Here is a 282,383-nt window from a genome sequence, read left to right as displayed (position 1 = left end):
TCCTCATGACTCCTACTCACAAAAAGGGGAAGTTTTGGAAGAGATTCACGTGTAGGAACTCCTAGGAGCTCAGTTAGTGCTTCCAACAGCAGTGCTGTTTGATTCATGTGATGAGGAAAACAGCAGCAGATCAGCAGTCTGTATGGCATAACTTTTGTCTAGTTAAATTCCATTTCTATATCTTAAAGCTATGACATATCCTCTGCCTATTGCAGGTGACAGAAGCTGGTGACCAGTAGAAAGCTAGTGGCAGACAGTGAATTGCTGGCACTTCACTTGGACAGGCTTATCTGTTAGCTGTTATGGGAGATGCAAACCCATAAGTTCTCCTTAAGAGGGCTGCATTTTCTCCATCATTGGAAAGGACCTCACAGTAATATAAATTTTTATTCAGAACGGAGGTGGACCACATTATGACACTCCCATCAAGTGGGTCAGAGCATACAGCAGGAAGTTGTTGCCAGCTTTCTGTTCTTACACTTGTTTTGTGCCAGCACAGGACATGAAGTTAGATTGGCCCAGAAAACAGCAGCCACTGCAGCAGAAAGCCTTCAGCCACAAAAATAAATAAGATCTTAGAGAGCGAATCATCCCAGTTTAGCAATGGTTCTGTGCAATAAGAATTCTTCCTGCATTGCTGAACTGCAACCTAGAATTTCTTTCTAAGAAACAATACATAAAAAAAATATTATCTTATTGACTGAAACAAAACTTCCTTAGTAAAAAAAAAAAAAAAAAAAAAAAGAAAAAAAAACATCAAAGAAGCCTGAAGAAAGGATGCCTTCCTTGTTTTTCTGAGGCCCAGAGAAACTGAATGCCCAGGAGAACATTGATTTGATTCAGTGCTATTCATGCTGAGCAGCAGTATCCAAAGGATTCCTCAAAGCACCGATGATGGTGGTGGTTACCTGTAATTTGATGAAGTCAGAGAGAGTATGGTGTGACATAGCTCTGCAAAAGATGCATATAGTGCAGGCACCTGAATGGATGGAAGGGAAAGAAGGAGAAAGGACCATGTCTCTCTGTCTGATGCCATATATAAAAATTTGAGTTGCACTGCAGAGTCCTAAGGCAACTTAAGACAACTGTGATCCACAACGTCAGCAGTAAAGGCAGCCAGCATTTGCTAGGTCAAACTTGGTAGGATGAGCAGCAGCATGAACAGGAAGGAATAACTGGGATAGGAGGGGAACAGATGAAATGCCACTGAAAGAAAAACCCTAGCCAAAGCTAAGTTGTAGTTTCTGAGCTTGAAAGTCTCATCTCCCTTGTCAAAGGAAACATTTGTTTTATTAAAAAGGAATCACTTAGGGTTTCAAAATCTTCCAGAAATCATTGCAGCAAGAGAGCATTCCTCTATGTGTCCAATGAAAAAACCTTCTCTTTTCCTCTCTATCAGCCAATAAGTTTTTCTTTATTGAATAAATATTTTTCTTTCTTCAAACCAAGAAATGTACCTTCAGTGCCAATGTGTGCTTTATTTTATAAAGAGAGATTTGGTCATCAGTAATGCTGTCAACTACAGTATCAGTTCTGAACTATCTGAAGTTCCACTTAGAGCTCCAGAGCGAGTGGCTGTGTGACAGTCTCAGTTTCCACTCTTGTTCAAGTAAGATTTTAGCCCTCATAGTTGCAGAAGAACACTTGAAATGGGGCCAAAGTGCACTCTAGAGAATGAAAGGGCTCTCTGTTCCAAAGCCTCAGTATTTCATAGTCCAGTAATTGCTGGGTAGCCCAAGTTATATATTTATTTTTGCCAGCGTGTTATTCCATCATTAAAGGGAAACCATTTACTGCCACCATGTATTCGCAGTTACAGATTTATTGGTCTCAGGCTGTATTTATATATTCTTTCTTAGCTCACATTGCTTGCAGCAAAATATGACTTTCTTCTGCACAGTACTCCTTTGAGGTTCAAATAATCCCCTTCAGATTTGGAAAATGTAAAAGTTTCACATGTTCTTCAATATTCTTAAAGCATGGCAGCATAAAACAAGAAATTACACAGATAGCTACGTTGCCTTGCTTTGGGCTGTGAGAAGTTTCCAATGTGGGAACAAAGAGTATGTTAGTCTATGTTTTTAGAAAAGCAAAAATAAAAAGATACATAGTCTTTAATGACTTTCTATATTGTAAAAACAGTGACCAAGTTTGTGCCAGCCTTTTCCAAGTGATACTCACTATTCCTTCCACCAATGGCTCATTGAAGCAGAATGATTTAAAAAAAAAAAAATCTCAATTTTTTTTTTCCTACATATGTGTTTCAGCAAGAGTATTTAAGTAAGGATACTTTTACCAGAAATTACTTCTGGCTTACCTATTACTTATCTGTGTTTGTTTGAACTCCAATAAGGAGGATTCATTTATGTTGAAAAATGAGGCTGTGAACAGCATAGAAATATATTGCTTAGTTACACTTCCCATTGAAAAAAAAAAAAAAAAAAATTCATCAAAATATTGTTTCCATCTACTTCATACATTAAAATTTGAATGTAAAGTAGAACACTAAAGAATTTGAATATAGCTCTAAACCAAGACATTATAACATATAGAAGTTACTTTCAAAATTCATGCTGGGGGACATTTTAAAATGTAGACATTTTGTTCTGAATCATTTCTGAAAGTACTGGAACTTTTCAGGGAATAGAAGAGTCAGTGCCCAACTGCCTTTGCACACAATAATATTAAGAACACTAAAGATCATGTTTGCAACTGTGCTCAAGTGCTTAGCAAGGAAGATAGCCACCTTTTCTTTGTAGTACAGAAATGCCTAAACGTCATTTATTTATTTGATTCACAGCCAGCTACTAATGTGAAAAATATCACTAAATCTCTAAGTGCCTGGACGCCTTTATGTAGGCATTAAAGACCAAAACACATTTAGCCCAGGTTCAGTACACTTTTCACGAGAGATATATTCAAGGCCAGAGCTAATGCAATTACTTCAACTCCAACTATGAGGCGTGGGTATTGATGAGGGTTTTTTGGTTTGCTTTCTGGATTTTTTTTAATTTTTATTTATTTATTTATTTATTTTCCTCCAAAACCCATAGGCTGTAAGGATTTTCATTACTGCAAAGCACATTTTTCCTCTTCTTTCATACTTGAAACTCTATTGATGTACTAAGGGGAATGAAAACATGCTTGAAAGAACTAGCTCAATGTTTATTTACTTGCAACAGATACAAGCCAGGAACGTATTCATAGGATTGTAGCTGCCACTCTGCCAGAGTGCCAGATCTCAGATGATGTTGTTCTTGTGATTCACACGTATTCAACTGACACATGTCACTGTGTTGTGGTTTAATCCAGCATGTGGCTGAACACCATGCAGTCATTCACTCAGTCTTTGTTTCCCAGTAGGATGGGGAAGGGAATCAGGAAATAAAGTAGAACTTGTGGGTTAAGATAGAACTACTTACTAAGATTGAGAAAAGAAAAAGGATTACAGGTTATGAGTATGTATGTATATATATATATATATATATATATATATATATAAGTGTGTGTATATGAATATTGCATGTATATAACAAGAAATTGCTCACCATTCCCAACTGATGTCCAGCTAGCCCCCAAGCAATGGAAGAGAGAGATGAACACAACCTTCAAAACTCCTTCTACATGATATGATATGGGATAGACTATCCCTTTGACCAGCTTAAATCAAACATACTAGTTCTGTTTCTTCTCAGCTCCTTGGGCCCTTTTCTGAGAATGGCCTTGGTTCTATATGACTGCTTAGCAGAAATTATAAACATCAGAGTTATCAACATTGTTTTCCTTCTAGAAACAAAACATAGCATCATACCAGACATACTGAAGAAAATAATTCCATGCCAGCTAAAACTAAGACACACCATCAAAACACGTAGCAGACCTGCATGCACAAGCTTCCTCTGTAGCTCTTGCTGCGCACCCCTATCTGTGCTACCAGCAAAGCATAAGATAGAATGGGCACTCTTCACTCACTCTTTTTGTCATCCTGATCCACAAAACCGCATTTCCATTCAGTCACGGTTTATTTCACAGACTCCTGATGCTTAGGCATCTTTCATGCACTATTCTTATTTTTCCAAGCCAGAGGACAATTTATTTTAGTGGAAGGGCACTGGTTTACCCTATACCTGTATGACACAACTGAAAGCATAGCAATAATAACAGAATACAATAATAGCAGAATAGCAAGGTTCCAGGCTGCAGCAAGCGAGAGTTTGTTCAAATGCAACAACCATAGGCACAGAAATAAAGAAAGAAAGCTGCTTACCTTCAGAAGGCTTCAGGTACACAGAGATCCCCCAGCAAGATACCCACATCTCCACTACCAACCCCTAAATGAGATCTGGGAAGGGGTGGATCCTGGCTCCACTCCTTCTTGTCACTCAGGTATATTGCATGCACCTGAGCTCCCTTGGGTTGGCCTTGCCTTCCCACCAGGTGCTCAGTCACTGTTTTAAGCTGTGACTTAGCATTTCTCCTACAACCTGATTTGCTGGTTCTTGTCTTGAGCAATAACTCAGGTCTCACTAATGTATGTAAAAGCTGCTCTTGGATGTTTTTGTTGGCTGTGGTTGTCCCTTGACTTTGTGAACTCTGCAACTCCTGGTGAGGAGTCCTCTGCAACAGAATTGCAGAGTGCTCCTACACAAGGGTTCTTCTAATATTCAGTTTGAGATCCACATTCCTTCTCTTTTTTTTGAGTTACTGACATGCAGATATTTCTATCCCACCAGTCAGATAGAATCTTAGGCATAAACACAGCGATAGAGAAAAGGAAGCTGCTTATGTATGGGAGAGACCACAAAGAGTTGTTTTAGGGATCTGAAACAACGTGGGCTTGTAAACTTGAGCAAGGACCTTCGTGTCATATAGAGACATGCAGAGTGTGTTTATAAGCTTCGCATCCTGTCCCAAGCTAGTGAAATAGGAAACAGTGAGTCAGTCTGAGGTTCTCATGTTATTCAGAACACATGAAGTGATTACACTGTTGACTGTCTCAGAAAAAAAACAAAACAGAAGTATGCATCTGAACCAGACTTTAGTTTTCCAAAAGCCTGAATAAATCTAGCCACTATCTACCAAAATATATACCTTGTCTTTGCTGTTGTAATCCTTCTTGAGCCAGGCTAAAGAATATGCAGCAGACCTCAACAGTGAGAAGCAAGAGGTGTTTCTGTCCCAGCTATACTCAACCTTCCTGTGCATGACGTTGAAGGGCATCAGTCTTCTGCCAACCTGAGTTTTTCAATGGCTTCTCCCTTTCCATTTGGCTTTCTTTGCACAAGTAGTGGAAAAATGCTTCAGGTTTCTTGTCAGTCCTGCATTAGTTTTCAGACTGCTAGTATCAGAAAGAAAGCATCTTAGAGCATTGTAAAATATCTGATTGTAAAGAGCACATTGTACTAAACACAACACAGTATTTATGGCTTTGTTGGCAAACAACACCATGCCAGTATCCCAGCATCTGCTACAAAGCCATGTTTTCATCCACTCCTTAAAGGAATTACTGGGAAAATAAAGTGCTCAGGTTCCTCATTGCTGTGTTCTGTTTTGGTTCACCACTGTTGTGAGATCTAGGGTTATAGTCTGCTTCTCACGGGGCCCAGGGAGCTCCAAGGGTGAAGATGTGGGCCTGAAGAACGGACACCACAGGATTTTATGTGGGGCAGACGGGGAGCACGTTGGCTCCAGATGAGCCAGAATTCATATACAATGAACCCGAGACCAACTCACGCTCCAAGCCAACGCCTGGGAGATGCTTTGCTGCACAGAGCCACAGTCTCAGGATATTTTCTCTCTGCTCAGTGCTTGTCCTTGCACTTCTTTCCATCCACCCACCATCTCCTGCACCTTTGGTACTTCCAGGCTTGGACTCTGCATGGCTTTCTCATCATACACAGTACTGTAGTTGTTGCACAATGCCTGCCCCCAGCTTTCAGTCCTTTGCTGTATTTCAGACATCCTGTTGTTGCCATCGGGGCAAGCCCTGCTGGCAGACGTTTTCTGACATATGTGAAATACAATACATGTCCAGTCTGAAGTTAGATCTGATAATAAGGAAACCGAACCACCAAGAAAAGGGGACAAAATCACTGTATGGTACGCCAAAATATAACCCCAGCATCTCAGCTTCCTCGCAGAGTGCATATCTGCAGATCTCTACAGATCTCATAAATATTTTCTTGTTTTCTGTGCTTTCAATTCCTGATTTGTTCAGAAATACAGGAGGGATTCAGTGCTTTCCACAGCATGTAACAGTTAATCAGCAAGTAGCCAGTTGAAAATAATAGAATCTGGGCACCTGCTAAAAGCTGATATTGCAGATCACCCTCATGTAAAAGGAAAATGCACAACATTTATATCCATCTAAATTTTTGTTTCAGACAGCTGAGATAAGATTAAAACATTTTGTAAATTTGCTTAAGAAAAAAATAAGGGACAAAATGGACTACCAGCATTCCATGCCAACCGGTACTGTACTTAGGGCTGCTCAGAAGCAATGGAAAATGCTAATCAAAAGCTTGATATTAAATTGCTACATGTTAGACCCATCACCTTTTAAAGTTAGCTTTATGGTCTGTTCTGACATATATATTTCTTGAGTTTTCTTGAGTTATAAAAATGGGGACTCTAATTACATGGGTATTTATGACACGTAATCCCAGTTCAACATTCAAAAATGCCGATTTGGAGTTAAGGCCTATGCAAATTGCTTGGGATGTGATCAGAAAATGGCTACACAGAAATCAGTTTATAAAAAAAAAGCTTACCTTCTGTGTCCCCACACATCAGGTTAGGAGACTGCTCATTCCCATGGTTCAGCTGAAAAGTAAAACTCCAACAACTCAACTGAGTTATGTTCTGACATTCAATGCTTTGGACACCAAAGCAACTGATTTGTTTTCATGTTCAACAAGCACTGAAAATAGCAGATAGATGCTGGTTGTGCCTATGGACCAGCTGTTCTTGTTTCCTGATGGGCGAAGAAAGGAGGAATAATGGCAGAGCTGCGACAGTGCAGTGCACAAGCTGCAGTGCCAGGCTGAGTGGTCTAATCACATTCATGAAGGAAGTAAGCATTCAAAAAAACAGTGGCACATTGTCTTCATCTGACTTTCTTCTGTTGGAATAGCCTGGCTGGAGGCAAGGAGCATTACTGTCCTTGGAATCATCTAAAAGCAATGGTTAAAATCCCTTTTCTGTCACCTTCATTGCACAACAGAGCCTTCCTTACAGGAAGCTATTTGAACATAGCTTACAACTGCTGGGAACAGTGAATATAATGACATGCTTAGGTCTGATGTGTAACCAGGACTGCTTGAATTAGATTGGTAATTGAAAGGAGGAAGTACTGAAAAGGAGGCAGGTGCTTCAGGATGTAATATCTAGACATTAGCACTGTCTCAGCGAAATACCAATGCACCAGGGGCAAGAGGAGTAACACCTGACTGATGGATCCGCAGCCAACCCCTGTGTGGCATCCTTCCATTGAATGAGCACTCTGTGGACATCACCCTTTGCATCATCCTTTGGGGCTCCTGCTCGTTGGTTCTTTGGAAGTGATCTGCATTTAAAAGCCTTTTGTTTCCCTGAGATTCTGCTCTTGGCTGGGAGACCCTAGGGTGAGTCACAAAGCCACCTGCCACAGATCAACAGGAAGAGCCATGAAATCCTTCAGGAATAACAAAGGCTGGGAGGTGTCTTTATTCAGTCTGGGCTGCTGGCCTGGAAATATGCTTCATTCAGATCATATTTTTTATTTTATACTCTCTTCTAAAATGAACTTTTTTCCCTCTGATCCTTCAAACACTGAGTCACAGTAGGGCTGATGGAAGACTATTTGTCAAGTTGACTGTTTTAGGAGTTTTGCTGCTTTTTGTTGCAAGATTTATTTGATAGAGGATTTTTTTGAGCATTTGATCAGCTTCAGAGCTGGCTATATATATTCTTTTAGTATATGTTTTGGAAAGTAAGCAGGATTTGCTATGGAATTTAGCTAAAAATTATGCTTTCAGCCAGACCAGATCTGCTCTTACGCCAAACTTACAGGGCAGATTATTCAAACCCATTCAGAACAGCCTAACTCTGCACCCAGTGCAGTCAATTAAAACAAACAAATAAAACAAAACACAAATACCAAAACCAAAAGTCTTCCATCAATTTCAGTGAGAAGCATTAAAGCTGATCAGTGTGGAAAATTCTGCTCCCATCTATTCTGCACTTACTTTAGTGGCAGGCTAACAAATCTATACTTGAGTGTGTACTGATTATTCTTATTAGATTCAGTTGTGTATTTCAACATACAAAGTGGTTAAGTGTGAATATTTACAGAATCAGACCCATGTAAATGGCAGTCCTGTATTTCTATTTTCTTTGAATCTCCTGCACCCTACTCTGACCTCATATTGCATTCCCATACGTATCAGCATCTCTCAGAGTGGGAACAACATGGAATAGGGGTTATCTTTATTTTCATTGGGCACTAGCCCAATTTATGGTGCAGAATGGAACTCACAGTTGGAAACAATACCAACAACAACAGAAAGTTTCTGTCACATCAGATTTAAACTTGCATTAGGTGTCAGCTTGCTGAGTCTTTTGCCTGTGACTTTCATGGTGCATGAAGATGAGTGAGCATAGGCAGCAGGGCATGGAATGAAGAAGATACGTCACATTTGCTGTAACAGGTAAGACAGATATGATCTACATGCCAACCGAAGCACCCAACATTGCCCTCCTGTGGTTCAGCTGCTCCTCATACAGTCATCAGCTGTCAGTCACAGCCACACACGACCTGACTAATGCCCAGCTGCTGCAGCAACAAAAGAGGAGCCTGTTACAAATAGACCTGTCACAGTAATTAACAGAGAAGGCACTTACACTAACCTACACCTTCTGTAATGCAACAGAGCTCAGGATTTGGCTGAACATATTTCTTTCTATCTTGCTTTCAGTGCTGCAAGACTTGTTTTTGACGTGACTTCCATTTCCTTGCAAAAAGCATTTCTATTTCAGTTGTTTGTTCCTCCCCCACCTCTGCTGCCTCTTTATACATTCAAAATTAATTTCTTCCCTTTGTACCTGCACTGTTAACAAGTATGTTTTTCCTCAATTCTGGTACATGCAATATATGCCTACCTGGAGTAGGCTCCAACCATATCTGGCAAACCTATGCAATCAAGGTCTCACAGGTTATGTTACTCTCTCAGAGACCATAAAAACAATAAGAGAAATAGTTGGCTGGGAATGAAAAACGAAGATGGTTCTCACACTTTTGTAGCTGGCTGATATTCTTTCTCCAGTTACCATGGAAAATTACTTCATTTGTGGAAAACCTGGGCCTAAATTTCCCAGGTAAAGCCCTCCTTCAGTTTGATTCACTTGTCACCTTTTTTTTTCTTTTTTTGCCGGATATATTTTCTTGGTCAGTGGAAGCAGGGAGAGCAGCTGGCAGCCCCCAGCCCACACATTCCAAATACTGCAGTGTAACTTTGCAGCTTGGACTGTAGTCATACAAGGGCAAATGCTTTGCAAGCAGTTTCTCATAACACAGGACATTAGGAAAACCATGGAGTCCAGTGCTTGCACTTGGAAAAAAATCCTTAAAAATAAAAACATATAAATCAGGAATGGGCTAAAACTCTCTGTTAGCATTCTTCAAATGTCTAATGTTAGGCTCCTAAATCTGTTTTAGCTACCAAGATTAGTAGCTTGATCTTTGCTACTGGTAATCATCCAGCAGGTTCTAGGAAAGCAGTTTATTTCAGCACCTAAATGGGGGGTTTAGAACATAAATTTAGTCTTTCTAGTCCCAAATCTTGCCCTCAGCCAAGGACAAATAAGGGCACCTGGACTTTAAATCACAGTTAGTTTTACTTCTAGGTCAAATACAATCATCAGGAAGGGTCTAATTTTCTATCTCACCTCCAGATCTCACTGTTGCTATTTTGCTCTACAGCTGGAGCCTCCTGGCACTATCTGCTATTTGCTGGTGGGGATGTGGATTTCTCTTTGCCGTCTGACTGGTAAGCATTATGCCCTGTGGGATGTTAGAAGATAAAAGTAACAACAAGCAATTCAAATTGGTTAGCTCTAGAGAGGCTTTGTTTTCCTCATCAAGGCCCTCCAAGGTCCAGAAAGGATAACCCCAGGCTATGACTGCACTTGAAATCAAAACCTAAGCTGAATCTTCAGCAGAAGCTAGAGCCAGACTAGCAGCACAAATCAAAACCAAATGTGTAACTGTATTCCTAGAAAGTCCTCTTTTCAAATAGGAATGTAATTATGACTCATTTTCTTAAGCCTCCCCTACACACGAAGACTGTAGCCATTTTGCTAGCCCCTTTAAGAACCTGATTTTTATTTTAATTAGGACAGCCTTTTAATGTCCTTTTAGATTATTCTCAAATCACCTAATATAGATTTATCTTAATTCTTTTCCTACAGACAGCAGCTTTTGTCTCTGGAATCTTCAGAGTGAACACACTACATATTTTCTATCCGGATTTATTTTAGTGACCTTTTTTGAATAATTTTACAAAGAGTAAGAATCTTCCTGAAATCCATAATTGAATTTAATGTATGACTTGTATGCTTAAGGGAATGCACGTAGGTCACTCTCTGTGAAATCTCAATGTCAACTGCAGGAAAACACTGTTGGCTGGTTGTAAAGAGGTAGGGAACTGATCCAAAGGGACACTGAAACTACACAAGGAAGAAGCTTACAGCCATCCTATGCAGCACATTCAGAGGGGAAGAGTACAATGCAAGACAGTGTAATCTGAGTGAACTAATGCTATGCACTGTTGAAGCTGTATTTTCAAGAGCTCTTCCATACACAGGACAGCTGCTCCATAGATTTTAGTGCACACTTGTGGCCAAGTGCAAAGCTCAGCCACTTTGCAGACCACTTTTCAAGGGCTTCCCATGGGAGATTGGTGTATAGCCACATATGCAAGTGTCAGGTCACAAATTCAGTGATGGTCACATCCTGGCTTTGGTTTCACTATCCTTGATGACAAAGCAAAGTTAGCAAACTGACAATAAAAACTTAGCAAGAAATCACTGCAGTAGGTAAGATGCAGGATCAGTTTTTTTCTTAGTTAACATGGCTAATTTTGTGAAGGTTAAAGAAAGTTTGATATGGTACCAAAGGAAGATATATAAGCAAACCTGATTAGATCTGTGGGAACGCCCTACCTACGATGGGCAAAAAGCACAGCTTCACAGCAATTATCAGGGCCTTATGTTTTTAATTTCTACATTACTCAGAGACTTAAAGAAACCTCTCTCAAAAAAAGCAGGAAGGGCTGTGCATATTCCTGGTGATTCATTGATTTCCTTCCTCCCATCCCCAGTTAGAGCTTTATGGGACAAGCCAACACGAAAGCACATGGTGTTCTGCAGCCATGTAGTGCCCAGCACAGGGCAGATCTCCCAGCTCATTGCCCACCAACAGTGACATAAGCACTGTCCTCCATAGGTACCCCAGGCCTCCTGGCAAGCTTCAGGGCTCTCTGTAAGGAATTCTTCTCATTTAAAATCACACTCTACATTCCTCTGCAACAGATAGGCATACTGCTGTCATGTGGCTGCCAGCCTTGTCATCCTTCCATGGCCTATCTGACAGAAGTCTCTATCAAGATTCTGAGAAACAAGGAGATCGAAGACTAGCTCAAAAACCCTACTACAAAAGCAAGATGCAAAATAACAAAACATAAGTTTAAAATACAACTGAAGGTATTCTATTCTATGGGCTGTCACACAAGATTACCCCAAGATGTCTCTAATCTACTAATGCAGGTAAATCCAGCAACAGCCTCCCACTAAGCCCTGGATTCCCAAGAGATTTCCCCTATTCCAGTTAGACCAAAGGCACCTGTTAGGGTGTTGCTATGTGAAAGCTAATATTCCAAGCAGCTATAGAATCCTGATTTCTCCTTTTATCTTTCCTTCTTTCGTACTTAAATAATTCTGGGGGAAATCAAACATATGCATGGCTTAAATGAGCTTGTGATGCTTACAAAATTGTAAATGAAAGAGTATTAGAAACTGCCCTGAACAGTTGTCAATCTGATTTGTCCATCTAGACTCCAATAGTTGCTTAAGAAAAACAAGGCAAGGTTGTGTTCAGAAGGCACTAGGTGACCATGAACCACACCAGGATCCTTGTGTTCCAGCTGACAGGTTGCTGCATAGTCTGGCTCTGTGCCTGCATTCTTGAGTCTCCTGCACACTGGAACTGGGCTGTTTTGGCCCATGTATTTGGAAGCCCTAGACTGTTTGTGTGATGGCAAGATAATGGCAACAATCTGAGGTGGCTGGACTAAATTTTAAGCTTCTTGTGCAGGAGAATTTAACTACCAATGCTTTTTTTATTACTGGTCAGAATAGTGTAGGTAATTAGAAGTATCACTACAGTCAGAGAAAGGAAATGACAGAGCTGGTGACCTACTTTAAATTTCTTGCCTACAGTAATTGGCACTGGGGAAGAAATCTCTCTGGGCTGGGGGCTTCAAGTGGGCTTTGCTTTACATTATGCTCTGTCTATATGATACTATCCTGCCATGTCAGTGTTGAAATCCAACTAACTGACTTGGAAGAGTACAAGAAAGCAAGACCCTGCTGAAAATGCCACCCTTGGTCTTCTTTTTATCTTCAAGCCATTCACAAAGCCACATAATGGCTCAGGGAGACAATTTCAAAATAGAAGTTTTAACATACAAATGCTAAAAACAGCTCCACAGTTTCAGTTCATCTCACTGTTCCCTTTATGTCTTGGCTCTTCAATTTTCAAATTTAGTTTCAAATACCAAATCCACTAGACAAATCGACAAATCGTTGTGTTACAGAATGAGAGGCAGTGCTTATGTAAAGCCAATGGAATATTCTCAATCATATTGAAAAGGCAAAATCTGACCTCTAGTTTTTTTAGTACTTGCCCTATTAAGAGCCACAGCAAAACGGCTTCTGGGTTTAATGGAACCTAGATCTGCCCTAAGCTTTCTACACACTTCACTTGCTCTCAAGAATGATCTATCTGCTCTGTTATATTTGCCCTCTCTTGAATGGGATCCCTCACCTGTTCTTGTCCAGACATTGCCTTGTATCCATATTTAATTTCAGAGCCTTATCTCTGGGTATGCAGTAGCATAATGCCACCCTACCTACTAGAAAGCTCTCAGTGGAATCAGCAAACCTTTTTCCTTTGAGATCCAGTGATCTGAATTAGACACTGATCCATAAATGTGAGGCTTTCTCCCTGATCCCTCTTCTCTTCAGCCTTGAATTCCTGCAGCTTCGCAGGAATCCTGTGCTTTTTCTTCCACAGCTTTCAAAACAAAACTGATAACATGAATTTTCTCCCTGCAGCTCTTCAAGGCTTTTTTTAGACAGAGCAATCAAACAGCAAAGGAAAAAACCAAAACATTTGGCATAATACTCTGCAAACAAAGATGTTAGGAGCAATATTGTGAATAAGATAGCAATTGCCAAGCCAGAATAGGTGAATGGTGCCTCTGGTCCTCTGCAATTCTGTGCATTTATGACCACGTCTCCTTTTCAAGTATTATTTCCACATATTTTCCTCCAAATAACTACCTGAGTTACTGGAACCAGCTATATACCAAGTTTGTCTTTATGTTTATAGAAGTAAAGGGTAGCTACAGCTCTGGCCTCAGCAAGAAGGAACATCTGAAATTCAAAATCAACTTGCTGTCCATCACAGGATCTGCAGAGTGGCAGGGATCAAGGTGATGCCACTGGAGGTCTGGAGGAGGACACAGAGACGCACCTGCACTCTATAACCATATGGATTTTTCCTTTCTGCAGCTCCCAGCTCCTGATCAGGAACTTATTCTTATTCCAGACTGAAACAACTTGAATTAAATTACTCAATACAATTTCTGTCTGCTCCAATTCCATCACTTACATATTTTATAAGGTGAGATTCCTTATCTCTCTCATTTCCAAATCCCACTGACTTTCCTCATTACGAGTGGATCAGGATGGGATACCACATGCAGAGAGAATGTGCATTATCATTGTGTTAATGTGTACATTAGCATATTGATAACTTTTTAATAAAGAAATCTTTCATATGGAAATACTGCCATATCTGCATTTGAAAGTCATATTTTTAAGTTAAAATGGTGGTTAAGCTTCATTCTTTCCTTTCTATTTTCTTTTTGCAACCCTTCCATTCTGAAATCAAAGATGCCAAACCTTCTCAAGGAATTTTCCTAACAGAATTGAGTCTCAATAGCATTAGTATTGTCCAAGTTAGATAACTGGCAATCCCAAAAGTACTGATAGTATCTGTTGCCTATATATTACCAGCTTGGGGCTATGTAATAGCCAGAACTAAATGATTTTCTTTCTTTCCAGCCATACAAGCATAAATCATAGTTAATAATTATCTCAAGTCATTTCTACAATAGTAATGCCCATAGTACGCATGCTTCCACCACAAGTAATACATTTGATATTCTTTCTTCCTAGGACAGACAAAAAAACATTATTCTTCATCCTGCCATTAAGCAGGAGATTTAAGCATGTTAAACCAAAGCTCAGACTACGGCAGTACATGATGTATAGTAGAAAGGACTGCGTATACGTGAGTTCCATAGAAAAAGCAGACATTTTTAAAATATAATGACTAAAATGCAGCCTCCCTGGCTCCCACTGCACTTACCAGGTTGTACAGAGTTGTAGCAGCTACCTCATGAGACTGTCTAGAAACTGTGGCGTAACTGAGCTGTGAAGTGCCAGGGCATCTAGAGCTGGTTAATTGGACCTTTGAAATGGATTGAATGCCTACTGTAGCGCAGGCTGTAACTGCCACCAAAGGAGCAGGGCTTTGATAGTTTTATGTTTTTATGGATATAAGCATATATATATGTATTAAATATATAAAATAAACTGCTATAAAATATATTATGTAGATATATGATGAAAACGTTTTACAAAAGCATGAATGAATGAGTACATGAAAACAAGAGCAGCATGGCTGAACACAAGATGTGAACACTTGATAGGTTACTTTGCACAGAGACTTTCAGTAAGAAAAAGTTAAAGTCTTTCCTTTGAAGAATGGTCTGCAACATCCCGAGATGGGACGTAAACAGCGCAGTAGCCACAATGAGACACTACTTCCTTGAGGAAAGAAATGATGTTAGCAAATGATGTAAAAACCTGATACAAACTGAAATAATATCCCACATCTCCCAGATCAGTTGGAGTGTACCTAGTGCCCATCATGGCAGGAAAAGCAAGGAAATGTGGCATCATCCCCATTCTCCTTCCTGGGAGATGCTTGTGGTAACTTGGGCAGTTCTGACATTGCTCTGCTCTGTGCCTTGAGCTCACTGGGCTCTCTCCCATCATCAGATGCTTACATGGGACATCATGGTTGTCACAGCCAAAGTTGGGTCCTTTTAGATCAATTAAATGAATGCATCAAATAGCACTCCTGTGGGTGAAATTACCTTTCCACATGCAACCAGCACATTTCTCTGTACTGAACTCCTTGTGTATTTAAATGGAAGTGCTTCTGGCAACAGAGGCAGATGTACCAGAGCTTGAATAAACATAGAATATGTAGACTCAGATGGGAGATGTGTCCAGCAAAGCTGTTATTTGAATAATTACAAAGGTGTATTGCCTTCTGCAACATATTTTGGTCTTCGCTCTGCTCATTCTTTACTCAGGAAAAGCTGCTGGGAGCTGAAGGGCAAGAAATGAGCCACTGCTAGATAAATTAAGCATTGTTTCAAGTAATGCTCATTTTAAGATATACTCCATGTCAAATGTATGTTTGCTTCGTATTAACAAATCACTACATTGCATATACACACACACAAAAATTTAAAGACATTTCAGTGAACTTCATAGTGCAGAAAGTCAGGCAGACGGCTGTTACTAATATGTAAGCAGTGCGTGGGTTGCAGCATCAGTCCCATTCCCATAAACCCAGAACCTTTCATAAACATTCTGGTAACCCTTCACAAATCCCAATGCAGAGAGTACTGGCAGGTGGTCAGCCCTGGCCTGCCTCAATTCAAAATCACCCTGAGATGGCTGCTAAATTGCTTCATTCTTCCAAATGCAAACAGAAGTCTCTAGGATGGCTTCCCACTGCAGAGAGGTACATTCTCTCTGCTCGCAGCCTTCAAGAGGAGTCTGTCAGGCCCCAAGTCAACTGAAGGGAGAAGTGGTTTTGTGTACTTTTAACCCTGAACCTCCTTTTTGCTTTTGGACACCAGGGTACAATGGTTTAGCTAGATGAAAAGTGGACCATAAACAATGATCTCTGCTTCCATATTTACTTAGGAATGCTACACTTGACAGCACATGTTTCCAGTAGCGGAAGGCTGACTTCCTGATGTCAATATGGTATTTGGCAGCTAAAACATACTCCCCAAAGTAAACTGTGGCACAGCTTGATTACAGTCTGTGAGGGTCTGCAACATTCAGAAGCACTGGCTAAGCTCTTGTTTTTTGACAAATAGTGCATCAAATTGTTCAATACAAAAGAAAGAAGGCTTAGCCACAACCCAAGCAAACAGTGCGCTGTTGTTCCAAAAACACTGACAGCAACTACAGGGATATTTCCTTTGCATACAAAGGAATTCTAATAATCTCTGAATGAAGACAGGCTTTTGACTATTTTGTGAAATAAATATTTTCCTTGAATAACATTGCCCAGAAGATTAAAAAGCAACTGAAGTACAAAGTTGTGTCTAAATTATCTAAAGCTGCAGAATTCCAGGAACTCATGTTTTGTGAAGCTTCACATGTACATAGCATCATTAAGAAATGTCAAGGCCATATTTTACTCTACTCCCTTTAAACACATAATAGAAGAAGAATTTTATTCGCCAAAATATCTCCCTGTTACACAAAAGATACTGCTTCCCTGGGAAAAATTGTGAATTCTGATTTGTTTTTGAAGGAAGTGATTTTTTTTTCCTGGCAGATCTGATAAAAACAACAGCCAGTGATTATCTAATCTGAAGGTCATGTCACATTCAAACAACTGGAGTATCTACACAGTAGATGGAAATTCTGCTGTCACCACCCATCATGACAACCGTCGGCAAAATAAAAGCAATGCTACTGCCTGTCTTCCTGGTACATCCCAAATCGTCTGGGTAGTAAAAATAATTCTCAAGAACAAACAAATAAAAATCTGTAAAATGTGGATAGGCCAGTAAATTTTCAGACAAGAAAGAAACAGATGTAAAGAGGAAAAGGAGCTACAGCAATAACTAAATTTTTTTAACAGTAGAATTTCAGCTATGTTCCATTTAAGAAAGCAAGAAATAAAGGTGGCCTAGCTCTATGGAACAAATAACCCATTGTACCAGCAAATGTGTTAACTAAGGCTGGTGTTCCAAGGGTTTGGGTCTTTCCCCTCTCTCCTTTTCCATTTCCTGTGCTCCTACCCTACCTGTCCAACACTTTCATTTCCTCCAACACAAACCCTCCCTTATGCACTTCCACCATGCTCCATCCCTCTTACTGTCATGACCCACTGCCTAGTCTCCCCTCTGCCCACCTCTAGAGTACATGCTGGCTGGGGACCAGAAAATGCAAGGTACAGGATCTACAGTGTTGATTTCCCTTCAGAGGGACATTATTTGGAGGTCTCTGTCCTCTACTGAACCATCTATTTTCATGTCATTTTTCATCTTTGATGTCTTTGCCTCACTGTCAGGTATGGTTGAAGTGACACAAAGAATTCAGAAGATGAATGAAGAGGGACACGAGCAAGTGTGAGGCAGGGAGGTGTAAAACCTGCTTTCCTGAGAAAACTGAGAAGCCACCTACGCCCATGGTGCCAAGAATGGAAATTATAGCCAGCATTTCCCAAGGAACCCCATAAGGCCTGCTGCAGCCTCTCCACAGCCGGCTGGCTAAGGACTAGGGGTGGCAGGAAGGAGGGTGGCTAGGAGGGGTCTTGGGTCCCTCTGCCTTGGCCCTGCCCATGTTATGCATGTATCCACACCTTGTGGGAGTTTTTGTGCCATGGCCAGGAGGGATAGGAGACAGGGCAGTGATGTCACCACTATCTATGGGGTCACTGATGGAGAAGAAGTGGACTGAGCCTTTCTCCTATGTGGTTCAGGACTAACCAGACACTCGGCAGCAGGAAGCACAGCAGGGCAAGCAAGTGCTGTGATCTACATGGTCCCAGGGATGCCTGCCTCAGCAGGAAGCAGCATGCTGTCATCATGCTCCTTCCTGTTCTACTTTCCACACAGCCAGAGTGCAAAAAGGATGGCTTGAAACACCCAGCTGGAGCTCAGCGCACAGACAGATGTAACCCTGCTGAGAGTAATAGGCATTAAATCATAATGAAGCACAACGGCTATCAAAATGCGGGGTATGATTTCTTTAAAAAAAAAAAAGTGTTGGGCAAGAGAAGAAGTTGCTCATTCCTTCAGCCCACACCAGATGGCACCAGCATTTAGTGAAGGCTGCAGTGTGTTGCTGCTGCTCACAGTGGGCTGAGCTGGGTGTGGAGGGTTTTTTTGGCAAAAGTGAAGGTATCACTTAAGAAATGAAAGCATGGTCACTGTTGGCATGGCACTCTCTGGCTTTACGCTGCCTTCTCCACTGCAGCATGCCAGAACCAAGAGCTACCTAGGGCTACTGCTCCGATTTCAGGTTTCATTTTCTCTTCATCTGCTTCTGAGAGTAATTAGCTCCCTCTTACTTAATGAACAGTCCTGACATTACTAATTCACTGTAGAAGGAAGGGGAAGACTCAATTCACTCAAATTTCTTCAGAGTGAACTTAAGCAGTGTAATTGTTAATTAAACTACCTTATTGAATTTAATGATTTGGAAAAAAAATCAAGAAAACAAAATTACGTGGGAGAAAACTTCTCCATTTGAGTTGCTCTGCTGCTCTGATCAGAACCTCTACACCTGAAATCCAAGAAGCACCTTCATCTTTCACATTTTTGCTTATTTAAACACAGTATTTCCTTAGACCTTTTGTGTTTGTTCTGTTGCAAACCTGGCAAGGAAATGGCAAATGAGAAGGAGAAGTTTTCATAATTAATGATTAAGAGAGCAGCTAATGTATGCCACACAGCAGTGCTGGTATGGTTTTCATGCAAGGGCTCAGCATGTACTAGGTCTGATGGTGGGCTTTGGGGTATGCTAGAAGGCCAGTTTTTCATTTGTTGTTGTTTTCTTTTTTTGTATTACAGTAAACCGGGGTGGAAAGGGAAGAGAGGCAGAATGACTGGATTCCCACTTACGTCCAGCCCCCAGGAAATGACCTGCACCAGGGACCTGCTGAGAAAAGGGGAGGGAATGCTCACTCCTCAGTGAGGACTCAAGTGACACTGTCACAGCTTAACTCCATCATTGTTCCCAAGAACACGCCATTGGTCAGGCCTTGTGTACTTAATATCAAAGAGTGGTGATTTACATTCAGCGGTGTGTTTAAAAACAGAGGGTTCCATATTTCTTTATGGTGTTTGCATCTAAATTACATCGCCTCCTGCTGAAATTCAAACGGATATACTTGATATGCAAAACAGCTCCAGTCTAATTAAAAGCACTGCAGATAGATTACTCTGCATGCCACAGTTGGTATCCAAAGATGATTTAACCCTGCATGTTATTATGAATTAGAAAGTAGTTGTATGGGAAGAAAATAGCATCACTGGGACTCAAATACAAGGCAGAAAGAAAGATCACAATCTGATAATAATAAGCAATACAGTCTACTAATAATAAATAGTATAGTCTTAATGAATTCTGATGTAATTGTAAAATCCTTTTTGGATTCAGACCACAGCAGTGCTATCAAAGAGTTGTTCCATTCAGAATACAAAACTCTGCTAAAGATCATAGAATCTTAGAATCCCCAAGGTTGGAAAAGACCTCCAAGATCACATAGTCCAACCATCCACTTATCACAAATATCTCCCACTAAACCACATCTAAACAATTCTTGAACACCTCTAGGGACCATGACTCTACCAGTTCCAGTGCCTGACCACTCTCCTGGAGAAGTATTTCCTAATTTCCAATCTGAACATCCTCTGGCATAACTTAAGGCCATTCCCTTTAGTACTATTGCTAATTAAATGGGAGAAGAGGCTGACCTTCACCTCACCACAATCTCCTTTCAAGTAGTTGTAGAGAGCAATAAGGTCTCCTCTTGAGCCTCCTCTTTTCCAGACTAAACAGTCCCAGTTCCCTCAGCCGCTCCTCATAAGACTTGTGCTCCAGACCCCTCACTAGCTTTGCTGCCCTTCTCGCTCCAGGACACGCTCCAGGGCCTTGATGTCTTTTATGTAGTGAGGGGCCCAAAACTGAAGACAGTTCTCAAGGTGTGAGCTCAGCAATGCTGAGTGCAGAGGGACAATCACCTTTCTGCTCCTACTGGCAGCACTATTTCTGATATAACCCAGGATGTCATTGGCCTTCTTGACCACCTGGGCACACTGCTGGCTCATGTTCAGCTGAGAATCAACCAACACCTCCAGGTCCATTTCTTCCATACAGTCTTCCAGCCACTCTTCCCCAAACCTGCAGTGTTGCCTGGGAGATGGGAGTTTGGAACCTAATGATCCTTGAGAGTCCTTCCAACCTAAGCCATTCTATGACTGTGATATTAAACAGGACAGGCCCTAGTACTTATCCCTTGGGAACACCGCTTGTGACCAGTTGCCAGCTGTATTTAACTCCTCTCACCACCACTCTCTGGGCCCTGCCATCCAGTTAGTTCTTTACCCAGCAAAGAGTATACCAGAGGCTGCCAGCTTCTCAATGAGAAAAGATGACAACATTTTGTCTTTTCTGAAATGAGCAAGAGGTGATTTTGCACTGAGCCACACAGTACATGAACAATTGCCAGAAATTTACTGTAGTCACTGTAGAAACTTCTCTGTTGCTCATGTAACACTGTCAGATATAAGGAAGCACACAAATGGAGAGGACCAAAGAAGTGATTTAAATATTGCATCACAGAACAAAACCCTAGGAAAAATGATGAAAAAAAAAAGCAGAAAATACCAACACAACTGCTTCAGAACTAATAGAGAGTTCCTTAGTCCTGCTCATAATTTCAATTGTTTGTAACAAATTAAATATTTTCCAAGGACTCGCCTACAGCTGAAGTGATACCCCTAGTACAAGAAGCAATGTACAGTTCAGTAATATGGTTGGTCTCCCCTTAATGTAAAGACTTTCCTGCTTGTGCACTAAGGCTTGAATTCACAGGATTGTTTTTTTATTAGTGCATGACACATATTAGTTTTGTTAATATATAACTGAAAGGCGAAAAAATCCCTTGGTTGCTTGATTATTTTGAAGAAATGAAATCCCATTTAAATATTGGAAATGTTTAAAGCACAATGCAACAAAAGGGCTTTAGCTTTACCAATGTATAATCAGTTGCAGATAATAATGAATGCTAACTTTAGTAGCTGTCAGCAAGTCTCCACAGGAATGAGAAACAAGAACAAGCCAATTCTTAGTTCCTACCCAGTGATATAGATAGTTGGTCACAGATCAATCATTATTTGATCATTAAATATGTAAGAAAATATTGCAAACTTTTTTCCTTACTCCTCAAATTTTGGAACATTTGACATCCCATTCTGTCTGATTCACATGCGTGTTCCCACAACCTTGTTAACTCTGCACCCTCATCTTGGATAGCCCTCGTTATATGTTCCTGCTATTAGATATTACATTTTACATAAGATAAAGATTTTGCAATTGCAGTTTCTAAGTAATTCAACATGAAGAAGAGGAAATGATAAAAAGATTTTTAGTGAATGAGCACAACTCAATTTTCTTTTGAAATGTGCTTTAAAGATTTTGTAGTGTGGCTTTGACAAACAAGACAGGCTGCTCTCATATATGCTGAAGTTAGTGCTAATGGATTCACTGAGGTAACTGCAAAAAAGAGTTAACGACTAATTACTTTCCCAAATACATTCTTTCTTTGTCAAAAAAAGCAATACATCAGAGCGTATAATGAAAACTAGAAATTTTTTTTTCAATTAAATTAACTCTTACCATCTGATTAGAGAAAAACAAAATTGCCTCAAATTAATATTTATTTGTTTAATTGTTTATTTATTTTAAAAAATCATTTTAGGATGCCAAAACACTTTCTAAGAACTCAGTACTGTTTATATAGAGAATATCATACATTGTGCATGCAGCACATATGCACTCATCCTTGAATCAGGAAAAGGTCTTTTAGTCTACCGCTTAAAGGAAGTTATAAACCACTGTTTTTGATGTTTCTGGAGCTTTTCGAGCTTATACAATTTAAGGAATTCTTTTGCCTGTTTCAACATACCTGAACAGATCACAGAAATTTTCTAGATACTGATATCTTCAAAAGATGAATGGAAAACCAGTCCTCAGCCATTTGTGTGAAGAGTGCTATGAGCAGGTTTCAGTGAGCAGAGGTATCCGAAACATGTTCAAATTAATAACCCTAATTTCAGTAATGCACTTAAGATCACTGTCTTCATCTTTATGTAAGAAGAGTGCCTTTTTCTAGAAGTCTTACGCATACATTTATGTGAAATGAGCATTTCTTTAAAATGTCCTTTAGCACACAGATGCTACTGGCTCTTCTCTTTCATATGCTTATCTCTTACTTCCATCCAAGCAAACACACTCATCCTAGCGGTAGTGCAAGTTTAGATAGCAGCTTTTCTAGGAAGGTTCAAGCAAGCTGGTTTGCAGCCGGACATTTAAGCAGAACTAGTTAACCCAGTGATTATCCCATGGGGCTGGAGGGAGCTCATAAGAAAACAACTGCCATATTTCTGGTTTACAAGAGGTCATATCCCCTCTTTGAAGGCTTCATTGGGCCCTTGCAAGACTATGGCACTTAGGAGCCAAGGAGGGAGAAAAATAGAAGAAAGGAGATGACAAGGCAAAACAAGTTTAATAAACTGAGAAGCTGGGAGAGTGGCACTAGGGAAGCAGAAGGTGCTGAAGCAGAGCTGCAAGCCATGAGATGCTCAGTGGAACACCCACTGCTATCATGGGCAGCCCTTCTTCGCAGGGTCAGGAGCCACTTAGGACAGGCTAACTCTAGGATTCAGGGACTGAAAAATATCTAAGCTGGTATGGATAAGAAAAATAGGGTCTGCAGTTGATAGGTGATGAGTGGAAGAGTTGTAAATATTCCGTGTTAGGGCAAGATCACAGAAGAAATAGGATTTTGCATATGGCTAGGGTTCTCTTCCATTTGCAGCTTCTGTGAAAAGGCTTTTTCCATTTCAGCTTGCCAATACTTGAGCTAAATAAATATGTGGGCAATGGCAGTCCCTATTCTACAGGAAGCATGTTGGAAAATGTTTGTTCAAATAACACTCAGTGGAACAAAAAATGTATTTAAGTCACAGTTAAGGGGCCATGGAGTTCAGCTACATTTGACCAACTTATTGCATGCTGATTCAAGCCTGCTGAAGAAAAATTGTTACAGTTAAGTAAATATCTACCAATGCCAGCGATGTCACAGCTATATGCAAACATCTTTCAGATGAATTCTTTGGTAAGCAAAATTTTCTATTACAAATGCTTCATTACCCCATTTGGCTGTGCCTGCCTATATAACTGTGAGCTGCCTCCTATGCAACAGGTCTGTGGGGACAGCATCCACAGAGCAGCATAGTGAGGAAACCACACCAGTCCCACATCATGGCACACCAGACAAGAGCAAAACCTAAAGAAATGCAGAAACAAAGTCTATGCTGGACACAAGTGTGGTCCACTTGTGCTTTAAGACATTATTGTCACTGTTTATTTTTAAATTTTATTTTGTCTAAATATACTCGGTTTGCCATATGTTCTGCAAACAGCACTGTGACCTAAATGTTACACCATGGCAGCTTTCAAAGCAAAGAAATTGCAGCGATCTTTGAATATGGAATGAAACTCTCTCTGCTTGGCTTTGAGCTGGGAAAAAATATATTGATTGATTTTGACTTAAATTTGGCATCCACTGGTCTCTGACATCTCAGCATGCTCAACCTAAATGGTTAATGCATCTCAAAACAGGATATTACAGCAGAAAACCAAATTAGCACAGAAACAGTGGGATTGCAAGGCCCTTCCCAGTTGTCCCCTCTCTCCCACCTATCAAAACAAGCAGAGATAATATCTGAATACATTTGTGTCTAGTTAAAGTCCTGTGCAAGTGCATAGACAAATTAAATGTAGATTTCTGACTTCCAGCAAGTTTTGTTTGTATTTATCCAAATTGCAAAAGTTTATATGGACAACTAGGTCTGCAGTGAAGGACAGATTCTCAACACCTTCCCACTAAAACCCTCCAAAACAGCATTACCTGCTCTCACCACAGAAAAGGGGACTGATCATGAGGGGTGAAAATCAAGCAGCTGCAGACTTGCTGTGCTGTGTCCTTCCCCACTCACATTTTTCTGTCCACCTGTGGGACCACCTTTGCGCTGCAACATGAGGCAAAAGGTAATGGCGTGTCCTAGCTGGAGATAGGTCAAGGAAGCAAGATAGAAAGGAGACACTTATGGTGTCATAGGAACTGCCAACTGCCATGGCGGCTGAGGATGAAGGAGTAATGTCACCAGGCCAAAGTTAAACTTATTCCTTAAGAAAGAGAATAAGTTTTATTTTGTGTCATTTAAGTTTGCTTTTGCTGTTGTGATGTTTGTTATATGTTCACCAGATGAAAGGGAGAAAACTCATCACTTTCTAGAAATTCAGCCTTTCCATGAGAATTCCTCAAGTTCCAATCTTTATTAAATTTCCAATGAATTTTTGTAATGTAGAGGTGCCTAGAGTTGTAAAGCAAGAGGCTGATCTGCTTTTCCATGCACCTGGCTTTTCCAGCACTCAGCTGCTTCCATGCCAAATCCTCATATGTCCAGAGTCATGCATACTTCTTCCCCGATTTAAAATAAACAAAGGAATCCATGTTTCCCAGAAGGGTTGTGGGGGGAAAAATAAATAAATAAATAAATAAAAAGGAAACCTTCATAATAGCGAGCATTTCTTCCTGAAAGGGAGAAGTAGCAGAGAAGGGAAGAGAGAAAAACACATAGGGCATATTCATGATATTAGCCTAGCAACAAAACACATTGGAAGGCAACAGCAATTCTGGCATTAAATACACTGAAAGTCTTCATTCACATTAACATAACTAAACAAAACCGTGTTTGTGATGGGAAAATTTCATCTTAACTTGGTTTTTGCAATTTTGCCCATGCCACCATTCCCACTGGGGAAACAAATCCTGCAATAACCTTTCTATGTGAAAGTGTATTTACTGTAACAAGATAGATTCATTCTGGAAAATTTTTTGTCAATATATCCTTTGTTAGGCAGTATCTTCATCTCCTAGCAACAGCGTGGGGAAATCCATCAGGGACATGGAATTTAACAGCAAGATATGATGGTTCACTGTAGCTTAGGCATTTTTTGAAATCTTCACTGACATGCAAATACCTTTGTGCACTTACACCTGCATTCACTGATGAACAGATGAATTGGTCTGAAGAACAGAAACAGTGAAAAAGCACTCTCCCTCTCATTAAGTACAAATTGAACAAGACATGCAAAATGCTGAAATAACTGCTCTGCCTCTCGCTCCTCAGAAGGCTCTCTCACGTTACATATGCCTCGTGGGAAACTGGACGCATACAGGGCACATTTAAAATGTTTAAATGCAATCACAAAGTGGTTTTCCCAGCCCCAAGCTTTGCAGTGTCACATTTCAAAAGGCAGGAAAGCAGTAATAAACCTCCTGTAAGTGCACAGACAGGGCTGCAGAAGGTGGCAGCGGTCCCCAGGTGCCCATGTTTCAAGGTATAGCCCTGTCTCTGCTTTTATTTCATTTCTTTCTTCACAGAGAAAATCTGTGCTCCATTTTAAGGGTGAAATAAAATACTCTGAGGGTCTCTGAGGGCTCTCTTTGGCCATGTGCTGTGATATCCTTTGGGCTGCAGGATGTCCCAATGGCTATATTTCAAGGTTGCGTTGTTCCAGCATCCCAGGGGTGGTTTGGAGCAGAGGAACAGTGCTGTATCCTGGTGGTCTGACTGTGGCACAGGGGGCTGGATGGCTTCCTCTTGCCATATCCTGGTTGTACCTGCAGTCCTGGAGCTGACAAAGCTCACCTGTGCCTCAGGTGACTCTATTAGTGTATGAATACCTTACTGCATTAGCTGCACAGCTCCAGAAAAAACAGGGGTGCAAGAGAAGATCTGGGATTGCAGAAGGGATTTGTCAGAGAATCTGGGGAGCAAGTGTGAGGGTTTCTGGTGAAAGGAGTCTTCCAGGTACCCTTGTACCACCCCCAGCTCCCAATGTGAGAGCTTCTGTGGGATCACTGGTGGGAGACAGGCCCCTCTGTGCTCTGTTGCACAGCAATGTCTGAACCAGTCCTTCACCTACAGCAGGCTTTGAAGGACAACATGCAAAGGCCTCCTGAAGTCTTAGTAAGTGGGGACATGACAGCTGAAATTGCCTTCGTGTATTTAGCTGCACATCCCTTGGGATTTGAAATCTCCCCATATACATTGCAGAGAATTTTTCCTACCAAGAGAAGAGACAATCCAGGGGCACCACCAGCTCTTTGAGGGGCTGACAACGCATGCTGCTCTCTCAGATCTGCTTTATTTCAGCTGGCAAGAGACAAGCCTGCTGTGTGGGCACCTCTACATAGCCATACCAGCCTGAGGCTGGGGTTGTCCCTAGGCGACACTAAAAGCAGCATCAAATCAGGAAGAGTTTTGTTATTTTATCCTTTTCTATTTCTTCCTTTCTCCCCTTTAATGCATCTTGTAGATTTGCAAGGGCTGTAGGGGAGGATTAATTGGCAACAGAGTGAATTAATGGTTCCTGATATGAAAACAACTCGGTCAGAAGGGCAGCTGGGGAGACAGGTGGGGAGAAAGCTTTTCTTTGGTAAAAGACTGTCATGGAAGAGAAAAATATTCTATGATTATTGGCTGTTGCTGCTGTACTGGGAATTTCTGAGGAGGGGCCTGAACCCACTCCTGGAGCAAAAAGGCTTCTGTTGAAGGAAATGTCAGGTTTCTCCATTTACACTGCATTTGAAGAAGACATAGGCTCCATCCCTGTGAACTTCTCACTTTAAAGAGGAGTTCAAATGGGCATTTTGCTCACCAGCTGCCCTCAATGAAATTAACTTTTTGGATAGAGCATAGTGATTTCAGGCACTGTGAATTTGTTTCCACTGAAGCTGTGTTTGCTCTTGAACTTTTTGCCATTGACTCGCACACATGTTCAGTATATAGAGAAAACACTTTGGTGTGAAACAACATCATACACAATGAGTCATCTGTGCTCTGGTCCCCAGCCATCCCACGAGGAGCTTGTGCTGTCAGTCATGCTGTCATCTGCAAACACAGCTACAAACACTCAAAACCAGACAGTTATCTTGTATAACACCTTGTGGAGAATCTGCCTTAAGCAAACAGGAGCCATGTTAACGTATTTTTGGAAGAGCTAGTGTAGAACGATAGATTTTTTAGTAAGGAGCCAGCCTTTTGGACAAGTTCTGTCTAAAATGATGCATTTCAGTGAGATGACTTCAAAAATAATTACAAATTAACCTTTGACTTACAGCTGAACCTGGCTTGGTTTCTATGGCAATGTGCAGCTATCATCAAGCATTAGCTTCTTGTGTGCAGAAAAATGCATTTACTCATCCTAGGGAATTGCACTAAATAAATTAACAGTACTAACTCCAGACATCCTGATGCCACTGTGTTATTGACTGATAAACCTGAAATCCCTTCATTGTGCACATCCATTCGCCTGTGAACTCACACCAGTCCAAAAGTCTCCCACTATTTGAGACTACGGTGTCTGCAATGCTTGGCTGTTACCATTTAGCCAATTAGTTGATGAGTAACAGACACAGGCTGGTAAAGTGATGTCAAACAAGACAAAGAAAGACCTTTATAAATTCAATATATAAAAATTAGCATAAGGTCTAAATTCTCACTTAAAGTGTTTGGAGATTGAAATAACACATTGCTTGCATGCCCTTAGCATCCCAACAGTCATTACTCAGTGTTAGCAAACACTCTGCTTGGCACATCACTGCCAAATTTGGCGTCTCTTCTCCCCTGACCAAGCAGCTTGCCACTGGCATTAGTCTGCATGGAAAACAATCACAAGAATTATTACCACCACTGACGTCAGTGACACGCATTCCCTTGTATTAAAAAAAGTTGTCAATACCTGTTGGCAGAGTGAAGATAATACGGTGGATGGTTCACTGCTGCTAAATCTAGTCAAAAATTTTTCACTTGGGAATCATCCCACCGGATTTAGTGGCTGAGGTCTAGCACAGAACAGTGAGGCTGGACCCCTGGAAGGTTTTGCCTGCCCAAAACAGCTGTGACTTTGCAGTCCTACTTCTGTAGATGCTGTGATTAAGTGATGGTGGAAATAACCAAACTGGTGCAAACTCTCCCCAAAAGCATAATGAACCACAATGGTAGAAACGTACAATGTTGTCATCTCTTGAGAAACGTGCACCCAGCCTTTGTTCCTCCACAATGCCACCAGCACAGCCCCATCTCCCCCCACAGACATCCCTTAGGACCATTCAGAAGTAAGAAGCACCACTCAGCTTCAAATCACAACCCCAAAATTTGCTTGTGTGCTACTGCATTACACCCACCTGGGTTGCAGGCTGTCAGTTTTAACATGCCATAGACTTTTTATTTTCTTTTCACCAGCACACAGCCTGGCTCGGGGGACATAAGCTGAAGCGCCTGAAAGCGCAGATGGCCTATCTTCTGCTTGGAAATGCTGTTCTGCCATCGTGAAAGCCAGAAACAAAGCCTTGCCTCTCTTCAGAGAGCAGGCTCTGCTGCACAAAACTTACAGTTTTTTCGACTCGGTAACCAGTTCCTCCCCTGGAGACCTTTGTGTCAGGGAAGAACAGGGAAGAACATTTCAAACTTCACAGTTAGGTCCATATTGACACATACAGCCCTTCTGTAGAGCGATGTGCTGTTGCTGAGGGGAGAGAGCCGCTGCCTCTAGTGCAAATAAATTCATCTAAGTGCGCAGAGATTGGCCCAGAGTGAAGCAGAAATCCAAACTCCTCACCAGTAAGGCTTTTTTCTCAGTCCCCTCTGCAAAAAAAGCAGCCTGAACTTCTGCCCACACGAGTCCAAATAAACAGCATGGATCCAATTACCTGACAGCAGAATCTGGATCAACGCTTTTTTTTTTTTGTCCAGTCAACATGCTCTGCCACTGCTCATTTATCTAGACAAAAATCACAAATATTAAACAGTCAAAGATGGTAAATTCACTTTCCCAGTATTGGCACAGAATAGGTATTAGGGAAATTCATTCTGTGATTGATAGCACTTGCTTTAGGATCTGAGACAAGAGCAGTTAAGCTCATTTCCCTCCATAAAATATATGTGCTTTTCCATTGGATGGGAACATGGCAGTTGTGCGCTCCTCATCCTCCACCCCAGCCCCTTCCCACTCTGATCCAGGAGCAGGGAATTCACATTCCAGTCAGTAAGCTCTGTCACAGCACACCACTTCCCAGCCATCTGCTATCTAATAAAACAGCCCGTCTAGACAAACCCCCAGCCAGGCAGCAAATCTGATATTGCACTTGAAGCCATCAGAAGTATTAATAACCTGCCATTGCTACACTGTCAAGACTCTTCCCAGGGAAAAGGGACAGCCGTTGCAGACCCGGGCACCGAATGTTCACAGCAACAAGATCCTTCTTGCTTCCTCATCCCAGAAGCAGGATGGAAATGCATTAGAGACAGTGGGGAGTGAGTCTGTGTTTGTTGAACTCAGGCTCACTAAGAAACGGATTAAAAGTACTGTCCATATCCAATACCACAAAAAATGAGCCTTGCACTGTTTGAGATGAGAGCTTTTCCTTCCCCTTCCTCTCGTATTTTTTTCTCCTTAAGTGAGTTGATTTGAAAAGAAAGCTGTCATCTCCTCTTGATGAAAGAGCTCTTCAATACCCTGCAGCACCAATGAACCGGGACTGCAGTTTGCAGGCATTTCACTAGGCAGTTCAGAACCAAGCTCACAGGGCTGCAGTCTTTTCAGGGAGGGGCACAGAGCCTACAAATAAGTTCAGTTCCAGCTATTTCAGGAAGAGGTTTCGTAGATCCTTTATGTTAGGAAACCTGGGAAACCAAATTACGGAAGTATGTAGGCTGTTAGAAGGCATTCCTCAATCCCATTTTATTCTCTTCAGAAAGAGCTAACAAGGTGATAAAAGAGCACACAAAGAACAAGCATAGTGCTACAACACTAGGATTTGCACTGTCTGTCCAGAAGCTCATTTTTCTAGCTCTTCTGTCCACCAGAGATACGTCCATGGTGATGCTGCAATGCTTGCAACCAGTCTGAAAAGGGGGACAGAAATTTTGCCTGATCTATGAATTGAGATCTGTTTAATGCTTTTCAGATGTGACCAGTGAGGTGAGAGCACTGACTTTGCCATGCTGTGAAAACCGCAATTTGAGTTTGCAGGACTGAGCCAAGTTCAACTCAAAGATCTTCACAGTGAAATAGAGCTTGATCTTGAAAAAAAATGGTGAAGACTTGATAGTGACAATCCTGGAACAGAGAAGTAGATTTGGAAACTGGAGGAACACTCACCCATAGGAGATGAGGTGTAGAAAGGCAATGACCCTGAGGGCAGAGGCTCCAGAGGAGACAGCAGGCACAGCCCATCAGCACCTTCTCCGCAGTAGGTGTGTGCGTTATGACGATGGATTTGATCATGAAATGTTTCACTATTTGCTGTCATAATACAATATCACGTTCATTCAGCCAAGTCCGGGTGGAGGAAAGGGGGTAGGAAAAGAGGGGAAAAAATGTCTGTATGTAAATTCTGCAATTTTTGACAACTGGAAGTAGAGTGAAACAAATGACTGATTGGAAATGGATTCTGTCAAAGACTAATTACAGGACAGCCACGTCACCTTTAGTAGCACAGGCAAGGCCAGTTAAAAACCTATTTAAATTCTAAGAATTATAGCTATATTGATTAGGAATTACAGTCAATGTTATGGTTTCCTTGTAGTAAAATAGAACTAAGCTGTTAATCTAAGCTGCAGTGTTATAAACACATCCAATTTTGATTAAACTATTACCAAGGTAAACACATCATTATAATGAAATTAAAGTGGTAGCAAGAATTGTATGAAGATCCAGCTAGATCTCAGTGACATTAAGATAATAGGTAGAAGTGCAGAAAGTATTGATTGAGTGTGACTAATAGGCTGCTTCACAAAGGGAAAAAGATTTGCACAATGAACAACTCAAAATGAAAACCATTAATAGCAAAATCTCTAAGTGCTGCTTCAGTGTAAGCATGAAATATCAGATGTTAGAAAAGCCCATTTCTAAATTAATATTCCTTTCATAATTATGAAGCATGATAATCCAAGGTAGTATATCTGCTACTGACACACAAAACACTGAGAAGATATAGATAGAACATAACTGTTTTGGGGAGGGGTTATACATTTATATCCTAGCATTAAGGAAGAATGTATTCCTGTTTAGAGAGAGACCAAATTATGCTTTTTCTTTCCTTCTCACTTAACAACATGAATCACAGGTCTATGTCTTTGCATTTGTTACCATTTGTAGGCTGGAGCTAATGTAGCTGTACATTGAAAAGGGCTGCTCTGACAGGGAAGTCATGAAGACAGAGGCAATTCAGACTTGCAGTGATGAGTACCACCTTAGTTTTACATTTTTTCTGAATGCATCGCAGATGCAAACACTTGTTTATTTTCCATCTGTGAAACTTGTGCCCTGTCCAAAATCACATTTTTGCTGTGAGGATAACTCTGTTGCAATGTTTCCATCCTCTGCGCACAGCCATGGAGAAGTCAGGAGTCCCTCATACCCCCCTAAATGCTGTGAATGCTGCCCAAGGCCTACTGGTGCCTGGTGTGGCACAGACACACATCACTCCCACACAGTCAAACAACTGTGATCAGAGGAAACTGCCAAAGACTTCCACAAGAAACCTGCTTGGAGATGAAAGAGAAAATTATGATGATAATCAGCTTTACAAAGAGAAAAGGAAAGCCGTTTCTCTTTGGGAAAATTTCCAGCATTTGAGAAAGGGGGAGAAGGTGGGGAGAGAGCACAATAAGGTCTCACATGTTCAATTGATTGTTCACATCTAACAAAAATAGCCCCAGCCTGCTCCCATTGTCCTGCAGCTGCTGGCTTCATTATCCTCATTGTGCGTTGCTTCGTGGCCAAGCAGTATGGTTGCCCAGTTTCCTCTCCTTCATTTCCTAATGAGATCTGTGATGAACAGAAGGAAGAGTCAGCAACACTTCAGAACAATGCCTTGCAAGCTTTAATATGAACCTACAGAAGCCCCACGCTGCTTGCTCACAGGATTGTGAAGTTTTTTTAGGCAAGCACCTGGGCAGGTAGCTGGGCACTTCTTGAATCAGTTTCACATCACGTGCTTTATTTATTTATTTATTTATTTTAAATATTTTGATAATTCCCAAGGCACATTTAGATTCATGTGAATTTCATGCTTGCTCATCAGGTGACAAGAGAAGCTTCCTGCATTCAATGTCAGAAGATCTTTATCTTGGGAAAAGAATCTGTGCACAAAGATGTGAATGTGGTGTTTAAAAGGGCCCCCTCACTTCTATGTACTAAACAGCAAGTGTTAACTTGCCAAGAGATCTCTACATGCAAGCAGCCTTGGATGGAGAACAAGGCATGTGGGAGTGTTCCCCTCATTCATTCACTGCTGCTTGAACCATACCAGCTACAGCTGAAATATCAAACTGAGCTGGTGTGGCAGGATTGCTTGCATGGTGAAGCTGCTCAGCCCCTGTGGACAGGAGACTGGAACGTACATGATCACTCCCAAGAGTGAGATTTTCTGCATGCAGAAGTTGAACATACTGCATTGTAATTGAACGCTGTGAGATGGCTTGAAAAAAATCCTGTTGGTGAGACAATCAATCTTTAGTTAGAGGTGCTGGGTTATCCCCAGACAGCTAAACACCAAACCAAGCCAAACTGACATTTCATCAAAACCTCACCTTTCAGGAGCAAGCATTGGCACCCAGATGTAGGTGAGCCTTACATGGTTGGAGGAAAAAAAAGTTTGGGAATAATCAACAAAAAGGGAAGAGCACCTGTGAAAGCATCCTTGGTAAGAAAATATTTTTCCAGCCCCACTCCTCCCTCAGCAATCAGTGTACTTCCTGGACGAGTGACCTGTGAACCCTGGAAACTCAGCCAAACAGATAAGATACACTTCAGTTCACCTTATTTACTGCCAGATCTTCAGTCTCAAAAACACTTAGTGCTCAACAACTCTTAATCCAAATGTCAGCCTTCTCTCTCCTCTGCTCAAATATTTCACATAGCTCTGAGCAAGGAAAGTCTTCTCAGGCATCCTCAGAACTGCTAACAGCCCTTCCTATAGTCCCTTCCTGTGCTCACCAGACCCTTGAAACATTCATTTGTTTTTTTAAACAGGTATTTAAGGAAAGGGTGAACAAATGCTTTTTGTATTTTAAAAACAAAGAAGGAAAGGAGATAACTTGTATCACTGGCAGGTCCCTAAGTTATCTTTGACTTCACAGCAACTCAAAAAAGGCTCACTCGAGAATCTGGAGCCTGTAAAGTAACAGGGGCCTTCAAATTGCTGTTAATTCTATTCAAAGACTTTGTCTACTGTAGCTTGACCTAAATTCTCCAATATCCACCAAAAACTCCTCATCTGACAGAAAGGAACATAAAATAAGTTTACTTCAAATGTTGCTACTCTGCTACTCTGGCATATATTTTAGCAGCTTTCCTAGTTTCTTATTTTCTCTGAATATTAAGATACTTGAATTTGTAATTCCAAAGTAAAACTGTACTAAAAAAATATACTAATTAGATAACAACACAGAAAAACAATAAAGTAATTGTTCTATCTCCTTCATCAGCTATATGGCTGTTTAAAACACACAACACGTCATTAAGTTGAATTAAGAACAATGAAGATCAATTAATATTGATTAAATGCCAGAAAAAAGATGACATTAAATAAATGGTAGGTCAGTTCCTACTGCATAAAAACTGAATTGTGCTGAATGTTTCAGCAAAGCGTTCTCCTTTAAGTTAAACACCTAGCTGGCTTCCATTTAATCACTTTTTCTTGGACACTGTACTGTACATTTGTTGTCCCTAAAAATCTCTACAACCTTGCAGATATTTTTCATTACTATGGTAACTGCTTTGAGAAAAGCTGGTGATAAAATCACAGACAACCGTCACTAGACAGACTAAATCAATCACTGTTTTATTAGCTGTATTGGTTCCTTTATACTCTCACACAGAGCTAAAATAGGAAAAGCAAGAACCAGCTTATTCCCAGGCCTAGGGCAGTTTGCACCACCATTACATATAGCCTGCATAATGAGAAGAAATTGGTACAGCCAATCAAAATTTGCCAAATCAACTACCTAAAAATATTGTATCCTCCAGTATCCCACAATTGATTTAGCTTTCCTGCTAGATCTTCCTCCTCAGGCATATCAAAATAAGCTTCATGCATGGCTGAGCTTGAGGTACCCAGGTTAGGTCTGCCCAAGACAAGCAGATCACTGGAAGCAGTTTTTCTATTGGAAAGATTCACATCTGAGTATGTTCACAGGTACCTTTTTTTGGTACTCATGTTAATGCCCCATTGGTCTTAGAAATGAAACTAGGAAGCACTAGAATGAGCTTTGGAGAGAGCTTTGAGGTAGACATCTTTTGTTTACACTCTTATGGCTTGGAAACTCTTAGGAGACCAAGAATGTAGTTTTAAGTCTTCTTAGACAGAGGGGAGGTTTGAACAACATATTTCTAGTATCTCAAAAATTCTTCAAGCAAGAGTTATGGCAAGAACCTTTCACATTTTCAAAGAAATGCTGCCTCTTTGCTCTTGGAAACAGAGGCAAACCCTGTCCTCAGTAGAGATGGGCTATCACTGGTCTTCCTCACAGCTTCGAGGGAGGAACATGCACACAACAGTGATTCTAGACTTTTCAATTTAACTTACTTTGCTCCATGACAGGCAGTGTCACTGTAATGGTGTGCATCAGAATCCAAACCGAGGCAGGCCAACATCTGTTTGTGCAATCCTTTCTTTTATTCTCCACTTTGGATCATTCCCTTGCTTGCATGCATGATTTCTGAAAAATAAGTTTGTAGTTCTTCAAGTGGACAACTTCTGATATCTTGCAGGGTATCAACATCCACACAACAGAGTCTAATAAACACTGTAACAGTAATTCCCTTTTCTGGTGAATTCCCTTTTCTAAGAGGCTGAGCATCTATCTTGCCCCAGGACTCTCTTGGACCTAGACACCAAGCACTGCCATCTTTTGAGGAAATGGAGATACTTGTGTCATTTATTGACTTCAACAATCAAAAAAGAGCCCTTAGTCTAAAAAAATGTGCTGTAGCTTTTTAATTCTGCCTCCCTCAGGAGTGCCGAAACATTCTCAAGTGTGTTTTAGGAGGATTAAGTACTGTTATCTGACCCGATAAGAACTTGATAATGTTCTCAAATACTGTAAGGGAATCACAATGCTCTCCTTGCTAGCAGCAGCTCATCTTTCCATACCATACAACCTATAAAACTCCTGCACTGCCTTTTTGTGACTAAACTGAGGATTTGGCTGGAAAGGGACTATCTCTCATCCTCTGCAGGCTGCTAAGTAAAACCAAAAGGGATGCAGAGATCTTTGCAAAGGTTCACACAGCTGTAGTCATACTTTGCATCATCAGAGGTTTTATGAACTAGTTTTCTGTTCCAGTCTAGTACCGCTTACCACTGCCACCTCCTGGTACTGAAATATACTGAGATCCAGCTGTGCAAGATCAGTAGGGTACAGAAACACAAAATATCCCAGAGCCAAGTTCTGCTCAATTTCTGTTGTTTTCTACAGCCTTTTATAAGTAGATATTTATTTTAAGGATAATCAAAAAAGTCTGTATAAGGAAAAGGCAGAGGAGCTGTCAAAGGCAAGAGGTCACTATGGACATTCCTTTCCAAGATGCCCATGACACAGCCAAAACAAATCTATGCTCACCAAATCAGCTGGAGACAAACAAGAGAAACCTTAAGAGTTTAAAATTCTAGTCAGAAAGTCTGCATTCATTGCAGGACAGGAAATTCCTGCAGCGTGTATGAACACTGGAAACAAGAATGGAGATTATAATTGAACACTTCAGAAGCCTCTCAGGCGGTTACCCCAGAGCCACCATGGGCAGACCCCTGTTTTTTCCCCTGGGTCAAATTTCTGCAGGCTTTTCACAAAATTTGCTCCTAAAAGGACAGATTGAGGGGGAAAACTGACATGTATCCACAAAATCTTTTCCAGCAATACTTTCCCACTTTATCTTTGTCTGTCCCATAACTTCAGATTTGAAGGAACAGCAGTCCTCTCCCTTCACATTAAATATTTGCTAATGCTGCAGTACACGGCCCAAAAGACAGACAAGCATTCAGCCTCTGGCTCCAGGAGAGGGCAGTGAAACATGGTTAAACTTGGAAATGGTAAACATGCTCTGAAGTGCGTAGTGATTCCTTCTAAGTCAAGCCAGGTGTTGACCTTGGTGACACTTGTGCTGGCAGTTGCAGCAGGAGGAGCTGAGAGTGTGGTCACTGGTGATACAAGCACTGTACATTGATTTGTGTCTCACTTTCTAGGGGAAAAACATTATACAACCTCTCCACTCCCTCTCTCTGCCCACAGAGAGGAAAAAATGTCATTAGGAGGCGGTGTTCACTCGCACTTGGGTTAATAGATCTCACTCACAGAGGGAGGCAGAACCAACTGAAGAACTTGTAATTCTGCATGATAATTAAGACAATGTGCCATACCAGCTTTCAATCATACTTTTGGATGCTACAGTGTCCATTACACTTCTTGGAGAGACTGCAGCTGCAATTAAACATTTTTGATAACTCATAAATATAACATTAGTTGCCTGGGTTAGGCTTCTGATAACATCATTCATTTCAGATCATTCAATTAGTGCAGACAAAGGGGTTTCTTTCCAGGAGACATAATGTCATTGTCTCTGGAAAGGAACGCACTTCCCAATGACTGTTTATCACTCTGTAATTATAGGGCTGTAGCAGCCATTCTGTATATTACAAGGAGTCCTTTCTGTGCCCAAGGATCCAGCAGTTCTTTGTTTTAATTTATTTTCCTCTTAAATACCTCCCGCTATTTAAGCGATAATTCCCTGCAAATCAATTGTTAGCAGCAGTTAATGACTGGTTGGTTAATTAATAGCTGAAAGCAAAGCGGAGGGTGTTTGCTGCTCTAACAAACCATCCAATGTTAACTGTGATATTATTGCTAATGTACCCTATAATCAATGACTTCTCATGGCAATGGTGTAGCCTATACATCACTTCAAGAATGGACTTGGCTGAGTTGCATGAGGTGGCACGAGGAAAGCCACCAAGGTAGTGATCACCACCAATGACCCATGTGGTCAGCCTGAACAGGGCAGTTCCCATTCTCCTCTGGAGTAATTTTGGTCCCACAGACACCTCAGTCTCATCTCTTTCTTGTCCCGGGATTAGACAGGAGCTAGTTACTGAACCTGTTGGCATCAACACAAGAAAAAGCTCTGAATCTTCACCTGTATCAGAATCTGTTTAATGGAGTGCTAAGACTGTGCTCTGCTGGACATCTGCAATAAGATGGTTATAATGCCAGAATCTGCTCTGCTTCTTTCTCCATGGGCAGATTCTTGAATAATCCCTTTTCACAGCGTTCTCTTTTAATATTTATATAAGCATATTTTGGCTTTTGTTTTTCCTGAAATAAGGTTTGAAGTGATGCTGCCATGGATAACAAAGGAGAGCCGAAGGCAGGCAGCAACTGATGTTCACAGAGTACAAGTAATGGACCAGTTGGCTTATTATGAACTAAAATACTGCAGTATCTTCAGTGCAGAGGATGGTAAGAGAGAAAAAATGTTGACATTTTTGTGGTGAGCAACGTAAGAATATAAAATCAAACAATTTCTGGCATATAGTCAAAGCAGTGTTAAAATGGAAACTCCAGAGATAAGAACGTTTTTGCATTTTTTCCTGAGCAGAAATGTAAGACTGTACAAAACCTCATGGAATGAGCTCCCTGCTCTGAAGCAGAGCCAGGGCCTCCCAACAGGCACTGTCTGACTTTTCTAAAAGAGAAAAAAAAAACAACCAGCAAGAAGCATTTTTGCAAGACTGTGCCAACTCTTCTCACTCTGACATTAAGTACTAAAATAAGACGGTTTCTGCTTGTTATCCTCTCTGAGATCAAAGAGAATGATGTGCCACTTCCTTGTTCATAGCCATCACTTATTTTCATTTTATATATATGTATATACATATACACACACTTATACATACATATATATATATATATATGCACTTACACACAGACATGCACTGGAAGTCTGCTGTTGAGTTTCTCTTTCAGCCTTCTCTTTCCTGAAATAAACATACCCAGTTCACAATTCAGCATCTCCTCATGGTTCTTGCTTCCCAGTACTCTATGCTCTGCTCTCTGCTTTTCTTGTATTTTCTGTTTCCTCTTCATCTGCAGCAAAACGTGACACCAACAGCTGGATGCAGTACCACAAGTGAAGCAAAGACAAGAAAATAATTGTTTCTCAGGAACAGCAATCCTCTTCATATAACCCAGGACTTTTAATTTATGGTTCCCTGCAATCATCAAGTCTTTTACAAACATGCTGCTGCCCATTTATTTCCCCACCATCACATGTTGTCTCTGCTTCTCACCTTCCCGGGCACAGCATTTTAGACTGTTCCTGATGAAATTTCTTTCAAATATTCAGGAATCATTTCCCTGAGCTGTAGGGATAATTTCATATTCAGACTGTGGCCTCCTTAGTCTTGCAGCATCTCGTAATTGTGGACTTGTTTACTTGTTTTTCAGCTTTAAAAAATACATATTTAATAAAATGGAGTATAAGACAAGCTGCTGAATTTCATACTTGAAATATCCTTCCTGACAGTGATCCAGCACTAGCTATTGCTACAGAGCTATTTTTCAACTGGCTATGCACCTACCCTATTGTAATTATATGTATACCATACTCCTTAGCCTGTCATATATGTCATAAAGTGTTACTAAAATCAAGCATTGTTGCATTTGCTGCTTCCTCTTTATTCACCAGACAAGCTACTGTGACAAAGAAGGAAATGAGATTGATTTGACATCAATCGTTCTTGACAAGCCTATGTTTTCTTTCTTTGTTTTTCTTTTTTTTTTTTCTCCCATCACTATATCAGCTGGCTACTTACGAATTGATTGTTTAATGATTTCTTCCTGAATCTTTTAAGGACGTAAGTTAGACTGACAGGCCTGTAATTCCCTGGGTCCTCCTTCTCCCCTCTTTAAAACTTAATACACTGTATTTGCCCTTCTCTTGTCTTCAGGGACCTCCTCTCTCCTACATGAGTTCTTAAAGATAATCGCTAATGGCTCAGAGATTGCTTCAGACAGCGCCTTAAGTACTCCGGGGTGAACTCCATCAGGTCCTGTTGACTGCAATACATCCATCTTATCTGAATATTCTTTAATCTATTCCTCTCCTGTTCCAGTCTCTACTTCTGCCTTCTTAAACATATTCAGTTTAAACAACTGATAACAGATAAAATTCATAATTCAAAGCGATTAAACATTCTACAATATATTTTTAAAATTTATCCAGATTTAATTTATATTTCCATTCTCCAGCTTACAATTCTAAGAATATATAAACTCATTGCCTGTATTCATTGATCCCTATTCACTAGCTGCTAAACCACTGCTTATGGATACATCCTCTGCTGAGAATGGAGCAGAAAGAGGAAATGCAACTAAAACATTTTTTCACTTAGACTTTGACTGTAGACTTACAGACCTGTGCTGTGATAATAGAGGTTCCCATTTCTCCCAAATGCTGTTCCTAAAAGACAGCTAGCAACTTCACATCCACGTGTGGCAGAGCTGTGAGCCAAGCACTGTTCTTCACGAACAGCTACGGCACTCTGAATTTGGCAAACTGTTAAGCCTGTTCTCTAAAAGTGCTCTAAATTTCAAAGTACTAAGTCTGTGGTTTGGTGGGGCTTATTAAATTTGGGGTTTTTTATTGTTTGTTTTTTTTGCTTGTTTGTTTCTTCATGAATCTTCCATACCTCATCTGATATACAAACATAAATGCTGCCTAAACAGCACTTTTCTTTGAACTTTCCTGCAATCCTCCTTTCATACTCCAACCTTGTTCTTTCCAGTACTTTTTTTTTTAATGAACATTTACTCTGAAGCACATTCATCAGCCTGAAAATGGTTTTTGTTTATTTTTTTTTTAATTCAAGAACCTGTCCAACCTACACTTATGTTTTCATCTCAGTATTTTATAATCTGTTTGTGGATAACTGCATTTTCATCCCTAATTTTAAACTCCTACTTACAACTTTGTCTTCTGCTTTATACCACCCTTCATAAATCTCTGAGGAAGATGATGATAAAAGATTCTTTATCTTATTACCATCTTCCTTAAAGTTCAGTAGCTCAGCAGGACATCTTTTACAATAAATTCTTCAAGTTCTGCATTTTCCAGTTCTCGAAGCATTGGAGTAGCCAAGATCATAAATCTGTTCAAGATTCAGTTGATAACGACCTATCCAACTGACAGGTTGGCCTTAACTGAACACTGAGTCAGTGTAGAAGTATTCAGGACCTTATCCCTTGCCCAGACTCTCAGTAAAAATTTAAATCAAGGTTTTTGTGGTAAGTATAAGAAACAAAATCAAGCACATTCCTCTGAAATTAGGAAATTCTTATTGATTATAATATCTTCAGAGAACATCATTTTTTCTGGGTAGGCAGAGATGCCCATGGAGCTCTGCTCCTTGGAGAAGTCTCCCTAGACAGCCCCCTTATCTTTCTCTGAGTGGATTTGGTCATCAGCCAGAGAGGGAAAACCTGACATAGCGTTGAGTAAACAGAGCTGGCTTAGTGATTTTTAATGCTATGCTTCCAGGTCATAGAAACGGTAAGTTTTCCAGCAGAATAAATTCTCTACAATTGCATCAAGTATTCAGGTCTTCTCAATAAGTTGCTCAGTAACTATTTTAAAATAGAAGGACTCACTGTTATCTTTATTGAGAGGAAGAAAGTATAGCCTTTGATTCAAACAGCTGGCTCTGGCATCCAATTATATGTTTTCATTGCATAATAATAATAATAATAAGAAAAAGAGTAGAAGAAAATTAACTACATTGATTCATGCATCGATTTCTGCCAGGGGTTTCATTTTGGGTTACTGCTGGGACTGCAGCATCAGCAGGAGTGGTTACTGAGTCACGGTTGCGCTCCACAGCCAGTAACCTGATCGCTGTGTGAGGAGCAGGGCTTTTCTGCTCTCAGTTGCGTGAGGAGGAAACCTGGCTCCTCCTAATCACAGGCTGCCACAATGGGAACACATAACTCACTCCTGCAGCACACAAGCTACTCCAGCCTTTATTATATGGTTCCCCAAAATAAAGAGGCCCTGTTGGTCTTGGCTATGGGATGTCTTGGAAGTGGACACGTGTCCCTGTTGAGAATGCAGTCTTGGACTTGTCCAAGCTCTCTGATGCTTCATTTTCTATGAGGTACAAGCCAAAATATATCACTATGAAATTAATACTGTCCAAAGTATAATTCTGGCAGACTGCCTTAACTCTGCCTTCTAAGCTTCTTTGAAATCTGGACGTTTTTAACTAGATCTTCAAAAATCTGTCATAAATAAATAGGCTCCTGATTACAAAACCTTCATATCATGTGATGGTGTACAGGGCTATAATCATGCTCAGTTTCCTCTTGCACCAGAAATCCTGCAATGGACTCACAGTACCATCTCAAGTAGCAGTTAGACAAAAACATCAGAGAAAAATAAAGTCAAACAACTAACCAAGGAGAGAACAGACCCCAGCCAGGTGAGGATAAAAAACTCAAGCAGACCAGAAATGCAGCACTAGCTTGTTTCCTTATCACTGCTTTCAGCAAGAAGACAGTAATAAATAATCTCTCCCTCTTTTAAAGTTACCTCCCTGGAAGGGAGTTGGTCAGTGTAAAACATATGTACATTCTCCAGACTACAGAATTCCTGTTGTTTGTCTCTAGCTAATTAATGCATTTAGTATGTATCCCACGGATTGACATTTATTTGTTTGAATATTTAAAAAAATTATGTGCATTACTCAGGCTTCCCTCTGCTGATAGTAAGAAACTACCTCAGATATTGTGCTTTTTAGTATGTTCAGATATAGCAAGTAAGGGTCCAGTTAAAATTTGAAAAGATTAAAATATAGATGTATTTTTTGTGTTGGACATGTTAGCTTTAGAGGTACTGGGAAAAGAAGTACGGTGCTGTATCTATGATAGTAAAATAGCATTCCCTAAAACAAAAAAATAATAAAAAAAAAATAAAACAAACAACAACAGCAAAAAAACCACCACAAATCCAAAACAACAAACACGCATGTAACTTGTCCCTGATGCTACATTCTGCAAATTGCTATTTTTCCATATCTTGAAGTAATCATCCATGCTTATCATCACACCTGAGTAAAAATCTGAATTCTTTAAAAAATAATTTAGAAATAGCAGTATGCTTTGCTAAAATGACTACAGCATACAATTTTTAACACAAAAATCTGCATTTGTTCAACGTGTTAAGACTGACAGAAACAAAAAGTTTCAGTTGTGGTTGTTAAGGCAAACCAAAATTTGTTACTCTGGCTTCTTTTAAAGTGAAACATATCTGCGGGACTTAACAGCAGCTGTGAGTTGTGGCTTCCATGCTCTCCATGTCTCCCCAACAGGCATCTGGGATCCCACTGCATCTCCTAGAGTAGAGCTTCCCATGCGAAGGTGTAAGGGTGCTAAACCAACAGCACACAGCCTCCACCCCACAGCCTCCTGCAGTAATTTTCGACTTGATGATGGCCCACAGATAGCCAGCAGCAGCTCACTTGGAAATCTTGTCCCCCAAAACAGAGCTGCTCACACGGTAAATCTCTGTGCCACTCCTGTTCTGCACCCCTTCCTCATCCTACCTGCTTGGCCAACAGTCAGGCATAGGGAGAAGGGGCTGCACTTCAGTCATTACAGTGGTGAGTGTAGGCATAGTGTTAATTTCCAAATTGAAAGGAAAATAACCACGAGTAGCACAGCATATCTTAATCTTCACCTCTGGCAGTGACAGCTTTACTCGATTTTATTCTGCTACTGAGTAATCAGGATGGGTTAAGAAGCAGGAGGAAGGGCTGCTCTCAGCATCAGCAAGGCAGCGGGCACTTGAATGCTTTGGGGAGCCACTGTCCAGCTGCTTCTTCATTACTCCTGAGATCTCCACTGCTGCCATGAGGCAAATTCTGCCTGCCAGGAAGCCAGCTTCTCCCACCACAGTGATCACTAGCTGTTGGAAACAGCTGTGGTCTGGCTCCCCTTAGCAAGGTGCTCATACATGCGTGCCTGTGTTTATGTGCTTCAAAAAGCTTAATAAGGAGGCTTAAAAGTGTTATTAACTCTCAACAGTGCCTCACACAGGCCATGACAACACTTAGATGCACAGACCTCACTGTGTTATTAGGGTATGAATTAGGATAGCTCTCATGAAGTCCCTGACTTTAACCATGGTTTCTGCTGCCATAAACCTGTCACATATGGGCTATGATCTGTAGTAATTTCATGCAACTGTACACACAAGGCAAACAGTTAATGCCTCCTCCATAAATCCCAATGGCTGAGCTGTAAGTAGGCTATGGACGCAGGCTCTGCTAATTAAGTAGAGCACAAACCTACTCTTTACAACACTAATAACTACACCCATTCCCCAGGAACAGGTTGAAGGCACATGATGGAAAAGGTTCATGGCAGGCTAAAAAGCGATCTAGGGTAAGGCGCATTTCAGCACAAAATGGCTGCTCCCCATCATGCAGGTTGCAAAGAAAAATTCAGGCCCCTGTTACCTCTGGTGAGAAAATAGATTTAGCCTAGTAATGACAAATCTATCTTGAAAGTGATGGAAAATGCTTCTGAAAAAGATCTGAAGAATGTTCAAACAGCCTTTGATTATGGATCATTACAAAATTGCCCTGATCTGAGGCTCTAATTTCTCCTCCAACAGTTATTTGCCTTCTCCTATCTGCAGCACCCCCACCCCTCAGTGCCTCCCTCTTGAAGCAACATCTCGAAAAATTCAAGTGTCTGCTCCTAGAGGAAAATAGCTTCTAATTAAACATATTGTGTGGGAGTGAATAAAGCTGGGCCCACTCCTTGCTGCACTGATGTCAACATAGAAATGTTTTTCTTCTTTCCTACAAGTGCCAGCAGAGGCAGGGCACTAGTGCTCTGCTCCTAGCTGCAGATTTGGAGAAACAGATGTTCTTTGGTACCAACAACTAACATGGATTTTCTGCAGGTCTGGTCGAAGAGCCTGAAGTTTTCTAAATTTCAAAATTAGGGTCAAGAACTAGGGGGCTGTCTGTTCACCTAAGCATCACGTATTCATGGGCCTGCTCTGGATCTGAATGTGGGAGAAAAGAGAATCTTAAAAACCTTTATTTGAGCCACATGGGAGCACAAATTTGATTCAAAACCCACAAAATCAAGTATTCAGGGAATGCTACACAGCATTTTCATTGCAAACTAGGTTATTTTGCAGACTGACAATCTACTTGAATCATTCTCAGATTTATTCCTTTTGTTGATCTGAGAACTGAGCTCAGAAGATAATCCTATATTTCCTCTTTTTTTCTCGTTCTATTATAATGCTTCCACAGATACACACACAAAAAAATAAAGTGTTGCAGATGCAGACACAAACCTTGCAACATCACAGCATAATACAGAAAGGTTAAGACTCGATACCTTTCATCTAGTAGCAGTCCCCTGAGGCTAGAGTAGCTCTCAATAGTGTTGAAGCTCCTGATGATTTGATTTTCATCTCCTTGGCCCCCTCCCTCACCTTGTTGAACGCCACTGGCACACTCCTCTCTGCAGGACTCAGTGATCAATGGCGTTTTGATCAGACTGGTTGTAGGTCGTGTTTGGCAGAAACTCTTCAGAAGATACACATTTGGAAAACAAGGGGAGAAAAATAAGGAGCAGAAAGTTTTGCCAGACACCACCAGGAGACACACTATTTCTCTGTTTGGAATAACTCAGCTTTACTGGGTCTCTGTAGCCCCAAGCAAGGTTAGAGGAGAGAATCTGCCTCTGTTCTAGATGCGTCCTATGCACTGCATGCAAGAAAAGCTGTTTGCTGACTGACTGCAACACCTCATGTTCCATTTAAATTCTCAGTTATGAGCATTCTAGTTATTTTAGCAGTAATAGTGGTAAAACTATGGCCTGTGTGAAATATGAAGAAACTCATTACTTTTCAGTAACACAAAATCACATTTTCCTTGTAGAGCTACACAATTTTAGGAAAAAAAAAAATCAATAGCTGATCTCTGCAGATCTGTCTATAGGCTCACCCAAGTTCATATTCCTGCATCTAACCACGTTTTTTCCTTCAGAGCTTAGCTTGTCTGGGGCTGGAAAGAAGTGATCTGTTTTTCATTTTGATGAGGCTAGTGCTTCCCAAAGTTCACCTCTGCATAATGTCAGCAGGGAGACCTGCATCTAGATGATTCAGAAGACATATTTGTATCAAAATCCTTCTCTCCTGATTTTCAAAGGAGTGTTTTGATGTGCTATGGTACTTTACAAGATTGAAATAAATGCATTTCATAGCCATCACCTCTCCCATCTCCCACCTTCTCAATAATTATATTTCCTTTTTTTTTTTTTCTCCCCAGAAATACCCGAGGCTACTTTTTGTTTTTATTAACACTAGATTCAGTGTAATTTGAAGACTTCTCTCTAGGACTTGTTTCCCTACAAGCCGTCTCAAATTGGTATGGCAGCATTTTCCCTGCACAAGAGTGGCTTTGGGGTTTTGCAGGTGCCATTTCTTAGCAGAAGAGAGTGATGCCAAGACAGTATTTTCTTCTAGTCATTGAATTATGTATTTTTCCCCAGAATGTAAATATGAGATGGTTGGGCTGATTAAAGCTCAGCTATGTTTTCAGGAAAAAAAAAGATGTTTTCCCTCATCTGTAATGGACACCGTGGCAATATTTTTGAAATTATCACAGGATATAGTGAAGCACTTTTAAAAATACTGCAAATGAGAGCTTAATCACCTTCAGGAATGCCACTGAAACTCTGGTTCCAGCTGTTTTATCTTCCTACTCAGCTCCTTGGAGGAGTGGTTGAAGCCGAAAGTGGAATAATGTAGATGTAAGGCTTCAAGGCATTCCCTTCCCCAGCTTCTCTCCTCCTTAACTATTTCATTTTTGCAAGAGAGGCAACAGACTACACTGTGTGACCATGCTCTGGCTACCCTGCTTCATATCCTGATGTTGTGCAAACCAATAATCAGTCATTTCATTCTCTGCCACAGACAGGCTTTGACAAAACCTTACCTGAAAAGCAGTAACCCTGCACCATGTACTCTCCTTTAAACTAAACAGGGAACTGTTCTCCCTTCTATTCCTGGTGGGACACAAAGGGAGCTCAGAAAAGAGTGAGCATCAGGGTAATGCACCTTTAACTTTTAAGTTCCCAGAGGGTTTTGACTGTTCTCCAACCCTTGTTCTTTTACTTTTATTTATTTGTTTATTTATTTAAATAAGGTTGAATTGTACTTATATAAATGTGTAGGACCTATCTTATTTCATCTCAGATTTCTGTGACCTTGTCACTGCAGCACATCTGGGCTATGCATGTTGAGGGGAGGTGAAGGTTTAGACACATTCATTTGGCTGGTTCAGGAGCCTACCCTACTGCCTATATGGTCCATCCATACTTAGATGTTATTTGGCACATTGATCTAGAGGAGAAATTTGTCCTGAGAACGGATGATGTAATTTAGTCTCTTCAGTCGAAAAGAAATTCTTTTTTCCTTTCCCGAAAATAGTTTCATTTCCAGAAAATTGGCAGTCCTAGGCTGGGATATTTCAGAGCATGAGCAGTATATTCCCTGTGAAAGACCAGCCAGGCCCCTTGGGAGGTTTGAAGATTGCAGGCTTGCTGTCAGTACTAGCCCAAAAACCACTGCACAGAGCCTTGCTGAAACACGTGAGATTTCTTATGTCAAACAGTGAACTTAAAGTGGAAAAAGGGAAGAAACATCGAAAGAAATCTCATGGGTTTTAAGAGCTCTAAACCTGAAAGCTTTTGTGACACTCAGATAAGCCTGATTTCTGGGAAGTGCAGGAGATGTAGAGAAAAAGGGGACATAAACGATGGGAGTCAGTTCCTGTCGCTATTTCTGTATCCCCAGAAAACATAAAGAGATCCTTCACCAGGACTCAGCACTGTGTATCATTGTTTCTTATTCTAAAAACATTTTTATCATCGTAGAATTTAAGCAAGATGGATTATGATACATGAAATGTATCATAACAAAATGTTGATCTGATAAAGTAGCCCAAATATTACAGAGGTGATATGAACTAAAATAGCACAAAACAGGGGCAACCCACTCAGCTGACTTTTCCTTACCCAGAGCACTGTACCACAGAGCTGCCTACCATGAAATGGCTGTAGCACTCATGGCCCATTTAAATCTTTAGAGATTGAAGCTGTTCAAGCATTTTCCACTGAACTGCTGGAAAGGAAAGGAGTCCAACCTTGGCATTAATCCTTACTAGGCTGTAGCTTTCTCCTCTCTGTGAGGGAAAAATAGCCCAAACAATGAACACAGAAGTTTAGCTTGTGAATAAAATATCACAGCTTGCTACAGGTTTTACAGTTTGACTCAAAGAGCCTATTAATTTGCTTTTCAGATTTTGCAGGTTTAAAAAAGAAATGTCTAGCAAATCCCACAGCCCCTCTACTGTGTCCTCCTGGAGACAAGCCTTTCTGCTCCTCTCCATCCTCATTTAGGTTTTGCTCCTAAAGGAGCGTGGTGAGGTGCAGCACAGCCTCCTAGAACAGACTCTGTGCTCTGCAGTCCCTCCATTGCCTTCGCTTGAGAAGACCAGCTCAGCCTCATCCTGGCTCAGGTTGCCCTGCCGACACCAGGCTAAGCTAACACAGAAAGTTCAGTGAGTTTTGTAACAAACTTAATTTCACTTCAGAGAGAGAAGGTGGGGGGGAAGACAACAACCTGTGATTCTCTAAAAAAATAAATGGTGATTAAATATAACTTGCTCCAAAAAGATTTGTTGCCATCTCTTGACAAAGATGATCTGGTGCTTGCAGTTTCCTCTGAATTTAATTTCTATTGTAGTTGAACTTGGGGGAAGTGACAGGGGAAGGATATTAATACATCTTGGGGGTGAGAGGGAGTTGTTTTTCAAGTGTGACAGAAGCAATGAGTGTTTTGAACACCTCATACTTCACTGAAATCCAATTTTCTATCACTGGCTTTGCACTGAAGCAAGAACATTCTTGGAAGTTGGAGCCTGGCATGCTAAGTGGCATCTATAACCATACAGGTGACGAATGCTTTCTCTTCCTTTGTTGCTTGAAAATGCACCTTCATCCTGTGGCAAGGCCCTGATGAGCCCTGAGTGCAGAGCTTTGTCCTCTGAGGGTTTTACTTAGAATCCAAATTGCAGCTCACAGCTCTTTGTGAAGGCTAAAGAAAATGATGGTGTGTTCCCATGCTCAGGAATAATGTAACAGCCGATGGAGGCAAGCTCGGGCTTTAAGCAGAGAGGTCATCAACACTGGTAATGGACAGGAATGTGAGTTGTTTTGAATGGGAAAAGCAGCCTGCAATCCTCTGACCAACTCTGTCCTGGCAAAGAGTACTGACAGTAAGAACAGCACTCTTAAAAGGATAAAGACAAATCCCAGAGCTGTGGTTGGTGGGATGTCAGAATTGCTCACAGCTTAATCACAGCAAGGCTTGACCATCAGGGCTGTTCCCATAAGACATGCAGTGGACATAGGGTACGGCAGACCTGTGGAGCTGTCTTCCTGCCTGGCTGCTCTGTGGGTGCCTTGCAATGGCAGCCCTGCCCCTCACACCCAGCATGTTGGTGCCTTTGGGCAGAAATCTCTGCCTCTTGTACTGAAATACTTCATTCACCTCAGTTGAATGGGGTATAGTATTCAGAAGTAACATGCTTTTTACCTCCTGCCCAATTCACCGGTATAAACAAGTTAGGTATACACTTTAAGCATGTCATAAACCACTCTTGACATAAATTTATGCAGCCTTAATAGCACTGCATTTAGAATAAACTCCCAAGTGAGATGAACACGGTTAGAAAATAAGGCTTTCACTCTCCTGGAAACAAAATATATTCTTTTGTCGCTACTAAATAATGAGAACATTAGTACAAAACATCAGGAAGCATTTAATAGGACATAAGTGGAGGATTTAGTTAAAAGCATAGGTAACAGCAAATATTTTCTGGCTATGGGAAAAAAACTTGGAAGAAGACATCCCATGACAATGACCACAGCCCTGCTTGTCCCTTCTGCCTCCCCCCACCAGGAGGAGAAACCTCCTGCATATGAGCATAAAAGCTGGTTACTTAAAACAGGGATGGTGACCTGAATATAGGAGCTGGTGGAGCTCGAAGCTTTCTTTTATTAATCAGTTTTCATGCATTTAGCTGAGGATTAGCAGAGGCTGCCAGCTTTATCAGCACTAATTTTGAGTACCTTGAAGCATTGAGAATGGAGCCACCTGCTACTCCTGTAATTTCTGTGTGTTTCTCCCACCCTGGATTAAGAGACCATCAGGACAAAATGGGCACCTCAGGTGTGCGTTGCTCATTGTGGCACCGGGGTCATAGCAGAGCAGAGACAATCACACAGTGCATCAGCACATGCAGGTTACTTTGCAGATGCAGGATGGCGCTGCAGAGCAGCATGCCCTACACCAGTCCTTTCCCCAGCAAAGCAAAACTGATACCTACACTGGAGGTCACAGCCTCCTGCCAGCACAGAAGCCCCCAAAGACATCACTTCTCTGAACAATGAAGACAAATAGCACTTTCTTAAAAAGTAACCAAAGCAGAAGAGGAGGACCTCAAACCCAAAATCAGTGCTGGAATTGCAGCTTCTCCCATGAAGGCTCCGCTATCTTCTGGCTGGTCAGCCACATCTTCATAAAGCAAATCCAGCACACTTAAGTGGCCATTCACTCATTTTCTGTCCAACATGGATATATATATATTTTAACCATAACAAAGGCTTCCATGCTCTACCAATATGCACAGACCCTGAAAATGGCCTTGGAGGCCAAAGGCTGACAAGTCAGCTTGAAATAGCCAACAATAGCAGCAACAAGAATCAACATTTCCTGTTTTGAGCAATTAACAGTTCTCCACTCAAGAAGGACACCTGGGCATAGACCAACAAAGAGATCTGAACATCTCCACTGACAATCCTAATCCTAGAATGCCTGAAAGGGCAACTATCACCCATATTTGCAACACCTCCTCCTGCCTGAGACAAGACAGCAGGTTGGAACAGAGCAGAAAGTCATAGAAAAACTTCTAGCAGCATTTGAGCAGATCAGGTATCTGTAAAGTATAAAGAGACCACCAAGTCTCTTAATAAAGGCCTGTCTCCTCTTCTTCAGCTTGTTGCATGTGCCAGAAACAGCCAGGTGTCATTAAGAAGAAAGATACAAAGCAATGATCCAAAAGCGATAATTTGGGTTTTGAGGGGTGATTGAACACCTTTCAGAGAATATGTGGCAGACCTAGAAGTGCAACTGCAATCTTGTGCTCCTCTGTAGTACACTCAGTGCTTCCTCTGGGGTGCAACTATGAGATCAGAACAATTAAATTCAGATATAGGTGCATGATCTGCATAGTAAAGTTGACATCCTTCCATAAATAAAAGACTAAAATTTCCAGAAAATCTAGACAAAGAGAACATAACTTAAAAGAAGCTATGGTTTGCCAAACCTGGTTGATTTAAGCTCAAGTCCTACTTGATCCAATATTATTTTTGCCAACACTGAAACAAAGTATGAAGAGCTACCTCGGGCTCAATGTGCTTCTTGTTTGGACCTCATAGTCCCACAGACATCAGAGTATACCAAGAGCATGGCTTGTGTGCACATGGCTTGGGATCTCCTCAGAGACCTAACATGAAGGCAGCTGTGCCAAATGGAGAAGCTTGGGCTCCAAACACAACTCCATGCTCGCCATTAAGCCCTGCTATGACCCATAGCACTCCAACACCAGAGGAACAGCCAGCTACAAGCTGTGCCAGTACTCTGCAGCAAATAAAGCCTTCTCAAAGGTAAGCTTCCCATTAATTATTTCTTCAAAGCCCTATGTGAGGAGATTGCCATGAAATCCAACAGGAGAATAAGACAATTGCTCTCATACCACCTTGCATGACTCACTAGAGAGACAGGAGCACAGTGGTGCGGAGGAGATAATTGCTCTTTTGTGGGTATGTGCCTGGTTTCAGTTTGTTTAAATGTCTAGCTCTTGGCCGTTGTATTCAATCTTATTTTTATTAGGGTCTTAAAATTGTACAGCATGGAGAAGTTTGTACCTCAATGGGAGTTTTCATAATGCAATAAAACACAGCCATAAATAGAGGAAGCACAGGTTGCTCTCTGGCATTTACGTATAGCACTCTTGCCTCATTAACTTGGTAAGTATTTGGGTTTGCTAGAAATCAGTGTAATTTATACTAAAGCAGTAAGGTGAGCAATTTGAAACACAAACATACCAGAGCTGCTGTGCTGCATGTCATCATGGATAGAAACATTGAGGTGCCACAGGCAGGGGCATGGCTGCAAAACCAGGGCAGAGCAGTCACACAAGGTGGCAGCAGGTTTGAGCGTCACCACTCATGGTGCAGGATGTACTCTGTCCTCTCTGCAGAAGACTCACTGCTCCTGGTGCTGAACAGCAGTGCCGAATATCATCACTTCAGCTCAGCTTCTTTTCTCAGTATTTTTTTTTCCAAGTGGAGCAAATCTGAAGAAGGAAAAAGGCCAGGCTGTTTCACTTTGTGGGCTATATTCCTATGAGATGCTGCTCCTTAAAGAATACAGCTGCTTGGCTGAGGCAGGCGATCCCACCCACCAGGATTTGTGTTTGTTCTCTATGGGTGGCCAGATTATTTTCTCTAAAAACACCAAAAAACCCTAACCTCACACATAAATTACCAGCAGGCATGTGGCTCTTCCACACGCTGTCATTCCTAGCTTTGCATAAACACCAGAATTTCATTCCTCTCTCTTGCTGCCATATACATTTTTAACCAGCCATATACAATTCCCACCATAGGAAATGCTTGGAAAAATAAAAGAAGGTGTAAAGAGACTTTGCTTTTGCTGCAGGGCAATCACATCACAAGGTATGATCCCCAAGCCTCATCCCATTGGTTCTCCAAAGACCACTTGGCAGTTGGAGATGCAGGCAGGTAGCCAGATGCTGCTGAAAATCCATTGCATAGAAATAGCAATGCACATTTCAAGTCTCTATACGTTTGTTTTCATATTTCCTTTGACCAAATAAGTCACTAAGATGATTATATACTCATGAAGTCTATGCAGCCCACACTCTGCCCTGGGAAAGACAGAAATGAGCGCTAGGCAAGGACCAGGAGGTAAGAAATAGGGCACTGTTGAACAATCCTACCTGCTCAGCTCCTTCATCTGCTGGTCACTGCTCAGGTTATTGCGTTTGCTTGCTTCCAATGGGTGGTCAACATGATACTGCTTTTGAGCAGGAAAATTGGATTTCAGAAAGAAATATGGATTCATGAATTAGGATTTATGAATGGATTTAACAAAATTTTAATAGCTTCAGCTCAGCACATTTATCTTTACTAGCTACAGCAGTGAAATGCAGTGAAGCTGCAGCTGGCATTCTCTGTACAGTAGTCAGATCTGCTCAGTAGGGTGAAAGAACCTCCAAAATACTGATGGACACTGTGAGTCAGTTGGCTCTCTGACAATACGACCTGGCAACCAGGTGTAAGGAACCTGCTTTGGCAGGGGGGTTGGAATCAGTGATCTCTGGAGGTCCCTTCCAACCCTTACAATTCTGTGATTCTGTAATACTTACCTTCCCCATTTCTAAAAGCAGGAAAGGATAACAATGCCATAATCACCCTGGACAGGCATCAAAAGGCTTAATGAATTGAGCATGTTAAGGTCCTTGGATGCTCTGAGTGGTTTTGCTGCATTACTCCATTCTGGTGCTGGTCCTTTACAGAATCAAGGAAACAAAGGGCGGAATCTCATTTCCACAGGCCTTGGTGCTCAGACTTTGTGGGCTGCAGAACATGGGCATCCCCAACCTGCTTGTTCTTGTCTGTCCCATGGCAGTTAATGTTTGCTAGGTGTTTAAATGCTCAGACACATTTCACCCTGAGGTTATTTGGAACCAAAATCCACAGAAGTAGAGAGTGATGTCCTAGAATCATATTAGAGTTCTTCCTATGATCCTGTGATCCTTTCCCTTGACATTTTTGCACAGCTTCAAGCCAATGATTAACTTTCCATTAGCAAAATACCAGCCATAAAATACTGCAGGAACTTGCTAGGCATGCTCTTGAAATAGTAGATGGGGCTGAGCTGGGTCCTGCACAGCTGTGGCGCTGATGCCTAATGGAAGAGCAGGGGTTACAAAGCGTGTTACTACTGCAGTCAGCTCAAGGGAGCACAGGGACTGCTTTTTCCCCTGTAGTGGAAAATAAACCAGATTAGGCAGCATCCCTTGTGATTCAAGCAAGAAGGATGAACCTCAGATGGAAAAGGAAGAAATCTTGCAAAACAGCACAATAAAGAAACCAGCCAAAAATAAAGCAAGTAAAAGAGCACAACCAGGAAGATAAGGGTGTCCTGAGATTGTGTTTGCTGTGGCTCAGCTTCACAGAAGAGGACAGTGTCAGGCAACACAGCATGGGGAGCATACTCTGCCTGTGCTGTGAGCACAGTGGCCTTGGCAGCCCCGAGACAGAGCAGTGTGGAAGAGTATTGACTGCGCACTGTGGCTTTTACCAGCTGCTAAGAATATGGAGCTGGTGGTCCACAGGGCAAAACTCAAGTGTTCTACACAGGATCAATCATGCAGATGCCCAGCTGCTGCATCAGGTACAACAGGTAGCACTCAAATAAATTTGCCCACATGAGCAAATGCTAGTAGGTGAAGATTAGGATGGCAGAATCAGGTTCCTAACGATCTTGAGTGAGGCTGTAAGCAGTCTAAAGAGAAGCCTAATTCAGATGCCTCGGTATGCAGCCTTTTTTATTACACCCACAAACCACCCACAACCTCCAAATTGCTATTCTTTAGAAACACCCTGCAGCATTTTCTGTTTCCAAAATACAGGAGTGCTATAGGCTTAGCTGCTGGATTTGTGCATGCACATGCAAAAATAACTAATGGGGGAGCTTGATCAGACAGCAGGATTTTTTTCTCAAATGATTTTAGTATTAAAGTAAATGTATTCTGTTATCCTGCTAGCATGGAATAATGAAACCAGAGCTTTTTCCTTCCCAGCTTTTTTCCTTCCTCTCCACTGAGCCTTACAAAGTAGCAACAATTCTTGGCTCGTGGGCTGCAGCAGCCCACAGAAGCTTTGAGAACAGTGTCAGAAACCTACAAACCCGCGCCGTTAATTGGGGATTGGGTTGCTGGTGACGCTTTGCAGCACTGGGCTGTCATTTCAAAGCAGCAAGGTGCTTTGCAGATGCCAATGCCTGACATTTAGCAGTGGAGGGTGGATGGGCCTGTGCCACAGAGACAGAGTATGTCTTTTCCAGAGTCTTTTCCAGCCGAGCGTGCTCAGAGAAATGGAATCCTTCCTCCTGTGGATCCCTGACAGCAGCTGCTGTTCCCCTGCACCTCTGAGAGAACACGACTGTCTTGAGAAGCAGTGACTGTGCCACCACTGGAGGTTCCTTTCAGACTCGCCTGGTGCTATTCCAACCTGCTGCTCAGCCTTGCTGTGCTTGCTGCCTGGTTGCTGTAATTCTCAGAGGAAGGCTAGAGGAAAATGGGATGAGGCTGATATTTAGGTTGCCTCATGATTTTCTGTTCTGCTTCTTGGACAACATGTTTTGTTGTGTTTTTTTTGTTTTTTTTTTTTTTTTTTTTAAATTATTGTTATTATTTAATTTTTTAAATTGTGGTTTTAATTTACAGTGACATAAGTAGATTGCAGGGGGAAAAAGAAGCCTGAGTTCTCTTCCATCACACTATTGGGTTTGCATGAAATCTTCTCACAGGGGCCATTGTAATCATAAATACATCCATAAGGAAACAAGGGAAAAAACCTGCTCCTGGCTTTTAAACACACTTTAAATCAGCGCTCCTCTTTCTTCTCTATTCTTTTTAGACCTTCATGCTGCCCACTGTAACCACAATTCCTCTGGCGCATAAGGGCCTGTAATGTCTTTTGCTCCAGAAGCTGAAGAGCACTAAAATCTCCAGAGATACACGAGGTAGGGGAGTACGGCTGGTCCGTTTTCCATGGTGAGTGTATAAGGGAGGTATAATCTAAAATTTCCAAGGTGATGCATCAGAAGCGATGTACAGCTTAAGCAGAGAAAAACCCCCAGCAGCAGTCACATTGCACCGAAGTCACAAGCTGTTCCTTTATGGCACTGTCCCTCCATCTTGCACTCAGATCTGCCTTCTGCAGCAGAGAAATGCTGCTCATTACATCCTACATTGCCCCCACTGCTTTTCTGCAGTGCCCTCTGGATGTAAAACAATCACTGCATGGCTTATCTTCAGTCTTTGCTCTATGTGTGTTAGATTATTTTGTGAACAAAAGCACAGTGTAAAGACTGGGAACTGCCTTATGCCGTTATGTTAGCAAAGACTTTAGTTATAACTCCACATTTATTAGCATCTTCACCAAAGTAATCTGAGGAAATGCTGTACTCTAACACAGAAATACCACAGGGTCATCAAAACAAGAGCACAGCATGATCCTTAGGTCCCCCAGACCCCTGCATCCTGGCCCTCAGCATTACAGCACACTCAGAGCCTCCCAGTCCTCCTCGCATTGTGTTTTCCCAGTACAGCTCACTCCCACAATTGTAATTAGGCTCCTTGCTTTGCTCATTATTACATAAGCTACCTTGGAGGCCAGAAACAAGAAGCTCTGCAAAGTACGAGTTGTTTGAGGCACGCAAAAAGGTGCTATGCTCTCCTAGCAACAGGAGTTGTAAAATAATGTAATCATAGCCAAAATAATGTGATAAAAGATGACGTGGTGCTTGTATCAGGTTGTTATGGCAACTGAAATAAGCTTAAATGCACACATCCAGAATTCTAAACAAATAATTGTATGCAAATAAGCATTTCTAATGAATACCACTCATCTCACCTTCATCTCCATTCATCCTTGCATATTTTTGGCTGCTGCCAGGTCTTGTTTTAATGGCCTTTGCCCTCTTCCTGCCTGACCTAGTTCTTATTTTGCTTTCAACTTTCTTTTTCTTGACCCTGGTGATGTACAATTCTAATTTCATTCCTGGGATTCTGAGAGTGACAAGAGATTTACATTTCAATGCACTGTCTGTCACCTGATTTCATTTTCTTCTCAAAACAATTTCTTCTCTTGGGGAAATGTTGCCCTAAGGTGACAGGATTTCACTGCCTCCCCCTTGCCCGATCACACCTCCATCTCTTCCACTTTGACACTTATCACCCTAGCAGATGCAGGAGCCTTGTCCACAGCCATCACTGCCCTGGCAGGTGACCTGTTTCTCAAGAACATCACCTGCTTTGTTCTCACCACAAGTTGCACTTAAAAAACAAACAAACAAAAAAAACTAATGAACAAAACCAACAAACCTTTTCCATGTCTTTTGATTCCTTCCCTTTGAGTCTGAATAAAACTCTGATTTCCATAGAGTGCAATTCTGAAATCAACCCATCTCCTGGAATAGTCCCAGTGGGGTTATGTGGGGAACTAATTGTTTTCTGGATCAGGATTTTATTCCCTGTTTTGTTCCAGGGCTGTTATTTTTTAAGTGATTCAAAAAGATACAACATTTAAACTGCTATCTCTGTGAAAAGGTTGGGGTGAGCTTCCAGAGGATATCCTGCTCCCAGAGCAACATTTCCCACCTGGCAAAGTACCTGGGGCAAACAGAGCAATTCTCAGGGCAGCTCTAAGATCTTCTCCCTGCCATTGCGGGATAACCCCAAGCCAAAGATAGCCAAGCTCAGAAAATGTAGTGGGGAAACCACCATAACAATGGACTGAGTCTAACAGCACCAAAGACATTTGTCCTGTAAGCCTTTCATACTGCTCTGTTTGAGCCCTTTTGGTATAGTAATGACTATTTCCCAGTGGGCATATGCAAAATGATAGGGAAAAAAAGCCTTATGAAAATATTCACCCAGCTTTTACTACTAGTTTCTTTTTGCATGATGATGAAAATATGACTGGTGATGTATTGTCTTTGAAGACCAGCAAATTCCTGCTCACTGCACCTGGTCAGCCAACCCTCACTGGATACTCACAGAAATATCCCCCCAGCGCTGCCTTCCCAGACAGAAAACATGGCTAGGAGGAATCCAGATAGGGTTGGGGCTGTGACCCAACTCTGTCAGTCAAGGATGGGCTAAGTGACAATATGAGGTATTGGGAAGCATCTCCCCAGATCCCATCTTGCTTTGATGAGACCACCATGGGGAAGATGGGTGAGGCATCCTGGTTGTGGTAGAGCTCTCCCAGTGGTGGCAATTCAAAGAGCAAAGCAGAATAGGCTGTAGAATGTGCCACTCAGCAGACAAGATAGATGGTTGCAGTGTCAGGGAAGGAGATTTGAGATCATGGAACCGCATGGAAAAAACAAACATCTGTATGGGCTGGGTGATAGCAGAGGTGAAAGGAGATCTGGGTTTTCCAGTCTGAAGGATCTGGAGCCTGCTCCAGGGAGAAGGAAAACCAAATTCCACATTAGGAAAAAGAACTCTCACAATATTTAAATGTTTAAGTTTTGCCCTTTCAGAAAAAAAAATGTCGAGCTCATATTTATCAGGAATTTAACTAAAAGGGGAAATCTGAATTTAATTTTTTATAGGTCTGTTCTGTAGCCAAGAAAACATCAGAGCCAGCCTATAATTTGATTTGCTCATCAATCCAGTGGGGGGGGGGGGAAAGAAAGAAAGATCATTTATCTTTACATCCCTAGGGCGCTCAGACTTTGTTTGAGAGCCCAAAGACTCCAAATACTTGACAATAATCCTAATGGTGATATGTAAATGGTTGGAGAAATTTCATACAGAAACACTCCTGTGCTAGTTGGTTATCCCTTTAAGGTTCTCTGCATGGCTTCATTGCATGGCAGCAGCAGGTCATTTATAAAGCTCATATAAATGATGCATTTGGAAAGTGCTTCTTGTGCTAGCTGATGGAAGTTAACTGTATGCAAAATGGCATACAGCAACTCATCCCATATCTGCTTTGTGAGGTAAATATCACCATCCAAGTAAGAAGATCACTTATTAGGATATTTCCAAACTAGTCTTAAGAGCACTGTAAGCATTTAAAAAAAAAATTAGCAAGGTACCATTTGTCCAGTTGTTACAACAATTAATATAAGAGGCAAACTGAGTCATTGGCATGAAGAAAATTGGAAGCTATTAAAGACTATTTCTAATCCAAATCCCTGCGTTGAGTCCCTCTGCAGAAGCATGGAAATTATGTTCTGTGTTCTCAGCCCCAGTTTTCCCCTTAAAGTGCTAATGCTAATTATACCTGCTTCGCAGAGGTTTTGTAACAAACAGCCTGTGTGTGAAAACTACTTTGATGCAAGCAAGTGCCAAGTTCTAGTAATAAACATATGGTGAATGACATTTTGTCTGGATTTATGCAGTGTAAGAGCTTATTTAAATCAGATTTGGAAACCAATAGTGAGTCAGAGGAATACTGGGTTGTTTCTCAATCAATAAATAAATACTTCCTTGAATCCCTTGCTCTAAATACCACAAGCCATAGCTCTGCTATTAAGCATTAAGCAGATGGCGTACCCAATTCTTTTGCCCTTAGCTTCAATTCTTTGCTTTGTAACAGTTTTTCCAAAAGCTTTTTTTTTTTTTTTTTCCTCCAAAAGCCCTCCATCCTGCTTTTTCTCTCATTTAATTACGACTGCTCAAAGAGAAGAAGCTATCGTGAACTGTGGCACCTTATTCATAATATAATCATAATATTTGTAACCTACAAACAGGTTACATGCATTTGAAGCACAATTACTGATTAATTCTCTAAATACTTGTTTTGGCAATATAATGAGCGCTTCACTAAAGGCATCTAGGACTCAGATCTGGTGAGAACAGAGCAGGAATGGGACAAAAGAGCTCTCCTCTCTGACACAAGCAGTCAGGCAAGGGTGAAAACATGCATTTGTAACCCTTCCAATAGACAGGCCACTCTGGTCAGAAACATCCTTCTATCTGCTGAGTTAGATCAGTGCACTTAAAGACTCTTTGGACAATATACAATCCTGAATTATTAATAACTGTTCCTCCAAGCAGCAGGAGCAGGAAGAGAGAGGATAATCCCAACGCAGACCTAACTGTGTTGAATATGTGCAAAGTTACAAGCATGTGGAGATTTTCAGCAGCACAAAGAACTCAGCCTCAAAATGTATTCTTATACTTACAAACCTCTGAGGATACAGGCCAGCTCTTTGCTCTGGAACCCCTTTTTAATTTCCAGGTTGCTTGAGCCAGTCTGGCTTCACAACTGAGGTCGTAGCCCCACTGCACACAGCTCCCTGCTACCCTAGCTCCCATGAATGCCTTCCTGGCTGCTGCATGAGCACACTGCAAACACTCAGCAAAAATTGCTTTTGTTCTTTTGTTAATATTTAATGCAAAATTTTAGCCTCCAAGGAGAAAGACCTCTCAATTCTGAGGCAAATCTAAAGCGATTATCGTATTAAAGTTCTCAATTATTTCTTCCCAAATAAGCGTTTCCATATGGACAGTTGTATGACAAGTGGGATAGAGCTGTTTCTGCCTCCTTCAGCTGCAGCTGTTGACAATTTTCATAACGCAGGATGAATTCCTGCACTACAGCCCCAAATTAACTTTCCAATATAGACATGACTTCTCCCCCACTCCATCTTAAATTATCAACTCTGCAGTCTCACTGGAGGACTGGGGAGCTGTGGTTATAAAAACGTTTAATATTTCTAGTAGTTTTAATTACCATGTATTTTTAAATACCTGTGATTTCTTATATCCCTGTAGGATAACTGTTCTAATTTGAGTGGTGACAATGTACATGCGTATGGAATTACATTTAAATCTTCCATGGTTACTAACAGCTATAGCTAAGCTGTTTGACAAGGCAAAGCACCTGTGCCACCCCAACACCATGAAAATGGGGCATCTTAAGATGTCTGTGCTGACATTTGTCCACACCTGGGTAGATGGCAGTGCTGTACAAGCAGGCTAAAACACTCAGCAGTCTGCCAGGAGGTGAATCCGCCATAGAGGACCATGAGGTCCAGCATTACTGACCTCTGGGCTGTCCCTCATTCCCACACAGAGCTGTTTCATACCTGAAATGATTTCAAAGTGCAGCCAACCAAAGTCACTTTCCTGCACGTATTTTCCTCTCCATGCAGCTGATCCCCAGGACAGGGCCTGTCCAACCTTTCACTGCGATGTTGCTGAGGTGGATGCTGTTTGGGCAGTGCTTGCAGTGGTTACACATCAGCTCAACAGCAACCAGGGTATCACTGGTGCTTTCACAGTCCCTCTGGTCCATAGCACATGGTATAATATATCACCTCTTGAAAATACAACAGAGAAGAGAGACATCAAAATCTTCCACATTTTTTGAGTGTTGGCAATTACTTCTCCCTTTTTCTACCATACTTCTGGGGATTAAAGTTCCAACACTTAATAGAATTGTGCTAAAACCCAGGCACTGTCTCTTCCCTCAGAGGGTGTCCATGATCCCAAGCTTTCACCACTCACAGCTCACATAGGAAAGCTCTGCCTTGGGACCTCTCCTTCCATGGCTAGTTTTTCCCATCGCAAGATGTAAAAGGGATTGATCCCAGAGCCTGACCCTCATCAGTTCTTTGGGACAGGCACTGGATACTAAGCTCACTCATACTCTGGGACTTCTTTATCTGGTCATAGGGCTGCTCTTGATTACAAGTTAGAGACAAGAGCCTGCTTAAGTCACACCATAAGCCTTTTTGATGTTTTTTTGTTTATTCTCTCTCCAGCCTTATTTTCTGTGGTTTGAGAGATGCAGACATGAGAGATGAGCTCTCATCACTACTCAGAACAGAGCATGTCCTGGAGGACACTTCTCCTATTAGATAAAGAGGGGTAATCAACTAACCGGTGGCCTGTCTTTGATGCCAATGAAAAGTGGCTTCATAATGGCATATTGTATGGAAAACCATTTAACCACAGTGTTTAGATGACAGCCATGCTATTTGTCTGAAGGCCACAAGAAACCACTTTCAAGGCCTGACTACTCATCGTCTATAACTCCCAATCCTCCCAAGACCAGGCTGGCAATGACGTTATGTATTCCCAAATAACTTTGATCAGCATTTTCCCATTTGCGCACATGGAGTTGTCCTGCTGTGCTCGTCAGACAGGCATCAATTGCCTACCAGCTTTCTACAAAGGCCTTTCACTGGGAATCATGAGACCCAGCCAAAAGGAGATGGCTCAGGCAAGTTTGTTGCTTCTCAACATGTCAAAATTTGAACTCTCAGTAATTTCAAACAGGATCTGAGAATTCCAGATTTTCATGGTTGATGTAGAGGGATGTCTCTCAAGAAAAGCCAGGCAAACAAAATGGTTCACACCTTATCCACTGTATTCTAGAATGACAAGAGGAACACTAAATACAACATTCGCACTGCCCATTCCTACTTTTTTTTTGTCCAGTTCTAATATTGAAAAATGCACAAAAGCCTACAGGGACTGTGGGACCCAAAGCCATTACCCCCATAATAAGATCTGACTGCCACAGTTACTTCTGGCTGAACTGGAGCTGATGGTGATAGTCCTCAACTAAAGGCTCCAAGCATGCAGGAGCCATCACTTTCCCAGGTTATCTTTCCCTATGTCTGCTTATTAGTTGTTCTGCACGACAATTGCACCCTAATTCTGAAGATCTATGCTGGATTTTAAAAGTGCTGCAAAGCAGATGGAGAAGATGCTAATGACAGTGACTATCTGTCCCCAGACTTCTTCCCAGGATGCAACAAGCTCTTAGGTAAGCAGCTGAATCAATTTCCTACGCAAAGAAGACTAAGGAAATATAAAGATATAGCAACAAGAGCAGCAAAATAACAGTGTTAATTACAATATTATATAAACATATCTCCAAATTGCAGGTGTAATATTTTTTATGTGATTGCTTCATAGTTGATCTGTGACTGCATTAGAGAAAGCATTTTATAAATGATAGGACTTGTACTGCTTTACAAATACTGACTTTTCTAATTTCTCATCAGAAAATTAAAATGCTGATCCAGATGACATGGCTGCTTAGAGTAAGCATTGTATTCACAGATTTCCAAGAAAACTGTCAGGATGACTTGAAAAAAAAGTTTGGTTTATCATTTATAAGAAATGCTAGCTTTCCAATGCCAGTTAATTCACTTAAGATGCTATACCAGTGTGCCAGGTTCAGCTGAGCAAGGGATTTCTAGTTTTGCATGATTATAATTTTGGCAGCTAATACTGATTGCAGCAAGGTTTTAGGGTATTATTCTTTTGCAAATGTTTCTTTTTTTTCATGCAAGCTAGCTAAATCCTTGAGTTTCTTCCTGTACCCCAGAAGATAAATCTGCCATTTTCAAGGCCAATTTGTTTTCTTTTAAATCATATCAATTCTCTCTTGAACTTAAAACCCAGGAATACTTAACTGCTTGAAAATACCCAAATTGTGGTGCTCTGGGTGATGTTTCCCATATCTCCAGACCAGAGACCAAGGTGAGAGTACCTGTGAAACAGCAGAGCTCATCCTGGGAAAACCAGGAAAATTTGCTTGCACTGAGATTGAGGAAAGGGGCAGATTGAGGTTTAGGGTTAGATAAGGAGAAATATGCCACGTATACAAGACAGTTTGCATACTGCTCTGCCTTGCTTGCCTGTATTTTGGTATCTACTCAGCACAGTTTTTGCACAACTCCCCGCTAATGGAATGGACTACTGCCACAGGAGCTATTGGGCAGAAGGAAAAAATAATCCATTAGTCACAGAAGCCTTGGGCTGCCTGCAGATGGAGGGAAGGCAGCAACCTGTCAACACCATGCCAGGAACACTCGTCCTCCCCTCATCCGCCAGCCACTTGTGCCGATACTGTGAGCAGTCCCTGGGGCTCTGTCTCAGCAGAATGTAGATTAAATTAATTTAAATTAAATTAATTAATCTTTACGTATGTCTCTGGTTACTGTGCTAGGCCACTGCAGGCCAAATGAAGGAGCCAGAAAAGCCAAGTGCAGCGTGACGAGGGCCAACAAGCTGACAAATCCCATGTATTTTTGCAGAAATTAACTCCAGCTGGAAAAGATATCCTAATGAAGCTCTGCTTCCTTGCTCATCGCTCATCTCTTTGCTGACCAAAAGCCTACCTGCTCAGCAGCTGGAGGAAGTCAAACCAAATGACCCTAACCAACCAAGTACCTTGGCTCAGTGCACTGAGCAGCTCCCAGTTGCCCTTTCAGCCACATCCCTGAGGCCTTGGTATCAATCTCACTTCTCACCTCCATCTCCCCACATTCCCCAGGCCGTGTGTCCACACGTCAGTGTGCCTTTGTTTCTTGTTTGTTCCTGGCTTGGCTTTGAGCCCCCTCAGGAAGATGGGCTCTTGAAGCCATCCAGAAAGCTGAGCCAGCCAAATTTGCAAAACAGAGCATTGAGCAAGGGAAACACCTGTGTTCCAGCTTTGTGCATACTTCATGTGAAATTTCACGGGACCTTTAAGGTCTTCCACCTCTGCTGGGCTGAGGCAGCTGGCTGAGGGGCTCAGAGCCAGAAAGAAAAACAAATAAAAAGAGTTACAGAAGATGACTGTGAAGGAGCACAGACTAACTGAAATGGTGGATCAGGTAAAAGTGTTGAAGTTCACCAAACCCAAAACTAGCTGGTCTTTGGGGGTCATCATCAGCCACTGAAACCTGCCTGGAATGTGGCAGCCATCTGCAAACAGCTGGGCACAGTCTCACTATGACAATGGGGCTGTTTATTCACAAAGCTGTGATCTGTAACCTCCATTCCATGGCTCCATGTCCGGAGAACCCTGAGTGGTAACCCTGGTGGTTTGCAGGGTGCTGCTTTCATATCGCTTAGAAAAGCAGAGAGAAAACCAGAACATAGTGGGCAGGAAAATGCAAAAGGGATTAAATGCCAACCTAAATAATTCTGAGGGTGTAGGACTGAGAGCAATTTCATTTCTCACATTTCACATAAAAACCACCTCCGAGCTCCATAAGACACCTCCTCACCTCTGAAATGGAAATGAGGTAACACATAGATGGGCACCGCATGTCCTCAAGCCTCTTTACCTCACACTGCATTACAGCCAGCCATCGTCTTTATGCTCCCGTGGAACCACCAGCCTCAGCTCAGCTCTGGCCACGCATGCTCTGCGCCTGGCCATGTGCCTTGGGTTTACCCAGAGCCAGAGCCAGAGCCAGCACTGGGGAATGGGGAGTTCTGTCCAGGGAGGATGCCCCCAGTGCCTTTTTATCATCTGAACAACTTGTGTTGCTGTTCTCTCTCTGTGTGCACATGTTTTTCATCTGATAAATTTACGTTGCCGTTCCCTTCTCTCACTTTTCTGTCTGCTTCTCCAGTGAGCAGCTGCACCAGCCCAGGACTGCCCTCCAGGCTCCATTCCTCCTCTCTCTGTCTTGGCTTCTGGTTTTATTATTTATTAGCTGCAATGGTTTGTGGAAGTTTCGTGGCATCGTATTTCTCACTCCTTTTTATTTTTTTCCCCTCATGCCTCATACCTCAAATATGAGCTATTTGTCCTTTTTCAGGAAATCTGACATTAGGAGGGTTTGGCTGAGCTGGGAAGTCAGGAAGCTCTGAGACACAAATCAGGCAGGAGCCGTGACCTTGGCCATGCTCTCGCCTTTGCCTCTTGCAGCGATACCGAACATTCTCCATGCCCTCTCCCTTTGCTCTTTGGCTCCATCTCACCCATCCTCACTCCAGGCACCACATCACACTACTTGAAAAGACCCACATGTGGCTCTCACTGAAGATCCTGGTCCAGCTTTCCATCAGTCAGTACCCAGTCCTGATGCCTTGCCCCACCCGAGGACATAACAGCACTGATATGAGCGTTGGTAAGGGCACCCAAAGTACCTTTCACTACTGAAAGGGCATTTATGAACCATGGAGAGTAACTCTTTCCTTTCTTTAATACCTGCAGAGCAGGCCCTGCTGCTTAATGCACCAGGGTCTGGTGGATTGGATCTGGTGCCTGGATTCGAGCTCATTAAAGATGAAAAGTATTCTATAAACATCACTGGCACTTACACAAAGCTGTAATTTCTGCCCTCAAATGCAGTGCTTGAGGGGCTGCTGGGCACACACAGCCATGCTCACACTCCACGAGGTGTTTTCTCACCACACACATGCCAGCAGGACACCGGCTGCTACAGACAGATGGGAATGCGAGGGGCAGGTGCTGCTGCTTCAAACACATCATTGCATTTCACATTGTAGCTCTCACCAAAAGGTGTTTGCAAAGGTGGGATAGACACATCACCAACCTGTAACGCTCCCATACCTGGCTCTCCTTCGATAGAGACACTCCTTCTGGGGCTTCTGCATGCAATTACACAGCTGATCATCATACCAGCTGCAACCTTGTCCCATCTTTGTTCAGCCCCTGACAGAGCAGCTTGCAAGCCAGGTTGTCTTATGTGGAGGAGGAACCCATCGATGACTTAAAATAGTGTAGATGTCCATGTGGATATGTAGGATAAACACCACACAGCTCTCCACCAGCATGTTGGGGCCTTGCAGCAGCTCCCACACCTGTGCCCTGTCCTCCTGCAGAGCACCTGCTGTCTGCAGGAGGCAAAAACCGATAGCTGATAATTATCACAGCTGTCTGGGGAATTGGCAAGGCCATAGGACAGGTAGCATCCAACAGCAGCACGAGGTTTTCACCTATAATTCTCACACCACTGTACCCCACAGTCCCCAACAGTCTCAAAGGATGGATATCTGAGGAGTGGCAAGCAGCATACAACAGGCAAACACACCCTGTAGCAGCCACCCCAAATGGTCCAGCATCTAGCCAGTTGCAGAACCAAGGGTTTCACTCAAGCAGCATACAACTACTCACATGAGCATACCTTAATTTAATTTTCAGTACTCAGCAGAATATACTTTTCATTGCACTTCAGCTATGGCTGAAGAGATAAATGATGTATTTAGTATTCTGATAATTTTGCTAAAGCTTCCTTCCCAGCTGATTTCTTTCAAATGATCCATATTTCAGGGTATTTTTTTTTTTTTAAACCTTAATTAATCTTTGTGATAAAAGAAAAAAATGAAATGGAGTTTTGGAAAAATATTTTCTGCTGTTAAAATCTTATTTTTTCTGCATTCCTCTCTCCTTCAACACCCCCAACCTTGGCCTTTCACTGCCTGTGCAGATACATGAGACCTCTCCAGTACATATGATGCTGCAGAAGACTGGAAATATTTCTGAGCCAGGAAATAATGACAGTTGTTCCAGTAGATACAAAGGTTTTCCTCTACAGGCTTCACCAAAAAGGCACTATCTAGTTAATAATATTATCTAAGCCTCACTACCAGCTCTAAATGGCCCAGATATCATTTTGTCCTGCTGCTCCGTGCTGCATCGCTCTCTTCTTCCAATAAGACTTTGGCAAAGCAGTGTTTTCACAGTAATAAACGCACTCTCATCATCCTGATGTAAATCCCAGCCATGGCAAAGGCAGCTCTGCAGGGCTCCTGCAAGTCCAGGATTTTTGGAAATATCCACACAGGCAACTCCTGGCCTGAGCTCCTCTGCAGCACACAGCCACGTACACAGTGTAATTTACAGCACATTGCTCCTGCTGTGCCGAGTGGAGTACGGGCAGGAAACGCCTGCGTGGCTGCTGCAGTGGAACAGCCAGAAAAATGCTGGGGAAAAATAATAATAATAAAAAAATATATATGTTTATATCTATCTTCTTGCAGCTTCTTGTGCTGATGCTGGTTTCACACTCCTGATTCAGCTGTGAGAAGTCTTAACTGGGAGTAATTCCTGCACTGTAAGTACAAAGGTTAAGTGGGGTTAACTGTGTTTAAAAACAGCAATAAAAGCACAACTCATAGAAAGAGAGAAAAGATAAAAGAATTTCCATGGAAATTGTGCCTAAGTTTCTGTACTAGCCCAGGAGCAAAGATGCCAAAAACCAACAAATCCTGGTGGTGCAGAGCACTTACTTCTGTAACTACTGTGTGGGTGTCTCCATTGTAATGCATATCTATACCTCAACAGAATAATTTCTATTCGATCAAGTTGCACGTATTCCCACTTGTTATGGAAGATTAGCACAGAGGTGTTCTGTCACAAGGACGAGCTGTTGGCCTGCAGAAACCACACAACGACCCACACGGTTCAGCAGAGCACATTCTTTGGCAGCACCAGCCCAGCCACCGCATCGGGCCGGGAAGCTGCATGAATCACAACCAAAATTGCACAAATCTTTTCCCCTTTGGGAAAAGCTCTTGCCCAGAGCTTCTGGCAAACCCATGCCTTTGCCATTCCCTGGGCATGGGAAACAATCCTCAACTTTTAAGCAAAGACGTCCGCCTTGTGGGCAGCTGGAGAATCTTCTCCAGTCTGGGAGTAAAAGGATGTGCTTGGCATGCAGTGTTACTTCAGACCACATCCTCAGCTCCAGCCCCTCATCATTTGTCTCCTCCAAATTGAGGTCCCTGTAGAAGCCATTTGCTTGGATAGCTCAGCAGTGCCTTACCCCCAGCTCAGCACTCCCTGTATTTGGGTTCTCCAGGCCGGAATCCCCCAGCACAGGCTGAGTCACCAGGGAGATTATTTCTGGATTCGCTTTCTGGATTTAGGGAAATGCTGTGCGCCAGCACCCAGCTGCACTTGGAGAGGTGCACTGTTTAGCAAGCCTCGCACATCTATTTCCATGTGAAAGCACATGCATGAATCACTCCTTATAAGAAAATGTTGTGGAACAGAAAGGGACAGGAGAAACTGCTTGCTGAGGGAAAACTGACCAATATTTTTCCTGTGCTGTAATTAAATGGCCACATGAAAGCAGAGGAGACCATGAGAAACCCCATCTCTCTCCCTGCACATACCAGCGTTTTCCTACCATCACCTAATTCCAAAAGAGCACAAATTGCTAACAGAAGAAAAAGCTAGAGCCCATCAGCTGCAGGTGCTGCTCCTGAGCTTTGGATTGGTCTTCATAGAACTCAAGACTTTTTTTTTCCTTTTCCCCCACCTTCCAGATCACACAACAGACTGTTGCACACTAACACATTGCTACTGCAAGGCATCACCTCAGTGTCCTTATTATCACTAAGCATCATCTTAATACCCTTATACCAATTCCTGTCATCCCTAACTTATTTCTATTGCCCACGTGGAACAACAGCAAATGGACATTCCCTACATATTTTGGTCAGTGGTTCCCTTCAAAACTTTCTTTAAAGCTCTGCATATGATTACACTCAATGATCAAGATTGATGACTCTGAAGTTGCTCCTTATTTATAAGTAGTTGTGTACTTAAACATTCTGCAAGCATATTTTCAAAATACGACCCAAAGATCTGTTAAAGAGCAATGCTGTTTGACCAGTCAGCACGTGGTATTTCTGCTGCAGCTCTGGGAGAGAAACTATCTCAGTCTTCCTGGAATCAGTGCATTAAGCTCTGCATTTGCTTCTGTCTTGATTCTGGTAGTTCTCGTTTCCATACCCTAAATCTTATTCTTGGCTCTCCTTCCACAGTCCCTTAGCCAATACATTAACTTTAAATCTCTCCCTTACCCTTATTGCATCATTTCCCTTCTTTATATCTTGCTCTTCCTACTTACGTGTCTGGAAAAGTTTGTGCTGCTTTTTGAGTGTGATGAGCAAAGAAGCTTAGCTGGACTTGGTCTGATTTCTACTGTACTCCTACACTTTTCTAGCAATTCCCAGCTTGCTTGGCTGTCAGGTCATTTTTCCAAACACAAAACAGTGCCACCTCTTTCTGATTCAGTGACTACAAATAGAAGACATTTGTCTATTGCCCGATCTGAGATTAACAGCATCCAATATTGCTCACCAATACTTATCACCAATTCTTGCACTAGGAATAATCTGGAAGATTATTCCAGAGAAACAACTTTTGATGGTGCTCTCTAACATCATGACAAGCCATACCCAAATCCAACACATCACACTTGTCAAGCCAAACTTCCCCCATTCTCTCCTCTAGCAATTGAGACAAAAGCTCAGATGTTTCTTCACTTCACAGCCAGCCGCAAATGCAATGACCTGGCTACATAAGTGGTATGTGCTTCACCCCTTGGCAGTGAAGTTGTCCCTCTCTTTCCCCTCCTCGTTCCTTCCGCCCTTGCAGCAGTGAGATGATTCTTGCTCTCACCACCCGGCTGTTGCCCAGTGTCTGGTTCTGCCAGGGCTGTAAGTCTCACTCAGGCCAACCCATATTGCCAGGCTGCCCCTTAAACTTTATCTCCCATGCTATTCCCTGTTCTCCTTTGTTGCATGCCAGCTTGCACATACTGAACCCTAGCGTCTTCTTTAAGCGCCATGTCCAATCTACGGTGAATTTTATCAGCCAAAATATGTTACTGCCTACCCAAAGCCAAGGCACACCATGCAGCTTCTGCATCCTGTCATCTCAGACCTGCTATGCGAGTGCTCAGTCTCCTCCAGCACTGCTACCACCTCCTCTTCTCTTATCTGCCTTCAGAAAGAAGCAAATATCCCTGAATTCTTCTGCCACTTCCCTTCTCATTCGCTCCTTTCTCTGGCTCCCTGGTTCATGACTTGCAGGATTTCCTGAGCCTTCTGCTTAAATGTCAACTCTGCAGCTGTATTTACGCTCAGGTGGAGCATCAGCCTGATATTCCCTCCAGAATGCACCTTCTTTCCATTTTAGAAAAATACAGTCCAAGTGCAAAGCTTATTAGATGCATACAGAAAGCAATAAACCACCAGCTGGCAGATAAACATTACCTTCTCCTCAGGCAACTTCCTCAGAAGGTTACTGCTTCTTCCCTGGGGAGACACAAGATCTCTCATTTATCTCATATCCTGGTAATACTCACAAATCTGCACTACAGTAATGACTGTACACAAACCACATGCTTCAGGGCTTCATCCATTTGCCTGCTAAATCCAGGAAGGGACTTTTTACCTCAGTAAAGAATCAACCAGCCTGTTTTGATGACTTCTTCTTCCGAAGTATCAGCAGCAGGTGGGATGCAATGTATGACAGAATCATACTGAGGTGGTGAAGAGGATATCCTCTTGTGCTGACCTATTATGCACATATCTGGATGATTTGTGATCAAAATTAGATTTGGCAGTAATTGCTGTTCCTGGTCTTTCACAGCTCTCTCAGACCAGCAATACCTTCATTTTCTCTTACCTTCTTCAATCTGTATCTCTGTACACATTTCCACTCAGCCACTGCAGGATACCTCCACTTCTCTCATTTTCTGATTTATGGCTTCCATCTTTCTGACTTACAAGGCTGGAAATGCTTTCTCCTGTCTTAAATTACTGGAACCAGCATATGTTGTTAAATCGTAATAGCATATCCCACAAACCTGGGCAGGTATTTCAACTTAATCACAAATGTGGTTAAGGGATGGAAGCCTCTGAGTTGGAAGGACAGATACAGGCGGGGTTGTTCAGCCTGGAGGCAAGGAAGATCAGCATGGACATACCAATGTGTACAAACGTGACGCAGGGAGTAAAGAGGAGAGGTTTCAGTTCTACTCAGTGGAGAGACCAGGACAAGAGACAATGGGCACAAGTGAATATGGAATACGAAAGACAAGAATACATATATATGGTTTTAAATAAACGCCTAGATGTTGAGGGGAAAAAATGCATTTCCTTGATTACACAACGGATGCCTGCATGAACTGCTCCAAGGATGCAACAGTCAAAGGACAAAATGATCACTTCTTGCTCAAGTTCTGCTGCTGTAAAAATGAAACAGCTTCAAAGCTCCAGCAAACAGCCTCACAAGGCTCCATCCAAAAGCAGGGGTGAACCTCAGTGAGCCCCTCAGCAACTAGAGATGGGCTGTGACAAAGGAGTGGATGCTGTCTGCCACCAAACCTGCAGACTTCTCAGCAGCAGCAAAATCAGTCCTTTAACATTCTTTGCCAAGTTGTATGACCAAATCCAAGTTTTTTACAAAGGATGATGGAACAAAACCAGCTCCTCTTTCTCCTGAAGCTTGTGCTGGAGCAAAGCACTGCCTGGAGTACATAGTTACCCTTCAGCTTGATAAAACATGATGGCCCATAAAAAAACAAAACTGCCCCCCAGTTATTTAAAATAAATAAATAAATAAAGCCTCATACATTCTATAACACATCCTATCCTAACACATACATTCTATAATGCTTAGCGAGTCTGATACTGCTAACCGTCAGTTAAGTCAGCTCAACAAGCCTAAGAAAAAACAACTTTCAGCTCCACCAGATCTTCCTTCTTCCCATGGGTGTGACAGCAGACCACTGGATTTTCACACACTTGCAAACATACACATGTGAATGCATGTGAACTGGCATTTATTTTTTCTAAATCTATCAAGAACCAGAAAGCTTGCCTTTTTGCACACTGAAAATGGACATTTTTAGCAGAATCAGACACCCTCTCAAACAAAACCTAAGAAAGTGAGAAACTATTTCCAAAACAGCTGCTTTGGTGCTTGTGTTTATTTTAACATTTCAAATAGCTGTATTTGTGAAAGAAGTGTGAAGATGCATGGATCTGACTAATGTGAGCAGCAGTACCTTGAAAAAGAAGAGAAACAGATTTCTAAGAACTAAAATTATAAACTTAGTTTGAACTTAGAAGGTGTCCCTAAATTTTTGTTCCTTTTGCTGTGAACTAAAGCTGTGGAACATAGATCAGGTCTGTACTAATAGGCAGCATCTTTCAGCTGCCTGACCTGGCTACGTTCTCAAACGTAAGCCAAATTGTGCCTAACCTGCTTGAGAGGCTGCAGACAATTCTCTGTTGACAATTAAAAAAAAAAATGTTAAAAAAAGTGATGAAAGAATTTGCATCTGTGCATGACAGCTGGTGGTGCTGGTAGACACCTAAGCAGGTTAACACCAGCACAGTTCGGGGGAAACCCTGGACAGTAATCAAGATTGTCTTCTTCAGATTGTTAGCTGTACACTAACAAACAGCTAACAACCTGATAGGTGCTGAAAAGGAAGATCATGGTAGTGCAGAAAATACAAGTAACCAGCATACCATCTGCCACGGTAGAAGCATTGCAGTTAAAAAATCCAGTGAAGCCTGATGTAGTTACCAATGACAAAAAAAGAAACCAGGAAGGGCAGACGTATTTCAGTGCATGGCATTTCACTGAGTTAGGCTGTGACATCCAAAACTACCTTCTGCAGCAGACAGAAGGACGAGGAGAAGAGATGGGATTGCCCTAGAAAGATAACCTTTGAAAAATATTTTTGTCCTTTTAGAACTTAATTATAGGCTGAATTCTGGGTTATATTTGATTACAGCCCAGGATATACCTCAGAGATGCCCAGAATGTGACCTGTGCTACGGCAGCAGGGCTCAGTCCTGCAAAGAGCTAGGCCATCTTACCTCACTACACTGAGGAAGCTATTTTCACACACGCAGGGCATTTTTTGTTCTTCCAAGACATAAAAAGTTCAACAAACCTCCTCATAGACTATGTGGAGTTTCTTAATGCAGTTCTCAGCCTGGGCTAACTAACTTGATTGCCCTTAAGCTCTTTGGCATCTCATCTGCAGCAAACCCACAGCTGATTTTTCAAGCTCTGATGGTTTAGATTAAGTTTACTGATTTAGAGATCTATGCAACACCACCACCACTGCTGAGGGAAGGCTCCTTTCCTCCTGGTAAACTGCGCTAAAAAACTGCCAGAGCCCAGTTAAACCAATACTGACAATATGATACACTGATGGACAGCTCTGCTCTGCATCACACAAACTGGCTGCTGAGTGCCAGCTCAGATGATTCTATAGAAACTCTCAACCTGAAGGTAACCCACTCACAGCTGTTCAGCTAGCTAACCTAGGGCTAATGTGGCAAATAAAACAATCACTGGGATTTACCATTACTTTATACAGAAATAATCTGATTAGTTAGATGCCGCATGCCTCCTCTCTGTTTTATTTCTATACAATTTGAAATAAAAATTCTCTAAAGTGAGGGCGGTGAGACATTGGAACAGGCTGCACAGTGAGGTTGTGGATGCCCAATCCCTGGAAGCATTCAAGGCCAGGCTGGGTGGAGCTGTGAGCAACCTGGTCTATAGGGAGGTGCCCCTGCCTGTAGCAAGGTGGCTCGAACTGGATCACCTTAATGGTCCCTTCCAACCCAAACCATTCTAAGATTCTATGAAAAACTTAAATCTAAAATTGATCCAGCTTTCTAGCCCTGGATCTTCTGAATCAACTATATTTTTCCCACCATTCCTACTTTGCCAAAATTAACAAGGTGCTGAGCTACACAGTAGAAAGAATGTGTAAGAAAACAGGTAAGACACCAACATTTACTAATGCTACCTGAAAGGAAGACTGTTCCAATACCCACTGCTGCATTCTTGGGCATTTTTCATCACTTCTTCACAGGATGACAGAACTGTGGAAGGATGCTGAGCACGGTTAGGGAGAAAATGAGAAAAAAAATGCAGAGCTTTTACATTTCATCTCTGACTGAAAGAGAGAACATTCGAAATCCGATACAGAGAAGCATTGATTTTTTTTTTTCTTTTCCTAAAGGAACACTGAAAATGAAAATGATACTAATCCACCTTTTCAGATACAGGAGAAGAGCTGGCTAAGAACATTTGTGAGGCCTGTCCATGCAATTTCCTTGTTTCCAAAGAGGACAGGATGCTAACCGCATACTGTAGTTACATCTTCATAATTCACAAGTCACAATGGAAAAAGGGGAACCTCCATTTGCCCCAGAGTTTTCTCTTTGCTGTGGAAGCTTAAGATGAGCCTTTCTGCTGTCAATTCTATAATTCCCCTTGTAAGTTTACATTTCTAGTTATAAATCTTCTAATTTAACAAGTCTGCAACAACCATGGGGGGAATAAAAAAGCAAATTTTAAGTACGGGGCCCTCTAGATGAGAGAGGAAAGTGCACAGAGAGCATGTTGTTGTGCACTCTGCTGGTGGGATGCACTGTACTCATTTTTACAGAAAAAACTACTTCCTAGGTGGAATCTGAGAGGGAAAACTAAACAAACAGGCAGCATGTAGAGCACTGCAGAATAGCTAGGTAACAAATGCGCTTTTATTTAAGTAAAGAACTGACCTTAACTTGTGAAACATGTCCGTCTTCCTTTATACAGATGGTCTTCTCTGGTCCAAAGAGAAAGAGAGTAACAAATGCGCGCGCGTGTGTGCACTTCTGTGATGTAGTCAGCAAGAAAGAGAAGAGCACTTAAGTTCATGCACATTTTTATTGAGTAGTAATATAAAATGCTTCTCTCATTGTTACAAGTGCATGCTTTTGATTGCCAACATTTCGAAGTCAAATTACAAAGGCAAGGCTGTAGGCTGTAGTGAATTACTTGGGCACTTATACAATTGTTAAAAAATATCAATGGACCGTTTTGTTTAGTTTTTCTTTTTAGAATGAACCAGTCGAAACCCGTAACTGATATACAAAGGGAAAAAAGTGAAAAAATTACACATTTTGTGGCACATGACAGAACATAACAAAATGACTAAACCATTATGACATTAACAGTTATCATGCATTTAGAATTTCACATGTAACTACAAACTTATTTAAATTTCACAAGGTTTGCTAAACATGCTACCCATCTATATGTGCACTGACAAGCTCATGTTAAAAACTTTAAGAATACTCTTCCCCTTAGATTTTTCAAAGCTTTTTTTCGATTACAAAATTTCAAAGGCATTAAGCATTTTTTTTTAGAGAATATAAAGTACGCCAGTATACATACATTTCCAGTATAAGTCAGACCACTAAGCGCATTACAGTCCCATACAGGCCTATACAGCCATTTTTTTTCTTAAAAAACATGCATAGGCAGATTTTTACAGAATATAGATGCTTTTCACTGCACTTAATATGGTGTCTTGTTCACTATACTTAAAAATGCACCACTCATAAATATTTAAATTCAGCAAGCCACAACCAAGACTTGATTTACCAAAAAAAAATAAAATAAAATCCAAAACAAAACCCAGAAAACCCCCCAAACCAAACTCTCCTAATTATAAACAGCAAAAAAAGATTTATGTTACCATAATTCCAGTTTTTTTTAAAACAAAGAAAAAGATAATTGCTGCCAAATTAGTAAGATAAGTGTTATATTTAAAGAAGGGCATTGAAGCACACTAAAGAAACCTGAGGTAAGCATAATCTGTACAAAATTAATCCATCTCTCTCTCTCTCTCACTCTCTCTCTTTCTCTCTCTCTTTTTTTTTTTTTTTTTGGCATTTTAAATTTCCAACATTCTTTTTTTTTTCTTTTTTTTCTATATTTTTAAAGACTGCCTAATTTATTTCATAGCCATTGTCTGACAAGAGTAGCAAAACATTATGAATAAATAGTCCTTATTTAGTTTGTACATTTTGTTAAAAATGCTTTGATGTCGTCCATGTTTAGTGCTGCAACTGTAAACGTACAATAGTTAGTAAGAAATTAAACAAAGTTTTCATGTCCAGTAACATAACAAAAGGCCTTTCAGTAACATTTCTAGAAGTTCCCAGTGCAGTAGGAAAACATGTTCATTCCCCTAACTTTGCAGTATATACCAGCATTAGCTTTCATTTTTCTACAAGCATTTTAAAGGCATGTCCAAAGGAGGTGTCTATCCCCCACCCCCCTCCCACCAGATTAAAGTTTACGATCTCTTCGGAGATGATTTTGTAAACCGAATCCAACACCTGGCCCCCAGAGCGAGTAAGCTATTATCAGAGGCAAGAACATCCAACTGCCAATGCGCAGCAACCCCATCGTGCCCTGCAGCTCACCCCCCGCCCGGGCAGCGGTCACTGAATATTGCTGCTATTACTGCCGTTGCTGTCAGTGCCATTAGTCTCTGTGGAGATTGCCTTGTTGATGGAGTTAAGGTTGGCATCAGATGGCACATCTCTGCGCGGAGGCATTCGCTCATTAATTCGATCTAAGCCTTTGGCCTCTTCGAAGCTAGTGATCTTATGCTGGGGTGAAAATCCTTTGATAGCTAAATAAAGGATTATTAAAAAGTAAAATTAGCAACGCAGAACTCTTGGCAGTTTTTCCCCCAACGAATGCCCTTCTTTGCCAAGAAGGCAACAAGAAGATCTGACAACATAACAGAGTCCTTACCGTGTACACACAGAGCTGGGGGTGAACCACCGCCACCTCTGGGAAACAATCTCTGTTTCTGAACAAGATCAACTTCCTCTACTTTGTTGGTCATTGGGGTTCAGCCTAAAACGCTCTGAGGCCAACATGAAACTACAGGCTGTAATGCGGAACCACTGTTAGGGCACAGTGATGGCCCAGTGAGTTTGGCATTTGTTGTCAGGGCGTACAGCCTGGAAGACATTGTGCCCCACCATAATACCCTTTTATCAGGGAGAACTTCCACGGAACTTTCAACATGTCATGCATATTAAAACTAGGGGCTGACCCTGTAAGGGGTTGCCCAACATTCTTAATAACACAAGCAAGCTGCTTGCTGGTCACTTGGGGCAGTTGCCCTCTCCAGCTTCCCTGGACTTTTAGAAAGCAGCTCGAGTCAAACAGCAGCAATGCTGTGCAACACAGACTAGGGATATCATCATTTTGGCATATTGGTACAATTGAAATTTGAAAACACATTCACAGAGGACCAAAGTTCCAACTGGACCTGAGGACTTTTGAAACGCCTTTCAGCAGCAGCATTGATGAGGCCAACATTGACCTCAGAAGGCAGACGCAGGCTTATGAATGTATTCACAGACCATGATTTATTTATTTTGTCTGTGATTGAAGAATTTAAGATTAGCTTTAAAGCAAAAGAGAACAAAGCACTGTAGGCAAACAGCAGGTCACAGCCCCACAGACAATTTGTAAAAGCCTTCTGTGTGTCTTTCTCTTATCTACACCAAATCAGTGTGCTGTACTTCCAGAATGCTGCTTGCACTTTTGTTATGCCTCTAACTTAACATGCCATATAGCAGAAATGGTGTGTTAGTACCAGGAAAATGCAAACTCCCTGGGGAGAAAAATGGCAGGGGAGTTTCAAAGATCAAATTCAATGTTCCTTCCCACTCTTTATCTTCTCCCCTCTCTATCCCAAAGCATCCCTCCTCCAAAATGTAGTCCCGGTTCCAGACAAGCTTGAACTTCTGCTAAAAAAGAAAACACCAAACAAACAAAACCAAAACCCCGAACCCCAAACATCCCTGGTACCAATCTACCACTCCTTGCATTTAGTGGGAGCGAGAAAAGCGTTTTCATGCTGGTATTTTTGCCAACCATTCCTGTGAAAATGGATACATCCTGTTTGCCTCAGGATTTAGTTCCTTAACCAATTTCACAAATGTTAGATTGGAACTTTGAGTTGCATGGTTTTTAACATGTATCATCCTTCAACTCAGAAAAACAACAACATAATGGCGATTAGTTAAGTGAGCAGGGATGGAGCAGTGAAAACAGAATAGGCCCTACAGTGAGTTTTTTTCCAGTATTTCATCTTCTACCACAAAAATGAGGATGTCTAACAAGCACCCAGGCCAATCCCTTAAAGCAACAGTTTAATGGATGGCTGTGTTGAAACTGAAACACTTGCTGTGTTCTGGAGCCGGCAAGTAGCACAGCTCAGTTGGAATTACAGCAATGGAGCACCTGGTGTCATCAGGCCCTGAATCAAACTGCAGAGGGACAATTAGAAAGGGACAAAACATTTTCTCCATCATTAGCTTTGTCTATGTAGACTTATCCATTACAACTGTGGTTACTGTGTCTAACTAGTGAGGAAAGCAAATCAAGAATTAACATGAGGAGTGCATCATCCTGGAATGGGATCAAGTTCAATCAATTGCACTTCAAGCAGACACATTGTCATCTGTAATACTGAAGAAGGTGCTCTGCTGCAGTTGCTGGTCAGACAACGAGTATTAGCAGTTTACATTGAGAGTATACTAAACACAACACATAGTCACAGAAAATCACAGAAAACAGCCAAACTGTCAACGAGAATGCACACTGCAGATTAGAGATCGCCAATAGGAATAGATAATTCCAACATAAATAGCAGCTTACTCACTGCTATTTAGAAAGCAGTTGTATTTTCTCTTACTTATTTGTTCTATAATTTTATTCACTGCTTTACAAAAATCAAAAACAAATTCAACTGGCCAAAAGGGCACATCTCACCAACAGACAGCAGTCATCAGATTTTGTATATTTATCTAAAAAAGTACCCACCAAAAATTTGAGAGGGGCAAGAACAAAATACAACTGAAGAATTTTGTTTTAAAGGGGAATTATGAAAATTCTTCTTCCAAAACTTTATAATGCTGAATGAACACTGTAGATCTGCATCGCAATATGCAATTACTTTGGTATTAACTGTATAGTTAAAAATTGCTTATGGGTAAAATTAGAGGCCTGTCAATAAAGCATCATAGTTTTTGATGCTAAACACTCAGCTATCTTCCGAGGCAGCCAGACAGTTTTCATTTGTAGCTAAAAGAGTGCTAGTGTTAATGGTTGATCTAATGTAAATATCCAGTGTGTAAACTGCCACTACCAGAGGAAAAAGACGTCTTGCAGACAGATGCCTCGTGTAGTTTTACTTAAAAGAGAAACAGAAATGTGCTGAACTGTAACAAAAGACCAATAATTTTTTTTTTTTTTACTAGTGAACTAAAAGAAAAAAACAACAAACTGAAGAAAAAACAACAAAAGGAAAAAATATTAAAAGGCTGTGTGTTTTCCTTGACTAGAGATTGCTGAGAATGATTAGAGGCAGAGACAAGACCCAGCCTTCAGCTTACAGCTTTGGAGCTATGTGTCACAGAGCATTTACGTGCTGCTGCCGAGTTATGTCCCTCAAGATCCAAGTCCCCTGATCTCCTACTGCGGCATTACTCAGTGCTTGGTTCAACACACAGGAATTCCAACAGGATCGTAACTTTCAGAAAGAAAAAAAGACGACGACAACAACAACAACAAAAAAAAACATTTTCCCCTTTAAAGCAATTACATTTTGGTTAATACCGAGCCACAATTGTTAGCCCAACACCCACACAATCTGTACAAGCTACAGCAAAATGAATACACCCAGCAGAGCCCTTATCTGTTGTAGCACCAACAGAAAGGGGACTGGCCAATTTACCTTCATCAGCCTCAATAGCCTCAACAGTAGCTGAAGAGAAGAAAGGGGTAGCAAAACGAATGAGAAAAATGAGCAGAGGATTTTAACTCTAAGAACAAATCAGTGAACAGCAAAGGAGCTAAAACACTAATGTTACTGTAAGTGCTGGATTTTGGCAAAACAGACACACACAGAAATGCTACATAAAAACAGTAATTTGCAGATCAAATTAAACTGAAATGTTTGAAACAGAAAGATTCACAAAGTTTATAAAAGCGTATTAGAAAACTTTTCTTTGAATTAAAAAAAAAAATTCCTACAAAATGAAAATGTCTTCCATGTTACACACCTGATCTGCATATTCGACCTGCAGTGTTTATTGTATAATTCTCATGGCTTCAAACAAGAGCCATTTGATTTGCTGGATCAACAGAGAATGAAAAACAGCATAAAGCCATCACACCAAATTCATACCACTTACGAAGCTGGTTTGAAAAGTGTTAGCTGCTGGTACAGGGCAAAAGAATCACATAAGCAATTTCTAAGAATTTTTTTTTTTTTTTTGGCCTCTCTCCTGACTAAAAGAAACCTCCCCATAGGGTGGGAAAGAGTTTGCTCAGAGAGCTTTTTTCTCTGCTTGCAATCTCACTCAGTTTGCTCCATCTGGAAGTGTGCAGTGTCCTTTACGGCAACTAAATCTTTGACAACAAAATCATTGTAGTATTTTCAACTGATGGACATTGAAACCAGACTGAAAGCTGTTGGGCTTCCAGAGCTGCAAAGCCTGGTCAGAGAGAGAAAAGGAGATTTCTGCACTGTTATGAGTAAATAAATACACTATATGTTATGACTGCTTTTAAACCTTCACAGTTATTAAAAAATATAGCTTGCATTTGAGTTCTAACCATCAGCTTTGGTTTGAATTTGTTCCTACAGTCAGAGTTTTACAGATGGAAACAAATCAGCAAATGTGATCTCATATAGCAATCATACAGTTAAGCATTTAAGAAGAAATGTTGATTTTCAAGATCTTCACTGGTTTAAAGAACAGCTCAATAAGCAAAGTTTCTAGGGATTTCTCTCTTTTTTTGCCTTGTTTCTCCACATAGAGAAGCTTTTTTTTTTTTTTTTTTTTTTTTTTTTTTTTTTTTACCTCCATAAATCCCTGTTTATTTATTTTTGTGGTTAGGATGTTAAATATGGATTGATATCAATTCTAAAATATGTATAATATTACCTTGCTGCATGGGGAAATTAGAGGAGCTAATCCACATGCACCAAGGTAAGCCTGTGCCTCTCAAGCTATAGAATGAGAGAAAAGACAAAAATTAAGCAACTGAACTAATACAGATGCAAAAGAAAAGGAAACATGACAACTACGACGAGAAAAATTAAAATGAAAACTAGATCCAAACCAGCACTGACACATTAGGAAAAGAAATAGGTGACTAAAATGTATTACTTCCACAGAACATAGTGGTCATATTTTCTGTTAAAACATACAATAACAGGAATGTATGCTTAATAGAAACTATGTACATTTCAGACTGTTTGGTGAATGGAGTACTACATGTTAACTAATTCAGATGAACATGTATAGTAATGTTTTACTGTGCTGGAATACTGCAGTATGAGGAGATTTTCCTTTCAGTCATTTGTAAACCAGGCTGCTAGGCAATTTTCTCAAATTCATTTTAATTCCTAACATTTAGCCAGGGCAAAAACAGCAGTTTCCTTGGATCATGTTTTCTGACGTATATAATGCAACCATAGAGTGAAAAAGCCTAAGATAAAGAGCTCAACCCTGCTGAGAGAGGTATCCCATGGAATCATATTGCAGCATTTTCAAAGCAGAACGTTACTATGTCTGTAACACACAAGTCATCAAAAAGAAAAAGGGAAGGAAAAAGGGGAAAAAGGTGTACCACAGAATACCTGCATCTTCCAGGTAAGAGAAAAGAGAGAGTAAACGGGAAAAATACAGAGAAAGAATGCTCCAGGAGGGAAACAGGAAAATCAGAGGCTGAGACTGTGTTAAAATTATAAATATTTCTATTTCTTACATCTACTGCCAACAGGAGCTCAGTAAGTCTGAGACTGGTATATATATATATGTATATATATACACTCTACAGTAATGCACACAGAAAAAAATGGAGAGCTTATAGTAGTAAATAAATACTTTGCAGCTCTTTATTTCAAAAGGAATATTTCATCAAAGGCAGCCCTATTACAGACTTAAGAATTACCTGTAACAAAAAGCATTTGATAAAAAACTGAGCCAACAATACTGTGTTTGTGTACAAGGCAAACAGTGTTGTTAAGAGCCTCCCTTCCTTTCAGCTTAAATCAGAATGTGAAATTGCTCTCATGCTGTCAGCTAGAATTGCTAGAAGATAAAATCTACTTCTAGAACTATTTTCATTGGTGATTCTCTGTGAGGAAGAACAAATCAGATAAAATAAGGGCTTGAGTGTCATTATCTAAGCTGAATCTCCTGTACTCGGTGTATCAAAAGCTGCTCTTGAGAAAAATAAAAGATGACACTATAAACTGTGGAAACAGCGCAATTCAGATGTGATGCTGATCTAACACTGAACAGTTGATTCTAGGAAATTTTTCCCCTCCTCTTTCTTCGAAAATCATTGGTACATAACAAGTCTGGAGAAATGGCCTGACATGAACTGCTCCAAATGCTCCAGTACAACAAATCACCTGTTTCACTTTGTCCTTTATTTATTTATTTCTGAGAAGACTTTGGCTATTTTTCTTGGGCTCTTCACATGGCAATCATTTCTTTTACAAATAATGACACACAGAGGCAAACATGCTTACCGCTTTGCAGTGTTTGTTTTCCTCCAGAAAGCACACCACTGGGCAGCATTCCTGTGGGAGTCAGCCCTTTCAGTGTCAGCACACTTTCACTCTCCTCCCTACAGAAGGAATAAAAATAAAAATAATAAATAAAAATAAAAATAAGGACATCATTCTCTTTCTTTCTCCCTCACAACACTGGGCCTTCGTCCTCTATGTCAGCAGTTCACCTCTGCATCACACTGTACACGCACTGTCACTATAGTTAACAGAATAACCTGCATCTGGGAACCAACATATGCAAGTACCTATATTGGATTGAGCTAGAACTGCAAACTTGAAAGGATGAAGACCAAAGCAACAGTTATTGTCAATTAAGTATTTAAATGTCTCACATTGTGTGGTCCAAAATCAACTTAAATTGTTTTCTTTTTGCCTACACCAGGAGTTATTTATTATTGATCATCAGCCACTTTAAAAACAGAACAGAACACAGAGCGAGAAACTCATTAAAATTAATAAGCACTTCCACCCATAAAGGGTGAGTGCTCACTATGAGCACTCTTCTTCTAATTTTGTATGCTGAAAGTGACGCTGGATTCGAGAAAATGTTATAGGAAACTGAAATACGTTTTCCAGGCCCCCAAATACATATGGTTTTCAAGAGATGTCAAGACAAATCCAATAGTTTTATCCAGACATGACGTTGCATGCAGCCCTCTGCAGTGTTGATGATGTAACTTTTCAGCAGTAAAACTGACCCCAATACTTCAAGGAATGAATATTTTAAGGTGTTTTACTTTGAAAAATAGAATGGCGGTAAGCTGGAGGAAGTAAACAGAAAGACAGATTTTGAGACGAATATGGTTTTGTTTATCAAAACTGCTTATACTGGAATTGTTGATAGAGTTTTCTTTAGCCCAAAGTGCCCTGAATTACTCATTTATTTCAAACAACTCGTTTACCTATGACATTTGCTCTCGATGTTCCATTTTTAGTTGAAAATGATTCTTTTCACACACGTGCTTTTTTTAGTGTAAAAGTCCAAAACACATTGTGACTGTTTTCACGTTTCTCAGGCGATTAGAACTAATGTTCTAATGCCCACTAATTCCAAATGCCCACTAATTCCAAATTTAAGATAGTGTTGTAATTCCACTACAGAATACTGCCAATATACTGCCAAATTTTTGCTTGTTCTTGCTTTGCTGCTGCAAGAAATGGTATAATGTCAAATAATTTGGTTCATTTTTTCTTTTTCTTTTGAATTAAACTGAGATATCACTTTGCGCATCACATTCACAGGAAAAGCTGATTTACAGTATTCTTTCTTATTCTCTTCAAACCACTAAAGCTAAAACTGTAAGCTGTGAGGCTCATGGATATCACTTAAAACAAAGCACAAACCAGAATTATGTTGTATCCATCTCCCATCCTTGAAATGATATATATATGTAAAAGACTTCTCTGCATATTTAAGTCCAGGTTTCTGTTAAATTCATCCTATATTTCAAAAGGTGCTCCTCAAAAAATATAGTGAATCCAAATGCTGCAGTTGAAGGCTATAGGAGAAAGCCAGTTCCCCAAACTTTGTTTACTCAATATCACCAGATAAAAATAACTGTGCTATTTTGTGAAGGTGGTGGCAATGTCAGCTCCAGGCTTTCTGCCAGATTTAATACAGATGAGCAGGTGGAAACATCTGATTGCATCCCCGTCTTGTTTAGGGAAAAGGCACTATGCCAATTTCTCTTTTTTATGGATACCACTGAAGCAGCTCATGCATCACTACTGCCTCACACATAACAGTTTGGAAACCCCAAAAAGAAATCCCATAAAGTCCTCCATCTCAGTATGCAATTTAAGCTATGCTGTTTCAATCTGCAGTGTGTGGGTGAACTGTTGTGTCCTGAATATGTGCCCACTGCTTGCACATTGCAGGAGAGTCTCAAATCAAGGAAGTTTGTGAGTTCCACTTGAAATGAAGAGCACGTTCTTCAAGTAACTATATTAATTTCTTTTATTCCCATCATATTACCACACCAACACGTTTTTAAAAATCCTTTGATTTTGTACCAATTGTAAAAGCTATAAACAGACTACAACAGAGCAACATACAAGTTTTGAGCTCCTCACTACAAAAAAAACGTCGAGGCCCTGGAGCATGTCCAGAGAAGTGCAATGAAGCCGGTGAGGGGAATTATGAGGAGTGGTTGAGGGAGCTGGGATTGTTTCATTTGGAGATGAGGAGGCTCAGGGGAGACCTTATTGCTCTCTACAACTACCTGAAAGGAGATTGTGGTGAGGTGAAGGTCAGCCTCTTCTCCCATTTAACTAGCAATAGGACTAGAGGGAATGGCCTCAACTTGCACCAGGGGATGTTCACGTTGAAGATTAGGAAAAATTTCTTCTCTGAAAGAATGGTCAGGTGCTGGAAGATGCTGCCCAGGGAGGTGGTGGGGTCACCGTCCGTGTAGATGTTCAAGAAACATTTAGATGTTTTACTGAGGTACATGGTTTTGTGGGGAAATATCAGTGGTAGGTGGACAACTTGACAACTTGGATGATTTTGGAGGTATTTTCCGACCTCAGTGATTCTATGATTATGTAAGTTCCTGAATAAATCTATCAATAAATAAAATCCACTTGCTGCAAGGGAAGAATAACTGCATTTTCTATATTTAGACTTCAGTAGAGTACAGCATTTTTTTCTATTCTACTCAGAGACATCAAATGGAAAGTTCTAACATTGGCTAGCAACTAGTTATTCATGTTCGTGTGTTTGGGGGAGTGCAGCTGAAGGTAACAAGCTGCTACAATTCGCACTGATTTCCTGGATTTTTAGTTAATTTACCCTATTGGTTTCATATTTAATCACTTGTAGCATGAACTATGAGTGACAAAGCAGGGCATCTGCCTTCCCTTTTAATGAGGCATTATGTGGAGTATACTGTCTCTCTTCATTTAACACTTGCCTCATAGTGTCTAACAGAGTTAACTAGCAAATGTTGAGAGAAAAGACTTAGAACAAAAAGTAACCACAATTTTCTTTGCTGATGTCTTGCTTTGTTATTAGTATTAAGTCCAGCAAAAACACCAACGAAGATTTTTCAATGTGTCATGACAAATAGCAGTATTTCATGAATAAAAACTTTTTTAAAAGGTTGCAGCAGCAATAGAGTGCTCTACGTAATCATCAGAAGTTGTCTCTAAAGAACAAACAGTTGTCTCTAAAAAACCCAACAGTAAAAAACCCCTTACTTACCTTAGCACTGAGAAAACTCTAGCCATTTTTCCTATTGCTCTTATCTTGTTCCTTATAACCTCCTTTCGAGCAGCAGCTGTTGCTCCTATGAAAAATACATTAAAAATACTTGTAGAGTATTGTAAATAATATATTACTATTCTGAACACACGAAATGCCATATTAACACAATAGTTTGCCAAACTAAGCCATTGCCTGCACTCAAAAATACTACTTTTTGTTACTTGCAGCTCAGGTTGGTCACTTTTCAAGTCAGGTTATTATTATCTTTACAACTGTGATCCTTTTTTCTGCTATATATGAAGCCAGTGTGTTTTTCATCAACGTATTCTCATTTTCCATTTCAAAAACATTTTCAGAAACAAGCTACTTAGAATGTAGTTAAAATGTGAAAAAAATATTCAACATGAAAAGTGTCCAAGTCGTAAGAAGTCAGTTTAAAATAAATAAATAAATAAAATAGCAATGGAGTTAAAATCTGTTTTACAAACTTGACATTTTAAGTGGAAAAACAATCACACTTCACTCAGTTGTCTTAAAAAAAAAAAAAAAAAAGTGATTGGAATACATTTAAGGACAAGAGGACGTGGTACCCTATCAGAAAAGCATTTGAGGGGTAACAAAACCTAAAACCAGAATTCTGGAAACCAGCATGAAACTGTAGAGATTATGTTGGCTGGCAGCAGTTAATAGAGTTCCATAGAAAGTACTTTCTTCCCACCATTACTATGGCCTGTTCATATTACTTTGAAATTTATGAACTCACAAAATAAAAAAAACCATACACTGAAACAGTGACTGCCTTTTAGCTTGTTTTGCATGTGCAATTGCTAGTTGGATATAATCAAAACCAAGGATATTACTATGAATAAAAAAAAAAAAAAAAAAAAAGGGAAGAAAATCACTTGAATGGGGGAAAACAAATAACTATATTAATAAAGTTAACTGAACCAGCAGTTTCTTTTTAAAAAAGTTTAAATAAGAAAAGACTGTGCTGTACTAAGTGAATAGGTTCACTTGATTATCAAAACTGAAACCACATACATCATAAAGTTTTTCTCCTCAGAGCATTCGGAATGAAAGGCAACTTTGCCTTGTATGGCTTGTATATTGCCTGACTATTCCTACCTCTGAACTTCAACGATGCAAACAGAACAAGACTACAGCAAGGTGCTGCTTGCTTCTTTGCTGTTCCAGAATTCAAGGACAAATTGATAATTTTTATCTTCAATTCCAGATGAAAAGCAGCAGAAAAGCCCAGCCCTGGACCTGATTGCACAGGTTTTCCTTCACCATATTTAAGCACAGTTACTTCAGCCAGAAGGGTTAAGAAGGAAACACTGACTCCAGCCATTTGGGGAGTGCTGGAGCAGTCCAACTGAGCTAAGCAGGTTTGCTCAGTACTTTCCACGGCCAACATTGAGATAATTCTTGTGATTCATCTCCACACAGCTCTACTGACAGTAGCCCCACAGTTCCACTCTCAGGCTCTCCTGCTGCAAATCTCTCCCCTACAATTAATCTCCCAAACTGCTTGAGTCATCTTCATGGAAGTTCAGGGATTGCTTATCGCCATTCACCAGGCTGGCCTGGCTATACTCCGGTAGTTTAGAAGTGAAAAGGATGTTACTTTTGCCTTTCCATCTCTTAGAGCAGCTCTCAAATGCACTATTTTCAGGCTTTTCTAATTGTCCTCCTAATATATCTTGGAATTGAATCTGCGTCTTGAAGTTCAAAATGAAAGAAGCTATGCTCAGAAGGATGTCTTTCAACTCAAGAGCTAGTGTGGGGCATAAATATGTGATTCTAGATTATAAAGAGCAGGAGAAACAGCTGTAACTTAGCTGTAACTGAATTATATTTAATGTATTAGTAAGAACTTAGTGAAAAATTTAAATTAAACAGCAATAAATCATGTTTGTCAGGAAACAGTACATTCCTCCCTCAGTTTCTACAACCTCACTAAATTGTACCTTAAGGTAGTATGACATGACTTTCATTCTTTTTTTCTCCTAAAAGTACTTGAAACGCAATTTGTCTTTTCTTTCTGGTCTCACTGCTCCTTTATTACAAGCCCACACTGTTCTAGTAGATCTTGTAAGTACACTTGACCTTTTTCAGCCACTGTTCAATTTCCAGAAGAGTTGAGAACTGGGAATATAATTTATTACTGAAGTAAAACACAGTGCTCTACCCATAAATAAAAAATAAAAAATGCCTTAAATCATAAAATATAACAATCTCAGAATGAGTGTTTTATTTCTCACCAACATGCATACAATGTTACTGAAAGATACACCCAGAGATTTCTGTCTCTGCTGAATTCCCTAATTTGTAACAGATTTGTGACAATGACAAAAAAAACTAAAATCTGTTCACTAATTATCGGTAATGATTTCATTTACTTTATTTATGTGTGGTTTTTTTTGTTTTTTGTTTTTTAAACATTATGTGCTAAATAATGCACCCAGCATTCACAATGTGATATTGCACTGCCAATTTTCACTGAATGTTGCTCACTGAACTCCCCATATATATATAAAAGAGTGACAGAGCACTGGAACAGGTTGTCCAGGGATGTTGTAGAGTCTTGAGATATTCAAGATTCTTCTTGGACACCTACCTGTGCAACCTGCTGTAGGGAACCTGCTTCAGCAGGGGGAATGGACTCAATGGTCTCTAGAGGTCCCTTCCAACTCTGTGTCTGTGTAATACTTAAATCTTTGACTCACATTTTAAGTGTAACTACTCAGTTTTTGTGTTCTGAAATTCACAATTACTGCAAATCTCTATGAGTTACTTCAGCTGCACTTAAACATACATTTAACATGGAAGTAAATAGATCATAACTTGAGAAATGACTATGAGTAAAACAGTTAATTTTAACCTTAGCAAACATAGCCTGATATACACTTTTATATATACACACACATACACATTATTCTTTCAATATCTTAAACTATTTGCATAAAAATAACTAAAAAATAATTATGAATACAACCAAGGTTAAAACCGGACAAATCATTTTGGAGGCAGAATAAAAGCTTCGAATCTCACATCAGTAATTTAACAAGTTCTATTGGATTTCAGATTGTAGCATCTATACAATTATTTTGCAAGCTGTATATATAGGATTTACATAAAATATAATCTAAACTTTCAGATTAAGAAGCAAAAAGAAAGAAAATATTGAGATGTGGGACTGAACAGATATGTAACAAAACTGGTTAAAAAAACCTACAAACAAAAATCAAAAATTGATTCTCTGAATGACATCCTAATATATTATGTATGAATATATTATGCATGAAAGCAAATTAATGAAACTTAACCCTTCCAATTTATTTAATACCTTTCTTTTGTGCATAAATGGGATCTTCTTATGAATTCCAAGGGGAGAGGGGGGGAAAGAAAGAGATCAGTGATGTTTGCAGAATGAAAATAAAAAACAACAAAGAATATTTGACAACATCAGTGGAAACGCAATGTTTAAGTAAAGTCTGAAAAACAGAAAAGAAACAAATTAGGCAGGGAACACCCAAAAGGAAAGAAACAGATTGAAAACTATGGGAGAGAAAAAGAAAACAAAAAAACCTTAAAAAAAGCATAAGGCCTAGTTAGAAGATTTGCAGAAACAAACATGCAGGCAGATTAGCAGGTAAGCTTAGCCTCAGTGCTACCATCTCTTGACTGCATTCTTTCTTCTACATGATTGCAACTGCTCTAAGGCTCCGTGACTTCTCAGAACCAGCAGACTAACCCTTTCCACTTATTTGGAGTGTACCTGACCATCAGTCATCAACACCTCCTTCCTTACACCAAACACACCAATTCTTTATTTACATTTGATATCTAAAAGAATAGCTTGCTTCTGTAGATGTATATTGCTTCTACCAAAACCAGCATTATCTATGGCACACATGCATTTGTCAGAATGACCCAGCATCTTGCAGTTAGCAAATCCAAGTGGCTTTATGGTACAGCGTACTGCGTTCTTACCCAACTATTTTTGAGAGAAACATGAGTGCAGTGCTCAGAGCCCTGGCACAGCTGCACCATGGGATGTATTTTGAGGACTCTGACTACCTAGCGTGTGCTGTCAGGCTGGTTCAGAGGCAGAGCACACCAATGTGAAAAACGCTCCAGCTATGGAAATAAGCAGATCAGGTCAAAACAGTAAAAATCCCATTAAAATGCTCCTCTGCCACCAATTCATAGAGAGCACGTATGCCCTGCAGCACAACGTTGCTGCTTTGAAGGAATAATATGAATAAAATGGTGAAAAATAACCTTAATTTCTCTCCTAGTTAAAAATTAACTCATACAAAAGCTGACTCCCATCTGCCCAGCTAGAATCATGAAATCTGTTATTGAGGCACTAGTAAGCGCCTGTGACCTGAAGCTGTTGTTCCCCCTGGGGCACTGTCTGTGTTACTTGGTGCAGAGCTTGTCCAGGTGTAATTTACTGCTGAAGACCTGAAGCACATGGCACATGCTGATTGCTGCTCGCTGTAGAAGCCAGTTTGACCAAGAGAACACATCTGACATGGTAACTCAGTTTAGTTTCAAACCACAGCACTTGACTGCAGAACCTGTGCTCCAGCCAAGGAATAACGGCTGCTACTAGCATTATGACAGCAGCTTTTTCAGTGAGAAGGCTGTGAGCTACAATGTTGAAGGCAATACAAAAATTAATGCAGGTAATTTAGAAGTGTCTTTATACCAAATCATGATAGCAACGCAAACAAAGCAAGCAGAGCATTTGTGTTAAGTTGTCTATTACATTACTGCACCCTTTTAATTAGCAGCTTAGTTTTTCAATGAAATGCATGAGGCCAGAAATGTTACTAATTAAAATAAAACAGGATTCTGACTACGTGCTGGCTGGATAGAGGTATTTGTAGCTCCTGTTGCTAAGCAATATGTTTGATGCACAAACCATACAGTGCATAGCTGCTGTTCAAGTAAGGCATTTTTTTACTGGATTGGATTATGTTGCAACCACCACAGCAAACAGCAAAGAAAAGGTACCGCAAGAGGAAGCTATCAGAAATAAGAAAATCTGACGTATCGTCTCCTCTCATTTTTAAAGCAAGCGAAACCAAAAGCCATCAGGGAAGATACAGTCTAAAGGCAACTATGATTGCTGTCTAGGTTCTTTCCCACTAAGCATTCACATAACCGCCTCCGACAAATTGATCAGATCCCCATGATGTATCTCCTTCAGGGGAAAAAAAAAAGTTTGGGGAGAAAGGAATACATGCTGTGGAGCATCTTGCTCATGGTGCTCATGATTAGATGCAGCATGCATAATGTGGGGAAAAAAAGAAAAACAACAAGAAAAAAGCTCACAAACCATGCAGTGAAGTCAGGCAATACTGATGGGGCTTTATTTTGAGGGGGAAAGTGAGTGAGAGGGGAAGACAGAGGGCAAGAAAATTAAGAGAAGATAAATGAATGATCGGTGCAAACCATAGTGATGGATCATTCTCACTACATGTGGGAACCCAGGTCAGGGCATGTTCAAACTGCAAGGAGAGAAAGGAAATCAGCAGCGAGCCCTGAGAGCTACAGGTGATGCAAAAATACGCAATGTTCAAACAAAACGCATCTGCTGTGGCAGATATCAGACACTTCCTTCTATGGGAAATACCGCTAAGGGAAAATGTCAGTGAGTGAACAGGACTCTGCAGACTAAAGAACAGTGGAAACGCTGATCCAGTGCAAGGCTGTCAGCATACAGCCCTGACAGAACCAGTTTTAAACTGATAATCCTTCCAGTTTGCTTCATTAAGAGCACAAATGAAACATCGTGTACTTCCTCCCATAAAAGCAATGCTCTAAGAAAAAAAAAAAAAAAGCAACATAAAGTCAACTATCTTTGAGAAAAATACTATTTTCCTTTGTTGTATGGGTAATGCATAAGGAAATCATTAAAGATATCAGTCTCTATTTAAATTTATATCAACTTTCAGATGCAGTTTTATGTCCAAACCCCTCAGTCTCTCCCATGCATGCAGCAGTCCCCTGGGCCCAGTGCTCCCTCTGGGCCACGGAAACGTGTCCCACAGCCCTTGTAGCCCCACTGCCACAGACCTCATCCTACAGCTGTAAGGGGACTGTCTGGGGAAACAGGCATGAAGATACCTCAAGTCAGGTTGTAGCTGCACATCCTAAAGAGGAAGATACTGCTAATATCTTCCTTAACATAATGTTGTACACTGAGAAAGCGTTCATACGGAAAAATCTGAAAGTACATTTAAGAGGATTAACATTACAGTACCAGGAATGGTTTAATTATTCTTCATCTAGAAATTTTAACGCCGTTGGGTACAATTATTCAATACACACACATTCAAGCCAAGAGGCTTTCAGCCCGCGTTCTTCCTTAGGCACCTGTAATACGGCAAGCTGCATGCCTGGAAGCATGCCATGGTACAGTTCCCTGGGAGACAGCTGCTGCACACTGCTCCCAGCACACAGCACAGGAAATCCGCAGCCAACACAGAGCCCTCCTGCTGCTGGAGAAAGCTCTGTCCATGGCTGCAGCAGAGCTGACCACTATGAGAGCTGTTGTCCTGAAGGACATCAGGGAACCTGCACCTTTGGCTGTGCTTTGATAACACTCTGCTGAGCTGTCACCTGGACACGGGAGAGCTGATCCAGTGACACTTAGAAAAGGATGACAGCCACTAGCCTAGCTATGCTCTGCTTGGTGTCAATGGAAGCTTATACTACAATTTTAAAAGAAAATATTAGGTCAATGCTGAACTAATTTAAAAATCTTTCCCATAAAATCCTTGCTTTGGCAATGAATTCAGTGAAATTTCAGCCTGTGCTTAAATGCTTTCTTGAGCCAAGGATTTAAGCGTATGGTTCTCATGCTACTGTATTTAATTTGACACAGTTTTTTACTCATTGTATGCCTTCACACTGTTTCACACGCTGCTTTAATTACACAGTAGCTACTTATTAAATTACATAAGAAAAGTTTGGGCATAATATTCAAATAGGTGCTTTCTTCTCTGCACTGATTATTGGTTTCAGTAAATTCAGTCTTCGTCCCAAATCCTGCAAGATAATGTGCATGTCCACCCTGCAGCAGCTGCAGAACAGGGAATCCCATTTGGCTTCTCAGGGTAAATGCAAAGCACTACAATCCATCCTCTTCTTTTCCATCATAAAGGAAACACTTATCAAAGCCCATGACGTAACTTCCTCCTCTAAAGATTAAGAATAAAGACTCAAAGAGAATTTGAATGATTAATTCTATTTCATTAAGTATTTGCCTTTCTTGATAATTCTCCACTTTCTCCTTTTTTTCATTCTACCAACAGACTTCATGAGAAATCAGTTGCTTAGTAGCTCTGCTTTTCCAGATTTATTTATTTTTATTTTTTAACTATTTCCTATCTCTGATTTTATTATTACTTATTGCACCAAAACACTGAAAGCAGTTATAGCAAGAACATTAGGGTTGCACAGGAGTTTTTCAATTTTTCTTAATAGAGAAGGGAAATTCTGGAGAGTTGCAATTGACTCTTGCACAGCCAAATAGCTAAGGAAATAAATTTATTTCCAAGAAACATCAAATTGCAAGATATAAGTATATTTTACTGTCAAAAAAATAGATACAAGAGAGCTTATTATATCAATTCCCTTCCAAGTTATAGAAGGAATGATAATTCCTTTCTTTTTAGCAGAACATTTTCTGTATTTGCATAAGTTGATTTTTATTGATTACATTTATTTACTTAAATCCATTTAAATAAGAAAGTGCATTGAAAGAAGTGACTAAAAATATTTCAGGTACAATTCTTCCAAAGTTGCAGCACCTATGTTTCGGATAGAGCACTGCAAGCTTATTTTTTTCTAGGAATAATTTCATCAATAAAATTAAGCTTTCTGTGGGACTCACTGGTATATTATGCATAAAATCAACATCTAATCCTTTCGTATCATGGCTCAGATATAACTCAGATTTCATGGAGAGGAAAGCTTTTTTAAAATCAAAATCAAAAGACTGAGACCAGAGAAAGATTTTACTTTTGGCTGGGGTTAGAAAGGCAAGATTTTCATTAATTCTTTCCAAAACATGCAGTAAGCAAATCCATTGGATTCTAGCACAACAGTTGCTTTCAGCAGCACAGAACTTCAGTGGGACCCAGAAAATTATCCCAGGGTTAGTAAATAAACCTTTGAAGTAATTTCAAGGCAAACAATCTCTATTAGGGGCAGGACACTCTTACCATCAAAACCATCTTCTTCTGTCCCTAATTCATCATCCGAGCAGATGTTCAGCACGTTCACCAGCATCTCTGTCACTAAAGGAAAAGAAATGCAAAATGCTGATATCAAACTCCCTGGTCTATCAAAGAGCCAATTCTAGCCATGGTAATGTGAATGAAAATTCACTATGCAAATGGAACTCACTTCTTAAACATGGATCTTACTTTGTGCATGTAATAATACAAGCATGGAGTGTCTGGTGTAGTTAATAAAAGGGCAGCTTGCGTAGTTTTCCAGTAGAAAATTGTTCTAAACATAATAATCACTGCAATAAATAAATGAACCTAAATAAAATTAAAAAAAATAATAATTACGATCTTTGCAACTGTCAAACAGCTAGGTAACTTCTGGGGGTTTTTTACCCCTCAATACATTTTTTTTTTTTAAATCAACTTGGACAACACAGTTGACTGCTCTTCTCTTGCTGCTACATTGCTGAAAGGATTTCAATTTGCAGAGAAAAAGAAGTAACATTCCAAATGAAAAATTATAGAAAGAGTAATGACAGTAATACTTTCATTACTACAGAGGCTTTAATAAACACTAGTTTTAGTTCAACAAAACATTAGCCCTATTGAGATGCCTATAAAGGGGCAGCATCTCTTAAAACCCAGGACTAATAGTACAAAAACAAATGTCGTTGGTGAATTCGAATATGTTCAGCTTGTTTGCTTTACAACTCAGGCATGGAGGGGCCAGCCTCAGACCGCCTTAAACTCAGCCCTTTTGAGAAATAGGGAAAGTGAGGCACTGACCTGAGAGCACACAGAGAACAGCCAAAATCCCAACAAAAAAAATGACAGCCAAGTAAGTGGATTTAGAGATCAAAAAAGCTGAGGTTGTGAGGTAAATGTGAAATCATTAGGAGACTGATAAAAACTCCACTACATCTACATATAGTAAGCATCATTAAAATGGTTACCAGGCACAGCTAGCCTTGCACCAGCTACACAGACTGAAAGTTTAAATTTTTGAATCAAATGGTTGTTAGAATTCTCTTCTGTGACAACTATGATGGTTTGAAACATAAGAAGGGTGGAGCAAAGCTATATTTTTCCTAAATTAGTGCAGGATTTAATATTTATTCCTTTGACAATATTAGTGGAAAGACTTTCCACACTAAAAATTACAAATGTAACTAACTGATTCCTACCTTTGTTGGCCTTTGAGGAATAAAAAAATCTATAAAAGAAGAGAATTAAAAAGCTGTATAGAACATCAACTCTTACACTCCATGAGTTTTGTTTTGCAGAAAGGGGAAACACTAATTTTACCTCCTTTTCTTTTGGCTTCAAAATTTGCAAGCAATTGGTATCAGTGAGCGCATGAGAAGACATGAAGGACAAGAAATTAAAAAGACAAAAGAGTGGATGTGTTCTCAGTATCTCACTCAATCTTGACTGCGCATCCTGAAGTCCCAGGGTTTCATCTATGGGAATGTCAATAAGAGACCTCTGGGAAATGGTCTGACAGAGCATCCTACAGAACTGCCATGTATATGCAGAACAGACTCATCATCAGAACAGGCCCTGCCTGAATTTATGGTCAAACAAAATGAAAGCATTTTATCTGCCTCACGAAACTCTGAACCATGCATCAGCAGGGATTATGTAATGTCTCCATTAGTGGAAACAGCTGTCTATTTTCTGTTAATCCTCATTTTATTGTCTATCTGTTCAGTTCACAGAGATCTCAGCCATGTCATTGGCAGCTTTTCTAGTACAAAGGAGTGGCTGCAAACAAAGCTGGTCATGACTGCAGGTAAGAGCCACAGCTGGCTGTATTTTCAGTTGCCTATTAAGAGGGAACTGTTTCTCCAAGCAGCTTTTATGAGTTTATTATAGTTTTCTGGCAGTAATTGCTGTTGCAGCAATGTACTGTAATGGATGGATCAAAGCAAGCTTCATCTCAGGCCCTGAATAAAATGACTTGGGTTTAAGCAGTTTGCATTATGTATTCATTTAATATGTTAGACTAAAGCTTTTTTTGTGTGTCCTTTGTGTGCTTGCCATTCACAGCATGAAGTTGTCTTCAGGCAAGATCTGGAGCATCATGTTTCAATAACTCATGAGTTACATTTTAGGGTGAGTCTTCTCGCCAACAATGAGGCACCATACACTCTGGGTGGAGATGGAGCTTAGAGGCACATTTTCCTTCATGTGCTTCCTTCTCTGCTATCAAGGAACAATAAACCAGAGTGGGTCTTAGCATTGCCAGTTCTGTATTTACTGGTGAAAAAGCAACCCATCATCACCTTATCATGGCAGGTCAGCTGGATAAGGCTGTAACCATAATGTAGTAAAGACTGATGTGATGTCCTTCAAGCAGAGAACAATATACAAGAGAATTCCCAAAAACTTATAAAGAAACAGCTTATAAAGTAAAAAATTTATTCAGTGAATTCGCCTCTGGCCTGCAATTGTCATAAAATTCATTTCTACTGCAGGTACAATGGCATTATAGCTTGAAAAGAGTGGAAATTATAAGAAAGAAAAAACAAACAGGAGAAGTGTGGTTAACCTTTGGTAATTGCCTGTCCCTGTGGCCTGTTTCTTCAAATTTGTCTTTGAAAGCAATTCATCAGTCTTTAAATTATTCTTGTCATTTCAAATAGACTATGGCACATACACAGTGACTAACAAACCATTCTACAGTTTCTAAGAACATATGAACAAAGAAAATTTACACACCTTTCTCACCCACAAACGGCAAGGACCAGGTAAACACATCCATGAAATTTGGAAGCCAGTAAGGATGAGGGGAGCAGTTGAACTGCCTGATATTCATAACGTTGTTCTCATATTTCAATACTGCAGCTAAAATAAGAGATAGAGATAAAAGATGTCAGCTACATCAATGACTCACTCTCAGACCAGTAACACTGGTAGTATTCATAGCCTTCAGGGCTGCAAGACTAGCTTTCAACCACTTGACACCACATCAGCAGCACCTGACTGCTAGTTATGATAGGATATAACCTCATAGAAGTCACAAGCCATTTCCAGTCTGGAAGTGGTGTCATCTACCAGTACTAAGATGTGTTGCTAAGTGAAATAATAACTTTTTGAGTACACATAAACATAGGCTCTGGCATCGGCCCCCAGAAAAGAATAACGGAGACTATCCACCCAGTGTTCCTTCTACACAGTTATCTGAGCTTCTCACAATCACACTTAGGAGATAATAAATAAAAACTTTTATCACTCATATTTTGAATGCTACTTTTTCAGTGAACAATTCAAACATATTTCATTCATCATAAGATACAACAGATCATACTTTCTTCTCACATTACTCAATCCCTATGAACAAGAGTCCAGAGGAATGCACAGTAATAGTATTTGTCTTGTTCCTTTTAAAATTCGTATCATTCTTGTCAAGAGTCTTTAATAGAAAAAGACTACATCTGCTAACATGCAGAAATATAGATGTTTATGCTATAGCTAGAAGACTTCTAAAGCACCTTGTCAGTGCTATCTTGTGTTAATGGCTTCAGGTTCCTATCTGAAACAGGATCTGAATGACTTCAACTTATTTTTCCAATACTCAGAACAAAGTAAATGAAAGCACTGCAAAATGCATCAGTAAGAAACAGCTATTTATTTCTAGAAAAGATCATGCTGTACTCCGGCCCAGTGCAGATGAAAGTCAAATGAAAAGGGAAAGGATGAATATTGCTTGGGTATTGCCAAGAGCACCAAGAGTGCAGGCAGGAGAGAATATCAATTCTCTCAGGGGCAACATCAATTTGTCTACGGAGGCATAAAGTAATAATGTTGAAAATGCAAAAGATGACATAAAATGAAGTCTAACATAAACCTAGATAACTGCCTTTATCAAAACTCATTTACTAAAGCATTAAGTTTGCCCAATGTTATGCTAATACTGTTGCACAGCAAATCTAGACTTTTATGCAATTTTAAAATTTTTGTAGCCTTAAGTAATTATTACAGTGCTGTAGATGACTCAAACCTCTGGTCATTTACTGAGACCATATGGAAGAACACTGAATGGGGAAGGTGCAATAGCTGTTTGGATCACAGTCTGCCTATTGGCTTTAAAAGAAGATTCTAAGGAAGAAAAATAAGCGCTGAATTTCTGTTGTTCACTTTATGACCTAAATGCCTCATCTTGGGAAACAGTAAAGCAATTTAATCCTTTCCTTCTCCACCCTACCCCCCACGCCCCAACTCTTTCACCAGCCTTCTTGCAAAGATCTTAAATAATCTTCTCATAACATCTTAATAACGTAGTTGAAGACTCAATTTGGTAACAGTATCTCTAACCTAATTAGTGTATACTTTAATTTACAGAATATGTTTCTTAAAGTTAGTAATTTCTAGAATTATGCAAATATATTTATTTTGCACATGGGTGTGTATTTATGATGAATGGAGCCATTTATGAAATAGAAGAGCAAATATTTCTTTGTTTATGGAGAGAAAGGCAATTCTGGGATGACCACATAAAAAAATAGGGACTCATAACTATCTCCAACAGAAAGAGATTAAAATTCTTAAAGAATACAGGTACAGAAGACTGCAGATGAGAGTTTTCATCAGCACGGGACTAAGGCAATACTGTTGAAGCTTACAAAGAAAGCAAGAAGCATAGATGATAATACCATCATAAATGATGAAACAGCAAGAATCAAAAGTACGTCAGAAATGTAGCATGTCAAAGACACAGATTACATGGCATATAATATTTGGTCTTCCCTTTTCCACCTGTATTTTTGATTAATATCTCTCCAGGAGGAGCATAGTTCCAGTGACCAGTTATTACTTAACAGCCAGTGCTGGCAATGAAGTTGCATGACTTCAATATGTCAAAAAATATGGGTAATGCAGTGTATCACACATGGACTGAAAGAGGTGAACAAATAACTCCAATTATTCACCTGTTTCCACTGACTGAAGTGTTCCAATCAGATTTTTTTTTTAATCTTTTATTATTATTTTTAATGCATAATGTTGTTGCTAAAGGCCTTCCGTTTTGCTGCTGCTGACAGTCTGGAAGTGACCTGGGAATTTCTGAAGCCTGCTTGCTGGTGCACACTGAAAACAGACTGCTAACATTTATGTGAACTTCTGCCAGCTAGACACCCTTAATTTAAATGAAGCACATTTGACACTTGCCCCTTCTATTGGCAGTCATTCTGCTTTTCAGTAAAAATGGCCTCATCCTGCTATTAGCAAAAATGAGAAAACTATTGTGAATGCTCTTAATATTTCCTTCACTTTTTTGCTTAAATTAAAAACCGAGGATGCATCAAAGTTCATTCTTCTTCTATTGCAGTGACACAATTGCATAATAAAAATAAATAGCTTGTGGCTTTGCAGTAAAAATGAATCAAAACCACACAAACTTAATGGATGTGAAGATTCATTCAGGGGGACTAAAACTTCAACTGATTCATTTTAGTGAGTTGAAGGAATGTAGTTTCCCTTCCTGCTTTCTTCAGTTTACCATCAAATTTCTTCTAAGTTATGTGAAAGATGGATCTTTTGCAGAACTACTTATTTACTTAAAATAACCTCTATAAAAGACTGCATCCTAAGCAAGACAGTTAGTAAAAATGAAGTTGTATGGTTTCAAGGTTGGCTTTCTTGTTTGACTTTTTCTGTAGGAAGACAACTTACTTTGAGATTACTGTACAAAAAACGTTTTTACATCACCTTATAAATTTATATAACTAAACATCTTAGAAAAGCAATTTTCAAGAACAGTATTTTAAAAACAATTCTCTGTAAGTAACAGGTACAGTTTCCTCACAAATGACTTCAAGAGCCACTTGAAGGAAAAAAAAATGCTGTACAATAGAGTAGCATAATAACAAAGATGGAGATGTTCTCAAATGACTCTATTCTTAAAAGAGTAAAATAAGGCAATGTAGTTACTAGTGCCACAAATACTTTTCTGAATGTGCAATTTACAATCTTTAATTTACAGGTGTAATGTACATAAAATATTTTACTACCTAATACGATGATCTTAAACAGATCAGCTCTTGCTTAGTAGTCAGAGGGAGAAAACTTCAGCTGGACTGAGAAGAAATTGCTGTTTTTCTGAGCTTTGCTGGCCCCTTGCTTTTTTCTGTCTGCTCACAGATCTCTTCTTCCTTTGTTGGCTCAGAAAAGGTTTGGGGGTTTCACCTCTGCTTCATTCCCAACTTTACATTACTTCGATGCATAAGTAGCTACAGAAAACCTCAATGGCCCTGATGGAGCAGGAATCTTTTGAGGATTATATTACTACAGGCCACATGGTTGATAGTTGAGGAAATGGAATGAAGTGGGATACATCCCTTTGGCTGTGAAACTGATAACTGAGCAAAATCTGGCTTTCTCAAACATTTATTTCTAACTTCAGATGCTTGTTATGCAGCCCCTATACTTCTCATTCCAAAGCTATACTCAAGACACTTGCAGAACAAGCCACCAGTTACAGTTTTATAGTCCATAATCACCAGGAAGAGCAAGAATCTTGTTTTCTTATTCCTAAACAGTCACATACGTTTTAACTTCATTTTGGTATTCACAGTTGTAAATGAGTTTTAGAAGCCAATGTTTTGTAAAGTGAAGATGTGCAGATACCCTAAATGACATTATACCTCTTTCCAGTGCTTCTAAACTGAGATATCGGATGCTGAAATCACATTAGAATGAAATGAAAGACTAATGCAGCAGGCAATGCGAATTTGTACTGTTTATCTTAAGCATTTAACATCAGTACCTATGGCTGGAAATGCAGGCGGTGATGAATATGCAGGTAAAAAACCTTCCTTCAGCTTGGAATGGAGATAGCTCTTCTATCTCATTAGGATAAAGCACAAGCACCTGATACTACCCGAAAATGCCATCTCTTTGGTCTCCCTCTGTTACAAAGGAGCCTCAATTACCCCCATGTCCTGTGTCATACTTGTCAGAGCTGAGTGGGTATCACAGATCCCTCTGACATGAAAAACAGCACTTGAAAAGCCTGTAGATTGGGAGCTGAATTAAGGCCTTTGGCAAAGTGAACACCATTAAACTGTGTGCCCTGTTGTTCATGTACTCAAACACATCAGACAACCTGCTTCAAGTACAGCTGAATATTTTTTCAGTGCAAATTAATTGAAAAACTGTTTGTCAGAGGGAGACAATTGAGCATGGTAGAAATAGCAGCCCAGAATAAACTGCATTTATTTTAGGTAAACAACCACAAAGTAATTTCAACAAATAAATTAACTAATATTTTTGTATTTTTTTCAGAATACTCATCCTGCACTTAGAAAAGTAGTGAAAGGTCTCTCAACTTCTCCACATTAAACAGAGAATTTGAATTTCTGACTTTATGCCAAATTAACTTCAGCATTAACCGTGCAACTGGGAGCAGTACTTTCTCCTCCAGTAGAGTTGCTAAGTAACCACAGCGTTTGCTGCCTGAGACAGGTCAGGGATAAGGGCCAGTGAAATGCTTATGGAGTTTAAACATTTTCAAAGGAAAAAATGACTCACAGCGCAAGATAATGAAGTAAATAATGCAATAATGAAGTAGGGGTAATTGCGGTTGGAAATTCTGAAGAATTTCATTTGACATGTACAATTGTATCTTCAAAAGAAATAGCACCAAACATCTCTGCACTGGCAAAGACATGGCCTAAATATCCCAAGAGCATCTCTTTAGAAGCTTTTGTTTCCTTGAGAAGGCCTCATCACAAAAGCAGTGCTAGAGCATTCAAGGGAACTGATGGGGCAAACAGAAGGTTGCACAGCGTCCCTTTTACATGACGGTATTATTTCTGAAAGATCATCTCTGCCTTCCAGGTACATTATTCTGCCTTTATCCAACGTGAAAATAACTTTCTATCAGACCAACGTGCATCAGGTATATTTCTTATATTTTAAGAAATATAAAATCTATCTACAGTATACCACATGCTGATGCTTTATACACACTTGACTGATGTCACTGATCTGATTTGTTAACAAGCACATCAATGTACATCTGGTCTTGATTTTTCTAGTATTCCAAACTCCCCTATCCACTGCATATTTCCTTCGTTTCTTTCCATCATCTGCTTTTCCTTTCAGCTGCAGCACATGCACATTGAAAAATGTTGGAAGAGAGGCATTATTTTCTTCAGCAACTTTGGATTCTCTAGTGGTTATCTTGTCACTATGAAACCTACTCTTTAAAAAATGTTCAGAATAGTCTGTCTTTAGACAGCTAGTTAAAATTGTTCACTCAGCCAAAAAGTATGCACATGCATGCATGACACCAAAGTGACAGCCAAAGACTAAAATATTAAGTATTGACAATAATTAACAAATAAATCGCATGCCTCTGTAGATCTTCTGTAAAATCTTTGTTCTTGTCTTGGCACAAACAGCATTAAAGCAAGTCCTAATTAAGGAAGTATGAGCTACTAAAAATTGAAATGTGGGAATGAATGTTTAAACACTGTACAAGGCCAACAGGTCAAACAATGCAGTGCTTTTTGGCAACCTCTTACTGTTGCTACAGAGAATTTCTCCTGGTGATGGGCATTCTAGAATCAAGAGGTAAATCTCAGTTTCTTGATCAGGACAGCCTTCATCTTGAAGGCACAGGTAACAATCATAATCAGCTATCAAAAATCAGGAGGATTTTTAATCTTCTCCAAGAATATCTCTTAGAATACCAACAGTGTACCAGTATTCCTCACAAAAAGTTTTTTGTGATTACAGAATATTTTTTTAATAATTAACTTACAGAATATTTTTCTTTATGCCTTTTAATAATATGAGCGTATAAAGGTTTGGGAAAGTTATGAAATACTGAACAGAAACTCAGAAGTTGCCAAAAACGTATGCATGAATTCTTTGCCTTTGCCAATGTTTTTCATTATAAGAAATATGGAAGGCATTAATAACAATAAAGAGGAAGGAGACACTAAGCTCCTTACATCTAGGTATTTTCTGAGTCTTGGAATATTCTGAAAGCATCTATTTGCCTCCATTAACTAGAATGGGACCGCTGACTGTAATTCCTTGAAAAACCCAACTTTGGCGCCTAATGTCATGCATGCGTGCGGGTGGGGGCTGTGACAGGACCAACAGCCACTTGATGGCTGAGCAACTCATACAGACTTCAAGACGCCACGGCCAGTAATCAGAAAGATGCAGAGAACTCCTTCCTGTGCCAGAATCCAGGGGTTCCAGTCAAAAGAGATTCCAATGGCTGATCAGAACTGTGACAGCATATGTCAAGGGTCTGCACTATTAACAGCAGATATGCTGAAGGTGGTTTTGTTTGGGTATCGTGTCTAGAGCTACTCCTGCTGAATTTCCATTTGCTTTAGGAATGTTCCCTATCTGCTCTTTGTGTGAGTATCTGATTCTAGTGATTGATCTCCAGCTGGGACTGAATAAACCCTTAAAGCTAGCAGCCAAGTCTAGTCCTGGTGAAGAGCTCTGAAGATATACAAGAAAGTATAGTTGCTTAAATGGATATAAGAACTATTAACCAAGGATACAAAATGAGAATTCCTAGCCCCTTGTAGCTTTTACTTTCCTTTTTTTTCTTTTTAATGTTTTTTTAAAAGCAACATTATCATAAAAAACAACAACAAAACCTGGAACACAGCATTTTGCCAGTAGGAGATGGAGACTAATTAATTTATGCAAGGTGACTCTGCTAGCTAAATTACAACCTGAAGCAGGTTTGGTTTGGTTTAAAAATCAATGGTTTGGTTTAAAAATCAATCAGGTTTCGCACCGATGCATAATGAGTCAGCTACAGCAACTACACTGCAACACCTCTGTGTGGAGGTGTCCTCCTTCCTGAAATTAGCCAGCCAGAAGCTCTGCATTCTTTCTATCTACTGCACATCAAACATGTCAACAAGTGGCTTCTTTTTTTTTTTTTTTTTTTTTTTGGACTGCTTCAGAATGACAGAGTTTTTCCTTTCTTGAACAGGGAAGCAAACGCCCAAATGCTATCAAGATGAATATGCATGAGTAATGCAGAATGAAAAAATATGCATGATGTGCTTTAAAAGCCAAGAGCCAGTGCAGTCAGTCACATGAAATAATGCATCAGGGCTTCTAATGAGAGAAAAGGAGGCAGTTAAACTAAACAGAAATGCATTAGAAATCCACTAAAGGTCAGCTTCTAAATTAAAAAAAAAAAAGAAAAAAAAAAAGGATATATTGAGGAGTGGTGCTGCTCTCCTACCACTGTGATTTTGCCTGAGTTCACTCAGACTGGATACACTCAGCAACACATCGACATGTCACTCGTGACCACAGATGGTTATCAGTTCTCAGAACCTGGCCCAGAACCTTTTATCAGCACGGACTTTCCACCAGTCTTAAGGTTTCCACAGTGGGAGACAAGTGAAATGACTCTGCTTCAAAATAGAGATAATAGAAGGGCAGTTCTTTTTCACCCACCCAAACTTTGAGCTGTAAAAATTCAAGATTTTGTATTTTATAAATCATTACTTCATAATTAATGTCTGCCTTCATGACAAAATCAGATGTTGCTCACCCACTACCTCCATGTGCATGGAAATGCCTTCATGTATTATGAAGCAAGAGGCAAACGCTTCATGTCACACTGCTTCTACAGACCTGTCACCAGACTGCGCTCTGCCCAAAGCAGCCAACTCACAGCACACTTTTCCACCAAGACCATTGCTACTGCCAGGAAAATTAACACATTCCTTGTTTCATCCTGCCCTTTTGGGTTGCTAGCAAGTCCCTGTATTATTTACTTTTACAAAAATAGCTACCAACAGCTCTACTTAGATACTTATTTTGCAGAATGTTCTTAATTTTTCCACAAGTTAATACACATTTTGAGAACTACATGAACAACAACACTGCTTACCCAACAGTGAATTATTTCCTGCCTGTACATACATTGAATGGCATAATAGCTTTCAGATTAGAAGTTTTATAATATAAAATGATGCCTGAGGAAGCTTTTTTTTTTTTTTTTCAAGTTTGCAAAAAGAAAAACAAACAAAAAAAAGCTTTTGCAGGCAACCATCCAAATTAAAAATGTCTCTGTTCAAGGACTGATCTCTTTGCAATGAAATTGCTTTTCCCACTGGGAAAAAAAAATCTTTTTCTTACTAACACATAGAAATAATATTAGTTTTACAGGGAATGGGAGGAAGTAGACATTACCAATCATTTAAAGATATTGGAGGACAGGTTTATTAGAATGCTTTACTTTCAGAAACAGGTTTGGGTTTTTTTTCCAGTTCATTAGAGATTTCAGGGAATGCAGTAATCTCAGAGAAGCTGCAAACACTCATATTCATCAGAGCCTTTATGGAGTGACCAATGACTGCTTATTTGTGCAAGTCTTTCTTTGGCTAATGGAATTTTATTTCCTACCTAATTGCTTTCAAACGATTAATAAACAAAACATAAAAGAACTCAGACAATATGTATTCCAAGCCTTACTCATTGAAGATCTGTCAATGTTTGCTAGCTGGCTAGAAGGTTTGTGTATACAAACTCCATTAATTTTCTTGGGGGGCAGAAAAGTGACCAAAATAATTATATTGAACACTGGTCTCCAAACATACCAACAACAGCATTTCATAAAAATCTTCTCTTTGTTAATAGAGCTGTTTTTAGTGTTGTTTCCTGTATAACATTTACTTAATAACTTGCAGTCAAAATACAGAAATATCCTAAGGCATGTTAGAATCTACAGTTATATTCAGAGGCACACATCTGCCCATAATAAACTCAATTAAAATTGCATTAAGTAATAAATTGAATGGTCATGAACTAATAAATAGAAAAAGGAGAAAAAGAAAAAATAATGTAATACATTTGAACAAAGAATTACAGTCTACTATATATCAATAGAAATCAAATCTTACCTTTGTTATTGTATACATCTAGATAGTTCGGTGCTGAAAAAATTGTGATTAGTGAAGGAAAGCCTGTTGTTTGGCTTTTCCTGTACATGCGATACCTAGGGGAAAGAGAAGATATTAATAATTGTCCCTTGTTGGAACCTCACTTATCACTGACCAAATACGGTGCAAAAAACACCAATACATTACTGCACTGGCATTTACAAATGCCAGAAGATGTACATATGTGCTTTTTAAAAAACAGAAAATATAAAATTCCTGCAGATTTATTCATTATAGATGCAATTTAGCACAGCAGAAGTTCTTTTTTTGTTATGAATTTGCTAGTGGCCTGTCTCTGCACACGTGGCACCCTGGGACGCTTCCAGCACTTGGTCTTTCACAGGACTGAGTGAAGGCCAGCACCAGCACTCCTCCCTTCAGAAGAGAAGGAAATGTTCGCCCCATCCTCCGGCTTTTTACTCTCCTGCATGTGCAAGTGATGGCAAGGCTGGGGAGATGGAAAGTAGAGAAAGGAAGAGGAACCAGAGGGTCTGATATTTTCAGTGCTACATCTAATCTAATTGTGTCTATTAGCCAACTTATTAGTGCTTGCATGTTTTCATTACTTAACCTTTCTGCATTATGAAAAATAAAAGGCTTTCTGGACCAACAGAGCAACACATAATCAGCCAAGCATTAAACCTGCAAGAAACCAAAAGCCAACTGACCAAACAGTATTTTTGTCTTAATTTAACACAAGCAACACCAAATACTTCTCGTTAGCCTTAAGCTACGAGAAAATGAAGAATGTGGAGGCCATCCACGATAGCTACACTGAAACCATTGTAGAAACTTAGTGCAATCCTTTCAAAAAACTTTATATTTCACCCTTTATTGGAAAGCAATAGAATAAAAATGAAATTTCATTACCCTTGGGTATTTCATGCCAGTTACTTTTGGCAGAGAAATAGCTTGCTTTTAATTGCATTGAGGTTTTTAAGTATGTCATAATTCAAGCATTCAGAATGGCTTTTTATATGCATAGTACGTATCGATCTAAACCCTACAATATCATTACTTTTTATCTGTTATTACTGTTCAGGTTGGGTAAAGTTTCTACCTCCAAATTAACACAATAAACACATTACTAATTTGTGCAAAACACGCGAAGGTATTTATTTAGGTACCAACTCTTCATCAAAACTTCTCAACTATGGTACATTCAACAAATTTTCATGGTAAAGTATATATATTCTTTACCAGTAGGTCAAGAAATGTGAAGAATTTGAGAGGGAACAGTTCTGGCCTTCATGAGCCAAACTGCTTCCTAGACATCACAGCAGCCTGCATCAGCCACATTTGTAAAATTTATTTTGCTAAGCTGAACTGATTTCCCCTCCCAAACTTGGCATCCAAATAACTTCTGATCATTTTATGTCACTTAAAATCACTAAATGTAATTGGAATATATGAGGATTCATTAAGTCCTGAGCTTGGTAGTAATCATGTGAGAGATTGTGCATTCTAAAGCTAGTGTATGCTTTTGTACCATTAATGAAAAGTAATTTTACATTGCAAGAGCTCTTAAGTTTTGCAGTTCGCTCTTACTCAGTTATTCTTTCCTGCTCTGCTAAATTTCACCTGGTGCCCTCTCCACACACACTTACCCAGCATCCTGGGCTTCATGAGCTCGAAGTATAGATAACAAGTTATTGTGCTGTAGGAATTCACACACAGCAGGGTAACTGTTGGAAGAAAACAATAGCACCTGTTATGGTATTACCAGAAGCACCACACTTAGCTCTAGCTTTCAAAAAATGATCCAATATGCATCATTCATGAAATGAGCCCTGCTTTGCTGGCACATTTCAGCAGAGACAGCACCATAAGCAGCACTTTCTTCTCCCATCCCATAATTGCACTGAGTGAAAACACTGGAAATCTGCAATTTATTACATAACAACCATGATGCAGCCTATCAGACAGTTGTTTCTTCTACTGTACTTTTAAATTCAATGAGCTCAGAACAAGAAAAAAACAATACAATGGTTGCTTGCAGCAGAAAACCCTATCCCCTAACTGCAGTAAGCATAGGCTGCTTATGGACACCAAGTAATATGGTAAGAGAGAGTAGGAGAAGCAAAGAAAGGTAACACAGTCTCCAAATTACATTTGTGATCCTATGAATGTCACACCCCTGATAAACAAGAACTTTCCCCTTAGCAACTGAAAATATGAATTGCGTGACTTCTAACACCCCCAAAGCATGCTCACTGAATGCACTTTTACAAGACATATTCTACTGTATGATAACAAAATAATTAGATGAAAGTGGTGCAAATCCCTCTGTCATGATGTTTTTCCTGCACATGAATAGTGCTGCTTTCAAATGGTGAAGCCCTTCTCCACCACCTCTGCATCGTGAAGATCATTCATACTGTTACAGACACTGAACAAGAATGAAGAGCAGAATCTGAATGCAGTTTTGTCAGTACAAATGTGAAATAACCATTTTTTAGAGAAAAGTTATTTAAAATTATAGCTAAATACATGTTAATACAACTTGAAATTACTCCATAGCGTTAGTTTCTAAGACAAGCTGTTTATTGTTGTAACAGATGTTTTCTTGCTTTCAAACCATTGACGACTCTCCAGGTCTGTATTAAAAGACAGCCAGCATGAAGGCCATCTACCACTTCAAGACAGCAAGCAGAACACCACCTATCTTTAGAAAGCTAATGCAGAACTGATCTGGTTTCCTCTGTCAAAAGCCAACAAAAGAAAGAGCAAAACACAATAAAGAATGTGCATTTATGAGTGTAAAGGTGAAGCAGCAGTGGAACGAAAACAACTCTTCACAGATCTGACAAAACCTTATCAGGCCCCTTAAAAGCATGCAAGGGCTGGGAAAGACTGTTTAACCAGATGGCAGATGTGGAGGCTCTTCTCTTTTTCCTCTCATCAAGTCAATCCTATGTAATTTGTTTTGCTTTATGCAGATTTATTTCCCACCCCTGAAACCAAGAGATCATTAAGCTGACTGCTTTCTCTTTCGTGATCCTTCATCCTGGCAGGAAAGTGAGCACCCCGTGAGTTAGCAGACGGCCCTGCTCCAAATCCCTCTGCCTGGTGATCCTCTGTCTGAAAGGCTCTTTTGAATTTCACCTTCCTCACTGGCAGAGTTCCAGCACGGTATTTGCCTCACTCTCACAGCAGCTTAAGGAAGTTGCATTTAAAACATTAAACCTGAGGATAAAGCAAGTGTTACCACCTCCTGCCACTAACTTCTGTTTAATTAATGCTCTAAAAAATAGAAAACCCCATAATAACCAGACGAAAGGGCTGGTATGCCATACTGTCCTAACGTCACTGATGCCCCTTCAGCGCCAGCAGATGAGACGTCTGCGTAACGAAGACCAGACTTTCTTCCAGCTTGCCTTTACCAGAACTCCTGAAGGAGAAGCACAGCCTTCTGTCTCATGGGAGGCCTTCTGAATGTAGCCTGTCCCACAGCAGAGCCTCAGCTGTGACTGGGAGATGCATCCAGCAGATGTTTTCCTGGATTTGAGGGCCAAGATAAGGCTCACAGATACTACAGCTCTCTCTTCCTACTGCTGGGCAAGCTGGAGAGCAACAATCAAAACTGTTGCTTAAAGAAATAAAAGAAAAATCAAAACAAGCGACAAATGGTGTAAACTTCACAAAACAGCTCTGAAATTTTACCTCATAGCTAAATAAAAAGCAGAACAGATTCTGTATTAGCATCCATTCACAAAGCTATTTTGCAGTATTGATTCAACGACTCCTGTAGTTCAAATAATAGAACAGGCAGAAAGGTTTTAAAAAAGGAAATAGAAAGAACTGGGGAAGACACAAAGGCATCTCTGCGATCACTTGTGTGCTGGTTCTATGACACAACGGGCTCACAGCATGCCTGTAAACAATGCAAACCAACCTGTAGCGTCCCTGCATCTCTGTGTGTACTTTACAATCAGGTATCATTGACAAGCTGGACATGAGCCCGCAATGCGCCCTCGCAGACCATAAAACCAACCAATCCCAGGCTGCATCAAAAGAAGCATGACCAGCAGATCGAGGGATCTGCCCCCCTACTCTGCACTAGTGAGACCTCACCTGGAGTACTGCATCCAGATGTGGAGTCCTCAGTACAGGAGAGACATGGAGCTGCTGGACTGTGTGCAGAGGAGGACCACAAAAAATGATCCAAGGGATGGAACACCTTCTCTACAAGGGCAGAGAGAGCTGGGGCTGTTCAGCCTGGAGAAGAGAAGGCTGTGATAGTGACCTTTCAGTATCTAAAGGGGAGCTGCAAAAAAGAAGGGGACAGACCCTATAGCAGAGTCTGTGGTAACAGAACAAGGGAAAATGGTCTCAAACTAAAAGAGGAGAGATTTAGACTGGATAGAAAGAAAATGTTTTTTTACAGTAAGGATTGCCCAGACAGGTGGTAGATGTCCTGTCCTTAAGACTTTCAAGGTGAGGCTGGATGGGGATCTGAGCAACCTGATGTAGCAGTAGCTATGTTACTCTTCACTATAGGAGAGTTGGACTAGATGACCTTTAAGAGTCCATTCCATCTCAAATAATTCTAGGGTTCTATTATGATGTTACAGGGCTGCACGTACCATGAAGCACCCTGGCGAAACACCACTGTTGCGCAGTACCTTAGGGACAAAGTACAGTCACATGGTAACAGTTACAAAAAATACTTAACAACAACTTTTTGCTCAATGTACTGACCAAGTTTTAAAAAAGTCTCAACCAAGCAGAAAACTTGCTGTCCCAGCCCCTCTTTGGCCACTTTTAAGGCCCACTTGCAACCACTTATTTGCCCCATCAGTTTATTCCAGCACACGAGTGAGATGATAATTCAGAAATGACGATGCAAAATCTAATGCCTCATCCTTCTTCAGCTTATCCAAGGGTTACTTACTACTCACTTCCAAACCTCCTGGATGCTTTGAAGCTGAAATGTTCTTTGCAGCTAAAGTCTACAAACCCGCTCAAAGGGCAAAGTGCTTATGAACATGGCCTACCCAGCTTATGTTCTCATGTATGGTATTTGGAATCACCTAAATGTAGGCTTATGGTGCATTGTATTTAGAAATGTTTACATTACCTAATGAAAACAGGAGTCTGTAACAAAAAATCTGATAGACAGTTGATTATGTTCATTATTAGTGTGGCTGCTCAAAATGTCTAGCTTAAGACATCTTTTTCCAAAGTATTCTTTTCATGCAGTGTTAAGTACTGCTTTTACCACTTAAATGAAGTGGTTAAAAAAAAAAAAAACAAAAAAAAAAACCGAATAGAGATGATAGGTTCTTCTTTCCTTTTCAAAGTAGAAAAGTTTTTCCTTTTTTTAATACCTTAATTATCTTATTCATCATACATTCAAGGAAAATAGACTTGTATTAGTAGGATTTGGCTATTTTTCAGGTTCTACACTGCCCATTACCAAGAAAAGGCAAAGAGGCCAAGTAGTGCTCCATGCATTTGACTGTCATATTTACTTCTATGTAAATAGCATGGCAACTGTACTGAAAAAACAATCTCAATACCAAAACACTGCCCCACAAGTAGCCACAAGGCAACTCTCAAAGGTTTTTTTCTTTTGCTATTTGCTGACGTGGCTGCTGGGGAGAAGCAAAGTTTCCAGCTGTATGTAGATGTTACGTATGCTGTACTGGTTTTGACAATACAGGGCTTCAATTATCAGCACTTTGTTTTGCTCCTTCCCAAAGGTGATTTCATCTTAAACATTCAACACAAATTGATAAATACAGAAAAGTATCCCACAGTAATGTAGGGAAGTAAATCCATAGATAAAATACCAGAAATCCTGAAGCTATTGACCTTGGAGAACAAGATGCTGCAGCAAGCCCTGCAAATGGCCAAAGAACCAAAGATTATATCATAGTTTACTAGAAACAAGTTTTTTACAGAAATTTCCACTTGGATTTTTTTTTTTCTAAATTTGTATAATAAAAATCACTAGATTTTAAAATATTTCTAATCAAAGCAGTCATCTTGTAAGCAAATTCGCAACTTGTTTTTGTGAGTGCAACCCTTCCAGAAACTCCTCTTCGCCCTGCTTTGCAGAGCCCAGACTTCAATTCAGCTGAGCCAGAAATAAAACAGTTGGCCAAGAGGGAAAACAAACAAACAGAACCCCCTCCTCCCCCCCACGCAACAGGCTTTTCCAGAACAACCTACCGCTCTGCCTGCACCTCATGTGTCATGCTGAATCACAGAAGAGCAGTGACTCACAGAGAAAACAAAATATCCCACTGCTAAACTAGAGATGTTATTCTCCGTGGAGTATGTGACTGTGATATATCCCCCTTCACCATTCCTTCTTCATTAAAATGTCTCATGAATATTTTACTAGTTCTGAGGTATCTTTTGCATGATCAATGATTTCTTCTGCACAGTTCTGAAACAGAAACAATACTTAGCTAACATGAACCGAAAGAGTAGATATTTGTACATTGAGCTTCCAACAACAGCAGGAAAACAATGGACTGCATGCAAGCACACTCATCAGCATCCATGCCCCGTGATTTCCACTTGCATGGTTTGCATTTTGCCAAGGAACATCCAGCCCTTCTCATAGGAATCACATGCATGTGTGCAGAAGATGCATAAAGAGGCACATTCATAATAACAGATCTCAGTGAAAGTTTTGACTTAAAATACACCCCCAAAATAGACCATGTTGAAAATTAATGATAGCATGTTATTGTTTGAATAAAGTTTATTTTTCATCTAGTAATATTCCAACACATTTAAAGAACAGGCACAGACATGTTGGGATCATGGTTGTTCTTTGTTTTGCATTTATAGGATTCCTTGAAGGCACAAACTCTTCTGGAAGTCCTTCAAAGCTACCAAAAATACTTGCAACTATAAATAACAGCTTCCATCTCAGCCTCTTTTAGACCTCCCCAAATAACAGCGCATCATCCCATGCTCCAGGAGTCCAGCCACCTCCACCTCCTGCCTGGACTGATGGGTCATTTCCTAGCAGACATAATTTGAAGGTTTCAGACAAATGCAGCTAATCTTCAGATTCAAGGAAATGCAAAGATAGAACTAAACAACCTACGTGACATGGACAGGGCAGAAAATGACTCACACACATTTGAGAACTAGGCTTTAAATATGTTTTGAAATGTTTTTGTCACAAGAACAACCAAAAAAAAAAAAAGAAAAAAAAAAAAGAAAAAGGTATTTACACATACTGATGTTCTAAATGGTAGGAGGAAATGACAAAATCAACCAAGACATTCGGCTTGCTTCCCCCTGTGCTCGCCTCCACATGACTTTTCAGAAGCTGGAGAAGCAGACATACCAGGACAACAACAATCTGAAAACCTTTCTGATCTTTGGTCTAACCCATCTCTAGCTCTCTTATGCACATCTGGATAGGCATAACTTGGACAGGTGAGCACTGTCATAGTATCAACTTTGGCCTGATAATTTTATACACCCACAGATTGCTATTTTCATGCAGTATTCAATCACGAGATCTTTTTTTAATATATGAGAAAGAAGGACTTTTTCTAAAGGAGTGATAATGACAAAATGCCCCATCCTAATTTTTATAATCTTGCTTCTTTCTTTTTATACTCACAAAAACCCACAGATACATACTACTGTTTAGCCAAATAAATAAATGTCCAGTTTTAACAAAACAATGACAGAGTTTAACACCGCTTACATTTTCTTTTCTTGCAATGTTACAAGATAACAACTCAGAAAGGCAATTCTTTGCCAAATATAAGAAACTTTGGAAACAATAGAGAAAATGCTGAATAGGTAGAAACTCAAAGTTAATGACCAAGCTTCCTCTCCAAAATGGGACAAAAAATTTACTGAACTACGTATCTTTCATAACGCCATTAGTGAAGAGCTGTAAACACATTCTTAAAAAGAGGGCACTCAAATTTCTTCTAAGAAGATTACATGCGTGTATGAAAAGTTTTCAGTAAAACCTATCAACCTTGTACTTCAGTCACCAAAAGCTTTTGCTGCTTCACTGTCCTAGGCAGCTCCCAGCAAATCTTTCAGCCAGTTTTCTCTTGTCATTAATCATGCTGCCTGCACTGAGAAACAACCAGGGAGCCACAGCAGATCAGAACAATAAATACAAGGGCAGCTCCAAACGTAACGCCTCCTATCTTAGGAGGCAGAGTGACCTATGTATATATCTTCTCCACAGAGACATTCTTTTTAAAATTGGTCTTGTTCCCAGATCTGATGGTACACATGAGCAATTCCACCAATACAACCGAGTAGGTATAATGAAGTCAACAAAAAATTTCTGGCCTTGGAGAAGGAAGAATGAAAAGGTGGTGAAAATGTTTAAAATGATGCTACTGTACCAGCACGCACATATAATTATGCATCATATTGCATAGTGAAACACACTACAATCTTCAATAGCTTTTTAGCACATATTTATTGAGTCCTTGTTACTCACGAGCCTAACTTATGTGTGAAGTAAACCACTGAAACGCGCTGATAGGGCTGAAATTATTATCCTACCCTGAGCATTCCTAAGGCCAAGTCACCTTATTTTTGCCAAGGCTAGCAAATGAAGTTCTTTTAGGAGTCTCCAATGGTAGCCACTCTGCTACTGCTTTGCTACATCTCTGCCTTCCCTTTTTGTTGCTTTTAAAAAAAGGTAACAACAGCCTTACAAATCTCAGCACTCCCTAAGAACTACTAACAAGCTCACTAGCAAAATCCAGGAAGCCTGTGCACAATCCCTGCAAAAAATTCCGCAGTATTTGCTCTAGTTCTGTGGCCATCCACTGATGTGGGCCAGGCTCACCTTACTCTTGTGCTCTTGCTAACAGCCATTAAATAACCAAGTCTAATGCACAAATGATTCCAGAAAGTGAGCAATAAGCTTGTATGTGTGCTTTTTCCTGATAGGCAGCCCCATCACGGCAAGGCACAGTTAATTACCCTAGCAGCGTATCTGCACTCCTGAAGTTCTTCATCAGAGCTCTAACACAATGGAAATTAAGCAAGCTGGGCATGGATCCAATTGCAGTTTTCACAGTTAGGACTTTGTATACACATAGCAACTTTGTCTAAATGTGATGAAAGAACGTCTTAATTCTTCATTCATCTCATAAATCTTATGGGAATAATGATGCTTCCACTCCAAGTGTGGCTTCGAAAGGACACTTTTTGCCTCCTACCTCAAACATTGTCTAAACCACTTTCTGGCTGTCTCTCCTTAAATTAGTATGTTTCTGAGAGAGAAAAAAGTCCAGCTGACTTCAAGCTTTCTGTTCAGTGAAAGAAGCCATTCTCGGATTAGCAGCATGTCTTGCCAAGGTAGATGCATTTCTCACAAAAAAGCCTGAGAGTTACTATACCACAAGTCCATGAAATAAGTATTATGGGTCATTGACAAGATGAGTACAACCAGCTAAGCAGAAATAAACACATACGACATAAATCCGAAGCAAAACTACATAATCTGATAAACAAAGTGGACTTCTTTATTGGTAGATCAGCTGAAAATCTGAAAAATCTGGTGTGGAAAAAAAACCACACCACAGGAAAAACTATTTCCCTTGTTTGTACCGTTCTCTGAATAAAATATTATTTTTTATGGGTTAGGATGAAATAATTTCAGGAAAGGGAAATGAAATCTCATCACTGTTGCTCTTGGTTTACTTTAAGGTACAGAGAAATTACACAAATTTCCAAAAAGTTACTTAAATATCACAGCTATTTTTCACTCTGGCATTGTGCTACTGCTATTTCCCAGGACCCACACATTCTGACAACCTCCAGTGTGAAATGCACAGGAGGACGCAAAAGATAATAAATGTTCATGTGTAGCACCCTTGAAAATTGAGCTGACTTTCCTTTTCATCTCTAAATGACAGGTTACATCTGTGATTTCCAGAACAGATTTTATAGTGCTAACCATACTCATTTTAAGAATTGTGACACAAAAGGAAATTTCTTGAAGAAAAAGCTTGATCAGTTTGAAATTCAATAGGCTGTGAGTGATCACCTAATAGATGTAGTGAAAAGCTTGTCAGACTACTATAAACAACATTCTTTATACTTTCTCACATACATTTAGCTCATACAAATGGCTCAACGTTTCTCAAATGAGTTTTGGATGAGTGGAGAAGATTTAATGTACTCCTGAGCTGGAAAGCCCAGTTAATGTTGCATGTACACAGCTGGAAGGCTGCTTTACTGTTAAACACATTTTTCTCATAGCATTTTGTTATAGGAAATAACCAGAGAAACACTTTAAGTGTCAGTTGGAATTTGCCATGATAATGAACAGGCCTTATAAAAAAGAATCTATTTATCACAGATATTTCCTGCAATTAAGAGATCTTAATCATCTGGAAATCATTTTCCTGGCATGTGTCTCTGAAATCTTTCTGACATTGCTACAAAATATCCACAACTATCTTTTAACTTAAAATTCTGGAAATGACTAATTGTTTATTTTTTGATAAATTAAACTAAAGTTCATTCTATCAACAGACAGTCTTAAGGAAGTACAGCCTAATTAAGTAACTTCTTTACATCCTAGCTAGCTGCTTTGGAAACTGTCCTTCATTTTTAGGAGGAAGCTAGAAAAGGCAGGCAAAGCTGGATGATGCACCTGTTATAATGGATTTTATTTTATCTTATTTTATTTTATTTTATTTTTTCCAGGAATTACAATTTAGTAAACAATGAATGAAATTCAGGGCAATTACATATTTCTTTTAAGGGTAACACTTGCTTTATAACACTTGCTCAGGCAAAGGTGACTCCAAGCCGGTCATCTGCTAGAGTCATTATACAGCTCCATCCCCCACCCCTACATTATCTCACAAGTAGGTATCTTGCAAATATTTCATCTTTTCCTGAATATGCACTTTTCTGTTTATGAAAGACATTTTCAGAAGAAAAACTGATGTATATTATTGGGGAATTTCATGGTAATTTTGAGAAATAGAGCTCTGGGAAGCCCTAAAATCTAAAGGTTATTCCATAAAAGTACAAATAAGCATCTAAGCACAAGGCATATCCACAAGGCTTTCTACCTTTTTTAAGAGAGGTTCATGAAAGGAAACTGCTATTACTCATTGTTTGTAGGAATGGTGCTTGGAACTCCTAGGAATTCATCAGCGTTCAGTGTTGTTCAAAGGAAGAGGAATGATTTTAGCCCTCGGAGTCATAAGCCCATTTCTTCACAGATCAATTGTTTGCAACAGTTTGACACCTTCTTTCATAATGAGACCAAACACACATATTGAGCACATTCCAGACTGTATTGATCTGGAGGCTGTGGCATTACTTATCCACAAAAGGTGTGTGCTGACAGCACAGGCTGCAGCACAAATGCTTTGTTCTCAGTCCATCCCATGCTGGAGCAATTAAAGCTCAAAGAAAGGACTAGGAAAACTAATTTTTCAAAGTCAAACCATCATTTACCTTTCTGTTAACGATGCCAACCAGAAGGTTGATTTTAGTACCTCTGTCTCCCAGTTACTGCTAGAAGCCACTGATCAATTCTCGACATTTTATTAAAGAGTTCAGGGTCAGTTACATTCTGAGTGGGGTTTTCTTAATTTTCTAAGACAATTAAAAAAGTTGGATTCTTCATTCCTGCTAAGCTCTTCTGGAAAACTTAAGACTTGTATGTCACTTCGCTTCTCATTTTATCTCTCATCCTCCTGGCTCTGCTAGTTCCACTGCCCTATTTTCCTTATAAGTTTGCCTGAATTGAGGTAACAACAAAGAACAGAGAAAAGTTCCTCAAAATCCCCATGGATTACAATGTAATCACCATCACCTTTCATAAGGTAACACAGACCCTTCCTATTCTGGAAAGAGAAGGAAAGCAAGAAGAAGAGCAGCACCTGGTAGATTCTTCACCACCAGCTCAAGCACACCTATGGGGTATCCTCTGCCTCATGGCCACAGGACTCTAGAAAACCAAGAAACCTACCACTGGAAATGGAGAAAGGCCACAGACACCTTACAGTGAGACAGAACGGAGAAGAGAAAAAAGAGCTGCTGTTTGTTTGCATCTCCCTGGGTGCTGTTGAAGGGCACCTCCCCAGCACCTAAAGAAGGGCGCTTCTTTAGTGTATGGGAGAATCTTCTGATGCTTTATGGTGGTAGGAAGGCACAAAAGCCATGCTTAAAGGACAGAATTAGAGAACTACGAAGCAGAAAGAGAACACACTTTAAAAAGTCTGAAATCAACCCATAGATTTCTTTTCAGTTTGCTTCTATTTTTATTATTTAGGTACGCACTACTGTTACTTTTCAGAAATATTCTCACTGTTGAGAATTGTTAACACACTGTTGTGTGTTAACACATAAATAGATGAAAATAACTTCAGTGATTAATTAAGAGTTTAAGAGATGCCTTTGCATTCAAGTCCATACATGTTTCTGCAAGAACATTATAGGCACTTGCCTACCTTTCAACCGTTAGCAAGTTCTATTTAACCAATTCTGTTCAGAGCCCAAATGAGAAGAACTAATCCCAGATGTAAGCAAAAGTTCGATAAACCTGGGGTATAAAAGTGCCTGTGTGGAAAAATCTATTTTTACTGACCCTGCAGAACAACAGCATCAAAATAAACTTCTAGTTTTCAAACTAGAAATGTAGTTACCTACATTTAAAAAAAAAAAAACCAAAAAGCAAAAAACTGCTCACACTCATTTCCTAACTTACAAGAACAAAAATAAGCTAAATACAGAGGCTTTGGTGAATAAAAATAAGCCATTTAGGTTTTCTCAGGTGTGGGGATAAATAAGATAAATAAAGATAAAGATAAATAAACCAAAGATGAAGTTATCTGAAAGCAAGGCAAGCCTGCAGAAAGAAGTGCCCACCGCCTTCTCAATCCAGTTATCAAAGAAGTGTTACAAACATCAAACAAACATATCACCAAACTAGGACGAGATCACACACAGAAATCCATACAATCAAAGAAGTAATGTTCACCTGTAGAAGTACGAGCATCCCCTGACTGTGTTGTGAGTGAAGTGTTCCTGAGTCTTCTCATTTCCAAAGTCCTCTAATGGATCTGACCAGAGGATGTCACACATAGGTCCATATGCAGGTGGTTCCTTGAATCGATCTAACTAAGGAAAATAGGAGAGAAAGAAATACTAACTTCTTTCAACTATGTATCACAGAAATACTGATGAAAAGTTATTATTTTTCATTCCATAGGTTTCCAAAATAACATCCCAAACAAAGTACTTTACAGCTCTGGATGCTCTCTGCTTTAAAGCACTAGGATTTTGAGAAACAGTAAAATGGTCCTTGCTAACACTGATGAAGAGAAGTAATGGATACAATCAAAAAATGAAACATCAAATAATGTTAATAACTAACATTTTAAAAAAAAAAAAAAGTAATTTTCAGGAAGAAAAAAGTGGTCTTACATATTTGCAATGAGTGAAAAAGTCTTATTGAGACATCCATAAATTTAAATTTACCTTTGCACCCTCCTAATGAAATATTCATAGCATATCTAAACTTCTAACTTATTTCAGCTCTCTAGGCAATTAATGCTTTTGTAACTATAATTCACTTTAACTAAATAAGAATTCATAAATATGCAAAATCAATTTCTGCTGACTGTCAAAGATGAATAAACCTCTACTGGGGGGGGAAAGGAATGAAGACAATGACTCTAAGCTAGAACCTCAGCCCTCAACAATTTTGCACTGCCACTGCATTGTTGCAAAATCAGCCAAATATTTAGGTTTTCTTTAGTTTAAAGAGATAGTGAACCTTTACCTCAGAAACAAAGCTTCACAGTCAGTAATTTTCAAAAGTGCAGTTAGTATCTCCATTTAATTGTATTTAAACCAAAACATGTCATTACTGGTTCAAGTATATTTTAAACCATATAAATATCTTACCAGGTTATAAATTAACCTTAGAATACAATTCATCTATAAAACTCAGAAGTATGTACCCATATTTGCACATTTCAAAATGCATGCAAGAAATAGAAATCCTTACTGCTAGAAACACTAGAGATGAATGGATCAAATATTTCTTTTTTGAAATATCAACTGAGATTTCTTTTTCCAAAACATCTGAATAAAAAAATCATTGAAAATGTGCAACAACATGAGTACTTGAAGAAACCGACAGCGCCTACACGGGGCTCAGTAAGTTGGAGCTTATGCTGTACTCCTGTATTATGAGAAGTTTCTTAATAGTTTTGACTATACTCACTGCTATCATGTTACAATATCACAACTTCTGTTATAGGCCTTAAGTATCATGAATTTTTTTCTGGAACTGCCTTTTTTTCTTTTCTCCAAGAAAGTGCAGAATGCTATTATGTTGCAAGGAACCATCAGGTAGTACTCTTACAATGTGCTAACAGATCTTTCTTACACGAAACTAATGCTGTGTGTTCATTTGCTCCTACATACTTACTCACCTAACAATTAGTTTTTTTCAGAACACAAAGATGATTAAGTTCTGTGCATTACTGGATGTTGGCAATTTCTCCACCTCAATAAAACAACATAGCACTAATTACAGCAATTCCTTTTGTGCTCTATTTAAAAAGACCTTTAAAAGGCAATAAGGTCAGTGTGAATGTCAAAATGACATACAAGCATCTTACACGAAAGAAAGCAAGAAAGGATTCACATTCTGTTTGTCAGTAATTAACTGTTCACTCATTAGACCTGAGCACTACTCATACTTACTTTTCTGATGTCATCTAAGGTGTTGATCTCTGGAGACAAGCCGCCATGTACACACAGGAACTGTTGATTCATCAGAGCTGCCAAGGGAAGGCAGTCAAAGGCATCCATGCAGGCATCATATACTCGTTCTGAATATTTGATTTTACCTTTTAAAGATTAAAATGATAACAGAAAGTGCCATCAACACTTGAAAGGAAAACAGAAATTAGAATGCTGCTCAATTCCTTAATTCCTTGCTGCCACTACTCTCCTGTACTGAGGACTGCACCAAAACTTCCTTTGCGTAAAAGAAATCTTCGGGGTTATTGTTATTAATTGGAGGAAAAGTTCTTTATTCTCTAGTTAAGGTGAAAAATTCTGCAAAGTTTATGATATTTCTCCAAAATACTGTAAATAAACAATTTTATATTCTATTATTGTCTGCCATGAAATCTATATAACAAGCTTTAATAAAGTTTGCTGAATGATAATCAGCTACTACATTTTCACTCAAAGCTCTCAAAGTAATCAGAAGCTCAGTCCCTTATAAATAATTATCTACAGAAATACCATTATGAAATGAATGGGGTGGTACAATGAAGCTGAAATGTTAATTTACCAATACAGATATTGAAGTCAGCAAACCATGAAGCCTTCAAGCCAATTAACATTTCCTTTATACTCACTGCTAAGCAGGCAACAGAGACTTACGGCAATAGCTTCAGTTTACAACCACGGGAAAAAAATGTGTAATTACACAAGTAAAGGTCTACATCTAATGAGCTTCTGTGTGTCACTGCACCTCTTCTTGCAACAAAGAAAAAGAATTCCCTCAAAAAGAGTGTCAGCATACTTACAAGGTAAATGTGAACATGCCATGTTTCTAAGCAGCATTAGCTCTGAGTCTGATCCCCCTCTCCACCACCGAAACACCCTCCCCAGACCCTCCAGGATGATTGCCCTCTCAGGGAGCATGGATGACAGATTAACATTACGTAAACATTAAGTGACTTAAAAATTATTGGTATAAAGCAAGCATCAAATACAAAGTAACAAACTGAACCTGTTGAATAGGGAGTTAAGACAAGAAAAGTTAGAAGGTACACTTACATTCTTGCTTAAATGTGAAATACTCTGTTAAATGTCTACATTCATGATTCCCACGAAGTAAAAACAGTGTTTTGGGGTAAAGGATTTTCAAGGCCCACAAGTACAGCACACACTAAAAAGCAGAAACAAGACAGAGAAACAGAATTCATAATCCATTATGAAATTTCAATCACTGTGTTTCCCAAACCAAGAGAAAAAAAAAAAAAAAACAGAAAAAAAAAGTCAAGCAAGCAAAAGTAGTAGTTATGTGAAACATTTACTTTCAACAGTTAAATGTCACTGTTCACAGATACATTTCAAACATTTCTCTGTGCTTCAATCTGGACTGGTAGAAGCTACTGTCAGTATTCTGTACTGCATTGCTCACACTGGGTAAATCCCTTTTCAGCCTTCACTTGCGAGAGTTTTCAAGAAGCAGTGTTGTGCATCCCTAATACACCACGAGTGTGCTCCACCTGGAAGGTCAGACAGAAATCTGCAGTGGAAACAATTTCACAGGAAGAACTGCATTTCCTGATTGAAGAAAGAGTTGCCATAGAACAATTTAACCCACGCTTCAGGAAATACCTTAGCTTCCAGTACTACAATTTCTGTTACCTCTTGTAACAAGCACTTGGTTATTATTCACTTAATCCTGTTCTGTGCAAGTGATTGAGAAAAAAAATCCACCAAGCCCTTGTGTTAAATGAAGTTACTCCAAAGCTTCAGAAAAGCCTTCTGTTTACCAGAAGATTTCTATTTGAGAGAATAATTCTTCAAAGCATGGCTTTAAAACAAATAGGACTTGAAGGAGCTAGTCTCTGCTCAGACCTCCAGAGACCACCTGAATAAAATAGCTGTGTTGAGCCAAAACTGGCATGGCAACATAGCTCTTGACAGATGAGCATACTTGCAACTTTTGTGGAATATTTATCATGTGCACATGATGGCCCTGGCTTCCAGGAGAGCTGATAGAAGTATGGCCATCCTGTGTCACTCCAGGAGAGTTCACTGTTCAGTCTTCCCAGCGCTAACGAGGCAAGCAGCTTGCTGTTGGGAAGAATTCTCCAGGGGCTGCGATGGCCTCAGGAAACATGAGCTATGAAAATGGTCTGAACACTTTTTCCTCCAACCCTTCCTTTCTTAAACATTCACTTAATGCAGATTTGTTGCACAAGACATAAAAGGTATATTTTGCATTTGCAGCTGTCCACTAATACCCCCCTTCATTCTGCCAGGGGAATTTATTTACCTTAATAACAAAAAGCTTGGAAACTCAATGTACTTATAGTAGTGGTTTCTGTTTAACACAAACCATCATTTTTGTCAGTTCAACGCCTTTAAATGCGTATAGTATGAATTCTCTTCTACAATTCAGAATGTCTTGATAAAAAGAAACAGAAAATTTATGGTAATCATATCTAAACATTTCGATTTCTGCTCTCATTTGCTAAACAGTCATCATCTCAAAAAAAAAAAAAAGCAACATTTTTATATTTGTGCTAAGATTCACACTCTCTACAGATAATTATATAGCAGCAGGAGTTTTACAATACTGCACTTTATGTTGAATTTATTACGCGTAAACATCTAGATGCTGTCTGGACTTCCTAATTTGTTTGTTTATTCTGAGGCTTTATAGGCAAGTTAAGAAGTAGTGAAGTTACAGGCAGGACTTGAAAATTCAGTCTTCCCATTTGGGAAAACAAGGAAGAGTTTCCTGAGCTCACATCACTTTCGCCATCCACTGGACCCTACTGCCACCCCAAGCAGTGAGAAGAGATGGCTCAATGCCAGGAACACTACAGTGATCATCATCCAGATGGAAACAAGAGCATCAGGTCACAGGAGTTAATGGCCTCAAGGTGCACCGGGAGAGCTTTAGGTGGGAGTTAGGAAGAATTTTGTCACGTAAAGGGTGGTTGAGCAATGGTATGTGCTGCTCAGGGCAGTGGTAGAGTCCCCATCCCTGGAGAAATGCATGAGCAATGTCCTTTAGTGCCACGCCAAGTGGTGGGGTTCAGTATGTGCTGATGGTTGGGCTTTATGATCATAAAGGTCTTTTCCAACCTAGATAGTTCTATGAAGTATGGCCCAAAACAATGAGGAAGAGCGTCCCTAGGGAAGGTTTTCTGAAGCTTGTACAGAAAGAAAAGACTTATCTTTGAGGATTTCACTCTGCTGGGGAAGGAAGCCTGGACTCCTCCATGTCACCAGCAGAATTCTCTAAATCTGATAATAATTGATAGGTTTCATCATTATTCCAAGGACCCTTGGAACACTCAAATTCTTTTAACTTATTACTTAATGCAAAAAGTTGATGTAAATGCTGTGAGACAAGATGACTAAAATGATGCCTCCATTCATACATGAAAAGTTTTAACTTCTAAGAAGTTATACTGAAGCTACCCTAGAGCTTCTAGTTCTGCCAAAATCACTTTATAATTTGGGAAAGTACAATGACTACTGGAAAGATAAAGTGCTTTATTAAGAAATAGAGTGGCTTAGATTTTCTTTTAAAGGTTTACAGTTTCATAAAGTCCTGACAAAATTGAAGTAAGCACAAGATACTTAAAATATCATCCAGGTCTAGAAAGCTAGGCAAATAAGGAAAACGAAGTTTTATCTTTTAATTTTTTTGTGTGTGCTTGTTACTCGCTTATGCACAGATCACTTATATTTGCTTAATCATACTCTTATTTTTCCATGGTTTCCTTGGAAGCATTCAAGAGAACCAGACAGAAAAGGGGAAATCAAGGCAGTCCAGAATGTTCTGCGTTTCCAAGCCACTATTCAAGTAGCATAATCCCAACATTCACAGTTTGTGTAGTTTTCAGTGCTGTCATATTTAAGCCTTATTTTATTTAGATAAATCCTTTATTTTTTTCTCTTTTCTGTTAAGGAGTCCAGTAACACACTATTATAATAAACAAGAACTAATTAGCAGATTTTTCTTTCAAACTAAACAAATATGAGGTGGCATCTTCATCATCAGGAAAAAAAAGTCTGTGCAATTAAATGCTGTGTAAGTCAAAGATGCACATTTTCAAATTGGACAAGGGATTTAAATCCTTTGTCATATGCTGAATTGGGGCTTTCTTACACTTTGATACCTCCCCACCTTCTGAAAAGGGAAAACAAAAGCCCCAAACCTTTTGCATGAATCTCATATTAAGCACTCAAAGTAATGATGAAAAACAGTCACCATTGCGGCTAATGATAGCACAGCCCTCTGCCTCCTGTATGCTCCTCTGACAAGTGTGCACAGCCAATTCTGTGAAAGCTGAAGATCACTGTTAGCTCTGTGGCTCTATAAAAGTAACAGAAAATAACTCTCTACCAATGACTGATGCCACTGTGCACTCCCCCAGCAGATGAAGTTCAGTGTGAATAAACATAACATAATTAATACTGGAAAAGATAACTTGAGCCACGCATTACAAAGGTCTCTACTGCTCTGTGAACTGTGGAGTAACAGCACAACTCCTTCATAGCATCTATAGCCAAAACAATCCAGTGATGCAAATCCTTTTCTGAATTCCCATTTCTTGAGGACAAGGAAGAAAGCATTACACACCACTGAAAATAAGAAAAGATTGCACTGACTTCACTGCAACCAGTTTTGCATTTATTTCCCACCCCTTCTCTTCTTTTCTCCAGCTTTTGGGGCATAAACGATGATCTCTTCTCTCAAGGCTTAGCTGGGAAACAGACAGTAAGGCAGTACAACCAGATCTACAGTGTCAACTTACAGACAGTCTTTTTGCCAGTGTAAGATGCTTTTCTAATATCAATAAGTAAGATCAATAGCCAAATTCTTCAGACTCTCTGCAAACACCTCACTTTTTTCTTGCTAGACATACAACAAAAGCAGTTTCTCCATTTTGGAATTTCAGTCTGTATTTGGGATATGAAAAAGTATGCACATTTTCAGTTCTGTTCATTTTGTTTAATTCAACTAATCTCAACAAAACTCATGTCAAAACTGATCAGATTGCATGATATTCAATTCAAATTTAAGCCTGTGTGTTTTTATGAGGGATGGGGCAGGAAGAGAATTCCAACAGTTAATATTAATGCATAACATTAATGCATTATATTTGGTATTTACTATGGTGGCTGTTTCTCAAACATCAATGAAAAGCAGTCTACATGCATACTCTACACTGCATCAGTCACATCTGACTTTTGAAATAGCCTTCAGACTCAGGTAAAGATCAGATATTCTTCCTTCCAACTCATTCCTGCAGACCCACATATGAGCTAACTATGCTTTGGATTTAGAAATAAAAATAATTTTAAAATTACTTTAAAATATTTATTTTATCCATGACCATAATCTAGTCTGAAAAGGAAAGCTGAAAGGTTTCTACTCTGCAGCCAAAACCCTGGAACAGTGGAACAGTGCACAAGCAGTCTGGAAAGGTTATCAGCTGCAGAGCTGAGGAAGCAAGTGCACCACATCAGATACTGCAGCTTGCAAAAGTCTGTTATTCTAAGTGAAGAAATACTCAGCTCTGCCAGAAGACCATGTGGAAAAGACAGCACAGCTAAGGGATAAAGATTTGGTCTGTGCCAAGAGAGCTCCTCTCATTCTAGCTACAGTTTTTAGGTGGTTGTTTTTTGTTTTGTTTTGTTTTGTTTTTTGTGGTGGCCATTGTAATTTCTTTACTGGTCTCTCTCCCTCTCTCCCTGTAGCAACTTACTTGGAAGTAATCTTACAGGCTAAAATGCTCTCTTCAAGCAATGCTGCTAACTCTGCCTGGTAAAAACAGAGCACGCGCATGAAGGATTGAACCCATGGATCAAAAGCTCAGTGCAGCAAGAACTGTCATTTCTGCTGAGTGCCTTACGCAAACACTTTTCTCTTTTTCCCTCTGCATTATCAAATGCTTTCCACCTACCTAATGCAATTTCTTCTTCTGTTCTTCATGATAATAGCTTGCATTATATAGCACCTTTCATCCAGAAGAATCCCAAATGCTTTCCAGCCCACAGACAGGGATTATCTCGCCCACTGCCAGAACTCAGCTAGGTCTAGGCTCAATGGTGTCACTTTTACACTAGAGATCGCACAGCAACCGAAGGGGATTTTAAAAAGCTTGTATTACTTGTGATTACTACCTTGGACCACCTACTTAATTATTTTGGAAAGACCCCAGAACTGCAGTTGTTTCATCTATGCTGGCAGAAAAGGGAGCCGACAGACAGAATAAAGAGGGTATAAGTGTGGTGGAAATATGCACTGAGCCACGGTAGGACCGTTTTTCCACTAGGACCTCTAAGCCAGTACGAAGTCCTGGCAAGGGCAGGGGCCTGCTAAATGTGCTCCGGACCCCTTCTTCTCTACAAAGCATCCCCAAGCCTGCCAAAGCACATTCCTCCTGTTTTCCTTTCCTTGTCAGTACTTATTCTGTTAAGTTCATGCCTGAATGCATAGCTGTAAATCCAAATACAGTTATGAAACAGTATGCCTTTTCTTTCACAGGCATTCTTTAATCAAGGTGACAGGTGGAGAGAATCAGTTATGCACCAAAAAAATAGTAATCTGAGAACCCTACATATAAAAAGGAATAATGTAAGTGACAGTTCAGATATTTCCTTTGCGCTGATAGGAGCCAGCATAGCTCCCAGTGAAAAAGTAGTGTTCCAGAATGGAAAATCTAAATGCAGAATATAGTATATGTATGTGCAGATTGCTAAATGAATTATTTTAAGGGGCCTATTCCCCACCCATAAGCTATTTTGCTTTTATATGACTTGCTCATCTTTAGTCAGTAACAGCTCTGCAATAAATTCTGGCAAACTGTTGGATGGGCACTTGAAAACTGAAGCAGATCATTTGCCCTAACTCTTGTATTAAAAACACGTAAAGAAATGGAAACAAAACTCAAATCTTCCAGATACAACTTGGCACAGTTCAAGTCTTCAGGAGATATGAATGAGGCTGGCACATCTGAAAAATGGCAGCTCAGGATTCAGCTGCACAGTAGAGCGAGCCTGTGAAGCCCCCTTCCACATTCCCAGCATTCCCCCAGCAGCCACACAGTGAAGGGTTGACCCACAGCTGACCATGGCTCTGAGATGGGATCAAGAAAACACACATACCTCAAAAGAAAGCAGGAAGCTTTGACTCCAGCGTAAGACTAATCCTGCCTATATTCATGATTTACAATAGGTGGACAAAAACCTTGCAGATCTTGAGTTTTTAGAGCTTTTGCACTTGGAACAGTGTTTTTCTACGTGTAGAATGTTTCACCTCCCAAAGATTCTGTTAGCATTTTAAAGTAAGTTTTAAAATCAGCCAATAAAGCAGAAGCAGTTTTATAGAACCTTATTTTTAAGGCAATTCATACTGTAAAAATAGAACTGGCTAGACAATGCACTGATCCATTTTACAAACACATAAGTAATTCAGATGCCTGGAACTATGCTTTTTATATTGATAAGACAGAAGTGTACTAAAATGTGCTTTGCAAAATGAAACATCAATGCAAGCTGCCACCTTATCAACAAGTACATAACCATGTATAACAGGACCAACATTGCTTTTAATATGATTGGTATTTTCCCTCATCTTGGGAGGGAAGTTCAAGTCCAAATTTTACAGAGAAAATACTTGAGCTGTAACTCAAAAGCTATTACAAGGCTTTCTGACTGGTTCACTCAGTGACCAGATCATCTATGATCAGATGAACTTATCTAGATCAGATTTTATTTGACAATTGAGCACCTCAACTGTCAGTTTGCAAAACCAAACAGCAAAACAGAACAAGTTCAGTTTCTCTCGAGAGCACTGCAGCAACGCACTTATGCCCAGTATTTGACTTTCTTCTTGCAAAAGGTTTGGATGGGACATTGGGCAAGATCTTTCCTTCACAAGACCACTAATGATACTATAATTTGACCTCCACATTCCACATCCTGTGTCTGCACGAGGTCTCAGCACCTTCAGCAGGTCACACGTGCATCACTGCTCTGTGGATTCAAGTGCTAAATCAAGAGCCAGAGATCATGTGCCACACAACCTGTACCTAAACAGAAGTCAATCTTCCCAGCACGGTGTGTTATCTGCTTACTTTTGTTCTCTCTCTCCTGACCTAGTCCTTCCACTTCATAACTCAGGAAAAAACATCAGGGAGTCCAACTATGCTGTGAGTTACACATTCAATTCCTCCATCTCTTTCCTAATAGTTCTTGTGTATTCACTCCATTTAACTTGTGCAAGCTGCAGAGCAGATTGCCTTCTGTGATGTCCTAGAAGGGTCACTAGAAGTACCAAGGCCTGTCCTTCATCATCTTTCCAGCACAGATAGAGTGGGATTTGTCTGGACGTCACCTCAGTGACACGTTACACGGACCTCTTTTGCTCATGGTGGTGTTTGCAAAGAGCCTCAGCATTCCTGAACTCACTAAATTAGTATGCCAAATACATACAACAGTCTGCAAGCAGATTCACAGTCAAAAACAGACACAAGAAACTTACTTCAATGCTGAAGTACCCTCTGTCCACATAGTCCCCCAGGAAGAGATACCGTGTGTTGGCAGGAGAACCTCCCACTTCGAACAGTTTCATCAAGTCAAAGAATTGGCCATGGATGTCTCCACAAACTGAAAGAAAAAGAAAAGTAATATTCAGTGTAACCATGTTATAATCATCTTACACACCCACATTCTGAGGTCAGTTTCTTGTAAGAAATTATGACAATATTGTGTATGGTTCTCTAGTTAAGTGATCACTGAAAACTGGCAGTTCAGCAAAAGGTGTTTTTTAAGGACCTGAATCCACTTAAGTGTGCAAAAGGTGACCAACTAATGAAAGTAGAGCTATCAAGTGAATCTGAACTACATTTATTTTCACATTTCTGTCCATTTCTTCTGACACCCAACAGAACACAAAACAGCTGTGATGGCAAAAAGATGAGCAAAAGATGGTCTGAAGAGAAAACGAGGTTATTGATCAAGCGAGGTTACTTTCTCTTTCACCACCATACCTATGCTTGTCTCAAGTTCAGATGAACATGACTAGCCTTTCTACAAAAGGAGAAGCTTGCCAATCCTGTGTATGCTCATGCTGCAACTGACTAATTTTGGACTTCTTTAGAATGGGAAGAAACCAGAGAAGAAAATGGCCTGTTTTTCTAAAGCATGTCTTCAACAAGACAACACCGATTTTTCATACTTTCACCCTTACCACTTTATTTAACCTTGTATGATTAAGAATTGTTTCACTTTATTGGGATAAAGTCAATCTAACAAGCTCTAAAAAGAACACCTCCCAAAAACAACACCAGACAGCACAGATGATGTGCAGCCCAGGCTAAATGGAGATGGCTCTTGGTACATCTTAGATTTAACAGATTGGCTCTGCTATCTTGTGAAACTTCAGCTTTCCCCAACTGGTGGATGATTTTAAACCTCTTCAGGAAGGAAGCAGAGGCTTTTGCAGTCTCCCATAGAAGTTTAACTAACAATGCTGTGTCGAAACCTAGTTAGTTTTGCTTTGTTTTGTTTCCTCTAACCAAGGGAGATGGGGAAAAAACAACAACCAAACACCCAACTTAGGGTCAAGTCCAGGCCTTTTCAGGCAACAAGCTTTGACAAAGAAAACACTAACAACCTTCAGGCCTGAAAACGGAAGAGATAAAGACCTCTGCAGCTCAGTCTCCCACAAGAGCAGTCTGGTAACATCTGTCAAACACAGCCATCAGTAGGGCAACATCCATATCAATTTTAGGCTGGTCCTGTTTAAATGTTTTCTCCAATGCTACTCTATTTCCAAAGTGAATAACATTGTGGTAACAAACCTGTTTATTTATCACTAACTTTTTGGATTTTCACAAGCTTCTAATGCAAAGCAGCTTCTCCAGTGCACAGGCCTCAGGCAAAGGCAAAGAAGCCTGCATGAATTCAATGCCTCCCATTTTTTAGGAGGGCTGCTCATATAAAATAGGAGTAATACCTCCTATTTTCTTGCGTTGTTACGTCAGAGGCAGATGGTGGTTGTACAACAATAGAGGCTGAACCTTCCCAGCAATATCCTGTACGTTTTGTTACTGTACAACAGATGGCAGCAGAGGGACAGTCGCACAAAATGGCATCTGATGTAGGAGAGCATATGAAGCAAAGGTGTGTCACTGAATTCCTCCATGTAGAAAAAACTGCACTCACTGACATTCATCGACACTTGCTGAAGCTTGAAGAGTGGATGTGAGCACACTGAGGCAGTGGGTGGTGTATTTCAGCAGTGGTGGCAGAGACATGAAAGACAAGCCACATTCCAGATGGCCATGCACAGCTGTTAGATCACAAAATGATGAGCACCTCAATCAGCTCCTCCACGTGAATCAGCTAGTGATGGTGACTATGATGAAAAGTAATGTTCTGTAGCTGAGAATGTGCTCCATCAAACACTGTTATTGTGCTCTTTGTATCTGATGTAGTTTCCATGGGAATACATAGGAGGCATTACTTTCAAAGCGCCCTACACAGAACTGGCTCTCCCTTCAGTAACTCAAAAGTTGTGATTTGCAGAATGGAAGGATGATAACAAAGAGGCTGAATAAACCAGGTGACAAAGATGGACCTTATCTTGCATCAGCAACACAACTTATTTGCTGCTAACAGTAAAGTCATTAGACTTCAGATATTCTCCTTCAAGTAACAGAGCTTTTGTTGTCAAGTGGTATTCTCATTTGAACTTTTAAAATCTGGAAGTCAGTACCAAAGGTTTTGTTCCATCACAGATTAATATACCTCAAACTTATCTCATGCCCTGGAAAAGTCACATCTCCCCATAAATAAAAAAGGACTATCCAGAATAACAGTTGCAACCCCATATTCAACAAACTGGCTGTGCAAGATCCCTATACTTTGTCTTTCACTTCAGCTCAGTGTCACATTACACTATTTACTTACAGTACTTCCCTCTGAACGTCTAGGTTAACAATAGGATCAATGTAACATGGACACACCATGCAAAACTATCTAAACAAAATTAAAAAAACACATAAAAAGCACTGATCTTGCAGTCACTGCTTCCATAAATGTTTATGAGAAATTGGTGGCAATTTACGAGTGCTGGTTAGCTGAGCAGCTTTCTATAACAACAGAGTATTTTCCCCACTAACTAGTATACAGTACTGTTATCATTGCTGCATTATATTGTATAATCTCTTTTTCCAAGTTGATTTTTCCTCATCAGTTTTAGATGACAGCCTTCACGTTGTAGTCATCAGCTGATAGAATTTCTGGCTAAGAAAAACAAGTGCAAACATTTACACAAAATAATCACAATTTAAACGTTCTAGTAGCATAAAAACACTCTTATTTCTCTAAAAATAAAATTACATTTGTGTACGCCAAAGGAAAAGTGTTTTTATCATGTTTTTTGTTTGAACAAATTCATCTACCGAAACCAGGCACGTTGCTCAACTGCACTCCTCTGCACGGACACTGTGGGAAGATGGAAGACACGTGATGTGTTGATGGCCAGGCAATCTGCTTGCCCAGCCTCCAGCAGCAAGCTTTCCCTTACATAACTGTGCAGTTCTCCTAATTATCACCCGCCCCCATTTGCTGCAACTGTAAAAAGCCTGAAGTTGAACAAAATTGAAAGACTTGAAAGGGATTTAACTTTTGCTCTTTCACAAAAGCACCAAAAAACAACTAAGTATTTCTCTGTGATTGGACATGTAAACAAATAGACATCATGACAGAGAAACCAATGGGTTGAAAGGCTTTTTTCAAGTAGTTGCATGTCCAACTTTGTTGAGTTTGTTGGAAGTCAGAAAAGCAGAGCACAAGCCAGTAAAGAAGGACATAAATAACACCAGAGTGTTGCAATCCCATGACTTGTAAAACACATTGACACAATGTGAAGTACCCCATCAGTCACTTGAGTTGTATGCATTTGTAACCTCTTGCACACTGTCGTGTCCTGAGCATTGCTTTTATTACAGTTCTAGAACACAACATCGCATGAATTGCTGCAAATCAAATTAGTTTCAGGCCACACAGACCCAGTATGTTTCTGTGTATTTGCTACAATGTACCTAAATGTTTTCAAGTCGTAGTTTCAAAGTACTGGAGTGCTACCAAAGAATTGCAATTAGCTACAGAAAGATGTGTTACCGAATACCTTGTTAACTCTTACAAAATACAGTTTTGCTGGCATACTTGCAAGCATTCCCATAAGCCAGCAATGTTTTAGAAACACTACAAGCTTCACGCACACAGATGTGTGACTGCAGAAATGTAATAAGTAGTGTTATCTCAAACGCCTTTGTTTTATTGACAATTTCAGTGTGCAGCCAGATTTTACCCTTGAGTATTTCCATTGGATATACTTTCAGAAATTATGCTGTTTTATCTGTTATATCTGTTTATCTATAGTGAACTTGTCTCACTTTACCTTCTGCAGTTTTTAGCCCAGTGTTTTAAATGGGAAGAGGAAGTTTCTTCTGTTCATGGAAGATATGTGTGCTATTCATTATTCACCTTACAAGCTAGAAGAGACAGGACATGTATTTAAACAAATATTGCATGTTCTAGTACTTATTTTCCCAAATAAACAAAAAGCTTCAGCTGTGAAACATATGTATGTTTTAAACCTTGATCGTATCTCACAATGAATTTTATACTTCATGACAGTGGGTCCTTGTTGTTGTTCAAAAGCCACAAAAAGAAAATTAAAGTTTGATTCCTTTAGTGCTTAGAGATTCTGAACAAGTAGTTTCAAGTTTCTTTCCCAAACTAGACTGGAGAGTCAATAGCTGATGAAAACTCTAGGCATTTTACACAGAGCAGCCTATTTTTCCATACTTGAGAATAGATTCAGAAATATATAGAAGAACAAAAGAGAAAGCTAAAAAGCCTTCAAACCAAATCTTGCCAAGCAATTATAGCAGTTCCAAAATAGGAGTGTAACATCAGCAGGTAGAAGTGGTGGGCACAAGAGAAGATGCTCAAAATTGAGAGTTAATAGTGGGATTTAATTTACACAATCAAATCCCAGAATTCCTACTGAAAGATCACAATGTTACACGTAGGTAATCCAATCAGCATTTTGCTTTGGAATAGCATGAAATAGCTTAAGGATCCCACACGTTCCAGGTTTGAGCATGCAGACCTGAAGCATCCTTTCAGCATTAAGTCTGCATACCCACCTTCCGATGGATGGTCTTATTCAGAAATAAATTAAGGAGAAATGTGCTAGGAACCATACACAGTAACTCCAGCCTTTGTTTGAAATTAACTGATTTTAGAGCTATAGTTTTTCCTTCTTTCTTTTCCACCAGTAAACCCTTACTAATATAATACCTGGAAGATTTCCCAGGCAGCTGAATCAATGCTTCATCTTTCATTTGGTGAGGACGGAATTGTATTTCCATTCATGAAGGCAGAAGCATCCATCAGTCACTGCTCCGCTATGTCCTTTCATGTCTCAGAGCTTCTGATCACTCTCACTGTGAGACTGCAGTACAGTCTCACAAACAGCTCACAGCATACCACACCTGCTTTACATTGCAATAAGTTCACCACCTTCCCCCTTCATGTTACAGATGAAAATTTTGAAAGCAAAGTATTTGTTGTAGGTTCGTGCTTACTCTTAAACAAGCATTGCCACTGCATCTATGGATGCTTTTCATTTTGCTGAAAAATTCCCTTTGCATACTCATGAATGCTCTCTCTTTAGACACTGGAACACTTGTGACTGAACCACATATTCAGCAAAATATTTAATTTTTTTCCTTTAAATGATAACAAAATAAAATCTCTCCAACAGCACAGCAAAAGCAGGAAATTCAATTCTTAATTAACATCTCAGTTAAAAGCAGCTGTGTTTGTACAAAACAAATTGTTCAAGAAGAGCACTGCACAGTATGTCATCTACTAGGATTACACATAGAATCTACAAGGTTGGAAAAGACCTCTAAGATCATGTAGTCAAACCATCAACCCATCACCACCATGCTCACTGAACCATGTCCCTAACGGCCACACCTAGATGTTTCCTGAACACCTCATCAGCTTATAATTAGATCTGATAGCTTTTTGTCCCCGCTGTTTCCCCATAAAATGGGCTGGTTAATTTATCTAGTGCTTTACAACTTTCTTTGTAACCTTCAATTGCCACCTTCAAAACAGCATTTTTTCTAACAATGCAACATGTCCTCTGATTTACCAATTTATCAATTCAGGCATGAAGCTCATTAACCATCAATTTGTACAACTTGATATGCTGATAGTGTCTATCTACTACTTAACCTTTCATGACAGTAAGCCCACAAGTGGCCTACACACTACATAAAGAAAACTTTTAAATTGTTTTACACTGAATTCACTGATGCAATGAGGTTTAGGAAATGCTGTTTATTTATGGACTCATTAGATATTCATCTTTGTTGAGGAAGTTTTTGCAGAAAAGACAGTACTCCCTAAAGATTCAAACTGGCAGGTCTTCCCGTGCTATTACTGGCACTTTCTCCTACTTGTTAAAATAGGTCTGTTCATACACAACAACATCTTGCACTACAGGACTAGAAATTTCCCAATGAAATTGTGCATAAAATACCATTTTATTATGAAAGTGGAAATTGGATACAGAGGAGAAAAGGGACTTTTTTCCTTACGAAATTGTCAACCTAATGAACTTATGTTTCAGATGGCTTCAGAGAGGATGCCCCTCTGAATTATGTCAATGAACAAACAATGGTGAACAAAATCCAGTAAGTTCAAGCTGTACAAGCAGTGAAAGAAGCCCAAAGCTTAGCACCAGTATTGCCATCATATTTAGAGAATATCATATCATATTTAGAGAAGCCAAACTGGAAGAACAGTGATCTAGATTGTGTTGATTATCAGCACAAATAAGTCAGATATTTTAACTCAAGTAACAAAAAGCTCTTCACTATGTATAAACTCCATCCACAGAATATTTAGTGTGGTTTCTGACTACAGCTGGATATTAAGAAAATAATGTTTATTTATAATATATTGAACACATTTGAAAAATTTTCTTTTGCAGAATTTTGGAAATGCTGTAATTTTTTCTCATTTATCATGTAAATATTTAATTGCTGTTACATTATGATTTGATATTAAGACACTATTAATGTTTCTGATGAATTTACATTCCACGTACTACACGATTATGCCCCTCTCTTCAAGTATCACTGGGGATTAGCAGCAGATACGCAATACATCATCACCAGCATCAGAAGCAACATATGCAAACTCGTATGTTTATGCTAATTAACAATAATGAAACAAAGGCATTGCTTAAAAACTTGTTCTTTCCACTCACTAAGCTTGGAATGTCTGCACAGAGCTCAGAGATTGTGCTTCAGGAAAGAAGCATGAAATACTTGAAATCTAGAGAAAGGAAAACACCCTATTGAATTACACTGCAGAATGCAGACTGCAAACTGCAAAGGGGTTTTCTTTGTACACTGTTTAAAAATGTTTAGCTGCTTATAATTCCACTACTTAGCACATGCTTCCAAGAGCTAATCTTTGGTCTTGAAGGAACTTCATTTCCAAGTGTACATGTTTCTGAGGAGCACAGCAGAACAAATACCAGATTTATTCCATGCAATTCTTTTTATTGCAAAAAAATTGACTGATTTTTCTTTACTTTTTACAGAACAAGGAGGGAGGAGAAGTATAAAATAAAGGAAGGAATTCCTGCTCACTAAAGCACTGCTCAATATAAACACAGTGGTTAAGCTATATATTTTGCTTTACAGTCATGGAATTTTGTTTCCCTTTATGAGAGATGCTTAAAGAACTCGCAGACTTATTCAAATTAAAGTCAGAAGCATTTAAACAGCTCACTAAGTAATGTATAATCCTAAGAAAACATCTGCTAGACTTGACACAGTGAGCTTTCATAGAAATGTTTGTTACACTAAGCATGTTGAAAAATACCGCTCTGTATTTCCAAAAGAGGAATGATCTCATTCATATTCATACCTGGTTATCTAACAACATTATAATAGACCTTCATCTATCTTTTTCTTTCAATCACTGCATACAAACTGATGAGTTTATTATAGCAGGGTAGAATTGGCATTAATAAAACTGCAATTAAATATTTTTAAAAACAGGTCTGCCTCACCAAAGATAAAGCTGGGAACTATTAGACCCTACAGGTGCAGCAAAGGAAATAGCAAATGCATCACCAGTGTCACATTCGACAGTGCTGTTTGGTTGCAGTCTTTACTTCTTTCTAACTGAGCAAAAGGAAGTTGTGCCTTGGAAAAAGCTGATTACTGTGTACCACAGGAGGAAGCTATTCTGCATTCTGTTCTGTGAACAACTGAAACGTTGGTGTCTACAAAGATTAGCCCACGCTCATTCCTGGTAACAGGAGTTAGTTTTCTCCCACCCTCTCCTGAAGGCTTGAACAAATTAATGACACTTGATTTGAGAAAATAGAGTGAAAAAAGAATGATGAAGGGAAACAGTGCATCAGAAAAGACCTTCAGGACAGCTGCCATTAATATTCCCTGGGAACAAAGGAAGCAAAACCCTGACGTGCCAGCAACAAAAATCATGCCTTCAAAAACATCTTCAGCAAGAAGTTTTTTTTTTCAATACAAACAAACAAACAAACACCCAAATAAACAAACAAAACCAACTCCACAAAGCTACTTTTCCACTTGCATTATAAAATTATTTGCAGTGACTCCAAATAAAGGCCAGGTACACAAAACTGGAAAGCAGAGACTATAAACAGCAGGTCTCAGGAAACTGCCTCCACTGACTGCAGTAAAACAGTTGCTACAACTGCATTTTTCAGGAGAATAAGCATGTGTCACAGCAGTAGGAAAGGCAATAGAGACTTTCAATTCCAGGTCAAAGAACACAGCAGAATAGTACTAGAAAACAGGTGGCAATCTATTCATTTGTATTTCCTTCTCTGTATTTTTATTAAGACAAAAAAAAAAAACAATGAGGAAAGGTCTTCTCATCACTTATACACCAGAAGATTCTGAATAAGGTGATGGAGAGAAACAAAAAAGGCAGTACCCACTTCCACGTGCATCACAGACCAACTGAACCTTCTTCTGCCACCCTCCAAGATCAACAGTACCTCTGAGTATATTCACAGCCAATGGAAAAGCACCAATGCTGCCATCATCTTTGTCTGATGCTCCTTCAGTATCTATGAACAATTCTTATTCCACAAATAACCTCATCAAAGGGATCACTTATGAGGAAAATGTTTCACTGGAAGGGCAAGAATAGACAAAAAGGGAACAACACAACATTGCTTCACCCAAGTACCAACTCACCAGAAATCCTGTTGATAGAGAAGGAAGTCCTGCACAAGATGCAGGCACAGACTGGCCAGTGCTGCCAAAAGAAGGCAGAAGCTCAGATGTGCACAGTTCTATTGGAAATACGACCACTCTCAAAAGGTTGAGGAAAAAAATCATTGCTGTGTTTTATTCTGGAAATGTATTATTTTAGTAACTATATTTTTGACAATAATTACAACTTAGGTTGTAATGTTGTCAATCAAGTAACATACAGGTTTGTCATGAGAATACTTCTACCTTGCTAATCTCTTTGAAGAAACCTCCAATACTTTGTTATAAAACATTTTTCCAGATTCACCAATTTATCATTAGAAGTAATTTGTAGCTTTCCCGCACAATATAATGTGATTTTGTTGTTGTTGATGATTTAACTAAACTTTTAGGATTTAATTTCATCCCAGTGAATACTTCTCTCAGAGGCATGAGTCCTAACCCCAATAAAGCCAAAACAAAAGGCACCAGCACTTCATGGATATAGCAGTGATTATATAAACGTACAAAGAAATCCTCCATCTCCACAAGGCCATGCAATGGTTAGTATGACTGCTTTTTTTTACTGTAGAATTCTAAAGCATTATTTCCCTAATAGATGGCAAACTAATAATCTTCAGGAATCAATTATTTAACATAAATGTTCAACATGCTAGATTTGTTTCTATTGTGATTTTATGTTAAAAAAAAAAAAAATATGCTTATATAAGATAAAAAAGTTTTGTTCTCCTTCACTCAACGCAGCCTGGGCAAGCCCATAGACTGGACACTCATTTTTTTTAGGTAGCAGCACATCACAGTTCAATGTGTAGATTCCTTGTACCTAAAACTAATTGCAAAAATTCGATGTTCAATGCTGAGTTGTAATGTGTATTTCCCATTTTACCTAAGAATGCCATGCGTTGTCACTGTTTCTTTTTTCTGCGCCATCAGACATGTACTTATGCTCTATCCCACCTCTGACGATGTTTTATTAGGAATGAAAAGCAATGTTCTGTGACAAAAGGCATCCTCCTCCGCTCAGCACAACAGTTTGTCTTATCTATGGGAGGTTAGCATTTGCTTGACATGAACGAATGCATTTATTACCTTTGCAACTATAGTACACTGCCTGTGTTTTGCAGGAACGGCTATTAAAGGAAAATAAAAATAGCATTTCTCAAATTTCTGGGCTCTTAATAAGCAACTGACATTACTGATATGGATCCTTGTATGCACTCTGACAGGCAGGAGCAGCAGAATTAATTCAAAGGAGTTGTAGGAAATTCATCATTTTGATTTAATGGTCTATATTCAGAAGCCATGAGAGAAAAGAGCAGACAGTGAGCACACACAGAGCTTTAATCTCAGTTTTTGCATCCATGGTTTCAATGGGCTTGAGATATTATTTCATTCTAACCTCTATGTAGAGTTCAGGTCTTCATATGCTAAGTAGCATCCAAGAGGTATCCAAGACAGTGACTACAGAGGGTTAAGGAAAGCAAATAATTCACAAGTTTCCAATTTCTAACTCAAGCCACAGAAGACGGCTTTTCAAAATTACAGAAGCCAAACTCAACAACCAAAATCTTATGCAGCACTCAAGTAAAATTAACTATTTGCTAATAGTATAATATAATGACATTATCCAGGAGGTACTGGTGTTGTAAGAGGAAATCTAATTCTTAGTGAAAAATGATTAACCTTTGAAAAAAAGAGAAAGCTCTCCACAGTAATTTCTATCCTGCTAAAAGCTCATTTTACAATTAGTGCAAAGAAGAGTTGACCACATTAATTTCCTCTTGCTGAAAATGTATCCCTAAAACATGATCAAGAGTAGGTGGAAAATGCATATGCTGATACTAAATCAACATGACTATGTTAAAAGGTTGCTCTGTTTCCAAAAGCTAACACCATTTAAAAAAAGAGATGGCACACTAAGGCAGACTGGTATATGTATGGACAAAATTATGCAAATAGATTTGAAACCGGTGAAGAAAAAATTATGTAATAGCTGCTTAAAACCTTAGTAATATGTCTTTTTTGAAATCTTCTTTGAAAACAAATTACATGGAAGAAAAACATTTTCTTAAATATATCAGTGAAGAAAATTAGCCCATAAAACACTGCTATCACTTAATGACAATTATGAAAATGAACCCCTCCAAAAAAGCAACACTGAGGAACAACTTAAATAGCCAACTTAACTCTTTTCCTTCCCAGAACTTTGCTGCTAGGATATCATCACAAGTGGATGCAGGATGCAATCTAAACAGCACTCTGGGAAGAATCTTGGGTGGCAACCAGGCAGATTCAGGCTAGCTCTCATGCCACGACCCTTAAGCAAACTAATCCATCTCCACTACTGAACAGTTTGGGGAGGATTTTATGTATGTAGATCGTTCTGAAACCAATACCTCTTATTTAGTCCCATGGAAACTACAACAGACACAAAGAGCACAATAACATTGCTTCTCAGCTACAAAACGCTATTTTCCAGCACAGTCACCACTAGTACCTGTGCATTTTCATCAGCAATGAACAAGAGCTTGCATGCCACACCAGTGAAAATCTGCACCAGTGGAGGTGACTGTCACTATTACTACTGCTGAAATGCACCACTCAGTGCCTCAGATCCACTCTTTGGGCTCCATCAATGTTCAGCAAGTGTTGATGAATGTCAATGAGTGCCATTTTTCCCCACATGGATGAATTCATTGACACACCTTTGCTTCACAAACGCTTACATGTCAGGCACCATGTTGTCAGACTTTTCCTTTGCTGCCACACAGCTGTCACACAGCAACAAAGCCTAACAGAATATTGGTGGGATGGATCAACCTTTACTGCCATACTACCAGCATCCACCTCTGACATTGTGGGCCAACATAATAAAGTAGGAGGCATTAGTTTCAGAGCAGCTCTTGTATATAGACATGTAATACACATGTATAGAAACATATAAAATTGTATACAGTTTTATCCACAGAGACTATTATATATAGTATCTGTATAATATTGCATAATATCAATATCTGTACATATATGTAATGTATACACACACATATATAAATAAAGCCAAAGGTAGAGATGAAGAAGGAAGTACTTTTTTGGCACACAGCAGCCAGTGACTCTCATGCAGTAAGCTGTTCTGGGAGGGAGCAAAGCACTGCTATTCATAAACAGAGATAAAATGACATCATCACCATATAAATGCCTTGCAAATGAGACTAACAGGTGGAGGGGAAAAACTATTTTATACTATACTGAATTGGTCTTTATCATACTCTGCTGGCCGTGCAGTCTCACAAGTAATCTCAATTACGAAATCTTTTCAGGCTTCTAATATATAGTTATCCACTAAATTTTTTTAGAAGTTACATAGCAAGCATTCCAAGTGGAAGTAAACAAATGTTTTAACACATTACCAGACAAACAGGATTTCATTGGCATTTATTAGGTTAAATTTAATAGGTGAATTAAGCATCTTTATCATCATAGTCTTTGCACTTGGAGGACAAAGGCCTTCACTGCTTCAATCAGCCTAAGTCGAGCATATCATATTAATTCAAACAGGACAGTTCTAACATACACAGCCTGAAAACATCCTAAGATATAGCTTCATATAAGAAGCAAAATCACCTCACAGACTCCGTACTTTAATAAAAAGTTTTAAGTACAGACAGTGAATAAGCTCCCAAGTCACCTTTTGTAATGTTTTATACTATGAGGACATGATTTTCAGCAAGTCAAAGTTTATTAATTCTGATAGGAGCTAAGCAACTACTTCTTCTATAGCACATCTCAAACTATCTGGTTTCAATGAAGAAGGAGTGACATTATCCTGGGCTTTTACAGTCTAAATATGAAACAGTGGTTACACAGAAACAGTTATCATTCTCTAACACAAAACAAGCAAAAAAGCATAAAACCTCTCAAATATTGACTTTTGCAAAATGCAGTGCTGCAGTGGTATGCATGCGTTGCTGATGGCAGAGTGGCCAGACCTGTGCAGCTGTACCAAAAGGCTGCCACAGCAGTACGAAATAATCCCTTTAATCAATGTCGCATGAAAGCCAGGTGCCCAGTTTTGCACACTGCTGCTCTGCCCATGGATCTAATGCCCAAACCAGGAAGAGTCTGATACACTTACTGCCATGTAACACTTAGAATGGACTTCATGGATATGAAGATGCACACCTTCACCCTGCACCTGCTGACATCGCTTTCCAACACTTGCATAGACCAAACTGGTTTCTGCTCCACTTGATTGATACACAAGCCTTGTCATCTGTTACAGGGATTTCTAAATGGCACTGAAGTAGATACACGATTTACTTCTTGAATTTACATTTTACCAAGACATTTGACCTTGAGAAAGCTATCTGATAGAATCACAGAATGTTAGTTTAAAGAACCATGGGATACCATTGGAGTTGCTTGGTTATCTCCACAAGTTTGGGTATTACCTGAGCTTCCATTCAACCCCCTCCCAGTTCATGAAAAAGATCTGATCTTGATCTCTTAAATCTTTTGATTTTAGTAATGAAATTACAGAAAAATTAATATAAGCAAAAAATAAACTTTTTTTTTTTTTTTAAGTCAGTTTTGAAACAATGTCACAATGCCCTTTGTGCTTGTTCTTCTTGGGAGGTTGGTGTGTAGCCTACGAGACACAAGCAGCGTAACTCCAGATCTGTGCTATATTATGTGTTCAAGCAGGGTAGTGCCAGTACATGACTATTACTCCCTGCACCCTAAGATACATCTGCATTTTAGCAAGAGGTGCTTACAGCTCTCATACCTTGCTGGGCTAATATCTGCTGTATCTCCACAACACACCAGGGTAGACAGAGCTAAATACACTCTGTGATCATTATTTGAGACTATAATTTGTACATTCCTTTGAATATTCTATGTAACCATATACAGTCTGTAAGAGCTCATAGCAAAATAATGTGCTACGGGGACAATAAAAGATGGCCATTTCCCTGCTTCTACTAAAACACAAGATAGGCACTGGCATTTGTTAACCCAAAGCTTAATGCTTGTTAACTCAGTGCAGTGACTTTTGTAAGGATCTTCTTTAACTCTGCTGCTCCATAGATCGACTCATTTTTCCAGAAAGAAAATTGTCTACTTTCAGTTAAATGTTCTTTCCAACCACAGTGACTACAATACTAACTGCAAATCATGCTGGTTTGCTTTACTTTTGTCCTGTAAAAGCAAGTAAAATTTCATGACATTACATCACCGACATTTATTTTTCCTCATTCATCCATCCATCTCTTCACCATGCATTTCATCCACCTTTAATTCAACTTAAAGTTATAGAATACAAGGACCACAGAAACGGTTATGATGAAAAAATATTTGGCAAAAGGAGAATTTGGAAATACTCACAGATGAGAAGTGTTTCTTTTACTCAAAGCTTTCTACAGTGTTATCTGTCTGTGGGGTTTGTAACTCCCCATCACCACTACAACACCACAGTAGAGCTTTCTGTCACCTACTTTCAGGCAGGGAAGCTTCACCCCTTGGGGTTGGTGACAAGCTGGCCTCAGCAGCGCACACTTCTGCTCTGTGCAATCTCTGATCAATGCCAAGCAAAACCACAAGAAGGTGCCCAAAGTGCCATGGGCCCCTTACAAAGGCAATAAGAAAACACATTTCTGGGAGTCTCCTGATTGTAATCATTCACTCTGGTAGTGAAACCATGGACCAGAACAGGGAATTATCATAAGAAGCTGCATATGTATTGAAAAAAAAAACAACAAAAAAAACAGTACTAACAACAACAAAAACCACCACCAACAAAACTAATGCCAAATGAAAATGGTCAGCTAATTCACACACTTGGGACAAATAGACTTAAGCCAGCATTTGGATCGTTTCTCAAGCACAGGTAAGGCAACCAATGGACAAACAAGGCTTTACTGTCTTTCCAAGGAGCGCTTTTTTTCTGCATCTGCCTCAGTTTAGGAGCCTTTATTGGTCAACTGATACTTCCAGATGCTTAAGTTTCAGAATTGTTACTAAAAAACAGATACTAAGAGACGTTGTCAAGAGTTGAAATCGACAGCCATTGTCTGCAAAAGCCGTGATGTGGTTTTACCCACATCCATGCCATGTAAGGCAGAATGCTCAGGCCCCAGCACCTGCTAATGAATCAAAGCTCCAACACGAGCTCAACAGACTTCCACTACAAAACATGGGTCTACCCATGTTTCCTTACTTTGTTTACTCATTCATTCATTAGTTCATTTATTTGCCCATTTCATTTATTTTTTTTTACAATGTGTAAAAAAAAATTACCTTAACTAAAAATTTAAACCAAAAATTGACCTTAACTAACTGGCTCATCTACAAAAGAAAAATAGCTGACCTCTTAAACTTTTACACTGACAACACATTTTCAGGATACAAACTGTATACAATCACCTTTCACGCATATTTCTAGTTACCTGAGTACTACATGTAGGAAGCAAGCAAAAAGTCTTATTCTTATTCCCAAGAATATGCTGTCTTGATTTTATGAAATGTTCTGCCCTCATTATACATTCTTTTACGAAGCACAGTTTGCTGTTACTGCCTCATGCCTATACTGGTAGCTACAACTGATGGGCCGAACTTGGCTCTCACAAGTCCAGCAATTCAAGGGAAACTATTCTCTTGTGGATTTGTTACTGTCAAGTAAAAACTGTGAGCTACAAAAAAATGCGCTCTTTGCACTTGTGTGACTTATCAGACTACTCTCCTTGGATTGCAATAGTAAGGTTATTTCAAGTGACTGCAAGGCAGAAACATTACATGCACAAAATAATATGATTCTAACATATTCCTGTATTTGCTGAAGCTTGTCTGTGCTTAACTTAAACTTCAGAAATTGTTTGGCAGTCTCTTTTTTAGCTTCTTTTATCTGGCCAAGTAATGAAAAAAATACCTCCTGGATCATCAGCCTGTATTTATTACAGTCAAAAGCTTTCATGGACTTCAAAGGTTTTATAACCTTTTTTTATATATAGTTTTCTTACATATGCACTTTAAATTCAAATATTTATGTTACTAAAGTCTGTAAAGAAAATTTGTTGAAGACATTCGACTGACAATGGTCTATCTACTGTAAATAGCCTGCTAGAAAGCTCAAAAGCATGTGGCTAAGAGAAAAAAGCCACATAAATAAAATATTTTTAAAAAGCAGGACATATCGTCATGTCTAAAAATATCAGCCAGTGCAGATAGGATCTTTAGAAAACATCCAGATAAGGGAATTAGGTCTCAGAAGATCATCACCCATAAAAGACTATAATCATGGATCTGTGTTTTCAGTGTCCACAAGAACACAGGAGTGTTTATGAATCACAGGAAGCTGAGTTGATGAAAGTGTTATGAAAAAATGTAAATCAAGAAGAATGAAGTTTCAATCCTTTTTTTCTTGGTGCATTCTCAGACAATACATGTTTCTAAACTACAGTCTAAAAATACTTATTCTATTAACTCAGAAAGAGCTAGGAAATGCTCGAGTTTTTCAAGCACAGAAATAAAAAGCTATTCAACAAAGAGCCAGATGAATGCGAACCCCCAGTATGAAGGATGAAGTGCATGTTCTTTAGAATAGCATTTTATCAAGACTATGGGTGAATGATGAGATGAATCTTTAAAATCATTGCTAAGAAGAGACAATGTCACCTTTCATAAATGTTAGTACTCGATTTAGGGAATATTTAAGTGTAAAGTCTAAAATACTATTTTAAGAGCAAAATACATGAAGAAAGTCTTTTGTTCATGTCAAATACCTCTTTAGCTTTAAAGAAGCTCTTATTTTAAAGACACTGAAATTGGACCAAACTAAAAAATAGCTGAAATTCGGGAGCTGTTTTGATAGCTTCTCTTAGAGAATGGAGGATGAAAAACCCGCGTGGACAATGATGACACCACCATGTCTGCCAAGAATGAAAAAAACCGAACATATAACCACAGCATGATAACAGGATCTAGGTAGGGACCAGAAGATCCTCCTTCAACATACAGAGTATCTGAGCTGTCCCAGGAAAGCTGAGCAAAGAGCCTTTGGCCCATATCTTTCTGCCCTCATGAATCAACAACAGTAATAAGGCAGTAACAAGGCAGATGGATTTTACCACAAGTAATTATTTTATTTTTACCTCTTCCTGAGGTTGATATTGATATGCCTCATTCCAGTATCTTTATCAGCATAGATTCAAATAATCGAATGCTTTTTTAAAAACAAAAAATGAAATAGAAAAGTAAAAATAAAAAACACAGTTCAGAAAACTATTGCATTTGAAAACCTCACACAGAAGAAGCTGCTATAAGAAACCCTATTTTAAGAACATGAAGGCTTCTGAAGTATATATAAGACTATTTCCAACTTCCTGCCCTAAGGTCTTGTTTAAAATCCTGCCCACTTCCAGAACCATTTAAATGAACCAGCCTGGTTAGAAAAAAAGAGAGCTAAGAACAAGGGTGGCACACGAGGCATTTCTTCCTTATTAAATTATTGAGCAAGTCGATGTTGAACAGTACAAGCACGGCTTTGTTCACACACTCTGAGAACTAGCTATCTCATAATTAGATAGCCCGGAAGCACTAAAAGAAACTACAGCACCAATTATACATGATTTTTGTATTGCACCACCATAGCTTGGCAGACTAAGTAAGGTACTGGAAAATAACACAGAATGGTCATTTCCTGCATCTAAGAAAACAGAACTACTACTAAATAGAAGATAGGATTTTTCTCTCAAGCCCACATGTATCTTGAACGAAAGACATGAAAATAATGCAAGGAAAAAGGTTTCCTTCCTCTACTTCGATAATTATTACAAGAGGGAAAGTGCTGCCCAAATACAATTGATGGGAAAATACCCTGACTTCATCCCACAGTTAAGCTGTCTGTTGTTGACCAGACTGTTCAGTAATGAAGACAGTGAGTGGTTTCATGCGGCAGATGCAGACCTTGCCAAAAATTACAGGAAGAGCAGGAAAAACAAATATAGACGCTGAAATATCAATACACTCCTAGAATGAAGCACAGTCATCCAAATGATCTGAACATGATACTTTACTATTGTTTTTATTTTTATTTTTATTTTGTTTGCTCCCTTGTGCTTTGTTTTGCTGTAATTTTCAATCACTCAGGCCATGACAAAAGAGCAACTGCAGAGGTGGAAGGCAAAGATGGCCTTCAAGACTTCTGTTTGCACTGAAACTAGAACTGCATTAAAGTCTGGAGCAATCAGAGCCAGTTCTCGTGGTCTCAGGCCACGGACAGTCCATGCTTAAGTGACAGAACAAGAATAAATAAAGAAAGGATGTAAATAAAGTAGTTTTCTGAAGAGAAGCCTGAGACAGCAGCTGTTACCTAATAATCCACTACTACATTCTATCGTTATTTTTTAAATGCTTTAAGTCAGGAAAAATCTTTTATTCTGAAAGGAACAGAGTAAACAAAACAAGCATATATATTCAAACGTACATTCAGTATCAAGTTTCATACTTCGTTCGGTGCATTTTCATGAAAAATCTGCAATCAACAGCAACGTAATGCTACCTGTAGGCATGAGTCATACACAGATCTTGTATCCCATATAAAACAGTTCTCCCTCATGGCTTTCCTCATATTATTTGACAGAAGCTTATTGCAGCAGAAACAATACCAAAGAAACATTTTATTGTTTCTCCTGAAAATCCTCAAGAAAACAAAGTGGAAAACAGCAGTTTCAAAATACAAAAACGCGTATGAATTTGCAGAACATCATTAAACTTTCATCATTTCTTCAAGCTTTTAAATTCTGCTGGGGTCCTTTTGCTTTCCTAAGTTTACCCGTCACACACAGCTGCAGAGCTCTGGCTGATTTGGGTGTAGTGTAACAGCCTCTTGTGTAACAGCCAGCACGAAGGTCTCATCATCATGAATACACTATTCCCACTTCCACATCATTGTACGCTGCAGCCCGTTTCTGCACAGTTGGCATCACGATAGACCACAGCACAGCACCAAAAGGCATGGCACTGCCCGTCCTGCCTCGTGCTGCCAGGCTGAGCTGGACCAGGATGGGTGGCCAGCAGGCTCGAGTCAGAGGCTTGCAGCAGGTGCTGTTCTTTCCCAAGAATCATCTGCATCTTATTTCTATTTCTCCAGAAAATAGAAATTTAGAAGCCCCTCTTTGGAAAGATTTTGCACAGTCTATTTCTCAGTGTGCAGTACTCAGAGCAGAACAGCTGTCACACATGGTAGATAGCCTACAATAAAGTAAGGTAATATCTGCTGGCACTGCTTCAAATTCATTTTTAAGGACTGTAAAGGACAATGTCAATAGAGTGCAGAGGCAGGCACCACGCTATGCTGAGAAGCCACAGTTACATTAGTCACTGAATTAAGCAGTTTTACAGCCTACAGTACAATACACTCAACCCTCACCTCAGAAATTCATGCTATTTCTTTCTCTCTCCTTTTCAATTCTGCTTTATTTGATTTTCCATTCAAACCTAATTCTGTTTCTCTGCACCTTCAGGGGAAACGGTTTCTGCTTTATTAAGTGTACAGAGGGTGTGCCTGATGTCTGCACTATGAAGGAGGGGGAGGGAACATATTGGATAGTCAGATACATTATTTGAAAAGGATTTACAGCATTCTGGGTTGAAAAGAAACAATGTCAACCAGAAATCATAAAATCAAACAAAACCTGCTTTTAATCTGCCTAGGCATGCACAAGAATTAAGGAAGACATCCAGAGTACAACCTATTTTTACAACTAATTTTCAACAAGTGTCATTAGATCTTATCTCTCACCTCACCTATTCATCTCCAAGGCTTACCTCTGGCAGGGTGACAGCACTGGAAAGCAAAACAAAGAGCAACCCAAGCTTATAGCCATTTAAGCCAATTTTTGTTTAAAGTGCAGAAGGCTGCAGCTCAAAATAAAATCTACTGTGTGACACCATACACTAACCTTAGAACAGCAGTTCTGTTTTGCTTGGTCTAGTACCTATTACAGTATTCCAAAGTAAAGCCGCCATTACCGGCCACATGAAGTTAAGCATGTGGCTCCATTCAATTAAGCATGCCCAAATATTCACTCCCCTGTCTTATGAAGCACTATCCCAGTAGCATCAGCATTATAGAAATCTGGACATTGTCCCCAAGTGGTGCAGATAGCACTTGGCAGCCTAAGAGATTTCTGTGCAAGAGTAATGTATCAAACAAACATATAAAATGGAGAAGAATTCCATTAGCATCTCTATTAAAAGGGTCTTGAAACCAAATCGTGGAGTTAACAAGCATCATGCATCAACCACAAAACATATCTAAAAAGCTTTTCATTTTCTAGGAGGCCTTTGACATTTTTTTTCTTTGCTATTTTCCTTAATAGTAAATGAAATAACAATAACAAATGGTTCTGATAATTAAATGCCTCCACATGTTTCTGGAGGCGTTCATTTCTTTGCACTTAAATACAAGTAAAATAACTAACTATATGGTATCCTGCAATACAATTTTTTCTTTAAAACTGGTCCTTATGTACTCTTACTCAGGAAAGGAAGCAATTAAGCTGCCAACTGTAACAGATATTGACATCTGTTCAATCAGACATTCACACGAAACAAATTATTACTTCTAAACTCTCCTGTTTAAAGTAAAAAAAGATCTGTAAGTTGCAGGTATTTTTGCTATTCCTCACCTGATAGTATTCCCTAATTGTAAACTACCAGAACCATAAAGAAATTTCAGCAGTTCCTCATTTACTTCTAAGACTTAACCTATGTCTCCATGCAACAAATCAGTTCTGGATGGATTTGTAAAAACAACTGGGTAGGCCCTGCTTCTCTTCCAAAACATAAGCTAGAACGTTCACCAAGAGGTCACAGATGGTATACTGCCTCATGACTCCAAACATAGGAATAGACAGGCCAGCACCAGCCATAAGAAAAAGCTATATACAAAAGGAAACATTTTCACACTACTGTTAGGAATCAGAAAAGTCTATGACCTTACGATGGTGACAATCACAGGAGGAGGAAACAACTCAAAAACACCCTCTTCAGCTTTCAGAGAGTCTGGAAACATGAAAAAACATTGGCAATATTCTAAAAGTAAAGAAAAGGTTTGAGAAATATCTGTCCCTCTCCTTCTTTCCCTTATCAATAATTCAAAGTAAGCAATCTCATAACAGAATGCATTCCCCATGTTCCATCTCACTGAACTCACTCACTGAATTAGCTACTCAAACTGTAATTCACTCCTTACATAACGATACGTGAGCTGCGGAAAATTAACAACCTTGCCAGCTATGACGATGTTGCATCTTTCTGGTTCACACCAGACATTTTGTGCTAAACTAAATAAGAACACAGCAGAGTTTTGCAGAAATGAATATACATCTCCCTTAAATAAGCTCCCTGCAATTCCATCCTCCAACACATAATAGCAGGATTCATATTCTCAGCATGAAGTTGTGTTAATGGCACTGCAATGGCACTGGAAAGGGTAGCTGTAAGAACAAGTGCATTAGCAGATCCAAAACATGCAATTACTGGCTTGAATAAGATACCAAAGTGTTAAAAGATCTTAATAATAATCGAGTTTCACACTGATGTTTGAATGATCTTCAGGAAAGATATCCTATTTGTTTTCTTTTCTTTTTTTTTTTTTTTTCCTTCAACATCTCAAATTGACAGCATCTTATTCTGGCACTAGTGTTGTTATTAGTTACAGAAACTTTTTTTTTTTTTGCATTCACTCAATTTTCTCCAGCCAAGAAATCAAAGGCATGTAACTGCATCAGCAGTGAGAACAGATGGGCATTTCCAACAGAGTCTCCTGTCCCCTTAGCCCATCCTCCTCTTCCAAATCCATTTGGCATTATTAAGTGATGGGATAGAGGCTTGGCTGCCTGCACACCTACCCACAAGCTCGATTTGCAGAGTGCCCACGGCAGTTATTGCAAGGCCTGCTTGGACATGTCATAGGTGGCAAAGATGGGCGACTTGGGATTGCTGGGCAGCTTTCCTTGAAACACCTGCTGCTGATGCACTAGTATTCCTTCACTAGGTACATACTGCCAAAGGATGGAAGAGCAAATACGAATAACAAAAGCAAAACCGAAGACACGCTAAGAGGACAAAAAATAAGCAAGCAAGTATCCATCACCGCTGGCTAGTTGCATTAAACATAGTTTAAACAAACTTGCATTAAGTACAGCTCCTTCACATAAGCTGTGATCCCATCACAGTATGACATTACATGTAAGGCACTGGGCTAGGAGTTCATCTCCTGGCCCTGTTAGACACTTCTGTGTGATCACTGACAGACCATAGAGGGCCACATTCACACCTAATGAAATATAGCAGTTCTCCCAGAAGATAAACTGAAATGTATCTCTACTTGTTTGATGCAACTTGAGCCTTAGCATCTCTGCCTCTGTTCCCTGCTTCATAGCAAGAAGATACCACTTCCCTAGAGCATGCAATAAGATGCCATAAAAGTGCTTTAGATAAATACACATCATTACAGCTTTGTACATTCTCTTTCACCTCTAGTACTACAATGCTGTAATGAAATTAATAGCAAAGGCCAAGAAGGGATAATTTGCTCACAGATCAGAGGACTGTATTTTTACAAAGGCCATCAGTACACATTCTGGAGATTTAAGTTAAAGAATTTCCTTATCTTCAATAAGGAAGTTGTGGTGTTTCCCCGTCTCTGTATTTCAATCCTCCTTTGCATGATGCTTAAGATTCCCCATCCCTTTCTGAAGTTGCTATTTCAGCTTAAAGAACTCCTATTATATTAATCCATAGAAGGAGTAACACAGGCCATGAAATTTTCATTTTGGCTTATCCTTTGCAATTGATCCCTTCTTTTAATATTAGTTTTCTTTGCATTGGAAATATGAGCTTTCATTTTAAAAGTATGGAATTTCATGATTTTTTTCTTACCTTTAAAAAAATAATCAATCCTTGTCTGTATGAACTCAACAGTACTAAATTGTAGACGCTTTACAAGAGTTAAAAGAACATTTTCAGGCTGCAAATTCAAGTATTCAGTATCAGAATTCAGCTGCCTTTGTGTATCTGTTATCACCATCATCAATTAGAGACATCAACTTCACCTCCTTTTCTCCCTAGGAATCTTGCCACAAGCAGTGCAAAGGATGGACCACGCTCATATTAAGGAGCAATGTTCTCCTTCTTCAACATATGGATCCACGCTGAATCTGTGCACTCTCATGCCAGGATTCAAGCAGAGAACCTGTTTTTTTCCTTCAGGATTCTCCCCAAAGCGTGTAGCACAGGGAACTTCAACTGAGTTCCTGTTAAAAACCTCTCTGTTCTGCATATCAGTTTGACATGTGCAAGGCTAACTCAAACTCTCAAAAAAAGAAAACCACGCACATACAAAAAAAAAGCCACAACAGCAACACTCAACATTTGCTGAACTTATGTAACTTCATACGCAGAAACGAGTAAACAGCAATTCAGCAAGATCATACCTCAGGGTTTCATCTCAGGAGCCCAGAAACTGAGCCAAAACCTGAAGAAGAGCCAGATGTGAGCTGCACCAATACTGGCTGCACCAATAGGCAGGCTGCTTTGTCCTGCCAGTGTAAGAGGCCTGGACAGACAGGAAGATTTCAGAGGCACCTGAACACCTTCACAGCTACCTTGCAATGACTTGTTCATGTGCTTACGTCCCCTCCTTTGGGCTGAAGGTAAACCATAGTTCTCACAGGTGCAAGAACAGCTGTGGACATGTATGCTGTCTGTACTAATATTTTAACAGCATTAGTGAGGCCTCCCTCCTTCACACTACACATCAATTTGCAATGAGGTAATGAAGTCTCCAGATCTCTCTACAATTAAAGTTAGCCCAGATGCCCTAAGTTAGCATGTCTGGTACTTCTACAATGCCATACTGCAGAGATTAAACACAAGGAGAGCTCTCTGGTGATCTCTGCAGGCTCCATGCTGCAAAACTTAATACAATTCTTTTTGGAATTTCCCCATTATTTCTCCAAAATCTAAAATCACAACATATAAGATTCCAAACCTCTAAGTATGCTAGCAATATTTTGAAAAGGAAATACTGCTTTGTATTGTAGTTTTTGACTCTTCCATGTTTCTAATTCCACGCACTGCCAAATGAATCTCTGTAAATCAGCCTGAAGCAGCAATTCCCACCACCAGCTACAAGTGTTTGCAACAGTCTTGTGCTTCTTCTTACTTTTCTGAAGCAGATTATATTATAAATTATATACTGTGAGAAGAATTAATTTTGGTACCGAGAACAAATTAGTTGCTGATCTATGCTTTATGTCAGAATTCGTCTGCTTTTTTTTTTTTTTCCCCAACAGCAGTAAAAGTCTAAGCCACAAGCAGATGTATAACGTCTTTTTTAACAAAAAACTTAGAATTCATGACATGTTAAACATAGGTGAGTACTCAATTATGACTTTTAGAGACACTGTAATATAGGATTGAAAGGGTCAAAGCCAACAGACTCACATCCTTTTAACTGCTCATAAATCCTTAAAAAGAAAAAAAAACCTAACCAAATTAAAATTTCAACTAATTCAATACTTGTTCTAAATAATTCTAATAGAAACCTTTGTAGGTCATTTCTAATGTGCATATGAGGAACACTTCTTCCAATTCCCAGCGGAGTTCTTCCCTTTATGAATAAGTGACCATCCATTCTTTTATAATGCTGTATTTTAAATAAAAAAGGTCATCTTTCCTGCTGCACTTCTCTTAGCCTTTTGTTTTCAGACTCTCCTATTCTATCTAATGCTCATCCTTGTGGCCCTTTCTCTGTCTGTGCTTAATTTCATCCTGACTATAAACAAATCAGATCTGCATGCATTATTCCAGACAAGGTTTCACTCTGACTCTGAAAAACATACTGATGAAAACCAGCTTAACGCTTGGAATGCATTTTCAGCTAGGAGGGATTTGTCTTTCACACTTAGAGACGTTCTGCCATTAACCACTGAAGCTGGGAGTTTCTCCTCCTCAGTCAAGCTGATAAGCAACCTACTCATAGCGGAAACTCTCAGCTTCGTACCATGAAGCTAAGGAATTTCATCCCTTTTCCAAAACTGTAACCTTTAATACATTCCAGTTCCTCCCTCATTCCCAATCCTTCTCTGCTTGACAGTTCCTCCACAGTTCCTCCTCCCTTGCAAGTTGTATTAGCAAATGCCCTCTTCCTTATGACAAGATAATTAATGAAAATATTATATGTAAGTGGTCTCCTGATCAACCTCCAAGCCTTCTGGGAAGGTGCACTTCTGCTTCAACAATGATCATGCCACCTCATCCTGCTGCTTCAAGGCTGACAGAGTTCTAGTGAGATTCACAAGCCCAATGACCTAGATGATGAGTAGATGACCTAAATATACATCCAAGCTCTCCCACAGCCTGTCAGTCCTTGAACAAACTGGCTGCAGTATTACATTTAGAATGCAACTTTTAGTTGCAGCATCTCATGATATTTACCTGAAATTATTATTTTTTTGATCCAGTGCTAAATTTCAGCCCCAAAACAAACTTTCTGCTGCTATTTCCCTTCCTCAGAGCCATCTCCCATCACCAGTATCTGTACACACAGATTGACAGCTACAGGTCCACTGGGAGAGAACTGAGCATCATTTTGCAAAATATAATCCACCAGCTACTCAGTTTTTATTACTGTTTTTGAAAGCCTTGCCACTATTTTCGACCTACACACAACTCCCTATTCCATGTTCAGGGATCAGCTACATTGTACTTAGCAGGAAGGCTATGGTCAGCTTTGCAATGGGGCAACCTAGCTAACGGTCTCCTATTTACACATCTTTCCCCTGACCCCTCCATTTTTTACCAAGATGACGCTCAACATCTGTCCTTGGCTGAAAGGACTGCATCCAAACAACACCAATCAGATATGCACTCACAATCACGTAGGTAGTACAAAACTGCTAGGTTATCCTCTCCTCAGTTTATGCCTTAACAAGGACTCATCATCAGGACACAACTCCTAAGAGGTAGCATTGCATCAATTCAGCAACTCCAGGTAAGATACTTGTAATTCACGCTGCTACTTACAAGTCACAAACATGACTAACCTCCAGTATCTCACATCACCATGAATAAACATTAATGCGCAGCAAGCTCTAATCATACCACAGGGAACTAATTTCTGATGCATATATTACTTTTGCAGGACATTACAAGACAGGCCTTTTTTCTCCCTTGATCCATTAGGTGTCAAGGCCCTCCCAGTCCTACAGTACAGCACAAGTGACTGCTGATGGCAATGTGGTGGTGAATAACAGCTTCATTTAGTTCCTTCTATCCACACTGCTCGGTCACACAGGTCAGGACTGCAGGACCATGAATGTGTTTACTGATCAAATGCATTGCCTTAAGTTACAGCGTTAAATCTGCAAGTATGAATACAACCAAAAAAACAACCACGCATAATGACGCAAATTAGAACTATGAATAAGCAATTTCTAGAATGGTAGCAGATTCCATCTCTTGAGGTAAGAGGCCTTAGAAGTTTCAGCATCTCCTATGGCTAGGAAGAAGTCCTGTGGACAAAGACAGGAAAAACTGAGACAAAGGTGATGCATTTGCACTATTTGCTCCCAAAACAGCATGCTACAGTCATCCTAACATGACTCAATAAAAAGCTTTCCTAGCTATGATACTAGAGAATGTGCATTTCATCTACACTGGGGGGTGGAGGGGGAAAGAATGAATATATTCAGGAATATTCAACCAAACCTCAGGAGAACTAGCAGCGTTAATTTTGCTGAACCACAGCAGCTACACTAAGCACAACAAAGAAAATCCTCTTTCTTCTATGCCTGCCTGGCGAATTATAACCACAATCTCCAAGAATACCAACAGCTTGTTTTTATCTCAGTTATACCAATAGAAACCACATGCAAAAGTCATTGATTGTATCTTGAAAGCTGGCAAGGCCTAAAAGATGCACTGACAGCACCCTCTTAGCAGCAGGGCATGGTCGTGTACAAAACCTCTATGTGCCTGCACCCACCCACTTGGCTACTAATGGGCACATTCAGCAGGCACAAGTCCACGTGCACAGCTGAAGCCAAGTTCCTCCAACCCCCCAGTCTGGGTAGGTCCCTTGTTTACTCACAATCTCTGGGGCCAGTTCACTTAGTCACTGCAGTAACTGGAAGACCAGCAGTCCCTGGTCATCCCATCTGTCTGTAACCAAGTGTTTCAGATCATCCCAAGGTCCCCTCATACTCAGTCCTGCCAGTCAGCACAGAAGAGCCCCTCTAACAGGCACCCACAGCCCTCAAGAGCTAGCTGTGCCTCTGATCCTTATTTAGATTTGGTGCAACTTCAGACAAAAGACAGCCGCAGACATCACTGCATTACACTGGCCAGCTGGCACAACACTGCCACCAGGCAGGGAGGAGGTAAACATCTGGACAGCAGCTGAGGGCTGCCCGTTATTAGCATGGTGAGGGAGAACCCCACTTGTCAGGAACGGTTCGTTACCAAATTGAGAAGAGCATCAGCTACACAACGTGAGTCAGAAACCTCCGTAGGCGAGTCAGGAAAAGAATTAAGGGTTGGTTGTTTTTTAATTGACATCGACACCCAGGCAAGGAATTACAGAGACTTTCTGTTCACCTCCTCCCTGCACTACATCTTGCACAGCGAGAACAACCCCAACGCACACAATCAATCGTGGTGGGGAGCAGCATGGGCCATCCACCCACACAACCGAGCTCATACTCCAAAAGAATATTAACCCCTCCTATACCCAGCTCACATTGCAGTAAGGAGCTTACATGAGGAACCTGTTTCATACCATTAGTACAAAGCCACACTCTTGTCAAAAAAAACATTCTGTAATATTAAAAGAACACTCATATCAACAATTCCATTTAGAGACAGAAAATCTGAATTTCAGTAATTCATTGTCCCTTTTTCTTCACATATACTTATTTATATACTTATTTTTACATTGCATTTTACATAGAAAATACATAGAAATAAAACTAAACTAGCTCTATTCTTTTGCTTCTGCCATGCTAGTTGGTAGCTGCTGGACTTCCCTATGGAAATCAACCCTATTTGAATGTAAGTAAAAACCTTCTTCACTAACAGCCTCTAAAAAGAAAAACAAAACTAGAAAATGTTTGTTTGAAGGCGTACATTAGACCAGGAGGCTCAAATATGCCCTTGTCAGTTCAGTGGCTTCCTACTACAGCATATGAGCCAGAACCAATTTCTCCCTCAATTCCATTGTTAGGATTTCTATAATCCCATATACTCTGACCTGGTCTCCCTCCTCATGTCTCCCTCTTCCCTTCTTGGGTTGCATCAGCAGTAGCAGCCTAATGCGCAGAAACTGCTTGACATTTTAAAACCAAAATGGTCATAAGGTCCCCAATACAATCTACACATTGTCTTCCTGATACTACCCATACTGAATGAGTTTAAAACCTGAGAAAATGGAAACATTTGTAAAACAAAAAACTTGCAAAAGCCACAGAAAAAGTGCTTAAAATATTTAATGGAAAACATGAAGTTAATCTGTCACACATATACTAAATATTTGTCTTTTCTCTGGCTCCATACTAATGCATGTTTATCCTTCTCTTTCACACAACTACATAAGCACAGTTTCCTCTTCTGCACCATGCTCAGCACCGTACACCCTCACAGCTGAACTAGAAAAACCGTGCTTAACTATTTATTATAGCTCTAGAAATGTATTGAGCAGGGCACAGACTCAGACAAAGCAAACAGTCCTTCTGGATGTCCTTCACTGCCTGAACACCTGGGCACAAGAGCTGGGCCCCAGCCAGAGCAGGACTCAGCTGGTGCACAAGTGCTGCCCTCTTAAACAGAGGAAGACATGCCCTGGGCCTTCCTGATGCTGGATCTGTCAAAAGACTCACTTCATTGAGTTTGTATAATGAAACTTCACCAATTACAGTTATTTAATGGAAATAAGACCAGCAGAACACGTGGAAGCTTCACCTTCAACACAGAATTCCCATTGTTTCTGTAGAAATGTTGACAAACAGAGCATCAGCTTTAGGCTGACACTTTCCTTAATCCATTCCATGTCTCCCTCCCTCCCTCCCTCCCTCCCTCATACTCTGAGAAAAGATGTCAGGTCAGATGAAGTGACAAATGCTCTTTTTCTCCTTCAGAACAAGCACAGGCAGACCCTACAATGTTTGTTCCTCAGCATCCACACAATATGAAGCTCAAAGCAGAGGCCAAAGTCATTTTAAAACACCTTGAGAAATGTTCAAGAGCAACACTGAATAAAGAAGGCTGTAAAAACTTTGTAAAGAAAGGATTACACAGTGCTTTAAAACATCATCTGGATTAAAAGAGGGTATGTTCACTCTCAACTGGTAATGAAAACCCAAAAGAAATAAACAATGCCATTTCCTTCCAACCAATGTACCTGTATAAAAAAGTCTTTGGATAACATTGTACAGGAAGAATTTTGCCCCAAATGCTGCTTGGCGCAAGTTCTTAAATATAAACAAAAACAAGCAAACAAAAGCAGAGGATAAGAGTGAGTGGGACAGAGATGCAAAGCAGAAACTGCTTTTTTCTAGATGAATGTGGAAAGCTTGGCATAATGGTATGCAATCTGATTAGTATGTCTCACTACTTCTTTTATTAAATAATAATTTACAGTAATGAACCCAAAGATGGCAGAGATTAAAATAATTCAATATTACAGTAAATTCTAGAAGTGCTAAATACATCACCAAATTTGATTCCTAAGAGACACATGTAGCTACCTGCCCTATCTTGGATGTCTCAGCATGGAAGCAAGGGAGTAGTCTTTTATTCATAAGAAAACAAAAAACAAACAAAAACCCCTTGAATTTATTATTTTTATTTGGACAGTCTTGCATTCACATATATGCATGTGAAGGAAGCACAAAGGCAAAGTATGTCCCAAGTAGGAGGCAACATCTGCTTATAAATTATTTATATTCTTTCAACCATTAGCTGACTGAAAAGAACTACTGCATAGATCAAAGCACTGCTACACACCAGAATTTTCCATTGCTGCAAACAAAATTTAATTGAAAGCAAAAGCACCTCTTCTCATCTTAAATTTTAAGATAGAATAGATTCAGAAGTGAATTACTTCAAGAATCGATGTAATGCACTGCTTTAGCAGGTCTCACCAGCTAGTGATATTACAAGATACATTCCTTCTCCTTTCCGTGCCCAGCTGAACTTCCATCTGCTGATAAACCTTCCTCAAACCCAGCTACTTGCCACAAAGACATTAAATTAACACTTGTCTGCTGTGACAGCCTGCACTCTGACATGCAAACACACTCCTCCTCCTCAGGCAGGACATTAGGAGCTTCCCAAAGGCAAACATAGATGAAAGGCATCTCCTAAAGGAATGCCAAATTTCAAGGCCAAAGAAAAAGAAAAGTTGCTTCCATGGCGAGCAGGGAAGCACCACTGTTTTCATACCAGGTACAGTTATATTATCTGGTGGAAATTTTGCAATATAAATCTTAACAAAAAGGAGAAGAAAGTAGTTCCTAAAATGAAAGAAAGTACAAGTGCAGAAATGAGTGGATGCTGCCTTCAGAGAAGGTGAGAAAGGAGAAAAATCAGGTTTTACAGGTCTTACTGCGTGGCCAAGAACAGAAGGATTCCTATGCCAGGTGGTCACCAAAGCATGTATTTATGGGTTTATCACAGGAAAAAGAGTCACTGCTCTTACAACCAGTATTTTTCCTCATGCTGCAGTTTGGCAACTCCATAAGAAAACACAGAGAATTAAACTGAAATATAACTATATACGCAAAATCCATTCTCTCCTGATGCCATTCACATATTTGTTAGTGTTCCCCATGAAATCTTCTGGTAAATGTTATTCTGCCCCACTTTGGTTTGTGACTGTTTTTCATCTGTGAATTCCAGGTTGTTCCTGTTCTGCTTTTAAGGCAAGATTGGGCAGCAGATTGTCCTGCGTGGTCTGGCACCATCAGATCGTGCGCTACATTTCTGCATTTCACTCTCCTGGTGAGAACCATCTGCTCCACAGGTTTAAGATGCTGACCACCTGGGCAGAAGCAACTTCATTAAGGGAGGGAAAAAAAAAAAAACAACAAAAAAAACACTTTTACATATGTATTTATAACATATATTCTCTGTACTTTTAAAAACACTTTACATATGTAGCGCTGTGTATGTATTAGTAACTTTCTAGTTACAGCAGTATCTATCTATCTTGATCTATCATCGAGTTCTTGGTTTTATTATTTTGGTTCAATTCAGTGTACTTTTCAGCAGTGCAATAACCTTCAACAGAACTTGATGGATTCTTTTAAATCAGTAGTGCTGACTTTTCATCAAAGCAGATACCCAGAAAGCATACATGAAAGCTCTAAATCAATTTGAGATTTGGAAGGAATAGCCAATAGTGAAGCCTGAACGGGTAAATGGAATAGGTAAATCAAAAATGAGGAATAAGAAAAGAGAACTTTTTTTTTTTTCAGTTCAAAACGATACATAGCGTATACAAATGACACTGTGAGCAGGGAAGTGCCTCATTAATCCAGTCAGCATGTATGAACAGGGATTTTTTCAAAACCTTTCAACATCTGCCTGATTCTGTCCCTTGGAAATCCTTTTCCATTTCAGTGGGATGAAACAAAGATCTAGGCAGAGTACTTTCTAAAAGCCTTTGGCTACAGACAGCCTGCTGCATACATCATTATACACAAATCCCCAGGGAAGAGAGGCACAAGAAAATTAACTCGGTCTTCAAATCCTAGCATTTGCTTGAGAGTTGTTACCTGGGAGCTCATACTCCATTCAATTTTACCTTTTTAACTATTGGAATGCTTTGTTTTCTGGAACGTTACCTTTATTATTTGCATTGCCTGTTGAAACTGCACTCCTCTGAACAACAACTAAGCCAAGGCATGCTTCCTAGGTGTTCTAATTCCCATCACACCTTCATGAGGGGCTCCATACCTGTCATCCACTGACAAAATCTTTCCGATGAGCACCCCATTGATACACCTTTCCAAAGAATAGAGCACGCTCCAAGAGAATACAAAATGCCATACAATGCAGCTTCAGCTGTGGAAGGGTATTTTTATTGTTTTGTTTTGAAATAAGCATGCCTAATTTTTTGGCACAAACCTTAGAGCAATGTATCTGGCCACACTCTATACAGCACACACATTCTGCTTTCCTCAGAAGTGTGCATTTCTTTCAAACTCATTTCTATCACAGCTTCTCATCTAGATTGTTCTTTAGCACTTTCTCGTGTCTGCTGTGAACAAAGAAGTCTGAATGAACAGAGTTAATTAAAAAGACAGATGCATACATAGCATAACGAACACAATTAAAAACAGTGCTGAAATACCATTTAGGGTCTCTGACTGCTAGAAACACCAAAACTGAACGGTTGTACAATGCCTTGGGACAGCAATAGCCTACCAATAGTCTACACACTTCAACCTTAGTTGGAGAGACAGTATTACAAAACTAGGAGACACTTGAAAGGCGCTTGAAAGAAGCATTATCTGGCTGAGTAAGCAAATAAAAGCTCAGCTGAAAGCTCTGCAAATGTGAGCAGTGACATAGATAAGAGAAAAGTTGTGCCCTACTCTTAAGCTATTTCTGAGACCAAAACCAACAATACTAAAACTCCCTTCAGCAAACACACTGTTTGGTTATGAAATAGTGACCACAAGAAGAAGCATCACTCAGGATTAGCACCAGTCGTCCATTAGAAAGAGTACTGAGCTTTACGCATCCTTGGAGAACTGCAGCAAACAGAGATCGCTACAATTCTTATTTCAAAAGCAGTTTTCAGGAAATTAGAAGTTGATTCTTTCCAAGTTGGGAGCAGAAAACCCAACTGCTGAGGAAAAAAAGGTCTTTTGGTATCTGACTCCTGAAGTAAAAAGGCCATTCGATATTCCATTAAATGAGAAATTATACTGGCTACTCTGGGAATGTTACACTCACTACTGCACCGCAACCTGGATGCAGCGTCTAAAATGACAAATGTTCCAGATCTAGCTAAGTAGTGCTGCTACTATCACCAAATGCAGACAAGATGCTGCATCTATATCCATCATGCTATGGGATATGAGAAGCAAAAAAGACCTAAAATTTAATTTAAGGAACTAATGTATTTTATATGTTTAAATACCACAAAAGTCTGAGATGAGAAATATAATAAATTCAAAGTCCTTTGCAAATGGAAGTTTTATTAATGACTGATTTTTATTTTTTCAGCACAACCTCAACCAAATGTATAAACAGACCCCAAATCCCTTGAGGAAGATAAAAGCAAAGACATTCTTTTTTACAGTAGGAGTTTGCCCCTTTTCCAACCTCCCAGAATTTCTGAAAATCTTTTAACAAACTTACTCGATATTATCTGAAACATTTTCACATTTCCTCATATCATAGGGGACATGTTAAACAGCTCATTTCCAAATTGTACCAGACAGAAACTTTGTGTTTTCTGCGTACACATATCCAACGTGTGCAAAAGGCAATGCTGACATGACAAAAGAAAACAAACAAAAAACAAACAAACAAACAAAAAAAACCCTGCCTTTCAACTCAAGGGGGAAAGCCATAGGCATGTCAGAAACTTTTCTCAGCTATCAGAGATGCTGAGAAGGAATATATGCCTTGAAGAAATCACAAGATACCTTTGTCACCTAAATCCCGTGACAAAGCATCTGGACCATTTGGGCTGCATCCTGCCTGTAAGGTATTCCCTGGATTTCAAAGGGAAAACTAAAAGGAAATTTGAGCACCTGGGTTTGTCAGGGATAACTGACTTGTTCCTGACTATAGACTTCTGGACTTTTTCTATTGGTGAAAAATCTCTCTTATGCAAAATGACCATGAAGTTTTGGACCTCACATATGAGCCACCACAGTCAATGAATAAAGCCAATATACCAGTCCTAAAAATCTGCAGTTTGGTTTTAGCAATCTAAAGAATTTCAAAGGAAGCTGTACACTATCTGTATACCAGCCTTTAGTCACAGCACTTCAGGGACTGCCAAAATAAAGAGACAGCACTTGGCTGCCTGTCCCAAGCAGGACAGGAACATGAGATCAATCACCTCAGATACAGCAGAAGGAAAACATGGGAAGAGAAGACATCAAAATAATACCACTTCAGGTCACCAGAGCCTACGTGAAGAACACAGCTAAAAGTTTCCTCGTGGAACTAAATACAGAGTTAACAACATGCTGACATTCCTAATCTTATACAAGATTAGCTGGCTTCTTAGAAAATACCATAAAGAAAATAAAACCAAGAGCAAGTAGATCATTTATCATCAGAGACAAAAAAAAAAAAACTTTATAAACAGACTTAATGATTGAAAAGAAGTAACAAATGGATGCTAAGGCATCAGAAATTACTTTCTCATTGCTATTCCTTGGAGTCCAACAAAATGAAACTTGCAAGGACAGAATTCAAGGCCCTGGGAAGATTGCAGCAAAACAGAGCACCAGCATCCCTGAAAGAGGCATTTAGTATCTAATCATCAAGTACAAGTTACAAACAATTGCAAACCAAGTGACAATTCTGAGCACTGGCACAAGTGATGCTGCTTTTGAAGAAGAATATCAGATTATTCACTACAAAGAACTCATATACTCAAGAACTCAATCTCTATCAAATGTATATACTGTCTGATGCTTCACCAGGATAAAGTGTTGTGTGTGTGCTTATACACATAATTACATTAGACTATATACATATATATATATATATGTATGTATACATATACACATTATATTTTCTTTAAGCCTAGAAGTAAACAGTTGACCTCCATTATACTGGTTCCATAGAGATTTATTTCAGTGAAACCAAACACAACCTTTTCATCTTCTGAGCAAATTTCACGAGCATAATTTAGGTATATTTATCACATAGGAATCATCGTGAAGAAGCATCATGCTGTACTGAATTTATTGATGACAAAACCATCACAGCTTATTTGAAATAGGATGAGTGAAATATTGAGTCCAGGATTATTCTACAATACTCAGAAAATATCAGCAGATTTTCCCTCTTATATTTCAGCAACATGGGACCATAGCAAATTACTTTTCAAGAAGTATTGGATTTCATTTATAATTTAAATATCATACCATAAGAAAATGAGAAAAGCAGTAGATACTTTGGCTATGCATATTAGGCATGCCTAGATTATACATTTGACCTTATTGCACATTCGAGGTATTGATATTTACTCTTTCCAGAGCTAACAGGAATATATACCTCATTTCAAAGAAATGGCAGAGTAGCTTTAGCTTCCCTAATCAGCACATGTATTTGCAGCCTGAGGTTTTATGGCTGTTCCAACTTGTCAGGCCCCTGTCCATCATAGTTCCCTTGCTCTGGCTGCTGATCTCAGCCACAGTTGGGCAAAACAAACCATTTCAGCATGGCAGAAGAGCAAAAAGTCAGTTACTATGCTTAATAACATAATTTTGACAATATTTGGTTTCAGTGGGCACAGCATCTCGAAACAGCTGTGTATGAGTATAGGAGTGCTGCAGAGTCCATGGGGACAGGAGAGCGTGCAGGTAGATCAGCCTCCTGCCACAAAGCAAGCCCAGAAACCAAGCTGGCAGCAACCCTGGCTCCAAGGCTCACTGCTGTGCTGGAGTAAACGTCACTTGCGTTTACCACCTCAGCATTGCTTCAGTAGAGGAAAGAAAATAGAAGACTTGAGATGCCCAGCTCTGCTAACCTAAGGAAACAGCTTCTGGAGAGATTGCTTCACTCCCTTCCACCAATAATACATACAAGGTTACTCTAATAACAGTGACTGCATCAGACCTAAAAGGATATTTCTAGTTATGTGGCTGATAAATTAGCTGTGAGGATTGTACCAGAACATGCTCTGAATTCCTTATGTAATGAGCAGAATTTGATAGTACAGCCAATTTTACAGAACTGTCTCAGCATTTTAACTTTAAATTTAAAAGAAGTAACAGCACGTACACACATGCACACACATACACAGAAAGAGCTTTCTCTTTTTATATATATATATAATTATATATATATATATCTAAAAAAGAGGAATCAATCAAGTTTTTTTTTTTTTTTTTTTTCCAGTATCAAGGACACTGGAAAATTGCAGAGAAAATACAAAGATTGCCAGGAATAATATTATTTTAGTACATGAATAGATGGGGAAGAAGTGGGAGGAGAGCGAGCTGTCTTCCATACCGTGTAGCTAATTTTCCAGCTGAATTGTCATGCTTGGACTTTACCATGCAATTGCAGAAATATGAGTGGCTATCAAATCTTGCAAACGCAGCTCAAATCTTCAGTCCTGATCTAAATTATTATCTTTATACTAAACTTCACACAATAAGCCATGTTGTAAACACACAGAAACAAGATGGAATTTCTACTAACCTAAACGTAATGAGGATGGCTTTATCAGCCAGGTTCCACACCACTCTGCTTTTTCTTTATGTAGAGAGATAAGTGAGATTGATGTACTAATTGTACATGTTTAAGTCATCCGATACAATCACAGTACCTAAGGAAAGGACAGGAGATAGCATTTTCTTCCTGCAATTTTAGTGCTAATTTTTCTCTCAAGATTAAACTAAGAAAACTGCCATAATCTGCCATCACTTCAACCAAAACAGTTAAAAGTCACGGGAACTGTATGATGACAATCAAGAATTATGAATCTTCCAATTATGAATCTTCCTTCTCACACTGCCTTACCCATCCCTACATCCTCAGGAAGAGGAATAAAACCACTTATACTGGCCAATGCCAATATTATTAACTACATAGCTGTTTTTCCTTCCATACTTTATTAATTAAGAATATGAATATCTTAAGCTTCACTGTAGCCTACAGACAATGCCTCTCCCCTTTCATGTGATTTTCATTTTTTCCTTTCATTTCTTATTGATACTTATGAAAACTAACATTATCTTTCTGATATGAAACATGATGTTTCAGAAAAAAAAAAAAATAAAATAAAATAAAATAAAATAAAATAAAATTGATAATAAAATATTCCTCTATCTAGCTGCATCATAATGAAGGGTTTTCTTTCGTTCTGTTTGTTCGACAACTCCTATTGCTCAAGTAGTGAAGGAAACAATGCAATCTTGGAACATCTGATGAATCAAATAGTAAGGCTTGGGGCACAAAACGTCAAATATTACTTATTACTTCTGTGGTGTCACAGGATAAAGGTATTTTTTGTTTTTAACTTAAGATACACTAATCTATAAAACTTTATTCTTCAGTCAACACATCAAAGCACATCACATGGTTTAACAAAAGAAGTACCCAGAAATCTCACAGAAAGGCTTTTTAGCCCCTGTTACTCAATGCCTAGTAGAAATTTCTTACTGGAGAGTAACTGAGTAATATGAAGAACCAGCTTTGGAATTCCTGTTAGTTATGATTTCTAAATTTTTCTCCCCTACTTTGTCCCTCTAATATTCACCTTTACACCAAGGCTTCTGTGTCTATTTCTAAATGACACAGATATCATGAGAGTAATCTCTTCTGTTTGAAAATGTAATTTATTTTAATTGGAACCGAAAACTTGTTTGAGGGGTGACAGGAGGAAACTGTTCCTATTTCCTGCTATAGTTCTCTCAGCATCTAATTACACTCATAACAAGGAACAATGGGGAGGCTGTGTGTTACTGAGTTTAATGTGGTTAATCATACGATTCCCTATGTGCACGTAAATACACTAGAGCCTCACAACTGACATGGCATCCACACAGTACATTAATCATTTATAACAACTGTGCTTTGAGATAACATATTACATGCATTAGATACCTATTTGCTGGAAAAGATTCCAGTTCACCATAAATAACAGAAAAAAATGGAGCAGAACAGACATGAAATGAAAAATTCTAACATTAGCACCCACATTTTCCACAAACTTCTCATCAATACAGACTTGTTTCTTCCAACTGGAATAATATATTTCTTACAAAAATATTTTTCTCCAGACTTTTCCCACAGATGCAAACTTCAGGGAGATCTTTTTTTTTTTTTTGCAATCCAATATCCCACAATGCTAATAGGTCTTGAACCAAACACTTAATTTCCAAAGGTTCAGTGACACGTAGTCCATAATTTTGAAACTTGAAAAAGGTACAAGTCAGATTTTTGCAAGTCAGATTCCATGCCTAACTATTCTTGAGGACACAGAACTCAAATTTTAACTATTATCTATCACTGCGGCCAAGGTTTCAGCCACAACCCATCACGTGAATCCTCTTTGTTACTACTCTTTTCTTTAAAGTCCTAAGTCCAAAGGCAGGTAGACAAGAGAGCTGGTCAACAAAGGCATAGTCAAGACAGCTACAGGCACTCAAAATATCCTTTCTGAATATCATCCTCCCCTCTCTATACTTCTGTAACCTCAAAGGTGAATAATAATCAGTCAGGCGCTGAAGAGTAACAGCTGTTAACAATGGCTCAAATGTTAGCATTGCCTGCCCCAGGAAGGGCATGGGAAATAACTTGGTCTTCAGAAGAGAAAGAATACCCAGTGCTTAGAAAAATCAGTCTTACAAAGCCCAAGTTTTCAAGAATAAAGTCACAAGGACAAGGAGGAGAAAAAAAAAAAAAAAAACCAACAAAAAACCAAACAAACAACAAAGTAAATTACATATGGTCCTCCTTCTTGTCTGCAGAATCAAAGAAATGTTTCATAGGCTTAGTGTGAAATGGTCTGGGCTCAGAATGAGTCACTGGGGTTCTTAGAGTCAAACAGACAATGTGGATAATTGATAAAATGGGGCAATCCTGATCCTTAAGAATAAAATTACTTTTGTGAGGAGCTAACCTCCTTCCCTCATTATACAGTGAGAAAAGAAGGATGTCTGTTCAGCAACATGGCATTCATACATAATAAGGAATGTGTGCAAGTTGGGAGAATGCAGAATAACTGAGAAACGAAGCAGCAGAATTTAAGCCTGATCTAACTTTGAAGCTGGCTCTGCTTCGAACAAAGGGTTACACTGGTAATTTCCAAAGGTACCTGCCAACCTAAATTATTCTGTAATCTGAAGCAATGGGCTTACGTACAATGAACATAACAAAAACATTACCTTCATTAGTGAATGAAATCCCACACTGAAAATAAAGCTTTAGTTTGGAGAATTTCAGTGATGTCTGGGAAGAAACGAGAGCAAAAGAAGCCGCAAGCAAGACAGAAGATGGATGTCTTTTGATCATGTTTTGATTTTGTTTGAACTACCTTAAGTTGGTAATTAAACTTCAACAGCACAGTGAATAACTGATACTGCCATGACATTTTAATACCCATTCAATTAATATTAGGTCACAAAACCATTTCTCAGAGAAAAAGGCTTTACGTAACAACAAGGAAAGACTCCTATTTACATTCCTATATTCACATTCCTCATGCTCTCATAGATTTTGAAAAACATAGCCCTTGAGGTTTTAGAGCATGCTCAGGAAATGAAATTTGATCAACTAATGTCAAAAGATCAAATTTCAGCTTTTGAAATTCAAACAAATGTCCTTCTGCCATAAAAAATGCATCAGGCAGAAGTGGCAGATTTTCATCATGTCCAACATAAATCCAACTTGTTTCTGTCTTCTACTATAAGATAACTGAAAACGTCTCCCTAATGAGTAATTTGAAAAAGAAAATCACACTTTAAAATACAAGACTGACTTGCATTGATTTCTCATGTTCATAATCTCACACTTGTGGAGTTTCATGTTCTACAATCCCAGCAACAGCTGGAAACCTCTGTGCTCTGGCTTTACCATAATGGTTGTTCTCAATCTCTTTCACCCTGAAGAACATACATGGTGATGCAACAGGAAACAGCCAGACATGCAAAAAAGCATTCCAACAAATGACATCCTCCCTCAGCTGCACTTTAAAACAGGTTATATCTTCAAAGGATTTGTGCGTTTCATATAATCGTTGTATTCTAGAGCCTCAAGCTTGTTTATCACAAAAAACAAAGGTACTTTTGCACGTCAACTAGTGGCAGTGAAAAGGAAGTCATTTTGTACTGCTAAAATTATCAATTTGCTGAGGATGGCTCTGTCCCCATGAAAAGAATTTGTGAGTCCTATAAACACTCTATATCATCTTTTGCTGGTGACTTCTCTCCACAGGTCTTTGGTACTTCTTTAATTTTACCATAAAATCTAGGTTGATGACACTGCATTTCCACAGAGGAAGTACTGATTTACAAAGGATTTAATGACATTTGAATCTGTCCCTTTATGTTTAGAGGCATTTTTGGTCCTAGGTAATCTCTATATGCAGTTAGCAATTTTTTCCACTGCATTAGTAACTCCTTTTCCAGCAGCAATTAGCTTAATAAATGTAACACACGTACACAAAAAACAATTCTATGAGTATAGTAGACTATAAGCCTCTTTTTAATCTCTGCAATCCATCATTAAAATAAGAAGTATCACATACAAACAACCTTCAAACTGCTAATGATTGCATTAGCTCTAATTGGAGAGCAGACTAGTCTCACTTCAACAGTAGTTTATCATGCTAATCCCATTTCAGGTAAAATTTTAGTTAAATGGCTAACAACTTAATGCTCTAATGTTTAACAGCAATATATATTTTCTTATTTCTTTAGAACCAAAAGAAAATGATGTTCTTGTAGTTTCTTACCCTTTCAACCAGGCTTTTTTTTTTTTTTCTTTCCCCCCGCCCCCAATTTTTTTGGGGAAAAAAAATTATACCTTAATTTTAAGTATGTAGGCTAATTTCACAAGCAGCTCTGAAATCTCTCTTTAATTCTACCTGCAGTGAGGCTAACATTTTCTCTCATAAACCTGATTAAAAAAAAAAAAGTAAATGAAGTGGAAAAAAGAAGCAAGATTAGCTTTCATAATTCATTCTCCTAGACTATTGAATGTGACAAAAAGTAAGCCAAGCAGAAAGCAAGCAGAAGTGTTTCTGCGTTGCCACTTTGCCAAAGGATGAAATCACAGGACAGACTTCTGCGACCACCAGCAATGCCTTCCATCCATACTGACTCCCAGATCTCAGACTGCATGTATAGACTGAAACAATAATTTTGTAGCATTCTCCACTAAGAATTTCTTGTGGAGGTACATTTGGAGCACCAGAGGAAGAGTAAAAGTGGCTATCAAGTATTGTTATCTTTCAGAAGTAACCTTTGAAAGTAATGATGCTGATACATCTAGAGAGCCAGAAGGATTCTCTGCCATGCTTTTCCTCGTGCTGAGCATCAGAAGAACATTTTCATTTTTAGTCACAGCCTTTTAAGTAGAGCTTACTTCACTGCCACTGTTGCCTTGGGTTGCCTCTTTTGAAGACAACTATGCAAGCTAGATCAAAAAACTCACAGAAAGTCATAACACTTAGAACAAGTATTCCACGAGGCTCAACAGAACTGCAGAGTTCAAGGTATTATTTTTGCAACAAAGAAAGACAATGAGAAATAGAATGTCTTTGCTTTAGGATCAGAATCAAGATCCTCCCCACTTATGAATAATATTTTTTTGGTAGTTAGCATCCCAAATGGAATAAAGATATTAAGTTCAACTTGATTTGGATGCCTAACCTTCAGAAAAGTGAGAAGCACAATCCAAAATGTCTTCTGGAGACAGCACCGAAGATCAATTTGAAACTCATTCTCTTTTTAATGAATTGATGCTCTTAAAAGCACATAATGACTCAGTCAGGAGATAATTTTATGGCTCAACACACCACCAGTACAAGTCTCATACACTATTGCTACTATCCTGCAAGTAACACCAAGATTCTATGATATCAAGTGTAGATTGAAAGTATGCTTCTATTCAGCACAAGGTGTCTTCACAGTTGGTGCATTTATTTAAAGAGCGTGGATTTTGCAGAGATTAAAGACAATTTAGAAGTACTAGATTCTTTTACACTAATTAAAATGTTTTCAACTATAGCAGATCTTCCATTTAAAAAGCAAAATCTTCACAGAGAATATTATATATGCTTGGAAATTATTCTGTAAATGTTTCAACCTAGTACACTACGGAAAACTAAATATGGAAAGCTATCTCAACTCTGGTAGTATTTTTTGGAATAATTAGAATGCTTATGAAAATACATCAAAAGGCATGAAGAAGAAACTTCCCCAGCAAAATGTATTCCTATAGTCATAATTTCCAACTTGAAATTCTCTCTGAGTTATGCTTCAAGTGATGACAGGTAATGTTTATGATCTCTCTTAAGAAAGAACTTATTGGTTATCTCCTTTGCGTTTGCCAGTGCTTCAAAATCAGGTTTTGGTGAAAGGTTAGATGTACAAACAGCAAGCACAGATGAAGGCAAGACGCCGTCAGTGGTAGCTACAAATGTGCTATCACACTCTAAGCAATGGGGCACACATTTGTACACAAATTCATAGATTGCATAAACCTGGAGGTTTATCTCATCAGAATAGTCTCTAAATGGCAATGGTCAGCTAACACACACAATGCTATTTGCCTGTTCTGCTATTAGTCCACCCCCTCACGCTCCAGAAAACCCTTTTCTTCTCTTTCATAACTGTTTCCAGCTTGGTTTCTGTACTCTGGATGCTCCAGATTTGTTGCAGGTATGGCATCAATATCACAGAATCAATACCTCTTTCCCTCACTTACATAAAAATCCTTATCCCTATTATTACTAACTCACACAAATGGGGAGCTCCAGCTCAAGCATGACTGCTAGATTTTTGCTTTGCTGGGGGCAAAAGACTGAAAGACAAATGTGTGTTGGAATTTCCTTCCTTCTACCTCCTTCTGTCTTTCTTGTATCAGCAGCTCCTTCATCCAGACTGGGGGAGGAAGGTATGTAGGTGGCTGTGATTTCAGCTGTGATCCCACTGGATTCCCACATCTCCTTCCAATATAAACTACAAGCTAAGATTGATTTAAATTTAACCCAAGGCCGGAATCAGAGAGATAACTAGGTAAAGCTAAGAGAACACACAAAAAAAGCAAGAACAAAGGATCTCTATATTTCTAACAAGTATCACACTGTGCAAACAATGACACTTGTTTCTGAAAAATAACTCAAATAGCAATGCTATCAAAATACCAAGATCCAATTTGAGTAGTTTCACCTATCAGATGATTGCAAAGCAAATATAAAACTTGATTTGCAAGTTAAAAATATATATATATATCTTTGGTAAGCAAAAATAAATACCACTGCTATGATATTCCATGTCCTCTTGAAATAGTCGCAAAAGAAAAACTAACATGCTGTATTGTGCCACTTGTATTTATAGGATAAAGAAGTATCCCCCTGCCCCCTCTCCCTGCATGCCCCCCCCCCCCAAAAAAAAAAACCAAACCAAAAAAACCTCCATACAGTCAGAACAAAGCACTAAAGAGTTAGGTAGTAGCAAACAACTGCTTTTGTATTTTTTGCTGCTGGTTATTTTGTAACTAATGCAACTTCCCTGCTGACTTGAAGCCCAATACAGATTCGATCCTCTATTTCATAGCACCAACTCTTATACCTGAAGGGTATCTATGCTTCTATGATTTCACTCCGAATTATTTGACTGATTTTTGCATCACAGCAAGTTAACTAATACATGAATTATTTATAAGAATAAGTGAGGTAGTTGTATCCACTTGGCAGTAACGATAGATTTAGGCATCTGCTACTAGAAAACATGAGCTCTGCCAAAATGTCAGATGCTAATAAGTGAAGCAGCTCAATTAAGCTACAAGACGCAATCGCTTTGTTCTACCAAGGATGTAGGCAGGCATATTTCAATCCATATCTGGAACTGACAGGCAGATGCATTTCAGTGAAGAAACAGATCAAAAAAACTGCAATACATACAGCCCTACATCTTCACCTTGCTTGAGAAGTCTCAGGTTTTTAAGGTGCTAGTCTGACTTATTATGAGTTCTCAATAAAGCATGCAAAATAGCTGAAGCGGTGTCAGTTTTAATCAACAAACCAATTAAAGACTTTAATCAAGTTCACTTTATCTGTTCAACAGTATGTTCACATCAAATTATTTTTAACGGCTGTTTAATATGCAGATTCTTTGCATTTTAATAACACTTTCAACAGTGATATGTAAAAAGAAATGTGCTGTTACAATAGGAAACAGCACTCACATACATTGAGAAAACCCACTTTAAAAATGATGGGAAATATGTCATCTCAGAATCTAATGCGTTGAGTCAAAAAACACAGTTGCCATGTAAAAGCCATGGACTATCACCTGCTTTTAAGAAGGATGCAAGAGTAAATGGTGCTGTTGATTCTTTCCTCTTCCACCTTGTGTGACTAACTGTACTGCTCAAATGCTGTATTTATGCAGACAAGATCTAGAGTTGATATTTGAGGCAGAAACAAGTAAAAGTTTGTTTCAAACAAACATTTACCTCCCTGTAGCCAAAGTCAATTTTTTTTGTGATGAAGGAGAATTACCTGCAGGTGATTCATTCCGGAAGGAAGAATAATTTTCTGCAGTGTGTCAGGTTCTTGTGTTTTACTGGTCCCCAGACAAAATGCACATTTGTATAACACAGAAACTGCTGCAGTTATACAAGGAACATTTGAAAATCATATGCATTTTAATGCTAGAATGAACAAAATGTTAGCATGTTTTCAGAATGACTAGCAATGTTTTTAAAGCAGCTGAAGTGGCTCATAACAGTATTTGGCTGAGATACAGAAAAAGAGCATCATATGATACCTCACAATCCTGTTCTGAGTGTAGATGCCATCACATATTTACAGAACAACCTTAAAGATAATTTTAATTAATTTATTATGGGAAGGATTAGAAAATAAGAATTCTTGTGATTTGACACTTACCTCAGAAGCAGCAGGCAGCCAGAATTCAGACTAGCATTGAAGTACTTAGGCTTGGAATCTGAAGACACTCAGCTACCTGAGATGCAGCCTTAGTATATGATCATGTAAATACTTTTTTCAAGACAAGTGAATCTTCTACTTAGTGTCCTAGAAATTGAATAGTTTCCTCAACAGTAATTTTGGTACATTGAGTTTAGAGTATTAATTAAATTACTGAACTGTGAAACACAGAAGTTTTAACTAGAATTGATTCCACAGAAATGTTGATTTCAGACATACTTTGATGTTGTGTTAATATAGATAGACTTTACATTACTTGTAAACCCCTAATAAGCAATCTTGTTTACTTTCCATACTGAAATTCTATCCCAAAACACTACAAAAATGGAAAAGAAAAAAAAAAGGTTTTAGTTTTACTTTTCAATTCCATCAAGTCATTTAGATGTGTGCTACAGTTTGATGTAATTTTAAACATTATTACCTTTTTACTTTATTGTGGGCATAAAAATACTTTTATTTAACTTGCCTTAGCATCGATCACTTTAGCTAGAAGCTTTTGATGCTTACAAAGTTCTAATTTGTGCAGAATTTGTACTTGCCAATGTTACTTGATGCTTCCAAACGAAAAAATAAAGGCAAAAAACAAATGAACACAGAACACGAGAAAAGGTTCATGCCCAGGAGGTTCCACCATTCCGTGGAACAATGTCCCCAGGAAGTATCCAGAAGTTTCAAAGATCTGACAGACACATGCTGGCAGGAAAGGACTTTCCCTTTATACTTTTTATGGAACTACACTGCACCAAAGGTTTCTGAAGACCACCAGAACTGCTCTGATTGTTCCCACATGGGCTACTCTCAAGATTCCTGCAACTTCTCGCACACTCATTAACTTAGGGTTCAAATGGAAAAAACTTTGCATCCTCACTACAATGCACTAGGGCCAGTAGAGGGAACAATATGGTCAAAGAACAGGACTTTTGGAGACTAGGACAATTTTTGTTTCCTTTTATAAAAAAATTATACACTGCAACAATAAACTTTTATTCTGTCTTCGCATGATGCTCAATTCTCATCACATACCAAGCTGTATGCACCTGTCAATTCAGAAAGCACTTCACACAGGATAGCACATTGCAAGGGAATTCTCAACAAAGGACACGAAAGCTTAGAACAAGTGTATATGTTTGTTTTAACTATTTTCCATTTACTTCTGATTGAAAAAGTGACAGATGATATACCATACCCCACGCCTACACAGGGCCTGCATACTTTCACCACATCAGAAACTGCTGTCACTGCTACTCCTGCTGATGGCTTCCACAAACAGAACTGAGAATACCTGTACAGGGGCAGTTGCCTGTGTAATGTGCATGTGATACAGCTGTGTACCATATGCAAAAACACACAGGTTTATAAAGAAGCACATGACTGAGATTTGCATGTTCTTAGTTCACTACAGGGAACTTTTGTTAGTAACAATGGGCAGACTAACCAGGAGGACTGCACATTAAGTACACAAAAGGAGAGATGCTATGTGTTACAGGAGAAAATAGCACATAATCATTACTTTTAAAATAGATAGCAATGGGAAAAATAGACTTACCTTAAAAACACTAACATGCCTTCCAAGGTTATTCATTTGTGCAATCACACATGCACAGATGCAATATGTAATATGCACAGATGCATTAATGATATTAGTTTTACAGATACTGAATGAAAACAATATCCTCAAGAAACATAACCAAAGAGGTAGAAGTAAAGATGCACAGTAATAGAGAAACATATCACTAAGTTCTAGGTCTGCTCTCCCAAATGACTTACTCAATTACAAAGTATAAATTCAATTTACAAAAACGTTAAGCTTGGAAGGTCTTCAAGTGCTATGCTCAAAACTGGGTCAATTTCAAAATTTGATCCAGCTTCAAAGGTAGAAACTGGCTGCTGTCATCAGTGATTTTCCTGTGGAAATTAAATTCTGCAGTGGGGTCTTCATATTCTATTTTATTTCATTCCCTCCGGATTAATGACACTGTTTAACCTTTTGTAGCTTCAGATTTTTGCATATGTAGGAAAACAACAACATATTATGTTCCAAAAGTGGGCTGGTTGCTCTGAAAAGGAGCTGCGAAGAGGGGCCCATTCAGATCAACAAATCATACAGCTAGTAATTGAAATGAGTAATACACATTTGCAAAAATAAAGAGCTCCTTATTTAGGATGTGACTGAATTAGGGTTTCAAGTGCAGCCTCTCCTGTATACAAATTATGCTATACATTTCTTAATCGTATAGCTACTTCCTGCTTTTTCCATGCAGCAACTTCAATGAACCGCAGTCAAGCAGGGAGAAACTTCCAAGTTGCACTCTCTTAACTTGCACAAAAGATGCTTTAATTACAAAACTTTTATAAATCTTTGTCTGAAAACACCATGGTCAGCTTGCTCACACCTTTCAACACCACTCAACATAACAGTATCTCCTCACTTCAAAAGACATTTATTGTCTTCACAGTGTGCTTAAGCCAAAGCATCAGTTTTACATTCCGGCAGACATACAAAGCAATATTCCCATCAAAGGCTTTACCTGCATTTGTTTTTTCTCACTGAACACATTCAAAACCCAAAGAGATTAGTGTCTTATAGATAATATACAGAAGTATACTATACATATATACCCATGTACAAAGAATGTTACCTGTGCACCAAACTCAAAGGAACACATGCTTGGTATGCAGTTGAGAGCATTCAGTAGATTTTGGATCTGCAAGTGAGGCTCCATTAAAACAAGCATGTAACTAATTGTCCTGCAAAGGCTTGGTTAAGTCACTTGCCCAGAGCCACTCTATGGAATAATGAATCTATATAATAAGGCCATATAAAACTAATCAGGCAATCCTAAGTCTGGCAATCCCAGCTGTTCTTTGGAGTGTGACTTTAGTAAATATTGCCATCAGAGAGGTTCAAAGATGCATTTCCTTAGTCTTTTGGGAAAAAAAAAAGAAAAAAAAGAAAAAAAAAAAAACCAACTATTAAAAATGAGCCAGTTTCTCCATGGTATCATTATATCACTAAGTACACAAAATGGGATTAGAAATTCTAAGGCTGCCATTCAAATATCTTTCATCTCAACACTGAACAGATGTAGTGTAGTGCTAGATCAAGCTCATTAAATCCATGAGCTTAAGATGAAAAACATATGCCTCAAAGAGAACATCAAGTACATCAATCCAGAAACAGCTGAGCCATGGAGGGTGGCAGCATCCTCATCCCTCTGCTCCCTGCTCAGTTTCTTATGGATGAAGGCTGACAGGGCTATTCTCTCCATTCTTCTGAACTCACGTTCACCAGTCAAGCCAAAGTTGCCCAAACACTTCCCAGGTACAAGAGGTCTCATATAGCACGGACTCTTCATACTTCAGGCTCTGATCAGACTCATACCTAGCAAAGAGCCCTGAGTAACAACAGTAGGACATTTTGCCTTTGTTGTAAATCAGCACTGTAACCTACATACACAGTTCACACACAGCAAACTAAATGAACTTCAGCTAAGGTTTCCAATGAAATAATCAAAAGCATTTAAAAAGTTATATAGCTTTACCAAATTCAAAATCAAAACTCAAAATGACAATCATACTGAATCTTCCAGCTAACCACAGATCCAGAATAAGTTTTATAAAAATAAAAAGTAATAATTATGCATTCTACATTAAATCTCCTTCCAGAACCAGGTGTCTTCTCCCTCAAATCAGAGTTTTCTACATATCCATTTTATTTCATGTGACTGCTTATAAACAGAATTCTGATATTTTTTTTTTTGTCTGAAGGCAAATATTTCACCCCTCAAAATAAACAAAAAAGAAGTTAAAAAATGAGGGATGCACATGGCTAAAAAAAGAAATATTTTTACATTTTTTTTAAAACAAACAGCTAATTTTACCAATATACAATTATCATACTTGAACAGTTACTCTAACTTTTTTGATGATCGCCATCTCAATAACCAGCTACAAGGTTTCTAAAAGATTAAAGCAACTCCTCCCACAGACATTCCTATGTTAATGATTAATGTCTGCCATTCTTCAACAAGACTGCTTTGACACATACAACATTTATTTTCCTCTCCACTATTCAGTGATTGTGTTTATTTTTCTGTAATGTTTGAAGAGAGCTGTGCTCCATTCCATAATTATTCCTGAATTGTCTGTATAACTTGAAAATCTACCAAATCACTGTTCAACTGATGGTCCCTTTTTCCAGTCACCTGCTGTCATGCTACTCACACAAAACTAATTGTCAGGTTCACAATGAATCTCACAACCTTTTCCAACCACCCTTCACAATTTTGTTATCTTTTTTTTTTATGATTACCTTCATAACTCCAGCTTTCATGTTAGTTCATACAGAACACCAGCACCTCTCAGCTACTCCACTAAAAAGCATGAGGAGTCCAATCTTCTCACACTAGTTTAAAAGACAATACCTATCAGCTACCCCAAAGAATATTGCAGTATCACAAGCACTGCAGGAGAATAATTTTAAAAGCAAGAACAAAGCAAGACGTAGGCTCAACTGAAAAAAAAAGAATCAAAGACTTAAATTATAGCAGTGATATACAGTGGGGTAACCTTCTGGAGATTAATTGCTCAAATACAACTCCAAACAATTCAGACACCTTCAGAAGCATTTAAGAAATAAAATAAATTCAACAACAGAGAACATTAAATACAGACTTAGGAAATCAGTCAGGACATGGCAGACACCTATCCTCATACAGTTTTTGCCTTAAAGTAGATTAAAAAGTCAAACGGGAAGGAAAAATTTCTCCATGACTGTCACTCAGTTATGCATTGAGAGGTAATAGCTTTACATTGCACCAGAGAAGGTTCAGATTGGATATTAGGAACAATTTATTCTCAGAAGAGCAATGAGGTAATGGAACAAGCTGCCCAGAGAAGTGGTAGTGTCATCATCCCTGGAGGATTTCAAGAAAAGGGTAGGTATGTCACTTAGGGACACGATTTAGTGGGCATGGTGATGATGGGTTGATGGTTGGACTTGATAATCTTAGTGGCCTTTTCCAACCCTTACAATTCCATGATTCTAATGGTACTGTATCCCCACAACTTCTTCCATTTATCAAGTTGAACAACCTGTATTATCCCTTCAAAGAAAATATCTGCAGAACACTATTCGCAATATACTCAGCGGATTCTTTAATTCATTCATCCTGTTTCTTTTATTTTGCCTTGAGCTGCAACATGATTGCTATCAGGGTAGTAAGGCACCGTGACAAGCTAATTATCACATAAGAGATGATACTTGTTACCTCCCCAGGTCATCTTAAAATCCCTTATTTGGATGTAATTTTAAAAGTTATCGGCTTTAGCTTGTGTACCGGTTTAGTCTAGACATTATGCTCTTTCATTTCAGAGCTATCCTAAAAATGAAGGCTTTGCTATTCCGACACAGTTTATTGTTCACGTTATCAGTGCTGATAACAAAGACTGGTAACTCTTCCAGGCTAGGAAGGATAGAATAAACTATTGTTTGGATTTTTTTGTCAGGGCTCCCCTGGAACAAAAGTTACAAGAGGACTCGCCTTCTTAAACCAAGTTTAATGGTTTGGTTTCATAGCTTAAGCTCAGTAGAATTAGTTATCTTTTTCCCCTCAGCTAACTGACTTTCTATGCCACAGATCACTTGCCAAAAATGCGTTCATTTCTGATAACAGCAACAAAACAGGGGAGGAGGTGTATTAGAGCAAGAAATGCATTCATAATACAGAAAGTAGTTGAGGCAGGAGACAGAGACGGAAATTCAAAATAGAAGGCATTTCCTGAAGATTAATGTGTGGGTGGTAGTATCTGATAGCCAAGGGCACAATAGGTTCTGCAATCAGCAGAACTCTGACTGCAGTCCCAGACAACAGAGACGAGGATTGTGCTTATTTTTTTCCCCTTTTTTGCTGTACTCATTTCTCTCAATCTTTAACTGGAATTTCCCTTCACCCTAACACCATTGTTCTCTCAGAGTCAAACCATGTCTGAATAGTGCTACCAAAGTAAAGGACACCTATAAAATGACAGATGTAATTCCTGGTGAAAAAGGCCAGGTGAAAAATACATTTTTCAAATACTTCTAATCTTCTCATATAGAGAGAATGAATGAATTTCAAGCTTAGGAAGCCACACACACTACATATTACTTAACATGTCCCATTCCAACAACCATCCTCCAACAACACCTCCACTGTAAATCAGTACTAACCTGTGACTGGCGCATCTATGTCCAGCAAATTTTTTTCTTGACGAAGAATTGAAGCTCCCTCTGTTATTATTCTCAATGCCACGCTTTCTTCCAGTCTCCCTTCTTTCATAAGGTGTGCCTTTAAGATATCCACACGTGGCTTGCCATCATTATCAAACACTTCCTTAGCTGTGAGCCGGTGACTTGGAGGAAATGGGACAGCTGTATGGAGAAGAAAAAAAATCTGATCAGATTTTAAAGTAAATAAAGCCTCTGTTATAGATCATCACACATTTCAAAGTCATCCCCACTGCCAAACCATATTAGCATGAATTTCCTATTGCCTCTTATAACTTGGAGCTTAAGTTGTCCTTAAATGAAGACATCACCGAAGCTAAGTTATCCAAGCACATAAGAACAGCTATTTCATATTTATTAAAAAATTGACAGGAGGATTTAGGCCAAGATTACAGGCAGACGTGTGAACAAACCAAAAAACATATGGGAATATCAGGGAAAAAAGGGAGTAGAGCAGAGAATGCTGTAGCAGCACTGCAAAGCATTTATATAAAATACAAAAAGCAGTGCAATATTTAATTTACATGTATGGACATGCATAGATACACTCCAATTAAAATGCTGAACTCCAAGACAGATCTCTCTAATGATTTGGGTGATGGCGGAAGATGTTTTCTTCCTATCACATTCAATACATTCAACCACCACCAAGGCATTCCTGAGTGTGAAGCCAACCATACTTCTTCAGAATGGAGTTTAACACAAATTAATAAACTAGTGATGTGCCATGGACCAGCAACCCATGTACTGCTCTCAGATCAAGCCTCAGGCTTGCAACAACCTTCAGATGCTCAGGCATCCTCTCTCCCAAAAAGGGTCGGAGTGAAGAAGGATGGAGTTGCTGCTGCAAGGATGAGGAGCATTATCCCAGCTTAACCTCCTTTCCCTTGCTGTTCCATCAGAGCCACATCAGGCATGGCCTGCCTGGACAGCTGTAGGGTAATTGTACCAAGCTGTGCCCAGCTGCAGGGGGTTATTATAGGGGAGCCTGGAGCAGGGAAAGGAGACTGCTGCATTCTCTGCACAACCTGGCCCCTGGTTCCCTGCTGAGTGCCCCACTGTGAGCTCTGGTACAGTATGAAAAGCAAAACTCAGCACAGCAGATCAATATGCCTGCTGGTTCCAATTTGTTTTACGTTTCATGATCTATTCACTTTGGAAGCAGCCCATAAATTGCACGTATCTTTGGAAGCTCAATCCAAAAACTCTTTACCTGCACTACCAGAAGTAACAGAGCAGATAATAAACAATTGCATTTTGTGTAGCTGTTTGACACAGATAATTTAAACATTAATATCTTCAGAAAATGCTCTCATTTCCTTGATTCAACTTTTTTTTTTTCCCTGCTATAACTCCACCATTATATTCATCAAACACTCTGGTGCAGACTAACGGGTACATGCCTATGAATGCATTGAAAATGGAGCCTGAGAAGTGGAACAAAGTGGAGGAGGAGGTGGTGAAAGCCTGTCAAGTCTCTGACTCCACCTGGATTCTGGGGCACAGAGACAGCCACAGCCACAAGGAAGTTAAAATGCAATGCCTGGGATTCAGAACGTTCTTATGCAGATCTGTTACAGTTTTCTCACTCAATCCACAAGAACACCCAAACCACTTTTAATCAGCTTATGCTTTGACCAATACTTCTGTGACAAGTGGTTAACTGGTGAAGACCAAAGCCTTGTTTTGCTCTTTGCAGTTGCTGTGGTTAAGCCAAGCCCGTGAGGCTCACAGAAATCAGTGGGTTAAATGCTTTGTGGATCTTTGCAGTAGATCCACAGCAGGCTTCAATTCCTCAAGAACAAACAACTGCATACACGAGCTATGAACAACTCCTTATACAACATCAGATTAAAAAAAACACTGCAAGGAAGAGGAAGGTGAGGGAGAGAACTCAGCAGTTCCACATGCCTGTATAAATACATAAAAAGATCCTTCCCCCTTCCTAAGTTTGGAAAGGAGAGGGAAAAGCTGTTACATATCTCCAGTCCATGTGGCAAGAAGAAATACCAGCATGAGATTGCATTGCTTTGTGATGAAAGCAGCCTCTCTTCTTCCCCTCAAGTACTGTGGTATGAAAACCTCTGCAGCGCAGCGCTTCTTACAGGTAACTGCCATACAGGAACATATGCCAGGAGAAGATTTTTGCATTTATAAAGATGGAGAGCAAAACAAACAGCAAGCAAGCACACAAACAAAAACAACTCTGAGATGTTCCTTCTGATTAACAGAAAAATATGGCACATGCTGCAGCACTGGAAGAGCTCTGCAGGCAGATTTCAGAAACATGTACCAGAGGCTAATTAGAGAAAAAAAGATACTGTTCCAATAGCAGATGATTAATGATTAATTAGCACAAACATGAGCAACTGAATAGAGCACAAATTGCATCTTCCATTATGAGAATATTAATTTTGTATATACACATGCAGAGTGCTTGCACAGACCAACATAAGAAATGGCCATGTTCACGGGGAAATTCATTGCTGGAATCAACAAATGCCACAAGAAATCAGACGCCTTTTTAAAGATATAACAAACATTTAGTTTCCTCTGCTTTAGATAGCAACATTACTCTACAAATACATGGGCACCTATTCATTTCTCCATACCTGCTTGTTAGCACATGTAACACAACTACTTCTCTCCTAGTGCTATTGTTTTTATCAGAAATAAAACTGAGGGCATAATCAGACAGCATCCGTGTCCACAGCATCCACAATGGGGAGAAGCAGATGAAAAAATAGCAAATAGGTAAAAACAGAAAACAATATTCCAACTTTATTCCCCCATCCTTTTAAAAATGACCTGCATTTTTTAAATTTTGTGAAGCAAAATATTCTGGGGCCTGTATAATTCTCTTCTAAACATTAGGATTCTGTGGAGACAAGGAACAGCAATGCCACAGGCTCTGTGCAAGCAGGAGGGAGGTCTGGAGGCAGAGCCAGAGGGGAGGCACGAGGGAGGGCTGCAGCATCCAGCCCCTCACCACGCTGCTGCAACCAAGGGTGGGAGTCTGCATTCCCACCGGGCAGAACCTTGGACACAGAAACAGGATGGACTGTAACATGTGCATGCACACCACGAGTGCGTGTTGAAGAAGTTCAGTGACAAATCCCACAAGAACACTACCCAAGGAAGCCATGCAGGCCACCCACAACTCTGTACCACTTACAGCCAGGTCACCACTCCTTTTTGTAGTCATTTAAGGCCTTTTAAAGGCACACCATTTATTTCCTGGTATTGGCATTTGGAAAGAAAAATCTTCTTGTGAGATTCTGTCATCAGGGTGCAGTAATAAAACAGGCTACAGCAAAAAGCCATGCAACAAAGACTTTTAACCCTTTATCGCACCCTGCCAATAGCATCTTCCTGAATCTGGAAATACTAGAAGATAGTATTTAGATTCTTAGTGCTTTTAATTTACTTTTTTTTCCTTGTGCATTCAGGCCTTTTGAGCACGTTCCAGCAAATGGAGAATAAGTGCAACCTGCTACGTTGGTGTTCTTCAGATTCCTGCAGAACCCACCTCACTGCTAACACAGCCACCAAAAGGTCAGACCTCGGTACCACTGCACTTAAATATTAAGCAACCTCTCCAGAACAAATAAATAAACCATAACAAGCTATGCTTAATTAGTCTGAACATGTGTGCACACATAAATAAAATACAAGCATGTGGCAAAGAAAGCATTATTTTGTTTATATATTATTCATTTACAAACCAAGCTGTACACTGCATTAATAGCCTCTGAGGAGGCTACCCATCCCATCAGTATTCAAGTTCCTTGCATTTAATCTCCCCTCTGCAACACTTGCCTTGTAACTTCACATAACTAAGGCTGCATGCCTATACGTAACTATGCCTAGATCATGGCATATTTCTCTAAAGAAAATGAGTCAATGTTTTCCTCTTCATCAGTAAATGAAACACACCAGTAACTACCATCATCACTACGCTACAGTGCATTGCATTTGTTTGATGGCAATTTACAGCTTGTACCTCAAGAAACATTGGCACTGCAACAGTGGTGAGAGCACAGGTTCTTAAACAAGTCAATACTTCCTCCACACGTAGAAAAAAAGATCTCTGCAGCAGAAAACAATATTCCAGCTTAATTCCCCCCTCCTACTTAGTCACAGTCTTTGGACTCAGGATACATAACATTTTCCCCTGCCATCTCAGATATCCCAACAAAATTGCTTTCTCAAAAGACAGTACCATTTGGAATAGCTACCTAAACACCTTTCGCAGGCTGACTTTGCAAGTCTACCCTCATTTCACATCTCTGTTCAACGCAGGGCACATTCTTGGGTATTCTTGGTGAACAATAACAACATCCATACCAGTCAGCTCATGGTCACGCAGACCATTAGATAAAGAAGCAGACAAAGACCAAAATGTTTAAATATTAACATCAGGTTAAAAAGTTGCATTTCTGATTGACTTTATTCCTATATAGTTGCCTATGAACTTCTAGCTTATAAGGTTACTATGAACCAAAGGGAGAGAATCATGATTTTTTTTTTTCCTCCAAGAACACAACTTACTTCAGGCAACATATAGGAACTAGAAAATGAGTCACTGTCACTGATCACTGCTGAGAGGAACAGGGTGAAGCCTCCTGGCAGCACAGAGCTCACCAAAGCAGGGAGATGGGGAATAGCACTGCCAAAATCTGTTTTAACACTGACACATACAGCAAGAGAACACAACTGTCACATGACAAATAGCCTTTTCCACAGATTTCCTCAGGCAGCATTTAGATGATGTTTTTATCTCCACATACATGTTATCTAGTTATCTGGCAACAGATTTGCCACTCAAACCCAGTGGAACCTTTGATATTTTCTTAACCTGCACATTTTCTTAGCAGGTATTTCAAAGGTTTTAAGAGTAATAAAGAAGAGAGCGAGTTATTTAGAAAACACAATTTCTTTACAGTATAAAAATGTGTACCATTGCATTCATAGCATATGCAAGTTCTTGGGGGGTAGGGGGTTGTCCACGTCAATTATGGAGCGTAAAATATATCACTAACTGGTTAAAAAAAAAAAATCCAAGTATTTGTATGACAGTACAAAACTCAACTCAAAACCATAATTTTCTCAGTGAAACAAAAAGCAGTATTCATATTCTGCTGCTCCCTAACTAGAACTCTCAGGTTTCATTTTTCATTTGCTAGCTTCATTAAGGGTAGGCACATTTGATGCGAACCCTACCTGGAAGCTATTAGTGACTCTGATACATCATTAGAAATAGCAACCTCTCTCCAATATATCAAACTTTAGTGCATTATTTCAATGCATCATATATTTGAAGCCTATTTATTTATTTATTTTACTAGATCCATTTATCAGATTTTCATTAAAACAATTTGACAGAATTAACTAAGTGCTGATATAATAAGAATAACAGAAACTCAAAGCTGAAAAATACATCTACAGTATAAAAGAAATGATGAGGTTTACCAATTATCTACTGAAATTTAGAATAAATCTTCCCAGGACTAAGCAGTACTTCCAAAGTTGGAAGAGCTCAGCACAGATGTATTTGTTTGAAGATGTAATCAAATACATCTCCCAGACAAGGCATGCTACTTTGCAGAAAGGTGACTGTTAGCAGGGGTCAGCTAGTCAATAAAATACCAAGAAACATTCCATCATGAAGAAGATGCTGGTACATGAAGTCACCTTAGAGAAACAGCACTTGTGTGTCAAGTTAGGAAACTGAAAAGCTCATTGCCCAACCAAGGTCACTTTTAGCAAACATACAAGTAAAATAAAAAGAGAAGAGCTCTTTGGCAGATGTGTGAAACAGCTGTCTCAGTTGGCAGCATGGAAACCAAACCACTTGAGAAGAGGTAATAATACCTGCAGCCCAAAATTAATTATTATCAATAGGAAGCTGCTCAATTGCTGTTCAAGTGGCTATCCAATTTTAGTTGCCGACATCATTATCAAAAGGTACTAGAGGCTGGAAAGGCAGTTGCTTCACAAAACAGACTGATGAATCATGCTAGCAGCATTTCTTTGTATCTGCACGCCAGAATAAGGAGAAAAGAAAAAAAAAAGAAAAAAAAAAAAAGAGAAGAAAGAAGTGGCTGAGACTTCTTCAAATATTTCACCTCTGAGGAGTTAACTCACAATTTTCAGCATCTCTGGACACTTCACTCCCAACGAGAATACACAACAGCAACAACAGAAGTGTCCCAGAGCAGCTCACCCAGCTGTGCACAGACACTGTGCTGGGAAGGTGCTTGTAAAAGAAAGGGCTATGTCAAGCCAGTGGGTCCTCAATCTACTGCCAAGGTATTTCCCTACACTAAGATTCCCAAAGTGTCGAGCTAATTAAAAAGACAAGTGATGCCCTCATTCTACCTGCTTTCCTGAAAGCTTGTAAAACTACCATTTTCACTCAGAATAATTGCACTTTTTAACCTACAGATAACTGAAATCCGAATGAAACTTCAACCATTACTTCACATCTACCACTTCAGCAACTCATTCTCCTGCAGTAAGAAGCTGCGTGCAATCTCAAAGGCCAGAAAGCCATGTGGCATGTCGAGAGCTGGGTGAAAGTGAACTACTGGCCATGCTAACAGGCAATGCAAGCCCCTCTGGCAAGCACACATGACCTCCTCACCCCTCACTAGAAATGCCCTGCCTAAAAGCCAAGCATACCATAAGCAGCTCTGATGTGTTAAATTTCCGCAATACACATGGAAGACAATCTTCTACCTAGAACACATTTGCAGGATTTGAGCATTAAAGTTGCAAAAGAATGATTAATTCTCTCCCTATACTGTGCTACTTTACAAGAGAAACCTGCATCCCAGCAGCTTCAGAGCAGAGACTGTACTTAGAACCAGAGCTGTTTTGTTATCTTGCATTGATGGTACCTCAGTTTGGACAAGCATTTCAATAAGGACCATAAGTGTCCATTAACTTGGAACCCAAAGAACAGTGCCTTCAAATCTGAATTCTTAACAGCCTTTCCATCAAAGTTGCCTATTCTTTGAACTATCAGGCAAAGAGAATTAAAGGCTGCAGCACTACTGTTCCCCACCATTTCAAGAATTGGTTTGGTCTCTTCAACAAGTGATCAGCCTCCTCCAGAATGTACAGTCCCTAACAATAAGCCAAGTACCTAGCAAATCTTGGCTTCAACTATTTAAAACAATATAGCCAACATAACCAACGCACTTAGAAACTCAGAGTAAATTATATTTGAAAAGAACAACTGTAAGAAGATATTCCAACTGATGTCACTACAAAGAAATACCACTAAAGAGACAAAACAAAAACAAAAAGAACACCAGCCATCAATACTGGATTGAATATACTTAATATTCGCCACAGGAAACCTTAATGTCCTACAGAAGAGTATGAGCATAGAAATTCTTTAAAAAGGTTAGAGCAAGAACACACTCTTACTCTGAGCTCAACTTAAGAGTAGTGAAATGCACAAAGACCAGGATATACACAAGACTGTCTCAGTTGTCTGATGTTAGTCTGGTAAATTGTTTGACATATATCCATCCCAACTGCTCTGAACGCTTCTGATACCAGTAGCAAACATAAATTTGGATTACTGTTAGTTGAAGGATTTTTTAGATTTTGTTTGTAACAGTTCCAGTCTCTCTCTAATCTTGCCTCCCTGGTTGTTATTAATGAGCAATTTAAAAAAATCCTGAAAAAAGTCATATGAAAACTTGAACAGACAAACATCTAGAGGTGTACAGATGTCACACAGAATACCCCAAGAGCTTAAGGGAAAGTGCAGGTTGGAAAGGGGGAAGGGAAAGAGATACACTTGAAAACAGCTGCCTTGAAGAAAAACCTCATAATTCCAAGAAGTTTGGGTTTGTTTGAAATACGAAATTGTAGGCTATGCAGTTATGTAGTAACAGCATTCCCAAAGCACATTTTGTCCACCTACTGGAAAAAACAAAACAAAACAAAACCTAACAGTTTTACTGAGCACAAAGCAACACACAATCCTGTAAAATATTACAAAAATATTTCCTTTCCCTATGTTCAAAATCATACACGAATATTTTTTTGACATTTAGTTTTCCCTCCTGTCCTCAGTTTATGGATAAAAAACAACTACAAAATAAAAGAGAAAGGAAAAATTAAGTTTAACAGGAAACATTTCCAATTAGGACCAAAACATACAGTTAAAGCTGGAAAATGTGATTGTAGCTTCCCAGCCTCATCAGCAAAGTTTGTTTTTCTACTTTGTGTGTTACACCCAAGTTTTTCCACAGGCCTCCAACTGCATACTATTGAGCTTTGTTTTTATTAGCTTTTGGAACAGAGAACAATAATTATCCACAGTTTAAATTCCTTTATAGGAACAATTCATTTGGAGAAAACAAAGTCAGAGGGGAAAAAAAACCCTGCAACAATGGAAAATACCAAAGATCTTCCAAGACTCAGATAAGGAATCAGGCACACTCCTCCTTCCCCCAAGATACTTGAGTGATGAATAACTTCACTTCTGTGTTAAGACATAAGCACTGTTCCTGATTGGTAGTAATTAAGAAGCAATTGCACGTGGGTAATAACTGAAATTATCTAAATCTACTGGAAAAAATGTATAGATTCTTGGACCTGAATAACTTACAGCTGTCAATACAGGTTACCATTTTGATCTGGATTTCTGGTTCATCCTATTTCACTACCAAATTTCAGCCTTGTATTTGGCAACATATATATATATATGTATAAATATGAAAATAGATAAAAACATAAATGAAAGGAGTGCTGCAGACAGTTCCTCACCAAGAAACTGAAATCATAATTAATTCCCCATCACAGCCTTTGAGCACCATGAAGTACCTAACCAAGTTTGGTCAGGTTAAGGTCTGCTGTGACAGGCAGAGGGGAAGAAATGCAAACGTTTTCCTTTCCAAAGCTTCTCCATCAGGACAAGATTGAACTACAATGAAATTTCAGCATGCAAAAACTTACTAAATGTGTGGGATCTTGCAGTTGACCACAAATGTGTTAAAAATGGTCTTAAGAGGAAAGATGAGGAAGTGAAAGTAAAAGCAGCTTGTAGTCTGAGATATTCTACTTCATAACACTTAGGCTTAAATGTTTTGGACAGAAATTGCTTTGCTTAAATGCCATACTATAGAAAGTTACCTCCTGGAACACCAAACACTAGCTCAACTATTGCTGCTACAAGAAAGCTAGGAAGCTATTTCCCAAGCAGAGGAAATGTAATTTCCTGCTAGCATTACAAAGTAATCCCTAAAAAATGTACCTGTATGTTGCAACATTCCAAATTTTGTATGTTTTGGTATTTAGTAATCAACACCTTGCTCAAATAGCCTGCACTCTCTAAGACAAAGTCACGGGGATAGGAGCACTAACAGATCTTGGTATTTTACCTCTGGCTTCTTCCGGGCTCTAAGCTGATAGCACTGACCAGTGCCACTTTCAAGTAACGTGTTTGAATTGTTCAAGTTCTGATTTGCCTACAAATCTACTTCCTCTTCCCAAAAGCCTCAGGGAAAAAAAAAAAAGGGGGGGGGGGGGGGAAGAGAGGGGAGAAGGGGGAAGGGAACCCAACAACAAGAAACCAACACTGCCATATTTCTACACTTGACCTAATCCAGTAACTTTCAGGATGTGGAAAACAAAACATTAATGTCTGAGCTATTCCATGTGAACTAAATAAAAAAATAATGCTGATCTGTAAATGGTAAAATGGTTTATTTTGTATTTCGCTACTCATGAGAAATGTATAAAGTAGCAGATCTACAACAGCACTTTCCAGATCAGACAAGGCCAAAGCTATATATATAAAAGAATAAATGCTTATGACCATAAATACGTGCCTGGCACTTTGTGCATAAGGAGCCAATTTAACTTTAAAAAGTACTCGAAAACAGTAGTTGATGAATTATTATTTTTTATTATTATTTACTACCAAATGGCTTTGCTTTTTTTAGTTTTTTGCCTTTGACAGAAGTTTTAAGTCAGCATAAAGTGAATCTATCTATACAGACTCATACTGGATCACACTTCATGAGGAACTTCTCATAGTCACAGAATTATATTAAAACTGAATTCCTGTTCAGTCATAATGGACAGCCATTAGACACAAACACTTGACTATATATGAAAACTAATTTGCGTCAGGTTGCAAATATTATGATCTGCTTACAACCTTTTCTTGGTATTGGCCAGGTCGTGTACTTGAAAAAAGCACCAACACAAAGCTATCAGTCTTTCTTTATCCCCCTTTGTAGCTTAATAGATAGACACTAACAGCCTTTGGGGCAAGGTTTGGCTTTGCCTAGATTAGAATTGAAGGACATAAAAATCACATTACACGAAGTCATACTAAATAAATACTGCTTAAATGACTGGCTGCTCCTGAAACTAATCATCTCAGCACATGCTCAACGCAATCTGTTTTGTCTTGCCTGGTATCTGCAATATTGGTTGCTAGTTCAACCTAATACCCCAACTAGAAATGCTTTTCAAGACCTATGTGAACCTTTACTAGGGGAACTCAGCACATAATTTTCATAAGAGTGCCAGCAGAGCATAAAGGCCACGCTAGCCCTCTGCCAGCCCTCTGCAATCAGTGCCTTTGCCTTCCATTCCTGACAAAAAGGAATTGACACTGCATGAGCTGCATGAAGTGATTCCCAATGACTCCCTGCTCCTCCTCCAACACACTTGGGAACTAGTTTTCTTGTGATGTTATTACAGTTCACATAGATCAGTGCTAAAGATTATGGACCGCATTCATCACTGTATTATGCCACTGTAATTCCATTAAATAAATGTTCTTTCTAATCCAGCATTAGCAGATCCTACCATGAGCCCTGAAACAGGGTTCAGCCTGCTCTAGATGCCTAAATAAAACTTACCAAACTAAATCGAGTTACACTGGCACTAATCTGAAGTAATGTGGCCATGAATCAGGCCTGGTATTTTTGTTCTGCTTTCATGGCTTGGCTCTACTACCAGATACACCATTTCGTGTCAACAAGGAAATTTTCTCTTGGAATCATCTCCAAAGTAGTGCCGCTCAGCATTCATATTTATTTCCATCAATTAACCTGGATTGCTGTAAAAAGCTGCTTTTAGTTTAAAAAAATATATATATCTTTGGGAAAATACAGATGTAAATAAAACAAAGTTTTTGTTGATAGGCCTGCTGTACTTCAGTGGGCTTTTTGTTTTGTTTTGTTTTGTTTTAAATGCTGTTGTTGAGCCGAGTTTTATCTGGGTATATGTGGCAGCAGCACAGCCAGTTTGAAAGCCATCAACATAAGCCTCTAGCCCTGTATTTAACGGGATATTTATTACAAATCCTCCTTTTATTCTGCCCTAAAGTTGCTTTTATATTTTTGTAAGCCGTATCTTCACTCAAATCTCAATTGCTGTGTAATAAACAGATAAAAATGAATCTGTCTAAACTTATAACTTTGCTAATAATCTCCAAAACATCCTGTTTTTAAGCACAATATTCAAGTTTTAAAAAGCAGTTTTATTAGACTATGAGAGAGCCAAAGACGTGCTTCATTCCCAGCTGCTACATAGAAACAATTTAATCCTGACTTGCCCATGACTCCATCCACAGAGAGAGACGGGGGGGCTCTCAACTGCTGACAGTGAGGCAGAGGGAAGCCCTGATGGCCACAGCCCTCACCTGAAGTCCTTCAGAGTAGAACAGGCCCCATTTCCCTCAAACTATGCTCAGGACTTTTCCATCAGGCAGAGCATCCTTCACAGTCAACTGCTGTAGCTCAGTGAATGAGCGATGTTCAACACCATCTCCTCCTCTTAGTTTACATCCCAGCTTTCAGCTGTTTCAGGGTGAGTTTTGGAGGTCCTCTTCCCCACCCTGAGCCCAAAACACGTTCTGAAGATGACTCAGAAGTGCTAGATCAGATGATGAAAGAGGGATCCCAGCACGCTGGAAACCTAGGCAGATGTATGCTAGCAGGTAGAGGAGAAACAAGTTTTGCTCCAAGCACTCCACCATATTTAACATTCAGTGGCTGCTGGGGAAAAGAATGGCTTCATCTAAGGCCAGGAACATGGACGGTGCTCTTCTCCTGCACGAGCGACCATTCTTCACTCCTTAGCAGTTTGACTTTATTTCTGCTAGCTGTCAAGAGAAGCCAAGGAAATTGTTTTTTTTAACTCCAGGAAGAGATAAGCAGAGTATTAGTGCATCTCCCCAAGAATTTTTAATTCTCCTCAAACTGAGGAGTTTTAATTAACTTGGAATGCAAGCATGGATGTAGGACAAATGGAGGGGATTGAGAGGAGAAGAAGAGAGGGACAATTGTGCAAGTTATTGGTGCAGCAGGTCAAGTTTGCAAGTTTACTAAAAACTGTTATTAATCATGAATGTTAAGGCAGATATAAAATTAACATTACTTACAGAAAGAGAACAGTAAAAACAAAATCAGCAAATAGGTCTCAAGTCAGGTCAAGCCACGGGTGCTGTTGATGTGGAAATAACAACAAATCCATTCACCAGTAGAGTGCAAACAATCAAACTAATCTACGCATTTTCACTGGTTCTTTATATCTCAAAATCATCCGTTCACCCTGTTATCAAAATACGACTTTTATCTCTTATTATTTCTTTTTTTAAATTAATGACCACAGAAAGATCCTTCTAGGGATATCAGTGGTCTAAGTAACATTGCTAGTCTACTGCATGATTACCATGATGATGCAAAGCAATCTGACAAACCTAGAGAAGCAGGCCATATCCACAATATAGTGCCGATAAGTCACCCTGCACATACAATCCATGAACGTGCGAGCTGCTTTTTTTTTCTTCTGAGAAATAGTACTGTGCTGTTCTGTTTTGCTAGATACATTACTTCATTTCTGCATATCATCTTGAGTCAAGAAAAACAATTTTGACTTAAGTGGGACATGGAACTGTTAGTGCTTTTATTCAAATATCAAGAGGCTAGTTCCTGCTACTAGTAAATGAAAGAAGCATCTTTCCAAGATTGCAGTTATTTTTATCATTGAAAAATGGTTTTGCATTAAGTCTACAATAAAGGCCCACAGATGAAAGGCATGCTTTACAATAAGGCAAAAGGCAAGAGGATTCACTGGTTATTGCTTTATGCACATTTCCAGCCCCTTACAAGAGAGGCAGCAGGAAGATCAGAGACACTCAGGGAGAAAACAAACAAACTAACTAACTAACTAACTAACAAATAAATAAATCACAGCCTGAACCAGCAGTAGGAAGAAAAAAAAAAAAAAAAAAGGAGGAAGTAAAAGGTAGGAAAAAGGAGTTTGATACATGCAGCAAAATGTCTGAGACAATGCTGCGTACTGATTCAAGCCAGACTAGCCGAGGTGAAAACATCACAAAATGAGCAAAATATTTGCCACATCTCTCAGTCGAGAGCCCCCTCTAGATCCTGCAGATGTCTGATATTTACTCACAACACAAGCACTTCAAACCATTTCTGTTAAGGCTGACCTGGTTTTCTCCTAGGAAAAGAATGAAGTTCTTAGCAAAGCAGTTTGTTTAGAGAAAGGGCAAAACTCTTTTAGCTTTCATCATACACAAGAATGACATTCAGAGATGAGACATCATTAACTGGAAGATAAGAGTCAAAACAAACACCTTGATGACTTGAAAGGTACACGAAGAATTACAGAGCCAGCACTTCTCTGGGGATGTTATGACCAAATTAACAGTTACTACAAGGAACACATTAACAAAAGGAAGCACCTTTAAAGTTTACAGGTACTCCACACTAGGTAATTCACCCTATATGCTTTCAAAATCAACAGGCTTTAATACATACAAAGACGCACCGCCAAGTTTTGAGTTATTAAAACATTTGCAAAAATTACTGTGATTATGCCTCTTGGACTGATTTTTCTGCTGTTACCTTCTGTTACTCTGCAGCACTGCAGTGAGTGCTGAAGTACCACTCACTTAGGCACAGACTGCATCTGGACATGAAATATGTATAATACTCTGCATGACAATTCTAAATAAAACATTTATATTTTGCATTTACTAGACAACCTACTGAGGAAAAATGCATACCATGGTGGTATCAAGAAATACTGCTCATGTTTTTTTCTACATACTCACATGCATAGTAAGTAATAAAGGAGGGAATTACAATTACAGAAATAAACAAATTATACACCTGTGTTTGTGCTTGCATTTTCACTCACACAAGAAAAATGTATACAGATTACATCCACATAGCCTTAACAGATAACATATGTAGAGAAAAGTACAATCGCTAAAACAATTTCTATTTGTTTTTCACATAAAAAAAAATAATAATAATAATTCCACATCACACTTAGGTTTGCTGACAGGTAACATCACAGTGCACAAATGCAACTAATTGGTCACTTCTGAGAGAGACCCCTATGAAATTAAACCAATTCTGTAAAAGTTTGGAGGAAGTGTACGAAGTCTCACCATTACAAATGAGATACTCCAGCTGAAATCAAAGGGCAATGAACACACTGATTCATATACTCCCAAAAGGTTCGAGGACCATAACTAGCAAACACACAGAATAGCTGTAAGGCTTCTAAACTGTGTTAACTTTCAATCAATACAAATTCAAGCACAAACTCCCAAATGCACATTACCACCACAAATTCCTATTCCATTTGAACAAGTTTTTAAGGGAAAACGTAAACAGAAATGTACCTTGGGGCTGGGAGTACCTCAGGCAATCTAGATCCTTCAGATCCTTATAAAACAAAGGGTATTGCGCCCCAAGTGCATACTGAAAGAAATTTCTCAGTACCAGTTACCTTCATTTTTGACCCAGATAACTAAAACAGCCTTGCCTCTATCCAAAGAGCATCTTGAGGAAGGCCATTATCTCCACAAGCAATATTACTTTGAGAGGAGAGAGCAGAAGAGCACCTAATATTCTCTGGGCAGCCACTGGGTAGCTCCAGGTCTGCAGTGCTCTCTTTTTTCACCAGAAAACTCTAGAGAGGGAGCAAGTCTTTCCCAGGCCTTCATTTCACAGAAGTGCCTGTACAAACAAGCTAAACCCAGTCATACACTGCAGGTAAGCGTTCAGCTGAGGGAGAGATGCTCCCCTCCTCTTCACCCCAAGGAATAATTTTGGATCCAGTATAAAGCTCTTAGCCCTATTAAGAAGGTTTCCAAAATAAAATCCAAAAGATAATAAATACCTTTGTTCTTTTTTTTTTTTTAAAGTAAATTTCCCAAGACAAAACAAATGAGTAAGATGATGGCAGATCCCAGCCATTTCATTCTGCTAATTGTACCTCTGGAGTGCTACTGGAGAGCTGAAACAATATTTAAATTTACTTTCACACTTTTTTAATAGTCTTTTCTTATTTGTAACACAAGAGATATTAAATTCAGTAGACTGACTAGTTTTCCTGACTAAACTGCACCCCTTTGTGCGAGTCTACATTATTTCCTTGTAAATGCAACAGTTCTGACTATCTGGTATGAGAACAAAAAAAAGACAGTTGTCATTATTAATACACAATGCACATTACTAGAGATATAAAATAACCCAGAATAAACAAATAGCAGAAGGAGGAGGAAATTTATAAAGTCAAGATCAATAACCACCTTTGATTTAGGAACAACTTTGTTTTTTCCCTGAAGCACATGATGAGTGAAGGCACAAAAACATTTTTCTATACATGCTAAAATAATTTCCTTGTAGACTACACAATATAAGTCTCAACAAACGAACAGAAAAGCTGCAGTCCAGTCCATTAATCTGTCTCCAGTCTTGACACAGAGGAGGAAAGCACATCTTTCACACTTTACTTCACACTCAAGAATGGCTTCTGGCAGCAAACGTCTATGAAGGAATACAGAATTTCCCTCGTTTACTTTTCTCCTCTATATCACATACTAAAACATTCTTAAAATATGATTAATCACCTCAATTATATTTTGCTGTGAGAGAAAAGTGTGTTTTTCAGGATGCTTATACTATATTGCATAATATTTACCTTAAACTAATTCCTGTCATTGAACATGCACAAAATCTTAGTGGAAGATGTGAAGGTTTAAATGATTTGCATCTGATTTTGTCTTGAAAGTGTGTCACTGTATGCTTCTGAACACTGAAGACTAATTTGTGTCTTTTTACTGCAATGCAATAAGCTGCTGGAAGGTGGTGGTGGCAGGGAGACCCAGACACCGTGCCCAGTGCAGCTCAGCCTATGCCGGCAGGCCCAGCACTCACTGGCAGCCAGGCAATCTTTTGGCACCTGACTCAGTTTTTATATGGCTTTTCCATCTGGAAACATACATTAAAGAATTAATCCATCTTTAAAAACACAAGTATGGCAAGTAAGTTCAATATGTACTTCAGCTCCAGACAGGGTTCATTTTTACCACAGCTGATCTTCCACCACAACCTGTAGGACTATAAGGAAGTTTCCACTGAAGGAAACAACGCACAATCCAATGCAGCCAGCTGAAATTAGCATGCTGAACTACGCATGCCTCCCACAGCACGTGCAGAAGCTACTTGCATTACACCTCCGCTCAGGAAGGTGACTGTGCTCGTAAGATACTCTGGTACAAGAAGTGGCAGAAGCTCATCCAACTGCTTCCTGCCACATGACGGTACAGTTGCCTTTTCCAGCATGCTTGGAAAAGGGTTCTCATGACCTATATTGATCACACTACGTCATCCCTTCACTCAATACATCAAGCAGAATGAAGCTACTGTTAAGAGTCATTTCAGCCTGGAGGCACACTATCTTTCCCAAGCTTGTTTTGCTGAGCTCAGAGACCTGACAAGGCCTGTGGAAAGCCCCAGGCAGAGCAACTCAGCAGGACACTCTCAAGTTCCTAAGCAGAACTGCAAGACTTGAGCTTCTTGAACTACTTTCTGAATATTTTTTTTAATGAATACTTGAATTGACAAGGGCTTATGTCATGCAGCCACATACTTTACTTTGTCTTTAAGTGAAATCCCAGAATTATTCCCCGTATTACACGTTGCAGTTAATGCTCCCAGAAGCGATGCACTACTGTAGAAGTATTGCACAGACTGTAGAAAGGACATTTCAATCTCAAGTTGTTTCAGAATTCATTTGAACTACAAAACAGGTTTAATTATAGTTACTATTTAACTAAAAGTTTTTTCCTTCCTTATCTCCCTCAAACTTTGTAAACCTCTTTAAGTGTTCTGCTCATAATCTATACCTGATCTATCGGTTTTTAATAAACATTTTGTTTACCTGAATATTTTTTAAAGAGCAGGCTTTAACAAAATCATCTCCATTTTGATAGGCAACATGGAGACCACTTTACTTCCTAACAAAAAGGATGGTGAAGGTCAAGGAAGAAACTTGCTCTGTTGAAGATGGCGCAGTGTTTCTAGTATTGACTTCTAGGGGGAAAACACACAATACTAAACTTCAGTAGAAAGAGGGAAGAAAAAGTACTTATTTTCTCCCTGGTAAAAGGAAGCACTGGGGGCAACTAAGTGAGACAGAAAGAGGTGCCTTTTTCACTCTTGGCAGTATCAAGACAACTGTACTGACTTAGCTGACAACAAAGAACGCACGTTACAGACTCAGCACCCTGATCTATCTTCCATCAACCTATTATCTGTGAAGCATTGTCATGGTTTTATGTTTTTGTTTTTTTGCTTTTCTTGTTTTTGGGTTTCAGTATTCCACATCAAAACATCATGTAGTGTACGGGGCATTAAAGTGTCACTGCCCCAATCCCAGCTACCTATCCCTGTACATTACAGCAGTCACGGGATCTGGCCCTTCCGGGTGGGGGGGACGCTCTCTTGCTGCCTTGCAGTGGGTGCAGGAGGGTGCTTTCCTGGCCGTTCCAAGCTTTTCAGGTTTGAATCGGTCCCGGGAACTCTCTCTCTCATCTTGTCTGATTTATTAATCTCAATTTCAATTAAATCGTATATATTGTGTTATTTTGTATTCTGATATTATAGTAAAATAAGTTTTCCTCCATAGATTGTTGCCGCTGCTCTTTTCCTCCCTTCCTTCCTTCCCATTTTTTGTGGGACTGGGGTGGGGGGGGAGGGCAGAGGCCTGCCGTCCCTGTCACGGACATAGATTGATCTGGTCAACTCCGTGACAAGCATGCAGCAAAAACAATCCCAATCCTGCATGTGTTCTCATCACACATCCTTTCCAAGTTACTTTTGTAAACAAAACAAAACAAAAAAAAAAAAAATGAGCCTTGTTCTAAAAATCTAGAAATCATCAGATAACAAATTAATTATTGGCCAACTCACAGCCAGCAGTAGCTTGCTCAGATTGCTAATTCAGTGTTCACACTGCAAGACAGCAAATAATGCAATAACTACATTTTAGGAATGCAATTAACTGGCTGCTCCATCAGCTCTGGACCAAGTCCATGAATGGCTTACTTTGCCACCACAGTTCACATTACAAAGATCCAATGACCTTTAGGAGGGAGCAAGAAAAAAGAGCAATCTCAAGTCTGATTTAACTACAACTTTTTAAAGCACAAGTTGAGGCATTTTCAATCATCTTTTATCAAATACTCAGTGAAACAGAGGAGATTAAATTAAGTGCACTTCAACTGAATCATTTTCTGCAGAATGAAGCAGTCTCAAATTGCCTGGCAACTTGATAAAGTGTAGAAAAACCTGTCGTTCTGTCAATTAAAGTGAAAGGCAAGTATTTATTATATATTACATTTGTATGACACAAAGACTTTTTCTAAATTTAATATTATTGGAGCATTAACAGCAAAGATACTAATCTACACTAAGCAGAGTTTACCATATAAAAACCAAAATCTTTTATGCTTCATTTCCTGTATGTTTGTTAACAGAGATCCAGGAATTTCCCAGAGCAATAGAGAAGTCAGATATAAGAAGTTTTATACAGATTCAGGTAAGTCAGCAAACTCCAGAGTCTGACAGCTGTCAACTGTTGATAATACTGTTTCTGCAGAATAACTTTCAGATTTTCTCTTTTTAGAGATGAATTCAAACAATAATCTAAAGGATTGCTAGACTCACTGTAGGATCCAAAAAGCAATAATAACATGGGTTTAAAGATTTGTCAGAAACTATCCCCTGCTCCCATAGATGCTAATATGCTATTGATTCCATCCTTCCTCATGCTGGTTGAGTATAACATGTCAGAATTAAAACTTACAGGCTATACAATCGTATTAACTTTTAGTAATATTAACTTTTGACTCCTGCATTGTTGCTATTTTCCACCTGAGCCACTGTCAGGCCATATGCTTTGGCAAAACCCTCATCACTACCCAAAGCCTTGCTCTGACAACATCCTTCATAGACTTGATCTCACAGAACATCTGTGAACTCCAAAAAAAAAAAACCAACCAAACAAACAATAAAACAGTCAAGACAGTCCACAGCAAGAGGGTTGTTGGAGGGTAGTTAGCACAGTGTTAAGGTCTCCAAGTTAAATTCTCTCCTGTTTCATAGAGGTGTCACAACAAGATGCATTAAAGAATCACAGTATGTGGATATCCTTTACTTTTTTTTTTTCTGTCCGTTATCTGAAAATATTAAAATTCATGTCATAGTCCTAATAATTTAAAGACATTTAAATATTAAAAGAATTAATTAATAGCAAATTTAAGGGGATAAATTCTACATTTAAAACTTTAATGGTAAAACTTAATGGCTTCTGGTTTAAGTCCTTTGGGAAAACAACTCCTTAATTCTCAGCCTTACAGAAGCCTTACTTCTAGATGAGGTGCATCCTACATTTACACTTCCTAGGGTGCTAGTTTATGTCAGAACCCACCCCGCCTACAACTGTCAGGGGCAGGCACACCGGGAGACAAATTCTTAACTTGCACTCATTGCTTGAATCTGCGACCTTGGCTGACAGGAGAAATTAAACAGTACTGAATTTGTATTTTTATTAATTTCCAACTCCACAGACGGCCAAAACGATCTGATACATTCACATACATCAACTTCAGCAGCAGATGTCAAGCAAGTCAAGTTGTTTGTCAGTTCCACACCCTCCCCACCCACCTCCCTCCCCCCAGTGCTTAAACCTTCTAAACGGAATCCCAGAGCATTTCAAGGCTGGAAGCTATGTATTAAGTTGTTTTCAAAGCAAAAAAAAATTGCTTGGACTAATCTAGTGAGCAACAAATTCCTCACAACAAATGCAACTAAGTGGATGGATAAAGGGTTTTCTGCAGGTCACAGAGAAAGGAAAGAAAACAGAACAAAACATTACATATCCATCTTTTCCATATGAGGGACTGTGTTTAATTTTATAATGCACCAGTGTAGACAAAACATATTATGCTTTCTACTACAAATGAATGGCCGTAGCAGAGATCCTACAAAAAGCAACTGAACTTGTTTCTACAGCACTTCTTCTCAATCTCACCTTGAAATTTTTGTAATTTGAAGCATACTACATTTGCATTTACAAATTTGTTCTCATTTGTAGGAATCCCTACTACAAGGTGAACATATAAAAACCACAACACCAGTAACCTCACAAACCGCAACTTCCAAACAAGTTGGATTTTTTTTGTGTTACAGATAGACGTGTTAGCACATGTGCAAAGGGTTTGCTTTGCAGAGGGCCAGGTCTATGAAGTGGTAGTACCATGTTACTTTTTACACTGTGTAACAGGGCTGTATTGTTTAAAACATTAACAGTTCACTCAGCTAGAGCAACTTTATTAAATTTTCCAGAAAATAATGAAGACAAAAAACCACCACAATGAAGAAGCATGGTGAAGATATATATTGCAAAAACCTCACTCAAGGAAAAAAAAAAAAAGACAGTGAGAAAGCAAAATGTATACATATGTTAATGGAGACAACTTAGATTCCTTCCCTCTGAAATTTAAAATGAACCAGGACATGTAATCAATGGTGGTTTGGTTTTCTTTTTTTTTTTTTTTTTCCCAGCACTATGAAATCTTGCATGCCATTAATGCCATTTAACTCTACCCAATTACCTGAATAATGACATTTCAAACAGTATTTGAAATATGTCTTCTCAGACTTCGGAAATTTGGTTTAAAAAAAATCCTAGTGGCAATTCACAAAACATGGAATAAATACTTCTACTAAGGAAGGACCAGACAGGGGCATATGTGTGTCTCTGAAAAGACAAAGGAACAAAACAAAATACAAAATCACATCCGGAAACGTCAAGTAACTTCTCCTGCAGCAGTAACAGGCAACACACTATTTCCCAGCAGTTATCTTGGTGTAAATACTCCATAAAAGGTCGATTTATGCATAATAAATATAAAAGCTCTTCTTGCAAACAGAAGGATATATTGCACTCGTTTGTAGACACTTGCTATTTTTCTTTCACCCACTTCCTTCTCATGCAGCCCTTGGCCCAAGGAAAGGCTTAATCTTTTCCAGAACCGTAAATACTCCCTGAACATCTGGTACCTTGCATTACCTCAGCACTCCAAGGTTTGCCACAGAAGTGAGGCAACATTCACACTCAGAAAATTCCTAACAATTTTTTTCCCCATACTATAAGGATTTCCAGTTAGCACACTTCTTTCCCTCTTTGGAACAACCATTTGTTATACCGTGTGTCAGTCTGTGGGGTTTTGCCACTGTCATAGTAAGTACATTTTTTTTCTTAGATTTGAAATTTTCATTTTAATACATACCATAATACATATCAAACAAATCTCTTTATATCATTGAGCAACAGCATCATAATAGCAGAGCAACCAAGCTTTCTGTTAGATTTGGATCAAAGTCTACTTCTAAAAATAGAGGAATGGAAACAGATGCAGACTCTATGATCCCTTTCAAATTCTGGTTTACGTCGCCCAAATGTCACTATGCAGAACGTCATGAGATCTCCTCCCGGATTAACTGTTGCATGAAGTTTTGAATTTGGAAAGCAAAACTTGCAATTTTCACTGAGAATTAGGAAGAAGGTTGTTTGTGCATGTGTGCGTGTGTGCATGCATGAAAAGTGGGGAGGGAAGGAAAACTAGATGTAAGAGGGAAAATGTTGCAGTCACGCACAAGAGCTACAGCAATCAAAGTAAACACTTCTTGCCTGAGTGACTTACTTCACACACAGTGCTGCAGAAAAACTTCTGAAGAGTCGTCCTCCCTCCCTCTCGTTTCTGTTCCAGAGCTTTTGAGAGCCACCCAAACAGAAACAATGTTGAGAGCTATTTTACCTTTATCTGGAACATGAAATTGACTATATGCTATTAGAACAAATAAAACAAAACCTTTTCAAACAGAAAGCTATGCTTCAGAATGGCTCTTTTCTCTTCCCCTCCATCCCACAGGGGAAAAAAAAACACATCTTCTTAAGCCACAAAATAAGTTTAAAAAAAAAAATCAGGATCGGGTCTACAACCAACCTTTAGAGAAGATCCCATTTCACGACGCTGAAAAACATCTACTTTTTTTTTTTTCTTTGTCAAGCAGTACTGTGAAGTAATTGTACAATTCCTTATATCTGTCCCAAATATGTCAGTACTTTGCTACCTCATTGTTGGCCTGCTCTTCCAGATCATTTATATGGCCGACAATACAGTAAGAACTCATATCTTGTCTTTGCAAAATATACGGCAAGATTTCCAGTTTTCCAAAGCACAGTTGATACTGCTTGTCGTAAAGGGTATTTATACTTGGAAGTTACCATTTAGTTTCACATTTAGGTCTATGGAACACAGTGCTTTTCTGCAGGGAAAAAACAACAACAACAACAAACCTTTGCCTTACTCATACTTTTCATTTTTGGCAGGTTCTCTCAGAAACCCTTCGTTCCATCATGGAGATCATTAACCTGAGATGATGCAGTCGGCATGCAAGAATGAGCTATATGCCATCATGTCTCACTGTAACAGATTTGACTCCAGTTTCACAGTGTTACAACACATTGCATTTCATCGTTATTTTATTGCTCTTGACTCTATTAAGGATGACAGTTTGATCTACTATTGGGGACTTGGCTCAAAGAGAATGCAAAATAAGCAACTCCAACTTCAAGCTAAGCACTAAGTCATGCTCCTTGGAAAACTACGGTAAGATTTTTCTAATGTCATTTCAGCACAAGACAAAGCTTTTTTCCATGCTTACAATATATACTGTGGCTTTTGCTAACAGAACTTCAAGTCCCATTTCATAGAATTTAAAGACTACTAGCTACTGACATTTCACTGCAAGATGCACTATCAAGTGGGCCTCTTCCCCCAGTGACCTGAGAAGCGTGTGGATTAATCTTGAAAACAGCTAACAAAACACAGATTGGCAAATCATATGGAAATTCATTTGCCTGAGCAAGGGAGTAGGTTAGAGGAGAGAGGAAAAGTAGTCAAACAGTTGGGCACTTACACTCAAAAAGAAATTTGACTGTAGCACATACCTAAAAGATTGTACAAGAATTATTAGGTTATTAGGAGGAATCTCAAACTTTAAGCACCTGGTTGAAACCTGCATTAATGTACAAGGCCTGACAGATGGAAAATGAAGTCAAAAGCACAGAAGCCATAATAAAACTTTCATCAGCCACATCTTAATCTCATGCAGTTAAAAATAATAATGCATTTTAACCTGTGCCCAACAGATTCAACAGCTGATGGTTTTGTTTCACCTTCAAGATGTCATGTGAAATGACAGTTCACACAGTTGTAAGAGATCTTCCTGAAGCACAAAAGCAGAAGTTAAATACTAGGTGCTGCAGCAACTGAGCCAAAAGAAAAGGAGGTCTTGGACTGAGAGAAAGCAGGCTTTGGGTCCACTGGCTTCAGTAAGTACCTACATACACCTGGATGTATCTAGAATTATAAAACACACAGAGGAAATCAAAAGAGTGATTACTTCCCTATGCAGTGAAGTATCCTAATTTTCTGCTGTATGTTACACTTTTCTCTTCAATAGTAGACATAACCAGACATTTCAGAATAAGATAATGGGAGGCCTATACTGGAAAAAGCTGGGTCTAGCTGCGTCACAGTTCATCACCTCTAGTAGCTAGAAATTGGCTTGAAAAATGCATTTCTATTCATAACACTGGCTCTGTATTGTAGCCATAAAGTATCCATTCATTAGAATGGGTTTCCTGAAATATATAAAATGGGAGGATAATTGTGGTATGTGATATAAGACAGAGGCAACTGAACAGCAGCAACAAGCATGAGTTGCAATTTAACTTTCTGTTACTGTTTCTATTTTATTTTCTAAAAAATATCTTTCTTCTGTGATTTACTTAGTAATTTCCAAGTTTTTCTTGTCCAATTTTAAGAGAAATTACTGATTGTAGTATAATGTAAGAGACATAATAAAAGAACTCAATTAGAAACTAAAGTACTAGACTTGAGTAAGGCTTATTTGTCTTTTCCAACTCTGAACTTTGAATTATAGATGGTTTGGGGTTTGTTTTACTAATGCAGTTATCTTTTCCTCCTTTTATCCCCCACCCCACCCTTATCTCATTATAGAAGAAGTGGTGCCATATCCTTGTGCCCTTTTTCATTGGTCCAATTGCTCTTTCTGTTTAGACTGCTACTCATGAGCATTTTAAAGGCCTGCATAAAACATTTGGCTGCCCAACTATTTATCATATTGACTTTTCAACCTATTAAAACATGATTCATCACGGTGTCATTATTAGTCTCTTCATATGCTGCATTTTCAGTAGAAGTGTATTATCTTAGACTATTTTCAGTCTTTTCTTAAATTCTAAATGTTATCTTCAGTTTTGTAGATTTCATAAACTGGCACAAAAGAAGGAAAACAGGAGCAGAATGCTCACAACAGAGGCACTGTCTAGTTATGGAGATGAAGATAACATTCATATCTGTGGCAGTTGTGTAAGATGTAGCATAAGGAAACATGAACTAGTCCTGTCACATGACAGGTGTATAACCACCTGTGGATGGCATTATTCCTACTGCTCTGCTTCTTAAATAGAGTGTACGCTTCAGCTCAGATTGTTTCTTTATATGAAGGGGCCACATTTGCTTGCATTTAGGTTAAGCTATCACTTAAGCATCTTGTAAGAGCAGAAGGAAGTTCACTTATGTGCCCCGTCTTTAACGATGTCCTTAGGCATCTTTGTCTTCTTCCTGAAGAAGAACAGAACAAAAGCTGTGAGCATTCAGCACGAAGGATATGAACAGCACTGGGTACCCAAACCTCAGCTTGTCTGAGGAGCAGTTCTCTGTTTGCTTTACAAGTACATGGCTTCTGACAGCTATCCCCTATCACTCATCAGCTCGCATAAGGATTGTGACAGCCATTACGACAAGGTTTTGTCACTATAGTTCAGTGACAAGTGGAAGATCAGCAAAGGGAACTGCAGTGGATGATACAAGGACATCAAACAGGAGGAAGGACAAAAGCAGAAGAGGTAGCAGCCTATGCTCCACGGCCTCCTGTCAGCCCCAAAGTGACAGCAGAAAAAGCAGCATGATTACAAGAACTGGTAAATGCAACCATATAATTTAAATTAAGGCAAAATAATGCACAATGGTCCTGCACTGTTTTCTGTTTCTATCTTCAGACTGTTACAAAAGGAAAAGCACTGCAGCTGAGGAGTCAGTTTCTGAGAATCTCAAAGAGATTCCATAGCCTCCCGGAGCAACCTGTGCCTATGTTTGTCATCCATCACAGTCAAACAGGTTCTTCAAATCACTTTCAAAAAAATCTTTCTGCATTTCACTTTGTGCCCGTTGCCTCTTGCTTGTCCTGACAGTGGGTAATGAGCTGAATCTGGCTCTGTTTTCTTAATTCCCCACCAGGAGACCACAAGCACACAGAGATAAGATGCCCCCCTGTACCTTCTCTTCTCCAGGATGAACAGTTCCAGCTCTCAGCCTCTCCTCATAGCAGAGGTGCTCCATCTGGGACCATACAACTGACATTAGTGCCAAAATGCACATGTGAATAGCAGCTGAACAGGTAATCATATTTTGAGAAAGCTTGGTATGAATGCTCTCATGGTTTTTTTACTAATTTTACACATTTTAAGATAAGACTGTGTCCTACTATTCCTACTAACAGCACAGAATCAGCCATATAACCTACAGGAGTAGGTGCTGGATTATCTTCTGACTCATGCATCATTAAAAGAGTTCTTTATATTTAATTGCAGAACCTCTATATAACAAGAGTAATTTATACTGGCTGGAACAAGACATAGTGATAAATATTACCCAGTCCCCACCACATATTTACAACTACATAGATGCAGCAGGACAGCCTTACTATCATCAGATACTAATCAGGCATTTCTTTTAGGACACATTTTGACAGAACAATACATTTTACTGAGAGTAAACTAACACAGAGCTACCTACAACCTAGACAAAACTTAGGAAGGAACAGCGTAACTCTCAGTCATGATTATGTTACTACTCTTCCAGTAACTCAAAGCAACAGAAAAGATCAGCATATTCTGATTGGAGCTTGCTATGCTCTCATTCCAAGAGGCCAAAAAAAACCCAACCCCTAGCACAGTACTAGAGGCCAAACTAGATGATAGGGCACACAAGTCGATGAGCCGCTGTCACTTTGTACGTCTCTTTAGGACTGGCATATGATACACACTGATTTATGTGTAGATTTCCCTGATGTGATAACCCATCCATGTTCTTCTAAGAAAATAAAACTATAAACAAAGCAACAAAACAACAAGAACATACACAAGTTAGAAGTATACTTGTAAAAGAGCGGAGTGTGAGGAGCTTGCTCTTAAAAGTTAAATTAGCTAATGATATCAGGTCTAATACTAATACCTCCAGAATAGGCCAGTCCATACTTCTCTGTCTGTTTCAACGCATCTTTGCAATCCATTACAGCACGAACAAACATACATAGACAATTTCACTGAGCTGTATTCACTGTGGCCTTTATTACTTCACATTCTATGAACAAATAACTTTTTCACTCGAATATTTAGCTTTTACATATACTTGGCCCATCTGATGTCCTTGTTCTTCAGTAATTACAGTCACCAGCCTTCCTATTATATTTAATAGTGCTGTCCATATGCCATGGACATCTGTAAATGGGAGAGACTTGAAAGAAGCCATGAGAAACTTCTTTCCTTTGAAAACTGACATTATTGGCACTGGAAAACAGAGCAAGAAGGAAGAACAAATTCCAAGCACATTGCTCGTTCACAAATTAGACCTGGAAATGCCATTCACTCTGTTGCTGTCAGAAATCAGTGCAAGATTGAGACACCAGGTGGCCACCTCCCATTGTGAGCACACAGCCATGGAAAGGGAGAACACAGTGGTAACACCACCTGATAGCAGCACTCACTTCAGCAGTAACTTCACATCTACTTTAAAAGTCTCCTGAAAGTACCAGCTGCAAGGGTTATACAGCTTCTTAACTCCTTTACAGCAAACAAAACAGTTGCCGAGACAAAGCCAATGCGTGCAACTCAGTAGGATTACAGACATACAACAGCAAGCTCAAAAGTAACAAGAATAGCAATTAACTTGCTATCCATCTCTCTCCAGCAGCTCTAGAACTATATTGGATGAAGTATGAAAATACTCACGTGGTTTTGAAGAAAAGGGATAAAGAGAAAGAGAGGTAGATAACCTGTGATTATTCACAGGATTCTGCTGTGCAGACAGAACCTGGCTCCTACCTCCTGTATCCTTACACCAGGCTTTGCCAGGGGCTCACTTCTCCTAAATACTTCTACCACAATTGCACACACATGGCATTATGACAACCTCTATCAACTGCTGCTAAATGCTCTCACGAAAAACTAGCTTTAGATTACAAAACAGACTGCAAAAGCACAAACAACATTTCATCTACACAGTGCTAACTCCAGCCATACTTCTCTTCCTTGTCAGATTATTTGGAACTGGAATAAAAGGCAGGCAAAGACAAAATTAGGTCTTAGTCCAAACCTCAACTACAACTGAATCTGCAACTAAGAAGTATTCCTAGCTTTTAATCTCTTTATCCTATTTTCAGAACATAAACTTACAAAGCAGAAATTTAAAACCAGGATTTTTGGAATTTTTAGAAATGATATTTGCATGCTGTTCTCTGTATGACTTTGTCCCTGTAAATTCATCCAGCTTGTTACTGTCCCCTTTATTTTCTTGTAAAATTGGGTTTCCAGTTTTGGCTTACACCTATCAGTTGCAAGTGTAATCATTTTCCTCTGCTGGGAGACAAAATATAGGACATTATGTATCTAATCTATATATTAGCATAAGGAGCCTATCCACATTTTCACAGCATGCAAGAGAAAGCAGCTGAAACACTCAGATACATTTATTTCCAAGTAAAACACCGAACAGAGGAAGTTATGTTTCTAAGGCTTTTTTTCTTTTAATTTGAAAAGAAAATTAAAGGAATGCAGCCACACTTTTATCCCTAATATTTTGGGCCTCTCTTACGTTACTGAAGACCTCATTACTTTCAGCATACCAAAATTAGGATCAAGAAAACTCCTCTAGCTCTGCCTGACCCTATCATGAAGTTACAGTCAGGTCATACTTGAGAATTCCAGGTATGATCCAATATACAGAATATCAAAGAGAGGCCAACCTATTTATAGATGTTTGTTAGATGAACCTAAGAGTTCTGTCCAGAACTGTCCACATCTCTCACCACCTAAACTTTGCTTGGCTCTGATCTAAGCCTGCTCTACAGATGCAGGAAATTTTCACAGCTTTCCCATGCTCTCTGCTTGCCTACACTACATTTTGTCTGAGAATGCTAGCAAACTTGAACACTGATCACAAAATCACCTCAACAATGATCCTAGACAGAACTGCATTCTACATTTTTTTTCCACTGACATGACAAATATTGAGGGGATGTCCTAAAGCAGAGCATGCTTCCAGAGAACACTTTCACTGACCACCTGGCCAAAAATCATCCCTAACATACAGCTAGCTACAGAGCTATGTCACCAACCCAGCGTCTTTACCTAGGCTCCCTCTACAAGATTTTTTCTTTTTTTTTTGACAATATGACTGAGCTTATTCTCAGGTACGAACCTGTAATAGGCTGAATGATCCATACCTACATATATTGTTCTCCACTGCCCAGCAAAGGAGGTGGAGGTAATTAGCTGAGATGGAGCAACAGCTCAAGATTAATCCAGCCTCAAGTCCATATAAATACTTCATAAAATAGCCTCTTCTTCTCAGCAAAGGCCTCCAGCTCCTGCCATCACAGAGTTCACAGATTTTAGTAATGCAGTCTGTTAAAAGATTTAAATCAGAGGGAAAAAAAAAAAAAACAAAAAACAAAAAATAAAAAACCCCACACCAGTGACCATCCTCATGACATACAGTATGTGGGAGTACATGTAAACTCCTGAATCTATAAACTGTTGGTCTATCTGGTTTGAAAGCTTACATGACAAGAAAAAAAAAAAAAAAAAAAAGAGGTTTTTAATCATATACCTACATCTTTTTCTGTGAATTTCTTTTGAAGATAGCAGCCAGACTACACACATGCACAATTCCTACAGCAGGGGAAAGAGTCAGCTTCCTCCAGCCTTCCACCAATAGAACCAACACCATCTGAGCTCTGAGATTTTATCTGATTCGAGTCAACCAACCACTTGAACCACACTCAACAAAACATATTTTACTTTGTTCTCTTCTGAGAATTCCTCCTTCCCCCTACTACAGACAAGTGATCTCATAACTGAGCCATATTCTTTTGTTAAAACAGATTTTTTAAGTGAATCGACAGACTGAACTGTGAAGAAGGCACAAATAATCTCTTCATTTTCAACCTATATACTCAAGACATAGCTTCCCATGTGTCTGTTTTTGCCAAATAGACAGCAAAAGTAAGTATAAAACCCTTATAACATGACAAATAACAGTCAGAGGTAATGGGTACCCTCTAAATGCAAACTTAATTAGAATGGAATTGAAAAGTTAAGAAGTCATAAAAAAAGCATTAACAAAATATTGCCAAAGAGTACAGATAATGAAGAAAAAAAAAACCACTCTTTTTTTCCTCCCCACTTCCCTCAAATCTTCCCCTGAAGTCTGTTGCTTACATGGGTATATTTTACTCAGCCACTTGTTAAAGTGTTTGAATGCAAAAAGATTCTACTCCTCCAATAAAAACTCAGGGTAATTTCTAAATCAATTCTTGAATTGCCCCATCTTGAAAGTTTTTACACACACATTTACCAGGTGCAGGTCTCCAAATGACTGCCAGCCAAGAGGATGGTAATATCATCTTTAGTTCTGTGGGCAAGACCACACAGTTAAGGTTTGAATCTCAATCTTAAAAGGACCTGATAATGTAACCTTGCAGCTGCATACCTATTTTAACTTGATATCTGCTGTAGCTCAAGTACTGTCTACAGACTAACGTCTTAAAAACATAAAGTAAAATTAGCCTTCCATAGAAAATAACTTTAAATCAGGAAAGGAAAGGAAAAGCAGGCCAAGAAAAAATTTTTCTCCACATTTCAATTTTACTTTTAAATGTGTTTATATTTTTTCTTTCAAAGGAAATAGGATGTTCAGTAATCAAGGAGAACTTACATAGATGCTGTCAAGACAACAGCATAAGACTCCCGTTCTCCACAGAAGTAGAGGGAAAAATCTTGCATCTCTCTACTGGGTAAAATTAAAGTCACAATTCTCTCCTCAGTCCACAGCTGGGAATTAGGGGATTTAATGAGTCCTTCTTTCCATTTTGCGTTAAACTAATAAAACCCAGTCACAGTTCAGAAGTATTACCACAAACAACAAAAAGGTTTTCTTAGCACCAGAAATAAGCAAATACTTTTACTGTAGATCACTATCCATTTCATTCGAACATTACACATTTATAAGACTATTCACTTGCTTTAGTACTGTGCAATTTTGGAATACCTACTTGTTCTCAAAATCTATCATGAAAATGGTTTTTTTTTTTTGGTTTTTTTTTTTTTTTTTTTTTTGTGCAAATCCTGTATCTAATCTCTTGCTCATTGTTAAACTTAATTGTAATTGCAAAAAGAAATAAGAACACACACCCCTGCTATCAGGGAATACTGCATCGAAAGCTTTTGATATGCTTTCTTTATACTTATATTCTTACAAATTATGCATGTGAGGAACAGATGATGAGCGACAATTTGGCAACACTTCACCATCTGCTATTTGCAGATCTAGTCAAATTCAGAGAGTTAATTAAAGATTAAAGACAGAGACCAATACTGTTGAAGCAGAGAGGCATCTTCTTTACTGTTATGACTGTAAATAAATAATTTTGGTAGCTTGTTCCCACTCACTGCAATACAATTATAAATCGGCAGCACTGTAAAGGCAGCGCGATTTGCATTCATAATACACCTGTGTATCTTCTATTCCAGTCAACAAGGTACTAAAAATCACATCAGCTTTATTACATCACAATTGCAACATATGGTCTCTGGGAAAAAATGCAATACATCTACCACCGCAAGAAATGGAATTCTTACTAAAAACTCCTTGCTGAATGAGCTACAGAAAATCCTAGCTACGGAAAGAACTTTCAGTCAGCTTGCACCATTTTCCCCATTCTGTGACACACATATTTATGCACACCACATCTAAGGGCAACAAAATGAGGTGATTCTGACAGTCTTCTTGCATAATTATCTTGATGGCAGCCTACCTCCCTGTCTTACATCCTATATCTCCTACACTCTTCAGCAAGACCCAGATCATTCTGAGTATGGCCCTCCCTTGACCAGCTTCCCAGCCCTTTTGCTTGGCAGCTTTACTACAGCGGCCTCCTCCATGAATGGACTCTGTCAGGGCTAGGAAGAAGGAACAATACAGTGAAAGGGGTATGGGTCTGTCCAAGACTCATGCAAAAAGAACAGCTTCCTGCTCTACACTGAAGATCAGCAACCTGAGTTCAATCTTTCACAAGTGGTCTGCAAGCCCTGCCCTGCTGCCTGAGCCTATAGCCACAGTATGCCAAGTTCAACTAAGCCAGCAGCCGATGAGAGCATCCCCAGTTGAGCTGAGCTCACCATGATGCAAGCTGCACCCGCTGCTGCTCAGGGCTCCTCAGCAAGGCACAGAGCCATCACCACAAATAGTGCAACCCAAAAAGTGTGACCACACCACTGTGAGAATACTTTGAGCACAGGTAGCTCCAGGGAGAAAGCAGGAGAAGGCTATAAGCTGAACTGAAAGCCTCCCCCCCTTCTTCCACCATCAAACAGGAGCTACTTATGGGTAGAGAGGTAATTACTGAAGAGTAATTATACAAGGAACAGATTAATTCTGTAGTTTGCCAACAATTATTTATTTTTAATTAAATTCCATCAAAAGCTTGTCCCAAGAAAACATCAGTCTTCCTGCTTTCTCCTGCTCCTTTTCCCAGCAGTGAAAATGTTCAGAACTCTCTGTGAGAGCATTATGGCAGTAAACAAGCTCCAGTTCACTAGTGCTCGTTGAGGCTTACCTCCCACAGGACTGTTACATGAGAGATAGGGCAAATGAAGCATTGATGGAGCCCATTTTGTTGAGACCAATGAAAAATTTATGTCAAAATATTTAATTTCTTTCTAAATGTCAAAGTTAGGTTTTCCTCAACTTTTGAAATGTCATATCCCTGCAAGAGATGAAGCACTTTACAAAACCAAAATTAATTCCAGAAATACTCCAGTGTTTCTAAAATTACATTTTCTGCCAAAAGCACCAAGTGAAAGCCCTGTTCCAATCACTACTGGTGCTGAGCGAAGAATTTCAGGGGTGAAGAGGAAAAGGAAGGAAGGAAGCTGTTTTGACACATTTCAGTGCAGAGATTTTCACTGGTCCCTTGGTGGGGAGGAACCATGCAACCAGAGAGACTCACCCACACTAAAAACCTGTACACGAGGAAATGACAAGAACCTCTCACATTTCTGTGAACAATACTTTAGATGAAGGGTATTGCCTGTGTACAGTAGATGATTACTCCAGCAAGTTGAGGACTCACAGCTCTTCACTGCTAAACTGAACGGCACTTGTTCATGCAGTGCAGTTTCTGGTTATATATCTTACAGTCGCCTGCTGCACAAGAAAAGTTTCCATGAGGCGTTCATTGTGGACACGCAAACAAAGAATACAACTGCCAAGCAAACTTTTCTACTGCATCAACTATGAATGACTTATTTACCCATGGAGAAAAATATTCAAATTAATTAAAAGGAGATTTGCCACCATTTATGAAGTAGAATTACCGCCATTGTAAATTCAGTGTTGAAATCACAAGATCGCTGCACGATGACCTACATGAACAAAAAAATTAGGTCATTTTTCTAGTTATTACTCTAAAAAAAAATGTTTCTTCAGGAACATGGTAGGCAGATACTGATGCATCTTTCTTTTTCTCAGCAGGGAACTTCTCAGCCCCAAGCACACCACTGCTCCAAGTACACACAGCCCACAGAGCCAACAAGAGAACCATGTAAAATTTGAATACAAGCCTATTTCTACTGGAGTGGGTGGGAACAGTTTTTAGCAGTTTTTCAAGTCCCACCTCTATACGTGCATCTACAACAACTTAGCCAACAACACAGTTGTCTACCCACGGTCTTCCCACTCTCAGTTTCAGGATCAGAAAACCTCACTTAAGTGCTACCTGCTAAATTCTCCTGTGTAGTAATTTTGCAAACACTTGCTTTGCTATCAGATTTCCCTTCCTCATTTGTAAGAGATGGAAACAGATCACATTCAAAAGATTCCTATAAACAGTGCTTACATCTACCATTACAAAGGAATTCTGAGTAATTTATATACATAATACATGAGGCTGAAAAAAAAGTAATTAAAAAACCCTGACTGATATAAAAGTAACAGTATCTCATCCAGAGCAGTAGCAATAACAGAGCTCAAAAGCAAGTCTTTGCTAGGCGAGGCATTCAGTAGGTAAACATTACTTTGAAGTGTATGATGACTGTTTTCTCATGACCGCAGTTAATTCTTAATAGAAAGTCTTGTTTGTTTTCAAACTACGCCCTCTCTCCTCAAAAAGAAAAGGGAAGGAAATGAAAGCTTGACAAAAAGATTGAGGTGTGCATTTCCACAGACAACTGCAAGCACTCAGGGCCTTCAGTGCTCTATTCCAAACACCAAGATTTGCAATATGGCAGTTTCTGACGTGCAGAAAACCCCAAGCTGCTTACTGCACTTACAGACTCGGTGCATCACATCCAGGAACATTTTTAGGCAGTTTCCATTGCAGTATTTATTTCAGACTGCCTCTGTACATGATTTTCTTAAGTGACTACCAATGGCATATTGCAGAAGTACTGAGGTTAAAAAAGGAAACACTCATTGCATCACCCAGAGCAATCTTCTGACAGGGCAGGATTTTGTTCCTATTAGTAAATTTACAACATTTCACACAGTTCAACTTGACAAATATTAAGCAATAACATTTTGGACTCTTGTCAATTACATGTTTACTGGTGGAGATTTGAGGGTCTTTTTTGTTTGTTTGTTTTTGTTAGTTTTTTTTTTTTATTATTTGTATGTTTGGTTTTCCTGGAAGACTCCACTTCATTTTTTCATTTCATTAGTCTGTTTCATACTTCTATTTTTTCAGGTTTGTAATTTCAAAACAGGCCCTGGTTCTATACCCTCACTATCACCTTGCTCCTTGCAAACAACATACATTGTTTTTCGGTTTCTAAAAACAATTAAAGATGGGAAACAAAGAACAGTAAATAGCAGAAATCATTTCCATGCCCAACCCTAGAATGCATGATGCGAGCTGTAGATGCAGTAACTTGGAGGGCTTTGGTAAAAGACTGCTTTATGTGCCATATACTGCTCTGGCCACCACTATTCAAGACATAAATTCCTACCCTCAACAGGTGCAGAGCAGGGCTGTGAAGATGAGCACAGCAGCCCTGGGTCTATTTCACAAGAGACAAAAAGAGCCTGCTTTGTTCTGCTAAGCAAAATGAAAGGGGGAGAGGATGGAGACAAATGTCTGCAGTAAATACACCATAGTAAGGGGCAAAGATGGGCTAGGAATGGATCGCTGGACAGTGCTGATCAGAGAAAGTGGGTCTAAATCTGGTAATACACAACAAGCCTTCCAGCTGAAAAGGTCTTATTTCATCTTTGGACCCAAAGAGAGACAGATCTCAACAACAGTGGAGTGTGACCAACTAGTGGAACAAATTGCAAGGATACTGATGGAGGTATTGAACGGAATCGGTGTTCCAGAAGCAATACTCCCCAGTACTGCACATCCTGTATTTCCTTCTTTTGCAATTTATAGAATAATCCTTCCAGGTTCTCAGTCAGTTGCTGTCACTGTTCGGCATGTTCCCCTGCTTTGCTGGCTGTGCCATGCAGATGCTATTCCCACCAAGCAACAGAGTTCCCCTCCACAGCTTCCCACAGGAACCCATTCACATGCACAGCACTCCACATCATCCATCAGAGACCAGACACAGTGCTGGATCTTCTCGAGCAGCAACAGTTCATCAACAACCAAGCACTTACATAGTCAGGAACGCATGGAGGAGCCCTGACAGCACTGAGGCAGTCTCACCACAGGAGGAAAAGGGCAGCAGCTCCCTGCTCAGAACAGAGCTCCTTCAGAGAATTGCATCTGTGGTCTGGACTATTGCAGTGCTGCTTGCTCAACTCAGATCTTACTCCATGGTCACTATCTCAAAATATTTTCATGTAATTTTATTAGTATTTATGATTTTAATTATGTGTATGCTTATACAATAGACATTTTGTGTATAAATAAAACTGGTTTGTGAGGAGGGGAACTATTACTTATCAAGCTGATTATTTCTGCAATTTAACATGAAGATGCAGGGATGGTCTATTACCTGAAGATCAGCATTTTTGTGCAGATGTTTATCCACAAAACTAGGCTGCTTTCACCTCTGAGTTTTCACTTCAGAAATTTTCCCTTCTTCCACCACTATACGTTTTCACTGCATTTACATATATGGAAAACATACCCTTGGTTGATCCCAAAATAAAGAAGTACTCCTTAGGCCTATATGAAACAGTGCACATAGACATGTCTCAAATGTCACTTAGGCATCAGATATTTGATAAAATTCTTAATTATTAGTCAACTTCTTCAGTTAACTTGTCCAACAAGTTGATTGTATAACACATACGTAGGTCAGCACATTGCTGATAGGTGGTTCAGCAAGTGAAATCAGCACATCATTTATTCAACCTAATTTCTGCAAAATAAACTAATAGTAAAGGATCTAATTACTAGTCAGAAGCTTATGCATTTGCTTAGAAATGCACAATTAACTGAGTCTTGCTATCTACCCCAGCTCAATTACTGAAATAAATGTAGTAATTTAACAGAGATGAAAAAAAAAAAAAAAAGGAAGCTTAGCTATGAAAGGAAAGGAACATGTGAACAGCATCTAACTTCCTCTTCAAATTCAGGCATCTTAAGACTCATTTGCTTGACTTTTCTACTTCTATTTTTCTTAGCTATGGTGGTATCACCATCATAGATATAAAATTCCATAATATATATATATTATATATATATAATATGTATTTTAGATATATAATTCTAAAATAATCCTAAATATAACTAAAAATTAAAGATGGTGGCATACATATAAAACTACATCACAGTCCGGTTTGAGAATTCACTCTCTACTGAACTACTTTTGATAAAGTTTTCAATAAACAGTTTACTAATAATATGGCAAGACATAAAACAGAAATGACCCAAAATTGAGCATTTTGATATTTACACAGTTCACACATCCCTTAGTGCTTTTTTGTTCTCTCTTTGCAGTAGGAATCCTGCACAACCAACCATATTGTAAAGTTTTTCCAAGTTTTGTGCTGAGGGTTGAAAGGTTCATGTTCTACCTGCTTAAACAAAGGAAAACAAATTGTACTTCTGCAGAATAAACTGAACAGATTTCCCATATATCCCAATATTTTGAACAATCAAATGGACTGAAACAAAAGGCAGAACAAAACAACGACCTGCATGCAGTAGGAAACCATAAGCACATGTAATTTTGGCACCTATACACTGATAAAGGCTCTCCTGTAGTAAAAGCCTCTTCGATATATACAGGAACTAACCACCAAAACAGTAAAATAACCAACCTCCTCCCCAGTTCAACCCCTCCACTTCTCCCCCCCTAAAATATATATATATATATAGAGATAGATAGATAGATATAGATATATAGATATATAGTTTTTATTTGTAAGGTGGAAGAAAAACCTTCCCTGTGCAGTACTCCCCAGCCAAGGCAGCACTGTGCTCCATCTTCCAAGAATGACAAAGGTCAAGCTGTACAGCAGTCTCAAGCTAACAGATGGCACCAGTCTACTTTTTTCAAATGCAACAGGAACAAGCAAATCCAAGCGTGGAAAGCAAATACTTAAATAGTGCTAACAATTATCTGAGTAAAGAACTAACACAGACCAAAACACCTACACACACTCATGTCCTGGTACATGCACAGCATGTTACTGCAAATCTGGCATTAAGAAAGCAGGGGAAAAAAACTAGTTGACTTGAGTTATGGAACACATGCCAAAATAAAGCTAAGCATTAGAATTCAGAAAGTGAGATCAAGCAAGTGCTTCATTCTTGGAAAATTATTCTGAAAAAATAAATTACCAAGAGATCACTTGCATTATTTTTTTATTTTTTCCTCCCAGCAGCAAGAGTGTGAGCTGGGGAATTATTTTTTTCTGTAAAGTCTCAAAAAAAAAAAAAAAAAAAAAAAAAAAAAAAAAAAAAAAAAAAAAAAAAAGAACAAAATAACAACTACCTCTGCTGCTGAAAAACACTATATTTGATGGTACAGTCATTACTACTGGAATTCAGACCTTGCACAGGCTGACAGCATAAGGGCAGAAGTTGCCATCACAGCCATGAATGGAGATGGCTGAGTGCATTAGGCCCAAGCATTCTGACAAGGAACAGGGGACAGCCAGCCTATTCTCTACAGCATGTTTTTCAGACTTGGCTAATGCAAAATACCACAATATATCCATACATAAAATTCAACACACACCACTATTAGAAACAAACAGCTACATCAGGAAAAACCAGGGATGGTGTAAACGAGATCATACCTCCCTAAAATGCTCAGGACTTGGTTTTTTTTGGAAGATGATTGAAAGGCAAAGTTGTAACTTCATTAAAGAAAAAACACAAAGTGAACCATAAAACACAATTCTTGGGGACACTGATAAACTCCACAGAGATTAAGAACAGTGCTATAATCAAAGTTAGATCAAATCAGAGCATTTAGTTGCAACACTGGTAATTACATAAAGCTATACTGTCCAAGCTAAAAAAGTGAATAGAATCGTAGTATCCTTAGAGTTGGAAGGAACCTGTAAAGGTCAGCTACTCCACCTCCCTTGCGATAAACACTCACAGCTACATCACATTGCCCAGAGCTTTGTTCAGCCTCCCCTTGAAAGTCTACAGGATGGGGCATCCACCACATCTCCAGGCAACCCGCTCCAGCACCTCACCACCCACACTGTAAAAGACATTTCCCTTGTATCCAATCTTTCCCTCTTTATTTCCCAATCCAATCTTACCCTCTTTAAGATTGCTACAATATCTATTGCTACAATAGGACAGACTCTACTGAAGAGTCTGTCCCCTTCTTTCCTGTAGGTCCCCCCTTTAGACCCTGAAAGGCCGCTATCAGGTCAACTCGGAGCCTTCTCTTCTCCAGGCTTAACAGTTCCAGGTGTGTCAGCCTGTCCTCATGGGAGAGGAGTTCCATCCCTTGCATCATTTCTATGGAACAGTTTGAAAATTTTAACATCTACTGTAGTAATAACTCCACGAAGCTTCATTCCTCAGAAAAGTGGCTTACATAGGCAAGAATGTGATTAGCACATAGATGAATGCTTTATGTCAAAGAAAAATAATTCTGTAGCCATGTTCCAACTTCAAGAGCTACTCCCATTTATCCTTTGGATTTTCAAGCAATAAAGAACCTTAACATTCCTCCTTTCCTTCCAATCTAACAGCTGCAGGCAAAAGCAGAATATTCTAAAGGAAAATTGTCAAGTTTTTCATATTGAAGTACATGAAAGTATACAGAAGCTCTCCAAGTACAATGCAGCCAGCCTCCTCAACAATTTCAGCAGATCAAGCACTCCAGCACTCAATGGATTTGACACAATGTTTTGAACCTATTCAGTTCAGGAGCTCCCCCTCTGGTACCACCGCTCCACATAAACAGAAGAGGAGTTCAAGGACATTCATGCCACAACTCCACTATTCCCAAGGCAGGAAAACACAAATAACATCTCTATGCTAGCAAAAGCAAGAAGAAACACAAAACAAAACCAGGTACACGAAATATGAGACAACTCCCCATGCCTTTCCGTGCTTCTCAATTCTTTGTGCCCATTTTAACAAGGCACAAGTAGCACCACACTCCACTGAGATAGACGATGGTGACTGCACTTCTTTTTAGCATCTTTCCTTTAACATTCCTGATCAATCGGAAGGCTGTTCTATCAGTCCCTCAGAAGCATTCATGACTTTTTCTTGATGTTCCAAGTCATGGTAACCAGCAAGTGAAGTGCATACCTAAATAAATTCTGCTAGCTTTACAGCACAAATTTAAGTAGATGAAAGGACTTCAAGGAGACCAAGTGAATTGTAGAAGCAGCTCTCTCAAAAAGAGTCTAAAATATTACCATTGGACTCAACAAATTCCAAATAGGCAGCACAAAAGCCAAGCTCGGTTACCTCTGTAGATTTTCCAAACAAAACAGTATGAAATACATCCCTTCACCAACATTCAGAAATTAAAAAAACAGGAGACTAAAAAGGCCTAAAAGCAATTTTTACTCCCATGCTACAAGGCTTACCAAAAAAAAATTGAGGATTTAGCCCTGTCATATAAAGAAGCAGTGTTTACCAATCAAGTGCCAATGACATCTGTGAGGTGCACCACAAAAAAAAACTCATCTATACAAAGGCACCTCCAGTTTTGAAAATTTTGAAGAACAACATATATGTACTGTAGGGGGAAAACAAAACAAAAAATAAACATAACACTTTTTCCAGAGGGTGTTTTATTCATTTTAACATTATCAATGTGCACGCTCAAAAAAGAAAACCACAAAGAAAACAACAACAAAAACAACCACACAATTTCTAAATCAGACGGCAATCCTTTCTGTACCCCTTTGTCTCTGGAAAAAAATCAGCATCTGACTTAACCTTCCTCTCTTCAAAGAATATCTAAGAATACACATGTACTCAAATCTTCCTTATGCATTTTAACCTTTCACAGCTTGAACTAATAATAAATTTCATGTGGTAAATAGGTAAAATAATACAACTTGCCAACGATACTATCAGTACTTAGATGCTTTATTCAATTTCATTTTCAAAATCATTGGTCATACTATTAAAAAGATGAATAAGAAAAGGAAACAGTTCATCTTTCCAATCTTAAGTATCTTTTACTGACTACCTCATTGCTTGAAATTAAAATGCTGAACCATAATAAAAAGCATTCTTTTTCAGTTTTTGGACAATGATCATCCCATTAAGCACCTTTTTCTCTTAAATACACATTAATATTTTATTACATATAATCTCTATTTATAGTATTATATACAAATGGTTCCAACTTTGTGAAAACTCTTAGGCCTGTCTGTACTTCCCTTCTAAAAACACCATGACTGCTGTTAGCTTTAAAATGCAACTCCCCCTGCATAGAGTCTGGATACCTTTCCACCTCTGAGTCACTTTCAGAGGTTAAAGACTATAATTCTGTCTAATTCCAACTCTGGACTCAGTAATTGCAAGCTGAAATCCAACTTTTTATTACACTGGAGAACAGCAAAATCTATCTGGGAAGCCAAAGCAGAAGATGAGAAAGCCTAATGGCAGCTGGAGATGAAATTGGTCTTTCCTCTTTGTCATAACACATCAAAAATCACTCTGGTTTGTTTTGTTTTGTTTTGTTTTTAACCAGGAAGGTAAGTGTGCTCTGCAGTTAGAATCAGTAAGGAATGCTTAGTGGAGATGTGATTCAGCAGCCCATGGTGCTCAGTTACTGCCATATTTGTCCACCAAACCCAGGCTCAGAATAACTGCACTTGTCATACACAGACTACAAGTCAAAAGAACTCAAAGGAATTCCTGCTACGTGTGAAATGACAGGACTGCACTGTCAGTTTAATGTTACCAGCATGAATGAGGCATATTAAACTAAATGCATTTTGTACACTCCAAAAATCATCCTTCCTGAGACCTAGTTACCAAGCTTAATCCCATACGTGCATACTTAAATAAGATACCACCCTCAAGGCGGAAGTAGATGCATCCTGGCAACAGGTAGCTCTGCTTTCTTCATTTCAAATACACGACTCCTAGAAGGCAGCTTTAGCACCAACAGAAAGGATAAAGCCGCTCAGAGCTTTGTGTCCACGGGGCTTGGCTTCCTGAGCCCGTTTTCCTTCCCACATGCACAAGGAGCCTTGTCCTCATGTGCTGTAATGGCAGACATCACTGGGTGGCACTGTTAGACAATGTTTGCCTCCTTATCAAGGTAAGCAATATCCTCCCCCCCCCCAGACCACAAATGTTTAACAGCTGTGCAGGTTCTCAAGGATGCTGCTGCACACAACAGCAGCACTGCTCCCAGACATCCACTTTCTCACTACAGTGCATGCTGAAATACTGCTTCCTCCTCAGACATGAAACCTTGTGCTTGCCGAAGAAAGTGGTTGTTTTTTTTTCCCCATGAATACTGTACCAGTATAGAACTACACTTATGAATCTTCAAATTTAAAACCGCCATACCAGAATTACAATACCATTCTATAATATTGTTTTCTGTCAATAAAGCAAGTGTCCTGACTGTCCAAAAAGCTGCTGTCAGAAGATCTGTGTGCATCATTACTGCTACAGAGGCATCTGGACAGTTACCAAACCCATTCTAAAATAATAACATAACTCCTAAACAGAAACAGGTCAGTTGCAGTTATTTAGAATAATTTTCTGTACAGATGGCAGCAACATGCTCAAATTCCAAGTGAGACACTTATTCAAAGCTAGGAAAACCAGTCCTGATTGTCCAAAATGTGTGGGCTATTAATTGCCAGAAATTTCACGTAGATTCTTCATTTTCCATCAAGAATTGCAAGGTTAATGTAAAATTACAAGATAAGCGTAGAAAATTGGGAACCAGTGCTTTGACAGTGATTACAGAACTTCAAACACAGCTATCACTTGACTAAAAGCAGGTTTAATTCACACACACAAAAATGCAAGTATATTAATAATTCAGTTCTACAAAGATGTGTGAGGCCAGAAGATAGCTACTGTATTTCAATACTGCAGACAGTATAAGACACTTCAGAATAATATTCCAAAGCTTATGCACTGCTATTAACTATTTGCACCCACACTATAAAATTTTATAATCACGATCTCCTGAAAAAATACCCATTTCTTTTCAAAGTAATAGAATGGAAAGAATGAGGTCGGAAAAAGATGTTAAATGCTAACTGTTCTACAGATGACAGGTATTCAATGCAGTGCTACCTAGAAGAAATCTGCAGTAGTCACAAACACTGAGCTAGAAGCCAAACAGACCTCATGAGAATACTATACTGTGGAGAGGGAAATGGGAGTTGCAAATGATGTGGATGCAAGGATTCCTCTTCACCTCCTGCAAAAAGATACATCAGGTATAACACATAGCATTTGATTTTCACAGAAGGAAATGGCAGCTTTTGAGTGACTGAAAGAGATACTCTACTAGGACACCATCCTCAGCCTCTTGAACTTCATGGGCTTTATTACTTGCTTTCCCAATTTTTGCTCTCAGTATTGAGACAAATCAGAGCTGCTTGGAAGAAAAACCAAAATGCAACAAGTGATTGTCTTTAATTGATCTTCACTCAGAAGAACACTGCCTCTCACACCCACCACTATGTCACCAGTTACCAGTATGAAGAGAGGCCATGGATTGTGGACCCACTGGGAATAATCATGAACAAATTAACTTTCAATTGGCTCAGTGACATAGAAGGGACAATTCCAAAAAGGAAATCCAACAGCTCATTCTTCCAAATGACTTGGACAAGCTTTCCAAAGTAGCTCTAGTACATGAACTTTAGGAAGGCTGGCAAAATAAGATTTGTTAGGTAGCTTACAGCTTTCTAGTATTCAGAATCAGATTCTATCACGCTGAAGCTTTGATTCCACTGTTAGACACTTATGCATCTCAGCATTCAGAAGGGTGAACATGCTTACTGGAGTCATGGCAACTCAAGGAAACACAGGACTGCCAGCCTCACGTTAACCCATGGTGCAAACTGCTCTCAATTCCTTCCCATGCCACCAGAGCCTGGCAGCTCAGTAGAAAAGCCAACCAAAATAAAAGAAGCAGGACTACCAAACAAGAACAAGATCCAAACTGCTGCCTGCTACACACTTCTCATCCACAGAATATAATCCTGAAGTCCTGCCTCAATGCAGAAGTTTGCTGTTCTATTGCTGTATCAATTTTGGTATGAGAGTTCATAATTTGCTTTTATTGAACAACAATAAATAAAATCTTTGTAATGATTATATTTTATCCTGCTTTGATGATTCCCCAACATCACAAAAATAAAAGATAAAGGAAAAATGGGGATTGGAGGGCAGAGCATGAGTGGGGTTACAGAAGCAAACAAAAAACCCACACCACTACTTAAATAATTGCAAAATTTAAATCTTCCTACACTCCACCTCCAAACTTGAGGTCTACCTTTTGAACAGTCAGAAATAAATGCCTTATCAGGACAGATAATGGGAGGAGTCCAGCTCAGCAGCTTGCTCTTGAGCATCGACAAGAACTGCTTTACCTTCACTACACAGCATCTTCTTTAACATCAAGTCATTAGTGAGAAGCAGCCTTTATACAGAGTGGAAAATAATTTTGTCCCTGCTCTTGTAGGGAAGATTTCAGATTTATTAGCATATACACATTAGTCTCTACTTCATAAATACATAGAGACACAGAGTGAGAGACCAAATAGACACTTGTTTTACCTAAAAGCAATAGTAACTGGTTTCCACATGCTGACAACGTCCAGTTTGGGAGTGCACATGCTAGCACCAATAAAAGCTGTGCTTTGGACAGTTTCATTGGTCTGCTCCCTCACTGCTTCTCTACCTTTTCTCACAGGAATGGGATAAAAGCCTACACACAAAAACTTCTAAGAAGCTACAGCATACAGAGCCATTATTTCCTTTATTTTAAGGCTCATAAAACCATCAGTTCTTCACAGAGAAAATTACTCAGCTGCACAATATGACTAATGGCCCCAGCTGAAGAAAGCATTCCAGCTTGCACTCAGCCCCAAGCACACACTCAAGGCCCAGTGATATGAAGAGGAACTAATTGTTTTCCTTCCTCAGGATTACTGTCAGAGTGTAAGGCATGCAGTACATTTCCAATTCCACTTGACTGACTTAAATGGCCAACATACAAACAACAACAATGAAACTCCTACTGATGTGTGTACTCCGTTCTTCTCCCTCTCCCACTGCCCTTCTTAAAACTGTAAATAAGGAGCCTGGAGTGATAGGTCTCAGCTAACGTTTGACAGGAATTAGCGTGTTCTTTGAAGCTATTAGCAAGCAAAAATGACAATTCATTAGGACAAGCAGTACGAGAATCTGAACATATATTTCAGCTTACACAACTAAACAACCTTAGCTTATTTCAAATACTTTAGAAAGAAGTTAAAGGTACATTTCTGTTGACGTATGCAATATATAGATTTTGAAGGATATATTAGTCCCTCTTTCAAGTGGTATCATTCTTCTTTCCAAATTGGAGATAGTCTGTCTGATGAACAAGGAACTGTTTGTGAGGTCGTACCCAGAGAGTGGCACACAACAGCTTCTTGTCTGGATAGAGATCAGTGACGAGTGGTGTCCCTCAGGGAAAGTGCTAGGACTGATGCTCTTTAATATTTTCATCAATGATAGTGACAGTAGACTGAGTGCACCTCAGCAAGTTTGCAGATGACACCAAGCTGTGTACTGCAGTCGGCACATCAGAGGACTGGATGACATTCACAGAGACATAGACAGGCTCAAGCAATGAGCCCAGGAGAACCTTATGGGGTCCCAATTGTCATCGTTTTATGATTTTATGTTATCAGTTTTCCACAAATTAAAACCATGTTGTGGACTGGGAGTTAAAGAATTAATGTTCCAGTTCCATGCCAATTTTCCAGGTACCTAGTTCTCAGAAGAGAAGAACTACATACACCAGAAACATTTTCATTTTTGTTTTTCATTCAGAGAGAAAGATAAAGCTGCTCACAAGTCATGAGACGTCCCTCTTCTTTTACTGGTAGTGTCTGCAGTATGTGCTCCCCACCCATCTCACCTTGGTTTTGGACACTCTCCCATTTTATTTGATTTATTAGCTTCAATTCCAATTATACTGTATTATATTGTGTTATCTTGCTATCGTATTTAGTAAATTAGCTTTTCTCCTCAGACTGTTGCCACCTTTTTGTTTTTAGGCCCATCTCCCTACCTTTTTTCCTTTTCCCCCTTTCCCAGAGCATGTGGTCTGTGGGTCCTCTCACCCCATTAGTCACAGAACCAGGCTATAAACTGTTGATACCAATAAATCCAAGTGCAAGGTCTGCATCTGAGTCATGGCAACCCCCACTACCAATATAAGCTGGAGGCTGCAAAGATGAAGCACAGCCCTGCCAATAAGTGCTTGAGGGTACTGATGAATGGCAAGCTGGACATGAGACAGCAATGTGCCCTCTCAGCCCAGAAAGCCAATGATATCCTGGGCTTCGTCAAAAGAAGCATAGCCAACAGGTCGAGAGAGGTGATCCTGCCCCTCTATTCTGTGCTGGTGAGGCCTCACTTGGGAGTCTGTGTCCAGATGTGGGGACTCCTGTGCAGCAGAGATATGGAGTTGTTGGAGTGTGTCCAGAGAAGGACCACAAAAATGATTCAAGAGGCAGAACACCTTCCCTATAAGGACAGGCTGAGAGAGCTGGGGCTGTCCAGCCTGGGCAAAGGATGGCTCCAGGGAGGCCTGATAGTGGTCTTTCAGTATTAACAGGAGGCTATAAGAAAGAAGGGGACAGACTCTTTAGTGGGGTTTGTGGCAATAGGACAAAGGGAAATGGCTACAAACTAAATGAGGGGAGATTTTGATTGGATATGAGTAAGAATAATTTCTTTGTTTAATAATCAGGGTGAGGTCACCCCGCAGTCTTTTTTTCTGACCTCATTGCAGCATTTCAATACCTAAAGGGAGCCTACAAAGAGGAGGGGAATCAACTCTTTGAAAGGGTTGATAACTGCAGGACAAGGGGAAATGGCTTTAAGTTGAGGGAGGGAAGATTTAGGTTGGATCCCAGGGGGAAATTCTTTACAGAGAGAGTGGTGAGGTACTGGAACAAGCTGCCCAGAGAGGTTATGGATGCCCTGTCCCTGGAGGTGTTCAAGGCCAGATTGGATGGGGCCCTGGGCAGCCTGGTCTAGTATTAAATGGGAGGTTAGTGGCCCTGCATGTGGCAGGGGGGTTGGAGATTCATGATCTTTGAGGTCCCTTCCAACCCTGGCCATTCTCTGAGGCACTGGAATAGGTTGCCCAGAGAGGCGGTGGAAGCCCTGTCCCTAGAGACATTCAAGGTCAGGCTGGATGAGGCTCTGAGCAGCCTGATCTAGCTATAGATGTTCCTGTTAACTACAGGGGAGTTGAACTAGATGACCTTTAAGGGTTCCTTTCGTCTCAAACAATTATATGATCTACAGAGTACCATACTGCCCTCCAACCACATCTCAGCTGCCAGACACCCTCCTTTCCATGAGCTCAAAGCGAGCAGGTACCCCAAACACCTTGCCCCTCTTCTCCTAGGCACATTTACACTCAGTGCACCCCACACACCTGAGCCAACTCACATTGAAAGGCAGGTGATCTCCAATGGGGTGGTGGCAGCTCCCAGTGCAGCCGTAGGCAGCCTGGCATGGCAGCCTCACAGGTACTGAGGAAGGCTCACAGGCACTGAAGCAGTCCAGTGCTTGCTAAGGAGGCTGTTTAAGTAGGTCAGCTGTCACCTCCGACAGGGTTCAGACTTCTCACATAAGAGCACATTATCAGTGGCATCTCAGGATCAGTTTTCGACAGCTGAGGCTGCAGTCTTTTGGCCTTTACGGAGCACCAGTATATTTTCTGGCTAAGAAATTGGCTGTTTTTCCCCTCCCTCAGTTTTGTACAGGGAGGACAGCAGCAAGAGCTCTCCTCAGGCTGCTACAGAGAACGGCACTTTCACTTTGCGTTTTCAGCTGCCCACTTTGGAGACGTTACACATGAACTAAAATGCAAGATTCAATCATTTTCAACTAAGAATGAACTAATACATTCAGTGTTTTCAAGTTTGCAAACACATCTTGAAGACAGTCCTAGCTAAATGTATCACTTCATCCCTCAAGATGGAATCAAATCAAGGAGGGAAGCAGAATCATACTTGCAATTTAAAGTAACCTTCACTTAAAATTCCTCCATTTGATATATGCCATATACACTTCCAATACTGCTAGAAAAAATAAATGCCATAATATCAACCACAGAGATGAACAGGTTTTTTCCCCCCTTCTAAAACACTCCAAACTGCATTCTTGAATAAACATTCTGAAAAGGACATATCCACATATCACTGCAGCTATATTATTTGGTTTACTTTCCCTTCATTTTAGTTTTGTCCTTAACACAACTCACTCCAACTAAAATCTCTAGAGCAAGCACTACTTGACACTTGAGTTTGCTGGACCAGTATAGGATACGAAGGGGAAGGCGGGCTGGGGTTCACATGTTCTAGCATTAAAGTCACTGAAGAACTAGGGATACAGCTGCTCAAGTTTCAACAGTTTCTCAGCTGCTGCTCCACAGTCCTTTCTCACTGTGAACCAAAAATCATTCTGGGGGGCCAAAGTACTCCTTCTGCTGAGTGGCCACCATCCCTCTATTTAGTCCTCTATTTAGTTATGTGGGCACAAGGTTTCAGCAAGGGTGAACCTCAAATACAGAAAGATGGATCCCAGACTACTTGGAACCTTTTCCTCAAAAACAAAACGTACCCACATGTATTCCAAATCCTTATCTGCAAAGATAGGATAAGAAGGTTTATCCTCCCTCCTCTGGTATTTAGAATTTTCCAGAGAATTATGTCCTTTTTTTTTTTCCTGTGCAAAAAAAGCATATGCATAAAATGAATATAAGAAAATGTTTATTTCCCTTTTTCCCCAGAGAAAGCCATTTTTCCCCTCATATATAAAAAATATGCTACTGAAGTGCCTCACATGCATCCACTTCTCTGATCATACTGTCTGCTTATTGCATATGAGGAGCCAGGAGGAGTCTGGAACAGGAGTAACTGAGTAAAGGCACACCTGTTCCCCTCAGCTCTACCTGCCACTGAATGCACATCTAATGTCAGAATGAAGCATCTTGAATTCCATCCAATTCATGTGCCACCACTTGGAAGATAAAGAAATCCAAGTCTGCTCTCTCCTCCACTTGCTTCAACAAAGCTCTTAAGCTCTGCTTGAAAATAAATACAAAAAAAGTCTTCAGGAAAAAGGACAGGGGGACAACTTTAAATAAATAAATAAATAATCAAGAGCAAGCCTGCAACAGGAGTTTTGAGACGTTTTTTCTTCAGGCAGTAAGAACTGGCTAACATGTTCCACCTCTGCACGCACTCTCTATAAAAGGCATTTTGTAAGCTCTTATCTCATCTACAGCAAAGGGTTTTCCCCTCCTCACCATGCCAGCAGGAGATGGATTTGCTGACTGGATGATGTCACCTCTGGGAATCCCCCCCAAACCCTGCCAGCTGAGTCTTCCTACTGACTGAGATAATGGCTATAAATAGGTATCTGGGGAAAACAAGGAGAGCTAAGGAATTCTGAAGAAACCAACAGATGAGGAAGACTAAAAAATACATTTCCGATTAGTCCTTTTAAGCAGAGTGAAAAATGCACGTAAGGAGAGAGCAATTTGCAGTGGTTTGCTTACAGGAAATCTGCAGTGAACCAAGATAGTTTTGTCATCTTTGCAGACCAAAATTTTTCAAATTCTTCTGAAACAGAACTACCAGGAGAATACTTCTGTCATATGGTAGCTCTAGAAAGCCCATTATCCAAATTTGCCACTGTTCACGAGGAATGAAAAGAACATAAAGATTACATTCGTATAAATATGCTCACATCATACAAATCTGCTACTGAAAATAATCTCTGACAAATACAGATACCACATGCTGGGTAACGTTACTCTGTGCTTTGCAACACTGCAACAAAAGATCTCTAAGCATGAGAGCCTTGTTTTGGGGGGCACTGTACTGACTTCCTAGCATTACATACACTTCCAACTCTAGCTCTGTATTCCACAAAAAAGAATATTTTGAACGCTCTTTGGAATTATGAGCTGTGAAAGGTTTTTGTAATTCAAAATAGGGGACGCAGGCTGCAGAGAATTATTCAGCCTACACAGCATCAGATATCAAACCCCAGCCCACCCCATGCAATTCCTTTAGTGACTATGCATGGTTAGTAACTATGTGATGTTCACAGCAGGACTGACAGTAAACGCCACTCTCTAAGGAGGGCAGAGGTCTGCTGAAGGTTTGTATGGCTCTAGGACATGGAAGGATGCACTAGTGGAAGAGATAAAGTATGTTCAAAGTAAGTATTGCATTTAAATATGCACGTTTAATTACATAGCATATTTAAGTAGACTATTTGCATCCTGCAAAAGTTGAAGGTATTCTTGAGATGTAAAATCACACTGGATGAGAGCAAACGCCTTTCACTTAACATGGAAAGTGTTAAGTGTGAGGAACTTCTCTAAGTGCTGGTGCGCAGATTAGGGTTGAGCTCCACCTACATGCTGCTGAGAGCACACTGCTCTCCTTTTGGTGCAACAAACTTATCTCAGATTCATGTGAAATATTTATGAAGCCAGAATTACAACACCAATCATTGTTACTTTAAGTTTTAGGCAAGTTGCACTGCATCTCCAACACTACTTGATATTACTCACGCTAAATTCAAGAAATACATGCTGCATCTCACACAGTGATATGGAGAAATTAAAGAACAAACTGCCATAAACCAGTTCTCTTAGCACAGAGAAGGAAGAACACCAGGCCAAATGAACTAATGAGTTGGTGTAAGAGCACAGTGTGACGGCAGTAAAAATAACCTCTTCAGTTCAGTACTGAATAGAGGAAACAGCTGTCTAAATATTTGAGTTTTTCTGAAAAATATTTAGATACTATCATGAACAGCAAAGCTAATACTTTCACACACTGAAAAGAACTAACCAGAACCAAAGGGAACCCGAACGGTGACATTAACAAATTAACAAAGCTATTTCCACTGGATGAACGCTGCCTGATGAACTTCTGCAGATAAGCTGTCAAGGAAGGAAATGAAATTAAACTCTGCTAGTCCAAGTGGCTAAATGAAACAGTCAGTTCATTTGAAACCAGCCCTACTGCTGATAAACTGCTCTGGAACAGCTCATTACAAGATTACCGTCACTTCATCATTTAGTCCTTCTTTTGATAACTGCCACAAAACAGATCTAGGGACTATTTGGGAAAATCTTAATGTTATTAATTTGACTCCCAGAAATAAAAATGGACTTTCAACGTGATTCAGTTGAAAGGGGCAGCCGAGTGAAGCACTGAATCGTATGCACAGTAGAGATGCAGAAACTCTACTAATATACAGAAAACATAGGCATCAAGTCCAGTTTTCGTTTAATTCCACAAATTATACAGATAAGTCAAGATCAACAAGTAACAGAACACATCACAGGAAGGCCACTGTGCACAGTGGCCAATTGAGTCCGACCAAGGTTACACAAATTTTGGATGAGATGTCTCTGCTCACCTCTTCCTGCTACAGTACACAGAGAGAATCAACCCAGATACAGTGATGCAAATACATCAGCAGCAGAGCACTATTAGATGAAGTTGTCAAAAAATAAAAATCAACAAGATTTTCCATATGAAATGCTCTCTTCTCCTCAAGAAGCACCTTCATCTTCAATGAAGAATTAATGACAGCAGCCTAGAAATGATACCCTGTTGAATTATCATAATAACCTCCTGTTAATCATCTGAAATGTGTGTCCCTTCTGTATGGGACATTTTAACTTGATTTCCTCCAGACTGATATAAATGATCAATGGCCTCAGCAGTGAAAGTCAGTGCAATGGTTTGATTTTGTACACCTGGACAGAACAAAAGGATATGGCAAGGCACAACTTTATTACTTGGAACATTTTGTAGGTTAGGCCCTGTTGTGCTTTAACCCGGCGGGTGGCTCAGCACCACAAAGTCGTTTGATCACTCCCTTTCCTTCCCAGTGGGATGGGGGAGAGAAATGAAAGAAAATATTAACTAAAGTAGAACTGATGGGCTGACATAAAACTAAGGCAGAGAAAAGGAAAAGGATAATTATTACATATGTAGATATAAATGTACATATAAAAATGCATATAAAGAGTGATGCAGAAGCAATTGCCCACCAAACCTCCAACCAATGCCCAGCTAGCCCCCCGCTAGAGAGAGAAGTGAACTCCCACCCCCTTCAAAACTCCTTTCACATGATATCCCATAGGATGCAATATCCTTTTGGCCAGTTTAAGACAGACATACTAGTTCTGTTCCCTCCCAGCTCCTTGGGCCCTTAGCAGCAAATACAAACATTGGTGTGATATCAACATTATCAACATTGTTTTTCTCCTAGAACAGAAACACAGCATCATACCAGACACTCTGAAGAAAACAATTCCATACCAGCTGAAACTAAAACAGACCCTTATAAACTGCACAATTTGCATGAATACAAGAGTGTCAAAATTTTAGCTTATGCAAATTACATAATCAGTTAAAAAGTCCATTTACCTGAATGAATCTAATTATTATAATTTACTTTTATGCACTTTTCTCCAAAAATACAAAATCATGCAACATTCAGATTAATCTTCCCCCACTTAGCTCACCAATATAAGCATTCTTCTCATTTTACAGCAGAACCGAAGTTAACAGTGACTTCTGTCACAGTGACTGAAATCACAAGCCTAATTTCCAGTAAAACTCAGAATTTCTTCTGTCAAGATAGAGCTTTGATAGAACAGCTCATCTCACGTTCCTTGAAACTTTTGTGTGCAAGAGATGAGACATTCACTTCAAAAACAGTAAATATATTTAAAAAGCAAAAGTCACTATGTTATACATACAGGATTTTTTTCCTATGATGTTCAAACATAAATAGTGCTTCAATCTATGGCTCTGTTGCTTACGGCCAGTGAGGGAAGAAAAAAAAAAAGCAAGCCACCTCTTACTCAGTGCAAGCAGCTCCAAGTACATGTCACAGCAAAAAAAGCATTAAAAAAAAAAAGTAAGCAAGTTTATTTGAGCCCAGTATTCCGTGCAGTTGAACAGATCCAGGCACAAAAAGAAAAACATTTTGTTTCTAGCTATCGCCTAATTCCCCCAACGCAGTAGTTAACATAGGCTAAAGCAATCCTGCTAAATACAGACCAAGGGAGAGACTGCTTTTCTCTGCAGTACAGCTGCAGGGCTGGGGAACAGGCCTGACACTCAGGTAGGTCAACCCCGTGGAGACACCCAAGCCAATTCTGAACATGCCAGGTCAGGTACAGAAAAATAATTTAGCCACTGCAGCACAGATTCACGTAGGCAAATTTACCTAGCTGAGAAGCTAAGTCAGTGTTGACTCAGATGGTTACACTACAGCTTGCTATTTTACTTGCTTTGAGTCTGGTAAACCAAATGCTTCTTATGAATCCAAGACCTGTTTCAAAGCCACAAGCTAATCCTCATAGAGTCATTTTCCTAACTTTGAAATGCACCTTTAGATAAAACTGAAAATCATCCAAGAAATAATCACTCAGTACTATTTAGAGAACATGAAAACTATCCAATTAAAGCATTTGCATACACAAAGAATTCAGAAGTACATGCTGTACTCTTCAGAAACATAAAAAGAAGCGATGAAACTACCACTCACTACAGAATTTCAATTCATTGCTTAGTTGTACACAACTTTACCAAAGCTGCAGAGATGACACAAATCCCAATAACCTTAAAACCCAAGATGCAAGAGTCTGGATAATTAGAAAGTAATAAAGAAAAAGAAAGAAAAGCGTATTTCTTCAACACTATATTGACCTCAGTGAGAATGGAGCTATTTAAGTCTGCACCACATTAGCTTATCAAATGCAGTTCAGAAGGACCGGAGAGAAAAGAGTAAATAATAATCTTTGTACACAAGAGTATAATAAATGTAAATATCATCTTAAAAGTGAGACACTAACTCTTCATAGGATAAAACTGGGTATGGAATATAAAAATTGAGAAGCCCTGAATATACCCATCCCTGCCCCCGGGACAGACTCCAGCATCTTTAGGACACCTCTGTGACACGTAGAATCATAGAATCACCAAGGTTGGAAAAGACCTAAAAGATCACCCAGTCCAACCGTTCACCTATTCCCAACAGCTCCCACTAAACCATGTCCCTCAACACAACATCCAGCCTTTCCTTGAACACCCCCAGGCTCAGTGATTCCACCACCTCTCTGGGCAGCCCATTCCAGTAGCAGAATCCTCTGCAAAAGCATCTGAAGCAGCTACATCCACAGACCCAGATATCCCTGGCTAACTAAGAACAGCTCTAAGGCCAAGACAAGTCCTTACTGGGGTTAAATCAAGGCCAAGACAAGTCCTTACTGGGGTTAAATCACTGCTCAGCTGTTCTGAGCCTGGCTTAGATCTCTTTTCTAATGTCCTACCACAGCTGGAAGGAGGGGGTTTACCTATTTAAGTCAGCTTTAATTTGTGCATCTTTGCAATGATGTCAGTGCATCCTCCTCCTTTAAGCCCTTGGAAAAACACCTTTCAGTCCTTAAGCTAGAAAATTTTCATTCTCTATAATCTAAACCTCCTTAATCGCAGATTAAAATAATTTATTTTAGTCTCAGCCTTGACAGAAACGAAGAGCAGTTGATCTCAACCTTCTTTAGACCATCTTTTCACGTTGCTTAAGATTTAGGCATTCCTCATGCTTTCTGTTTTCGGGATTCAAGGAACACAGAGCCTTCAGATTTTCCCTAAGGCTGAGCTTTTCAAACCTTACAATCCTATCCTCGTAGGTACCACTGAGACCCTGCCCCATCTACCACCCAGATCTTCAACAAATCCAAAACAGAAAATAAAGATACAGTGCTAAGCACAATAGTCTCCCCAGCTATTTATCTAACATATTTCCTCACCTACACAGCCCTAATGAAATCTCGCTGTTATGTACACCATTCCTGGCAAATACAGCTTGTGATCCACCACAATTCCTAAGTCTCTGCCCAGAACACTGTCCAGCCCATTTATATTTGTGCATTTGATTTCTCATAAGTGTAACACTTTACAGTTGTCTTTATTAAATTTCATTTCATCGATTTCAGACCATTTTTCCAATTCATCTTCTTAAATTCTAAATCTGTCCTCTTAACTGTTTACAGTCCCTTCCATCTTTGCCTTCCAAAAATACTCAAATTATCCCATATGGCAGTAATGAATAGATGATGAATAATGAGAGTATCGACTAGTAAACAACTTGAGCCAACCTCCTTCGGGAATTAACTTAATAGTCTGACAGCAAACTAGCGAGCCTAGCTCAACGTCTCACATTAATTTCTCAGTGGACTGTGCGCTGCCTGTCATCATGCAGGCAAGAGAAAGAAAACATTTCTTCAGTGTGCGTGCTACCAAGCTCGTCTCAGCTCACCACTGCGAATGCTTTTCCCCCTCGCTGAGTTTGTTGATAGACTCCTACATGCCAACCTTTCCTTCAGTGGTCAGAGTCTAAATGGGTATATCTTTAAATGCATATCCCTATTTACTGTTCTAAAAACATTACTGTGGCCAAAGGCAGTAATTAAGCAGGAACCAGAAAGATATTTGGAGAAGTCGCTCCTGTTTGGGAATGGAACTGCATGAGCTGCAGACTTCTTGCCAAGTTTTCAGATGTAAGGCAACTCTGCTGAAGCCATGTGCTGCCCTAGATGGGAACTGTGGGAGGAGGGGTGAGAAAGAAAAAGGCTTCCCACGTACACAACTACAGAGCTAATAAAATCATGCTAAAAGACCCTTCTACCTTAAATAAAGCCAGAATGCACCTGCATAGATCAGAAGACTCTTTACTTGTCTGCAGAGGTATTTCATATTCTCTAAGTTATTCAAAAAACAACTTAACACTTAAGTCCAAAAATAGCAACTTATCTTCAGCCTGAACACCATGCAAGCTTTGTAAACAGAGACAAAAATAATTTTATTTAAAGACCTACACCTTCAATTGGAATTACTGAACCTTAGAGAAAATAAACAAAAACAACAAAAGACGATAGAAACAACCTACAGGTTGATCTACCAAAATTCTGTAGTGTCAGCAGGCTATCGTAACATTATACAGATCACTTCAGCAAGACAAGTGGCAGCCTTTTCAGAAGCTTTGTGTATCTTCCAGTTGCTTTACTCTGCACATGAATATACAGCTCTTCTTTGAAACACCCATTGCTGGTACTATTTCCTACCTCAACAACCCTTTGGATTTAGAGCAACAGTAAGTTAGAGACTCCTTCTCTTCGCTCTATACACTACTCCGAACCCCTCTCACTCTCCAGCCCCTGCTCAGGGCATATATGGGCTCCTCTTCTTCACAGAACAGAGCCCAGCGCTGTGGCAGCGCTCACCATGCATCCTGCCAGCACCAATCACAAGCTTCTTTGCACTGGAAACAACAGAACTGAGCATAAGCAAGGGAAAAGATGCCAGGCATCACATCTCAGCCAGAGACAGACTCATGGTGTAAGTGGGATGCATACAAGGAAGGATCTGGATAGCTTTGATCTTTCAAGAATCCCAGCACAACTTGCCTCCTTTCTGCTACCTCACTGCTAAACTTCTCTGCAGTTCTGAAATCAATTTGAAAAGTGGTGTCCACCATAAAACATCAGCTTAGAAGTCACATCAGGGTATACAGCTGTGTACATTGTAGCTATTCTATACTTTCAAGGTTTTGCACATTTCTCCTCTTTCATGCAAGAGTGACAAGTAGAGAAAAAATTGTAATATACCAGTAACATTCCCAAAAGAGCAAAACATCTATAAATCCTACTCCTTAGGATAACAATGGAAATATTGGGGGTTTATTCATACAAAGAGAAATATACGTTTCTCATGCTCTATACATGCATGTATAGAAAACATATGTGTTTTCTATACATTAAACACCAAAATGTACAAGGACAACCTACTAACTTCAGCTCATCCACTCTTCATTTCCTGTAAGTGAACTACAGCAGTATTTGATATAGTCACAGTACACTTTATCACAGGGGAAAGTAAGCTTCTTAATAAACGCACTCTGGATTTCTTCAAAAACACAGAACTACTGAACAGTCATCTAAGTTGGCAAACTTCTTTCAAAAGGATGTTTTGGGTCATGTGAACCTCACCACTGCCAAATTAAGTTAAACACAAAATAATGATAAAACAGGAAACACATGAGTACTGTCTTCCTTTTCAATGGTTTCTATTTCTTATCGCTACACTTCTGTTTAACGAGGTTTGAAAGTCTACTGGCAAAAAAATAAAAAATAAAACACCCTAAGAACAGCACACTTCTCGTTGAAATATTTTTTCTGCTGTTGGCTTTTAAAAGGTTCATTTTAATTCTTAACAAGTAGTCATCTTACCTATCACAAAAATTGCGAAAGCACTCTTGTCAACCACTAGTTTGAACGGCATGAATTATTCAGATTTTATGAAACACTATAAAGATGAGACTTGGTATTTATGCAGGACTATACAACAAAAAGAGACATCCCAAAAGAAATGCAAACCTCCCCTTTTGGAAAAAGCCAAGGTTTTCAATCATTGTATGCTTCCTGCAAATGTTCTCTCAGAATTCACCATGAGATCCAGGTCTTGGCACAGCATTATGAAAGACATGGAGTAAAAACATATCAAGCAGAAAGATTTCAGGACTCTTTCACTGCACTGCAAGGCAGGCCAAAATGAACAGAAGTTGCCCTTGACATGCTATTCTGGTATACCATAATAAGTTGCATATTTAATGAATCCTCTATTAGACTGGGATAAATACATTTGGTTTGGTTGTCATCACACACCCCTGTGGGACACAAAAAGATGGGTATAGTTATGAAAAAGACTAGTATTTCAACCAATTCTTCTGAGAGTTATCAACAAACTCTTTACTTGTTGTAACAGCATCAGAGAAGCACAACCACCACCCTGACGCTGCCACAGAAAACCTAGCAGATACATTTTTAAACAAAACACAAAGTCTGCAAGTACAGTAAAAATACAAAGTATAAATGATACAAGTACAAAACTTCTGCCATCATTATTTCTGTACTTTGAAAGGAAGTAAAATCAGTGACTGAAGAACAGAATATGAGAAGTTCTCCCAGAGAGCAAGTCCAGTAGAAAGCAGTACTTTTGGTCAGCTGTTTGTGAATTATTTTCATTTTCTTTCCTTCACTTATGAATTCAGACATTTGAATTATAGGCTCTGTAGTAAAACTTAATTCTAATAAGGCACCAACCATTAGGACTAAGGAAACTCTCCAGCCTGTTACTTGGAACTCTGAACAGAGAACGTGATGCTAAAAAGCTCAACCTGGATGGACAAGTCTGAAAAGCAAAACTAGAACTTAATTTATATACCTTCACATGCTATCCGTTCACATGCAGAAAAGAACTGTATTACCCAAGAACGCTTTGCTCCGAAATGTACAGGGTGATGCAGTGGTTAGGTTTGTACCCATTCATTTTCCTAACCCCAACCTGGGACAGATTATTCAGTGCTGATGCTTTTTCCAGCTGCAGCTTGAGGAAGGTAACTTCATGAATGAATCATTCAAATATTCAAACAATTATCACTAAGTTGTCACACTTCCTCATTTGTTTACTTTTTAATGACCAAACTAATTCTTTTAATCTTTGCCCTCCCCCCACACACAGTAGATAAGGAAAGATAAGTAAAAGCAGGAAGGAAATTTCTGATCTTCAACTCCTAAGTCAAGATCTTCAGGATTATGGAAGATTCCTATGAACAAAGAAACCAAATCCTCTAGCCCTTAAAAAGCTAGAAAAGACTTCACTGGGGAGGGCAGAGAGCACCATACAAGGACTGCAGGCAACAGTCCAGCCAGAGCAGTACTAGGATTTTCAACTGGGTGAAATTCATCCGATCACCAACGGCAGGAGGGTTGCCATTGGCTTCTATATATCACTGAGGGAAGCACATCTGGTTAATTCCATCTTGCAGCTCTTTGAGCAATGCTGGAATCACTGCAGCTGTTTGTCTCAAGACTTCAGATTTAAATAAAAACACCTAAAACATGCTCCCACCCACAAATATGGATTTGGATCTATTTTCAGATTCCTCATTCTCACTGCTGCTTTTATAACCAGTAAGAATTGTTTCTTAAAAAAAAAAGTCTGTGTGCTCTGCAGATGGCTACAGAAAAATCCTGCTACAACAATACTGGTAGGAAGATGCGCATGGTAACTTCCCTACCAAAGACAAATGCTGCAGTGCAAACTAGCACACCTCTGTATCACTTCCGGACTGTCTAGCACAGGGGGAAAACAGTTCTAGAAATAAAGAAGTACAGAATACTGGATTCGAAAGGCAAATCTAGACCATAGCAAGCTTGATTATTTCTTTGCCACTTCTTTTGCACACTTCATCTTGGGGAGTACTGAAGTTCATACACTGTGCTTAGCAGCTTAAAAAGCTGATAAGTTTAGCCCAATATAATCTTTTTAAGACATTCCTGTGGACTTTCAAATACACAAAAAGCACTAAAAAGGGACAAGAAATAGCACATCTGCAATTTATAGATTGCTATACTTCACGACCTCTAGTTGTGATCTCAGATATTCTAAGCAGTCTTAAAATTCCTCACTTTCAGATAAATATTTAACCATTCTAGTTATTGTGGCTTTGACCTTGCAACATAGATTAAACAACTGCATGTTTTGGCCATCAGCTAGCAAGCTTTTTCTTGCTGGAAATGAAGTGGAGGCACAAAAGACTTAGCTCCTCTCTTCCTTGCTCCTTTCACAGAAGCATTTCAAAGTGACAGAAAGGCTACAGCAAAGAGAGGCCATAACAGGCCATTGCAAAACTCCAATGAATTCTCCTGGTCTGCATTCTGTAACCGAGCACATAGCAACAGCACCAGAATTGCCAAAGCTGCTCCATCTGAATGGCAGATGACTAAAGGAGGAAGCTGACCACCAGCAGCATCTCCTCTCACATGAGCAGCACTTAAGACATCCTCAGCCTGCAGATGACTGATATCAAATCATTCAGAAACCATGGGCAGTCACCTGCTATCCTCCACAAGGAAAGATGGCTGCAGAATTTCTTTAAAATACACTTTTCACTAATTATAAAATCAGAAGGATTTCACAACTCAAGAAAAGCAAGAAAATAGCTAGAGGTGCTCTCAGTGTTTAACAGCAGAAAGAGGATGACAAATTTAAAGCAAAAATAAAAAGAAATGTAACTCTTACATATTAATCAGCAAAACTTCAGGAGCTGAACAAGACCTGGCAGCACTATCAAAAACACAACATTAGGTTGCTGAACAAGCACTTTGTACTCGGTTTCAGGCAAGATCCTGAGAAAACAGGTCATCTTCTATAGCCCTCCCAAGAATATGTCAAGGGTTGTATCTTCCTCATAGCAAAGGCACCTTATCTCTTCATTATCCTTTCAGCTGACCACTGAGCAGCAAATGAGATGTCAGCAGGAAAAATCCTTTCCAACCAGCCTGGCCTCTCGAGAATGACAATGTAACAAACTCCAACCTTTCGCAGACTGTTTTGAAGGGATGCTGAAACTCTTACAATTCCTGGTATCTTCTGTGAGACATCAGATCATACACTTCTGGAAAAATAACTAACCTTTAAAGAACAAACACAAATCTAAGGAAAAGAAGGCAGAGTATTTCCATTCCATCTTAAAACTGATAATATAGTTAATCAGCCTGACTCGAGACCACCCACACATGGTCTTGTGATTTATTTGCAAACTCGCCATCACAGATGACTATACCCTTGCCAGCCTCTTAAACTAATCTTAAATCAAATACTTTATTTTAATAGAACTGGGATCATTTACCACCAGCCATTTAGAGAAATTGTTTAGGTTAACAGAGATAAGGCAAACAATGTTTCCTAGTCCTTAAGTGAATTTCCTCAGTCCTCTATAAACTGTTATGCTTATCTGATACTCTAAGACAGGAAGGCTGCCGATATGGGAAGCAGCACAGCTTGCTCCAGTGGTACGTGTTACTAGGAACTCTTTAGCTACACTGGAAACCAGTGTCAGTAAGGAGGGGAAAAAAAAAAAAAAAAAAAAAACAGAAAAAAAACCAACAACAAACCTATAACCTGAGAAGATTTGACTGCAAGCTTGCCATCTTTCCACGAAAAGGTTTAAAGGCTTTATTGCAACAAAGCCCACATAGGCTGTGCTAAGCCAACTTACCTAACGCCACTCGGCCCATGCTTCTTGCACCACTACCCTTCACTCATCAAATACTGTGCTAGTTGAGTGAAAGGCAAAACAATCTCCATACAGATTAAGCAAATACTTTATTAGACAAGTCTGAAGAAAGGCTTGTTTCCACCCACTGCCCATCCAGTAAGCTAAGGCTTGAAATATTTGCTTCTCCATAAAATATTCAAAATTCTCTATAGGAGTGATTTAGACAAATATCCATAAATATCCCCTTCAGCTGACTGTAAGCTTAAATGAAAAGCTGACTTATGCACAATATCACCATAACTTTATAGCAGTGCAGAGAGAAAGAAAATCCCATCTGAGGTGTTTTCTACTTTAGCACACTATAATGCCCTCTGAAGGACAACAGCCCACCTCAGGTAGAACACTTATAATTATTCACCCCTGTTTTATAATAACCAAAAGGAAAGCAGTCTCCTGTAGGGCATTTGATCTGAGTTTTTGTACATGTTAGGACTAGGTGTTTTTCCAAAAGCCTTCTGGCAGCAAATCTCAAAGAACGCCAACCTGTCAACACACTTTGTTTTCATTGTGTTTCAAATCATGTCACAAATCAACACCTTTCAGTTAAAAAGGAGGAAAAAAAAAAAAAAAACAAAAGCAAGAGACAAAGTGGAAGACAAAAAAGAACAGGGTTCTTTCTCCTGATGCTCATCCTGTAAGCCAGCACCTCTCACCTACAGAACAATCCATTCTGCAAAAAGACCCAACAAACCTTCTGACTTCCTTCTTTTCAGAAGGTACACACTGGTACAAATAGCAATTTTGACTTCTGCATCAAATGCAAAACTATTTTTTTAAGCTGTTGTCACCACCCTCCAGGGAGAACAAAAAATTATTTATTACTTGTCCTCTCTAATGCTGTAAATTGATTGCACTTTCAATTCGTAATACTGCTCTGCCCCTTAGAGAAGCAGAGAACATATTCTCTGTGCACAGCTCTTCTACAAAGTTCATGTATGTTTTCTAAGGGGACAAAAACAAGCACAAGAGATTCAGATTTTACAAAATAATCCCTTTGCCTTAGGAAAAATGTATTAAGAAAAAAAAAATAAGACTCTTAACTTTCTCAAATTTTAACAGTCTTTTCAGAGGGTACTTCTTTTAACTAGTCACTGCTATACAGAACCAAAGTACCTACAAAGGACTGCAAACCATACTGGAATCTAACCAGTTTCCTAGGTTGTGATACTCCCAGTTTGGCAGAGTGCCTAAGAACATACTCAAGGTCTCAGGATGTAACAGTAATAATGCACACACGGTTTTTAAGATACAGCAAAATCTTTGGGGAGTTGTGATTGCACACCTGAACCACTATCTGAGGGAGACATTCCCACCCCTTCCTGTCTGCCTCCCCGTGCCAGAGACACTCTGGATTCTGATCAAATTAGATCACAGAACAGGATCAAAAACAAAAGCTGTTGTGGTTGTTGTTTTAAAAAGTCAACAGACTTCTGATATACACTGACTAAGTAACGCTTTGTGAGCAGTTCAACTACTTTACATTTTAGTATTTCAAGTATCATTATTAAAGAGTGATGAGTATCTCAGTTAAAAATGAGGAAAAAGAGAAACTAGTATTCTGGAAAAGATTTGCTATTGAAACTACAAAAGCATCTGAGTGTATTTAAAAGGCCAAGCTTCGTAATGACTCAGATCCACATTTAAAGGTAAACCCTTGCTTCTGCTCTGGAATCCCAGTTGGGAACAGAAGGACCATGTACCTAGAGGATAAAGTAAGTGCTTCAACTTGGGCCAGAAGCAAAGAAAAGCAAGTATGTGTCAGACCAAACTGTTCTGTTGCAGGGGTAGCACCGGATTGCACTATTTTCAGCATAGTGTTGATGGAGCAGATCAGAGCCCTGGGCTGCAACCTGGGAGATGCTGGTTTGCTGCAAGCCCATGGGAAAGCCACTGAGCACCTGTGGACTCCAGAGACGGAAGAGTTTCTTCTTTGTGTGCTAAAACAAACAGCTTGCATATTGCTAGAGTATCAGGACAGCTAAATATAATTTACATTGTTATTTACTTTGATGTCTAATGTCATACATCAAACTCCAGAAAAATTGTGTTTTCAAAGAAAGTTTGCTGTGGAGCTTGACACGCGTTAATTCCCATTGAAGCTACATGATCCAATTCTTCTTTTTAGTAACTTGCACAGACAACAGAAGGAGAATGCCAACTTGCATTAGAATAGCCAGAAACAGAAAAACATAACCACCTTGCTTCTTGAATGGCCTGACTGAAAATGAAAACTGAAAGAAAATAAACTAGTAGAGAACTAGCAGAGAAAATATTGCGTTGCCACTTTCCACTATCTTCCCCTTTTCTGTAGATTATCTCCCCTCAAGCACTTCTGCACACCTCGCAGCCCCTCCCCCCCAATAAAACCCACAAACATCTGAAAACCTGAATAGTACTCCACAGATAGATATGAAGAAAGATATCTGAAACAGTTCTTTAGATATATATTATACAGTATTGCTTAAGAACATCAAAATAACCAATGGCTGTACTGTTAAGGTGAACCCTCATCACGTATCCCATGAGTCAACAACTTCACAAGAAGATGAAGCAAATGAGAAACCAATTACTACATGGTCTGAGTTATGTTTGCATATGTTTTTAGTATGTAGGTTTATTGTAAGAAAATTAATACACATATTGGATTTTATTCTGCACAAGAAATTAGGAGTGATTTATGACAAATCTTGCTGGATCTTTTACAAGGCCTAGAAAGGAACAAAACAAAAAGAGAAGCTACAGATGCATGACATTGTTGAGCTTTCCTCCTGGGAAAACTAGTGTGCTTGCTTCCACAATTCCTTTTTTTTTTTTTTTTTTAAAAGAAAAAAAAAAAAAAACCACCCTTCAGGTATTTTATATACCTCACCATGCAAAAAAGGACTGGGGGAAGGGACCAGACTCCTAAAACAAAGCCAAAAACTCGAACACAAAAGGAAAAAAAAAAAAAAAAAATCTGCTAAGGAAGACTGACCCCATACCAGATGGTGTGGGCTAGGTGACTAAGGAAGGCAGAGGTGAACAGAGAATTCCTGATTTCTGAAGGAAGATACAAGTTAGATCACCACATATGCAGGCATGACATGTTTCTATAAATACTTATTTTCTCTTTGCTTCTTGTTCTTGCATCATCCTTCTTCCCATAAAGCCTGACCTGAATTCAACAATGATCAGCAGCTGCAAACAGAGGTCTAAACTCTTCATCTTTCCACGAAGAGTGGCAAGCAAAAAGAGTGCTTCATTTTGGTAGGAATTACAAAGCATCTAGCTTTTTAAAAGAAAATTGCTAGACTACGCAGGAGAGGGAAAGTCAAGGATAAATGTGTCTCATACAGATGTGCAGAGCACAACGTCTAGGGCCACCCTTAATTCTTGTGGAAAAACAGGAACTGTCTCCCACAGTTTCAGCCTAGCAAAAACCATGCCCTCTTGTGCCAGAGAGCTAAACCCACTTACACAGCCTTGTTTTGGAGCTGCAGGCTCCAACAACATCTAAAACATTCCTAGCAAGGAGCAATCCAAGACCGAAGTTTCTTCTGCCTATCACTGGGTGGGCATATTCTTTCACACTGCCTCCCTCAGGGCAGAAAACAGATGCCTGACAATCCAGTTATAGGAGAACATCGTCTATTACTGCCATCAAATCCTCTCCAGTTTCATGCCCTGGACTCAATCCAACATATGCCCAGTTTAAAATATGAGATTCAATTAAATGAGTTTGTAGCCAGGTTTCAGACGGTTTTCTGTGAACTTTGCCCAGCAGGAAAGAAAGATTACAGATTTAATAGTTTGGGGCTATGTTATTACTTCCCACTGGATGGACTGTCAGGGTCTGAAACAAGAAGCTTAAGTAGCTTCCGTAAACAAAGCTTTTTTTCAGTCAAGTATGGCACCAACAGTTCACATCAAAAACACAACAGAAAGGAGACGTATTAGAGTGCCAAGTCTTGACTGGAATTCCTCTGCCACTTGTATCTACTCGAACTAATACAGGCAGGCGTTTATTCATAGGTTGGTCCTAGACATTTGAGATAGCCTTCCAGTCACAGTCCCCTCCAGTGGGGGATTTGTCCTGCTGCTCAATTCCGTTTACTGGATTATTACTATTAGGTTTGACTCTCATCAGAGACTTCCTTGTACATAATCTGACAACTTCAGCAGACACTTAAGGGGGGGAGTCCGGTCTATGAGAAAGCTTCAGACTAGGCACAGTTGCTCCCATATATTAAAAAAAAATAATAATCCTGTTAAGTATTTACATGGTGAGCCATCAGCTGGAAGGTCAAGAAGTTTTCATTTTATTCGTTTTGTCAATCACCTTAGGTTAAATGCAAGAAAAAAACTACTACAGTAGGTGACAAACCAGGAAGTAAACTTGAAAGGCAGAAAATACTGAAGTATGCGTATGTAAGAGGTTATCTGGTAATCACAGCACTGTATATATTTAAAGTACCCTGATTACAGAAGTTGACAACATGCATTCCAATCATCACAATTTTCTTGGTAGGAAGAAGGATACAACACTAGACAGGCCAAATTACCATAAGTTTCAATCATCTAGATTACCAAAACAAGCAAACATCCTATTTCTCATGAAGTCCAAATTTGCATACAAAGAAGAAAAGGTAATTCATGTGTACAGCTGTACACATTTTTACTTTTTTTTTTTTTTTTTTTTTAAGAAATTGAAAAACATTCGTATGAGTTAGCTCAGGAACAAGTTCATTTATTTTAGTAGGATTTAGCAGCATGAAACCCAAGTATTTTCTGAGATGAAAAAGGCCAAAAATTTCTCGAGAGTTTAGGTTAAAGTCTAGTGTGCATGTAGATGTAGCACAATGCATGAAAGCAATTGCCTCTGCAAGACCTAGCTGGCCAGACAGCTTCATACATTATTTCTCCATTTAAATTGAAACTCAAAGGCTGACAAGAGAACCAAGTCACCTTTTAACACCTTTCACTGGTTTGGGTCTGGTTAGAACACCGTCTCCTCTTGTTACAGTGTCAGTGAGTTAGAACTGCATACACACGAACAGATGGAGGACGCTCTTCTACCAGAAACAAACCAGTAATATGCTGGTGTTTACAGCGCAGTAGCAAACTATTTCCAGTTCAGCAGTACAGGTCTCACACAGCTGCTAGCATCAGTAACAGCTTTTTACTGTACTACAATATTGCCATGTACAGTGGCATTACCTATAGGCACCCGTTTTCTTACAGCATCTTTCAAGAGAAACCACCCACTCAACAGAGACTTTTATAATGCAATAGATACATGCACATGAATAAATAACCCTACTTTCCAGTCCATTTATCGTACTCAGCACTCCTCACTAGGTCACATCAAACAAAGTATTCTTTTGAACTACTTGCATGTAAAGTTCTGAATAACGTAGTTCTAAATTAGTCTGTTCCAGGGTGAGCAAGAAGAAAAGTAAAACTTTCTTCCTTTTTAACTTAAAAAAAAAAAAAAAAAAAAAAAAAGCAAGTCTCCTTGGTTTGCAAGAAAAATTTACATTCTTATTAGTATGGAAACAAAGCAACACAAGGCTGAAGGACCTTGTGGCAAGCAGTGAAGAAGAAATGGGAAAGTAGCTCAAACTCCACTTACGCTTTTCCGCAGCTCTGAGCAATATCCTTTCCGACCACTGCTGCATACTGCATCAGCAATAAATTCAGCCTGCTCCTTCCCGGCCTCCCACAGCACAGGGTTTCAGAACTAATCCAGTCTGCTCTTTCCTAGATCCTCAACCTACTGAAACTTCCAGAAGACTCATCCTTCACTGAGAAAGTCTGACAAATCTTGGCAGATGCTCCCCAACACATACAATTATGCATGTCCAGAAGGTGCAAAAATGCATGTCTTTCAACAAGGGCTCCTGCAATAAAATGGTTACCATGTAGTATTCCCATATTTATAGACTACTCTTTAGAAAATCCCTATTAAGCATTTAAAAAAAAAAAAAAAAAAAAAAAAAAAAAAAAAAAAAAAAAAAAAAAAAAAGCAGCTTTTGTAGAAGAGTGATGCTTGGAAGGCAAAGGGAACACCCTGAAAGGAATGTTATTACCAAAATAATCCATGATACTAGGTTAACAAATTCTGAGGTGATTCATTCTGCAACTAAAATACACTTGTGAAAGGATTTTGTGACCTGTTTAGCCAGAGAGAGCTATCTGATCTTACTGAACCTTCAAGTTCATTTCACTGCTTGTACATTGGAAGTGCTATTATTGCCACTGAATATTTTCTTCAAACCAAGCCAAAACTTGGCATCTTAAAAGCCATTTTTTTTTTCCTATTAAACAGTTAGGGAGGCAGTTCAAATTCTGACCCTGTATCAAGGCACAGGAAAAACTCACTGCCCTCACTCAAACCTCTAGATTTTGAGAATCACGATGGAACCAAGGTTTACCTTTGGCTTTCCCTTTGCACAGTTTTCTTATATTAAGACTTTAGGAAAAAATAAAATAAAATAGAAGCCCTATAAAACCCTGGTGAATTTTTAATGTGGCTGATAAATTTACTTATTCGAGGGAGCTTGTTCCATGGCTTCAGATAAAGCACAGCAAGAGTTGAAGTTAGCTTTTAATCTTGCTCAAAATCTCACAGCATCAGGGTACAGCAGATTCTCATCAAACACTAGTATCACATGTCTTTCCTCATAAATAAATGCTGTAACATCTATATGATAATTTTTCTGCCACAATCACCCTCAAGAAGTTTTTTTGTGTTATCCATAAAAACAATCTCCTCTGGTGAAATATTTGTGACTGACAGGCGCTCACTTGCTAAAAAGCCTTTTCTTGGCAGGGCCTGAACAAAGAAGAGCATAACTGTCAAAGCAATTTAGGAGAAATGCCCTGCAGCATAGCTAGAAGAATCACTCCTGGAATTTCCACTGAAGCTACAGGTAAATGCATATATGCTATTAGCAGCACCTGCAGGTTGCTGAGCTTTCTGGTTCACTCTTCATTTACATCTATTCAAAGCACTTCTTTGGTTCTTTTGCCTTGTCCGGTTGCCAGTAAGGTCCTTTCAGGTTGCAGTGTTTATGTTCAAGCTGACATTTTCTCTACCTTTTTCTTCATAAGTATCCTCAAGGCAGCTCTTAACATCCCACTTCCCTCTCCTCAAACCAGAAATTCGCCCTGAAAACTGATCTTTTGACATAAGTTTTTTTGTAACAAATACTCAGGCCAAAGATTTATCAGTTGAACTAGCAAGTCCTTTTCCAGTTGTTCTGTCAGTTGCAAAGACAGTAAATGCACTTACTTCATAGCAGTGCACATTGCCCCAGGTCTTATTACACGATGGCTGCTCCATAAGTAATGCCTCTTCTGTGTGTTTTGTTTTTAAATGCTGGCCAACAACATCAGAGGCAGATGGTGGTGGTATGGCTGAAGAGGTTGAATCTTTCAACAACATTCCATTACCTTTTGTTGTTGTGACAAATGGCAGCAGAGAGCAATCTGACAAACTGGGTCTGACACGGAAGTGCATATGAAGCAAAGGGGTGTCACTGAATTCCTCCACGTGGAAGAAATGGCACCCACTGACATTCAGCAACGCTTGTTGAACATTTATGGAGACCAAACAACGAATGAGAGCACACTGAGCTCATGAGTGGTGTGTTTCAGCAGTGGTGATAGTGACAGTGGGTCACTTCCTCTGGGGAAGATTTCTTGAGTCTGGCATGTGGGTTTTTGCTCATTGCTGGCAAAAATACATAGCTAACAATGGTGACTATGTTGAAAAACAATGTTTTGTAGCTGAGAATTCACTCTATCAAATAGTGTTATTGTGCTCTTTTGTGTCTGCTGTTTTTTTTTTCCACAGAAATAATTAGGAGGCATTACTTTTAGAGCAACCTGCATACATTACGATCTACATGAGCACTGAGGCAATTCACACTTCAAATTACAGTATCTAGAAGCACATAGTTTTCTTCAAGTACATCTAGTCAACAAAGCAATACATGGAAGCTACATTTACACTATAAAAAAAAAGTTCATTATCCAGATTAATTATGCATGAAGGTGATTCCATCTAGAGAAATTGCTTAGAACTTCTAGTGGGTTAGTATCGATAATTTTTCTGAAGGAGTCAGCACAGTTCAGACACATTCAAACTCTTCCAGTTACTTCTTTTTGTTCCACATCACCAATATTCAGGAGATTCCCTTATCAAATGTTTGATTTTACTTTTTTTTTTGGAAAACAACTTCCAAGCTGAAAGATGAAGTCTTTATTACTATGAATTTCAAAGCTTTAAAAACTGTCATTAACCTCAGTTTTAATCTTCATGCTACTGTGAAATGATCACATAAAGCAGGAACTAGCAAAAGATAAGTCTATTTTCTAGTTACTAGAAGGAAGTTTTCTGATGATGTCAGAATCCTTTGTAATGACTATGAAATATTCACATAGAACTTCCACATTTTTCTTATAGCTGTCCATATTTTCTGTCCCTGCTTTCAAGTTATAACAAACTCTGGGGCTGTACATGCTCAGAAAAATCTCAGAAACTCATCAAGAGCGAACTATGCCAATGTTTTGCCAACAACACTACCATCTACATATGGATGTGTCAATATATGAAGCCTTGGGAAATTGTATATTTTTAAATAGCAACAACATATACACTATAAGTATTTTTATGGTGGATCCTCACAATCACACAAGGCATTCTTCCTGTAAAATATCTCCTAAGCAGATACGGCCATTCCTTTTTTGCAGGAAGAAAGGTCTCCACTCTTATGATTTGTCAAAAGGCCTGCAAATTGATATACAGCATTTTAATCAGCCATTTTAAAGAATTTAGTGAAAGACAATCACAGAATCATTTAGGTGGAAGGTACCTCTAGACATCATCGTATTTAACTCAATGTTCAAGTAGAGCCACCTGAAAGGGATGATCCAGGACCACATCCAGACAGCTTTTAATATCACCAAGGATGGAGACTCTACAACCTCTCCAGTAAATTTGTTTCTATGCCTGATATCCCTCATAATATTATAAAAACTTTTTTTTGGTTCCAATTCAGATTCTCTAATTTTCAGGGCGCCCATTACCTCTTGTCCTGTCACCAGACACTACTGAGAAAACTCACAATGCTTCTTCTTCATTTTTTCCCCATCAGGAATTGTACATATTGACAAGCTCCCCCTGAGCTTTCCCTTCTCCAGGCTCAATAACCCCAGTTATCTCAGTCTCTCTTCATATGAGAGATGCTCCAGCCCTTCATCATTTTTGTGGCCTTTCTTTGGATTCGCTCCGATATGTCCATATTTCTTTCATACTGAACAGCCCAGACCAGGACACAGCACTGCAGACATGGCTTTACCAGTGCCTAGAAGAGGACAAGGCCCTCTTGCCTTGACCTCCTGGCAGCATTCCTCCTAATGCAGCCCAGGAGGCTCTTAGCAAATTCTTCAAGAGTACCCATAGGAACTCCATCTACTTCAATTCCCTCAAAGCCAAGAAAAAAAAGACTAATACACATTCAGAAACTATAGCAAGCAAAAAGAGATCTGCAGAGAAACCTTCTGCCTGGAAGTACTTCTAAGATTAACAAAAAATATCCTACCATGAAGTACTGTCCATGAAAACAGGATAAAAAAATGAAGTCAACACTGTATGAAAAGTTGCCTATAGTTCATTCTTCCACTAATGAGTGTTGTCCCTCACCTTGTGATATCTTCTGAGTGGTAAACAAAGGCTATTTACAAGTGAGATAGGTACCATCTGAGATTCAGAGCTCTAGAGAAGCAGAAGTAACTTGTTAGAAAGTATAAGGAGATGCAATTCCCTAATGCACAAGTTCTATAATATGTACAAATTCACTAGAATTTGCACTTCAATTTCACACAAAGAATTGTTCACTTTGACATTTCAAAACCAAACTATGAGTCAAATAGCCCAGTTCTGACATAGTGCGTCCAGTCCTGGGTTCCCTGGTGCAAGGCAGATTGAGCAGCTGGAGACAGACCAGCGGAAGAAAGGAGCACTGAGATGACTAAGCAACTTGTCAACAGAGAAAAGGCTGAGAGACCCGGGACTGTAGCCCAGAGAAAAGGCTCAGAGGGAGGGGGGGAAAGAGTGTAAATCTTACTCACATGCGCAAATATCTGAAGGGAAGACACATAGACAGCCACAGAGCCAGGCTCTTTCTCAGAAATGCACAGTAACACAGTATTTTCCTGGGGAAACTGACTGCCTGTGGCCTGGAGAGATATACCCCTCTCTGGGTAAGGAACTGGCTAGTGGGCCATGCCCAGCGTGTAGTGGTTAATGAAGCTAAGTCTAGCTGGCAACCCCTTACAAATGGTGTCCCCCAGGGGTCGGTACTGGGGCTCATCTTAATATCTTTCTTGATGACCTAGATGAAGGGATTGAATGTACCCTCAGTAAGTTTGCAGGTGACACCAAGCTGGGAGATACTGTTTATGTGCCTAAGGGTAGCGAGGCCCTTCAGAGGGATCTAGATAAGCTGGATCACTGGGCTGAGGTGTATGGGATGAGGTTCCACAAGGCCAAGTGCCAGGTCCCGCACTTTGGCCATAAGAACCCCATGCAGAGCTATAAGCTTGGAGATGAGTGGCTGGATGGCTGAGAAAAGGAAAGGGACCTGGGGATGTTGGTTGATGCTCAGCTGAACATGAGCCAACAGTGTGCCCAGGTGACCAAGAGGGCCAATGGCATCCTGGCCTGCAGTAGAAATAGTGTGGCCAGCAGGAGCAGGGAGGTGATCATCCCCCAGCACTGGTGAGGCTGCACCTCGAATGCTGTGTCCAGTTTTGGGCCCCTCACTACAAGAAAGACATTGAGGTCCTGGAATGTATCCAGAGAAGGGCAAGAAAACTGGTGAGGGGTCTGGAGCACAATGGGGTCTTACCAGGAGTGGTTGAGGAAGCTGGGGTTGTTTAGTCTGGAGAAGAGGAAGCTCGGGGGAGACCTCATTGCAATCTACAACTTCCTGAAGAGAGGTTTGGCCTCTTCTCCCAGGCAACGAACAGGACCTGAGGAAATGGCCACAAATTGTACCAGGGGAGGTTTAGATTAGACATAAGGAAAAACTTTTTCTCTCAGAGAGTGGTCAGGCGCCAGAATGGCTGCCCAGGGAGGTGGTGGAGTCACCATTCCTGGCAGTGTTCAAGAGGTGTCTGGATGAGGAGCTATGAGATATGGTTTAGTGCTTGTGGTAGCAATGGAGGATGATATGACTTGATGATCCAGTAGGTCCTTTCCAACCTTGTGATTCTGTGATTCTATGAAAATGAATCATAGGAGGGTGTCTCAACATCAGAAAGGGCTTTTTTTTTTTTTTTTTAAAACCAGCACAAGTTGCCCAAAGAGGTTTGGCATCTCCTTAGGGATATTCAAAAACCACCTAGATATGGCAGTGGACAAGCAGGGCTATGTGCTTGAACAGAGGTCAGACCAGAAATCTCCAAAGGGCCCTTACAGCCTCTGCAACTGAAGCTGTCCAAGCTCATACCTTTTAGTCTTGAGAGAGAAAGTGACTTCAAAACATAACTCATAAAAACTAAGGATATGTTATTACACTACTGGAGTAAGTAAACAGAAGGACAAATGACCATAAAACTCCACATATTCACACCTGCTAAGGTAGAAAGAAGACTGCCCAGAAGCTAAAGCTGACATCTCAGCAGAAATTAATAAAAGCTCATCCTTATTTGTTGCAAAATGGGAGTTATTTTTGTTGATGTTTCTGTTTTGCAGTGTCGTTTGGTTGGTTGGTTTTTTTTCCCCTTTTTGTGGGTTTTTGTGGATTTTTTTGTGTTTTGTTTTTGTTGTTGTTGTTTGTTTTTTTTTTTGGAGTTCCTGTTCTTTCTTTTCTACCAGAAGTAACTTCTTCTAGTACACTCAGAAGGTTCACTTTCCACTCTACTACTAACAGTGTATGGACAGCAAGCACTTCTTAAGAAAAGTTTCCCAAGATAAAAACTATAGAGATTATACAATGATAATCTAAATCCACCCAAAAAGTATATGAGTAACTAGAACTTTCACCAGGCGGCCTCACCAGCTCTCTGCTTGTTGATAAAGTCAGGCTCCCTCGTGGCTAATGCCTAACTTCCTGCCCCACTGCACACAAACAGCTCTAAAACGCTAAGATATTCACCTGTTCCAAAATAACTCATTAGGCAAAGCACTCCTAAAACAGCTCTGTGCTTTCCATTATCAACAAGCTAAGATTCCTTGAGTAACTCTTTGCTGCCCTGAGGATACTGCCCTCACCCACTGTGCTCTGCATTTCTTCTTCCACATCCCCCTGCTGTATGTCCAACACCACCTTGCTGTGCCCTTGGGTCTCCTTACTCCAGCCACCAGCACTCTGCTTCCACCTTCCCCCACCCCAGTGCACTTATTTCTGTGCAACAGAACTGCAGGTGATGGGCTGATAACAGGACTAAATGATCTTAGTGGTTTCTTCCAACCTTAATGATTCTATGACTCAAAGATGACACACATCTCCTATGTACATCTACTACCTGTGTGATTTTAATATTAAAGACTTACTCTGTTAGACCAGTAACTGAGTTAAACAAAGCAGACTGCCTTTTATTTAAGGCAATCCAGGTACATTTGTTAAAGAAAAAGTATTTTTAAGTGAGCAGCACATAGGCAAAAAGCCTTTATATATGAGAATGGTGTCTGCATGATTTTTTCAGTGATAAAAAGCACCAAAGTACATCCATGTATGGGAAACATTTTAGATTTAAATTTCTGAAGACTAAGCAATAAAACAGCAAACTATTACTGGGAAAGAACAGCTCCGTACATACAAGACAAGTACATACATAAGTCCCTATTCACTTGCTAAAAGACAGCATTGCAAAGTAGGAGTACACTTTGCTCACTGTGAAAATAAGAGATAATGCTGTCCTGTCCTAAGCCACTTCAGATCAGATATAGCAAAGCAGTTTAAAACAGATAGAAATCACCTCCTTAAAAGGCAAGCCAAAACTGTAGTCACAGGATGACTACTTGATTCACAGTTTACTCAAGTTAATGAAAAGATTCCAACTCCTGCAGATTTCAGCAGATTACAAAACAGGTCCCACAAGGGAAAACATTCCAAGTCACAAACAGCATCATGATATTTTGATACCTAATTGCCACCATTGCCTATTATGAAACTCTTAGCATAAATTAGGGAACAAATACAAAAATCTTGGTTTCTCACTTTAAAAAGGCACGAAAGGGACACTAAAGTTTTTGAAGAGAACTAGCTTCCCAGCTGTTATCATAAAATACTACAGCTGTTCATGTCACTGTAGCTAATGACCAGTTGCACTTTTTCAAAGAATGTAACACAGTATGACCATTGTAATCAACATCAAACTGAAACTTGGCAAACATTGTGGAAAAAGGACTAAAAAAATTATTTAAATTGCTGCATTTGATGTTTTCATTTTGTTTGTGGATTGTTTTGTTTCTTTTGGGGGGAACAGGAAGGGATTTTTCTTTGAATGGCCTTCCATTCAAATTGTCCATTATTTTAAACTCCTTGAAATAAATGACGGTAAGTGAAACGTATTACATTATCAGACTCGTTCTATGCAGTAATAAAAGCAGAATCAGCCAAGCAGTTCCAAATTTGTTGTTAAAAAGAACTTTGCTGAGTAGAACAATATCTCAAGTCCAAAGTAGACGATGAAACAACTTTTCTCTGAGGCCACCAAGAGGGCAGGTTTCACCATCTAGAAGCTTTTATTTTTCTTAACTGTGTCACTGTGTATGAACAAAATCACGTTTTCCATAAAGATGTAAACACACATGCAAAGGAAGGCGAAAGTAGGAAAGCAAAAAAAACACAGATGCAGAAAGAATTTGAGATCTCTCTCTCAACTGGAGCATTATTCTTTGTCAGATGGAGAAAAAGCCAGGGCAAAGCATGCAAGCCTATAGTTCTCTGCAGAACTCCAAAAATCACTATTTCATGCAATTCTATGTCATTTGTAGAGAAAATACACCACCATATTTCTCTCTAGCCACATGCCTTCCCCTTCAATATCACCCACGGAGGACTGTAAACCAGAAATCACAAGCTCTTGTGCTGCTTTGTCCTTAGTTATAATAAAAAACGAACATTTATTTTACCAGGTTTCCCACTTTAGGAAATAATTCCAGAAGAATTCCAAATGCTTCAGAAAGAAAACCACACAATCACACATGCTGTATACCCAACATACAGCCACAGTAAAGAAAGATAAAAAGCTCATGAACAAGAAAAGCAAAAAGAAGATGACAGGCTGAGCCTCTTTTTCTCCCCAAGCCATTTATCTAGACCATTAACGATTTCTTTTCAAATGATGGGTACTCCAAAACATGAACAATTGGGGAACTGGGCTTTTATCTGGCCACACAATTACTGGACATACTTGGCTGTCACTATCAGCAAGGAAAAAAAAAATTGCATAACCCACCTTCACAAAGACACTCACAAATGCTTAAATTAGAAGTTAAACCCTAGTCACGCTAAATTAGGTTAAAAAAAAACTGTAGTTGGGATTCTATTAATTAAGCCTATTGAACAATGCCCAGAGTGAGTGTTAAACACTGTCTGCAACATCACATCTGCATAACCCATTATTAACACATGTTATTTTCGCCATTCTAATCGCAAGGTCAAAGCGCGCTTCCTTTCTTGTGGCGGTGCTGTTCAGGCCTGATATTTTTGTGTAATTGGCAAATATCAGAGAAAACATTACAGCACAATTTGCTCTGCAGGAGGTTAGTTGTTCTGATTTTGTTGTTGAGAATTTAACCAGCACAATCAGGTAACCTTGGTTTAGGTTTTTAGCTTGATTGTCTAGTCAGATTTGTAATCTTCTTTCCCTCCAGTCCACCAGTTCTACACTGGGCAAGAACGAGCACCGCCCAAGGAAGGTATACTGGCTGACGTCAATATGCTGCAACAACATTCCCAAGACGCACGCATTTAAAAGATGGCATGGAGGAAAAGGAATGTGGTGGAAAATAATAGCAGTTTTACACCAATACCTCTTTCCATCAGTGTGCATTTTATCCCATTTAAAAACTGCTCAATTTGGAAAACCAGAAAACGGAAACTTGAATTATTTTATTTATTCACATCTGCATATCTGAGAGATGGGAATATAGCTATTACTACTGCTAAGATTCAGAGCAATCATATTTTCAGCAGCATTTTTTATTCTTTCTCTGGCACAGATATTTTGCATAATCTATACTAAGTTCTAAACCTCCCATGCTTAGTTTTTAAGGTGGAGGCTTTAAAGTTCATTCACCCATGGTGAACTTCAGTTTTTTTCAGGCAAGTGTTACTACCTTCATTAAATATTACCTTCCTGTGCTAATTAACTTCTGAGCCTGGTTGCACAGACAACAAAGCATGAGCGTTTATACTCACTCTTTTCCTACATTAACCAAAACTACCACCATCTATGCTAGCTCTCAGAGCTCTTTGCAAGCTACGAGTTAAAACTAACAGTCATGCTGCGAGTTTTCAGTGTTACTGCTAGGCAACCCGCAAGCAGCAGCTGAACTGCAAAATATAGACATCCTTCTGTGACAAGTTGGGGAGAGCTTGAGCAGCACACTGACAGTGGAGCTACTGGCTGAAAAGAAAGCCACAGAGTCAGCAGTTGGCTGCAGAATTACAACACAAGTCAGAGGAAGAGTCATAACATACTTCCCCTGTTCTCACATGCTTCCCTGGGCACCTACAGATGCCTATAGATACATAGTCAAAGGAAACAGGTTGTGTTTGGTGAACCTCTTGCGCTAAGTACATGCAACACGATGACTGCTAGCAGGCAGCACTTAGGCTGCTCAACATGCTTAGTCAGAAAGGTTGGAAGAAACGCAGGAAAGGAACATCAACAAGAAGAGAAAGAGCTTACTGACTCTTAAAAGGAAGAAAGCGTTAAAAGAGACTGAAATCTTAAAGGAAGATGCAGTAGAACTTCAGTACAGCACAGTTGTATTTCTAAGTAGAAAGAAGTTTAACTGTTAGATAGCAGTGTTTTCAAAAGCTTCATGAAATGCAATATAAAAAGGAAAAAACACCAACAAACACGTGCAACGTGGACACCACACTCACAAACACCCAGGAATTAACCTCCGATGCCTTTCCACTCCACTCTTTCTCCTCTCCAGTTTCAAGTACAAATGCTATCAGTCAGAAATTGTGTTGGTGCAATTAAATCTTAAATAAGGTGGTCACATTCTCCTCATACACCGGTGGTGCCAATGTTAACATGCCTAACCTTGATTATAAAAATAGATAGTTTGTAATGCATGTAAATGACTGTCAAAGAGGTGCAGCTCTGAAGGTGTCATTTCAACAGTATCAGCTTTCTGGTAGGGAGAACAAGTGAGGTAGGAATGAGTATTTTGGATTTTTATAAGCAGCAAATTTTACCATCATAGCATTTACTGTCTCTGCTTCTCTACATCTGGTCTTCTATCTCTTCCTCCATCCAACAGTTAAACAAGAACATAGCTGGGGCACTCCAGCACTAACACACTGCAATCTCCAAGCCGAGTGGCAGAGCCCCTCAGTGAACCACAGGCTTACACAAACGAGGCTGCACACACACTGAAGTGATTTTTAGACTTGGGATGATACATTTCACCATTATCGACTCAGAAGCCATAGAAAGATCTTTCCTGGGGGAAAGTCAAGGTAAATGACCAGTTATCAGAACAGGAAATGATTTAAGCACTCAGCTGAAAAAGTAATGCACAACACCAACTCGCATTTACTCCTGAAACCACATATAAAAGGATGTAAGAAGGCACCTCTTCATGAAGGTGATTTGAAGTGGCTGTTACTTCAGAAACTTGTGGCTTCTTTTATGGCACATTCTTAAGAAAATAAAAAGAGTAAAACAGTATCTTTGTATCTTACAGTACTGTTAAGGAAGTACTTCTCTCCAAATTCTTTCAAGTTGTAAAGAAGGAACTATCCCCCACAACATAGTGCGTATCAACATCACTAGGAAGCCTTAAATGAACCAATATCCATACCAAACAGACTACCTAAATTTTTTACCACTGTACTTCAAGTAGAAGCTACTCAGCAAAACAGAAGAAACTGAAGAAGGACTATGAGTTTGGAAAAGAAAAGCTATAAGAAGCAAAAAGCTTACTTTATTAACATTACTCCAAGTGTCTTTTGGCAGAAATTTCCTCAAGAACTATCTGGTGGGAAGAATTCTGAGAGTTCTAGCAATCATGGGACTACCTAAAATGTAAAACAGATTTGACTATACAACTTAATACTTCCTTTTTTTTTTTTTTTTTTTAATCTCCTTGCCACAGTCTACAAAGAAAAGCAAGAATAACCATGTAGCACCTATCATCTCTAAGTGAGATGCATGTAATGGATGTAGATACTGTTGAAACTGGGAATAGATGGCAAAGAGGAAACAACTGCTCTGTACAACATTCCCCTATGGAAAATTACCTCCATTGGTTCATATTTTCCACTGAAGTTAAAGGCTGATAACACCCAGCATGAACTCCTCTTTCAAGTTTCTCACTAGCACCAGTGGTATCAAAAACACTAGTTCTCTCACTAGACCCAGACAAGAAGAGCATGAAACAGCAGAAAGCTTTAGCCAGTGTGCAATTCAAAAGCAGAAAAGGATTTTAAACACACAAATAAGGCAGTTATTTTCTCTCATCTCACCTCATATCAGTCTACATCATGAGAAGAATCTCCCACCAATGCAATATCAACTGCCTAAGAAAATCATCCTTCAGTGCACGCATGGTTTTTCTCTAAGGCTGTGCAGTAAAAGGCTTGTTTAACTAAAGGTCTTATTTACAAAACTATCTTAATGAGTAAGAGGTAAACTGAGTTCACAAATCAAAATAAATCACCAGCTTAATTACACAAGCATAACTGTCAAGCACTGTACTTAGCTTTTGTTTAAATTTCTCCTTACTGCATTCCCAATCCTTTAAAACAAGTGCAGTCATTAGTCACTCAGGCACAAGTTTACAAAGTGCAAGAAACACAAGACTGCAATACCTAGGCAACATCCAACTGACAGAAGCCATTGGTTTTAGAAGTATTAACTGAGTTCTGACCATGAGATACAAGAGCATAGCAGTTAGACATAAGAAAACAACAAGCCAGCCTCAATTTCCCTTCTAAGTTATCCTAACTTGAGCCCTAAGCAAGCAAACTCACTTGTGTTCTGTTCTCAACTGCCCCTCCTATGGCTTGCTTCATGAAGATACCAGGGGATCTTCAACTACAAAGCTAGCAAAGCCATTCTTTCAGTGAAGGAAAATAGTAAGGAGCAGAAACTCTTCTGCTGTAGCCATGCTATGCGGGCTGCTCCAAAAGTAATGCCTCCCATTTTATTATGTTGGCCCATGATGTCAGGAGGTACATGTTGGTAACACGGAAGTAGATGTTGAACCTTCCCACCAATATTTCATTACAGTTTGTTGCTGTGTAACAGATGGTAGCAGAGGGGCAGCCTGACAAAACGGCACCTGACACAGAAGCACTTATGAAGCAAAGGTGTGTCACTGAACTCCTTCGTGTGGAGAAAAAGGCATTCATCAACATTTGCTGAACGTCGATGGAGACCAAACAGTGGATATGAGCACAGTGAAGCAGCGGATGGTGCATTTCAGCAGTGGTGACAGTAACAAAAAGACAAGCCACATTCCGGATGGCCATGCACAGCTGTGACAACACAAAATTAAGAATGCCTCCATCAGCATGAATTTGCTAATGGCGGTGACTACATTGAAAAACAGCACTTTGTAGCTGAGAACATGCTCTACCAAACAATGGTATTGTGCTTTTTGCATCTGTTGTCGTTTCCATGGAAATTAATAGAAGGCATTAGTTTGAGAGCAACCTAAGTACCTTTCTGACAGACCTGCAGGCAGATTCTCCATCTGATAGCATCCCTTAAATCCAGATGCAGGCTCCCTCAGAGCATGAGTGCATTCTCAAGTATTACAAGGATAAATTTAATTAATTAAAACAAAAATAGAAACAGCTACAAAGCAAATCCTTCCTCTCCCTCGTGAAGATCTGAGGGATATTGAACTTCCAGCATTCTCACTGGAGAGGCACAAAGCCATTTCATCTACTGTCATTAGACAGTTGTAATATCCAAGTAGGATCGTCCCTTGCCATAGATTTCCTCATACTTAAATGTAAACCAAAATGCATACCATATTTACCAATGCTACTGACAGTGAGATAATCATGCAGAATTAACACATAAGGACAAGCCAGCGCTTGCACAAAACATCCAAGCTGGAAAACATTACATTTTACAGAAAGAGAGAGGCAGGCTTCCGAGGTACACCTGTTCTGGCTCACTGAAGGTCAGTTTGAAGCACGAGCCCTAGCAGGGTACGTACGAGTCTCCCTGGACTAATGGAAACTTTAAACTTCACGGCTAACTCCCATTATTGACAGCAATAAACACCAGTTTTACCTTTCATCTGAATCTGAAGTTAACACTGATGGCTAACATTGATTGGGACTGACATTCATATTATATTACAAACAACTGACAGCCTGAACATTAGACAGTTGGAAATTCAGAGACAGAAGAGACCGGTGCCTACTTTTTTGAGTGCCATTAATTGCTGATGTAACTGCAAACACCTGCACACAATGCACAACATGAGATTGCCAACACCAAGGATCAAGAGTCATGGCAGCAGATCATCTGAAGAGCTGAGATTCCACTAAAACTCCACTTTCTTTCAAACAAGAAAATCAACCAATTCTCAAAAAGTACACAGTCATCTGACATGCATGCAAGAATCCAAACAACTACTGTGCCTAGCTAACAGAGAGATTTCCAAAAATATTGCTCTCATTTCTTTGTATGACCATTACAGCTCACTTTCGAAGTTTTTATTTAGGATTACTCTGCTTTAGAGCAGTATTTCTAGAAGGTGGTAATGCAACACTGAATATTTTGAGGAGGTCAAGTAATCTGATACACGGCTTCTCCCTCCAGGTTGGTGGGTTCAAATCCTGCTAATGTCAGTAGTGACCACAAGCTGTTGACATCAGACAGCTGTTCATTGACCCGTGAGGAATGAGCTAGTATTCCCAGTCCAGCTTTTCCTGGACAGGTATTCCCACCTTCACAAGAGCAACCAAGCCCATGCTTTGGCTGGTGAGTCTCGGGACTTAAAAGCACTACGGGTAAGGAGGAGCTTTTTAAGTTCTGAAAGAAAGCAAGAACTTATGAACAGCTCAGTCTGGGTGAAGGCTGCATCATACATCTAACAAGAAAGAATGGAATGTCTATCTGTAAACATGTTGAGTCAGCATTTGCTGCAACATTATGGCATCCTGAGCCTTGATCCCGACAACCTTTGAATGTACAGGTTACCTTACTTGCCTCTCAAAGCATTGCTCCCCTACAAGATCAAAAAAAATTCCGATGATTAAAGATGATGTGCCTAATTTGCATCAAAACATACGTATTATGCTAGGGAGAATACAAAAGTATATCAAAGAAGTACTACTGCAAATGCACGCTGTGGATTCCTTTCCTTTAACTCCAAATAATCTAATTTTGTCAGCTCTACCAAGAATTAATTTGCTCCTGGAAATTTAACATTACACAGACTTGAATTTCTTCCTTACATCACCCGTTGCCCAACCATTCCATATCTGAAAATTTCACTCCAACTGTTGAACGTAATTTTATACCAGTTGCATCACAGAGGTAGCAGAAGACCAACACTTTTTTAGCATTTGGGGCTCCAGAGCCATTCTTTCCTTCTCCCAATAGCATTTTTCATTTACATCAGTTTGAGCGCAGTTCAGAAGATTCAATAAGCAATGCAAAATGAGCATGAGATGAAGTTCTCACCTACAGAAATACCCCACTTCTCTGTCTGCGTGACTCCTTTGAGTGCAAGAGAAGAGCCCACAACAGCCCACCTCAGAGGCAGCATGCAGCCATAAGCAAACGGCACAGAGCTGCTGGAACTGCCACCTCCCCAAACCCACCCCATCACTGATAGCAGTGCCTAGCCATGACTTCCATGAGCCAGATCTCATCTTTGGTCACGTGCCAGCAAACTGAAAGGTTCTACACACACACACACACACACAAAAAAAAAAAAAAAAAAAAACCAACAAAAACAAAAACACCAGCACACAAACACTGGCAGAGAATAGCTTAACCTAGAGCCTACATCCATATACCACAAACATTTCTTTTCCAAACACAACTTCAATATTTAAACTTTAAAGGAAAAAGCCCAAGTTGTTTTCACTTTTCACAATTCCTTTCACAATTCTCTTAATACCATCAGAGTACCTGGCTTGCCTTGAGGAACATCAGGGCTCTCCACTAATAGACACGGGTGCTTACAAGGTGTTGTTGCCTTTTTTTTTCTTTTTTTTTTTTCTTTTAATTCATTTAAGCCTTGCAAGCTTTCTTCAATTGCTCATCTCAGGAAGACACAAATCACACCCCACAAAAAAACAAGGCAACTTTTTCCCTATCTCCATTATCACCAATTGTTTTCTTTCTGGATTTCCTTACAGTCTGTAGGAAGGCTGAGTGAAAGATCTATACAAAGAATAATCCTACAAAGGACCAGTGTACTGTGCGCTACTCCCCTCAGGTGCTATTTTAAGGCCTTAGAAGGATTTAACTATGTAACAGAACAAGTAAACATGTAACAAATGTTGGGACCTAGGACAGCACTTGGAGTTGAGATGAAGAGACACCTAAGCAGCACAGACGCTTTGCCCAGTACTTCCTCAGTTTAACAAATTTGATTTCTAACTGCGTTATAAAATTGTATCTAATTATACATACTAAGTTTGCTAAGAAAATGGTTCCTTGAGATATGACAAACTTATTGGCACACGTAAAAAATGGAAACCTATCACTGAAGCTACCAAGGGTTGTATCAATACAGAAACAATAGTTCCAACCCTGCAGTTATTCTTATTTATATGAGCATCTGCTTGAGTCCAAGGGAGTTCTGTCACACATGAGATCAAGACGTTTGGTCACACGTCAGGATTTTAAAAGGAGAAAAACGAAAAACAGCCATCCCATGACGGCAATGAAGGCTTCCCAACAGACAGCCATCGTTGGACCTCGCAAAGATAAGCATCAGCTCAACATCACTGTTTCAGGCTTCTAAAGCCTACTGGTAGTGTGACAGCACAGACCGCATGCTTCATCTGCAAACATTCCAGATAGGAGAAGATAAATTCCTAAGCCACTTCCAAAAAATATCTTATTGAGCTTGGAATTGCATTTCTTACAACATCCGAAGAGCTGCAATTTCATCCGGGGGAAAAAGGACGTTTAAAAAAAAAAAAAAAAAAAAAAAAAAAGGAGGGGGGGGAGGAGGAACGATGGGGAGGCTTGAGAAGACGAGTATGTATAAACACAAACGCAAAATAACAACAGTCATTTGCTTTCCTAAATAGTCCGCACGTTAATCGTGCAGTTCTGGCACCCACTCACGCCAGTACGGCAGCGCGTACGGCTCCGCTCCACTCCCCGGGCTCTGCAAGGATGCGCGCAGCCCCCGGCTCCGGGCTCCCAACACCGGCTCCGTGTGCCGGGTGGATGCGCCGCATCCCAGCGCGCCAGGCGAGGCGGGCATCACGGCAGGAAAACGCTACCGAGCGTACCGCACCCCGAGCAACGCACATGGACCGCGCAAACCGGGCGCTACCCCGGTAAATACGACCTTGGTCCACTGCAGTGTTGTTAATCCAAACGGGCTGTGTTTATACGCTGCGGCTCACGGCGCACGCACACCTCGGGCTGAGCGCAATCATGGAGCCGCGGCGTGGGGGTGCGGAGCCCCCTGCACATCTGCGCACGCACACACACACACACACACACACACAGCCGGCCGCGGTGCGCCCGCCACCCGACTTCACAACCCCAGCAGGCCGAGCCCCGCGTCCGAGGCGGTGCCGGCGGCGGAGGAGGAAGCCTCCTCGGCCGCTTCGCCCGGCGCCCGGCGCACGGCCCTGCTGCCCTCATCCCCCGGCTGCCGGGATCCCCAGTGCCGCGGGGGCGGGCGGCCGTGCAGGGGAAGGGAGCGTCAGTTGCAGCGGGGCCGTGGGTAGGGAGAAGGGGACACGGAGACCCGGAGAGAGCCGGGGAGGACGTCCGGGGGAGCGGCTGGCGGGGGAGGGGGCCGGGGCTCCCCGTCTCTCCGAGGCGAGCCCCGCGCAGCGCCTTCAAGGCGGAGAGGGAAGGCGGGGAGCGGGGCGGGGGAAGGAGGGGGGGAAATGCTGCAATGGAGCGCCGGGCAGGAGGCGAGGGGAGCCGCAAAGCCCTCGGCCGAGCCGCTCTCCGGCCGGTACCCGCCCCGCCGCCTCCCAGGGCGGGCCGCCCGCTGCGCAGCGCAGCGCAACACCCACCTTTCACCACCCTGTCGGTCGTCGACAACTTGGGCTCGCTGGCCTTGTGCTCCGACATGTCCGGCGGCGCGGCGCTCCCTCGCGCACAGCGGGCACAGGCTGAGGCGGCCGCCGCTGCGGGCAGCGCTCCGGCTGCTGCGCCGGGGCCGAAGTTGCCGCGTCCCGCCGCTCCGCTGAGCTCGGCTCTGTTCGCGGTGCCTTCCTCCTTCGTCTTCCTCCACCCCCGTCCTCCTCCGCCTCCTCTTCCTCCTCCAGTTAATTATTTCTCGCTTCCAATCACGCCTCCCGGTCGCTGGAGATCGCTCTCTTTCCCCCCCTCCACAGAAAACGGCGGCGACAAACAACTGTCAGGCGGCGGCGGCGAAAAAGCCCCAATTCGCACCGAGAGCCGTAACCACCGGCTGCACGCACAGCGGCCCCGCGCTCGCTCGCTTCCTTCCTCCGCACCGCAGCGCCGGCTCCTCCCGCCGCCGCCGGCCGCCGCTCTGGGCCGGGATCCGTCTTTCCCCCCACCCACCCCCCCCACGAGGGTCTCTCCCCGCACACGCAGCGGCCCCGGCCCCGCGGCGCCGCACACGCTCCGCGGCACAGCCCCCCCCCCCCGCCCCGCACCGCCCTCCCCGGCTCCCGCACCGCAGCGCCGCCATTGGCCATCGCGCCGTGCCACTCACTGTCAGGTAGCGCCTCCCGCCCGCCCACCGCCGCCGCGCCGGGGCCGCCCAGGTGCGCCGCCACCCGCGCCGCGGGGCCCGGCCTGCAGCGCCCCGCCGCGGGGGGATCGGCCGGGCGCGGAGGGACCCGGGGTTGCCACTCAGGGAGGCTGCGCTCCGGCTGCCGCGACCGGAGCTCGGTCTTGCCGGCGGCCCGCCATCTCATCGCGGCCCCATCGGCGCCCCGCTCCGTGCCGCTGCTGGGCGGCAGCGCGCGGCCGGGTCCCCCAGCGCATTAGGCAGCGTACATGTTGTTTGGGGCTTGTTTGTACACGTAGTGGTTCAGGAGGAGCTATCCCTGACTGATTTTGTGACTAATTTCCAGAATAAGGCTGAACTGTTCCGGTTTAGTTTAATTAAAGAGGAAAAGAGGGCACACCTGTTCTGGAAGGGGGATGTTTAGAGAGCATTGTTGAGTAACTTGTGTGTGGATGAGCCAAGAACCCGGCTCCCCATTCCCCTCAGGGTGATGCGCAGTCTGCTTGTCTAGCAGATACTGCTGCTCTAGAAAGCCACAAAGAAAATAATGGAGCAGTTATGACACATCCTCTCTGCTTTGATTTGCCTGGCACTTTTTTTGGACATTTTATGGGCTCTCCTTGTAGTATTTTCACACTGAACATGAGAAGACACTGTAGCCAGGCCTTCAGAACAGCAGCTTGCGTTCAGCTCATAGAATGTCTTGGTTGGAAAGGACCTCAAAGCTTACCAAGTTCCAACCCCCTTGCCAAAAGCAAGGCTGCCAGCCACTAAGTCGAGTACCAGATCTTACCCAGGGCCCCATCCAACCTAGCCTTAAACACAGGGCATCTGCAACCTCCTTGGGCGGTCTGTTCCAGCGCCTTACCACCCTGTCAGTAACAAACTTCTCCTGATACCATTCACACAGCAAGTTCCTTGCAGTGTGGTCATCCTTCAGTCCCTTGAACACAAACTAGCTGGGAACAAAGCTCCTCTCAGATTCCTCTTGAAATGGTACCAAAGAATCAGAGAATAGCCAGTGCTCACACAAGATATTTGGTGCATGCTCAAATAAGTCCCAGAGTTGATGACAGCAATGCATGAAGCTCCCCCAATACTATGTGCAGTCCCAAAGATCCAAGCACAGAATAACCTGGACAGGAATACCTTCCACCAGCCTCGCTGTGTTTGGGAAGTGCTGCTTAGCAGCACAGAGTGCCCAGGCACAGAAGGAGAAGCAGCACATCAGGAATGCAGCACGGCCAGTATATTTGGGTGTTACACTGTGTGGGACACAGCTTTGTGAGATACAGACGACCAGTTGGGATCTGTCCTTCTGTGACTGCAGGCTGTTTGCATGAGTCACTTTGATTCTTCTTGATAGGCTGCAAGAGCAGAGACACTGGGTCTTGCAGCTCACACTAGCTTCCCCCATTAGTCACAGGACAAAGATTCAGCTCTGATTTTTTTCCAATGAAGAAGTATGACTGTTGCTGCTGACCTAAACAAACAGTCAGTTCACAACTCCAGAATGTTTATAGGAATTCTGAAAGCTACCCAGCTTCTTAGCAGTTTTTCTTACAACTTTTATGATATGCCATCTAGGCCTGTCAGTGTTCTCCAATTTTGTCTTATGAAATGTCTTAGAATCTTGATTATGCATCTCCTGCGTGTAGCCTTCCTTTCCAAGGCAGAATCCCCATTTCAGATCATTTCTTTTTAACAAGTTTTCAGATAAGCTTATGTAAGATAAAGGTGAGTACCACTGCCAAATTCCACGTCATGTCACATCTACAAGCTGCAGTATGGCCAGATTTCAGTTCACAGGTAAAAGACCTCACGTTGCTTCATTGTGATGTGGTGCATTTTCAACCTCCTGACTTGCTTCAGTGGCATTTTCAAATCCCTCATCTGTGCCATGAGGGAAAGAAAGAGACAAAATTCACACAATACCTCCTGTTTTCTTGTAACATAAGAGTTGAAAAAAAAAGTATATCTGTATTTCAATCCATGTTACTAGTAAAGGTCGTATAAATCCCTCAGTGCTTACATGTTCCTTTCCACCCTGCCCCTTCCCATCTGCACAGTTTCTTCCTTCAGCTGTTTCTCACAGGATCTCCTTTACTGCAGACAGATTTCTTTTTCACAGAATCTGAGTTCTATTATGGTCCTTTCTTTTCTTTCTTTCATTTAACAGTAGAAAGAGAACATGGAGATCACCTCTTTGAAAGGAAAGAACACAGTCCATAGATTTATGGGCAAATTCTGACGCACTTGACTTCTTGAATCATGAAGCCTTGGTAGCATTGTTAGTAGGCTCATCCCCTAGTAGGGCAGAAGCCCAGCATAGCAAATGAGGAGATGTCATTTTCTGAAGAGCAGTCACTTCTGATCGCAGGTGCTGGAGACAAGGCCTTTGAGAACTGGGGTTGTGGGGGAAAGGGGAATCGTTTCAAGTCTGAAGTCAGTCCTCTCTTTCTCTTTGCCTCATATGGGCACTCATTTTCCATTTTAGTTAAGACATGACAATTCTTCTGAGTGCATAGCAGCTCCAGAAAGCAGCAGTGCCTATCTGAAGTGGAAGGAGGAATAAATGGCCTTGCAGGTACAGGCTAACAGACATAAACCTTGTCATAGGTCCCATGCAAAATTTAGGTAGCCTGGACTTTTGTTTATGCATCAAGATGAAGATAAATCTCTAGACATGTAACTATACATTTGTATACTGACTCAACTAGTTAAGATTCTGCTTAAAAGTATTGATTGTAAGACATAGCATTTGAATTTTTAATCATCATTATTACAAGAAAAACCACTCCTACCAGTAGGAAGCTTGTCCGTCATGCCTTAGTTTTAGTCCCTGGAACTTCTGGCTTTGAATACAATAAATGTAAGTTTGACAGTGTCTTGGAGTGAAAGTGCTTTTGAGTGTTACAATTACTACACAGAAAATAGGTGCAGCAAAGTTAGTCTGGATATCTGTGCTATCTTAAATGATTGTTTTCCTGAATTTTCTTTTAAGGGAGATCAGTAGTTGTTTCAGTTTACTTCCCTTCAGTGTGAAAGTGATGGGATTCTTAACAGCTGTGTATCCAAGTCATAGGCACAGTGCCAACAACACAGTTGTCTACAAGATTCAAGCTGTTACATAACTAGGTGCCATTGACAGTGCATTTTCAGGAGATACAATCCTAGGCTGAAGTTCACAGTGCCAACTATGAGCACTTAAAACTTCCAGAAGATCTACATTTATTTACATCTGACAAAATTTAATTTGACAGCGAGTGCTGTATGCTAGCCCTGGAAAGCCAGTATAATTTATTACTGCCATTTGGTTTCATCATATCCAAGAGAAGAAATTCACGCCAGTGCAGAAAGCCTCTATAACAACTTGGATCACTCATGAGAGGGTCAAGGGGCATCATCCAATGGCTTTCTTGATAAATAGTTTCTCACAGTTGTGCTACCCCAGTACACAAGAAGGAGCTAGATAAAGGGCCTGTAGCAGGTAATGACTGTCTCATCTGCCTTTGCTTGTAAAGAGATAGAAAGCACAGACAACAAGACACAGACACTCCATGCATCACCTCATGCATTCTTTCATCTTCCCATACGTGGTCCTCACACACCAACTTCAGCATTTAACCTATGGCATGGCCAACCCCTGGAACTCTGCATGTTTCCCCCTTGTGCACATCTGTTAGGCATTTGGTTCAGCTCCCTGTATTGGTTCTGGGTTAGGTCATGAAGCTATTAACAGAACTTATGCACACTGTTAACAATACTGTGCCCAGTTCAGAAAACAAAGCAAAACAATTTTATAGAGTCATGGAATGGATGATAGCAAAATTAATTATGTTGGAATAAACTACAAGTCATGGCATCAGCAATACTGGAGAGAGAAGGCAGGTTAGCTCCAAATTCCAAAGTGATGAATCTACATGGAAAACAGTAACAAACGGTGTTATGAGCAATTACAGGGAGCCTAACTGACATTTAGGAAGAGTCTACAGATAGAAATAATAATTAAACAAACAAAATATAATAACCTTGAATTCTGGAAACATAGCCCCTGCAAAGACTAACCTGCTTCCCATAGTCTTCAGGATAAATGAAGCACAACTATTCATCTGCAGACTGAAATGACAATATCTGCATTCAGAGTAAACCTTTGGTGCAGAGTTAATCTGCAGGTCACACCTGTCATCCCAAGCCATGTAGGGACTTGAAATAAATCATGCAAAGGTCTTCCACCTACCCTCTTTCTAATGCTACAGATATACGAGGCTTTTACACAGCAGTTTCAGCTTTCTTAAGAAATCTATCTTTCACCAAGCTAACTACATGTTTAGGAAAACTAACTACATGTTTAGGAAAAAAAAAAAAAAAAAAAAAAAAAGTGATGACAGTACCTTCTAATAGCATACAAACACTACATAGCAATAGCAGGTAACAAAGAAAGAAAATTAGCTCACAACTTCAAACAGCCAGCCAAGTTCAAGTGCTGTCTCTATCCAGAAAGACACTGCTTCCTCAGCTGCTAACCCATAAATGATGGCAAGGAGGGGTGAATTCATGCTCCTCCCTTCCAGCCATTCAGGTGCATTGCTTGCACCTGAACTCTCTGGGTTAGCTATGCCTGTTCACCTGGTGTTGAGCCATTGGTTCAGGCTGTGACCTGGCAATTTTGTTGCAATACTGTGTTAAGCACTAAGGTGAAAACCTGGATTAAGTTTGGGATCAAGTGCTGGAGCCAACATGAGTCAAGACACCAGAGACACAAAGATAAGTACATACTGAAATGAGCAGCATAGTCAGAAAACCGCAGAGCCAGAAGTTTGGAAGTTGGCAAGTCTCTATCAGGAGGTAAGTCAGATCTGGAACAAGGTGAGGTCTAAGAGCTGAACACAAAGAAGGCAGGAACAGGAATCAAGACTAAACAAACAAGAATGAAAAGCAGGAGAGATAGAAGTAAAACCACAGCCAAATGGCACTGCAGGCTGCCAAGAGCAACTGGTGGAGTTGTCTGACACATCTGCTGTTAGAGGAAATCAGCCAAGCCTGAGTTCCTGCACAGCTGGGCCACAGTCCCAGTCGCACTATTGCATCCAGCTGCAGGCTAGTAGCCCAAGCAGAGCCCAATAGTGTGGACAAATGGGCACCAGTTTATAAGTAGACCCACAGGAGTAGCTTGCCCTATAAATATATTGGTGCAAAACAGCAGATTTAATTCAGCTTATGTATCCAGTAGAGCACCACGCTGATTTGCCTAAATGTGTTTAAAATTATAGCTTTAATTAAATGCTGCAAGTCGGTGCACTGAAAAGACCTTAGTGCAGAAGCAGTAGCTGGATTTGATGGCAGGCAGCAGCGCCAAGGCTCCCGAAAGTGGAAAGGCATCCCCTCATCTCCCCCTGCTGGCCCGCAGCTCCCTGAGCCGGCGGCTGGGAGCACCCAGCTCCGGCTCACCGCTCGGAGAGGCTGCAGGAGGGGGCTCTAGGGAGCAGCCTCCAGCATCCAACCGCTCTCAGATGCAAGCAACGGCATAAAACCCCAGCCCTGCTATCGAGAATTAGTCATTTGCTCCCGGGGAGTTCATCCTACAGGCTCTGGTTCTTAATTAGACGCTGTTCATAATGGAGAATACAGAGTATGGAATTTCACACTGGGCCTTAAGATGTTATCTCAGTGAATATTAAAATCTCCTAGAAAATATAAATTAAGAAAGGAATGGAATAAAACCTCACTCTTTTAAAAAAAAATGTTCTTGCAACAGCAAATATCATGGCATACTGATGCCTGTTTAGAAACAAAAGCGACATCTGAAGGAAGTGGGAACAGCAAAATAACAAAATATGTGTTCATTTTGTGTTACAGGCACCTCCTATCTGGTTAGGGTGGTATTAAAACTGACATGCAGTTGGAGCAGCTGGAGAGATCCTGCAGCAAAATAGGGTTACTAGGTGTGGTTAATACCCAGGATGCTTTTCTCCTTCCTTTTTCAGGAGCAATGCTGTTGTCAGAAACAAAAGGACAAAGAGGAATATTTGTAGTTGTTTTTGCAGGAGTGGAGCATTACTTGTTTTCGTTAAGATGCTGTGATATATTATTTATTTCTACTGCCTCTATGGCCAGAAAGTAGTACGGATTATATCCCTGCCAGTGTAAAGGAAATGTGCGTGGAACACATCCTGGAGTAAATGATTTATTCAAGTGTCAAACGTGCCACCCAAAGGCTTAGTGGTAACAAACAGGCCATAACTGGTGCTGGGGTGAGATAACTAATCCAAATAATTTAATATCCAAGGAACCAACTCTGAAAATTTAATTTAGTTGTCAAAAACTCTTAGAATACAAACTGTCTTCTGATGTATTATTTAAAGTAACATGGTGATTCTGAAAAGGAACAATGGACCAGAACGTGTTTTCTGTATGGACATCCTGTGCTATGCCTTCTCCTTGGCACTTGGCAATGAAGAAAAAAAAGGACAGAACAATCTGATCTTAAAAAGTGAGTCTATAAATTCCCAAATATTCATGAAGCAAAACACAAACCTGCAGATTACCATACAGTTTAAGGAGCTCTAATGAATACAATTGTTGTCTTAAATTAAGTGTAAATAGCGTATTCAGGTTGGTTTAGTGGTAGCATTACAAAACATAAAAATCTTCAATTAATTTTCAGTCAGAAATGCCCTAATTTATATACTGAGAATCTAGATTCCAACTTACCCCTTTAAGGCTTTAAATTGCAGTAAGATGCAAAGCTGCTTTATAATGGTTATAAGTTACACTTGCACTCACTTAAAATCCATTTTATATTCCCAGGATGATGAAAAGCAGCCCTAACATAAGGCAGAACCAGGTTTCTAGTTGACTACCAGCAGCCCTAACCAACACTGCAAATTCAGGGCTGCAGACTTAACCAAATGCTGCCAAGGGGACTCCCTCCTGCACCAGTGCCCTGCCATCCCACAGGGCTTTCCTGCAGGGCAGCATGCAGGGTCAGATGTTAATGTCCTTAAACAGCAGCAGAAAAATCAACAAGCAACACTCCTCTTCCCCCATATGCACCCACATCATTTAAAAACATCAACCTCAGCATGTCACAGAACATTCTTTCAATCATATTTTAATCAAAGTGCTTTTCAGCTTCTCAGGCTTTATGTAAGAATCACATGAGCTGCTTTAATCTTTCCTCCTCCTCCCTCCTTAAAAAAAAGTTTCAGTGCTCTGTGCTTACTCAAAGAATGGCACTCAGCACAGCAACAGACACATAAATCTTTTGAATTGCTAAAAAAGTGTTACCCAGAGGCTGGTATAGCTCTAGATGATGACAATCAAGTGCACAGGACTGGAGAACGCAGTTGAAAAGCACTCAGATAATATTTTTTCCTACTAAAATATCCTTATTGGTACAGGGCACATCCATTCTATAAATAGATGTGGCTTGCAGGATAGGGCAATTTCATCATCTTGACTTTAATGGTTTGTGAAAATAATTTAAACCATAAGCAAGGAACAGATATTAACATTATTCAAAGCTATGAAGATGTTACTTATTGAGTGCAAGTAAATATTTGTCAGTTTTTCTTGCCATCTGAACATTGCCAATAAACCTAGCACTTCAGTTAGTTGCTTTGTATGACACTGCCTTCTGCCTAAGAAGGAAATATTTCTCTAACTCTCCTGGAGTTCACAGCTATCCCGAGAGAAATGACTTCTTGCTGGTTGTCTTCCAAGGGATGCTGTCAGCCCCTCAGTAGTTCACTTCGGGTGAAAACAACCCTTGTGCCGAGCCCAGGCCAAGATCATATACCAAATAAGTCCCATTAAAATCTTCAGATAACACTTAAGTGATATTTAAGTACCACAGCACTACCCTTCTGCTCGGTACTGAACTCATCTACTACCTGCAAAGATGGGTTTGTTCCAAGTTAAAATTAGCAAGGGCTTACCTCAGTGAGGGACTGGGGAAATCAGCTCCAAACCCTAGAGAACATCCCCAGAGACACGCTCTGCTGAGTTCTTGGGAGTTTTCCACTTCAGCACATCAGCAAGCAGAGGGCTGGTCACAGCTACCTAGGTGAGTTGCACAGGAGCGCAAGCACTGTGTGCTTGTGCTGTGTTCTGCCCAGCTGGGCACCCAGCAGGGTGCCAAGGGAACAGGCATGCCATCATTCCTGTGCCATATCCATTTTAGGCTGCAGTAACCAGGCCTATGTTAAAGAGCAAGGGGCAGGAGATTATACTGTAGAAGGTGATTCCTGCAATGCAGCTATATGGTTAAATGTGTCCTATCAGTACAGCAAGATCCTACAATGTGGCAGGTGGCCTCAGGAGTGGGTCATGACCGATGTGACTTCACTAAAATGCTTTCATTTTGCTCCATCTTGTCCAGACCTTGTGCTGGCATCTTTCATTTTCGCTCCAATTTCTTCTAAGTGTCGGGTCAGCTGCAAAAAAGGTCTTGTTCATACTGGAAAGAAACAAGACAAAAGGATGCTTCCAACACCATATAATTAGTGTGCAAAGCATGACCACAGATAAAATATAGATGCATGTAAAATATGGGAACCAGACCTTCTGCCTTGCTGATGCAATTATTCATATGCATGGCAACACAAATATGCCGTGGAAGGGAATCTGTGTCAGTGATAATGTTTGCTCAGATATTCACTTGCATATTCATGGCCTCATATGGAGAATATGCAGTGGGGAATGATTGGTCCACCTACTTCCATTTTTGTTTTCTCAAAATCTTCTTCCTTTGTCTTCCTTTCTTCTTTTCCTCTTCTTTTATTCTGTTTTGTGTGTATGTGTTTTGTGGGTTTTTTAATCATCCCCTCTCCCTGTTTCAGAGGTACTTGGAACAACATTTCAGACAAGTGTTACAGCAGCGTGTTTCGTCTTAATAAAGCACATTGCATCTTGCATATAAAATCCCTTTCTCCTGGAAGAATCTTTGTAATATCCAGTTAGACCTCATGACTTTTCTGTCTTTCTCTTTTCCTCTTCTTCTGTCTTTTTTCCTTCTCTCTCCCCCCCACCCCACCCACCCCCCATCCTCCCTCCCTTCCTCCTTCTCTTTCCCCTGATCTGAGCTCTGTTACAGTCCCTGGCAGGCAGTGACTGAGAAGGATGGAGAAAGCCCTGCTGTGACATTTTCCAGAGGATCTTTCCCAGGAAGGAGCCACTTCACAGCATTCCCAGAATATACTCTCATAGTGTCCAGAAACACTTTCCAAAGTATTTTGGAGACTTTTAACCCACTCCATTACTGCAAGTGGTCTCCAGTTTCTTCCCGCCTCACATGTACTTTGAATGATTTCAAACCCATGTAGCTCACAAACAGAGGAGGAGATTCATAAATCCTTTGTTTCCTTTTTAAAAAAAGAAAAGAAAAAAAAAAAGAAATTGCTAATACTGCACTAAATACATAGTCACTGCCAACAGTAACACACAAAACAGCCTGCTTCCATCTGCATTGAGATTTCTCAGACAAGCTGTACAGCATCACTCCATGCTAGGCCTTGGCAATAGTCATAAGATTGGTGGGAAGACACTGCAGAGATGGTGGATAAAGTTAACCAGGCAGGCCTGACATTTGCACAGAACTAAGAAGTTGCTCATTCCCTAGGGGCAGACATCATCACCATTCTTATCTCAAGTTCTGCATATTTTATAAGTCATCAGAGAGAGCACGTTCATCTATAGGATGTTAATATTTTCATGTTATACGTGTAACATTCATGCAGAATGTTTGTCTTAGGTGAAGATCATATAGGAAAACTTATATGAATTAATGCTAAAAAATTACATTCACTTTCTCCCAAGAGTATACTGAATGTCCAAATGGGGGAGGAAGAAGAGAGAAGGCTAAAGATAATGTATTGGTATAGAGCAGTATACAGAGGCTTTCTAGCCTTTCACTTACATTATGTTAGACAAGGAGTATATATTAATTGTAATCAAGGGCACCTCCTACTGCTCATGTCACTTCTTGGTAGGGCTTCTCCTTTTAGAGATGTGAAAGCCACCACTTGGCATCTTTCATAATGCTTGTGTGGAAGAGCAGAAATGCTGTTACCCTCCCGCCCACCCTGATCACCAGCCACACAGCACCATCTCTTTTCCTTGTGCAGATAAGCTGTATCAAGCAATCAACAGCCAGAGAGATTCACATTTCACATCCAAAATGCAATGCCTGGAAGCTGAATCAGCATAATTCAAACTGGAGACAAGACACACTTCCTGAACAGTGCGGGTAATTAACCACTGGGATTGCTTGCCTTGGAATATGCCATGACATTTAGAGCTTTCAAATCAGGGCTAAGTGTCTATAAAAAGATGCTGTCTACTTCAATTGCAAGATACCAAACTTGGTGCAGGAACCACTGGCCTAGTTATGCACGTTAGATTAGACAGCCCTCAAGCCTTTGGTGGCTAGGAAACATCCATGGAAACACAGCCAAATGTAAAACACAGTTTGCACAAGTGCTGGAAATATACTCTATTTATGAATTCACTTTTGCTGAGTATTATAAGTAATCAAACTTAAAATGAGCTTTTTTGGATACCTGCACTTCTGCTGGAACAAACAGTGTATACAACAGAAAGTGCACAACTGGATGATAGCACAGCTTGAGATGCAACAAAAGCAAAATTCGCATAAAATGTAGACCTTGGTCTCCACTGCCTGAGCCTACCCTTTGAGCTCTGGTCACCCACACCAGGCAGCATGAAAGCAAGAGCTCCACAGCTCACACCTTGTTGGTTTGCATAAATGTTTGGCTTGAACCCAAACAGCTAAAACCCATGGCAGATTCTCATTCCTAGGAATCGGACATTTGAATGCTGGATGTCCTGTGCCCTTCTGCCACCTCCAATTAATTTTAAAAGTTCCTTATGGCACTTTATGCCAGCAAATTCATAAAACCAGCTTGTAGACTAGTTTGTTGTTGTTTTTTTTTCCTAAACAATCCACACTGAATACCTGTAGGCAAGCAAAACATGACATACATGAAAACACCAGAGTGGTCTTTTTTTTTTTTGCAGCTCAGTGACAAAGTCTCATATCCAGCTGTTTCATGGCACTGACAGTGAGGCACCTTCTTAGTGATACCTGTCCATGTTACTGCACAAAGTCCATCACTATTCTTCTTAACTTAGCCAGTTATCCATGCAATGGCCAGATCAATTTCATCACTTGGACTACCTATATGGATCTGTGTGCTAAAATTCACCCAATTTAGAGTTTTATTAGAAAAGAAAACAACACTCAGCCCATTCAGCCTTTGCATGAAAACCACTAAAGGCAGTGATTTTTAGCTTCCTGCTCAATTAGTTTGTTTTTTTCAGGGAAGCCCTATAGCTCCACAGGCTTTCACTAGAGCTAAATATGTCACCTAAGATTCTTTTACTGCCCAGAAGTACAGTAGAAGTTCAGTACAAAGCTCTCTGAGCCTGTGCTGAAACAAGGTGACACGGTGGTCTTGGAAAACCAGACCATTATGTGAGATGTCAAGCTAAGGTTTCTGCAACTTCATTTCCACTCCATAGGACTGAACTGGACCGACTGGACACATTACAGATTTCCTGTAGCCACAGATGAGCTGTTAGTCATTCTGAATCACAAACTGTCCTTCAGCATTCCTGCATTTTTGATTCTGAGAACTGCAAAGGACAGCCTAGAGCTTCGTGCTGTTTCAAAATGCAATACGTGCCAGATGCCTATTTGTCCACCATGAGGTTATGTAAGAGTGGATAGACAAGTCTTGCTGCTTTTCCTTTCCCATGCCACAGCAGACATGATTTAAATCCTAGTCTGCAACGTTGACTGTGTGTTAACAGCTTTTCACCTGAAAAGGTTTGAGGGTTTGAGATGTCAGGCAGCACAGCAGCACAGCTATGCAGATGGCTGTCAGCATCAGCTTTCCCAGTTTGTGGTTAGATATCAAACCGCTGTACCAGCAATGGACGCCAAGGAGTCTCCTGAAAGCTGACTCCCTCAGGCCTGAGAACTGCACAGTAGGGTTATGTTAGAATTTATTCATTAAAAATTCAGCAGATTTTCAGGATATTTTGATGTATGTGTAACCAAAACTTACAGAAGAACAAACATGCTCTCTTTGATTTTACTGATTTATACTTTTTCTTCTCTTTTCCCTTCTCCCCTACCTATATGACTTTTAAATCCGGCTGATCCAAGCAGGATCTGCTGTGGCAGTGCCAGCAAAGGAAAGCCCTTCATCCCCAGTGGCTCAGGCCCGCATGGTGATGCTGTGGTCCCACTTGGATGTCCTCTCCTGGCAGCTGCTAATTAATTACACCATAAGCAGTACAATTTGCTCACCATCCATGCAGTGAAAGAGAGATGAACAACTGCAATGGCTTTCAAGATAAGATTTTTCTACCGATGCTCTTCCTCTGCTGTACCAAAATTCTTGTGGTGAAGTCAGTGAATCACAGCAACATGTAAGTGTTGACAGCTATTTATGTTAGGTCCTTTTGAATTTGTAAACAGAATATGACAGAACTAAAGTAAATGCCAAGAGGTTACTTTACACTCTACTGAACTACATGAAGCGATATAAAGATATTTCAGAAAAGTTTTACAGAGCTGGGAGAAAACACTGCACCCTGGGAAAAAAATTCAGTCAGAGTTGGAGAAAAATGCCCTAACATGGTTCTTACAGGGAGAGCTCATCCCTGTAACACGGTGAGAGCTCAAAGTCGCTTCTTAGCTGCAGCAAGTAGATCATTAACAAAGCAAGCATGTGCATCCAGGCATACCTACAGTAAGATGTGGAGCCAAGGCTTGGGCTTTCTTATGTATTAGATACGTGTGTCACTGTAGTAAGTGTCCTGTAGGGGCCTAGCACATAATGCACAGAGAGAAAAAAGAAAAAGAGAAAAAAAGAGGGTGTGAAGGTTCTGGCCTAACCACAGGCAGGATGTAGCCCACAGAGCATTTCAGCAGCCTGCCACATCCTCCTCCTCTGTTTCTTTTTTAGGCTTTATGGGAGTCCCCAGGAACTGCTTGCAAGCAACACAACCCTTCATTCCGCTCTTCTTCTCAGCCTTCTGCTCTCATCCCACTAGAAATCACCTAAGAGAAAAAACCTAAATTATGACCAGAGTAGAGGAATGGAAAGAGCTTGCTTGGTAAATCAATAGACAAAACTGATTTGGAGTTAAAATTCACAAGGAAACTCTGCTTTGTGTCCAAGCTGTACTTTTTCAAACAGCTGACTGTGAGGTATTCAGTCTTTCAGGGTGATTTTCTGCCTGACCACATTGCTATTTCTGAGCACGGTTCATACAATCAAGCTGAGCTCCATTTGATGATGCAGTGACATCTAGCAAGGCTCAGACTGACCCAAGGCATGCTCAAATGATCTTGTGATACCGCAGACAGATGATGGGCATAAAGAGATCTGCAGAACAGCCAGTGTGGCAGTGTGGGTGCTTTCCCTGCTCCAGTTCTCTGTTTAATTGCATGTCATGCCCTTCCATCACCAAGAGCTTTAATTTACTTTATTCTGAAAGTGAAATAAGACGGAACTGGTAGAGAGGGACTCTGATCACTTCAATCCGAACAGATGAATAAAACCCAGATTTTGTTGCAGATGGTCATTTTACAATTTATTTATCACAAAATATCTTGGCTTAGGAGGGACCTCAAAGATCATCTAGTTCCAGCCCCACTGCTGAGGGCAGAGTTGCCCATCAGTAAATCAGGCTTAAGATCAGGTTGCCCACAGTCCCATCCAAATCTTAATTTGAGCACCTCCAGGGATGAGGAAGCACACACAACTTCTGTGGGCAGCCTGTGGCAGGACCTCAACTTCTTAGTGAAGATTTTCCCCTCTTTTGGTTTAAAAATGTTCTCCTTCATCTTATCAGCATCCATTCATGTAAAAAGTCTATTTCCATCCTGTTTATAAGTTCTTTTTAAGTATTGGAAGGCCACAATGTATTCTCCTATAGATCTTCTCCAGGCTGAACAAGACCAGCTCCTTCAGCCTATCTTTGGAAGAGGTGTTCCAGCCCTCAGCAGCTTCATGACCTCCTCTGGGACCTTTCCAAAAGCTCCACATCATTTTTGTGCTGGAGGCCCCAGAACTGGATGCAGTAAAGGGCTCTTGTTCCAAGATGGGATGAGAGAGCAACTTGTGATACTGCTGAAGAATCAGTAAAAGCAGAAAAAGGCTTTCCAAGCTTGTAGTGACAACCAAAGGACCAGAAGCAGTCCTCAAATTTCTTCTGGTCCTTCCAGCACTCAGCCACTGTTTTCTGGGCTCTGTGCAGTGTCTGGGTCTGTGGTATCAGCAGCCCACACCTGGGCACTGTGGGCTGACCAAGGCTGATCAGTGGGGAATGGAATGATAACCTCGAGCTGCTGGTGGTCTTCTCCAACGCAGTTCAGGGAAGTGATGCTCAGTGAGAGCTGAGGCAGAATAGCCATGCAGTGCCTCAGCCTCTCCCCTGCCTGCACTTTCCATCCCCGTGCTGTTCCTGCTTGAGGTTGGGCCTGCTCAGATGCGGGGCTTGTTGGGGTGCTGCGTGTGGTCTCCAGCGCCCATCTGCCGTTCCTGTGCCACCCACCTCAGCCATTCCCTGTCCTCCTCTTCCCAAGAAGGGATCCCTGATTTGGTGGAGAAACAGCAGCACAGCTTCTCTGTTTCTCTTGTCTCCTTAATCTCTCTTCTCACCTCTCCTCTGCACCCTCCAAGACTTTTGCTTACATCCTAACCATACCTGCTCCCCTCACAGGGAAGACTTTTAACATGTCTTTGGTGGGAATACAACAGTCATATATGCTTTCCATGTTCAAAGAGCTTGCTATCATACTTAGGGGTATGAACTTTAATATTAACTTCAGCCTCCTCCATGTCAGTTGTCATTAGTTCTCCTGTCTTATTTGTTGGTGGGTTGGAGGGTGAATGTTTTCTTTCCTTTTTCTGGCCAATGTACTCGTGGAAGCCTTTGTCAGTTTTTATGTCCTTTACCAAAGCCACCTTCAAGCGTGCTTTGGAGAACATTGGTGGCCAAGAGGCTTTTCCGCAGGGGTGCTTTCGAGCTGGTTACTCCTCATGTGCCCTGGTGCCTCGCCGCAGCCCTGTAAGCGTACGCTGTCTTCTGTCACCTAGATCATTCTTGAGGCTCTTATATGGGACTGGACCAATTATTGTATACATTCAATCTCATCAGGTGGTCTTGAACTTGCTCTTCTGTTACTGTGTAAGGGGATGGGAACTGTGCTTATAACAATGACAGAAGTTGCAGCTGTTTTCAGCAATCTCCTGTAGGCTGCAAGTAGCATTGCTAGTTGGCAGGACTGAAGCAGTCTTTCCTCTCTTCCTACCACATCCTCCTCATGTCGTATTGTGTTTCTTGGAGTGAAAACAGCTGTACTAGTGACATCGCACACAGGTGATGGGCTCACCACTGTCTGGGCTCTGTTATTCAAATTCTGAGGTTGGCCACCGCTAGCGAGAAGTTTCAAATTTTCAGAAAATCTTGATTATTTCATTTATACGTATACATACACACTAATTTTGGAAATATATGTATGTATTATGCATTTATGCAGCATCCTTTTTTATTCATGCTGATTTGGATTAAGAACAGCACAGCCATTCCAGCAGCATGAAGGAGTTCTCAAAAGTGAGATATCTGTTGTTCTCTCAGCTCAGTAGGGGTCACAGCACTTTGTGTGAATATCTGCTGACACTTCTGACCTCCCTACAGGAAAGCAAGTTTCCTGCTAGCTACAGAAAAAAAAGCTTGCAAATGTGAGCACTCTGAGTTAAAAAGTCATGGAAACTTTTGAAAGTATTATTGCTTAAAGCATTATTGCTCACAACCCAATTTCATAATTTTGAACACTTGGGATTGGCAACGAGGAGACGCTTGGAACAAATGGGCTGTAAATGATAAGTAAGGCCAACAAAATGTATGCTGTGTAAGGAGAATCATATATGATTCTCTCATCCACAGTGGCTGACCTCTAAATAGGGTCTGAAATGCTACTTAGTGAACATTGCTTCAGTAACCTCAGTCTTACTGCCAAAGTCAATACTTCTGTTTGTGGTAACATGGCATGTTACGATACGTGAGAAGGACTGGTCGTAAAGAACCTGATGAAAGCTGGAACGATTGAGGGAACAGATAATGTTTTCAGGAGAAAAAAAAATTAGAAGACATGGAAAATTCTACTTGTTTGGGCAGCTGAGCACAGCAGATGGCAAGATCTTCAGGGAAATAAACACAAAGTTTGGAAAAGCAAGAGTGTGTGTTCTAGCAGTTGCCAGTGATCTCATGCAGCAGAAAAATCAGTCAAAAATTAAATAGACACTCAGTAGCACCAGTGTTTTGTCAACATTTTGTAAAGAAAAAGGACTTGGCAGCCAGAAATGATAGGACAGAAAAGGCTGACTGGACTCAAGGGCCAGTGTTTGCAAAAAGAATTGTCAGGATCAGATGGTATTATAACTTTAGCAATCGGGAGTTTTTAGAGATTCACCAATTGTGTATCAAACAGCATTCAGCTTTAAAACGAAATTAAATACGCATCTGCCACAGTCCACTTTGAAGCTAGTGACTAGTCAACTAAAGAAACACACTGCGAGCAGGAGCCAAACACAGTATGTGACACAGCAAATAACACAGACCTAAGGAAAATGCTTTTATCAATTAGTATGGTTCATAGATATGTTCATTGAATAGTAACCATATGAATAAGTTATAAATCCAAGTACAGAGTGTACATAACTCCATGTTGTTCCACAGAAGGCCTGTGACAATCTCCCGCAGGTATGAACAGACCAAAGCACAAGCACTCTGCAACATCTCACCTGGCACGTGATCCTATCTCTTTCCGTTCCTACTCAGATTTCATATTACACATCTACAGGACAAACAAGTCAGGCAAGATTGGGTCTCCTGTGTCAAACAGAATCAACAAGTGAATTTGGCTTCAAGAAGAGAAATTATAGGTGGCCAGAATTATCCATTCTTCTGCTTGTGTTGAAGGTCTGAATCTCTACTCAAGTTCTCTTTGCACATGGGATTCCTCATTTTGAATTGCTATATGGAAGTTAAAAATATCTTGGTGTTGTTCTGCAATGCTACCCAGCTGCCAAAGCCTGAAAATGCCAATGGCTGAGGATGCAAGTAAAAGTGATTATGGAGAAAATTATACATGCTTTCTGTACACAGACTCTAAAAGTGAAATCATTGTGGAACTGAAATGAATTGATCATTATGTACAAACATACAGTTTGTATAACATCTACCTCATGATCAAGTGTAAAGCACATAGCATTTTTTTAAAAGAGACAAAGCTGGGTACA

General features: G+C 39.8%; 1 protein-coding gene and 1 long non-coding RNA gene across 6 annotated transcripts; both read right to left on the bottom strand.

The window, feature by feature from the left end:
* Positions 1 to 74,776: 74,776 nt before the first annotated feature.
* On the bottom strand, positions 74,777 to 264,859 carry PPP3CA (protein phosphatase 3 catalytic subunit alpha). Of its 5 annotated transcripts, none has more exons than XM_052681488.1 (15): positions 264,353 to 264,859; positions 180,178 to 180,378; positions 129,190 to 129,314; positions 121,725 to 121,836; positions 120,636 to 120,781; positions 118,900 to 119,039; positions 107,543 to 107,620; positions 105,897 to 105,991; positions 96,718 to 96,843; positions 93,988 to 94,062; positions 89,091 to 89,117; positions 85,739 to 85,823; positions 82,495 to 82,592; positions 79,681 to 79,710; positions 74,777 to 76,554 (listed from the first exon to the last, which is right to left on the bottom strand). In XM_052681488.1, the coding sequence occupies exons 1-15, from the start codon at positions 264,408 to 264,410 to the stop codon at positions 76,361 to 76,363; spliced, it is 1,590 nt and encodes a 529-aa protein (XP_052537448.1). In that variant the 5' UTR covers positions 264,411 to 264,859; the 3' UTR covers positions 74,777 to 76,360. The 5 variants fall into 5 exon arrangements, with proteins under 5 accessions (XP_052537448.1, XP_052537449.1, XP_052537451.1 ...); XM_052681489.1 differs by having other exon boundaries at positions 89,091 to 89,114; XM_052681491.1 differs by lacking the exon at positions 79,681 to 79,710 and having other exon boundaries at positions 264,353 to 264,858.
* Positions 264,860 to 266,291: 1,432 nt separating this feature from the next.
* On the bottom strand, positions 266,292 to 270,153 carry LOC128080494 (uncharacterized). The gene is made up of 2 exons (XR_008206702.1): positions 269,499 to 270,153; positions 266,292 to 267,595 (listed from the first exon to the last, which is right to left on the bottom strand). It is a non-coding gene; the product is annotated as an uncharacterized LOC128080494 (long non-coding RNA).
* Between the last annotated feature and the right edge of the window lie 12,230 nt (positions 270,154 to 282,383).

The sequence above is a fragment of the Tympanuchus pallidicinctus genome, unplaced genomic scaffold (genome assembly GCF_026119805.1).
Source record: "Tympanuchus pallidicinctus isolate F22 unplaced genomic scaffold, pur_lepc_1.0 scaffold2, whole genome shotgun sequence".
NCBI classification, from domain to species: Eukaryota; Metazoa; Chordata; class Aves; order Galliformes; family Phasianidae; genus Tympanuchus; species Tympanuchus pallidicinctus.
Note: the sequence above shows the minus strand (reverse complement) of the source record. Positions and strands in the feature narration are given on the sequence as shown.

Bases quoted from the DNA above. Each gene is read 5' to 3' on its own strand.
- PPP3CA (XM_052681488.1), bottom strand. From the start codon at position 264,410: ATGTCGGAGCACAAGGCCAGCGAGCCCAAGTTGTCGACGACCGACAGG. The intron at 85,824-89,090 runs GTATTAAATAAA...TATTTTTCATAG, and splicing joins CATTTATGCACAAAAGAAAG to GAGCAACAGCTGCTGCTCGA. The intron at 76,555-79,680 runs GTAAATTGGCCA...TCCTTTATTTAG, and splicing joins GGCTATTGAGGCTGATGAAG to CTATCAAAGGATTTTCACCC.